The following is a 288,358-nucleotide window of genomic DNA, read 5'->3' as shown; positions in this document are numbered from 1 at the left end:
ATCCCTCTAGTTCTGTGAGATGCTGTGTGCTGACAATGTGGTTAGATTATCAGGGTATAGGTTTATCTACACTTTTATTTTGCTTCAAAACTGTCTACTAATATCTGACACATAGAAAAAGAGAGATGAGACAGATCAGAGATAAGAGATGACGAGATCCATGAGATGCATATAATACACATTGGGGCAGATTTATCAAGTGTCTGAAAGTCAGCATATTTCCAATTGCCCATGGCAACCAATCACAGCTCCCCTTTAAAATATCCATGAGCACTGGTGAAATGAAAGCTGAGCTGTGACTGGTTGCCATGGGCAACTGGAAATATTCTGACTTTCAGACTGCTTGATAAATCTGCCCCAATGACTCCTTTGGGAGACTCTGCTGTCCCGCCTCCTTACATGTCCTAGTTGCACTCCTGATGCAGTTTTTGCTTGTACACAAGGTGTATTTACACAGCTGGACTCTTCGTTGCACCTGCTGGCACTGGAGCAGAGTTACTGCAATAAAGACAGGTTAATTCCTGGTGGCAGGTTTCCTTTAAAGGGGTATTGCAGTTTTTATTTTTTTTAATATTTGTGCATAAAGCAGATTCATAGAATTGATGAACTATAAATTCAAATATTAATGAAGAATAAAATAATAACATATTGCTGTGTATTTGATAAAGGAGAGACAGTTATCTGAATACCAAAGGTTCTATGATATGTTTTGGGGTCACGAGATTGATACCATGTTTCCTTTTGAATATATCCATAAAGACTGGTCAGGTTAGGTTTGTTTCACACGCACCGTGACGCAGTTTTCACAAAAGAGTATGGATGACAAAGTCTTGGATGCAGCTCTTTTTCATCTCGTAATATAACAGATACATTAACCAAAGCCCAATAGGAACTCATTGTAGGCACTGTAGGCTCATTTTAGTCGTTAGTGTCCATTATTAAAACAATGCCTGAGCTGATGCATGTAAAATTTTAACTGCATGTACTGTGGGGAAAATAAGTATTGGATCCCAGACTGATATAGCAACTTGTTCCACCTACAAAGAATGGGGAGGTCTGTATTTTTATTGTATGTACACTTCCACTGTGAGAGATAAAATCTAAAAAAAAAGAAGCATTTCATTGCATGAAATAAGTATTTGATTCCCTATTTCAGATTTCAGTGCTATAAGTTTTTTTTAACAAGCTCTTTGCACTCATTAGCTGTATTAATTGCACCTGTTTGAATTTATTTCCTGTATAAAAGACACCTGTCCACACTTTCAATCAACTATACCCCAACCTCTGCACCATGGCCAAGACAAAAGAGTTGTGAAAGGACACCAGGGACAAAATTGCAGACCCAAACAAGGCTTGTATGAGTTACAGCATAATTGACAAGCTGCTTGGTTGTCACGGGTGCTCCCACAATCCGTCTCGGATCACGGGCGCTCCAATGTCCCTCTGTGTACCCCCGCTTCCTCTGACTGACTTGTCCTGGCTTCTGCTCACGAACGGACTGCCGTGCGCACCTCCCTTCCTGCCTTGCCGGATCTATGTGCCTCACAGCCTCAGAAAAAGCTCCAGTCTCCTGCATTCCTGTGTCTCCTGCATTCCAGTGTGTTCCCGTGTATCCTGCGTTCCTGCTCCTGTTTGTTCCTGCTCCTGAGTTCCCATGTCCTGTGTTCCTCTGTTCCTGTGTTTCCGTTCCCTTCTGCCTGGATCTCCCATTGCTGATCCCGGATTGGACTTTGACGTTGCAACTCTGCCGCCTGCCCTGACCCTGTGCCTGGACCTGACCACGAGTCTGTCTTCAGCTAAGGTACCTCAACCTCGGCTGCCACCGCGGGCTAGTCGCACCTGTGGAACGACCTGGTGGTACCCTGCCACAGCAAGTCCATCCTGCTTTGCGGCAGGCTCTGGTGAAGACCAGGTGCTACTTAGATTCCAGTCCCAGGTGTCGGCTAGTACCACCTCCCATGGTGATCCAGAGGATTCATGACATAGGTGGAAAGACAACAACTGTTGGTGCAATTAGAAAATGTAAGAACACTAGATGGCCATCAATCTTCTTCAATCTGTCGGGTTGGGATGATTTTGAGAAAGGTCAGAAATCAATGCAGAACTATACAGGAGGACTTGGTCAATGACCTGAAGCCACCTGGGAACACAGTCTCAAAGATTACTTTAGTAACGCATTAGTAACATACAGGGCTTACAACGTCCCAATGCTCATACCAGCACATGTTTTGGAGGAAGAAGAAGGAGTACCACCCTAAGACAACTTTCCAAACACAAATTATAGAGGTGGAAAAGAGCATAATTTGGGAGTGGTTTTCTGTAAAGGGGATTGGACTACTTCACCGTATTGAAGGGAGGATGAATGGGGCCATGTATTGGGGCATGATTGGGTCTTCCAGCATGACAGTAACCCAAAACACACAACCACAGCAATTATTGAGCAGCTCCATATGAAGAATACAAGGTCATTAAATGGTATAGCCAATCTCCAGACTTGAATTTATTCAGAGAAATCTTTGTATGGAACTGAAACTCAATGTTGTCCAGCAATAGCCTTGAAACCTAAAGGGTCTGGTGAAGATCTGTATAAAAGACTGGGCCAAAATCCCTGCTGCAGTGTATGCAAACTTAGACAAGAAATACTGGAAATGTCTGACATCTGTAATTTGATTATGTACCATTTATTATGTTCTGTTTTTCTGTGGGATCAAATACTTATTTAATATGATAATATGCTAATTAATTATTTAAAAATCATACAATGTGATTTTTTTCTTGTATTTTTATAGACGCTGTCTCTTACAGTTGAAGTTTACCTACAATAAAATTTATAGACCTCTCCATTCTTTGTATATGGGAAAACTTTCAAAATTGGCCTGGGATCAAATACTTATTTCCTCCACTGTATATTAGATATGTTTATAGATTTCAAGTAAATCACACCATGAAACCCCAAATACCTGTTTAAAGAAATGTTTATATAAGTCAATGAAATACACATTGATGTGGCTCTCTATACTTAATAAAAAATACTTGCGCTTACCATTGCGGTGCAATTTGGTGCATAACACAATCCTGGTTTTACTATTGAGAGGGAAAAGATGTACCAACATTTTTGCACATAGAAAAAGAAAGATGAGACTGATCAAAAATGAAACATGATGAGATGCATATAACACACAATGAAACAGTCAGCTCTGCTACATCTGAGCTATAGCACACACAGAGTGTCCCCCCTTCCTCGCTATAAAGACCTTATTGTATTTGTAGCTTGTAGAGTAAGTCTCTGCGCGCAGGAAGTGTCTGTGAATGTTTGTGTGTACGCCTCTTGTAATGCCGAACTGAAATTGATAGACTGATAGAGACAGTTCGGAATTATATCTGTGAAATGCTGTATTTTTGTTAATAACATTGAATTAGAGAATATGTTATTTTGTTATCCTGAGTATATTTAAGAAGCTTGTCTTCGTGGGAATACTACTTTAAGGTAAATCCAATGGTAGGTTCCTCCTTCCGCCCTGACCCTTTCTCTAATCCTAGTATATTGACAAACCTGAAACAAGCTTTATCTTACAAATATGTAAATTATTGGCAGGAGCTACTGGGGAAAGTACTATCCTGTTGCAGACTCTGCTGTCGCGCCTCCTTCCAGTAGCACCCCTGATACAGCGTTCGCACATACAGCGTTGATACAGCTTTGCACCTGTTGGCAATAAAGAAGTTACTGCAATAAAGATAGGTTAATTCTTTGTGTCAGTTTTCTTTTAAAGGGGTATTTCAGTTTTCATCTTTTAAAAAATATTTGTGTATGAATTACCATTTGGCGCAATTTGGTGCATAACACAATCCTGGCTTTACTATTGAGAGGGAAAAGATGTACCAAAATTTTTGCAGAACCTTTTTGCTTGTTAGTGCACTAACTGCCTAACTATTCAGTAAACTGTGAGCCAAGACTAGCCGAAATTGCATAAAGCTGCATGTATAGACATATCTCTGCAGAATATATGGCTTTTTTCTTGTGTGTGGGTGATTGTCGGTTCATGCTGCCTAGCAACCCCTTGAGTTTCGTTCTGGCAGGCTGCGTAGTATATGCAGAAAGGAATTTTTACCTGCAATACAATAGATGCTTCTCCTTTTTATAGCAATTTTTCCCAGGGCCCTTTGTTTTTGTATTTCCACAGGATATAAAACAAGAAAAGGGGTCTCCTCAGTACGCAAAATATCTGTGCATTGTCAGGGGCATTGTGTACCAAAAAAGGGTTTATTGTTCTATAAAAATTGTATAATAACATTATATTATCCTAACCCCAGCACATTACCCATGTACATAAGGCTTCTTTAAATTACAGCATACTATGCCCTTTCTGGAAAAATTGTCATCCCACCCAAGCTTCTACAAGTATATACTGTTTAGGGATTCAACTTCACTAGAACCACATAACTCTATCAGTGATTGAGATACAGAGCCCCCTGTGTTATAAATTTAGTTTTTATATTATGTAGCATCGGGCAGATTACAGAAAGCTATTTTTGGAGTACACAACCACCAAAAACTGATTTGCCAATGACAGAACAATAGCTGTAAAAGCTTGGGTCAATTAACTCTTACAGGGCCTCCTTCCACCGGCCCTATATGCAGCACATATTGTAATTCATGGTGGCATTATTGAGTACTGTGTGCTATGTACAAGACAAAAAAAGAGAAAAGGCCACAGCATCCAATATGATGAAAAAAGCATGCTTGACAAAGATTCATGGTGAATCGAAGCGTTGCAGTTTTTTCTATGTCTGTGTGAATAAAGGCTTAACCTTTTTTCATCATATTGGATGCTGTGGCCTTTTCTCTTTTTTTGTCTTGGACTATGGATCCTCCACACTAGGACCCTGGGCTGCGTGCATCAAACAAAACAGCTTTTGGTAAATACATGGGTTGCTGTCTTTTTTCTTTTTTTTCTCTTCTTTTTTGTGTGCTATGTACAGTGATGCTTGCAGTTGTGCCATTTTCTTACAGGGTTTGTTTTTTTACAGCTTTCACTAAAAGGTCCAGATTACACATCCCCTACACCAGTGATGCCAAACCTTTTAGACGCCGAGTGCCCAAACTAGATCCAAAACCCACATATTTTTCTTAAATTGCTGATGCGACAATTTAAACAGTAACTTGTTACTCCCTGCTCTGTCACAGGTTTAAATTGTTTAGGCACCTGAGGACACCAATACAGTACAAATAAGGAGAAATAGCTTTGGCTATCATTGTAGCTTCCTTCTAGGGTCATGGGTTGCCTGGGACTTCAAGAAGCCTTGAATCCTGTCTGGCAAAGTCTGTGGTGGGGTGATGGCGCGGGTGCCCATAGAGAGGGCTCTGAGTGCCACCTCTGGCACCTGTGCCATAGGTTCGCCACCACTGCCCTACACTATTTAGTTTGGTACAATTAAGCAGATGTTACAGATGTTTCATTTATATAGTTTCATTGTGTCTTCATATAAAAAAATGGTAAAAACTGTCAAAGGAATATAAATAAAGGAATTATTATTATTTATTATCATTAAAGGAAAAATATTTAGCATCTCCATTTCTGGACACCCTTAACTTTTTCAACATTTTCATTTATACCAGTTTGATAACTATATGACCTTTTGATCACGCATAGCAAAGTTGTTAAACTCATTTTCCAGGTGGGGGGGGGGGGCACATCAGCCTTAGGCTATATTCACACTACCGTTTCTCGCCGTACTGTAGCACGGTGGGCACACGGCAGTGCCGGGAAGAGGAGGAGAGCGACGCCCCTCTCCATGGCCTGACATAGACCCCAGCGCCGTAATCCGTTAAAAGATAGGACATGTCCTATCTTTCTACGGGTTACAGAGCAGTACGGTGCCGCACCGTATCACTCCCGTACGGCGCCATGAGGCCATTGCGATGTATGGGGGATGTATATATGCCGTATATACATTGGCCATATATATTTCCCCAATACGTTCATGTGAATGTAGCCTTAGAGTTGCCTTAAATGGAACAAACATAATTTTATTCAAGTATAAATGTATCTACTTACTCTGTTTAGTAGTTACCTTTATAAAGCATTACCATTACAATCAGCCATTTGAGGGCAACCACAAAGCTGAACATATTGTTAAAGGTATGGTCTGTATGTGCCCCCACAGCAACCAATGGTCACAGTGCCCCACCTCAGCAGCCACAGTGCCCTTATAGAAGCCACAGTGCTCCACCTGCTGCCAAAGTGCCCCCACAGTGCCCCCCGACAGCCATAGTGCCCTCCAGCAGCCAAAGTGCCCTGAGTGGCACCCAGCAGCCACAGTGTCCCCTCCACAACCACAGTGCCCCCCAACAGCCCTTGCCCTCCCAGTATCTCACTGTGGGAAACAAACAAACTTTTCCCCACCTTTCCTTGCATCCACAAAGCAGCGCTAGCAGTCTTCTTTGCTGTAGTGTGCGCACACTGTATGCACCTGTTTTAAAACTGGCAAAGGTGATGATGTCAACACATCACATGCGGCGGCTTCAGAATGACTTCAGAGCAGTGTATGGCAGTGTGGCAGTAGCCACTCACTGGAGTAAGAAGACGACTGCCAGTGCTACTTCGGGGGGCAAGGAAAGGTGAGTATTGGAAGTAATTTGCTCCTTACATTTGCCAGTGTCATTTAAAGAGTGCAAACCTACACTCTGCGGAACCGGTCTGCTCATCAGTACCTGAGATTAGTACAGTATAATTACTGTGTTCTAGCACTGCTCTTGTGTAGCTCCTTTAAAACAGCCTATGATGGTAGTAACATTAAGACATTAAGAGTAAGGATAAATAGGCTATTTGTGGTGAAAAAAATAAATAAATAAATAAACACCAGTATTAAGCATTTGTTCAGTGTTAGCTTCATCTGAAGTTCATAGGTCTTGCTGTAACTGGACTCCACATTTATCCCAACAGCATTTTGCTCAATTGATACTCTAATAGCACACCTCAAGAATGAAAGCAAGTATCTCTTATATGACATTGTCCTTGGAATGTACTTTTTTTCTTTCCACTTTTTAAAATGCCATTGTCATGGGTATTTGATAACGTGTAAGGGTATTTGATGAGTGTCCTGGTTTTCTGATATACTGACATCAACATTTTGCCAACATTTTCAGAGCCTGTAGTACAGGAAAGAAACTGATATCAGGCTGAATGAGCTGTGTTATCTGATCTCAGCATGTTCCTGCCAAGGGCACGGTATCCTTGAGCTTGCCAGTCCAGCCAGGAGACATGCTTCTTTCCGTCTCTCTTCGTTCTGCAGCATGTATGGCTATATTCACATTCCTCTTATCTTTACATGGAAATGTTTACAGGCACATTTAAAACTATGTAGATAGCCCACAAGTCATACAACTGTTTTCATAAAACACACATGATCAACACAGCAGTCTCTGTTGTTGTTACAAATTTATATAAGCTGGTATTGATCCATTAAGGCACAAAATCCAAGAATAAATGCAGTTTTCCATTGCAATTATCCACATGACGTGGATGTGTTTAAACCAGCAACTGGTATAGTGTATTTATAATAGGGAAGGGGCATGTTGCTATGTTTGCATATCTCTATGTTTGCATTCACATGATCCTATGTTCATATTTAGCATGTTACTAGAGGACAGGACCCAGGAGGAGTCTCTATAATGATCCACTTCTAGCATTAGATTTAAAAACGGCTTCAGCCTGCGTTCACACAATGCTTTTGTGTTTTGAAATGCCTGGGACAAAATGCTTCATCACATGTAAATATATTTTCTAAGTAGCAGCATGCATGTGGGACATTGCTAGTCATAACGATTAAAGACAAAACACATGTTGATACTTACAGGCCATAAAGGTGTTTGAGGCATTTTGCCCAATGCATTTAACTTGCAAACACATTATCAGAACACGATCTCTGGCTACATTGGGCTTGAATTACCATTAGGAAGGCAATTCAAGCACATTGGGAAGGAGTTTTTCCCAATCACATCTGTGTTTACACTGAAACGCTTACAATTGGGAACATGCAGCACATCAGAAGAAACTCCTCCCCACTGTGCTTGATTTGTGTTTCTAAATGTAATTCAAGCGCAGCGTGTAAACTTATCCACCAAGACCCTAATTGGGCCCACCAAATCTAAGCCAACTAAACTTAATCCCACTAACTCTAAGCTACTGACACACTAACATATACAGTGCCCCCCATTATTAAAGAAGTTGTCTGAGCTGAGGGGGCAGTGGCGTAAAAACATGAAAGCAAATAAATTTGATGAGCAGCAGTATTGTCACAACCAGCGTTGAAGGTTCTGGGTGTGGTCTGTGTAAGTGGTACATAGGCCGCAGGCAGAAGCTACTGTGCTTGCAGACATACAGAGACCAGGGGTGATGGGAAGCACATTGCTGAACTGGAGCACCAGAGGGGGATAAGTACAACTGCTTTCTTGTTTTTACAGCCTCCCCACTCCACTGGTAAAATAAAATATAAAAGCCTGGACAACCCTTTAAAAAAAATCTCCCTCCATCCCGATGTCCCCACTCCTCTGCTGGCCGCCCTTGGCACCATATCCATAGTGTCTAGGGGTTGATATGGCCCTGCATAGAAGGGATAGTGCTATGAAGGAGGTCACATAACATTCTTGCTTATGAAACCCAGTTTAATCTATGTGTTAACATCAAAAGATGTTAACAACACAAGAAAAACACCAACACATGTATATAATTACAAAATGCAGAATTTTTTTTACTTTAGTTAAAGAAATTTTATAGGGTTACTTCCATCAAAGAAAATGTTATAAGAAGAAGCTACTTTCTGTAAGTCAATGAAATAATATAATGCTGAAGTTAACTACAGGGGGGGCAAGGAGCAGCAACTTAGTAAAAACTGTGTAAACCTAATGTGTAGGTTTAATTCTCAGGACCAGTGAAGAATTCCAAGAGACAGTTATCTAAGCCTCCATATAATCAAACTGTAATGCCAGCAGACAATGACTGCTTAGTGGTGAAATACCAGAAAACCTCATAGACAATTGTCCAAACCCTAAGCCAAACCAATTTGGGGTCCACACTTTCTTCATTACACTAACCACATGAAAATTTGGAGACATTTAGTACAACCTTGTAGTGAAAGGAAATTAACTAGGGGCCAAAATACAAGAAGTGAAATGGATGGAAGTCTATTTACATGTTAAATTACTAGTATAAAATGTCAGTAAACAATAATCATTCATATTGATTTTTGTTATATATCCTGAAAATATAAACAATAGTTGTCATAATATTTATTACTTAATTAAGGATGCAAAGCAATTATAATAGCATATGAGACTATAGAGAATCTTGAGAAACTAAGCAAATACAAAGCAAAAAGCAATAATTCCAGGTGTCAAGTTCTCTTTGCAGTACTCCTCTAATTGTCCAGGGAGAAAGTGATACTCAGACAATTATTGGTTTCAGCTAGAGAGCACGGAACATTAAGGAAGACCAGAAGTGCAAGGAGAATTTCTTGCAAGCAATAGCTACATTTACTGAATGCAACATTGTGGCTATGGTTACACTGACTATTCAGCAGTCCTCATTTACTGTCATATATAGCTTCACTACAATCATAATTGGGGCTTTTACTGTAATAAGCAATAGCTAGGATTTGTATTTTGTGAACTGGGTAAAACAAGAATAGAAGTTTCTTTTATATGTAACAGTTTTTTTGACTTCTAAATGACTAACTTTCCATTTTATTGGAACAGGTAAGTAAGTGACAAGCACATAGAAAATGAAGGTGTTGCAAATAAAATAAAAATATGCTCATTTACAATAATTGTACATTTTTGGAACTTTTGTAATAGATAAATATTTGTTTTTTTTCCTTTACTAAATCACAACATCAATGATGTTACTATGATTACTATAAATAAAATCATGCTCTGCTCTCGTCGGGAAAAGTTAATTAAGGTCAACCTGGTCAGAGAAGCAATTGCAAAGTCTGTCTCCTCTGCTTTAACTTCAGCGAGACTACTGTCTCTCCTGACTGTCTGCCTTAACCTCCCCCATCACCTTACATGCAGTGTAACAGTCTGCACTATTTGTATAGCCAGTGAAATATAAAGTTAAGTATGGGCATTGTGAAATGTGTAGCACTAAAGGAAAATATATGGATGTGGTAGTTTCCAATTTCTAAAAATGTTTCATCATGTTCAGCAAATTTTGGTAACTGTTGATTTTTTTATTTTTTTCTTCCTATTCTATTATTTAAAAACCTCTAAGAAAATTAAATGATTACAATGTCTACTTAAGAGAAAAGGCAAAGAGCAATAATGAACTATCCATATGAAAACTGTTAACTTCTGGTTCTGTCTGTATCATGAGTATATGGGAATGAGATGGGGAGGCTATATGTCTCTCCATATAGGACTATACAGCAGACGCCAGCCTTTAACTGCAATTATTAGAGCTGATTGTGGAAATGAACCTGTTAGTTGACACACCCAAAAAGCAGCAATGTATGAGTGGCACTATATTGGAGGGACATTGATCAGTTTCTGTGACAGACAGTAGCCTTCCATCTAACTGAAACTATTAGTCTACTGCAAGCAAGCTGTAGTAGAAGAGCAGTATATTGGATAAATGATCAAACCTTCTAGACTTCGGTAAATTTGGTATTTCTGTGATGTTATTTGGAACTCACAGTACAAGTACAAGAACAACAAAAAAGTGTTTTTTTCCAGCTTTCCAGGACATTGCACACAATTTTAAATGGTGCCAATAGGAAACAAAATTTGGTAAAGGGGGCTGTAGACGACACCTGTGCTCTTTATTCTGTTGTGGTTATTCCATACTTTTTGTACCCGGATGTATACATGATTCAACTTTTGCACTTAGTTGATAAGTTTGACTATTTCTTTCAAATGTCCTTTTTTTCTTTTACTTTAGATTTTAATATTGTACACAATTAGGGAGACTAATATGATTTTTGTCTTTAATGTTTACTAATGTATTTGCTTTACTCTTTAAATTAAATAAGATTAAAAAAATAACAAGGTAAAAGATGAAATAAAGCATTAATTAAAAAAAGACAATTCCTTCATTTCAAAAGGTTGTATATTCAAGACAACGCATATCCATATGTTCTGAGGGCGTGTGGACATCATAGATGTTGACTCTGTATGCCAAAATGGAGTCCATACAGAGGATTTCACACATCCATAAATAACATGAACAGCAATTCATTTGAATGGCCAGCATCAGCCACGTAGGATTAGTAAGCTATCTTTTAAACTATAGAAAGAATTTAGAACTCTGCATGGAAAAGAAGATTCTGTGTCCCCACCACAGAAAAAACTTGATTCAATGAAGGTATTTTCTATGAAAGAAGAACTCCACGGTGACCTTTACGCGTATAAGTCTGCCATCAGTCTTAAGTTGCTTGGACTTCCCTTTCTTCCCTCCTTGACTATATTTACACATATTATGAACACAATTTAAGGTCTTATTTTTAGTTGTTGATGATGACAAAATTGACTTAATAACCCCCAGACTTCCTATGATTTACCAGTTACGTGATGCAATAGAAGAGTCTTGGGCCATAGTCACATTTTCATCTAACCATTGATGTTCTTACATGTGACTTTTCAATGTCATGTAATAACGACATAAAATGTTCTAGCTGTAACAGAATACCTTCTCTTTATAATGTAAGATTTCATTTTCTTAATTTTGTTTGATGTTTAACAGAATTTTTCATACATAGACAAACATTAGCTGAAAATGTATAACTTCATTAAGTTTAAAGAGAAACTTAAGGGGCTCTCTTACACTGACAAATACAGGCGGTCCCCTACTTAAGGACACCCGACTTACAGACAACCCATAGTTACAGACAGACCCCTCTGACCTCTGGTGAAGCTTTCTGAATGCTTTACTATAGTCCCAGACTGCAATAATCAGCTAAATACCAAAAAAGAAGATAAAGTGAGCATGCGTTACTAAAAAATATATAAAGTTTATTGGTATACATAAAAAATAGAACATCACATAAATCTGGGTAGTTGCATGGCAAAAGCCAACAAGGTGCTGGGCAGCAACATTATACAATGGACATTAGACATAGTGTTATATAACATCATAAAGTGCATAGTGCAAGGCCCAAAATACAATCCATCCTAAGTAGAGATGAGCGAGCACTAAAATGCTCGGGTACTCGTTATTCGAGACGAACTTTTCCCGATGCTCGAGTGCTCGTCTCGAATAACGAGCCCCATTGAAGTCAATGGGAGACTCGAGCATTTTTCAAGGGGACCAAGGCTCTGCACAGGGAAGCTTGGCCAAACACCTGGGAACCTCAGAAAAGGATGGAAACACCACGGAAATGGACAGGAAACAGCAGGGGCAGCATGCATGGATGCCTCTGAGGCTGCTTAATCGCACCATTATGCCAAAATTATGGGCAACAGCATGGCCATGACAGAGTGACAGAATGAAGCTAGATAGCATCTAAAACATCCAACCCGTGCTCTTAGATCCGCCAGTGATCTTAGATCAACCTCTACCCTAGTGCGGACCTCCCACTCGCGTCTCCAAGACTTCTCTAGAGCTGCACCAATTCTATGGAATGCTCTGCCCCGGACTATCAGACTAATACCTAACCTCCAAAGTTTCAAACGTGCTCTTAAAACCCATTTCTTTAGGCAAGCCTATAACACTCATTAACTGCATGAAGTTTTAACTCTTCTACTAACCCGTCCTGTGTCGTCCTCCCATCTGTTATCCAGCAACCAACAGGCACCAGACTTCTATGCAGTCCCATTCACCCTGGACCTGGTGACGGCTGAGTGGTTCAAGCGACAGCAATTCCATTTATTATATTTTGTTCTATTCCCTAAGAAGAATGGCTTGACCATTAAAAATTCTTTTACCTCGTGTTACCCCATCATCTTCATAAACCGTAAGCTCTGGCGAGCAGGGACCTCACTCCTGTTGTTCCATACAAATGTTGTGCTCTGTTACATTACATTTGTATTTGTTTCCTATGATTTGTAAAGCGCTACGGAATATGATGGCGCTATATAAATAAAGATTATTATTATTATTATTATTATGGAGGCAGTGAACTAGTAGTAGATTAAAGGTGCTGCACTTAAAACTATGTTAGTTGTATCTTGGGATGGAGCTGGCGCTCCGCTTCCAGGCGAGCTTTCGCCAATCCAAGCCCCTGTCTCTAGGCTACTCCCCAAACAGCACTTCTAAGAACCTTTTGTATAAGATCAAGTGTAGTAGCGTTCTTATAAGTTTGGGATATGGCGAGAGAGGGGAATGTAAACAGATGCGCAAGAAGCGCTGAAATAATATCGGTAAATGATAAAAGTTTGCCAGTATCTTTTGTGGATTACACAGCAGGGTGGCGAGAAAGTTAACAAGTTTGATGTGGAATGCCCTGTAATAGCTCTTGGGCGGTGTGCCTTTTATCGGCTAGGCTCAGCAGTTTGAGCACCGCCTGCTGTCGCTTAGCGACGGCACTGCTGCTGTGCCTAGAGCTACCGACTGATGGCGCCATGGCCACGGATGGTAATTCGGAGGAGGAGGAGGTGGAGGAGGGGTGGGAGGAGGAGGAGGTATAGTAGGCCTTTGAGACCTGGACCGAGGTAGGCCCCGCAATCCTCTGCGTCGGCAGTATATCACCAGCCCCAGGGTCAGACTCGGTCCCAGCGTGCACCAAGTTAAGTGTAGTAGCGTTCTTATATGTTTGGGATATGGCGGGTGAGGGGAATGTAAACAGATGCGCAAGAAGCGCTGAAATAATATTGGTAAATGATAAAAGTTTGCCAGTATATTTTGTGGATAACACAGCAGGGTGGCGACAAAGTTAACAAGTTTGTTGTGGAAGCCATGAAAACAACCCAAAATTCTGCCTGACAAAGCTCGTTTGATAAGGGGACCATGTATGGAGGCAGTGAACTAGTAGTAGATTAAAGGTGCTGCAGTTAAAACTATGTTAGTTGGATCTTGGCATGGAGCTGGCGCTCCGCTGCCAGGCGAGCTTTCGCCAATCCAAGCCCGTGTCTCTAGGCTACTCCCCAAACAGCACTTCTAAGAACCTTTTGTATAAGATCAAGTGTAGTAGCGTTCTTATAAGTTTAGGATATGGCGGGTGAGGGGAATGTAAACAGAAGCGCAAGAAGCGCTGAAATAATATTGGTAAATGATAAAAGTTTGCCAGTATATTTTGTAGATAACACAGCTGGGTGGCGACAAAGTTAACAACTTTGATGTGGAATCCATGAAAACAACCCAAATTTCTGCCTGACACACCTCGTTTGATAAAGGGACGATGTATGGAGGCAGCTATATGGACGACTTTTGGAGGTAGCAATGGAGACAACGTGTGGAGGCTGCTATGGAGACAATTTAATTTGGATAGTGCCTGTATGTGGCAGTCCAAAAAAGTTTTCAAACCAGAGGAGCAGGTAGGTGGCCCTCCAGAAAAATGGAATAGATTGAGTGCCTGTATGTGGCAGTCCAAAAAAGTTTTCAAACCAGAGGAGCAGGTAAGTGGCCCTCCAGAAAAATGGAATAGATTGAGTGCCTGTATGTGGCAGTCCAAAAAAGTTTTCAAACCAGAGGAGCAGGTAGGTGGCCCTCCAGAAAAATGGAATAGATTGAGTGCCTGTATGTGGCAGTCCAAAAAAGTTTTCAAACCAGAGGAGCAGGTAGGTGGCCCTCCAGAAAAATTGAATAGATTGAGTGCCTGTATGTGGCACTCCCAAAAATTGTTTAAAACAGAGGACCGGGTCGGTGGCCCTCCAGAAAAATTAAATGCATAAAATACTATAGCTAGAGCCAGTGGGCCCTGTCAAAAAATAGCCAGTTTCCTCTGCTTTACTGTACAAAGAGGAGGAGAAGGAGGAAAATGAGGAGGAGGAGGAGTGGATAAATTATTCAGGTTGAACTTCCTTCACCTGGTGGAGATTGGAAATTATGAGAAATCCAGGCTTTATTCATCTTAATAAGCGTCAGCCTGTCAGCGCTGTCAGTCGACAGGCGTGTACGGTTATCGGTGATGATGCCACCAGCTGCACTGAAAACCCGCTCGGACAAGACGCTAGCGGCAGGGCAGGCAAGAACCTCCAAGGCGTACAGCGCCAGTTCGTGCCACATGTCCAGCTTTGAAACCCAGTAGTTGTAGGGAGCTGTGTGATCATTTAGGACGATGGTATGGTCAGCTACGTACTCCCTCACCATCTTTCTGTAAAGATCAGCCCTACTCTGCCGAGACTGGGGACAGGTGACAGTGTCTTGCTGGGGTGACATAAAGCTGGCAAAAGCCTTGTAAAGCGTACCCTTGCCAGTGCTGGACAAGCTGCCTGCTCGCCTACTCTCCCTCACTACTTGTCCCGCAGAACTACGCACTCTGCCGCTAGCGCTGTTAGAAGGGAAATACTGTTTCAGCTTGTGCACCAGGGCCTGCTGGTATTCATGCATTCTCACACTCCTTTCCTCTCCAGGGATGAGAGTGGAAAGATTTTGCTTGTACCGTGGGTCCAGGAGAGTGAACACCCAGTAATCGGTGCTGGAATAAATTCTTTGAACGCGAGGGTCACGGGATAGGCAGCCTAGCATGAAATCTGCCATATGCGCCAGAGTACCAACGCGTAAGAATTCACTCCCCTCATTGGCCTGACTGTCCATTTCCTCCTCCTCCAAGTCCTCCAACTCCTCTTCTTCTGCCCATACACGCTGAACAGTGAAGGACTCAACAATGGTCCCCTCTTGTGTCTCGCCAACATTCTCCTCCTCTTCCTCCTCATCCTCCTCCACCTCCTCCGATATGCGCTGAGAAACAGACCTAAGGGTGCTTTGGCTATCAACAAGGGAATCTTCTTCCCCCGTCTCTTGTGACGAGCGCAAAGCTTCCGACTTCATGCTGATCAGAGATTTTTTCAACAGGCCAAGCAGCGGGATGGTGAGGCTGATGATGGCGGCATCGCCACTGACCATCTGTGTTGACTCCTCAAAGTTACTCAGCACCTGACAGATATCAGACATCCACGTCCACTCCTCATTGTAGACTTGAGGAAGCTGACTGACCTGACTACCAGTTCTGGTGGAAGTTGACATCTGGCAGTCTACAATCGCTCTGCGCTGCTGGTAAACTCTGGATAACATGGTCAGTGTTGAATTCCACCTCATGGGCACGTCGCACAACAGTCGGTGAGCGGGCAGTTGGAGGCGGCGCTGCGCTGCCCTGAGAGTGGCAGCATCTGTGCTGGACTTCCTGAAATGCGCACAGATGCGGCGCACCTTCGTGAGCAAATCAGACAGATTGGGGTATGTCTTGAGGAAACACTGAACTATCAGATTTAACACATGGGCCAGGCATGGCACATGTGTCAGTCTGCCGAGTTGCAGAGCCGCCACCAGGTTACGGCCGTTGTCACACACAACCATGCCTGGCTTCAGGTTCAGCGGTGCCAGCCACAGATCAGTCTGCGCCGTGATGCCCTGTAATAGTTCTTGGGCGGTGTGCCTTTTATCGCCTAGGCTCAGCAGTTTGAGCACCGCCTGCTGTCGCTTAGCGACGGCACTGCTGTTGTGCCTAGAGCTACCGACTGATGGCGCCATGCCCACGGATGGTAGTTCGGAGGAGGAGGTGGAGGAGGAGGAGGCATAGTAAGCCTGAAACACCTGGACCGAGGTAGGCCCCGCAATCCTCGGCGTCGGCAGTATATGACCAGCCGCAGGGTCAGACTCGGTCCCAGCCTCCACCAAGTTAACCCAATGTGCCGTCAGCGATATATAGTGGCCCTGCCCGGCAGCACTCGTCCACGTGTCCGTGGTCAGGTGGACCTTGTCAGAAACGGCGTTGGTCAGGGCACGGATGATGTTGTCTGACACGTGCTGGTACAGGGCTGGGACGGCACATCGGGAAAAGTAGTGGCGGCTGGGGACCGAATACCGAGGGGCGGCTGCCGCCATGAGGTAGCGAAAGGCCTCGGTCTCTACTAGCCTATAGGGCAGCATCTCCAGGCTGAGCAATCTGGAGATGTGTACATTAAGGGCTTGGGCGTGCGGGTGGGTTGCACTATATTTGCGTTTCCGCTCCAGCGTCTGGGGTATGGAGAGCTGAACGCTGGTGGATGCTGTGGAGGATCGTGGAGGCGACGATGGGGTTTTTGTGGCAGGGTCCTGGGCAGGGGGCTGACTATCAGCTGACACAGGGGAAGGAGCAGTGGTGTGCACGGCCGGAGGTGAACGGGCTTGTTGCCACTGAGTGGGGTGTTTAGCATTCATATGCCTGCGCATACTGGTGGTAGTTAAGCTATTAGTGGTGGAACCCCTGCTGATCCTGGTTTGGCAAATGTTGCACACCACAGTCCGTCGGTCATCCGGTGTTTCCTTAAAGAACCTCCAGACTTCTGAAAATCTAGCCCTCGCCGCAGGAGCCCTCGCCACGGGAGCTTCACTAGTTGACACATTTGGCGCTGATGCACCAGGTCTGGCCCTGCCTCTCCGTCTGGCCCCACCACTGCCTCTTCCAACCTGTTCTGGTCGAGGACTCTCCTCCGTCTCAGAAGCACTGTGTTCACCCGGCCTATCAACCCAGCTTGGGTCTGTCACCTCATCATCCTCCGATCCCTCAGTCTGCTCCCCCCTCGGACTTCCTGCCCTGACAACAACTTCCCCACTGTCTGACAACCGTGTCTCCTCATCGTCGGACACCTCTTTACACACTTCTTCCACTACGTCAACAAGGTCATCATCACCCACAGACTGCGACTGGTGGAAAACCTGGGCATCGGAAAATTGCTCAGCAGCAACCGGACAAGTGGTTTGTGACTGTGGGAAGGGTCCAGAAAACAGTTCCTCAGAGTATGCCGGTTCAAATGCCAAATTTTCCTGGGAGGGGGCAGACTGGGGGGGAGGAGGCTGAGGTGCAGGAGCTGGAGGAGTGCCGATTTCGGTGACATGGGTGGACGGCGTGGAAGACTGACTGGTGGACAAATTGCTCGAAGCATTGTCGGCAATCCACGACATCACCTGTTCGCACTGTTCTGGCCTCAACAGTGCTCTACCACGAGTCCCAGTAACTTCAGACATGAACCTAGGGAGTGTAGCTCTGCGGCGTTCCCCTGCTCCCTCATCAGCAGGTGGTGTCTCACCCCGCCCAGGACCACGGCCTCTGATTCCTGCAGTCGTTGGACGCCCACGTCCCCGCCCTCGTCCTCTACCCCTAGCCCTCGGGTTAAACATTTTGAAAATGAAAGTTATAACTTTAATTTTTTTTTAACTTTTTTTTGTGTTTTTTTGTGTTTTTTAGTTTTTTTTTGTGTTTTTTAGTTTTTAAAACCAAACAATGCTATCCTATTGCTATAGCTATTTTCTAGCCAAGTATGAAAGCACACTGCTATGCCAGATGAGATGACGCTGAGTTATTAAAAAAATAAACGTAAAATAAAAAAGGAAATGGCAGACTGTGCCTAATTGAAATCCAACCCCTAATAAATTTTCCCACTTCGGTCTTTGCGATGGATATGTGCGTCACTAAGCCCAAAACACAGCGGTCGCAAGTCTCACTACAAATTGCTCACAATTTGCTAGTAGATGCACTGCAGCAAGGACAGCCACCAGCAGATCAACCAGAAATCAAATATATATAACGCTACTGTAGGCGTAAGTAAGCCGTTTGGATTCTCCTATGGCTATTTTCTAGCCAAGTATGAAAGCACACTGATGAGATGACGCTGAGTTATGAAAAAATAAAGGTAAAATAAAAAGAAACTGCCAGACTGTGCCTAATTGAAATCCAACCCCTAATAAATTTTCCCACTTCGGTCTTTGCGATGGATATGTGCGTCACTAAGCGCAAAACACAGCGGTCGCAAGTCTCACTACAAATTGCACACAATTTGCTAGTAGATGCACTGCAGCAAGGACAACCACCAGCAGATCAACCAGAAATCAAATATATATAACGCTACTGTAGGCGTAAGTAAGCCGTTTGGATTCTCCTATGGCTATTTTCTAGCCAAGTATGAAAGCACACTGCTATGCCAGATGAGATGACACTGAGTTATTAAAAAAATAAACGTAAAATAAAAAGTAAATGGCAGACTGTGCCTAATTGAAATCAAACCCCTAATAAATTTTCCCACTTTGGTGTTTGAGGTGGATATGTGTGTCACTAAGAGCTAAACACAACGGTAGCAAGTCCCCCTGCAAATTCCTCACAATATGGTACTAGCTGCACTACTAGTGCCTGCAAGCCCAGCCACAAGCAAACAAAAAAAAAAAAGTATAACGTTATTGTAGCCCTAAGAAGGGCTGTTGGGTTCTTGTTGAATCACTCCTGCCTAACACTATTCTAATAGAACACCCTAACGCTTTCCCTGACCAGCAGCAGCTCTCTCCCTAGCGGCATCCAGACACAGAATGATCCGAGCAGCGCGGGCAGCGGCTAGTCTATCCCAGGGTCACCTGATCTGGCCAGCCAACCACTGCTATCGACGTGTAAGGGTACCACGTCATGCTGGGTGGAGTGCAGAGTCTCCTGGCTTGTGATTGGCTCTGTTTCTGGCCGCCAAAAAGCAAAACGGCGGGAGCTGCCATTTTCTCGAGCGGGTGAAGTATTCGTCCGAGCAACGAGCAGATTCGAGTACGCTAATGCTCGAACGAGCATCAAGCTCGGACGAGTATGTTCGCTCATCTCTAATCCTAAGTAAAGGGGGAAAATAGTTACAGCGCTGAAAGACAGATCACAAAATATACCTTAAGGTTAAGACGTAGTAAGGCGCATATAGGGAGAGCTGCCCAGCACCTCCCCGACACATGTTTCGTCCACACAGGACTTTGTCAAGGGGTGGTGCTGTAGAGAACGCATGGGGATTAAATCATAGGAGCCGACCAATAGAACAAGCAGTACACCCCTGCGCCAGCTGATGTCGACATGAGGTGGAGAAATCAGGCGGAGAGTATATAGTTCATATTTTGCTCCAATAGGATTTTCTTGCAATAATCAGCTGTAAAGTGTCTGTAATGAAGCTTTATTGATAATCCTTGGTCCCATTACAGCAAAAAATGGTCAAAATTTGGGGCTTACTTTCAGGGGAGCCTTTGTGGACTGCTGTGGGTTACCCCGGGGTTTGGGACTCCCATCCCTCACCCTTAAAAAAGGGGGGTGTTTGTGCTCTGTGCAGCACATTTTTAATTGTTTTTATTTGTCTGTTTCTCTTCATATTTTTGTCATGACATATTGGACTATGTTTAATAAAGATTGTCACTTTTTGCCATATATGTGCATCCCCCATTCTTCTTTGTCTATTGAAAAATGAGAAAGTATAATTTTAGAAAGTGTGATATATTGGTTTTTTTTGTGTCTACCAAGTCACAAACCCCACTCACCGGAGTCCAAACACGGGGTGCACTTACACAAGGGAACGACGCAATTTAGCCCTTAAGCTCCGCCCACTCCTTACGCTAATTCCTACTCCCCTAGCACACAGCACACCCAGTCAATTCAGTTCTCATGTCAGGGAAACCAAATGCATCCAAATCCCAGACACTACACCCCCCTACCACACCCTACGTGCCTATGAAACATTACTGCACAGAGCCACTGTGCACCCGATATAGTCTCCCGTTATTCCATACAACTTGTCACTGCCACCACTCGTGATTATGGCTCACAAGACGTCCACACCAGGACCGCACACATACTCCCAGATAGACATTTTTCTAGGTGCCCTACCTGGATCCACACTTCTTATAGCTACTCCTAGCACACAGACATTCACACGGTAACACGGCTTAGCGGTAATTCCCCTCTCCGGAGTTATGGGAACGTATAGAGCACAAGGAAAAAACTTATTAAAGGACTATGTAATATGTAAAATAGGCACAATGCTTCATAGTTACAAAAATGATGTAATAACAGACATACATAACAGCAAACAGTAAAATAAAAAGGGATAAAATAAAGGAAAGACAGACCTCTTACTCATTGGATTGGCATAGAGATCCGTTGTGGAGAAAACTGATGAAAATCCTGGAAAGTCCTGCCTAATGCATTCTCTGTAGACTAACAAAGAATCCAATGCTGGTAGGTTACTTTTAACTAACCACCTGATTTGCACCCTTGGTCATGTGGCTACACCAGATTCCAGATTCGTTGACCAGAAATTGAAATATTTGCTTTATTACTAAGTTTTCTTTGTAGTATAATTTTTTCATGTTCTTAAGTAGCCATTTTAAGACGCATGAAAAAACCAAGAAGGTTTTGGATACACAAAGTCTGTATCATGTATGTTATCTTATAGGGCAAAGGTAACTTCACCTTTCACCTATCACAAGAAGGGGCCTCATAACCCATAATTTATGACATACCAGATAAAGTATACATATGTGGTGTATAGAGATGAGGGAATCAAATTCCCTCAAAGTTTTCAAAAGATTTGGTTAAGGTCTGAATCACTTTGTCGCTACTAATGTCCTGAAAAATTTTTATGTAACCCCTTCAGACTTCTAAAACAGATTTACATAAAAAGCTCCTATCTCGTTTTGTTAATTTTTTTTACCAAACTTTTTAATTTTCCCTTGCACATCTCTGCTCCCAAAGTTCTGTAGTTAGTTACCATTTAAAAGATTTATCAAAGAAAAACTTACAGTTGCAAGTACAGCACATGTGAGAAAATCAGAAGGCTTGATCCAATGAACAAATGTAGAGCTGATTTATATTTTTTTAGTATTGATTTTTAAACTTTACTTGAAGACAATGTACTTATTTTATGTGACATTGACATGTAACATGAGATGGCTTGCTTGAATTCAAGTAGAGAATAAAGTAAATTAATCGAGCATACTTTTTAGCTTCAAGTATACATGGTGACCAATTCCTCAGTCAGACTGTCTACATGGAATTCAAGAAACTCATAGAACATTTGTGGTTAAGTGTTGACGCTATTTAATGTTTTATGTTGTTTACAATATCTGCAATCTATATCTTTGTATTTTGAAGCATAACTAAAAAATAATATATGTAGGACGAAGGGTAAGTCTAAAAATTAACATTTATTTCATAATTATTGATAAAAAAAACATGCATCTAAAAAATACAGATGGATCAGGGCTGTATTGGCTGTTGAGGACCCCTGCCAAATTAATAGGTGCATTGCCCATGGACATGTAACATCAAACGTGATTTATCTGGCATGACATTGGCAACATACAAGTGTACTTGCACATAAGGAAGTTTTTTTTTTATCACTGGTAATGCCCAATACTAAGCTTCCATTAAGGACTCATGCCTACAACAGTGAAAAATATGTGATGACCACTTTTTAAGTGGACTGCACACTGCTGCAGTAAATTCAATACTTTTTAATGGATAAATGCACACACTGTTTGAGTTGGCTATGTGTCCGTTTCGTTAAACAGTAAATCCTGGAGTGGACCTGTTTGTCCATGAAACAAATTGAATTTGATGACACCAGTATGACAAAAACAACTCATCTGTTAAAAATGGACACCTGAAATCAAATCAGATGCCAAACAGATGCTGATAAGCCAAATTAATATCCATTAATATCTCAACAAAGAATAAGCCTGTTTGTGGGCATCTAGGTTTAAAGTAAAGGACCCCCACTTGAACCCTAAAAAAGGTTCACAATAGCAATGTGAAAATTTTTATTTTGGAACAAAGAGCCTGTGAAATATATGGTCTGCAGATCTATAGTATTTTATACTGACCTCATTGACCCTTCTAAAATGATATACAAAATTGTATACAGTATTGCAAAAAAAAAAAAAAGCCAAACGATATAATTTTTTGAGTTTTAGTTATTATGTTATTATGTGTACAAAAATCTCTCTATACATGGTTGACAACAATTAATCTGTCTTAAAAAAGCTGGTAAAGTTATAGTAGCCATCGGTACCGCTCAGGTTTTTTGTTTCATGCATGTATGTTTAGATTGCCCTTTAAGAACATTATATAGATAGATGATCACCCTGGAGCATTAAACGTTACATGAGGATTGAGATCTGAGAACCTAATATTTTATGATGATTTCTAAGTCTGCCATAAAAGCACTACATTAGCAATCTTAAAAATGTACTATGTAACCTTATTGATCTAAGAAATATAAAACTATAATAGGAAAACTAATAAATGTAACTTAATATGTGTTTCCCAAAATATATTACCCTGAATAAAAAATATGAGTTAATGTCAGTGGATGGCCTGAGCTGTTTTACAGGAATAGTGTTCTATGCTTTGCACAATAAAGGGTTTTATGAGAAATGAATAGATGTACATGAACTACTTACAGTTTTACAAGTAGATTTGTTATATCTTTTGCAGGTATTGGATCTTTATAAAATCTCCTTAGCTGGCATTAGATTTGTCTAAGGTTGTGGGTTCAATTATTGCATTTCTATATTAATGTTAGTTGTGGTATAATGTAACAAGTAGATGAGCATTTCATTTGCAGCGCAGAAGATTAATGTAGAAATACAAAGTTGGGACAAGGTCTTATACTGATATTATGTTACTTATCTTTTCTTTGAAGATTTAGGTTACTTGTGTTCACCTGTTTCTTGTAGCATCATATAACCTGAGTTTCATATATTTAGATTTCCAACATTAATTGGAAGAGTTTCTATAGAACAATTTGTGAAAAAAGTTATAACATAATCATCTTACAGTGTTGTTTACAATCATGTGAATGTTACTTTGACATGTACCACCTATCTATTATAATAATAATAATCATCATCATCATTATAATAATTCTTTATTTATATAGCGCACACAGATTACGCAGCGCTGCACAAAGCATCCCAAATTGGTTCCTGTCCCCAAGGGGCTCACAATCTAAACAACTTATAAGTATGTTTTGAAGTGTGGGAGGAAACTGGAGTACCCAGAGGAAACCCATGCAAACACGCAGAGAACCTACAAACTCTTTGCAAATGTTGACCTCAATGGAAGTGTACATTGTATGCCCTCATGGGCAGGGACCTACCACTTATTCCAGATATCTGTGGGGCACATTTACTAAGGCCCTTGTGCCAGTTTTCTGTCAGACTTTGCACGTTCTTTCTTGTGCAAACTGCTTGCTGGAGTATCTAAGAAGTATCCCAGACACAAAATTCTGTCATTTGTGGATCAATTTATAATATATATTAAACTTTACCTGGCTCCCTGCCAGCTCTGTCTCCCATGTCCCCTGGGCGTGTTCATCCACCGCCCCTCCTGTGTAAAAGGCTCCTCTTCCTTCACTTTGAAAAAAACTTCATCCCTCCTCCAAGTTACTTTTTGCCCCGCTTCTGCTGTCTTTTCTGGCAATAGGCAGTGAATGGAAGGAGAGAGAACGTTTTTTTTCAAAGTGAAAGTAGAGGAGCACTTTACACAGGAGGGGCGGGGGACTCTGCTCTGTGATGAACACACCCAGGTGACACATGAGACAAAACTGGCAGGGAGCCAGGTAAAGTTTAATATAAGTTATCATTTGATCCACAAATCACAGAATTTTGATAAAAACTATTTAGGGATATGCTATTTATTGTCTGGCGGGGATGGGGGAAGCTAAAAAAGGGTCTGAGATGATAGGTTCCTTTTAATGTAATGTATGTGAATCCCTTACAGATTGTACAGCGCCCATAAAAAAGTAATAATGATAATTATAAAGTACATTACTTCATCACAAAGGTATTTTCTAATGCTAGTGGCTTAATTTAGCTTGATTATGCACCCTTCCAGACAGCAAAAATGGTTCAGGAATCGGTAGAAGAACATAACAAAGAGTATGGTACTGACTTGGCTTCCAAGTGCAAAAGTAATAATTGATGTAGTAATTAGAAAGATAGAAGTGAATTAATACATAGTTATAAAAGGATGAGCCGAGACCAGAATCCCAGGGCAGATAAGGGAGATTTTCCAATCATTGGGTTCCAAGAAGCCAGACCTTCTGTGATCAGACATTTATCCTCTTTGCTGTATACAGGGAATAAATATATTTTATGGAAGAACCCTATATATGTATTTGACCTATATCATATACAGGCAGTCCCCGGGTTATGTACAAGATAAGTAGTGTAGGTTTGTTCTTAAGTTGAATTTGTATGTAAGTCAGAACTGTATATTTTATAGTTTAACTCCAGACACATTTTTTTTTGTCTCTGTGACAACTGGATTTTAAAAATGTTGGATTGTCATAAGAACCAGGATTGACAATAAAGCGTCAGTGCAGACACCATTAATAACTGTTACAGCTGTTTATTGTAGCCCAAGGCTGAAGTACAGTAAATTACCAACTACCAGAGGTCCCTTTGTAACTAGGGGTCCTCTGTAAGTTGGGTGTTCTTCAGTAGGGGACCGTCTGTACTCTACACTCTTTTGTGTAATATTGTATGCATGCAAGCTATATATATAATACATGGGTATACAGGATGTTTACATGCGTTTTAGTACTGTGGCACTTCTAAAAATTCCATCTGTTTTTCAGAGACTCTTCCATTTCTTTTCTATTTTATTTATAGCCTAGTTTTATCGTTGCTGGTTTTCTCATGCATATAAAAATATGAAAGAAATAATGAACCAGTTGATCAATTAGCAGATCGATAGCTGTGTTTTGACATTTTACATTAAGCACAAACTAATTGCTCATACCTAAATGCTTTTTAAACCATATCTGTGAGATCAATAATGCAGTAACTGGATCTGAAACAGAAGAAGAAACTGCACAGCCCAGAATGAACAATAAAATATAATACCCAATAAAGCTAAGGACAAACACGGGACACGTGTCTGCTGTGGAATATATCACTGAACAATGATAGATAATTACTTGTTTAATGGGTTTAGTACATAAAATGCTGGAAAAGTCACAATTTTTATATCTTACAGAAAAGTTTTGGCTTACTGTGAATCTTGGGACATAATTCATATTAATGTTCTTGAGAAGTGGTATCATAATTCTAATACACACTTATAGATAAATGTAAAATTGCTGAAAAGGGGTTGTCCCAGCACCCTGCAGGGCCTAATAGGCTGTCTACAAACATTATGGGTTTACCCAGTTGAAATTTTAGCGTGCTTTACATTACACGCTAGTGATGTCACAGGAGCTGACAGCCATTTACCTGACCAAAGCTAAACCCCTTGCCATCTAAGCCACATTTACCCTTCCTAACATGGCCCATTTTTTAAAATCTGACATGTGTCACTATAAGTGGTTTTAAAAAAAAACAAATTTGTGGGATATGTTTTCAATTTATTTTAAAAAAAAGGAAATCACGAAAGTTTGGAAAAATCTCTCTTCCAGAGTGCTCTGGACCACAGACTAGGCCAAAGGTTCAGTTTCCAACAAGATAATGACACTAGGCACTCGCTAAAATTAGAAAGCAGTGGCTTCAGAACAACTCTGTGACCATCCCTGGCTGGCCCAGTCCTGACCTAAACCCTAATGAGCATTTCTGGAGAGACTTGAAAATGGCTTCCACCAATGTTCACCATCCAATCTAAGGGAATTGGAGAGGATCTGGAAGGATGAATGGCAGAGGATCCCCAAATCCAGGTGTAAAAAAACGTGATGTATCATTCCCAAGAAGACTCATGGCTGTACTAGGTCAAAAGGTGCTTCTACTCAATACTGAGCAAAGGGTCTGAATACCATGATATTTCAAATACCATCTGACAAATTTCTTGTTCAATAAATTAGAAAAAATATCTACATTTCTGTTTTTTTATCTATCAAGATGTGGTGCAGAGTGTACATTAATAAGCAAAAAAGAACTGTTTATATCTTACCAATTGGCTGTAGTAAACAAAGAGTGAAAAATTGAAAGTGTTCTGAATACTTTCTGTACCCACTGTATTTTTACTATGACTTAGGTCAGAGTATATCCCTGGATAAATGTACCATCAAGAGAAGTTTAGCGATAGTTGTGATAGAATAGTTGCTATCAAGAATATCATCAGGCTCTTTACAAGTTATCAGTCATCACAATATCCAATTGCATTGAGTTAAATTGTTTCACTGCTCTTACATTAATCCAGAACTATACCAATTGTATAACCATTTTTCTTTAACCCGTTCATACAAATGGGCGTAAATGTACTTCTGATTTGGGAGTTCCAACCTAGAGCGGACATTTACATTCCCATAAAAACACCTAGCAAAGTATAAAAAACACAAATAAACATAAAATAACATATATTTGGTATCACCGTGTCTGTAAAAATCTTTACAATAAAAAATAATTGGAAATGCACAGTGATATTTTTTCTAAAATAGTTTGTTCAGTAAAATGGGGCAAATATTTGAAAAAAAAGCTCCATAAATCCAGTCTCACTAAAGTTGCAGTTTTCCATAGAATTAAAATAACACATTTTTATGGTACAATGAACGCCCAAAAAACAAAAAGCTAAAATTCTTAAACAAAAATTGATGATTTTTATTTCCTCCACTAAGAAAGAGTTAAGAAAATCTCATCAATTTGCTATATATGACCCAAAATAAGGTACCTGAAAAGTGGTTCTTATCCTGCAAAATTAAGCCACAAAATATCCACCTCACTAAAAACAGTGTAGACTGTACAACATGACAATGCCAATCTGCTCTGAATGGCGCTCCTTTTATGTTTACCACCATATATGTATCGGCATACTCGGTAGAAATTGGGCATCAAATTATGAAGAGCATTTTGTTTTACTATTATTTACGCCTCTGAAAGTCACTTGAAAGCTGAGAAGCTCCCTATAAATTTAGGCTTGGACGATACTCATAAAAATGTGAAAAATTGCACCCAAAATTCTAAGCCTCATGACATCATATAAAAATGAGAGGAGGCATAAAAACTAATGCCAACATAAAGCAGACATTCTGGATATGTTAGCTATGAAGTTATTTGGGTTCTATTACTATCTGCCTGAAAACCAGAGATTTTAAAACTTGGTTGCTCTTCTCAGCATTTCTTTATCTATAAATTGTGATGATACTTTGTAGGACAACATTGAAACTATTTCCATTCTATAATCAAATAAACCATTCTTAATTTGTTCTATATAAAGCAAAATACATTTCCAGTCCATACTCTTTTTATCTATGAAAGTTCAACATAAGGAATCATTTTACTTAGGAAATGTGTTCATGTAATGCTTACCACATGAAACCTAATCCATTTCTGTAAATGGCTGATCATGATACCATTTATAACAGTCTCTGTTTTATACAAGTGCAACATTACCTTTAACCCCTACGGGACACAGCATCTTTTGGCCTAAAGGACGCGGACCCATTTTTCAAATCTGCCCTGTGTCACTATAAGTGGTTATAGCGTGGGAACGCTATGAGAAATCCAGGGGATTTTGAGATTGTTTTCTCGTGACACATTGTACTTCAAATTAGTTTAAAAATTTGGATGAAATCTTTTGCGTTTAGTTATGAAAAAAAACAAAATTTGGCAAAAAATTGGAAAAATTCTATATTTTCAACGTTCTAAATTCTCTACTTTTGATGCAGATAGTCATAGCACCCAAATAAATTCATAACTTACATTTCCCAAATGTCTGCTTTATGTTGGCATGGTTTTTTAAGATTCCACATATTTTACTAGAATGTTCTGAGGCTCAGAATTTAGGTATCATTTTTCACATTTTTTGTAAAATCACCAAAACCTGTATTTAGATGGACCTGCTCAACTTCTAATTGACACTGAGAGGCCTAAATAATAGCTAGACTCATAAATTACCCCATTGTGGAAACTACACCCCTCAACGTATGAAAAACCACTTTTGTGGTTTGTTAACCCTTTAGGTGTTTTATAGGGGTTAAAACAAAACGGAGGTGCAGTCTGAAAATTGTAATATTTTTTCACAATACACTCATTTTGGGTGGAAAATTAAACATTTACAATGGATTAAATTAAAAAAGGCTCCACAAAGTTTGATACCCAATTTCTCCCGAGTACACCGATACCCTATATGTGTTGGTAACCTGCTGTATGGGCGCACGGCTGGGCATAGGAGGGAAGGAGGCGCCATCCAGATCCGATTTGCTATGTCACATTGTACACGCTATAATTTTTTTCTTTTTTTATTGAGGACCTATAGGGGCTTATTTCTTTTGCCACATGAGATGCACTTTTCTGGTATGTAATTTTGGGGCATCTATAGCTAATTGGTGAGATTTAATTAAAGCTTTGTTGGTGGAGGAAATGAAAATCGTCAATTTTTAGGAACATTTTTATGTGTTTTTTTTTTGGCCGTTAACCATACCATAAAAATAGTATATTATTTTTATTCTATGGGTCGCCACGATTACAAAAATACTTCATTTATATATATTTTTTATTTTTTCCCATTTTTACTGAATAAAAAGTAATTTGGCAAAATTGTTGTTAATTTTAGCATCACCGTCTTTCATATGCATAACTTTTTTATTTTTCACCTCACAAATCTGTTTAAGGGCTTATTTTTTGCGAGAAGGATTGTTCTTTTTAATGGTCTTATTTTAGATTGCGTAACTTTGCGCATGCTCAGACAGTTTGCAGTCAGACCCGGAAGGGTTCTGGCTGCCATGGAAACCGGGCAGCTCCGGGGCACATGCCAGTCCTCGGAGCTGCCCAGGAGAGGATCGGATCCCCCGGTAAGCGGCACGGGGGATCCGATCCATAGGGGGAAGACCCTTACACGCCGCGGTCATGCTTGACCGCGGCGTGTAAGGGGTTAACACCCGCGATCGGAGTCGGCTCCGATCGCGGGTGTTAGCGCAGGCTGTCAGCTGTACTAGACAGCTGACAGCCGCTGCTTCTGGTACCGGCTCCGTTCGTGAGCCGGTGCCAGAAGCAGGACGTTATAGTGCGTCCTGGTGCGCTAAGTATCTAGCCACCGGGACGTACTATAACGTCCTGGTGCGCCTAGGGGTTAAATTAGGTATAGAATATTGTTTACACAATAATAACTGTTGTTTTAGATATAATTTGTGATGTTCAGTGGAGTTTTACCAAACTTGGGCTTTTACATAGCGGAATAAAATATTTTTCTAGAGATTTCCTCAAAGCTTTCTTTTTATTCCCTTTATTGAATTTTTCCAACATTTTATATTTGAAAGGTCCCTAAAATGTTGACCATTGTCCCAAGATATCTTCATTCTAAAAGCTGCACACTTATCATTGCTATGTTTTTTTTCTTCCTGAACTATTTGCTGGATGCTCTGAATGGCACTATTCCTTGAGGTTCAATGTATATGCTAGGGATGCTCCTAGCCCATTGAAGGTGAAAAAAATTTCCATTTAATATAAATTTTGGGGTTTATGGATCAGCTTACCTTCATTTCTTTTTTCTCTTCTGTACTGAAAAAATATTTTCAGCTCTGCTGATTAGTTAACAGCCTTAGGGTACATTCACACAGCTGCAGCCAGGCGGGTGGGCATACCGCTGTGCGCTGAAGAGGAGGAGGGGTGACACTGTGCTGCCGCTGGGCTGCCACTGCCGTCTATAGGGTCGTTTGCGGCTGCATATATAACCCAGATGGCTGTGTGAATGTACCCTTACTATGAAATAAATAATCCTTTAAAATTTAACTATATGCTTTATTCCAATTTTTTTATATATTAGTAGATAATAATTTTTTTCTTTTTTTTCTTTATTCAAGCAAGATTTAAAATACAGAATACATAGACATAATATTCGTAGTTGCCAAAGCATCAATAAATATGAGTACTGTATATACAGTCCAATACCACTTCACTACATTATTTGGCCTTCGTTAGTGGTTCGGCACCTGTCATGATGCAGAATAATATACCATATATTCCCTTATTCCCCACACCCAACCCACCCCACTAGTGGGTTGTGATTATGCATGCCATAAATATAGATTCGACTGTTATTGTCAAAGGTTCTCCTGACATTGTCTGGAATGCTCCTGGGGAGACAGCCGAGCTCAGTTCCTCTGCAATTGACACGGCAGGAGGCTGAAGTGGCCTTTTGAAGGTAGGAGCCAGGCGGGGCAAATGTCGGTTGGTGAGTTGTACTGGATCGAGATGATGCTCCTCAGCGCACTCCATAAACGGGCGTGGCCAGAGAGATGAGACCACTCAGAGTAGACGGCAGGTCAAGTGCAAACCTGTCCAGAAAGTCCCTTATTAAAGGTTGCGTCCAGGGCTGCTTCGTTTCAGGCTAGCTCAGAGGCATGTGCAACACCCTCGCCGATGCAATGGCGAGGTAGTGTTTGCGAATACGTCCCACCTGCATATACCCACATCACACTACATGGTCCTGATAGGACATAGGGGTATCACAGTGGTGAATCCTGCCTGGCAAGGCAGAGGTTAAGTGTTTTGTATGATGCAAGATGCTGTTGTCCAATGATATGTGTTACATCCTGTGCTCTGTAAGCTGAGATGTGATTGGAGGAGCAGCCACCACCTGACCAAAGGGAGGTAATAAAACCTCTGGCCAGGAATGTTCTAGAGAACACTGAGTGAGTTAGTCTAGAGAGAAGTCTCTCAGTTCTAGGACTATTCTAGTATGTCTTCCTAGGAGAGGAGAATCCTAGAGATTCAGTGAGTGAGTGAGTAATCTCAGTCTAGCCCATACCAGAGCAGGAAGAGCCTAGCCCCTGCCTCTGAAGAGTGGAGCATTAGACTAGAGTTAGTGTAGTGAGGAAAAGGGGTATCATCTTACCTTTAAAGGTGATACCTGAAGCCCTACAGGACAAGCTGAAGCTTCCTACCAGGACACAGCTGCCTCCCAGCCTGCCCTCTACATCCAGGCTGGTGAACTATCTCCTGAGGCTCCCTCCAACTCACATCTCAGCACTCCATCTACCTGTTAAAGGCACGTTGCTGCGGTTCCTGCCGGTTCAAATAAAGAACTGTAAGTTGTTTTCTTCAACTTCTGTCTCCGTCTGGTCCCTGCTAATACGGCTGCCTTCATCACCGGCACCCTGTCCATCACACAGAGACTCACACTCGGGACATTAAGGGGTTGCCCCAGGGAGATCCGCTATAACAGCCTCTCCCTCCTCATTTCTTGCCAACACCACCCTGCTGGAGACCTGCCAGGCTGTAGGACAGCCCTCCGGTTCCCCTGTACCAAGCACCGTGACAATAGCGTGCTTAGGCCGCAACCGCCAGCCACTCCGGTACCGCGGGCCCCGGCTGTCTCCAGGCCTCACCTCAAAGGCTAGGCCCCGGTGGGGGATGTTGCACATGGGTACATAACCAAACCGCAGATGAGTCCCCTTGATGCAAGTTCAGCAGTGCAGTCTCAGCAGAAGACGCCCGTGCAGGTTGCTCAAAGACAGACCGTAACTCAGCAAAGAAAGATGTAATATTAGCTGTGACTGGGTCTTTTCTGTCCCAAAAAGTAGCTCATGCCATGGCCTTCCCAGAGAGGAGGCTGATGATAAAAGCCACCTTAGACCGTTCCATAACAAACTGTGTTGGCATAAGTTCAATGTGCAAGGAGCACTGACTAATAAAACCGCACAACTTGGGGTCCAAATCATAATTTGATGGCAAGGAGAGTCTTAGCCTAGGTTCAGTGGAGGGTAGACCAACTGGTCTAGCTGGAGTAGCTTTAGTGATTTGATGCAGCTGCTGAGTAGCCATCAATTGCTGAAACATAGCGGTGACTTGTCCAAGTTGTTGTCCTTGCGTGGTAATCTGCTGGACCACAATGGTGGTAACATCATGCAGGACATTTAACGGAACGTTGGTGGGGTCCATGGCCGGATTTTACTGTCAGGATCAGTGTGTCAGGCACCAGGGGTAGGACTCACTGTACCACTGCAGATGATGACCTAAGCCGATGCCTGGGAGCGGAGTCTAAGTGGCACTTGGTTTTCAGATTTGTAAGGCAAGTTTGTGATCAGGGTCAGGCAAGAGGTCGAGACAGGCAGTACAGAATCAGAGTCGGGGACGTAGTGGTAGGTCAGGACAGGCAGCACAGGATCACAGTTGGGGACGTAGCATTAGGTCAAGACTGCCAGCATGGGATCGGAGGCAATAATGGAATCGGGGTCACAACAGGAAATCGCAGTATAAGCACAGGGCATCAGAAATAAGCTTTCACAATCGCTATAAGGCACAAAGATCCGGCGGGGTGTGCAAGGAGAGGCTGGGTTATAAAGGATTCTGGGAATGGCCAGCACCAATCAACAGTGCGCTGGCCCTTTAAATCTACGGGAGCCTGCGCATGCCCTAGGAGACGGGGATGCACGCAAACACGGCAAAGGAATGGGCCAGGTGAGTGATGCTGTGGGAGTGCTGGAGCACGGAGAGGGGAACAGGTGAGCCCAAGACCCAAGATGTGGGTCGCGGGAGCACCTGTGACAAGTAAATTTAGCACTTTGAACCTTATTTCAAATTTTATATAGAAAAAAAACTAGACTTTTCATTTGAGATAATTAAAAATACTAGATATGACAACTTCAATTTAACCAAAAATTTAATTAAAAATTTTGACACACAAAAAATAAAAATTAAGTTTTTGATTTCATTTTTCATTTGTTTATGAACAACCATGTTCACATACAGTATTCTAATAAAACACTTAAATTGTTAAAAATCCATACTTTTAAAGGGGTTTTCCCACAAACACAAGTTGCTGATCGGTGGGGGTCTCATTGATGAACGAAATTGAGGGGTCTCATGGCCACACATAACAATTTTGCTCCATTAATCTCTATGGAGCTGACGGAGATCGCCGAGCAATCTTGATAAAGATCTTCTATACGTTACAGCAACTTTGCCTCAATAACATAAAAAATCCCCAAAAGAATCTGTTCCTTCTCCATCCCATATCTAATGCACTAAACTAAAAGCCATGTCTTGTATGTATAACATGGAATAATAAATAAAGAAGTTTTACAGCTGGTGTAAGACTAGACTTTTTTACAGGTTTTCCGTGAACTAATCCAAGGACTGTACTGTTGGAAGTAAATCTTCCTCCTATAGATCTCATGACTAGTATTGCTTGGTTAGCACAGAACATGATGTACATCAGTCTACTTTGACATTATTTACTCACAACTCCTTAAGGCACATCCACAAACTGCACAGAAGACATAACCTAGAAGTCTTCTACATACTGAATGGACACAATTAAGAAATTGCATTCCTGTACTTGGGAAACCAAGACATGATGCATGTGTCCCCAGAAGAGAGCTGATTGTAGATCTCTCCTAATTAAGATAAAACTATCGTTATAAAGGGGAATCAATTGCAAGCACAGGAGCCCTTTGCTTTCGGGTTGGTCATTTCATGAAAGCATGGGTGTATTTGTTAGTGCATCTCCATTATTTATCTCTTGAGGACAATGGAATAATGTACACAATACGTTATAGAAAATCTTATGTTAGGGAAAAGTTGTTTTCAGTTTCAATGGATTTTTATTAGTTTTCCAAATGTCAATCAAAATATAAATTGCAAAATATGTTTACATTAAGAGGCAAAAATCAAAGAACAATAAAACAATAAGTTCAATATAACCAACAATATTGGGTTGGACTGATTTTTCAAAGTTACAGTCAACTATATTAATGATAGTAGAGATGTTCTAAAAATATATAGTTTTGGCAAGGCAAAAATTCTGTGACCCTCTGGAATTGAAAGAACACCCGAGTGTCTTTGGACATTTTCCATCAACAGACTAACCCTTTTCATTACATATCGAAACAACTATTTTAGTACAACTATATATAAAGACATAAACAATACTGTGGCATTGATTTATACTGCACGAACAGCAAACCTCCATGCAGTAATTACAATTGACTTTACATACATAAGCATCAAATGGAGATAACAATAAAGTCTATATGATAGTTTAGTTGGCAAAAGAAATATATAGACCTTTACTTAATCATCTATTGTTCAGAGGTAGGGCCCTACTGTAACTTTGGGGGAGATTTATTAATCTGTCCACAAAGAAATCCTTCGTAGTTTGCACTAATAAACTGTCTGCACCACATTTATGAAGAGTTTTAGACAGTTTTCAGGCTCTCCTATGACTTGCCCGACAAAGGGGGCGTGGCCTATGGAAAGGGACATGACCCCATTGCCAAAAAAAAAAAAAAAAAAAACAAGCCTGCATGTCAGAAATACTGCTGACCCAACAAAATTGTGTCCTAACTTTCAGGCCTAAAGTAAGCCAACTAATAGGAGGTGCAGAGTACGACTAGACATTGTTGTACTAGTACAGATTTATCACCGGGCACCAAATACATATAAATCTGGTGCAGAATAAGACTGTCTAGTTTAACTCTGCCCTGTCTAAATCTGCCCCAAGATGTCTTCCTGGTATAGTTGTGTGCTAAATATCTTTACTATTCTGCTGAGTTCTCTACACAAATTTTGGTAACCCTATGTTTTTATTGTTTTTGTAATTGTGTTTTAGAGATTTTAATAAACATTTTATATGGATTTTAAGTGGATAACTGTGTACCAGAATTACTAGTATTTTTTTTATTTTTTCAAATTCCATTTGACCCTAGCAGTTTTGGGACTTAAAGATTGGGAATTGCCACTGATTCTTTATTGTTTCTGTCCAGTCTTTCTTTGGTCTGTCCAACTGGTTATTGCACATATTCAGGGTAGGTACTGCCCAGTCCCAGGTTTAGCGCAGAGCTGGCAAGTTGGCAGGGACATAGGTTGTGGTAAGCTCACATGTACCTCAGAGATTAATTGGGCACTTACAATACAGGTAGCAAAGTTGATAAATAAACCTCCCACTACAATATTAGCGTAGCCAGAAATGGCGGAAATCATTCCACCCCATGACTACAAAGACACAGATATTTGTAATTTTTCATAACAGCCTGAAAAATGAATATGATAAAAAAAAAATTATGAAATCTGCAATACGCACATAGACAAATATTTCTGATTTGCAGGTGTTCTCTATTGCAGCAGACATTTCACAAAACAGCTGGCATCAAAATGCCAAGCAAAGTGGCTGAGTATATATGTATTTATAAATGTACATATACAGTGCTCATTGAAATATTGTCTGATGAGCCATTATGCTCTACAATGAATTTAGTGGTAAGAAATATGCTTACATTGTGATTATCTGACAGCTGTACGTCATTATAAATTTGCATAACATTGCTCCCCCATAACATAAATAACACTTTGCACGGAAGCGCGCTGTGAATGTGTAATGATAGGATGGGAAGCATTCAGAAATCAAGGGAAGTGGCCATTAAATGCTAACAGTAATCAGTATTGAAATCACAGCCATTTCAGCCGACTGCCTCTCCCTATGTGGTTTACAGTCTGCATTTCTAACATGTAATTCTGTGGTCAGCTTCATCATATTAATGGGACAGCTGAGGAAACAGAGAGTGCAAAAGTATTATAGGAAGAAGACCACAAAGCATCTCAGTGGGAGGCTGAAAGGGTACAGTTCTGTGCCTAACAGTGTGGCTTTTATTAATACATACTTAGCAGTCTTTAAAAATTATTTCCAAGCTTTGGCCACACGAATCTGTATTTCCCCACAGTGTATGGGTCCTGAAGAGCATCATTGTTTTTCAGGATTGTTTTCTGCATAACAAAAGTCGTACTTCCTAGTGGCGATATTTAATATTCCATACTGTGTCCGGAGAAGCAGAAAAAATTCCAAATGCAGTAAAATTGACGGTAAAACACATTCGCACCACTCTGCTGTGAGATTTCACTTTGCGCTCCAAATTACACCTTCCCTTAATTTTTTGTGTTGCTACGTTCACAAAGATATCAACTATATTAAGGTTCTATTGGGCTTTGAAAGATCTAAAAAAATGTAAAACCTTTGGTACAAAAGATTTTTTCTTTGTTTCGCCACCTTCTGACGCTAATAACTTTCTCATAATTCATTGTACGTAGCTGTTACTTTTTGCAGCACGTGATAGCGGTATCAATGTTACCATTTTGGGTGCAAACTACACTACACATGAATCTGGCACCCCCTGCACTTGCCTAACAGAGGACACCACTTTTTTTGGTACACCTATAACTTTTTGTGGTACACCAGAACGCCCCCTAATTTGTGTCACATGATGACTAGTGCAGCTGCGCCGCAAAAGGGTCGCATGTGATACAAATGTAGCGCGGACGCTTCTTATATCCATGTACAAGCAGTGTACACTAGAAAGAATGTGCAAAGTCAGACAAAAAAACTTGCGCAAAGCCCTTAGTCATTGTGCCCCATTGTAAACATTGTATGTGAACGTAGCTTTAAACTGAAAAATATTTGCCAATTATGTGATGTGTTTATGGGAAATGGACCAAGCCGTGCAATCTTTAGGACTCATGAAATAGGGACATGCACTTGCATTGTATCAGCAGGTAGCACACATCCCCATTCACTTCAATAGGCAAATGCACACCACTATGAATACCACAGCCCTGTGTATTGCCCGGGCTGCAAGATACAGAGAGGGTCCATACCCATGTTTGCGGTTCTGGCCGTTTATTATTGTGCGCTCACATGCCGATGACCAACAAGCCTGAGACAATGGTCCACGGGACCACTGTTTGGAGCCTCAGAACTACATGTGTAGTACATGGAAAGCCTAAATCTGTGTCTAAAGCCCACTGCCACAAAAGGGGAAAGGGGGGAAAAAAGGCAGAATTCCACTTTTACAATGCTAAGGTTGATCAGCTACAGTAGGGACGAACAGGTCATCACTGGACTAAGCGGGTGAGATCCAACCTTCTTTCTACTCCCAACACTGGCAAATTTGCACCATCGCATGTGGCCCTCTCTTATGCTGCTCTTGTAAATATTTTATGGTTATGGTACGGCATAATTGTCCGTTCATGTGGTTGTTTGTCTCACTAGGTGTTTTTCATATGAATTGTGGTTTAACCGGACCACGGACTTGAACGTGGTTGTTTTTACTTACCTTTATTAAAAGTTATGTTTTATTAATTATGGCTAAAACTGTATGACGATTGGATGCCGCGATCAACTGCCTGTTATACACGTGTCACTTTCAGTAACCGGTGATTTAGACAGGCTGTCTATACTATTTTCACTATGGTAACAGAGCAAGAAAGTCTGTTACATCATCACTGAGGGCAGAGCATAAGAGGCAGGAGGAGTTACTGAGCACTAAAGGATCATGGAACTTGTAGTTTCCAGTGGCAGCCATCTTAGTAATAACTCCACCTACTTTAGAGAGGCCATAAATTTTGTAAATCGTAAAATCAAACTAATTCAGCTTCATTTTGCGACTAATTACATTGAGTGTTGTTGTATTCATTTATTTATATCATTATGGTTTTTTGTGTCAGACACTCATATTCCCGGAATACCCCTTTAAGGGATATTCCTGGAATATGAACTTCTGATACAAAAACCCATAATGCTATGAGTAAATGAATATAGCAAAATTCAAAGTCATAAATCACAAAATGAAGCTTTATGGCCTCTCTAAAGTAGGAGTTATTGCCAAAATGGCCACTACTGGAAACTACAAGTCCTTTAGTTCTCATGTCAGCACCTGTCCAGCAAACCGCGCAACCACAACCAGTCTTGGCGCTAGGTGTCAGACTAGGTAAGTGGTGACGAACTCACCCTGCGATGTCAATGCAGGCTAAGGCCCTGCCTAAAGCAGGTAAACCGCCCTGATAAAGGCGAACCCACGATCAGGAACCTAACTGGCAGTCCCTGAGCGACCATACAAGATGACAGGAAAAACTTACTTCGTCTGGCAACTACTGGAAGGTGGAGCGGACAGGTAACTGGAATACAGGAATAGACCAGTGTTCACACTGGTGCACAGAATACGAACACAAGACTCAGACAGGGAAAACAGGAGAACACTAGGAGGTAAACAATACTGAGAGACAAACAACAAATATACAGATCTTCAGGAGGGATATACACAGGTCAGGTCAAGATCAAACTGGTTATATACAGGTCAGGTCAAGATCAAACGGGTTATATACAGGTCAGGTCCAGATACAGGCAGACAAACGGAGACAAACAAACTGGGTCAAAACCAAGATGGCTGCAAAGGTACAGAATCGGATACAAAACACAGAATACCAAACAAGTTAGCAAGAGCACTAGATACACAGGTAAGAGTGAAATAACCAGCCCGGTATGATGGGAATAGGCAGGTATATAAGGCCGTTCCAGGACACGCCTCCAGCAGAACACTGGGAAAACCGTCCATCAGGCTAGTAACCCTTGCTGGGCAGGGCTGAAATGCAAGGAGCAGGAGCAGGGTGTGGCTCAGTTAATCCAAACACAAACACTTAGCCACAGTTCACACACAAATAAATGCCATCTATTCTGCCAGCTGCGGATAGAGCGACATTTAGGTACGGGCGTTACATCTCAGTAAAACCTCTCCTACCTCTTATGCTCTGCTCCCAGTGATGATGTAACAGCCTGTCCTGCTCTGTTGCCATAATAATGATGTGTAACTGCCCTCACTGCACATTACCTCACTGAGATGACGTCTCAACACAACACTGGCCATACTGGATTCACTGCAACCAACCAACTACAGTCAAACATAGTGATGATCACATGAGCTGCTCAGGCAGGTGCAGGACATGTGATGTGGACATGTGACTAGCGGCCATCTTCTGTCCTGTGTCTGTTCTCTGCGAAGGAAATCAACGAACTGATTAAAGGACCAGTAACATTTTAATTCTTCATTACACTGTATGTCCACAGCATTTTACTCCTAAGGGGAATAAAATTTTAAAATTTAATTACATATTAGCTTATATTTTAAGGACCCATTTGTTTATGAATTATTCTGATTCATGGAATACCTCTTTAAGTTTGGACCCAGCTCCCATCCACCTGCTTATTTAATCTATGTGTTTACTTTAATTTTTATAGTCCTTATGCAGCCAAAAACATACAATGCCATGTGTACAAAAGCTGACATTTCCAAATCCTTACTTAAGATGTTGTGATTCACAAAGAATTCAATTTCATCTATGACCAGCATAGGCACCCAGTCTTTGAAACCAATAGCCAGAGGCCGATGTGTTCACATCTATGTTGTCACCTGGAAAACAGCAAAAGGAACATTAACACAACGTAAGAGTAAAGGCAATGCCAATTACCTGAATCTTTCATCATTTCACGGAAGACCGGAACAGAAAATATCATTTCAGCTGTTCTACAGCGTCATTGGGAGAGGAGAGAGGTAGGGAACAATTCAGTGATGTATCGTGTTGTATAGCCACCTGCAGGTAAAACTGTGTAGCGCTATGTAGAAAGCACTAACAGGGTAAGAACATGCTACCAAGAGTAGAAGTGATGCAGTTTATATAATTGACATATTTATGGCAACTTTACATGACATATATAAAAGCCATAATAGTTTTCATTTTTGTCACATTCTTTGAACCAGAACATTTTTACTTTTCCATGAACATAGCTGATTGATGTCTGGATTATTTTGCTGGATTGGATTTATTCTGCAATGTCATTGTGGGTTTCATGAAGTTATTAAGAGATGAGGGATGTTCCTTTTTAAGCCAAATCAAAAATTTTGGACCAAATTAAACGGATTTTAATTCAAAGGTTCTCCAATCACCCTGAAAAGACTTTTAAATAGATCAAAGTAACTAAATTGTGAATCAATATTGTCACATGCATGGAAGCCATTTGAGTACAATGTGGGATTTATTGAATCTTAATAAAATTAAAAATGATCCTTTTATGGAATTAGATGGATGCTATTATTTACACACACATACAATGGTATTGGAAACCCCCCAAATTATCCAATTTTGAAGATTTTCAACATGTCCGTCCACTATAGAGGCAGTAATATTGTCAGCCATGGCAGCAGCAGCAGCAGCAGTAGTAGAGGTTTTTAACAACAAAGGACAAGCAGAAAATGTGGGCCTTTTGTAGGCCAGTAGTAGCTGGAAGAGCCACATCAGTACAGTATAGTGTTAAGTACAATATTTTGGTAAAAGATTTTTTTGCTTTTATATTTAAAAATCAAGAGCCAGCCAGACAGTCTATGGCACTGGAAATACATAACACAATGAACCAATAAGAAGCTGAGTTGATACACAGGACAGTGAGCACGTACAGTATTACATCATTTTGGGCCTGTAACAGCTGTGCCACAGCCGTACTGTACATAATGGAGGAGATTTAACTGTCTATGCCAGATAACTGGAGTAATTTGCACCTGAAATTCTGAAAGTTCTAGACCAATTTTAGCCTATATTTCAACCCCTTCAAAAAAGGGGTGTGTCTGCACCAGAAAAAAAAATCAGTCTGTGTGACAGAAAATGTAATATTGTGGAGCAGCAAACTAGACCAGTCTTATACTGCACCAGATTAATCATCTGGCATCAGACACAGTGATAAATCCAGCGCTGCAGAGATCTGTCTAGTTCTTTTCCACACTGGTCTAAAGACTGACCTATTGATAAATCTGCCCCATTGTGAATATATTTTTATTAAATTTCAAATTCTAATTTATGATAGACAGTATTTCTTCTACAATAAATGAGAGACATATTATGGCACTAGTAAATCCTGAAGAAGCTAAGTTAGTAATAAGCACTTAATGCTAGCACACTTGTTAAACACAAGGACCATAAGCCCACCTCTTTATTTGTGGACCCTGAGGTCCCCTGCCATGCTCTGGGGTTTTTCTTTAGAAAAAGAGTGTTCAAAAGAGATTTTTATTGCCAAGAGGGTTAGTTGTGAGACTTTATAAATGTATACAATCTATTTCAATTTCCACTAGGGAAAATAGAGGTTTTTATTTTTAAATCAAATCTCAAAAACTTTGTCACTCTTCTCTCCTCAGTTCATCAGGTGTAAGATCATTTAACAGCAAAAGCAGCAAAGAGGGAGAGAAAGTAACATTCTAGCAGAGGTCGTTATCTGAGCTCCTGTCAGGAGACAGGACTAGGTTTCTCCCATGACAGAGTAGCAGCTCTGTGTGACAATACCACAAAGACTGCATCCAGATTGCTGCCCATGCCACAAAGCCCTTCTTGGCTGTTACTAATGATCAGTGCACACTAATACTTCAACATAAAAGTGTTTTTACCAGTCAATAGACTGCACTAATAAGTGTTGTCAGGGAATAGTGTACACTAATATGTCGATCTTAAAAGTGTTGTTGTCAGTGAATAGCATGCACTAATACATGGATCATAAAAGTATTGTCAGGGAATAGCGTGCACTAATACATAAATAAAAAGGGTTGTTGTCAGTGAAAACCTTGAGTGTACAGTTTGGTACTGCAGTTCTTTTAAAATGAGGAAAACAGGGTTTAAGGGCTGTGGTGGTGGCGGCTATGGATCTGGTGCAGCAGAGAGGGGACATGTATCATCTCTGCCTGCTCCAAGTTCCTCTGGTGCAAGTAAGTGCCAGTGTGTGAGGCATGTACTGGTAGGCCCCAATAGGCTACACGGCAATGGTAAATTACATGGCAGACAATGCATCAACTGGGATCATTTCTTACCACGCTCACCCTCCTTCAGAGTAGCAACGCTGTTTCAGACATGGAGCCATCAATCATGCTATGCTAGGACTCTACTAGCTGGAATTCCGTGTTCCATCCACCTGCTGTTACCCCAGTAGCAGAGACAGAGTTCCAAGATACCAAAGAACTTTAATTGGAGGACGAGGGTGTGGGTGGTGGACCGCCAGAAGAGACCTATCAGGACGATAAAACAAAGCCGCAAATGGCTTTCTGCAATGTGCAGACAGAGAAGGACAGTAGCGCTGAGGGATGATAAGGTCTTAGACCCGACATGGGTAGAAAGCAGTGGTACTTTGGATGAACAGGTGATGGTCAGAAAGACATGTGGAGACGACAAATCAAGTGAAAGGGGACCAAGGTGCAGTGGTAAGCCCATAGACTAAAGCCCCCCTGCTTTTTCAGTATACAGAGCCTTTTCCACGCCATAAGTGAAAACAGGATAGTGGTCACTGAGGTGAGTGTCTATTAGGCGCTACTGCGCATGTCCTGGGGGCTGCTATTGATTTACAGTCAATAGCGCCATACTAGTGAAGGGAGAATATTTGTCATATTGAGTCCTCTGGTGTTTGCACCTCCTTGGAAAAGTTAGTTAGTTGGTTACCATGCAGGCTGAATACAGGAGGAGGTTCCTTGCCTGTGCCAGCACTGCTCTTTCTCCTCCTGTATTCTGTATTCAGCATGCACTAGACCCACCAAATTAGAACTATGAGATGATGCATGCCTGCGAATGCCTTTTTCATAAATATGTCTTTTTGGTTTCAAAACTCACTGCAAATACATAGAGGAAGATGTATCATTAGATAGGATCTTACTTCAATATTTAGGGATGTCTTAGGAGCTCTTTTGCAGGTCATGTTTATCATAGTGGCTTATTATAGTGGCTTAGACATCATGATACAAGTGGAACGTGAGGCGTTAAAGGAAACCTACCACTTGAAGTGGCAGGTTTCAGAAGAAAACACCGAGCACCAGCTCAGGCTGAGCTGGTGCCGGTGCTTATTTTTGTTAGTGTTTTAAACCGCGGTATCGCGGTTTAAACACTTTTTAAACTGTATAGCCGGTGCAGGGAGGTACGCGCTCGGTGCTTACCGTGCGCGCGGCTACATAGGAAGTGAAGGAGAGCCGCGCGCATGGTAAGCGCCGAGCGCGTACCTCCCTGCGCCGGCTATACAGTTTAAAAAGTGTTTTAAACCGCGACATATAGCTGTATATATAGGTGTAATGCAATGTGGGTGTGTATATATAGATGTCATGTATGTGTATATACAGGTTTTACAAGTGATATATAGTATGTGTGTATATGCAGGTATACCATGTAAAGGGTGTAGATATAGGTGTAATGTGCGTGTATATACAGGTATAACCTCCATCAGATTTTGCACCCAGGGGCGCAAGCTCCGACTAAGCAATAACATGCCCCTTTAGGTGCACATTTTTTCTGTCTTGTCGGACACAGTGCAGTCACAACACAAAACTGGCGCAGACACTTAATAAGAAAGACACATAATGATCCAATTTCCAATTATAGTTGCTATTTCCCTGGCCACAAACTCTTTTGTCAGATTTAACCACAAAACCCAAGGTTGCATCCCTAATAATGAAATGATGCAGGATTTAGTAGCAGCCAAAACAAAACCCATTACAATGTGTACAGTAAGGTCACTTAACGGATAGACATTAACAGGCTAGCAAAACAAAGGGGAAGAAACAATTAAGTGGTGCATTTATTCAAGGCCTGCCTTGACCGTACAGTGAAGAGAAGTTAATTTTTCTGTGGTGTGTTGCTCTCTGTGAGTAAATAATTGATAACACTGATATCCTATCAATATTTTTTTCTTTTAATGGTTAAGCATGTGTTAATAATTCAGAAATCTTTGGGCGACCTTCATACACTCCTGTGATTTTTGAAAGCCCCAGTGCTCTTCAAAGGAAGTCCATCATTATCATGAGCAAGTTAAAAGCCTAGTATCCTCCACTCTTCCCTCTTGTTCATTTCATAAGTACTGTTTTCTAGGAATCATCTCTCTGCAGTGAATACTAAATGTACTGGCCTATCCAATTGTCTGGAATCAACAAGTCAATTTCAGCAAGCTCACTTTGATTTTATTGTGCAAGAGGAATCCAGAAAGAGCATGTAAGCATATTAAACCTTACAAAGTCTATGGTAACCTACAGCATTGTATGAACAGAGATACTGGTCATAAGACTACATCTTGTATGTAACCCAAATTTTTAATAGACTTAAACTACAAGAGCCACCGCTAATCTAATCTAGATCTAATTATTTGCACCCACAGGACAGTGCTGAAAACAGATATCTATTAATATAACTTAAAATCATATGTATTTTAACCACCATGAGGTGGTCTATATAACATTACCACATGTGCATATTTTCTATTAAAAAAGCACTTGTTCTTGTGTTGCCCTGTTCTGGGAGCCAAAATCTCTCTTATTTTCTCATATACAGGCAGTCCCCAGGTTACGTACAAGATACGTTCCATAGGTTTGTTCTTAAGTTGAATATGTATTTAAGCTGAAACTGTATATTTTATAATTGCAGTTACAGACAAAATGTTTTTTTGCCCCAGTGACAATTGGAGTTTTAAACTTTTTTGCTGTGATTGGCCGAAGGATTATCAATAAAGCTTCATTACAGATACCTTACAGCTGATTATTGCAATCTCTGACTAAAGTAAAACATCCAGACAGCTTCACCAAAGGTCATAGTGGGCAGAGGGGTCAACCTGTAAGTCTGGTGTCCTTAAGTAGGGGACCGCCTGTACAGAGTTTAATGACGAACATATGAAACAAAGTAAACATCATTGAGGGGCTTTGTGAATAATTCACTTTATTTGTTATAGATTCATATCATATACTCCATGGGGGAAATTTATCAGGGTCTCTGTGACAGAAAACTGGCGTAGGTGCGATTAGTGTCCCTTTACGCCACCTCCACCACAAGTTGGCTGGGAGGGGATTAAAGGGGCAGTATGAGGCAGTCCTGCAGCTAACGAACACTTACAAATGCAAGTTTACAAGTTGCACATATTTCTACACCAAGTACTATATACGCTGCACAGCCCGGTGGGCTGATGTATCCAGCAGTGGGGATGGCATAAAGGGGATAAAAATTGCCATTCCAGTCGTAAAGTGGGGTACGTTCATACATGTTGATAAGGAATATCAAATTAATCATCACTTGGCTTATAAGAATGACTATGTGATATACATATGCCCTTGGAATGTTTTTATGTAGGGGAGACAACTCTAGATTCAACCCCTTAAGGACGCAGAGTATTTTTGCTCATTTCTCGCTCTCCATCTTCAAAAATCCCCAACTTTTTCATTTTTCAGAGAATAGTCTATATGCTGTTTAGCATTTTCATTGCTGTGTGAAAACTCTTCTCTCAGTTTGTTGGCTCCCCAGTTAACACATAGCAGATTTTATACTTACGCTGCGCCTTGAGTCCCTCATGTGAAAGACTCATTAATCAAGTGACTGTACTGACATGTCTGTCCAGATAAAGAAAACTGATGATGTAGCTTAAATAGTATGTCTACTTGCCTTCACTACTTGTGGATGGTGTGATTTCAGCCCAAAAAAGCAAAAAAAAAAAAGAAATATATATATATATATATATATATATAAAAAATTGTATTTATTATACTTTATTATTATTTTATTTAAATTAGTTTAATGAAATCATTAACCCCTAGGCGCACCACGACGTTAAGGTACATCCCCGGGGCTACATGCCAAGCGCACCGAGACGTAGTATAACGTCACGAACGGAGCCGGCACCAGAAGCTGCGGCTGTCAGCTGTCTATCACAGCTGACAGCCTGCGCTAACACCCGCAATCGGAGCCGACTCTGATCGCAGGTGTTAACCACTTACACGCCGCGGTCAAGCATGACCGTGGCGTGTAAGGGTGTTTGCGCTATGGATCAGATCCCCCTCGCCGCTTACCGGGAGATCCGATCCACTTCTGGGCAGCTCCGAGGACTGGCATGTGCCCCGGAACTGCCCGGTCTCCCTGGCAGTCAGACCCCTTCCGGGGCTTGACTGTAAACTGCCTGAGCATGCGCGAGCATGCCAGACAGATTACACTGCTCTACAATAAAATAGTATTGTAGAGCAGTGTATTGAACTTGAACCAGCGATCAGAGCATCACTTGTTCAAGTATGTATAAGTAAAAAAAAAGTGAAAAATACTAAAGTTAATACATTAGAATAAAAAATAAATACATTAAAATATAAGCCCCTAAAATGTCACTTTCCCATAAAAACACTTAATAAAGTATAAAAAACACAAAAACACAAAAAGACCCTGCATATTTGGTATTGCCGCGTCCGTACCAATCTGTATAATAAAACAGAATCATTACTGTACCCGCACGGTAAACGCTGAAGAAAAAAACCTCAAAAACGTTCCGAAAAAAGATCATTTTTAATTAATACCCAATAAAAAAAATGCTCTAAAAAGTGATTTAAAAAATGTTATGCACTCTAAAATAAGCCCACTCAAAAGAACAACTCTTCTCGCAAAAAATAAGCCCTTAACCAGATTAGTCAGCCGAAAAATAAAAAAGTTATGCATATGAAAAGATGCTGATGCAAAAATGAACAAGATTTTCTCCAAATTAGTTTTTATTCAGTACAATTGAATAAAATACATAAAACCCCCACATATTTGGTATTGCTGCGTCCGTAACAATCTGCATAATAAAATAATCATTATTAGATCCGCAAAGTGAACCCCGTAAAAAAAAAAAGCTCCAAAAAAAAGATAATTTTCAATGAATACCCTATTAAAAAAATGCTCTAAAAAGTGATTTAAAAAATGTTATGCACTCTAAAATAAGACCACTAAAAAGAACAATCCTTCTCGCAAAAAATAAGCCCTTAAACAGATTTGTGAAAAATAAAAAAGTTATGCAATTGAAAGACGGTGATGCTAAAATTAACAACATTTTTGCCAAATTACTTTTTATTCAGTGAAAATGGGAAAAAATAAAAAATCTATATAAAGGAGGTCTTTTCATAATCGTGGCGACCCATAGAACAAAAATAATATACTATAACGACCAAAAAAATTTTTTCCTAAAAATTGATGATTTTCATTTCCTCCACCAACAAAGAGTTAATAAAATCTCACCAATTAGCTATAGATGCCCCAAAATTACATACCAGAAAAGTGCATCTCATGTGGCAAAAGAAATAAGCCCCTATAGGTCCACATTAAAAAAAGAAAAAAAATTATAGCCTGTACAATGTGACATAGCAAATCTGATCTGCATGGCGCCTCCTTCCCTTCTATGCCCGGCCGTGCACCCATACAGCAGTTTACCACCACATATGGGGTATCCGTGTACTCGGGAGAGATTGGGTATCAAACTTTGCGGAGCCTTTTTTCATTTAATCCATTGTAAATGTTTAATTTTCCACCCAAAATTAGTGTATTGTGAAAAAATATTACAATTTGCAGACTGCACCTCCATTTTGTTTTAACCCCTATAAAACACCTAAAGGTTAACAAACTTCTTAAAAGTGGTTTTTCATACATTGAGGGGTGTAAGTTTCCATAATGGGGTAATTTATGAGTCTCACTATTATTTAGGCCTCTCAGTGTCAATTAGAAGTTGAGCAGGTCCATCTAAATACGGGTTTTGGTGATTTTACAAAAAATGTGAAAAATGATACCAAAAATTCTGAGCCTCATAACATTCTAGTAAAATATGTGGAATCTTAAAAAACCATCCAACATAAAGCAAACATTTGGGAAATGTAAGTTATGAATTTATTTGGGTGCTATGACTATCTGCATCAAAAGTAGAGAATTTAGAACATTGAAAATAAAGAATTTTTCCAAATTTTTCCCATATTTTGTTTTTTTTCATAACTAAACGCAAAAGATTTCATCCAAATTTTTAAACTAATTTGAAGTACAATGTGTCACGAGAAAACAATCTCAAAATCCCCTGGATATCTCATAGCGTTCCAAAGCTATAAGCACTTATAGTGACACAGGCCAGATTTGAAAAATGGGGACGCGTCCTTAAGGCCAAAAGAGGCCGAGTCCCGTAGGGGTTAAATATATTTTACCTGTGCATGGCGTGCCTCCTTTGGCCACTATACATCACCTGCTCCTGGCGAGAATTCCTGATGTTTGTAGGGTTAGTGTTCTCACATCTAAACTATCACATCCTTATGGGTAGACCAAAGTCAAACTTGTTGGATTGCACAGTGGAGGCACAACTCGCCATTTGTTGTAGGATATCCTTTGTAGGTGAAGAAAGTGCATGCTCAAACAAGTCTCTTCACCTGCAAGAACCTCGAATATGTAAATGAGAAGTTATCTACTCATCTACTAGAAGTTATCTATTAGTAAGGGCAGGGCCGCTGCCAGCACTGGGCATACCCAGGCAAGTGCTGGGGCCCAGAGGTGTTTGGAGGGCCCACATAAGGCTGTACATAAGGAATCCATGGGGGAAAGGATTATATAAAATAACCATGAGGTGGCTGTTGATAAACTAGGATATTTTAGGGAACAGGAGACTGTTTTAGTTTCTTAATTTTTACCACCACACTTAGTAATGATAGACTGTCACCAAATGCATGCTCGTTACCTTGGGGGTGATTGGGTAGTCCATGTCTGCTACTCCGAAATGAAAAAACTTTATAACTTTATGCAAATGAGCTGGAAGCGCCCACCTCTCCACTAGTCGAGCGCCTCCAGGCTTTGTCGTAAGATAATTTATTGTGGAAGTAGTACACGTCACTCAATGTTGGTGGTATGGGTGCACAAGGGTGAAAAAAACTTGGCACTCCTGTGATACTTGATTTGCATATTTTATTATAGTGAATCGGCAATCCAAAATTAATGCAACGTTTCGGTCTTATAACATCAGACCTTCTTCAGGCACAGATTGCTGGGCTTGCGGTGGTGTGAATACGGTTCTATGACCGTTGTGGCGCTTGGGGAGCTGTGGAGCGCGGGAGACCCCGCTGTAGGTTGGCTGCGCTAATAATTTATTCACGCCCCTTCATTGATATTCCCCCCACGTCGCCGTCCGCAAGCGATGCAGACAGCTGGTGATGTCACCCGGGTGTCTGCCAATCTCCTCCTCTTGGCCGGACAAGGTCATGCCTGTGTCTCCTTGTGCAGTGCAAGGTAGTTAACTCATGCACATGTGCACGATTAGCAGACAGCTGGGTGACGTTACCAGCTGTCTGCAGTGCTTGCGACTGGCGATGTGGGGGAATATCAATGAGGCGCAACAGAGCCAGGAGATGCTGGCTAAGGGAGAGGTGAGTGCCTCTGGCTCATTTGAATAAAGTCATAAAGACGTTATTTCAGAGTAGTGGACACACCACAACGTGGCAGGAGGACTCCCCCATCACCTCTAAGGTAACGAGCATGCATTTGGTGACAGTCTACCACCCCCTAAATGTGGTGGTAGATGTCCTTTAACGCCATCAAGTGAGTTCACTGCAAAGGGAACATCTGAAGCTCTGTCAACCAGTGGCCCACTGAAACCTGGGGCCAACCCTGAGTAAAGTATTACTTAATTAAATCATCATTCTTTATATAATTTATCTCTTTCTGGCACACATATTTAATAGTATTTTTCATGTTTGATAGTTACATTCTATATTCATATTCAACTACATACTGATTTGTTGTAGGCTATATTAGTTACATCTATAAAGCAACAAAATGTGGTATAGATTTGACATATAAGCATATATGGATTGAAGAATATTTACTCCTACATGAAACTGTGTCAGTTTCTATCCATTATAGACTAAAATATCACCATTATAGAGTTTAACATTATCATGAGCCTTCTTGAAGGAAATATGTATAGTCCAAATGGCTTTCATGGATTACGTTAGCATTTGTTATTTATGGATACATTCATGAGACTTACAAGAAGAACAGTCTGACCATTTTGTATAAGCATTGTGCACTATAAACTTGTATGGCTCTGACTCTGATTAAAAATGTGCTGGTTGGATTCCACAGACTAAGTACAGAGCCAGTGACGGGAATGAAATATAATGCAAGGAGTCTTTGCAGCCAGGAAACAAGGACTCCTTGCATCAAATATAATTATGATGCATTGTCTCCTGTCCCCTGCACAGTCTGTAAAATTCAACTAGTACCCATGCCAGGTTTCATGGACCAAGCATGGTTGTGTCATCCTTCACCTTCAAAAGAATTATGTAACCTTTCCTAACTGCAACTCAGATGTCTCAAAGAGTTACCTTCAGCAAAGAAATGGTCTACAAATAAAGTCCAACAAAGTGGATTCTAGTTCAAACCGACCTCTGCAAATGTAATGCTTTATATGCAGCAAAACATATACACAGTTCTTTCAAAGGCAGTAGAAAGAAATTATTTTTTCCTCCATTTCATGGCCTGGTGAATTAACATAACCCAGGAAGAGCATGAGGATGTCAAACTCTGGCCAGGGAGCCTGCCAATGGGAGAACTCTCTGCGGAATCACCAGTGGTATGGCCTAAAGGTGTTCGCCACTTTACCTCATGCTTTTTTGTAATGTGTGTGTAAGTGTGTGGGGGGCAGGATAACAGGTAATTTACCAATATACATCTACAAAAAGTTCTATGAAGCTTTCCTGATATGTAAAGTGAAGCCTCCTGTCTTTTACCTCATCAGCCAGAAATTCATGTCAATAAACTGGCTGCAGATGAAGGGTCATGTGATGTAACTACCCATGAGCAATCGCCAGTTAGAGATCACATGACCCTCCATCTGCAGCCATTTTATGGAATGGAATGTCTGGCTGATAAAAGACAGGAGGCTTCACTTTACATATCAAGAAAGTGATACAGAACTTTTTGTAGATATATAGGTAAACTACCTAATATCCTGACACACACATTACAAAAAACATATGAGAAAGTGTCCAACCGCTTTAAGTGGTTTGTTAGCCTGGGGAGGGCTCCATCTGTAACGTCCTGGAGTTGGACCATTATGAAATCTGGTCCCAGATTCTTGCCCATTGTCTGTAACCAAAGAGTTAATTGTTATAGTTACCTTATGTCTGTAACATTTTTGTATCGTACCTGACATGTCACAAGTTTCCATTGGTCGGCAGCCCAGAGTATCTTGACAGAGCAAACCTATTAATAGGCTCTGTCTGGGACTTCGGGCTCTTTTGCTTCTTCTGAGTTAGTCTCCAGTCACTGCATTCAAACACACTACTTGCTGTGATTGTTGTGCTACTGATGCATCAGAGCTGACGCAACTAAACAAGGATTATTTCCAGTGTATCTGACCACTGGTCCAAGTGGAGGTACGATTTTGTTCCTGTTACAAGAGGACTTTTCTCCTGCCACAGCCAACCAACTAACCAACTAGCTATTGAAGAAGGAGTTTGCTGCCAGAGGTTACATATCTCCATGTGTGTCCATCCCTGTCCTGCCCCTGCTTTCATTACCATCTGCCAGGAACCGGTCACCTGCACAGGTAGTGCCCCATGGGGTACTTTTACAGTCATGCAGCCTCCCACTCTTCTTGTTTCACTATGCCGGCACTGACAGCATGGATGGGGCCTAGGAAAAGGCTACCGTGACACTGACTGCTCAACTGCCATCAAGCCAGCCAGCCAGCCACTCCACTCATATTTCCTTGCAGCCTCCATACACTGCCAACCACCAGTGTCATTACTTCCTTTCTGAAAAAAAAATCAAGGAAGCTCCCTTTATGGAGATAGCTAGACGTATTTGTGTGTGTGTTTTTGTCAGTTTTATTTGCATTAGTCATAGTGTGCAGGGATGTAACTACAGGGATTGCAGGGGAAGAAGTCGCAACAGGGCTCTTGAATCTTAGAAGCCCTAAAAACTGCTCTCCCACTTTAAAGGATAACCGCATAGTAAATGGCACATAAGTTAAGGTTCTATTACAGATGTCAAAATGGGGCCCCGTAGCTTCAAGTTACACACACAGAATGAGAGCAAATCTCTCTATCATACTTTAAATGTGTATTTTTCACAACGGGTTTGAGCTCACAATCCCTTGAGCAAAACAATTACCAAATCATTGTGAGAAAAGAACGAATCAATTTATTGTACACAGTTATGTTATACAATGTCTATACGTAGGTCTCATCCTAAAGACTAAAGAAATGCAAACATGTAAAACATATCTTTGCAATCAAGTCTAAAATTCTAATGCTGTAAGATGATGGCTGTGGCTGCTGCAAAAAATATATAACAATGGGCATGACGAACCATCACTAGCAAAAGATGTATTTATAAAGAAGGTGCAAAATATATATAGCATTTGGGTAATCCATCTACGACAATTATATACATGGTTATAAACAATGAGAATTTCCGTTGTGGTTATTTTGGGATGGAATAAGAAATCTTTCTTGATGATTTTCTGCCTGTGTGAATTCCTGTCCCTGGTCTGCAAGATGCTTCCCCTCCTTCTTCCCTCCCCTCCCTCTCCCTATCTACCCTTGTGTTCCATCCCTCCTCTTACGCAAATCTGCCCAGAAATTAAAGCCTTCTAACAATCAGCTCAGCCGTTGCTGGGGTGGCTTCTCACGTCGTCAGCTGTGAGCATGACAGCCGATGAAAGAAATGCAGCTATATCTGACTCACTTGTGCGTGTGTTTCTTTTTATAAACGCGGGGAGGCTTTAAAAATAAAACCAAACCAAAGTGCTCACTGATGGAGTACGCTGTTTGCGGGGGCAGGCTTGTTGACTATGGCAAAGTTTCTTAAACCTCAGTTCACTTTGCTTCCTGTCTGCATTAGTTTCCACAGCAGGGAGGATTAACTTGGGATGGGGGATAAATCCGTTATTACAAAAATAAATACTCTTTACAGTAGATGTACATATGACTTTATTCACTATGAATGTTTGCTACAGTGAAAGTAGAATTATTCATCATCGAATTATCCCCATAAATTGTCTATTTGAAAACAAATGTTAAAACTATACCCACATAGATGCAGATAGTACAAGCAGACTATATTTTCAGCAGTCCATGGATGTAAGCACATAAAGAAACACAAAATACCTCGGGCACAAAGCTTGTACGCCACTTTTTTGGCATCAATTGAGCTTGAATTCTGGTGCTTATAGTTAAATACATTGTATCCATTGCCCCACATTTATTAAAAACAGTGCAAACTACACTATGTGCAGTTTGCCTGTGGATTGTGCAGGGTGCGCCACATTCCTGAATTGTGGCGCACAGTCTTCATGAATTTGGTGCCCCTGCACTGCTCCGGCAGAGTGCACCACCTTTTTTTGGTGCACTTATAACATACAGCACGCAACACAAGTCTGTCAAGTTGCAGTAATAAATGTGGCACACGGACTGTGCATTGGAACGCTCTGGGCATACACCCATTATGCATACACCCACTTCTTCTGACTGACTTAATATTGCAGGCCCTGGCTACCAATGTGTAGGAGTTTGAAATAAAAGATATTTAAAGGGGAAAAAAATCTTATCAAAGCAGACTTAGTACAGGGAAGTAAGACACTATCTTGACTTAAAACTTTGTCACCACGAGATTCATGAATCAACTGAAAAGAAGGAGGAACTGCAGATAGAAAGAATTAAGCAAGGCTACACATATCCCCAATAATAAGGCCTTATAGGGATATTATGAAAAAATACGTGCGTGTTTGTTAAATAAAGGCTTCATATGTGTCTATGAAAGCACAGAAAGTACAGCACACACCATATACTACTGTACCTTCAGAGGAGACAGATCTGACAGCTGCAATGGGACCTGTAGGACAAGGGAAGTCCATAAAACTGCAGTCCATTAAAATGAGGGGGAGCTCAATTCAATGGATTTTATCTTCATATGAAGGCGCCAAAATAGATCACACTTCAGGATATTATTTCCCCATACAGATAAGAACCAGTCGAAAACTACATCAAAAACTAGGAAAAACTCTATGAAACAAAGATATAATGACATCACATTACTAGACATTGCGAGGTTACCATTTACCATCAGTGCTTGATTTTCATTATACTCTAACATAATGGAAAAGAATAACGAAAATAAGTAGCAAGAGGATGAAAAATGGGCCTGGTAGCATAAAGTGTAATACTAAATATTTTAGCTAATCTGGATGGGGAAAACTTTACTTATGTAACTTGTCAGAAAAATGAGATGTGATACCCTAAAAATCAGGCAAATCCAGAAGTGTCTGCAATCCACATAGCCATGCTTCTTGTGATCCTCTGCTCTTTGCTGACATCTAGAGGCTTCTGCAAAAATGACATGTAGGTTTTTACGAAGAAACAAAATTGACAAAAATACATAAATGAAAATTACACGTGATTAAACTAGAATATGATATTAATAGTTAAAAAAAAAACTGTGATTCTTATATTGGTGAAAATCTAAATCCTAGAGCCGTTTACTTTAAAAAAAATACTCGGAAAAAAAAGGAAGTTTAACAATTGATGTATGTTGTAACCATGGCAACGTATCAGAGAAGGTCAGAATGGAGCCCTTTGTATGAAATTGCAAGATTCTCACTGCAAAATCATTTGATTATATCGGAGAACTGCTTAAAAATCATTGTAATATCTACTATTATTAAATGTTGCTGGATGGAGGCGACTGCTGCTGTTTTGAGAGGCTTCACTGCCAGCCATGTATCTCTGCTCAGAATTTTAATGGTTGTTTACCAAGTGTAATATGCCACTGAGAGAGCAGAATGTTTTCAGGCTCACAAGGTGTGAACGTCATCTAGTGCTTTAAATAGAACTCTTCCCATGATGAAATGTTATTTCTCTTGTTTAGCCCATTCGTAGCTCCAGAATCCAACCAAACATTTTTTTATTTTTTAACTGATTATTTTTCAGACATCAACATGTATATGTATTCTGAACTGACAGTCAATATTTTCTAAAAAGGAAAGCACTATGGAAGTTGGGAGGGTCTTCCTGCTTCTGGTTAATAGTGTTGGATTTTAGCACAGATGCTCAGTGGTTAGTAGTGTTGGATTTTAGCACAGATGATCAGTGGTTAGTAGTGTTGGATTTTAGCACAGGGCCCCGTAGTGATGGTTTTTGTAGAGGCTCAGTGGTTAGTAGTGTTGGATTTTAGCACAGAGGCTGTGTGGTTAGTAATGTTGGATTTTAGCCTATGAGCTAAATCCCAATACTACTAACCACTGAACCTCTGTGCTAAAATCCAACACTACTAACCACTGAGCATCTGTGCTCAAATACAACACTACTAACCACTGAGCCTCTGTGCTCAAATCCAACACTACTAACCACTGAACCTCTGTGATAAAATTCAATACTACTAACCACTGAACCTCTGTGCTAAAATCCAATACTACTACATATATATAAAAAAAACTATTCAAGAGGCTGATGAATATCAGGTAAAGAGCTGAGAGGTTACTATTCTGCCTCAGATGCTGGTCCCTGAGGGATGGGGTAGCAGTGGCCTCCTACGAAAATTATCAATTGTATGTGAAGTCATATTTCAAAACACACATTTGATTTTGAAGGAAGTACATGAAGAGCTCTTCTTGTGCCCTCTCTATGATCCAGGCAGCACAATGACATTATGGTGCCACTTGCATCCTTTACCAAAATCCCAGGGAGATTGCCATAGTAAATGGAGGGATGCTGTTCTAAATATGTTTTCATTGGGGGTGGTATTTTATATTAATAAAAGGGTGTTTCAGTACATATTAAAAAGAAGTGGGACTGCTCAGCATTAATTAATGTGGATGTTGTGCTATATATTAATGAGGGGGTGCTGGCACTTCTTATTAGTAAAAGAGGTGGTGGTACTGCAAATTAACTTATAAGGGAATTCTGGCTAGCTGTGTGTATGAATTAATCAAAAGATCTGGGCACTGCTTATGAATTAATGGGAGGTGCTAGTGATGTATATGAATAAATGAGTGTAGATTCTGTACATAAATTAATTAGGGAATGTCAGTGCTGTATAGAAGTGAGTGGGTACCATATAGATTGAAAAGTGGTCTACTGTATAAAATAAGTGAATAAAATATCTAAATATTTATATTAAGGGCATATTCATTAATCTAGCACCTAGAAACACAAGTCTGGTGTTATTTTAAAAAGTATAAGGATTGATTAGATTTTTACAGAACCGGTGATATCCAGTCAGGAGTGAGAGCTGTAAATGATAAGGTTACAGTCAGGAATGGGATTTAACTAGAGATGAGCGAGCACTAAAATGCTCGAGTGCTCGTTACTCGAGTCAAACTTTTCCGATGCTCGAGTGCTCGTATCGCATAATGAACCCCATTGAAGGCAATGGGAGACTCTAGCATTTTTCAAGGGGACCAAGGCTCTGCAATAAAATGTGTCATTTTATTGAGAAATAAGGAAGTCAGTCCTCTTTCTTGTTTTTTTTTTTTATTCAATGGAATATTCGTGGAACTTCAAAAAGGAGAATGACCCTTGTTAAACATCTGCAACGTGTTCTTCACACATATTGTTCTTCACAACATACTGTTGTGAAGAACACCGTTCTGCACTCGTGTCTTCGGATAAATTAGCAGATGTACGGAAACATCTGCAATGTGTTCTTCACTTAAATGATCCTGTGTTCACTGTGTTTTCTGTGTTCACGGTTTTCACTGTGTTCTTCACTGCGTTTCCTTAAGTGAAAGCTCGTTATCGAGCAGGAAAAATACTCGTCTGAGCAACGAGCCGTTTCGAGTACGCCAATAGTCGAACGAGCATCAAGCTCGGATGAGTATACTCGCTCATCTCTAGATTTAACAGATAAATCTAGGTGGATCAGTTTGAAGTATCCTCCTCCTTTCTGCTAAAAAGTTGCAAAATATCAAAAAGTTGCATGAAAAGGGTTTGTTTTTTAGGTGGTGCACTTTTCTACTTTTTTGTTGCAAGAGATAAATTAGACACAAATGAAAATCACAGCCATGGAATGGTAAAGAAAATTATATAGGCATACAAGAGGCAAAACAGTGAAACAAGTTGCAAAACTATCAATAACATCCAATCGCCAAAAAAGTTGAAAAAAATGGTAAAACACTGCAGAAAAGTGGAAGAAGAGGAAAAAATATATGGAGCTCATTGTTGTTATCCAGGCAGAACTTTACATAATAAGTTATTACTTTACATTACAGTGTAGAGATGTTCTGCAAGGAGCTAAAGACATCTGGGTCGTAAAGTCAACAACAATAAGTTACATCTGGGAGAAGTTGTCATGATGTTCCACACCTGATGGTGAATAGCGTTATCTTTTTGGATTCACCCAGGGTGAATACGAGGCCAGCACATAGAAAGTTGATGCTGGTTTAAACATTAATTGATTTTTATCTGTGCCGGAGATGATACATAGATAGATAGATAGATACAAAAGGAAAGTCCAGGCAGCACATGGTAATGAGGTAGTAACGGGTCAGGGTTCCTCCAATTATAAAAAGCAAAAGGTAAACAGCACTCCAGACATCCGACTTAGAAAGAAAAAGTGGTCCTTTTTATTTCATGTGTTGCAGTGGCGACGTTTCGTCTCGTATTGAGCCTTGAGAAAGGCTCAATATGAGCCGAAACGTCGCCACTGCAACACATGGCAAAAAAAGGAGGACTTTTCTTTCTAAATCGGATGTCTGGAGTGCTGCTTACTTTTGCTTTAGATAGATAGAAATATTTAAAAACATTTATTGATATTTTATGTGATAGAGCAACACAAACTATCAAGTATGTATCTAGCTCAGTCTTGTTAGGCCACTTACACATGTCTGTAAGAGGCGGCCATGAGCTAGCCACAAAGATACACATATACATATACAAATACATATACATGGACACTGTGCTGTGAGCACATTGGGGCTCATTTACCAAGAACAGGGTCCTAAATGCAGTGTTTCTGTGTAGTGTGCGGGGTGCCCCAGATTCAGGATTTCTGCAGTCCAATCTCCTTGAAGCTAGCAACCCCTTCACTGCCCCGACAGAGTGCACCATTCACACAGGGCTTGCAACACAATTCTGTCGGACTTTGCATGTTAAATCTGGTGCATGGTCAGACTGAGCACCATAACTCCCCCTAACTTGGGTCTCATGAAGACTAGTAAAGCTGCGCCACAAAAGGGTTGTGTGAAACACAATTGTGGCGCAGGCACTTCTTAAATATCTTTGCAAGCAGTTTGCACCTAAAATAACGTGCAAAGTCTGACGGAAAACTGTTGCACGGGCCTTAGTAAATGTGCCCCATTGTGTCTTACCACACTGTGTCTGAGTCGTGCAGCTACTCTGCAAAAAATAGAGCAAGTCCTATTCCTGTCCGGATTCGTAGAGCAGCTGCTCAGCTCGCTACTAAAAGGGGAGAGGTGAGCAGGGCTTACCCTTTCCCTCTCCTACAGGCTTTAGCAGCTCATTGCACATGTCCGTTGTAGAAAAGCTCAAACCACAGATTTTTTTATGGGATTTAGGTCTGGATTCTGAAAGAACATTTTAAATCATAAATATGCTTTGATTTAAACATTTCCATTGTAGCTTTGGCTGTATGTTTAGGGTCATTGTACTGCTGGAAGGTGAAGCTACTCTTTGCTAGTAGCTTGTTTTAAAAGGAAATCAACCATTTGAAAAAACTAATAAAAAACCTAGAAATATTCACCTCTGCTCCTCTTGTTGTTGATCCCAGCACTGCCCTCTGCCAGTCTTAACACGCCGGGATCACTTATAATTAGCAGCTGGGAGTATGGGAGAGGGAGGTGATGTTACGCGAGAGTGGCGTGAATTCAAACCCATAGGAGAGCACAGGAGAGGGAGGTGCAGGCACATGTATAATTAGCAGCCCGGAGTGCCAGACATCTTGTCCCCAGACTCCGGGCTGCTTGTTGTAAGTTTCTTTTCTAGGTGATCCAGGCAGCAGAGGTTTTTTTTTTTTTTTCAAATCATTGATTTCCTTTATGTCTTTTGCAGCATCTAAGGTCCAATTCACAAATTAGTTTCCGAACAGTATGAAACATTTTTAACGATGTAAAGGTTTTTTATTTTTAGGAACTGTTATGCTAAGTTACTTTTTAACTCCTCCCTCTTTCTCCATAATCTGCTCATGATGTCCCGTGTGGGGATATAAATTATTATGTGTACCATGCTGTTTTAGACCTGATGAAGCATCCGGTATAGAGGACGCGAAACGCGTTGTCCATGTTACTATGTTTTTATGTTTTTTATTTTTACTTCATTGGTAATAAAACCTTTTAAAATTAACCATCTGGATCGGTGAGCGCCTTGGAAATAGTCCTACTTTTTCTTCTGAATCTACGAAGACGGAGGTGAGCCCCTGCCCTTTGGAGATCTTATATTCTTTGGCAACCGGTACTCCTGCCACCGGCGAGGACTAGGCAGCACCCGATGCACAATTCTACAGCGTTGTGCCTGATCGCACAACCATTGAAGGTTAGCGTATTACCTTACTAATAATGGACACCATTGGAATATCCTAGGATTTATTGCACCAGGAAGTGCTTTTTGTTTTTTTCTTCTCTCTTTAGTCCAATTCACATGACGGTTATTTCCATTAGTTAGTTATTGTAAGTCAAAACCAGGAGTGGTTGAACACACAGAACAGGTGCAAGTCTTTCCAGTGACTATACAGAGGTAAGGTAGAATGGAAAGACCTGCACCTGTTCTGTGTGTTCCACTACACCTGGTTTTGCTCTTAATCAAAAGCAATTCATGTGTTGCAATGGCCAATCACACACCAGACCTAAATTCTATCGAGAATTTTGGGAGTTCACAAATGTTCTCCAAACAATCTGCATGAGCTACAGCTAGTTTTCAAAGAACCATTGAAAAATTCCCACAGATGTGTAGCTGTCATTGCTGCTAAAGCTGATCCAACAGGGTTTTGACTCAGGAAACATAAAATATCAATAAAATAAATTTTAGTTTGGGCTGTAACATTTAAAAATGAGGGAAAGTGGAAGCGGTATGAATACTTTTGCAAGCCACTTCATATCCATGTGTCAGATAACGCAAAGACATTTTTAAGGTCTTTATTATATATATATATATAATATATATATATATATATATATATATATATATATATATACATTATATATATAGATATAGATATTGTAAAATAATATAAATTTGACAGGGACAGCTTCCCAGTACAGAATTCTATTGTTGCCAATTGGAATTACAATTTGTGCAGCTTTGTAAACAGTAAATTAAAAAGTTTGAAAGAAAAAAACAAACAAAAAAACGCAGTATTTAAGGGGTTAATATATATTGCTAGGTAAAATTCTAATTGTGATGCTTAAATGCAGATAAATTGTAATGTAATTGATAGATAGTAAAGCCTGTTTCCCTCTTTAGAATTCCCGTGGGATCATAAAACATTTGAATTGAGCAAACCCACAATGACAGGGTGACTATAAATATATTTAGACAGACTGTATAAACATTATGATTCTTTCAAAACATTCCCCGTTGTTAATAGAAAACATAAATGTAATCAGCACACAGATCAATAACTGGTAAAAAGAACTTGTACATAAATCAAAACATTGGTGAGACATATTTATAGCAGAGCAACTAGAGGCTAATTCTATTAACTTGTATACAATTACATACAACACTCAGTCTGGTAATGACATTTGCAAAGAAATTAACATCAGTTGGTGTTTTATATATATACATAATGGCCTGAGACGTAAACCATTGTCTAAAATGATATAATAAAGGAAACGTAATAATATCAGTATTGATTCCAACAAATTGTACATAAATTCCATAATACATTTTAAATGCACTTATCCAAAATGGCAAATTCTACATGCAAATGTGAAAGATTACAAGATACAGTAGAAGAAAGTACTAGAAAGGAAGAAATCATTCTTATTCTGAAGAAATGTCCTTGATTATTTTTCACAATCATGGAGAGTTTACCTTGTATCAGAAATTTCCATGGAATTGTAATAGATTGTTAAACCGATTATTTTAAAGGGAAAACTGAAGAGGGAATGTCTCCATAGTAAGTACATAATGCGCCAGTCTTGACATTCCCCTAGCCAGTGCACAATGAGCCAGATATACTATGAGGTTCTGGCCTGGACAAATTCTAACCCAGGTCTTGTATGCCCCATGGCACTTCTCCCGCAGAAGCCCCATGGCACTTCTCCCGCAGAAGCCCCATGGCACTTCTCCCGCAGAAGCCCCATGGCACTTCTCCCGCAGAAGCCCCATGGCACTTCTCCCGCAGAAGCCCCATGGCACTTCTCCCGCAGAAGCCCCATGGCACTTCTCCCGCAGAAGCCCCAGGCACTTCTCCCGCAGAAGCCCCAGGCACTTCTCCCGCAGAAGCCCCAGGCACTTCTCCCGCAGAAGCCCCAGGCACTTCTCCCGCAGAAGCCCCAGGCACTTCTTCTGCATAAACCCTATGGTGCTGGTTCGGGGGTTCTTGCAGGTCACTGGCAGATGAGGAATAGGAGAGGTAGAAGGAGACATCATCCCCACTCCTCACTAGCTGACTCTGTGTCAGAGGCCATTATGTTATATGCCTCCAACACGGTGTACATCTTCTGAGACATTGTACACAGAAAAACAATTTAATGTGCACTAGAAAAATTAGTTAACATAACCCATGAAAAATTTGATAATGTGCACCAACTGCATGGATACACCGCCTAGTCAACACACAATATAAAATTAGATAATGTGCACCCAACTACAGAGTCAAACTAAACAGAAGTTTGCACACCAAACTTCATGGACAAGCAGCACAGCCGGCACACAGAAAAATTAGATAATGCGCACCAAACTATGGGTACACCTACGGACCAGGCACCAAAAAAAAAAATAAAACCTATATGCACAACGCAAAAAGGCTAAAAATGCACATAGCTTGCCCCAAGATGCCCCACTAAAGATACTATGCAGCGCTATTCACACGGCACACTGAAAGTGCGTTTGGGTTCAGAAGGGACAGACAGGAGATGGAAAAAATGGATCAGGCAAGGTGATCACACAAAATACAAGATGCAGGAAGGAACAGATAGGGATCAGACAGTGTAATAATGATTTTGGTGTAACAGTAACGCTCAGCTACTCTCTCCAGCGATACCAAACCAAAATGGTGCCGCTGGCGGGAGGAGGAAGGAGCTCAAACCACATTTTCTGCCCCAAAACGCTGCAATTGTCCAGTCAGACTTGGTGGGCCAATCACAGCCATCGATGGACAGGACCGATCTGATTCCATCTTGTGTGACATGGTGACACGCGATGCATTAAAGATTTATGCAGATTTTTATATATATTTTGTCATGTTTTATATCATTGGGAAAACCTTCATACAGTTTATATGTAAAGTTTTTTATATTTTGTAAGTAGTAGTAGATTGGCCCAATGTTATCTACTACATTCCAAGTCTTGCTAGCTACGTTCCATCAAAAAGTTCCTTCTTAAGCACCAACAATCTTCTGAACTGACAATGATTGGAGTATATCTCCAATCATAGCTGGAGGAGACAGCTAACATAAAACAGTTACAATATGATCCTCAGAGAGGAGAAGTTATAAAATAATTTCTCAGAAGAAGAGATGCAAAGCTGCACAATGGGGCTCATTTACTTACATTCCCGCTGGAGTTCACAGAAAGTGCATTGTCCGACGATCATTCACTGTGCTGCGATTCACTAAGATCGTGCGCCCGATATCCTGCATGAGTTGCTTCTCTGCTCAGGTCTGTAGGAATTCACCATCATTTTCGTGGAGCATGTAAGTGCTTTGGCTTGCGACACATCTTGAATGTTAAATCAGTCGGACCATCCAACGCCACGCCCCCCAATTTGTGTTGCATGGAAGCCAGCGCAGCGGTGCCAAATATCGATCGCGTGCGGTAAAATCCCGGTGCAGACAATTGCTAAATACCTGTCCAAGCCATGCAATCCCTGAAAACGGCGCACAGTCCGTCAAAAGTGCGCTACGCGATCCTTAGTAAATGAGCTTCAATGTGTTAGGTAGCAGACATGGAGAACTGTGGAACTACAACGTTGTTGTTAGTAGCACCAGGACTGCAAAAAAGCATTTATATCTGGATTCAGGGGCAGACTGGGAATTTAAAATAACCTTGAAAAAATTTAAAAGTGGCCCCATTTTGTGGGCGTGGTCAAAACAAATAGGCATGACCATGTGATGTGGGTGGGGTTACTAAACTCCACACAAATTGTTAATAGATGGCCTTAATTAACATGTACAGTGCAGAGAAAGAGACTCATACTGCCTCCCTTGTACAGGAAAAAAAGCTTACTGCCTGCTGGACTGCATCAAGTACCGGAGCGTCAGAAAGGTGAGTACATGGTTTATTATTTTTAGACTGGCCCCACCAGTCCCATACCAGCCCTAGGCCAGTCGGCCCACTGGGATTTCTCCTGGTGGGTTACATGACTAGTCAGTCCCTGTATGGACTAATGCACTAGGAGATTGTCCTTAAACTGCTGTAGCACCATGCAGCACTTTCCTCCTTCTACTGTGTGCTTAAAGGGTATCTACCACCAGGGTGAATGAATGGATGCAAATGAGCCTGAGGGGCTCCAGCCTCCATAGCTTTTAATGGAGCCTGGAGCACCTCAGGCTCATTTGCATCCAGTCATTCATTCTAGTAGTAGATGCCCTTTAAACTTCCTCTGCTGCAGTCAGATTACAGCAGGTAGAAAGGTGGTATGAGAACATAAGGGGGGGGGGGGGATGATATGGTTTAACAGCTTGTGAAGATACTTTATGGAGGAGCTCTGGTAACGCATCCCCAGAGACCTTCAGGCTCTTTAGCATAGTATTAATAGTAATATAAGTGTCCCTGGTTTATCATTGGTAAATCTACATCATAATTAACTATGCCCTGTGCAGCCAGGGTGTAAATCTACAGTCCTTTAACAGAGGAATGCATTGCATAGGAATGTGATATACACTCACCGGCCACTTTATTAGGTACACCTGTCCAACTGCTCGTTAACACTTAATTTCTAATCAGCCAATCACATGGTGGCAACTCAGTGCATTTAGGCATGTAGACATGGTCAAGACAATCTCCTGCAGTTCAAACCAAGCATTAGTATGGGGAAGAAAGGTGATTTGAGTGCCTTTGAACGTGGCATGGTTGTTGGTGCCAGAAGGGCTGGTCTGAGTATTTCAGAAACTGCTGATCTACTGGGATAATCACCCACAACCATCTCTAGGGTTTACAGAGAATGGTCCGAAAAAGAAAAAACATCCAGTGAACGGCAGTTCTGTGGGCGGAAATGCCTTGTTGATGCCAGAGGTCAGAGGAGAATGGGCAGACTGGTTCGAGCTGATAGAAAGGCAACAGTGACTCAAATCACCACCCGTTACAACCAAGGTAGGCAGAAGAGCATCTCTGAACGCACAGTACGTCGAACTTTGAGGCAGATGTGCTACAGCAGCAGAAGACCACACCGGGTGCCACTCCTTTCAGCTAAGAACAGGAAACTGAGGCTACAATTTGCACAAGCTCATCGAAATTGGACAGTAGAAGATTGGAAAAACGTTGCCTGTTCTGATGAGTCTCGATTTCTGCTGCGACATTCGGATGGTAGGGTCAGAATTTGACTTCAACAACATAAAAGCATGGGTCCATCCTGCCTTGTATCAACGGTTCAGGCTGGTGGTGGTGTCATGGTGTGGGGAATATTTTCTTGGCACTCTTTGGGCCCCTTGGTACCAATTGAGCATCGTTGCAACGCCACAGCCTACCTGAGTATTGTTGCTGACCATGTCCATCCATGTACCCAACATCTGATGGCTACTTTCAGCAGGATAATGCGCCATGTCATAAAGCTGGAATCATCTCAGACTGGTTTCTTGAACATGACAATGAGGTCACTGTACTCAAATGGCCTCCACAGTCACCAGATCTCAATCCAATAGAGCATCTTTGGGATGTGGTGGAACGGGAGATTCACATCATGGATGTGCAGCCGATAAATCTGCGGCAACTGTGTGATGCCATCATGTCAATATGGACCAAAATCTCTGAGGAATGCTTCCAGCACCTTGTTGAATCTATGCCACGGAGAATTGAGGCAGTTCTGAAGGCAAAAGGGGGTCCAACCCGTTACTAGCATGGTGTACCTAATAAAGTGGCCGGTGAGTGTAGAAGAAGTTGAGTTGGCAAATTTTTACCCTTTGTTTCCTGAAAAGATTGGATCCTTGTCCAAAAATGTCTAAAATGCAGCCTTGTAAAGTGTAAATTTTTGAGGAAAAATATTAGCTTTGTTATAAATTTAAAAAAACATATCACATCGGCACTCCTGGATGTAGTGTATTATAGTGGACAGTATAAAACTGGGGTTAACCACATAGGATAGTTTTAAGGGCTTACTATCCATCAACCATTGTGGCCAACACATTTCTTCCTTTCTGCTAGACTGAGGCTTTAGGGACTAGGTCCACCAAAGGTTCCTCTGTTACTGTTAGGCCAGCCCAACCATGACCATACAGAGTGGCATAGTCTTTTTGCATCAATTTTATGGATGGAAGCCACACGTAGTCACAAGAATAGGTTCTTCTATATCAAGGGGCATGGATTCTAAGAGTAAAAGTAGAGCAGAACTTCTGATAAAGAGTAGGGTTTAGTTGGTTTTGTGGTGATGCCAAAACATTAATTCTAGTAACTGACGAAGTATCTAAGCAGTAATGCAAACACTGCAGTATAGTTGGTTGGTTGGTAGATAGATACAGAAGCTATTACAATTAATGGGATTACAGCATATTTCAGCAACACTTTTACACCCCTGGTTTCACTTGTGTAAACTTTTATTAGAGACTTGCCAGTGGCGGAAGAAACACTTTTACTTCCACAGAGGATGTTTATGGAGATTGTGTGTAAAAGCCATTAACTATAGTACTTACAGCATGAAGTTTCTTGTCCAGCAAAGTCTGAAGGCCAGATAACTCCCAAGTGTCGTAATATGGATTACATTAACTCCTGTCGTAAAATGGACTCCCACAAAAACAAAAAAAGGTTAATAAAACATCTGTACTAATCATAATGCACTGAACAATTGGAAGGATAATAACATTGCAGAACAGTTCCACTGCTTGGCTTCTGAAAAGTGGTAAATGTCATGGTTTTCATTATGAAATAACTTTGTCATCTTCTAAAAATACAGTCAGTACAGTGGAGGAAAATGTGATCTGAAAATTGCCCCCCTTCCCTTACATGGAGACAGAGGGAATTAGTTTACAGAAAATAGCATGGACCTATTTGGGCTTAATTACATTATGTGCATTACAATTTTCCTTTTGATCGCACAAATTATGTTTGAAGGGCCAGAGATTGGGATATAAATGTCATCCAGAACAATAAATACAATTGAATTTACAGACTCAACATTTGATTTGTTAACAAGACCTCTACGCTGCAGAAGGGCATCTGACACATGTCTGTGGTCTTCCCCACAAAACTCCAAAGTACACTTAAAACAATGGTGATCTCTAGTCTAGATCTCTTCCAACATCTATAAAATATAGATCTGTGGTCTAGATAAGCAAGTAAAACCCCTACAAATCCAGGCTCCAGTTCCCAGTTCTCACTAATCCAAAGTAACCAAGTGATAAACCCAAGGCATATAGCTGTGTTTTTTTTTACATCAAAGTTGTACTAGATGCTATGCTATATAATATGCCCTCTGTCAACCAGGGGACTGCCTGCTCCAGTAAGAAGGGGAATGGGAATGCAGGCCTGGTCAGACAGGTGCTGGTAGTGGGAGATTCCATTATTAGGGGAACAGACAGAGCAATCTGTCACAAAGACCAAGCATACCGAACAGTGTGTTGTTTGCCGGGTGCTCGGGTTTGGTATATTGCGGATTGGGTGACCAGTTACTGGGAGGGGCTGGTGAGGAACCAGCAGTCATGGTCCACATTGGCACTAATGACAAAGTAAGAGGTAGGTGGAAGGTACTTAAAAATGACTTCGGGGACTTGGGCCATAAGCTCAGGGCAAGGACCTCAAAGCCTCAAGGCTTTCTCTGAAATACTGCCCATACCACGTGCCACACCAGAAAGGCAGCAGGAGATTAGGGAGGCAAATAAATGGCTCAAAAGTTAGTGTAGGAAGAAGGGGTTAGGGTTCATGGAGAACTGGGCTGTTGCTATTATTTGAAGATTCCCTGAGGACTTGTTCTGTTCCACAAGACTGGCCCATAGCAAAAGTGGTACCAATATACAAAAAAAAAAAATCGATCCTGTGAGGAAAATATTTGAGGGGTTTGTTAGAGACGCTATCCTAGAGTATGCTATCCTCACTGTACATAACCTTATAAACCAGCGTCAGCATGGGTTTATGTGGGATTGGTCCTGTCAGACAAATCTTATTCTATTCTGGCTTCTATGAGGTAAGCTCCAGACTGGATCTGGGGGAAGCTGTGTATGTTGTATATCTGGACTTTTCCCAAGGCATTTGATACAGTGCAGCATAAAAGGTTGCAACAAAAAATGATAGTGCTGGGACTAGGGGAAAATCTGTGTATTTGGGTAGGAAATTGGCTTAGTGATAGAAAACAGAGGGTCGTCATTAATGGCACATTCTCAGATTGGGTTGACGTTACCCCCCCCTTCTTTTTTATAATTTTATGAATGACATAATAAGGTGTTTTTGTTTACACAGTCAATATTTGCAGATGATACTAAGCTGTGTAAAGTAATAAATACTGAGGCCGATAATATAACATTACAGAGGGTTTTGTGGAAGCTGAAGGAATGGTCGGAGAAATGGCTGATGAGGTTTCATGTAGATAAACGTAAAGTTATGCACTTAGGCCAGTGATGGCGAACCTATGACACGCGTGTCAGCACTGACACGCGTAGTCATTTTTGCTGACAAGCGACCGCCCAGCGCCCGCTGTCCCCCCCCTCCCTGTGTAATGTGCTGCCCCAGTGTAATGTGCTACCCCTATGTTAATGTCCCGCCCCCGTTCCTGTGTTTCTGCCCCCTGCTTACCTGTCCAGCGCCGCGTTGGTCCGCCCACCTTCTGCAACTTCTCCGGCTCCTCCAGGCTGCAATGCGCGCTGCTCGTCACGTGACTGAGGCGACCTGACGTCAGGTCACGTCAGTCACGTGACCCGAGGCGCACGGTGCAACCTGGAGGAGCCGAGCCACCTGCAGTAAAGCTACAGGGAAGAAGACATCACTGGGTAAGTATGTAAGTTTATTATTATATTATATTTAAAGGGAGGCCGCTAGGGGTATTTTAATAGTAAAGGGAGGCCGCTAGGGGTATTTTAGTAGTAAAGGAAGGCCGCTAGGGGTATTTTAGTAGTAAAGGGAGGCCGCTAGGGGTATTTTAGTAGTAAAGGGAGGCCGCTAGGGGTATTTTAGTAGTAAAGGGAGGCCGCTAGGGGTATTTTAGTAGTAAAGGGAGGCCGCTAGGGGTATTTTAGTAGTAAAGGGAGGGCTGCTAGGGGTATTTTAGTAGTAAAGGGAGGGCGCTAGGGGTATTTTAGTAGTAAAGGGAGGCCGCTAGGGGTATTTTAGTAGTAAAGGGAGGCCGCTGCTGGACATGTTATTAATAAGGGGAGACCGCTGCTGGACATATTATTAATAAGGGGAGGCCGCTGCTGGACATGTTATTACAAAATTAGGTTTTTCCTAAAGGAGACACAGCACCCGAGTTATGCTCGTTTTTTTGGCGAATTTTGACACACCTAGCTCAAAAGGTTGCCCATCACTGACTTGGAAAGGCCATGGAAAATAAAAGTATAATTATGTTCTAAACAGTCAATTACTTGGTAAAATTACAGCTTTAGTGACCTGAGCCAGGCATCTGCTGCTAAAGCAAATAGAATTATGGGATGTATCAAGAGAGGAATAGATGATTGTCAGGACCGGGAGTCTGTGGACCCGCGGGAGGTGGTACTAGCCGACCTGGGACCGGAGTCTAAGTGGAACCCCGGTGTTCACCAGAGCCCGCCGCAAAGCGGGATGGACTTGCTGCGGCGGGATTCCACCAGGTCATTCCACAGGTGCGACTAGCCCGCGGTGGCTGTTAAGGTAGTAATACAGGAGACACCACTCACGTCAGAAATCGCAGGAGCTGGCACACAGGAACGCAGGACCAGAGGGGTGGACTGGGACACAGGAACGCAGGACCACAGGAACGGACTGGCACACAGGAACACAGGACCACAGGAACGGACTGGCACACACGAACGCAGGATCACAGGAACGGACTGGCACCCAGGAATCACAGGACACAGGAACGGACTGGCATGCAGGAATCACAGGAGAGCTTTCTCTTCACGGGAAGACTTAAAGATCCAGCAAGGGCAATAGGGCAATTATTGGCGCACTGGCCTAGGAGACGGGGACGCAGGCGCTGAGCCGCGGAAGCTGCGGAGGACGCCGCTGGAGCCGGGGGAGGCGAGTGCAGCCAGGCACCGGAACATGGAGAGGCACGGGTGCACCTGCGATCCGAGACAGGGATCGCGGGAGCACCCGTGACAATGATAAGGACATAGTTGCACTTATACAAATCAATGGTCAGACCACACATGGAATATTGTGTACAGTTTTGATCGCCAGTGTAAAAAAAGCAATAGTAGAACTGGTATGGATGCACAGGAGAACAACAAAGATGGGAGACCTTATTACAATGTACAAATACTTGAATGGACAGTACAGGGATCTCTCCAAAGATCTTTTTATACCTAGGCCTGTGACCAGGACAAGGGGTCTAGAGTAGAGGAGGTGGCCTAGAGTATAGGAGGTTCTACCAGCGTCATAGACAGGGATTCTTTACTGTAAGATCAGTGAGACTATGGAACTCTCTGCCGCAGGAGGTTGTTATGGTGGACTCTCTGTACATGTTCAAGAGAGGCCTGGATGCCTTTCTGGAGAGCAAAAATATAATGGGTTAAGTGCCCAATTCTTAAAGATTAAACTTGATGGACTTGCTTCTTTTTCCAGCCTTATGTGCTAGGATACTATGATAAGCACCCTATATTTTGGATGTAAACAATGCAGAACACCAGCTGCTCAATTACAAGCGTTTCAATGACAATACATGTGATACTACTGAGCCTCTCCACCAGGCATTTGATTTGTTGCTAAATGCAAATCAATTCCTTTTTTCATAAATCACTGTCCTGCCCCTTGCCCCACCTCCAAACATATTATAATATCACCCTTAATGGCCGCTACATAGAATCATTCCCCCCTCCTTAGTATTAAACAAATAAAAACTTTGTCACTTACTTTTCATTGATGCTGTGTAGTCCTGCTTCCTCTTCTCCTTGGCTTTGAGATGACTCTGAGGAGGGGGTGGGGATATGTTGGGGCTTGGATCGGGAGGTGGGACAACCCGGGACATTTCTCCCTTATGCCCGGGACAGCAGAACAGCTCCAAAAAGCCAGGATTGTCCTGCCACATCCAGGACAGTTTGGAGCTATGCTATATAGATTATTAAAATTGATCCCATTATGAGCCATGATAAAACAGCAGAATGCAAGGCAGTCTGTATGCTGCTTATAGAGCAGCAATCAGGCTTAAAGCGAACCTGTCACCACACTAAAGCCAATAAACATACCAATAGTACTTCCTTCTCTAACATATATGTCCCAACAAGGTCTTTTTAGCATTTTTGTAGGTTACAGCATGAAAAATCATCTTTGATTCTTTTGTAGCATGCAGTCAGACAGTCAAGTGACCCCACCTCCTGAAGTCAGGCTGCTCCGCCCTCTCCATGCATCTGGCACCCCAGTGCGGCCTCCTAATTGTGATGTCATTCTCTGGCTATCCGCAATTAGGAGGCAATGTTGCGCCAGATGCATGGTGTGGGCAGAGCAGACTGACTGAACGAATTGGGGTTACCTAACTGCATCCTATAAAGGAATAAAAGATTAATTTGAAATACCTTAATAAAACAAGATGGTTGCCTGAAAGAAACACACTGCACACTATGCATTAAAAAAACACCATCAATGTACTTTCAATTCCAGTTTCTATTTCACATAAAATTTTATAATGAAGGAAAACCTAAGGGTTACTACAAGTCAATTCAAAGTGTACAGAATAAGGTGCACTTTAGGACAGCAGTGTCCAAGGCTTAACAACAAATATAATAAAAACACACAAATACATAGCATAGCATTTGCAAAATAACATAGAACTGGTCAATAAAGATGAAAGAAATAAAGAGAATCACATTGGGGGGGGCATATACTGAAGTTTTTTTTTCTTGAGTACAAAAGCTACATAAATTTGTGACAGCAATATTAACACATTCAAGCACTTGGCCAACAAAAGACATTCTCTGCCACTGCTGTACTTACCAGACCAAGTATCAAATAATTAAGATCATTGTGTCTCCAACATGAGATCATATAAATTTAGGGGCCGCCACTTTGGAAAATTGAAACATTGCTAAAGATTCTCAAGTTACATTAAATAAATATGGGAATATACACTTTACATAGGAGAACATGTGAAACAATAAAACACAATACAATTTCAGGACATTGTTGGTGTAGGACATATATTGCACACATAAAAAAATGCAGCTTACCGAATATTAAATTGGGCTAAAATAATAAAATAAATAACTTTCCTTAAACTTTGTACCTGAAGTTCTGTAGTATAATGACTTGTAAATCCCTGCATGTATGAATGCAATCTTTTGTATTTCCAAGAATCCATCCCTCGTCAGAAGAAAGAGAATATTTACATATACTCACCTGACTGTCCACACTTATTATGTTATATTCTTAAGAATTCCAAAGTTGTTTGGTAAGAGCCTCAGACTGTGCAAGCATTTTACACAGTCTGAGGCTAAACATAATACATTTATTTCCACAGTTTGGGCTATTCAGCAACTTTGACCACTTCACATTGCTTTGCTTTTACATTGCTTTGCTATATTGCAACAAATGACAGTGAATTTGGTTCAGTTGGAGCAAACCAAAACACAAGCTTCCCTATCATTAGTTAGTATTTAGCAGCCTAAAAGCAGCAACTTGTCTGGAACTACTCAGGGTCAACATCACCAAAACATCACCAAAAATAAAAATAGTGTAATCTGGGGATACAAATACTTATATTATCGTAAGTATCCGCATTTGTATCCCCAGATTTTACTAGTTTTTATTTTTGGTGAGGCTGACACTGAAGTCCTTTGGTGCCAACTAACCATAAGCCCAGTCTGTATCAATATTTTCTCATGAACAACTGCACAGCTATTTAATACTAATATTTTTATTTTCTGTACATTTTGGTACAATAATATAACGGATGTCATTGGGATTGAAAAATATTTAAAATATAGGCTCAGAAACCAGCCAAAATCAGTGTTATTGCAGTGTTATGACTTGATATTGCCACGACAGAGGGGCCAGAGCTCAACCTTTGCATTGCACAGTGATCAGCAACAATTGAAAGTCATAAATTCACCAATTCGGCAGCAGATTTCCTAGGCAATATGTATACAGTATTTCATTGATCCCATAAACGGCGCCACTGCTGTATTATGCTGCAGATTTATTGCACAGAAATTGTGCCAGTAATACTCTACTTGTGCATAATTCCTTGTCCATGAGAAGTATAACATGGAACAAGTGCTTTGGGAAATCTCAGAAAACTCAATTCACGTTGGCTATGTCAGGCTATACAAAGCGCATAGGCGGTCAATGTTTAGTTTAATCTCAGCAGCTTTTGGATTCTCTCTCCCCATACCTACAGAGTTGTCAGGCTCTTCCCGTTAAGTCTCAAAGGCTTCTTCTACAGACATGGAAGGAGAGATGCTGAAACAGCACTCCTTCCACCTTTTAATTAATGGTTTTCTCAAGACAAATTTTTTTTTGAGGGAAGAGGGTGCGTAGAGTAAACTCTCATTTCTATTTATTATAGATTTTATTTAGGGGGGGGGGGTGTATATTTCTAGTTTAGAAGTCACACAAGTTACTAGAAGGGATTTTCTTTAGGATAAATGGGCATGGTCTTTGTTTAGTCAGAAATTAAGCCGTACTTTTCTGCCATAAACAAAGCCAAAAAATAGGAACAGTCAATCATAAAGTGATAGAACTAAACAATATTGCTAACACTATCAGTTTGTGGTCTAGTTCTTGTTGTGAGAAATGCACATTTAGTATCTCATACCTATCATAGGCCATATCCGGCAGCTTTCTTTTGGCTGACCCTTTATCAGGTTTCCACTTATGTTAGCAGCTCCATTGGTTTCTGGAAGCCAACACACCGTACTATAGAGTGAATATACAGTATGTATAAGGGTAAAAGATGAGGAGATATCTACCAAGCAGCAGATGTCTTTTTCCAGCTTCACATAAAGCAGAACGTAACATGATTTGGACCCAGTGGACATACTAACTGTACCCAGGGGTTACTTCAGCAATAGAAACACATTGGCCCAGATTTATCAATAGTGCTGCAAACTCTATGTGCACTTCATAAATACATGTGCAAGCATTTTGGATGTTCATTCTAGTGCAAAGTCAGACAGAAAACTGGTGGAGACAGTTCAATAGATATGGCCCATAGAGGCCGACATGAAAGGGGTTGCCAACTTAGGGTTTTATTCATTTAAGCCATACTTACAACCATTTTCAAATTAAAACTTTAAGTTAGAATAGTGCCGCGAGCTTTTCTCTGTCCAACTCAATGAATCTGTGGAGCTGGTCACACATTCTTATGCCTTTTCCTCTCCTTGCTCCTTGGATTTTCTAATTTAGTTTCCAAAGAATGTCCCCTGCTTGTGAGTGAAGATGCTGCACAATTAAAATAATACAGTCTCATTTGCTCATCACTTGTTCAGCATCTCACCCTGATAAGCAGAGAAGATGCTGAAGCTGTAGAAAGCAGACAGATGCAAGGACATACTAAAAAATAGTGGATCCAGAACTAAATACTTGAAAGGTTCTAGACCTGGATAATAATTATCTAATTAACTGTCATGTACTTGGATACCCCATATTAAACAACACATACTGCTCTGACCCACTGTGTATCTGATCAGAGAGCTGCAACAAATGCTACGCCATGTTTCATATGAATAGCTTTTCATTTTGATAGGGGATATGTTAGTCTGTTTTCATACTGTGTTGTCGCCACACATTAAATATATGCACTATGAAAGCTATCAGAGCATATGTTAGTAGATCCATAGGCTTCTTTATCCTAATGGATGCTTTAAGAGTGCTAGTTTGGCCTCTATTTGGTAGAACACAAATAAGACATAGTGGAGCATGCAATTTTGTACATTGTTAGTGTGGGACACTTGTGTACCACAATTTAGGATGGAATTCAAAACATTCCCTCCATGAAAAAACTGCTGTGTAGATGCTTCTCAACTGAGAAAGAACTGAACACATCCGTGAGCACCTACCTATTAAAAAATAAAATAACATTTCCCCATAGTGCAATAATCAGCAAAAAAAAAAAATATTACACCTAAGAGAATAGGTCTGTAGCATGTACTATGAACACAGTGCAGGGAACTATACTGAATGTGGCTTTCTAAGTATGTCAGCCATCTGTACACATTAAATATTGGAGAATTCGTCTGAAGTGATTCCTGCAGGGGAAAAAAAAACATGCAACATAAGCAAATGACCCCACTTTATATACCCAAAGAAAGTCCTTCCAAGCCAGCTACAGCTATGTTGTTTTTATTGGCTCAAGGAACTTGTCTAACGCTCAATACTTTCCAGCTAAAACCAGGCACTGTTAACATTCCTTTTGCCTTTGTGCACTTTTCAAGCAAGTTCGAGAGATTTCAAAATCGGAAGATGCTTCATCTTCTACTGCTGAGGTTTCAAAGTCCGCAACAGTGTCTAGGAGATCAGGGTCAGCTTCGTCATTGCTCTCTGCACTGTAATCCACTTCTTCTAGAAAACGGGGTTCATCACCTTCCAACACATATGTAGTCGGACTGAAATGAAAAATAAAACATATCTATAAGAAAACCAGCCAGTAACATTTTGTTGCACAGACAATTACTTCTATAGGACTTCAAACACATATACAGGCAGTCCCCGGGTTACATACAAGATAGGGTCTGGAGGTTTGTTCTTAAGTTGAATTTGTATGTAAGTCGAAACTGTATATTTTATAATGGAAGTTCTAGACAATTTTTTTTCTTTTGCCCCAGTGACAATTTGAGTTTCAAAATTTTTGGTGTAATTGGACCAAGAATTATCAATAAAGCTTCATTACAGACATCTTACAGCTGATCATTGCAGTCTGGGACTATAGTAAAGCATCCAGAGAGCTTCACCAGAGGTCACATGGGGCAGAGGGGTCCGTCTGTAACTATGGGTTGTCTGTAAGTCGGGTGTCCTTAAGTAGGGGACCGCCTGTATGTTAAAAGGTAACACATGAGCAAAATTTTCATCATTTAATAACATCTACAGATAGGATATTTTATACCCTTTCTATTTGACCTCTTTTACGTGAAAATAAAATGTCAGTTTACCTTAAAAAATAAGCTGAAATGAGCCATAAGTTGTCCGTAAAGTTCATTCTTTAAACTCATCAACATATATACTTTATGAGGGAGATTAATCCGTGCTTCGACGCCAGTTCTGCAGTACACGAGAAATTTCAATTAATCCAGGCCACTGCGCCATTTGTGGGTGTGGAGGTGGCTTAAAGTGGGTGAAGCCACCAGTGGAGTGGGCCGGAGAAGGCCTGGCACGTCGGGCACTTCAGATAGCCTGTGAACATTCAGGCCTCATTTTATGTAAATAGCAGAACAACAGAACCAAATCAACCCCTACACTCCTTCACAGATCATATATGCCTCTCCAACTGTATACTCAAGAATACCAAAAAGAACCAGAGCGGCAAAAAACACTAATTTGTTTAAAATAATACTCTTTATTGAAAGTAAATACACAAATTCGACATATATATCCCTCAAGTGGGAAGGTATAAATGCAGTATATGGGGGACACAAGTAGCCCCAGATGAAAAATAGGGCAGCACAGGAAACCAATGGCTACCCCTATTAGCCCAGGGTCCTAATAGTATAATATTAGCAATGCAGTCAAATGTTAGACCAAAATAAGAAGGGGATAAAGTGGCAGTAGTGCAGTAAAGGTAAACCATACACAAAACTGGAGGTACCATCCAGTATTCAAAAATTCATATTGCTATTGCACACTTACCCGCAAACATGGTGAACTGACACTGGGCAGATCAAGGGAAAGCCAAAGGGTACACCCCCACATTTTATAGTTACCCGCGGCGTCTCTGCATGTAGACGCGCCCACCACGTGACGCGCGCGTGCCCTGAGGTTACACACCGGAAACGCCACCCCAGATCACATGATCATAGAGACGTCACCATGGAGACGCGTCCCGTGGCCGTGCACAGTTTTGTGTATGGTTTACCTTTACTGCACTACTGCCACTTTATCCCCTTCTTATTTTGGCTTGTTGACCTTTTATGCCCTTATATATAGCAAGCACAGGGTATCAGGATATTCTGATCATAGATATCTTACATATCTTGAATAGAATGGTATTTTTCCTTCCTATCCCTTCTATCTCAGCCAAGTAACCTAGAATGTTGATAACCAAGCACTAGCTGCATCCCATGAGTCAGATTAAAGGGACTCTACTGCACATAAGTGTCACTAGTTAAAATAAAAGTCCATGCTGTTCCTTGAAGCCTCTAGGCAGAAATAGTTTGCATGGAAAAGAAAGAAACAAGCTCTCTACACCCAGTTTCATTGCTCTCCTGTGGGGCTAGATAAACATATTTGTGGAGAAGCTTTAAGTGCTTCTAAATATTTCATTGGATAAGTATCTCAGACAAGCTTCTGCAGCCTGCTACATCTTCATTTTATTCCTAATCAAATAATACACATTATATTGATCTAAAACATTGTGCACAGATGAGTTTCAAGCATCCTAATATATTAAGAGAAAGCCAGAGAAATGGCCAGGTCGCAGACTACGAGCCTCAGTCACAGGGAAATCAAATGGGGATACAAGGGATTATCAGAAATGTATGTACTTATTTATGTATGTAGTCACCATGTCTTTATCTTTTCTCATACAAACATTCAAATATTTTTTTTAATAAAATCCACTAAATCATTCATAAATAGATTATGAATACTCAAGGCAGATCTTATTGGCCGTGACCTTAATCATTTATTCCTATGATGAAGTGAAAGGGGTTGGTCTCTGATAAGAAAGGGCCTGTGCAATATAGATGACCAAATAAGGTTATTGTAATTGCTAAAATTTTTTTACAACTGACACACCCCTTTAAGGGCTCATTCACATGAACGTAATGGGGACCAATATGCGTCCCTATCGACGTCTATGGTGCACGGTCGCTGTGCTTCGAGCATAAGTCTAACCGCACCGTGACCATGCACAGTGAAATATAGGACATCCTCTATTTCGCCGTATTACGGTGCCCCATGCTCGCTTATCCAGCATGTGGTCGTATGTTCACCTTAGCTGAACATACCTTGTGTGAATGTACCCCAATACTGAGGAAGCTGTAGCTAAGAAAAAGACCAAATGCAGCTGACAATTGTTTCAATGCATAGAGAAAGGCATAGATGCTCATAGAAATATTCCAGTAAATAAGGACCTAGCTGAACTGAACGAGTAAAGTGGAAAGCAACCCAAATAAAAAAAGAGAATGGATTGATTAGAGTATATGTAAATTGTTATTATATTATAATGGGATAAAATAAAAAATATTTTTTTTATAAGACCGGTTAGTACAAAAGAATTTCTTTTCCATTGGCATGGATTCTTTACTGTAGATGCAGTGGCGCTGTAGAAATCACAGATACAAGACATTTTTGGCATCAGAGGTTGATTAATAGATTTATTTAAATTTCCTTACTTGCTACTTTCCCTTCGATGATTATAGATATGAGATATTAGTAGTTATTCAAGCTTATCATCTACTGACATATGTGACAACTTTATGTAATGACCAATAGAAGTCTTCTAAAAAGCTGATTTTTGCTTTGTTTTGAGGTTGGTCAAAAATACTTGTGTATGCTAGCCACTGGGATGCCATACTGAGGATGGGGTTATGGGTAGACAGGGCTGTTCCCTTATTGCTCTCATAACTACCGGCTGCGTCCGGTGAGAACATGCTAATATGTAAGCCCTAGTTTCTCTAGTGCTCTCTGTCTATTGGAGCCTGCACTTTATGTAGGTGTTGTGTCTTTCTATCTAAAAAGAGAAAATCTAATGCTTTGTTTTTATGCGCCTTCTTAAAAATGTTCCGATTAAAAAAAAAAAAATAATACCCGTGTAAGAACAGCCATGTTGCTGGGGTGGATTATTTGTGAAGACAACTAATCAACTACTTGTCCTATAGAAATGAATGAAGTGCTGCTATATGCAAAACTAGCCACTCCATTCATTTTTGGGGTATTAGGGCTCCGGTGAAGCTAATTGTGCCATAGTATTTGAATAAAGATTAATTTAATGATGACCAGACAAACCCTTTAAGACTGTGTATGTTTTAAGATAAACCATTAACCAGTCGACATATTAGGAGTAGAACAGAGGCTGGTGTAAATTATTGTTCAGTCCAGTTAGTCTTGATAAATCTCTCCCAATGGGTCATTAATCAGCCACAATAGACTGAACCCATAGACATATTTAGTAGGCAGTAATGCAGCCATTTAATCCCCAGTAATGTACACATCATCTGAAAGCTCTTTTACATGATGTTTTAATGGATTTTGCACATGCTTGCTTTCATGGCAAACCAAAAGTCATTTGAACATTTACTGTAGCCCTCATAAAAAACTTGTATCCCCCCTCTGATAATGTGCCCCCCAACTCCCCTTCATATTAAAGTCCCCTCATAGTGTGCCTCCCCAGCTCCCTCTCTTATTGTGGGCCTCCAGCAGCTGGCCATCTTATTGTGCCCCTGCTTAATAGCTCCAACTCATATTATATCCCCGCAGCTGCTCCCCCTTATATAGTGGCCTTTCACCTGCCACAGAGGCACAGTGACAAAGCAGAGGGCAGATGGCTTTTTTCATTATCTCTGTATTCAACTCTTTCAGCGTCCAGAGAATACTGACAAAGTTGATGTCCCAGGGGAGTACCTCCCACCATGCGGGACAGAGGAACAGATCCCAAAATTCGCGACTGTCCCACTGGATCCAGGACAGTTGGGAGTTATCCATCTCTTTAGTACCCACTGCCCAGATTGGATGGTTCCGGATTGGATGGTTTTTAATGATTAGGTTCCAATGGGCAATGAACAATCTGCCGTACTAACCGGACACTGCTGCTCTTTCACAGATTTTCCATGGTGATGCTTCTGGCCACCAGTTGTGCAAGCACCTACAGCACAGTCCCATTACCTTCAAAAAGAGGGCAGGAGCTACTGTGCGAAGATGAAGCTAACGTGGTCTTTCTGTTCTCAGGATAAGTGGGGATCTCAACAATAATTTGTTATGGCATATGCGTATACATCATAAAACATTGTCAGTGTTGTAGTCGGAAACATCTTTACATCTGATCTCGGTTCCAATATCAATAAATGGAAAATGAAATGCAGAAAAGAAATGTCTCAACATCTAGAGAATAAAACTGAATTTGTGCCGTTGTTGGCAAGCATGAGACCCACACAATCGAAAACTAATGACCTATACTCTGCATAGGTAACAGGGGGGGAATATAACATAACAGTAAGATTTCTTGCATATTGGCAATGGCCAATTTGTGCCATTTTTGCGAATTTTGCCTACCCATTCTGATTTTTACATCACTTAACTTACAACAGAATTATCCACAAATTTACTCCAGTCCCTTCCTGGAGTAGGAAATACTTAGGAACGAGTTGCACCAAAATGTGAGACTTATTGGTAAAATTCACTGCCATTAAAATTTATGAAGCACTTAATGCCATTATGGTAAAGCCAAGATGCCTGCCCACTCCCCCCTACATTTTTTTTTCTATTTGGAAAACCCCTGGTTAGCCAAGTGATAATGCCAAGGCTAAAAAATTATTTTACCTTGATGGATGTGACAGTGCCCACCACTGTGGTTTTAATGGCAGTTAGTATCTTCACTACTGGACACCTGTGACCTACAGCGCATTGTTGCTTAGACACATGCATACCCGGCCAAGCAGTGAGAGAACATGTGCAGGAAAGGTTAAGAGTATCTTAAGTGTAAAGCTAGAATAATGGTCATTTTACATTAGACCTTTAGTTTTATCACTTCTTTATTACTTACTTCAATATTATGTAACAAAGGTAATCACAAAAAAAGAATGCATTTATCTTTGATGCTTTGGTAGGAAGAGGCCACCATAACATATCAAAGAAAATTCTCCTCCGATGTTGACTTACCAGTAAATAGCTTTCTGATTAAAGGTTACACCAAGAAGCTTCTCTGTTGATTTTAATGAATAAAGATATTCTATACATCTCTTCAGCTTGTTTGCTTTTTATATAAGATGAAAGACCCAAGACAGATAGTCATCTTTGTTGTAGGATAAAATCAGCAACAAACCGCTGATCTCATCGAAAACAGGTTCCCATATTCTAGGGAGAAGTTTCTTATGCATAATGTATTGCTATACACTAAGAGAACAGTTTAACCCGTTGTGACCAATGGTCATTGGTATCTGAAGGTCCAGGTCGATTTTTGCAGCAATGTTTTGCTCTTCTTTAAATGACAATATCTTTGGAATAGATTCACATATAATAACAATGTTTACTTTTTTCATGAAATCTGAGACTTTAACTTCATCGGATAGTTTTAATAATTACATGCTTTTTTCTTTTATAGAGTTAGCAGGTAAATGAGTAAAAATGTATAAAAATAAGCTTTTTGTGTATGTATGGAGTCAACCCTTTCCCAGATGCAGAGGGTACATGCACTTTTGGAACTCTCAGCTTGGTCTTTCCTGCAGCTCCTTCTCCATTCTGCCTTATAGCTGATAGGCTGGAGAGGGGCACGCATCATATGGATATTTCTTTTGAACCATAGTATGTAGAAAAATATTGGGGTTGCAACCATTCTGCTCTGAATCAATGCACTGATCCCATTTTCCCACAGCAATTTATAAAATGAAATCTGAGTTCTGATTGGTTGCTTTGAGCAAATAGAACAGTTTCACAAAACTATAATTCTAGATGTGGTATTAAAGGGGTTCTCCGGTCACTATATGTACTTTTTTTTTTTTTTTTTAACTAACCAGTTCTTTTGCATATATCATAGTTGCACACCCTTACCTCACCACCCTGGACTGTATACTTTCTTTTCCTTCACTTGTCACTTCACAGCTGCAGCTGCATAACTCCAAGATGGCTGCCCCCATTCTGCTAAAAGACTACATCTCCCACAATCCCCCTGGTCAGCACAGCTTCTTCATACAGAGGAACGTGCAGCCACACCCCCCCAGCAGGGAACAAGAAGCTGACTGCACATGTCAGACCAGAGAGCAGAGACAGTATACAGGTCGTTTCTATGGAAACTGTAAGTGTAGCAGGAGCTGGCAGTGCACAGGAATGACTTTGATTTCATGACATAACCAGTCACAGCAATAACTGCATTATTGGACATTTCTATCAGCTTCTCTCCGCTCTCATGGGTTAACTTCCATGAGATTGCACTTATGGTAGTATCTTTTTTCGGCCAAGTTCCATATGCAGCTTTTCGGTTGTCACATCAGCCTTTATCACACGCTTTTTCTCTACTACTGAACACAGTTATACCTCAACGGATAGGTATCTTGCCATTTCCTCTATCCTCCCCATACCTATTCCGGCTTACTAAAACAGGCTGGAAAAAGCTCAGGAGAAGCACAAAAGGGCGGTTGCTTATTTACAGTAAGAAATGCATGTTTCCTCTCCCCTGTAATGTGCACTTAAAGAATGAATAAGGAAATTGGATAAGAATGCAACAAAGAGGGTGAAAGCCTTTCTATTCTTTGAACTGTGTATTGGAATTCTGCTTCCATTTGAAATTCATCTCCACACCAGTTCCTGAAGAACCTACCTTGTCCTTCCAGTTTATACCAGTTGGAAGGAAGCAATATGACAGGAAAAGAAGGAGCAGTAGCCATCTGTATCTATTAGAATTGACTTGCTTCTATAACTTTGCATAATATAGCTTAAATGTTATATCTCAATAATTACCTCTATCACATATATTTTAGTGGACATCAACAAGTGAAATTTAACTTCTAGTAGTTTAGTTAACTCAGATATTGAGTAATGATGGAGAAGACAGATTGGCGTTTACTTTAGCTGATATCTTGTATGTTCAGAATAATATGGGTCACTCAAACTCCAGTGACCTGGAACTTCCTCAATTGTGGTTTTAGGAACCTGAGAACTTGATTACTATGTAACACTTTTTAGCTATTTTGGACACCAAAATGATATAACAGAACCGCCTCTCAACACTTGTGTTCTGAACTGTAACTATGATGATTGTAACTGAGTTATGGTCTTTTGTAGCTCTTACATTGCAATAAATATTTTCTTTATTTTGAGGCCCGTTCCACACTTGCGAGTGTGATGCGATGAACTCGCATAACACTCGCAACACATCCTGCCGGGAACGCACGGACCGAACGCTGCACCGCGGGAGTGAACTCAGCATGTCAGTTCACTCCCACGGTACAGCGTTCGGGCCGTGCGTCCCTGGCAGCATGCATTGTGAGTGTGATGCGGGGTTCATCGCATCACACTCGCAAGTGTGGAACGGGCCTAAGGTATCAGTTTTTTCAGTGATAACCAGTTTATGGTAAAGAAAGGAGTTCATTATTACCTCAACGTAAACCACCACACCACAGCTGCCCATGTGAACATTTTGTACTAAATGTATGCCCAGCATTGGACTTTATGGATAGCAGTCACTGCACCATCTACACACTGTTGGAATACTTTACTATACTTGTTAGGCCCAGTTCACACCTGTATTTGGACCTCCATTATTATCTTATGTCATTAAAATAATAAGAACAGAAGTCTAACAGACCCATTAAAAAGTTCATTGATTTCAATGGCTTCTCTTAGTCTCCGTTTGTGCCACTTCTCTTCGGTTTCTGTTATTTGAAACAAAAACAAAAAAAAAAAATGCGCTGCAGTTCCAGTTCAATTTTGTGGCTCAAGTAACGGAAGCACTAATGGAAACAGACACCAACAGGGAAAGGGTGGATTAGAATACAAAGGCACACATTTATCAAAAACAGTGCAAATTTCACTATGTGCAGTTTGTCTGTGGAGTGTGCAGTGTGCGCCAGATACAGGAATTGTGGCGCACGTTCTTCATGAATCAGCACTCCCTACACTGCTCTGGCAGAGTGCACCAAGTTTTTTGGTGTACGACTCTGCAGTGTTGGACTCTGCTTGATAAATGTGTTGCCCGGGATGGCTGCATCAGAACGCCCCTTTCAGAGCAGAAATGAGTCACAGGCATTTCTTAAATACATGTGCAAGCAGTTTGCACATAAAAGAGCAGACAACGTCCGACAAAAAACTGGCACAAGAGCTTTAGTAAATCAAATGACTTTTGGGGAGACCTCATTACAATGTACATGTATCTGAATGGGCAGTCCAGGGATCTCTCCAATTAACTTTTTATAACTAGGCCTGTGGTCAAGACAAAGGGGCATCCTCTACGACTACAGGAGAGGCAGTTATAGCATTGCCATAGACAGGGATTCTTTATTGGAAGAGCAGAGAGACTGTGGGTGGGGTGAGGAGCAAGATGATTTCTCTTCTCATAGCTAGCGTTACTCTCACTCCGACCTTCCTGAGGGCAGACCTGAGGCACACAAAGCCACTGTCTCTCTCTCACCAGCTCCCCCAACCTAAGGAATTCTCTTCAGCAGGGTTTACAGTGTCCGCCTCAGCGAGGAGGACGAGCTAGATTGACTGTATACTGCAGCTCCACGCCTCCATGACTAGAGCAAAGGACATCAATAAAAGTGTTTTTTAGAACAATGGTGGCTCTAATCCCATGGATTAGACATATAAAGACATCTAAAAAGGTACTGTGTGTGGTTTTTGGGGGTTTCATATAAGTCTTGTATATTTATTCATGCAGTAAGATCTACAAACAATATTTGACAAATTGCATACATGTGATTACCTAAACATTTGAAGTTGAAGCTGAATTACACATCAGATATGATGATCTAATATAGAAACCAGATTGTACTCTAGTTACAACAGATTCATTATAATGTAGCATTCTGCCTTGCTATAGTTATAACTAACCCATCATGTTAAACCTTAAAAACCATTTTTCTGGTTTTAATAAAAAGAAGTTCTTTATATGTCGATCTAAACATAAGCATGCTACTAGGCTTCAGGAAATAGTGCTTTTCATGTCTCGCAGCACCATTTTTTTTGTAAATGGTTCTTTGTTAATGTAGTAATCTGAGGACCATTATAATAAATTGAGTTGTAATCACTTCATCAGGCAATAGTCTGTGTGTTTAACCTACAATATGGTTATACCTTTTAAACAGAACTGCGTGGCGGAGTGACAAAAGTGCAATCTGTGCATTAATTATTCTCTCTATTTGCATGCTCTCCAACACTTAGCAGCAGAGAGCGTAATGGGGAATTGGCATAGTTACAAACAAGGCAGCTGTTTTATACTTCTGGAGTTTCAAAGGGACAGCATGCACATAAATTCATTTTCTCTTAAAAACTGCAGAGAGCTGCTGGGGTGATCAATTCCCGCAAGCGCCCCTCAGTGCTATCATTTCAATGTGATAGCTGGCTTCTCCTCATAACAGCAATATTATTCACATCTGTGTCGGAGACACAGAACAGACAAGGAGGAAACACTCACAGACCTTCCACTGGTTTCTTGGGGTATAATAAAACCCCACAATTTATCAATGCCACTGGACGGCTACATGGAAAGAGTTGACTGAAAACATGTAACACATCATTGTTCTCAGTCCTATACTCAAGGTCAGTTCAACAGTTTAGTTCCCACTGAAAAGCACTGAATCTAACAGGAACGAGCATGACCATATTGCAACAAATGGGTAGCTAGGCTCCATCAAGACCCCTCTTTCTGAGAAACACTAATCCACCACACATTAATAGAAAGGGACCCAGTTTTTGTGACGTGCTAAAATCTGAAGGACTATGCCCCAGTATGTAAAGCCTGTTACAAATATCATACAAAAGATTGGATGGCATTACAAAAAATAAAAACATGTAAGAAAAAAAAAAGTCCTATCTGTGGGTTATTATGTGATCTGTAAGTCATGAAAAGCTCTATGTGGCTTTGTTAGATAAATACTCAGAGTCAATGGGATGCACTGGGGTAGATGGTGTCAACCATGTGACCGATCAGGCAATGTGATTATTCTCAATTTGATGTCCCCATAAGAGGAAAGATGTGACCCTGACCTAAGTGTTATCAGGAGCATCACAACTCTTATTAGTCATACACTGAACTTTATGTTCTTACTTCACTTTAGAATACGTTATCAATAACCTGAAATCGACATAGGACAGGGCAAAACTTTACTGTGTCCTGAAAAGCCCCAGAAAATATAACTTAATACACAGAAAAAGCACTAGAGGAAGACTAATGTTCCCTGTTCCACTAATGTTCTCTGCTGGTCTAATGATTACGCCATTTTAGAAAGTATTACTTGGGATTAAAGTAACAAAATAAAATCAGCAACATATCAATAATTCAAGTGCTGTGTTTGGTGCTTACTCACTATCAATTATACTCCTCTCAATTGGGAATCAATGTAACCATCATGGATTACTTAGAATCATCAAATGGCCAGCATGTAAAGTGAAACCATAGAGCACTGTAATATAATGAAGCAAGGGGTAATTGAATATTATTCATTGTCTTCTATTATACTTGCCCATACAGTAGCTTGAATATTAGGCTATAAATATACCAGATTGTCCAGCATAGCTATGGTGGACTTATTTCTTCTCTAGAAAGAACACTTTAAGGCCTCTTGCACACTAGCGTTGCGTTTCACGTGCGGGTGCAATGCGTGAAAAACTGACGTTTTTGCTGCGTTTTTGTTTCATTTTTGTTCGCGTTTTTTTGCGTTTTCGGTGCGTTTTTCACGCGCGTTTTTTTAAGTCAATGGGACTTTTTCAAAGGGACCAAGGTTCGGGAATAAAATGTTTTATTTAATTGAAAAATAATGTCTTCTGATAAGTTGCAAACATCTGCGATCTATTCTTCACTGTTCCGCGCGCATATATTATCTCCCGACAAGTTAGCAGATGTGAAGAACAGTGAAGAATAGAATAAAACCAGTGAACACAGTGAAAACAGTGACCACAGGATCATTTAAGATAAAAACACAGTGCAGAACACAGTGCAGAATAGATTACAGATGTTCGGCACATCTGCTTACTTGTCGGGAGATACGCGCGGAGCGCTGCGAACAAAATAGCATGTGAAGAACAATATATATGTGTGTAAAGAACACATTGCAGATGTTTCCATACATCTGCAATGTCTTCTTCACACATATATATTGTTCTTCACATGCTATTTTGTTCGCAGCGCTCCGCGCGTATCTCCCGACAAGTAAGCAGATGTGCCGAACATCTGTAATCTATTCTGCACTGTGTTCTGCACTGTGTTTTTATCTTAAATGATCCTGTGGTCACTGTGTTCACTGTGTTCACTGGTTTTATTCTATTCTTCACTGTTCTTCATTGTGTTTTTTTAATTAAATGATCGTTCGCGAGCAGGGGAAATACTGTTATACTGGTCACCTAGCAACCCTTACGTTTAAAACGCATTGCACTCGCATTGCACTTGCAATGTTTGCGAGTGCAATGCGTTTTTGATACGTCCCCATAGACTTGAATGGTGCGTGAAAAATGCGCGTGAATCGCAAAAATAGAGCATGCTGCGATTTTGACGCGCGTGCAAACGAACGCAAGCACGCGCGTTGAAAACCACGCAAATGGAGAAAGACCCATTGAATACAATGGGACAGAGTGCAATGCGAGTTCTGAGCGTCAAATGCACGCGCAGAACTCGCGCGTGAAAAACGCCAGTGGAGAAGGGGCCTAAGTGTTTGTTATTTTGATGCTTTGTGCCAAGCATTTCTTTTTGCCTGACTTTTTTTTTCACTTCAGGTTATGCATTACAAGTTATTTGTTTATTGTTGGAAGCAAAGTAATTTACATAATTTAAACTATATTAAAAATCGTGTAATTTAATATTTTTTTTTAGAACATAAATAAAAGTAGTTTTTTTCTATTTTATTTATTTGAGGGAGATTTCGCCAACGCAGGGTGCTGAGGGACTGACAGGGAGCGTAGCCTCAGATTTGTAAAACTTCTTGAATGGAGATAAACTGTTGCAGCAGTAACATGATTGTACGCATTCCTCAAGATCCTAATAATGTATTTAAGATTTATAAGGTAGTGGAATTATTATGCACTGGCTGGCAACATGTATCTTTCATTAAAGGCAACCTACCACTTTCAAATTGTACTACTAAGCATCACATACCGTGCACCAGCTCAGGGTGAGCTGGTGCCGGAGCATATCTTCGTTATTTTCATTATCCGCTGTAATGCTTTTAAACACTTTCTTCGGTGCACGGTGGTACCATGCACGCCCATGGTGCGCCGAAGGTGCTTCGAATATAAAGATGAAAAAAGTGTTTAAAAGCAATACAGCGGTTTATGGAAATAACAAAGATATGCTCCGCCACCAGCTCACCCTGAGCTGGTGCACGGTATGTGATGCTTAGAAGTATAATTTGAAAGTGGTAGGTTTCCTTTAAAGGGATTGTTTACTTCCAGCAAATAATTGATATTGTTTGTGTAATGAAAATTTTTACAGTTTTCCAATATATCTTTTGCATCAATTCCTCTTCGTTTTCAAGTTCTCTGCTTGCTGTCCTGCAATAGAAAGCTTCTATGTTTATTTCCATTGGCTAGAAATCAGTTTAGGTCATGCGATGGACACACAGCAGTTATTATCACAGAGAGAAATCAGAGCCGTGTGATACTATTGGCTTGTGCACCTGTGTATCCATCACATGACCATGAACATAGAATATAGAATATAACGACAGCAAGCAGAGATCTAGAAAACAGAGAGGAACTGATACAGAAAGTACATTGGAAAATGTATAAGGTTTTATTACACAAGCAATATGATTTATTTGTTGGAAGTGGACAACCCCTTTAAATACAGGTTCAGAAGAATGGTACTAGATGAGGCCTTGGTCCATCTTCAAGTTATATGGAGTGCTGACATATCTCCTTTTTTTATTCAATGTTAAGAAAGCCTATAGCCTATAGGAAGGAACAACTTTACTGCGCTCAAGTTTACAAAACTTGTATAAGAGTATTCTAAGGGTTAACTATTTGTGAACCCATTCCAACGCTGTCAATCACTGACAGTGGCTATTAAATCTGTCAGTGGTCAAGTGATATCTCACAGGTGATCAGCTCGTTAGTAATCAGAGTTGTGTGTTATAACGAGCCGTACACCTGTGACATCACATGACCCTGGACAGATTTAGAAGCCACTGGAAGCCATGAAGCCTCCTATAGAAGGACAGCAAGCAGAGATCTTGAAAGTATAGTGGAAATTCATATTACTTTTCATTATACAAAAAGAAAAAAATAATTGAATTGCTAAAACTGGACAAGCCCTCTAAGCAAACATGATGATCAGGCCTAGGATAACATGTGAATTTGTCATATAAAAATATATCAGTCACTGCAGAAAGACAATAGATCTAAACGTTTTATGGTTAAATATTTTAACAACCAACCATAAAAATAAGTTATGACATTACCTTGCAAGCTTGCAGCTGGACTCGATCAGGTCATTCTCGATATCCAGGAGACTTGGAGGCAGGCTGAATTCCATGGGAGAGGTCAGCCTCTTTAGGCGAAGTAATCCTACACAGAATTTGGCACCCATCTCTTCAAGCTCCTTTGTCCCAATCTGCAAACCCTGGAGCAAAAAGAAATGTGTTTCACTTCAACTACATGGAAAAGAGATAATCTTTAACAGTTCATAAATCACTTCTTAAGCTATTGATCTAACAGCTCAGATACAGCTTACAAACAAATTAAAAATACTCTAAAGTGGAAAACAATGACAGGACGACTCCAGCCAACTATATGATGTCATGGTTTAAAAAATCCCCTATGCTACCCTCCCCTATTACAGAGAATGAGAATTAGCGCCTGTTTTCGGAATCCCAAACATTTATAGACGGTCTTCAGAGCTCTTGATGTCTTTACAAAATCTCCACTATGACTGGACATGTCATAAAGGAGAAAATTTCATCTTTCATAACATATGCCAGTAGGATTCAAACCTTTACAAAGCTTTGAAGGTTTATTATGGTTTATTATGGTGAGAAGAACATAACCTGGAAATAAAAATAGCTTATTATGTCCCTTTGTAATAAAATCCTTTAGGATGGCTCCAAGAGTATGTTATAAAAGGTTATCACTACTTATCAGGTGTAATATGTGGAACTTGTCCATACATGCAGCCATACACGACTTAGGCTGCCTGTAATATAAAGATGTATATTCACAATATACTCCAATATAGTTGCATTGCAGTAAATCACATGAGACCTATGAAAAAATAGTAAATAATAAAAAAAAGGAAAAAAAAAAACTTTCAAAAATATTTTCTTTTACATTATAAAATAGTAAAAATTCTAATGACTCACATTTTCCTAGAACACATGAAAAACAAACAAGTACAAATCAAACATCTCATGCATCTCTGTGTCCCAAAAGTATTCCCGGCAGTGAACCCCGAAATGGAAATTAGTGCCCAAATGTCCAAATTGCCACTTTTTAGCTATTTTACAACCCATAAAATTTAGAATAAAAAGTGATCAAAACGTCATACAGTTCCCAAAATGGTAGCAATGAAAACAACAGCTCATCCCGCCAATAAATGCGCCTTAACCCCTTAACGCTGAAGCCACTTTTCACCTTCCTGACACAGCCCATTTTTTCAAATCTGCCCTATGTCACTATAAATGGTTATAACTTCGGAACGCTTTAACATATACAAGTGATTTTAAAATTGTTTTCTCGTGACGTTTTGTACTTCATGTTAGTTGAAAAATTTTGGTGTTTTGTTTTGCATTTATTTATGAGAAAATCAGATATTTGGTGAAAATTTGGAAAAATTCTTGATTTTCAAACTTCAAAATGTTCTACTTTTTCCATACATAGTCATAACCGCAAAAAAACGTAATAACTAACATTCACTAAATGTCTAATTTATGTGGACATGGTTTTTTATGCATACTCTTATATTTGTAGGATGTTATGGGCCTTTGAACGTTAGGTGCGATTTTTCACATTTTCATAAAAAACGCAAAATCCTGCTATTGAGGGACCTGCTCAGGTTTTAAATCACTTTGAGAGACCTAAATAAAAGTAAAACCCCATAAATTACCCCATTATAGAAACTACACCCCTCAACATACGTAAAACAACTTTTATGAAGTTTATTAACCCTTTAATTATTTTACAGGGGTTAAAACAAAATCGGATACAATTTTGAAAGTAAACTTTTTTGGCTAAATGAATGTGTTTTTCAAAAAATTTACAAATTCTCAGTGGATAAAATACCAAAACGCTCCACAAAATTTGATACCCAATCCCTCCGGCGTATAACAATACCCCATATGTGGTGGTAACCTGCTGTATGGGCACACGCCAGGGCATCGAAGCGAAGCTGCGCCATTCAGAGCAGATTATGCATTGTCACTTTTTATTGGCTATACAATCTTTATTTTTTTGGCAATTTGGACATATAAGGGCTTATTTTTTGCGACATGAGATGCACTTTACAAATAATTAATTTTCGTGGGTCATTAGCTTATTGAAGAGATTTTATTAACTCTTGAATGTATGGGTGAAAAGAAAATTGTCAATTTTGGTTTACTTTTTTTTCGTATTTTTTGGGGGTCGTACACCATACACTAAAAATACTATATTATCTTTATTCTATAGGTCCCTACGATTACGGTGATACCTCATTTATACAGTTTTTCATTTATTTTTACAATTTTACTGGATAAAAACTAATATAGAGGAAATCTCATTTGTTTTTGCATCGCCATCTTTTCGGAGACGTAACTTTAATATTTTTTGGTTGACAGAGCTAGTTTTGGGCTTATTTTTTACGAGTTGAGTTGTTCTTTTCAGTGGTACCATTTTGGCGCACATAACTTTTTTTGATCACTTTTTAGAACATTTTTGTGTAGAGATTTTATGAAAAATGTACATTTTTGGCGTTTTTTACGGGTTTTTTTTTACGGCGTTCACCGAGCGGGTCCAATAATGTTTCTGAGTTATTGTACGGATTATTACGGACGCGGCGATACCAAATATGTGGGGTTTTTTGGTGATTTTGTGTTTTTTTTCACTTTATTGCATGTGTATAGGGAATATTTGTGTTTAGGGGACTTTAACTTTATTTAATTAATTCTTTTTATTAAAAAATGATTTTATGTAGTGTTTTTAACATTTTTTTATTAACTTTTACAGGTTAGCTTGAACAAGTGATCCACTGATCACTTGTTCAAGCTCTTCTTCACATTACACAGTGTAATACAGATGTATTACACTGTGTAATGTAACACACTGAGCATGCTGCGCATGCTCAGTGTGTTACAGCCGGGTCCTGCCAGAAGGCACGGACCCGGCTCACAGAAGAGGATCGCGCAGCCCCGGGCACCGGCAGTCCCGGGGCTGCGATCGGAGCAGCGGACCCCCCCCGGTAAGCGCCGCGGGGGGGTCCGATTCTTCTCAAATGCCCCTAGCACGCCGCGGTCAGCGCGACCGCGGCGTGTCAGGGGTTAACACTCGCGATCGGAGAAATCTCCGATCGCGGGTGTTAGAGGAGGGTGTCGGCTATAATATATAGCCGACACCCGCAGCTTCTGGCGCGGGCTCCGTTCTGGAGCCGGCGCCAGAAGCATGACGTACTATTACCGCATTTTGCGGGAACGCACCTCCCGCCATGCAGTAATAGTACGTCAAATGTCGGGAAGGGGTTAAACAGATCCATATAGCAAAGTATGAAAAAATTAGGGCAGAATAGGACAAAACGAAAAAAAAAATTAACACAAAAGGTTTTATCTTTTCAATCCTAATAAAGACCTACATGTATTTGGTATCCCCGTAATCGCACCCAACCAAAGAATAAAGTGGAGGTGTAGTTCGGAGCACACACTGAAAAACTTAAAAAGTGTCCACAAGAAAATGCCGTCAATAGGAAGAACAATACGCAGAAAACTCTGTACAAGGAAAAATAAAACTGTTATGGAATTTTATGATGGTGAGTGAAAATGGAAATGCAAAAAGTGAGAATTTGCTGGTTAAACATAGTATTTTGGATTCCTTTTCTAAAGCAGACAAGCACTTTAAAGTTCTTTATTGCGGTGGGTCATCTGCTGGATGAATCTGCAGAGGAAATGTACACCGTGGCCATTAAAGTCAATTTAGTTTTAGATACTGTGGAAGAAGCACATTTAAAAGCTCTTTGTGAGGTCATATATTGTAACAATACTGTCTCCAGAGTGATAACATTTTTTTTTATATTATAAGCACAATTTCTATACTATTGCACAAACACTTACCTTTTTGTTTTTCAAGTTTTATTTATTGGACACAACAAATTCCAGCTCCCATGCCTCCCATAACAATAATGTTATTTTTCTTAGCTAATAAGTCTCGCTACTCCTAGTTGTTTAGCTAGGTGTTTTAAACAAGTAGGATTTAATTTATGAGATGTCATTTCATAAGAGGAGGGTGCATCCATCAGATGACTGCATCAGGGATTATCAAGGAATCAATGTGCTGGCAGGACGATAATTTGTCTCTGTCAAATCTAAAACCACTTAGTGACTATGAGGATATAAAGATGCATTGTTATATATTGCCATGTGTAATATAAACCTAGGAATGCCTGGACGGTCTAGAAAAGATTGTGAGCTACGTCAACATTTCTATAGAAATCATAGGATTGTATGTCAGGCAGTAATGAAACTGGGAGGTGGATTACATCCTATAAATCCCCACACGTTTTTGTTGTGGGAAAGTAACAGTGCACAGTGTCCTGTTGTAAATCCCTTTGTTTCGACTTGAAATAAGTAGTAATTCAGGAAAAGGAAACAGGAGGAACTCTACTGGCCAATCTTGGATATAAGCGATGACACAGTGTGAAGATCTACTTCAAATTGCTTCCACAAGATCATAACAGAGCAAACATGTTTCCATGAACACCTCCTTTAAGTAAACTAGTTTAATCTATTCATACACAAGCCACAAAGTGTTTGAAAAATTTAAGGTTTGCTAGATGTATCAAGAAAACTGCTAGCTGGTGCTTAAGGGGGCATTCACACATTCAGTTTTTCAGATGCAGTTTTAGGAGCCAAAATCAGATGTGGATCATAATGGGGGAGAACAAATCATTTAGAGAAGCTGCTCCTCCTCTTTTTTCACTCCACTCCTGGTTTGGACATCAAAAACTGCATATGAAAAACTGAACGTTACCTAAAGGAAATCTACCATCAAAATTAAACATGTATAAGGGACACTCAATCATAAATCCAGGCACTGTGACTGTGGTAATCTTATTATATTTGTTATTTAAGGCCTCCTTCCTTCTAAAATAAACTTTTAAAATTATGCTAATGACCCAAGGGTGTTTTCAGAGCCCCTCAGTGCTGCAGGGTCACAGGCTGTTACAACAAGCAGATCATCACTGAGAGGCTCTGGATACACCAACAGGAGCCCCTCAGGCTCGTTAGAATAATTGTTAAAGTTTATTTTAGAAGGAAGGCATCAATGGATTACATCTATAAGAAGATTACCACAGTCACAGTAAGTGTCCGTGGTTTTTCATGCTTTATTTTGATGATTTTTAAGAGGACCCATTGTCACTGCTCCTGACATATGGTCTCTCATTTGGTTATTCATTTTGAATTATCTATTCAATAAGAATTTAATATTAGATATATTCTAATATTAGAATTTTCTAATATCTCAGACTCGATGACAATTGGGTGTTAGCAGCCCCTACACAGTCCTATACTGACAGCAGTGATTGGACAATATTTATGTAGGGACACACCATTTTCAGAAGGGGAATGGAAACACCCAACAGGCAATTAATTACATTCATATATTTCCCTGTGGAACAATAGACGAATTACAAAGATTTAAAAAAAAAAGATTCTCTACAATCAATATTTTCTGAGGAATACAACTTTTTACTAACCTAGGTTTTGCATTTACTTGTGTATGATGCAAACTGTAAAAGAGGAGCAGTGGAAGCAACAAGCTTCCCATCTAGGGATCAAAAGTTTTTGTTCAGCATGACCAGAGGCATAAACTAGACAGAAGCAGATGTTTCGGGTACATGGCAGGGAAATAAGCTATATCCTGTCTATTGGCTCCTGGGAGTTCTTAGAAAGTTACCTTGTTTTCCTTTTATACTACAGAGTAACATACACAGCAGAGTGGCTATGCTCATGCCAGTTAACCGCTTGGTTACCACCAATAAACCGACTTGTGGAACTAAACCTTTATCTGCCACAAGTAAAATTGAAGTCTCAGACACCATAATACCAAGCTACAGATTTATGACACAAAACGCCTTGTATTCTGATTACTACAGTCACATTGGGAAGTTGGTGGTATAACCCAAATATGAGTGATGGTGCTGAAACCTGACAAGATACACATGACCTACATAAATGTCATCTGTTATTGAGCAGCAGACAAAATACATATGGGGCCACTTACTGAGCAGTGTGGTTACAGCAACTCATTATATGTCATTGGAATATGCTATTAGAGTGCTCATGGAAAATAGCATAATAATAGGATAATGAGATAATAAGTAAATCAACTGAATCTTGAAATTAAAGAAAGGGGAAAGGTGGACATCATGCAATTTTCTCTTATAGAACAGAAAAAGAAATGAAGATAAGGCCCTCTAGTGGGCATTTACAGTATTACATGGATACATTAGTATAAAAGATGTAAACATGTACGGCATATGGATATGCTGAATGTGGATGGGGTGCACAAAAGCATAATAAAAGTATACACTTCTTCAGCATGTTGTGGTCCCTTTGGTGTTTTGTTTGTACAAAAATAAAAGTCGGCATGACACAAATGACACAAATTGTTCTAAATTTTCCTCAATCAGAACGATCTATTCAAACACAACATCACAAATTATTAAAGTATAACGCATTGCAAGTAAATCCAAGTCCATATTTCAAGAAAAAGCTAGCCATTGGCCCACCTGCATGTGAAGCGAGAGATGTTAAGGAGTCTTACAACCTTTTCTACCTATATGAATGGGTGTACCTACAGTGGTAGTAGCCATAGCATTTGCTATGGGGCCTGCAGTGTCAGGAGGCCAGTCACCCTGCTACACTAAAGAATGGAGGATGTGCACCATTACAGTATATACATAATATTTATATATAACAGTGTGCATCTTCCTGCAGCTCAGATAAGAAATGTTAGAGGAGGAACAGCAAGACAGCAGGACCAGGTTTCTTCCATCTGGAAGGTCAGCAGCTACTGGGCCCTGGGATAAGAAATCTGCCAGACAGTGTATAAATGTATCTACATGGTGTGTGTGTGTGTGTGTGTGTGTGTGTGTGTGTGTGTGTGTGTGTGTGTGTGTGTGTGTGTGTGTATGTATGTATATGTTATGTGTATATTCTCTATACGTGTATATGCTGTATGTGTGTTTGCATATTCTGTATGTCTATATATGGTATTGTATGTATATATGTCTTATATATTACATGTATGTGTGTTTCTACAGTAAAGATGTGTATATATGGCCAGTGTATATGCTGTATGTGTAATAATATGATGTGCATATAGTGTGAGTATAAGAAGTGTATTTACTGTATGTATAAGTGTTTAAATGTATATATGAGTGAATAAATGTGTGTGTATGATTGCATAAACATATGTGAGTGTACAAATGTGTATATTTTCTAAGGGGGCCCCATGCAAACGTCTATGGGGCCCAGCCTCTTCTTGTTACACCCCCGGCTATATATGTGTTAAGAGTAGTAACATAATGGGCATATGAAAAAAGGAAATTGTTCACACCCCAAGGGGAAATCAAATTTCCTCAAACGCTAATGGAAAATTGCATTTCAGCAGTGATTTTTAATAGAAAGAGTTTGTAAAAGAATAAATAAGAAGCCAGGTTAACCAAAATCACATGTGAATCTATGCATTCAGGAAGCAAACAGAAGCAGAATAATAATTGTTGTATTAATAACATGATTTTCTGTAAACAGATCTACAACAGCAAGTTCCTGATCCACAAATCCTCTAGATTTTAAATAGTGAATACTATAGACAATAGAGAGGTAACACTTCTGTTTGTAGAAGACTGAGGATTTGTGAACACAGCAGGTAATATTCGGAAGCTGTAAAGTATAATGGAGTCCAGCTGTGGCATCCGTCTAGACCGGCTACACCAGTAATCTAAGACATACTGTATGAAAAAATCATTCCTTGTTATTACTGCTGAAGTATTATCAGTAGTCACCATTGTAAGACAAGGGCATACCTTATACTTCCCCTGGTCACAGCCACACAGTGTGCTCTCCATTGTATAACTCCTCTGGACACCCAGTTCTCTCCACACCACAACACGAGCAGTAGACTCTTTGGATTTTTCCACTACAAAACTACAGCTGCTCATGGAAAATGCTGGTGCTATCTGTCCTAGCACTTTGGGAAGAGTCTGAATATAAACAGAAGACACAGACAATTTATTTATTACATATAGGCAAAATCCTGATCTAAACACCATTCAGATCGCAGGACAGGGGATAACAAGTAGAACTATGAGGGAACCACCCCAATCATGGGAATGGACCCTAGCCACCTGATGGGTGGAGCGGCTGATCAAGCAGGCACCTTTTCATTCTATTCATTAGTATGCAAATGGCAGAAAAGTCTGTACACTATGAAAAGCAATTTTCAACAATCCCATAGTGTTAAATGGAACAGTAAGGCACATAATAAGCTGCTCCACCCACTGACTAGAACGGGACCCCTATTCATTGGATTGATCGGGGTCCATTCTTGTGATAGGTGTGGGTCCCATCACCTTGTTATCCCCTTATCCTTATTCAAACTTGGTACCACTATAATGGTTATTTGTCAGCAGTAATTGACTTAACAAACCCCTAACAGTATGAGAAGAAGATTAACACCTTCCAGATTATTTTGTGTGATGCACCATGCTGGGCTATGCAGGACAAACATGTTCTGGAAGGTGCTGAACTTCATGATAATATACTAGTAATGTTTTATTATGTGCATTTCTGCTAACAGGCTCCCTTTAAAAGTTTTTGTGTCCATTTCTAAACAGTTTTTGTTGTTTTCCCAATTCATATACATAAAGATTTTCCATTTGAGCCCCCTGCAGATTAAATCATTCCGAGAGAAAAACTGTGCTTCCTAAAAAACTAGTATCCCAACATAATGACAGATTAAAAGAGCCCAATAAATTATGGAATCTGCTTGTAAGCCTTGAAAACAGGATGAGCTTCCCGATTCTTCTAGAATGACTAACTCCATTATAACAGATTTGTTATACCTACCCTGTATCCACTGTCTTCTACTATATCGCATGAGGCAGAGTTGACATTCGTGTGCCATACAGTCTCTTTAATGCTGCAGCCATACATGAAGACATTTTTCTTGCGGGAATGTCCATGGTAATCACAGTAAACCTGAAGAGAATACAAAAAGGAAAATGAAAGTAGGCCAAAGGGTCATTTCAGGAACATAAACATCTGATACAAAACCCCATAATGCTATAAATAAATTAATACAACAAAACTCAATTTCATTATCACGAAATGTAGCTTAAATAGTTTTCTTTTATGATTCACAAAATTGTATGGGCTTTCATATGTAGGTTGAGTTATCTTCAAGATGGCCGCCACAGCATACTACAACTTCCATGAGTCCTCAGTTCTAAATAAAAGCTCCTCCTTCTCATGCTGTGCTGTCAGTGATGATCGGTCTGTCCGGCTCTGTTATTATAGTATTGATGTATGTGTAACTGCGATCACTGCACATTGCCTTGATCTCCATGAGATGGTGTCTCACCACCACACTGGTCATGCTGGATGTATCACATACTTTTCTGGTGTTCCATGCGTACCATGTGTGTCATACATCCCCCCAATATCAGTATGATCTTCCATGTGCCAATTGCCTCCATGGATATCTTCATCCAGTCCCTCCACGTTAAAACCATCTCACCCCTCCAACATGCAGTCCCATGTAAAACACATTCTCCTCCTTTTAAAGGTTCTGTCTGGCATTTGGCATGGCTACTTTCTTCCACAAACAGCGCCACACCTGGCTACAGTTTGTGCTGTCAAAAACTTAAAGTAGCATTAAAAGCAACATATGTAACATATAAAGCAATCCCTGAAAACTTCCAACATAGTCCCATGTAAATGTATCTCCTAACATGCTGTTCCAAGCAAATGCATCCCTCCTGCAGTGGCATGTAACAACATCCCTTCAGCCCCTCACATACAGCCCTATGTAAATACAACCCTTCTTGTCCCTATAGACCTAATAAAAAACATCACACTTTTCTCCTTCCTGACCTGACCCTCAGCACAGATATGTGAGGCTTCTCTGCTCCTTGATGATGGCTCCGACCCCCATTTTAATTTTTCTTTATAGTGCATGTCCACAAGATTTTTCTGCTAATGGGAGCAAAATTTTAAATAAAAACTAACATATTCACTTATGTTTTAATGACCCACTAATTCTGGTTATTCCTGTAATATCCCTTTAAAGGTAAATAGGTTAAAATGGGGAAAGAGTTAAAAAATGTTGTGGAAATAAAAGAAAAAGTGGCCTACAGCAACGAGAGGGATTCTAGAAAATTATGGAGTGTTAAAAGAAACTCCTCTACTGTTCCCTTGCTCTAGTCTTAATAAATCCCAAACAGCATCAGAAGAGAGATCAAGATGGGCCAAAAGTGGCATTGAAACTAGCCCAGAAGGATAATATGGTCTACCAAGTTTACGGAGGCCCTGTAGTATTATATGCCTGTGTTGTGCAGTATGAATAAATTGTCAAGAAATAATCTAAAGGACATTTAATGCATTGTAGTATGTGGCATTTTCCATTTCTACAAGGGAATTAGAGAACACTAAATGGTATCAAAAAATAAACATAACATAAAATGCATAATTAAAAAAATACATATAAAATTATTTAAAAATAAAAAAAAATTAAAACAAAGTCATGAAGTAGATTTCAGTCAAGTAAGCTAATGACATTTAATGACAAGCTAATACATTTCTGTCATTCAAACTGCAATGACATGTCCTTTGGGTAAGCTGCTGTGACCCAACAACCAAGTTTCAGTCAAATAAACTGCTGTGACCTCAGAGGTAGGATTCGGTCAGGTAAGCTGCTGTTACCTTACACATAGGTTTCAGTCAGGTAAATCTGTGTGACCTCACAAGTAGGTGTCAGTCAGGTATGCCACTATCAGGTAAGCTGCTGTGACCTCACAAATAGGTTCCAGTCAGATAAGATACTGTGACCTCACACGTAGGTTTTAGGCAGGTAAGCTATTGTGACCTCACAAGTATGTTCCAGTCAGAAAGGTTGCTGTGACCTTAGACATAGGTTTCATTTAGGTATGCCGCTGTGACATTAAACGAAGAATTCAGTCAGGTAAGCTGCTGTGAACTCACTAATAGGTTCCAGCAAGTATCTTCTGCGACCTCACACAAAGGGTGTGACCTCACACGTAGGTTTCACTCAGGTGAGCTGCTGTGACATCACACGTAGGTTTTACTCAGGTGAGCTGCTGTTACATCACATGTACATTTCAGTGAGGTAAGCTGCTGTGACCTCACACATACGTTTCAGTCAGGTAAGCTGCTGTGAACTCACTAATAGGTTCCAGCAAGTATCTTCTGTGACCTCACACAAAGGGTTCAGTCAGGTAAGCTGCTGTGACCTCACACGTAGATTTCAGTCAGGTAAGCTGCTGTGACAACACACGTAGGTTTCACTCAGGTGAGCTGCTGTGACATCACACGTAGGTTTCACTCAGGTGAGCTGCTGTGACATCACATGTACATTTCAGTGAGGTAAGCTGCTGTGACCTCACACATATGTTTCAGTCAGGTAAGTTGAAGTGACCTCATACATACGTTTCAGTCAGGAAAGCTGCTGTGACCTCATACATAGGTTTCAGTCAGGTAATCAGCTAGGACCTCACAAATAGGTTTTAGTCAGGTAAGCCGCTAGGACCTCACAAGTAGATATCAGTCAGGTAAGCTGTTGTGACCTCACAAGTAAGATTCAGTCAAGTAAGTGTCTGTGACCTCACACATAGGGTTCAGTCAGGTAAGCTGCTGTGACCTCAAAAATAGGTTTCAGTCAGGTAAGCTGCTGTGACCTCACAAATAGATTTCATTCATGTAAACCGCTATGACCTCACAAGTAGGTATCAGTCCGGTAAGCCGCTATGACCTCACAAGTAAGATACAGTCAGGTAAGATGCTATGACCTCATACATAGGTTTCAGTCAGATAAGCTTCTGTGAACTCACAAGTAAGATTCAGTCAAGTGAGTGTCTGTGACCTCACACTGAGGCTTCAGTCAGTTAAGCCGCTATGACTTCACAAGTAGGTTTCAGTCAACTAATCCTGTGTGAATTCACAAATAGGTTTCAGTCAGGTAAGCCACTGCAAAGTAAGTCACTGTGACCACACAAATAGGTTTCAGTCAGGTAAGCTGCTGTGACCTCACAAATAGACTTCATTCATGTAAATCGCTGTGACCTCACAAGCAATATAAAGTCAGGCAAGCTGCTGTGACATTACACCTAGGATTCAGTCAGGTAAGCGCTTCTGTTACCTCACAATTGGATACAGTCAAGTAATCCTGTGTGACCTCATAAGTAGCTTTCAGTCATGTACTCCGCTGGGACCTCACACTTAGGCCGGCGCCACACAGGGCGCTTTGTCTGCGCTTGCAAACGCAAACGCAGACAAAGTCGCGCCCACCGGGGCGGGCCTCGGCTCGATCGCATCGGCGTTTCTATGGAAACGCCTGCAATCGGGAACGAGCCGCCGGTGTTTTGCGTTATTTAACGCGAAACACCGGCGGCTCGTTCCCGATCGCAGGCGTTTCCATAGAAACGCCGATGCGATCGAGCCGAGGCCCCCCCGGTGGGCGCGACTTTGTCTGCGTTTGCGTTTGCAAGCGCAGACAAAGCGCCCTGTGTGGCGCCGGCCTTACGTTTCAGTAAGGTAAGCTGCTGTGACCTCACATGTACGTTTCAGTCAGGAAAGCTGCTGTGACCTCATACATAGGTTTCAGTCAGGTAATCTGCTAGGACCTCACAAATAGGTTTTAGTCAGTTAAGCCGCTGTGACCTCACAAGTAGGATTCAGTCAGGTAAGCTGCTGTGACCTCGCACGTAGGTTTCAGTCAATTAATTCTGTGTGACCTCACAAATAGGTTTCAGTCAGGTAAATCATTGTGACTTCACAAGTAAGAAAGTCAGTTAAGCTGCTATGACCTTAACCATTCGTTTCAGTCAGGTAAGAGTGATACCACACGGGGCGTTTTTGGTCCGTTTTTAAGCAAGCGTTTCAGTCTGTTTGAAAATGCATGCGGTTAAAATGCATCCATTTTTAAAAACGAATCCGTTTTTTACTGTCTTTTGACCATTTACCATGCGTTTGGCTGCTTACAACCCGTTTATCTATGAAGATAATTGGGAAAAATGGACAAAAATGGTCAAAAATAGATACGTTTTAAAAAGGACTGAAAATGCATGCTTAAAAAAGGAACAAAAACGCCATGTGTGGCATTACCCTGTGTGACCTCACAAGTAGGTTTCAATAAGGTACGCCACTATCAGGTAAACTGCTGTGACCTCACAAATAAGTTTCAGTCAGGTAGGCCGCTGTGACCTCACAAATAGGTTTCAGTCAGATAAGCTGCTGTCACCTCACACATAGGTTTCAATCAAAAAATCCTGTGTGAGCTCACAAGTAGGTTTCAGTAAGGATAGCCAATGTGACCTATTTCAGTAAGGATAGCCGATGTGACCTCACAAATAGGTTTCAGTTAGGTAAGCCGCTGTGACATTACACATAGGATTCGGTCAGTTGAGCTTCTGTGACCTCACACGTTGGTTTCAGTCAATTAATGCTGTGTGACCTCACAAATAGGTTTCAGTCAGGTAAATCATTGTGACTTCACAAGTAAGAAAGTCAGTTAAGCTGCTATGACCTTAACCATTCGTTTCAGTCAGGTAAGAGTGATACCACACGGGGCGTTTTTGGTCCGTTTTTAAGCAAGCGTTTCAGTCTGTTTGAAAATGCATGCGGTTAAAATGCATCCATTTTTAAAAACGAATCCGTTTTTTACTGTCTTTTGACCATTTACCATGCGTTTGGCTGCTTACAACCCGTTTATCTATGAAGATAATTGGGAAAAATGGACAAAAATGGTCAAAAATAGATACGTTTTAAAAAGGACTGAAAATGCATGCTTAAAAAAGGAACAAAAACGCCATGTGTGGCATTACCCTGTGTGACCTCACAAGTAGGTTTCAATAAGGTACGCCACTATCAGGTAAACTGCTGTGACCTCACAAATAAGTTTCAGTCAGGTAGGCCGCTGTGACCTCACAAATAGGTTTCAGTCAGATAAGCTGCTGTCACCTCACACATAGGTTTCAATCAAAAAATCCTGTGTGAGCTCACAAGTAGGTTTCAGTAAGGATAGCCAATGTGACCTATTTCAGTAAGGATAGCCGATGTGACCTCACAAATAGGTTTCAGTTAGGTAAGCCGCTGTGACATTACACATAGGATTCGGTCAGTTGAGCTTCTGTGACCTCACACGTTGGTTTCAGTCAATTAATGCTGTGTGACCTCACAAATAGGTTTCAGTCAGGTAAGCCACTGTGACCTCACAAGAAGGTTTCAGGCAGGTAAGCCACCGAGACCTCACACGTAAGATTCAGTAAGGTAAGCCACTGTGACCTCGCAAGTAGGTTTCAGTCAGGTAAGCCACTGTGACCTCACAAGTAGGTTTGCAGGCAGGTAAGCCACTGTGACATTACTCGTAGGATTCAGTATTCCCATTTCCGAAAACAAATGTTATTGTTTGTGTGATGAAAAGTTTTACAATATTCCAAAATACTTTCTGTATCAATTACTAACAGCTTTCTAGATATCTGCGTGTTGTCCTTCTATAGAAAGCTTCATTGTTTACAGGCGGTCCCCTACTTAAGGACACCCGACTTACAGACAACCCATAGTTACAGACGGACCCCTCTGCCCACTGTGACCTCTGGTGAAGCTCTCTGGATGCTTTACTATAGTCCCAGACTGCAATAATCAGCTGTAAGGTGTCTGTAATGAAGCTTTATTGATAATTCTTGGTCCAATTACACCAAAAATTTTGAAACTCCAATTGTCACTGGGGCAGAAGAAAAAAAATTGTCTAGAACTTCCATTATAAAATATACAGTTTCGACTTACATACAAATTCAACTTAAGAACAAACCTCCAGACCCTATCTTGTATGTAACCCGGGGACTGCCTGTATTTCCAGTGGACAGAAATCTGACCATGGTCACACAGGTGCACGGCTCATTATATCACGCGGCTCCGAATATTCTCAACGAGAATCCCAACGAGCCGTGCACTTGTGTGACCATGGTCTGATTTCTGTCAACTGGTAATAAACAATGAAGCTTCCTATCGATTGACAACAAGCAGAGATCTAGAAAACAGTGAGGAATTGATATAGAAAGTATATAGGAAAATTGTCGGTTTCAGTCAATCAATCCTGTGTGACCTCACATTTAGGATTCAGTCCGGTAAGCTGCTGTGGCCTCACAAACAGGTTTAATAATAATTTGTTTATTTATATAGTGTACACAGATTATGCAGAACTGCACAGAGCTTGCCAAATTGGTCTGTTCAAACAGGCAAGCTGCTGTGACCTCACACATAGGTGTCAGTCAATTAATCCTGTGTGACATAACAAGTAGTTTTCAGTCGGGCGAGCTGTTTTGGCATCACACGTAGATTTTAGTCAGGTAATCCTGTGCTACCTCACAAGTATGTTTCAGTCAGGTAGGCCGAAGTGACCTCACAAATAGGTTTCAGTCAGGTAAGCTGCTTTGACATCACACGTAGATTTCAGTCAGGTAATCCTGTGTGACCTCACAAGTTTGTTTCAAAAAGGTAGGCCGATGTGAACTCACAAATAGGTTTCAGTCAGGTAAGCCGCTGTGAGCTCACATGTAGGGTTTAGTCAGGTGAGCCAGTGTGACCTCAAAGGTAGGATTCAGTAAGGTAAGACGATATGACCTCACAAGTAGTATTTAGTCAGGTAAGCTGCTGTCACCTCACAAGTAGGTTTCAGTCAGGTAATCCTGTGTGACCTCAACAGTAGGATTCAGTAAGGTAAGCCGAAGAGAACTCACAAGTACGATTCAGTCAAGTAAGATGCTGTGACCTCACACATAGGTATCAGTCAGATAATACCGTGTGACCTCACAAGTAGGGTTCAGTCAGGTAAGCTGCTGTGACCTAACAAGTAGTATTTAGTCAGGTAAGCCGATGTGACATCCACTGTAAGAAACATACCAGAGGTACACGTTTGATAGATGCCAAATACTGCAGGAGGCCTTTGGTGTGGTAAATTGTAGGATGCAAATCTGCATTAGGGTTTTGCCACTGCCGGTTTAGATCCTCTCCACTTAAAGAACAACGATGGCTGGAAAGAGAAGGATAGAAAAAAAACAAAATATTAAGAAGCCTTATAACTACTATACATATATTTAAAGGGAACCTGTCACTACATTTTTCACAAATACAGCTGGTGGCAGGTTCCCACAGAGTCCTATAACTAACTGACACCCTTCTTTTAGCTAAAAATTGTTTCAATCAGATCCCCATATATTAATCTTTATAATTTTACCGAGTATGAACAGTTGTCGCGATTCGAGGTCTGCGTGGCCTCCTCGGGCTCAATCCAGCAGCTTAACCCTTATGCTTTCTCAGCATGCAGCAGTAATGTTATTTGACCACGGTGACATCACAGGTCCTTTAGCCTTCTAACATTGCCAAACTGTTCACCATGCACATATCTGAGCATATGAAATCACATCAGCCTGCATGGAGAGGTTTAGAAGTCCATGTAGGCATGCAGTGATTTTATGTGGTCAAACATGTGCATGGTGTATATTTTACTATAGTTGAGGTCACCCATGTCACATGACATTAGTCCATGCCTCCGACTGGCTCTAGATACCCCTAGATATCAGGTTAGTTTATACCTCTAATTTTATGACAATTTTTAGCTGAAGGAAGGGTGTCAATTAACCTGTCACTAGCTGTATTTATGAAAAATGTGGGGACAGGTTCCCTTTAAGTTATTGATGAGTGATACTTACTTTCCATTGATGACACCATCAGGGTTAAGCATAGGAACTATTTTAAAAATGTAGGATTCCCGGAGGGTCTGTGCAGTTGGACTGTTCCCCATAAGAAATTCCAGAGTGCCTTTCATTACCCAGCTAGCATTCGTCTCTCCCGGGTGAACTCTTGAGGTTAGGAAGACATAGGGACGGTTTCCTGTATGCAAATATGGATAGATAAAATCCTTACTTTTTCTATACATTATGATATGATAAGAGTGACCATTATAAATGTTTTGCAATTTGCACATTGTAATAGATGATGTGGAAAATCCCCATGTACTGCCATACTGTAGGATCAATCAGAAAAACTATGGTTAAAGTACCCTATGCTGTCTGAAAAATAGTTTAAAAAAAATATAATAAAAATTCTAATTACCCCCCCCCCTTTCCCTGGAAGTAATATAAATCTGAACAGTAAGAATCATAAACATGTCAAATATTGAAGCGTCCCAAAGTTTCCTATCAAAATACAATAATGGTTATTCCCTATAACCCCATAACGGAAAATAGCACCCAAAGTCAAAAATGCCACTTTTTTGCCATTTTGAAAAATATTAAAAAATTCAATAAAAAGTAGTCAAAAAGCCGTACAGTCCTCAAATTGGTAGCATTGAAAACATATCAAAAGTTGCAAAAACTGACACCACCCAAAGCTCAGTTCACTGAAGTATGAAAAAGTTATTAGCACCAGAAGATGGCGAAATAAAGAATCAAGAAAATGGCAAAAGCATTTTTTCACCAATTTTACTGCATTTGGATTTTTTTTTCCACTTCCCAGTACACGGCATGGAATATTAAATACCGTCACTATGAATTGCGACTTGTTACACAGAAAACAACCCCTCACACAGCTCTTAACATGGAAAAATAAAAAAGTTATGATTTTTGAAGAAGGGGAGTGAAAAATGAAAACCCAAAAACGAAAAAGGGCCTCGTTGTTAAGGGGTTGGAGTAACTACCGTAAAATGTGTTTGATCTTTCTAATGAAAATTAATGAAAGCCTTGCATGATTGAACACTGCAGTACATACATAATTATAATAATTATATATAATGACAATCGTACTGGCTTGCACTGGACCATTTTGAGTTGTAAGGTTTTCTTTAGAAGGCATCTCATAAGTTTGTCAATATGAGCTAAATTTATTTAAATATGCTTATAGACTGAACACCACTGAACAAGTACATGATGGCCAGGCTAGATGTCTTTAATCACTACATGGATGTTTACTATGTTTGACAGGTGGGTCACGTAAATTCTTCTGACAAGATACTTCTGCAAGTCAACTATTATGACATATCAACTCAGATTTAGTCAGAAGTGTTGAGATATCACAAGACTGTTCCCATGATGTAAGCTGTTGCCACATTAAGAGTTTGTAATGTTACATCAAAGTACGTGAAATGACATCACAACTGTTTTCAGTGAAGTAGGATCAGAAGTAAACATGCTATATTTACTGCCATGTTTTTGAAATAACTAGATGTATGCATTCCTAGTACTATTAGTTTAATAGAAAAGTTTCCTAAAATATAAGTTGGCTAGAAGTATGACTATATGACATCCTGGTTCACTGTAACGAAACTCCAGAAACCAGACAGCGTCAGGTCTGATGAAGACCTGAGGCTATCATGGCAACTGATTGCTGCTCACTGTTGACATTCCAGGTAGCGACAATTGAAACAAAGATGGCGGCGCCCAAACACGCCACCACCTTTTGAATGACGCCAGCGACATTAGCAGGGTTAATACCGGCGATCGGTGCAAGCACCGACCGCAGGTATTGGTGGTGAGTGTTTGCTGAAAAATGCATCAAACCCCATCTCTGTATGAAGAGGGCTCAGCCTGTGAACCCTCTTCACCAGTACATGTATGGCGCAGAGCATGAAAGGGTTAATCTCAATCTACCTCATTCTTGTGTAAGAATCTAATAAACATTGGACATCCCTGTGTTGAGATGTGGGGTCTTCTGGCCGTTAAAAAAAAATAAATCTTTACTCAGGCTTCAGGTCCAAAGAAAAGGCTTGCATTTATTTGCACAAAAATAAAATGTACAGAACAAAAATGCTGATAATTCAGGGGATAGATTGCAGCTACCTTGGAACAAGCAGCTCCCCTGTGGTCAGATCAGACACTCTGACCTAGAGACAATCCATGTACACACAGGTGTCATTAAATACCCAACTATTTCCCTTGAGTTTTAAAGGGATACACCCCTGGGTTGCACCTTTAACAACAAACATCACACAAAGATATATTTCTTACTTAATATACATAATGCCACAATACAATATAATACACAATATAAAAATAAAAGGGGAGTTTACAATATACACAAAGTAACCAAAGTTAGAAATGCAAACATAAACCACATGGCTTCAGCTCAGCATCACCTGGCAGTAATCAGATGCAGCTATATAACCCCAGCTCACCCTCTGCTCAGGTTTTGCACACACACAGGTAAGATCAGGTAATGCTGAGTGGTGGCTGCTGAACTGGTTTGTCTGGTGAAACAATAGTGGACAGAGACAAAGGTTTGCTGGCCAGCAGGAGGAGAAAAAGAAGAAAAGTTACAAACACACAGAGAAGACAAACAGTTCACCATTCACCCCTCAACATTCCTCCCTGCTTAAGTGGAAGCTTGCCCTTCCACAAAGTAGTTCTCTTGGACTTGGGTACCAAATCGGGATAAGTGATCGGCATTCTTATGCCGACTCCCTGGTTTGTACTGTACCAAGAACCGGTAAGGCTGTAAGCCCAAGTACCAACGTGTTAGACGAGCATTGTTACCCTTCATTGTATTCAACCAAAATAAAGGATGATGGTCAGAAATTAACACAAATTCTTTACCCAATAGATAATAACGTAGACTTTCTATGGCCCATTTTATGGCTAAACATTCCTTTTCTATTGTAGAATAGTTTAGTTCTCTGGGGAACAGTTTTCTGCTAATATACAGAATTGGATGTTCTTCTCCATCCTGCATTTGGCAGAGAACAGCCCCGATACCCCTTTCTGAGGCATCAACCTGGACTTGAAATGGCAGAGTAAAATTCGGGTTATTTAATACAGGTGCACTACACAATTTCTCTTTTAAAGTATTAAATGCTTTTTCACACTCAGGTGTCCATTCCACAAGGTTCTTTTTTGTTTTCTTTGTAAGATCACTTAAAGGGGCGGCTAAATCAGAAAAATTTGGAATAAATCGGCGGTAATAGCCAGCCAGCCCTAAAAATGACCTCACTTCCTTCTTTGTTTTTGGAGTTGGGGCATCCTTTACAGCTGTGATTTTTGAAATTTCTGGTTTAATTTTCCCACCACCTACAATGTATCCAAGATAAGAGGTTTCTTTCTGAGCTATGGTACATTTTGTTGGATTGATTGTAAGTCCAGCTTTAGCCAAGGCTGAGATGACATTTTCCAGATGCAAAAGATGAGACTTCCAATCAGAACTAAAGACAATGACATCATCAAGGTAAGCGGCACAGTATGAGGAGTGTGGTCTGATTACTGTATCCATTAGCCTTTGGAATGTAGCAGGGGCATTATGGAGGCCAAATGGCATACAGGTAAACTGAAACAAGCCCTGTGGGGTGGCAAAAGCTGTTTTTTCACGGGAATTACCTTCAAGTGGTATCTGCCAATAGCCCTTAGTCAGATCAAATGTAGATATATACTGGGCTTTTCCCAAGCTACTTATTAGGTCATCAATATGGGGCATAGGGTAGCTGTCAAATTTTGAGATCTGATTGAGTTTTCTAAAATCAATACAGAATCTAATGTCCCCATTTTTCTTGGGTACAACAACAATGGGGGAGCACCAAGGACTGCAGGATGGTTCAATGACCCCTAATTTTAGCATGTTTTGAACTTCCATGTCCATCACAGGCTTCAGTTTTTCAGGCACCCTGTAGGGTTTCTGACGTATTGGTTTGGCATCACCAGTGTCAATCACATGTTGGACTAACTTGGTGTGACCTGGTGTAGAGACAAAGGTGTGTTCATGCTTCTGCAACAAATGGTCTAAGTCTTTATTCTGGTCATCAGAAAGTTCACTTCCCCTCTGAATATCAGAGACATGAGAACTAACGGGGGACAGAATAGAATAAGCCTGATCAAGAAGATTTGGATGACATTCTGAAAGAATTGTACAGGCCACATTTGGTCTATCAACCCATTTTTTAAGTAGATTGGCATGGAAGATTTTCTTTTCCTGAACCCTGCCAGGCATAAAAATCTCATAATCTACTGGACCAGTTTGACGCAAGACATCAAAGGGTCCCTGCCACTTTGCTAGCAATTTGTTATCAGATGTTGGCAGTAACAGTAGAACCTTATCCCCGGGTATAAAACATTTATCTTTAGCATTTTTATCATACCATTGTTTCATGTGGGATTGTGCATCTGTAACATTGACCTTCACAAACTCTGCTAACTCGGCAAGTTTGTCCCTCATTGAGATGACATACTCCACTAAGGTTTTTTGGTCTGGGCTAGGGTTTTCCCAGTGTTCTTTGATCACATCCAGTGGTCCCCTTGGTCTTCTACCATAGAGTAACTCAAAGGGAGAAAAACCAGTGGATGCCTGTGGAACCTCTCTATAGGCAAACAAAACATATGGGAGCAACTGATCCCATTGTTTTGGATATTGTTCCACAAACTTGCAAAGCATTCTTTTAAGCGTCTGGTTGAAGCGCTCCACCAAGCCATCTGTTTGTGGATGATAGGGAGCAGTTCTTACTGCCTGGATTCCTAAAAGCTGATGGATTTGCTTCATTAAGTTGGACTGAAAATTTGAACCTTGGTCTGTTAGAATTGTGTGAGGAATACCCATCTGACTGAAAAACTTCATCAGTTCCTCTGCAATTCTTTTTGTGGTGATAGTTCTTAAGGGAATAGCCTCTGGATAGCGGGTCATGTAATCACTTATAACTAAAATATATTGGTTACCTTTTTTACTTTTTTCAAGAGGACCAACTATATCCAGAGCTATTCTTTCAAAGGGAGTATCAACCACAGGTACAGGGATCAGCTTACATTTTTTGTTACCTGGGGAAACAAACTGACATTCAGGACAAGAGTCACAAAAACTGGCAACATCTGCATGTACTTTAGGCCAAAAGAATCGAGTTAGTATCCTTGACAGTGTTTTATTCCTACCCAGGTGTCCAGATAGCGGTATACTATGAGATACTTTCAGAATTGACTCCCTGTATTCAGAGGGAACCACAAGTTGCCATACTTTTTCTTTTGTCTTTGGATGCTCACAAACCCTATACAAGAGGTCATTTTTTAAAGTGTACATAGGAAACTGTTTGGGTTCCCCTTCATTTTTAACCTGAGAAAATGCTGAAGCAAGGGTGCCATCTTGTTTTTGTTTAACGGACATATTTTCCCACTTTAGGGATCCTTTTTCTAAGAGAGAATGCGCAGACCGCCATTTCGCACGAGAAAGGCGCATTTCTCTCCTAGAAAGGTGACCTTTGCCACTACCATGGAAAACATCATCGTGCAATGGAAATATGTCACCCAGAGATTCTGCATCAGACACCTTTTTAACTTGAGACCTTGTGGTCACAGCAGAAGTTACACTGTCACTTTTAATCATGCTACAAAAACCAGGTAGGTCTTGGCCCAAAACCACAGGATATGGCAATTTTGGGACAATTCCCATTTCTAAAGACACTTCTACATCAGCTATTTGTATAGGTATCACAGTTTTAGGGTACATCTTTTTATCACCATGCACACAGGTTAGGAACAAATGACCTGTAGTATTAGCAGAGTCCACCAAGTCTGATCTTATCAGAGACTGCTGGCTCCCAGTATCAATCAGTGCAGTCACAGTCTGGGAGTTAACAGTAACAGGTTGTAAATAGTCTCTCACATGTCCAACACAATTTGCTGCAGACCCTTTAACTTTTTTGCTAGCTATATTGGTACAGTCTTTAGCATAATGTCCAGCTTTACCACAGGCAAAGCAAGTAAGGTCTTTATGCTGACCTTTAGATTTTACAGTCTCATGTTTTGGCTTATCAGTGATAGTATTGAAAGAAGGTCTTACCACACTTGGCTTCTGGACCAGTCCTTTCCTTGCAAGCAGATAATTTTCAGCGAGTGTCACAGCTTGCTCACCACTATCAGGCTGATGTTCCTTTACCCATATTCGCATTGGTGTAGGAAGAACCTCCAGAAACTGTTCAAGGATGATGGTCTCCAACACCTGCTGGACAGTCTTGCCCTCTGGGGGAATCCACTTGGAACATAGTTCACTCAGCTGGGTGTAGGCCTCTCTAGGTCCATCTTTATCTTGGTAACTGTAGGTCCGGAATTTTTGGCGAAAGGTTTCTGTATGTATGTTGTATCGTCTTAAAATTGCAGTTTTGACTTTTTTATAATTTTCAGCGTCATCAGTCCTCATCTGGCTATATGCCTGCTGTGCTTTGCTGGTGAGGAATGGCACTAAATGAAGGACCCATTGATCTTCAGGCCACTTGTTTGCTTGAGCCACTCTTTCAAATACTTTTAGATATGACTCTATATCATCAGTCTCTGTTAGCTTGGTCAGCTTTAATTTTGTGGCAGGAGAAAGATTTTGCTGCATGGCTTGTAGTGCCTGGATAAACTGTTCATCTCTCCTTGCTCTTTCCACCTCTTGTTGCTTGATGTCAATTCTGCGTTGCTCCTCCTCCTTGTCTCGCCTCCATTGCTCTTTTTCACGGTAGAATTTTTCCTCCTCTTTTCTACGTTGATCACTTAACTCTTGGCGCTGGACCAACCATACAAGGAGTTCCTCCATGCTTTTTGGAGCAGTTGCACTCACTGGTGGATCAGTACCAGCTGCAGCGCCCTCCTCTGGAATCACAGGTTTGCATACCTCTGGCTGGGTGCTCTCCATCTCCAATACAGGAACTGCTTTTGCCTTTTGGCGAGATCCTTCTACCAGTTTGGGACGTGCAGATGCTTTAGCGCGCTGCGGTGGTCTAGCAGACTGCGTCGTTATAAACCTCCTGGTACGTCCTGCCATCAGCTGAGTAGTAAACTGTACTTAGTCCAGTACAAACAGCCATCCCACCGCTGCCACCATATGTTGAGATGTGGGGTCTTCTGGCCGTTAAAAAAAAATAAATCTTTACTCAGGCTTCAGGTCCAAAGAAAAGGCTTGCATTTATTTGCACAAAAATAAAATGTACAGAACAAAAATGCTGATAATTCAGGGGATAGATTGCAGCTACCTTGGAACAAGCAGCTCCCCTGTGGTCAGATCAGACACTCTGACCTAGAGACAATCCATGTACACACAGGTGTCATTAAATACCCAACTATTTCCCTTGAGTTTTAAAGGGATACACCCCTGGGTTGCACCTTTAACAACAAACATCACACAAAGATATATTTCTTACTTAATATACATAATGCCACAATACAATATAATACACAATATAAAAATAAAAGGGGAGTTTACAATATACACAAAGTAACCAAAGTTAGAAATGCAAACATAAACCACATGGCTTCAGCTCAGCATCACCTGGCAGTAATCAGATGCAGCTATATAACCCCAGCTCACCCTCTGCTCAGGTTTTGCACACACACAGGTAAGATCAGGTAATGCTGAGTGGTGGCTGCTGAACTGGTTTGTCTGGTGAAACAATAGTGGACAGAGACAAAGGTTTGCTGGCCAGCAGGAGGAGAAAAAGAAGAAAAGTTACAAACACACAGAGAAGACAAACAGTTCACCATTCACCCCTCAACACCCTGTAAGAAAGAACTCACTAGAGTGACATAATATATTATAATTCAATTAAAAGACCCGTTATGAGTAAAGTGAAATGGTACTCATCACCAGCTAAGAGGGTCTGAGGCACATAGAATATTATTCATAGCTGAAAGCTGATCCTTTAAATGATTGATGAATACATTATTTTAGGAGACAATTTCAACTCACGAAACTGATAGACATGCTCGTAATAATTGGACTCGGGCATAGCAGTTATGGTGACTACTGGGCAACCATTTCCAGATAGTGTTTCACATAATACATCATGGCGAAAATAGATCTGCTGGGGATTATGTAGAGACTCCAGTTTTTGAAGGTGCATCTGAAAAGAATAAACATCACATTTAGTTTACAAGGAAACATACACTGATATTCAATGCAAAAAAACATAACCTTAGAAAGGGGGAATTTTAAGACGAGTGGATGAGTGTTTTGGTCTGTTCCTGCCATGCTTTGCAAAGTGGCTGTGCTTTTTATTGCAGCTCAGTCCCATTGATTTGAATGAGACTTATCTGCACAGGCAATGTGACAAATGAACCTGACGTTACAGGCCTGGACGAGGCCGATTAGCAGGGTGCTGGGTGTCAGACACCCTCTGATCTGATATTAATATCCATTCTAAAGGATAGGTTATCAACATAGAAATGTCCATTAAACTAGGACAGTGATGGCGAACCTTTTGGGGACTGAGTGCCGAAACTACAAGCAAAATCCACATATTTTTCACAAAGTGCCAAAAGCCAATTTAAAGTAACTCACAGGTTTCAAACAAATTTACGCCCGGAGGACACCAATACAGTAGAAAGAAGGAGAAATTCAGATTATTATTGTAGTTTCCCTCTAAGGTCCCTCAACAGGATGAATCACACAACCGGAGAAGGGTCTACAATGATAATCCAGCTCTGTCAGCACCCCCCTGCTCCTCCTGCACTTCTAGTCATTTTAAAATAGCGCTGAACGTGGCACGTACTGGGCTGCCTCTGACTGCAGGAGAAGGTATTGATGGTGATGGTCTGGGTGCCCACATAGAGGGCTCCGAGTGCCACCTCTGGCACCCGTGCCGTAGATTCGCCACCACTGACCTAGGATGTCCTTACAGAGATACATTGTGTATATCTACCCTTGGGAAACTGCACCTTTGTGTGTCCTTTTCAAATATATGAAAATGCAGATCACCGGCTTAGCGACGTCCCCTGCTCCTCTACAGCCACTCCTAGGGGACCAGTGCCCAGTCACAGAGCACATGGCATTGAAAGGTACTATATAACATATCTTTTTTCTGTAAAACCTAACTTTTCCAAGAATGATAAAAACCATTACTGAAAATATAGTATGTGAAAATGAATAGTACTACCTTTAATGTGGAATATGTGAAGGGATAGTGATATGCAAAATAGCAGACATCATCTTTGTGTAGAAAGCTGACAGTGAATGTCAGGGTATAGTAGGACTTTCCTTTGTGTCCTCCAGTAGCTATCGAACTCCTAGAGAAATGGTTCCTATGAGGGGAAAGACATATTTTAGAACAAGGCAAAGCTTACATCATACATGTTAAACTGTACAGTACTTCTTTCATTTATTCCTTTTTTATATTAGTTCCGATTGTTATTTAATGTATTATTATTGCGTCATATTGTTACTTGAGTTTTTCATACCTTTTTACTTAGTATACAACAACTAACCATTGTGTAATACTTTTCAGTCTTTTGTCTTTATGCAGAAACAAATATTTTGTACACCAATACAGGAGTAGAAAAGGATGATTATAATAACAAAATAGAAAAGACTTACTTATAATAACATATATCTGTTCCAACGCGGATCCACCAAGGCCGGGATGCCAATGCCTCCTGCACGGAATACATGAGGGGCTGCATACCTTTTGTAGAAAATACAAAAACTCTATATTATTTTTCTAAATGTTTACTTCTTTACAAAAAAAAACACAAGAAGCTCACATATTAGGTGCATGCACAAAACTGACTGAAATGTTTTTTGTAACACTTTCAACAAAATACTGTCCATGAGCTTTGTCAAGTGTGCTGTGCATCAGTTAGTTCTAGCCAAAACTGGTGGAACACAACAGGTGCAGATCTTTTCTTTACACTCTGTCTCTGTGGTTTTGCCTTGCAATCACTGTTCCAAAACTGATGAAAAGGGCGAGAATGTATATTCTAGCATTCTATATTTTTTTCAGCCTTACCATAATTAAACTGACTGTTGGACTTTTCACAATTGATGATGTTGAAGCGGTAAGCAGTCCCGGGCTTCATCCCACTTACTTCAAAGTAAAACCACTGATGGTAATGATTGCTGTTTATGTCAGAGTTTAGGATGAGATCATATTCATGCCTAAAATATAAATCACATCTGTAGTTTGTGTCCTTTAAAAACCTAATTCCAAGGAGGAAGAAACAAGAGGATGTCTTACTTTCTTATCTGAATAACCTTCCGCAGGTTTCCAGACTCAAATTTTGAGTTGAACTTGAGGACCTCGCTCTCATCCGGTAAGGAGCAGCTGCATTACATTAATAAGAAGGAAAGAAGATGTTAATTCTCAGTAGCTCCTAATATTCTTTCCTGCATGCTACATGTTATTCCCCAGGACAAGTCAAGATTAATGTGAAGGGTGTGACCCAAGCCTGTAACATTAACTTTAAACAGAAAAATGTGGGATAAGGTGACACTATAGTCTGTCACCAAGACCAATGTATGGTAAATTTTTACCCAAAAGACTAAATATTACTTCCTCTCGTCCTACAGGCAGCACTGATGGGTAAGAGTCTGGAGTCCTAATTATGACAGAAGAACACAATAACAATGTTAATTAACAATAAATCAATTAACCAACTGCCCTATAAGTATCCTAGGAGTCAAGGAAGAGGCGTGTTTTTTTCTTCTGTCCTAATTAGGTTTACTGCCAGTATCCTCTTGCTCCCCTGAGGCCTGGGCTGTGGTGCACGTCCAGCAGGGTAGAAGCAAATGTCTTACCAGTGGCAATCTTGGTGAAACTACATTCTGAGGCTGTCCTTCCCCCCGTGGTGGCGGAAGTCCAGTATTTTCGGAGTTTCTGGATAAACTCCCCTCCTACTGCGTCTCCCATTGGAAGCGGGAACCGCTGTATTCTCAGGTACGGCTTTTGAATAAGCAGAGAAGTGGAGGTCAGATTTGTGTTGCACTCAATACTTTGGGATATAGCTGCTGTTTGCCGCATCTCCCCCTTCCTGAAGCCACCATCTACAATGTACCGTAAGGTGGTTTCTATATTGTTGTGAACAAAGCTCTTGCTAACCTTAGGGCTCAGCGCGTCCCCTGCATCCTTTTCTTAGGTTAGAAGGATTTGGTTGTTAGCCCGGGTGTCGCCTCTGACCAGGTGCATTTCCTGTTGGGAATGTTTTAAGGCTGTACTGTTCAGGTATGCTCTCTGCACCTGCCAGGCAGCAGAGTCAGTCTGAGCTTAAGGTTTGTTCCTTTCATGAGTGCCCTTGTTCCTTCATTTGGCATGTCCTAACACTTGTTGTTTGTGTTACAGATGTCCAGCCTTGGTAAAAGGAAGAGAAAGTCTCATCATAGAGACTGTATTAGCTGTGAGCAGCCTATACCGGATGATTGCCCTGATGATGTTTGTGCCCCTTGTGCAGCTCCTGCTCAGACTTCAGGAGGAGACTTATTTTTTCAGTGGATGAAGGAAAAAATGTCTGCTGTATTTGATGAGATGAGTTCAAAGAAAAGAAGTCTAAAAGACATCATAAACGTAGAAAACATCATAGGCAATCATCTTCTATATCTTTACCTTCTAGTAGCTGCTCAGAAGCCCAGATAATTTCTGGGGATAGCCCTGAATCGGAAGGTTCTGGGCCAGATGTATCTGAGGATTTTTTTCTGTTTCACAAAGATAAAACCTCTAAATTGATCAAGGCGGTTAAAAGTGTAATGGAGACAGATGAGTCTCATAATGACTCTGTTAACCAAGATGCACTTTTTTATTTTCCCAGAAAAAAAGCCAAAGTATTGCCTAGTCATCCTGATCTTAAAGTCCTCTTTGAACAGGGTTGGTCTAAGCCTGAAAAAAGATTTGATTTGGGGTCTCGTTTTCGAGCAGTATACAAAATCGACCCTAAAGAATCTGAAGAATGGGAATTGCCTCCCAAGATTGATATCCCAGTGGCTAAACTATCTAAAAAAATCTATTTTTCCTGCAGATGAATCTTCTTTACTTAGAGACCCTCTTGACAGGAAAGCTGACGCTATGCTCCGCAGAAGCTATCAACTCTCAGCAGCCATGGCTAAGGCATCTCTTGCTACTGTGCCTGTTGCACGAGCCTTAAGATTATGGCTAAGCCAGATTGGTCGGGACATTTTGGATGGAGTCCCTAGAGAAGAAATTTATGAGAATTTGTCTTCTGTTAAACTTGCAGGCGATTTTCTGTGTGATTTTTCTCTTGACTCTTTAAAACTTGCATCTAAGAACATGCTAACGGCTAACTCTGCACGTCGTGCCCTGTGGATAAAACCCTGGACAGGGGATGTAGCCTCCAAACATCACTTCTGTTCACTTCCCTTCCACCCATCTTCCTTGTTTGGGAAAGACCTGAAGGAGGTGTTGAAGAATCTTAGTGAAGATAAGGGGAACTCTTTTCCACAAGTAGCCAGTACCTCCAAAAAACCGAGCTTTCCACCTAGAAAAGCAAGACCGGAAAGACCTTTTCGTGCATTTCGTAACCGACGTAGAGGAGTTCAGAAGTCTAAAGACAGAACTGTCTTCCACAGTAAAAAAAACGAGAAGCCTGACTTCTGACGCCATGCCAGGTCTGTCTCCAGTAGGTGCAAGGGTGGCAGACTTCGCTCACTTATGGACAGACATCACATCCGATGCTTGGGTACTGTCCACAGTAAAAGACGGATACGCTTTGGAATTCGACAAGATTCCGCCAGAAAGATTTTTGAGTACAAAAATCGAAAAATCTCAGATCCTTCCCTTGTTGCACGAATTTATCCAAAAAAGAGCTCTAGAAGAAGTCCCTTTGTCAGAAAGAGGAAAAGGAGTGTACTCCGCCATATTTGCTGTACCAAAGCCAAACAACAGGTGGAGATTAATTATAGACCTCCGCTATCTAAACAAATTCTTGACCAAAATTACATTCAAGATGGACTCCATAAAATCGGCCACCGCCATTCTACAGCAAAGCAACTACATGGCCAAAATAGACCTGGACGATGCTTATCTCCACATTCCCATCAGGAGAGGTCACAGAAAATATCTGAGAATAGCAATTGTGACCAATTCAAGAACTCTTCACTACCAGTTCACCTGTCTGCCATTCGGCATTACATCAGCCCCTCGCGTCTTCACCAAGACCACCATAGTTCTGGCGGCTGCACTGAGACTTCGGGGGATACAGATCGTGCCCTATTTGGACGACTGGCTGATCATAGCAGAGAATCAATCTCTCTTGAAACTTCATCTTCAGATGACAATCGATCTTCTACAACAACTGGGTTTCCTAATCAATTGGGAAAAATCCCTTCTTATTCCAACAACCAGAATTCAGTTCCTGGGGTATATTCTCGACTCGTGCAGTATGACTATTCATCTTCCTCAGGAGAGAATCTTGAAAATCAAGCAGTCCGTGCACTACCTTATCAAGACAAGATGCACAACGGTCAGAACAGCCATGAGGGTCCTGGGTCTGATGACTTCAATAATAGAAGCAGTTCCTTGGGCAAAGGCACATTTCAGACAGCTACAACTCAACATTCTGGCTGTTTGGAACAAATCTCCAGCAGGATTCGACAAACCGATTGTACTAACTCCTCAGACCAGAGTCAGCCTCGGTTGGTGGTTGAGGAAGAATTTGGCGTCCGGCAGATCTTTACGTTTTGTTCAACCCCAGATCCTGACAACCGATGCCTCATCCTCAGGTTGGGGGGCCCACCTCGGCAATCTCTGGGTTCAGGACAAATGGAATTCCACAGACAGGACTCTGTCCTCAAATCAAAGAGAGTTGAAAGCCATTTATTTAGCCCTGAAATTCTTTCAGACCCAGCTGAAAAAACAGCATGTGAAAGTACAGACCGACAATCTGTCATGTGTTTATTACATAAACAAGCAAGGGGGTACCAGGAGCACACCCCTCATCAAACTGTGTCAAAAGATTATCTCCTGGGCCGAGGAAAACCTTCAGAGTCTGTCAGCAGACCACATTCGAGGGTCTCTGAACACTCGGGCAGACATTTTAAGCCGCTCTCAACTAAGACCAGGGGAATGGTCCCTGAACAGTGTTATCTTCCAACAGATTGTCAGTCGGTTCGGTTGTCCACAAATGGACATGATGGCGACCAAACAGAACTCGAAGTTGCCAATGTTTTGCTCTCTTTACAGGTCAGACCAACCCTATGCAGTGGATGCCGTCTCTTCCCTGGACCAACCTGTTCATTTACATATTTCCTCCGATACCGCTCATTCAGAGGATACTTTACAAAATCAAAGAAGAGAAACCGAATGCAATTCTGATCCTACCATTTTGGCCACGCAGAGTATGGTTTCCTCTTGTAATGAGGTTGTCCAAGGGCGAATATTGGAAACTTCCTGCAGTTCCACATCTCTTGGAACAGATGGGGTTTTTCCATCCATCACCACAGAAGCTACAGCTTACGGCCTGGAGATTGAGAAGAAGACCCTAACAGGTCTAGGTCTTTCATCCAGAGTTATAAAGACATTGTTGTCAGCTAGAAGACCAGCGACCATTAAGTCCTATGGTAGAGTTTGGAAAGTCTTCACATCCTGGTGTTCAGATAATTCTGAATCTGAACCTTCAGTCTCAGATATTCTTACTTTTCTACAGGATGGCCTTGATAAAGGTTTAAAACCTGCTACCTTGAAGCTTCAGTTTGCTGCAATCAATGCTTTAAATAACAATAGATTCTCATCTAATCATTTAGTACGGAGATTCTTCAAGGCTTTAAGGAACATCAAACCTCCTATTAGGCCACCATGTCCACAGTGGGATCTTGCCTTGGTCCTACATCATCTCACAGAACCTCCCTTTGAGCCTATACAGGAAGCTTCTCTCAAATGTTTATCGTGGAAGACCTTCTTTTTAGTTGCCGTTTCCACTGCTAGAAGAATTTCAGAGCTGCAAGCCTTATCCTGCAAAGAGCCATACTTACAGATAAGACCAGACTGCATCATACTAAGAACAGTTCCATCGTTTCTTCCTAAAGTGGCCTCAGTTTCTAATTTAAATCAGGAATATTATCTTCCAGCTTTGTGTCCAACTCCTGCTAATGCTCATCAGCAAGTTCTGCATCTTCTGGATGTTAGAAGATCCATCTTGACTTATCTAGAGAAGACAAAATCTTTTAGAAAATCTGAATCTCTGTTTCTCCAATTTCAAGGTCCAAGAAAAGGGATGAAGGCCTCTGCAGCCTCTCTCTCTCGATGGATAAAGCAGAGTACTTCTATGGCTTACAGAGCCTTGGGACAACCTTCACCTTTACAGATTAGGGCTCATTCTACAAGATCTACTGCTACTTCCTGGGCAGAGTATGCAATGCTCTCTATAGATCAGATCTGTCAAGCAGCTTCTTGGACTTCTTCTAATACTTTTGCTAAACATTACAGGCTGGATGTCTCCTCAGCTGGCTCAGCCTTTGGCGTATCGGTGCTATCTACAGTGGCTTCGAAAATTTGTCCCCCCCTTTGATTTGCTACCTAAATCCCATCAGTGCTGCCTGTAGGACGAGAGGAAGATCTAAATTTTGCTTACCTGAAAATTTCTTTTCCTCGAAGTCCAAAGGCAGCACTATTATATTCCCTCCCAATAAAATAATTTTTTTTTTTTTTTTTTTTTTTTTTGCTGCATAAAACACGCCTCTTCCTTGACTCCTAGGATACTTATAGGGCAGTTGGTTAATTGATTTATTGTTAATTAACATTGTTATTGTGTTCTTCTGTCATAATTAGGACTCCAGACTCTTACCCATCAGTGCTGCCTTTGGACTTCGAGGAAAAGAAATTTTCAGGTAAGCAAAATTTAGATCTTATCCAGCTGCATAAGATTTCTTCGTAAATATTGGACTATGCAAGTGAATTAACCCTTTATGTATAGCAGAGGACACATTGGGGAATATTGCATGGGCTTAGAAACAGAGAGACAAATATCCACTGTATTGTATGGCCGACAACCTCAGCAGTCTCAGCGACTAAAGGCAATTACAGAAATTTACTTCTTATCAATAGCAACCAAGGCATCTGAGACTAGTATCCAACTATATGCTTTTTGTTCGGGAGCAAAGACTTTAGGGTCTACCTTATTAAGATCCCTACTGAGCCATTTCTATGACTATTCCTTTATCTAAACAATAAAACACCACAAATCTATCAACATGGCAAGAAAACAAGTGCAGATAGCACATGAGCCGTTACACTAAACAGTGGGTGGGAAGTTGTCTCTACTTCACTACTTGCCGATGTGAGGATGACAGCATATATAGAAATATAACATTTGTCACAACTGTGAATTTCACATTAGTAGCAATTAAGCATCATTTACAGTGTATTTATATCTACATAACACAACAACTTACCTAGGATTATCATGGTCAAATATAACCCGGTCTATTATGTCATTGGGATGAATCATTCTTTCAATATCTTGAGCTATTTTTGTCCTGTGATAAATATTAGAAAATGAAATGATGAGACCTGAAGAATGAAGAGCATTAACTAAACAAGTGGAAGATTTCCCCCCCCCCCAGACAAAATTAAAAATTAGCTCAAAAAGTGGATGTGGTCTTGCAGTCCCAGTGACATATGAACCAAATAATATATAGCAAATTAGAGCTATAAATATATTAGATCAACAACAAAGATCAAACAGGCCCATATTCACCATACAGGCACTGCTTCACCATTACTGCAGGCACACCCATTTAGTTTTTCAGTGAAATGGAACCTGCCATGTAAATTAACCAAAAATTAAGTAAAATAAACACTTAATTGAAAAAAACTATGATTAAAATGCATTGTCTGTATTCCTAAATGGTTTCTTTCCATGGCTGCAATGTTAAAGAAAAACAGTTTGTAAACCTATATGCAACTCAACTGAGGTGTGTCCAACCACAGTCATATATATGGTTCCATGCCCTGCCTCCCTGTTCCTGATTGACAGGTCTTATTGCTTTCTCCATGTTGCTGGTATGGAACTAGTGCTTACAGACGGTCTGTCAATATTAACCTACAGACATATACACTTTCTCATGGACTGTTATCAGAGTTAGGCAATACTACACAATGCCTTGCTGAGAGAGGCTGAAGAGAATTCCTGAGGATGGGGTAAGGAGCAGGTGAGAAAGAGACTTGGCTATGCTACATGATTAAACACTCCCTCAGGAAGGAGGGGTAAAAGTAACCATGCTCCCAATCCCTCCCTTAGGAATTCTCTTCAACCTGGTTAACAGTGTGAATTTCAGTAAGGAGGGTGTAGCTTGACTGTATACTATCGCTCTCCACCTCCATGACAGAGGACATCAGTAAAAGTCCTTTTTGAAGAATGGTGGCTCTAATCATATTGATCAGTGGAACATGTATAAAGACATGTAAAAGGTGCTGTGTACCTTATGAACTCACCTTTGCACACCATATGGTCTCTCTAATATAGGCTCTTTAAAAAAGGGTGGTACATGACCAAAGTAATCTGGATATGCCACTTCTGTGTATTCAGGGACTGATTTTGTATTTTTTACAATTTCAATGTAAAGATCTGGATCATGAAGAGGCAATAAGTTTTCAGTGTCTTGCACACTCTGCAAACCTTGTTCACCCAAAGGACTTGTATCTTCATCACCATCATCATTAGGAAAAATTCCAGAGCAACACAAAGGTCCTAAATTCACAGAATGTTTTTCAAACAAGTTGTTACCACATGACATATTCTGAGCAGTCTTACTACAAGAGTTAGATAAGACATTGGACTTGTCTTTAGCTGATACACATCCATTTTTGCAGTGGTCGTGGGATGAGGACTTCTGTGATGAAATTTTGTCAAGATCATTACTCAAGAACAAGCATGTGGACCTGTTGATTTGACCCTGAGCCTGCAGAAAGGAGTTGTTGTGGTCTTTTTTATAGTCTTTCTTTGACACATCTAAAAATGTTGGTCTTTTATTACATTCATCTTCTAAGGAAATGCTACTAGTTTTCCTAGATAGTTCCTTCATGATATGTCTTGGGTCATATGGCATTTCCTCTCCCGCTGTTGGAACAACAATTGGGCCACCGTGGTTTGCTCCAGGCATAGGTTCATTTGAAAGTAGGTCAAAGTCCTTGAAGAAAGATGGAAAACAATGTCAAAAATCTATATTTTTGTTCAACACCTTTCTACCTAAAATAAACAGTCAACCGAAAGTCATATCTAACCCCCAAAAAAAATCACCAAAAAAAAAAAAAAAAATAGCTAAAAAAAAGGCAATTTAACAAAATGATTTGTAGACGTTATTGGGCCCTTAGGCAGGGATGAGACCACTTCCTCTGCACCTGACATTCTCCAAATACAACTTAATGGGGCTTATTTACTAAGGGTTGCGGATCGCACTTTCGTCAGACCATTCGCGGTTTTCGTGGATTGCACGGCTTTGACAGCTATTTAACAGGTGTCTGCACTGGCATTGTGTTGCACGCAATTGTTTTTTGGCGCAGCTGCGTTGGCTTCTATGTGACAATAATTGGGGGGCATGCCGTCAGACGATCTGACTGATTCGGACTGAGCGCGGGAAGCAACACATACAGGATAATGGGCACAGGATCTTAGTGAATCGCGGTACAGTGCATTATCGTCGGACAATGCACTTTCTGTGAACTCTGCAGACCAAGTAAGTAAATGTGCCCCATTATTTTATAAATAGCCCTATACATATATGACACAAAGCATAGTTAATGCTCTCCCTATCCATAACCCTGAACTATAAGCAGTGGTAGTCAGCTGGGAAGTACTTGGCTGTAGCACCCACAATTTAGGAAAGTAAACCAGTACACTGAAGATTTATAATTTTAATTCTTTAAAAAATTTAATTTACGCCTTTCTGACTTTACCCCTCTTTTCATGAAGGTCCATCATAGTTCCAACATGAGCAGGCTGAGCATCATGTCCACAGACAAATACACTCCAGTATGTTAGCACTGCAGAGTTTCCATCAGGAATAAAAGGATCCTATAAACTCTATTTTAATGCCAGGAGAGTAGTGAACCGACGCTCAATATAACTTTATCTTACCTGAAAATCATCAGATAGCTCTGGAAATAAACGTTCATACATCCTCAGGTCTTCTATTGACCTTCCAATTTCTTGTACAGGCTTGAGCTTACGGATATCTGTCTCTATGTCATCATTCTAGGGAAATATATAAATTGGATATATTATAAAAGCATTAAGAAATCTGTGAACTGAATATTCTGTAATCATTACAATTTTCTGAGAAAAAGAGATACAACTAAGGCTACATGCATACAAATTTATTTTTCAATCAAGTGTGGAAAATAAATGAAATTCAAGCATCTCTTTTGTAAATATGAGTGCTTCGCCCATTAACTTGTGTGCTCCATTCCTTTCATGTATCCATTCAAGGTGAATTTCTGGCAGAATTCAGCCACATTGGTGCGCAGTATCTGAAAACACTCAACCGACTTTTTGATAACTTTTTGAAGAACTCCTCATTTCATTGAGATTCCAGGTAAATGGTTTCTAACATGGATCCCTCATATTCAGTAGGCTTATTCTATAATTTTCAATGATCATGTCAATATCGTCATGTTAAAACATATTTCAAGACCACTGAGCACAAACATGTAACAAACCTTAAATAGTTGATCTTTATCATCTTCATTTTCAGCTTCTGCTTCAACATCTGCCTCAGTGTCATCGTTGTCGTCACTTTCATCCACTACGTCATCCACTAAAAGGACAACATTTTTGCTAAAAATTGTAATGTATAAAATGCATGACTCTGATAACCTCATTACTATGTCATTGGATAAGATAAATAGGGTAGCAAGTGAACAGTATGATGTGTAGGAATAGCAAAGATGGTCAAAGTTGCTTAGATTCCTACATTTGCCTGAGATCAGGATGTGATAGTGATAGATAGGTCCAGTCACTGTCACAAGGGCATCATGATCACTTTGGGTAGGAGAAACTCTAGCAGAGGCATTTATTTTGATATTTACCACCTACCTAAAATTTTCAAAGGCCAAGCACAGTCCTACACTGCAGCAATATTCCCACACCTGACATAAAAGGTGCTGAGAGGTCTCCAAACATGGTGGCTACTGGCTAAATTATGTCACATTTATTTATTTTAAAGGCCACCTGTCAGCTAATTAAAACCAACGAGCTGCACATACTAATGAAAGCATATCCCTAGCCCCCTACAGTTATGTCACTTTAACGGAACATATTCTAAAGCTCTGTGCCACGTATCTGTACGATCAATTGACCCATCTTCCAGCGGTCCGGCTTATTTATGAGGGGGCGGTCCAGGACCTCCCTTCTCTTCTGCTTTTCCTACCGACCACCACAGATGCCGTGGGTGACTGTCAGGCAATTATCGACCTCTCCATGAATACACCGCGCCTATGAAAGATAGGCCCGTTGATCGGACCGCTATGTGCCAAAGTGTGGCAGAGCTTTAGGGTATGTTCCGCTAAACATAGGCTTTTCACAATAACAGAATTGGAAGAGGGCTAGGGATATGATTTAATTAGTATGAGACACTCGTTTAATTAGCTGACAGGTGTCCTTTAAAGAGGATTGGAAAAATGTGTATAGGAAGATGTACAATATTGCTTGTACAATACACTATAAAATAGTATGCGGTATATTGTAGTATTTAGCCTATACCTAAATAAGACTGGGGCTAGTTATGAAACATGGCTGCCTGTGACGGGAGCAAAGGGAGAGAGAGGAGATCACAGAAACATATTATTACATGGTGTAATCACATGTCTCAGTATGATGCAGAAGGATAACAAGCTCTTTCATAACATTTTACTATGAGGACTAATGTATCTATAACTTATGAGATACTTTCCAGTATATAGTCAGTCTAAAGATGTTTCTATTTACCTTCAGGAGGCATGCTGTAGATCTGAGCCACAGGCCCACTGGTAGGTATGACCGGCAATTGAAACTGAAAAGCACTTTTGATGGTTGGCAAAGGAAGACGGTTCTTAGGAAAGCATTTTCTCATTATTAGGCTTGATGTATTCACAAGAGGATCTAAGGTTCTCACAGCCTGGCAATCCTATAAAAGGTAAGCAGTGCTAGATAATCTTCATACGTCCTTATTGAAAGTGCACATTATAGTTCTAGAACCCAGAATACTTATACTCATAAAAAAATTTTTAAATGATTTAAATAAAAAAATAAAATTAAAAAAAAAGATTCAGTGGGGCATATTTATCAAAATTGTCTGAGAGCAAGGTCTTATGCACATAAACATGTGACTGCCCCCTGCTGCAAGAAGGGCAGGAATAGGACCTGCCCTAACTGTTGCCGCACATTGACAGCACAGTGATGCACAGTGCACGTACCACACCCTGAAGGTGCAGGACCAATAATTAGTTTTAGTTTGTGCAGTTAGCTTAGGTGAAAGCCCCCACTTGTACACATGAGGCCTAAGTACACAGTTAGACTGCCAACCAAGGTGCCAAAAGGGGCATGGTTTTCCATGTCCAATCCTGGGAAACTTATTTGCATATTTCCCAGAATCCACTAGAGGAGTACCAATGGCTATAAGTCTCCACATGCCTGCAAGGCCGCCTTTATTGGCAAAGTATTTGTAAGAAGACCTGTTACTCCCTGACACAGTTAGACAAGATAATTATACTGCAGCAGATTTATCAATATCTGATGCTAAATCATAAATCCCTATTATAAGTCTAACACTGCATTTCCTATTAGTAGGCTTAAGAAAATCTGTGCACAAAATTACAAAATTTCGAATGCAACAGATTGATAATATGTGCCTATATTTATGTCCTATTGAAATACATCCATCTCCAATAGTAACAGGAGACAGACATTTCTGTAAAATGTTTTTTATTTAGACCAACCTCATCATACAAGCATCATCTTATTTAACTTTCGGGATAAAAGCATAAAATACTTTACTTGTAAAACCTATTTAATTATACAACAGTTTTTCCACAGATCACACTTTTTTTTAATACCCAATATCTACCATACGATTTCCCCAGTACTGTAATACCAGCAAATATGGGTATTTATGAAAAAATAGAAAAATTATACACAAAACATGTTTGTAAGTATTATGAAATACTTACTTGTGAGGTGTTGTATAAAATCTTCATACCATTAGCATCTATGAAAGCTTTTCTCCCCAACTTGATGTTAGTAATGCTTTTAAGACACAGCAGAATGCCTTTCCGGATCAGCATGTGCCTGTGCCGAGTGTCATGGCGATGCCAGTCTAGATAATTTGTTAACAGCCCTTGTATGTATCCACGGTCCACTGCCTTCCTGGCATTTGTCTCTAAAGTGAAGGATTAAAAGAGGGAAATGCTCACTCAGGTGGAAAAGAATGGTAGAAGGAAGAGGGTTGGTATCTTAACAACACAAAATAATTGTTCCAAAGCCACCAAAAAGACAAAATAATCAAAGAGTCAACTTATCTTCACTCTACTTCCCAATTGCAAGTTAGGCACAAACAGACATTGGTGCCACACTGGGTGGGACAGTTGCCACTCCCAGGAAGTCTGAAATACAGATGCTACTAGGACTTGTATGGATGATATTGATGACTGTTGCTGTACCACCCAGCATACTATCTGAATACCTCCACAGCCAATGGAAGGTTTGGTGGAAAAGCAAAGTTGAAAAGAAACTTGTATACATAGTGAGATTATGACTTTACAATATACTATTTCACGATAGAAGTCAGAAGAAAAGAAGCACAATTATACCTTACCAAGAATAGCAGCAAAATCAGGAATTCAATAGGAAGATGGAATAAAGGAATGCTGGTGGTACTCAGTCTAATAAACAAGTAGTCCATGATACAAATATGTTGTGAATATAGAAGAGCCTAGGGACAGACACCCTACACATTCCCTTAAAGTTTGGTTTACCACATGGAATGAGAGTGCCAAGTTTTCTATATTATATCACATTCAGATGTTGTTTCCTGATCACACAGGACAAAGTTGTAAGCCATTTCTGAAATATGATGAGATATATAGTAGGAGTACAAAATGATTGGCGGAGTCCAATGTCATATCCATATGATGTGCAGGCGTGGCTGAGCTGCAATACTGGACATGGTCAGAAGCATAAGTGGCAGCGTCCGGTTCATCTCTGATCCTTACAGCAGTTTACTTATTTTTTTCTTATATGTGTGGTCCCAGCCAACAAATCCCACTAAGATATACCTCCAATAAAGAACCCTATTTATAAGCCATGAATCTGTGTGAATTGGACAGGTCATGCAGGGTTTTTAGTGGTCCCAAGTCAAGAGAATAATACAGCACAAAAGTAACAAAATAATATTACGTTCTCTTCACACTCTTACAGTCTTCACACATTCCACATTAAAGGGGTTTTCCCATGAAGACAAGTTAGGCCCTATCCACAGGATAGGGCCTAACTTGCTGATCAATGGGGGTCAGTGCTGAGACCCCCGCAGATCGAGAAAACGAGGGGGGCGATAGACCCTTCGCCGCTCCTCAGACTAATAGAGCATCACCGCTCTGCTCCATTAATCTGTAAAGAGCTGACCGAAATTGCCGAGCGCCGCTCTCACTGATCTCCGTCAGCTCCATAGAGATTAATGGAGCAGAACGGTGATGCGCGTATGTTTGCTCCATTAGTTTGAGGAGCGCCAAAGGGTCCGTCGGACCCCTCATTTTCGCAATCTGCGTGGGTCTCACCACTTAGACCCCCACTGATCAGCAAGTTAGGCACTATCCTGTGGATAGGGTCTAACTTGTCTTTGTGGGAAAACCCCTTTAAAAATAGAGCCACACTCAGCACCATTTCTCTGATGGACACGACAACAGAACCAAACTCTGCAAGTCGCAGGGCTTCTCAGGGTTCACAAACGAGTCAAACATGGGAGCAAATGATGAAGACCTGATGTATGTACTTACTTGATTTTAGTAAAGCAGCAAGTGTATCTAAAGAGACTCTGCAGAAGAAGGAAAGGATATTAGCAACATTCAAATACAATAGATAAGTAATATCTATCTCCATCATACAATGTTACTAAAAAAAATTTCATGAACTCATCTGCACTGCAAATACTGACTGATCTGTGTCACGCCTGATCTGTGTCACGCCTGATCTGTGTCACGCCTGATCTGTGTCACGCCTGATCTGTGTCACGCCTGATCTGTGTCACGCCTGATCTGTGTCACGCCTGATCTGTGTCACGACATATGCAAGTCAAGACAGATCCTCCCGCTCTCCAACACCACCATTCTGCATTTGGTGGTGTTGGAGAGATACGTGTGATTTGTCCTGTAGGTACTGTTGCACAATCACTATTACACCCCCCCCCCCTCCATTGTCCGTTTTGCCTTGAGTTATTCCCAGTAGCATGCAGTGTGACATGGATGATATTTAACTTTTTATGTTTCTAAATCTTCAGAGCCAAGTTCTCATTTGGTAGAAGCTGAAACATCCTCCAGATAGAAGAAGGAGAAATCCTCCAACCAAAGTCGTCATGAGTGAGTTGCTGGAGTTACAGTAAGTGCTGGTATTACACATTATCTCTAAATTATCCACTCAGTACACAACACCGAGCTTGGTTTTAGTTCTGTTTTTATAAATACATGGCCTTCATGATTAAAGGGGTTGTCAAAGCTTGTATTTTTTTTCACTAGGGGAGTGTGGAGGCTGAAAAAACTAGAAAGCAGCTCTGTGCTCCCATCACCCCTGTTCTGTATATATAAAAGAGATACAGCAGTGAAGCCACCACAAATTGCTCCCTGTGCAGTCTCTGCCTGACACGTGCGTAAGGCTGCATTCACAGGAACAAGTGCCCACCAGGCTACAGCTGGGCGAGCACACGTAGGGCGCGCTGGAGAGGAGAAGAGGCGAGTGCTGATCACCCCTCCCCTCAATGTATTTACATATGATGAGGTATTTTGCCCAATGCATTTCAAAACCCAAGGCAAAGGCATGGTGTGAACGCAGCCTGAAGCAGTTTTTGAATCTAATGCTAGCAGTGGATCATTGGATAGACTCCTCCTGGGTCCAGCTCTAATCTCTTCTAGTAACGTGCTGAGGGATATGGGCAGCGGCGTTAGCTTGACGGCTCCAATAGGGGTGTAAGCACTGAGCGTGCCTAGGGCAGCATCAACACTGAATACAGCCCTGATTTTTTTATGCCATTTTCTCTTGAATAAGAACATGTTGTTTAAAATATTCTATTGCCACCAGGTGGCGCATGTATGTAAAGTATGATCATACCACCTCGTTTCTCTGAAAATAAGTGCTTATATAATTTTTTGTTGCAAAAAAAATGGTAATAGGTTATTTTCAGAGGAAGTCTTATTTTTCCATGAAAAAAATAAAATTCTACATTTATTCTTGAACTAAAAAAAATTCCTGTGACTGTATTGCATTTAGAACCCAATTTCTCATACCTAGCAATAGCACTTTCCTCTGCTCCTAGCAAATAGCATCCTTCAGCTTGCTCCTGCTCATTCTCCATTGTGCCTTCAGCTGAAACCATGACACTTAGAAACATAGGGGGAGATTTATCAGTGGTGTCACAGCAGAACTGTTCTAGGTGCTCATGGCAGCCAATCTCATCTCATATCTCTTATCTGTATCATATATCTATCTATTAATCTATCTATCTATCTATCTATCTATCTATCTATACATTTATGTTTGTGTATAAACTGTAACTTTAGATGCAATACTAAAAAGAGGCAGGAAGTTTTGTCTGCCCTACAAAAGAGGAAGGGCTGCGTGACCCTGACAAGCCAGTTTCACATATACATGTTTGGGATTACAGAATCTAAAGATAAGGGTGCCAGGCAGTCTTTCTAAATGTCATTGCAGACAAAAAAAAATTGATAAAGGAGAACAAAATACTCTCTATTGGAATTTTATATGTAGAGATTTCGGGATTGTAAAGCAAAAAATATTTGTATACGTCTCCAACCTGAATTTCAAGTTTCGACTCCATCAGATAATAAAAGGGTGCATTCTATTCAAGGTTATTCTGTAGGCATATGGTTTTTGTACAAGCAAAAAGGCAGCGTCTAATCACAAAGATCTGCAAATTACTGCCGGTAAGGGCTCATTCACACGGCCGTTCATGGGGACGTACATATACGTCCCCATAGATGGCAATGGCGGCCCATCTTGTGTGCCACCGATCAGCACCGCACATCGCAAAAAGATAGAGCATGCTCCATCTTTCTGTGAGTGTGCGGCCATGCGCCGCTGTTTTCTATGGAGGGAGGAGGTGTCACCTTCGCCTCACCTCCAGCACGAGGCAGTATGCCCGCACGGCGGGTATATAGCGTGTGAATGAAGCCTAAGGCTTCTTTAGGATTATCTGGTTTTTCTAAAGTTAAAGCAAAGAATCAATATAGTAGAAATAAATATGAAATACAATTACTCATATATATATATGTAATTTTTTATATATAGATTAGTACACCTACTTCATAAGGCTGGTGTTCTTTTTACTGAATGGTCCTATGATCTTAAAAAGAAGTTCTACTGCCCCGTTTTTGCCCAGGGACACGGCATTCACAGCTGAAAGGCAATAAATAAAAAATGGACATTTACAGTAATTACATATTTATCACAGTACAAGCTATAAAATGCAGGTCAGTATTGTAGCAACTGTAATAGGTCTGCATGTCACACTCATTCAGGTGAATTTATACCCTGCATAATGCTCTATATATGTATGAGGCTAAAAGATGCATAGACATTGGTTTAGCTATATGGATTTTGAATGAAACTACCTGGTTAAAAATGACATTACAGACATCCTACTGTCAGCCGCTTTGTGAATTAGTTTTGGATCCATGTTGTATGAACAATTATACAGTTATCATCCATCTTGTTATAATACATCTCATGTATCGATGAGGTGAGTAGCGCTGGTCCGACCTGGCGTAGTTTTGAGTAAAAACCTGCAAACTTTCTGTGGTGAATGTTCACAGATTTTTAGACAGTCGCAGGCACAGGGCAGAAACTCTGCAGGCTGCCATGCCATTTCACAACCTCCTCAACGTCCACATGGTGTGTTGGTGGCATAGTCGCAATAATTGCAATTTCTTGAATTGCGCAAGAATTAGCCGTTATTTTGGTGCTTTTAGACCAGAAAACTGACGTAGAAAGACTGCTAAATGTCCTCCAAGACTCTGACTACTCTCTGTTATACTATGGAGCCGTGCACCTGTGTGACATCACATGACCATGCACTTGTTTTATCCACAGGAACCAAACAGTAATGCTTACTGCAGAATGATATCAAGCAGAGATCTAGAAAACTGCAAGGAATGTATACAGAAAATATATTGGAAAACTCTATAACTTTTCAACACACAAACAATATCAATTATTTGATGTGCGCATCCCCTTTCTAAGAATAACCTTAAAAGGAAACCTACCATGAGCAATCTACTATCATAAATAGATCTGATGGTAGCTTCCTCCTGCCTACCTCTGCCCTATATAATTTATAATTTAATAATCCTGGAACCTAACCAAACTTGATAAAAACTTTATTTTAGTAATATGTCATTTAACTTCAAAGGCTACTGGCAGTGGCGTAACTTGAAGCTGATGGGCCCAAGTGCAAAGTCTGTGCCAGGCCCCCGACTATAATGTGTGGTTCATAGTACTAGTCTTCTCATATGGGAAAGTGACACCATAAGGGCCCCCTAAACCTCTTGGGCCTGGGTGCGACCGCACCCTCTACACCCGTTCAAGTTACGCCCCTGGCTACTGGAGCGTGTACTAGCCTGGCCGAGCACTGGGAGCTACTCCACGCCCCAGTAGACTCTGCAAGTAATTTACATATTATGAAAATAAAGTTTTTTACATGCAAGGTTAGGTTCCAGGATTGTTAAATTACAGATTTGGGCAGAGGTAGCCAGAAGGAATCTACAATCAGTTCTACTTCTGATAAAAGAAACCTACCATGAGGAATCTACTAAGGTGGCATTATTTGTTTAAAAAAAATAATAAAGACTGAATACTTTCTGTACTATAACTCTCTATTCTACACATACGCACTGAGCTAAATGCAGGCCTCAACGGTGATTAACGTTACATTTTTTTAACAAATCCAGCCACTTAAAGGTTTTTTTGTAGAATAGGAAAATTCTTCTATTAAAAGCTACACAAAAATCCTACTGTTACACTAGTGAAAATTTTTAAAAAAAATGCTAATAATGCCAATATTTTGTGTTTATATATTAAACTGGAGACGGGCACTACTCACAGTTCATACAGTACACACGTAAGACCTGAAGACACGGAAGTAACAGCTTTGGACATTGCAGGTTTTGTTTCACCAGGTTGAGAGAGATGTTCAGTGCTCCACTGACTCGTGCTTTTATTCCAAACTTTTTGTCTGTCAGGAGAAAGAGACTCATATGAGCAATGTGTTACTATACAAATTATTAGATGAAAACGGAAATATTCTTCCTAGAATTATATCTCATTACACTACAGCCCTTAGGATCCAGGTTATTTTAGGCCTAAATGTTCAAGCAATTTTTTCAGTTTTTTCATCTTTTTTTCCTTTTGAGAGACAGTATTTATGTGGTAAATATGATTAGCTTTATGGGTGAGATTAGGGAAAAAAGATTAGCAAATCCAACATTGTAGAAAAATTTATTTTTACCCAATTGTACTTTAGCCATAAATGAATACCATCAGAGGTCCAACACCGAGGCCCTGCACCAGTCAGCTACTCTTGGTACAGAGTAGGTGATAGTACTGTACACTATGCAATGGCTGTGCTGTACTACTGCATCTCATCTTATTAAAATGGGAGAAATGCTGTGCTAAAAACAGCTGGTCTGTATGTGTGGCCAGGGTGTCATCATTCCAATTCATGAACTTCCATAGGGAGAATAATTTGGGGTCCTGTACAACCTGTGAAATTAAAACTATAAAAAAGAAATGCTCTCTGTATATTGTTACTCAAAAATCTGTGCCTGGTTGTAAAACAATTGGTTGCAGGAGGAGCCTCGCCCACTACTCTATTTGTAACAGAAAACAGAGTAAAGCTGCATTCACATGAACGTATGCCCACTAGGCCGTAGCCAGGCATATGTTCACCGCGATAGAGGGGAGGAGGGGTGACCCCCCTCCCCTCTCCATAGCGATGCATGGCGCACTGCGTGACTGTGAAAGATTGTACATGTCCTATCTTTTCTCTGTGTATGTAGCGGTACGGTGCCGCACCGTGCCCATTGCCGTCTACAGTATGGGGGACATATGTACGTCCGGAAGCTTGTGGTAATGCTTGCAGCCGCACATACTTGTCCCGACAGTCATGTGAATCCAGCCTAAGGCTGCATTCACACAACCAAATACAAGACATATATGTGGGCGCAAGCTTACCACTTTATATATACATACATTTGTGTCCCGATAGATGCCAATAGCCACACTGAGTGATACGGTGCTGCACACGAGTGACACCGTACTACTCCTTACACAGGTAAAAGATGGAACGTATTCCCTCTTTTGCCGTATGCACGGCCATGTGGTGTACATCCTTATGAAGAGGGGAGGAGTTACCCCTTTCAAGCGCGCCAGATGTATGCCTGTCCGGACACATGTCTATGTGAACGTAGCCTAAGCCCCACATGACGTCAAGTCATGTCACCTCAGCTGTTTAACAGAGCAATGAAATTATCCACTATACTTTTGTATTATTTATTTCCAGTTTTATCAATACTATCCCAACAATGAGATGATATAACCAGTGATTATTTCAATGTACTGTAGGCAAACCTTTTGGTCCTATCTTTGCCAGCAAGCTGTGTAGCAGTACCATTAGCTCTTCATTTGGAGCGGAGTCCTTACTGGCACTAAGCAGCAGTTGTAGCAAGATCTGTGTACCCCCTTTAGAAATCAATACATTTATTCTTTTTCCACCACCTAGAAAAAGAAAGATAAGATAATCCTTTATTAGTCCCACAGTGGGGAAATTCACAGCGTTACAGCAGCAGAGAGGGTACAGAGAGTGAAGTACAAACTATGACAACAATAATATTAGGGATAAATGAACAAAAAGAAAAGAGGGATAAAAAGACAAAAAAGACAAGAAATGATCGGCAGTTTGATGTTTAGTCTGTGGATGGGACCTGCAGGGACTAGTTAGGTGGGGGGCGCAGGTTACTTCTGTTTGGGCCTTGTTTGTTGAACAGCCTGATGGCAGCGGGGAGGAATGACTTACGATAACGCTCCCTTTCACATTTGGGGTGAAGCAGTCGGTCACTGAAGGTGCTCCCCAATGCCACCACAGTCTCATGCAAGGGATGGGAGCTATTCTCCAGAATAGACTTCAACTTACACAGTGTCCTCCTCTCAGCTTCCACCTGCACTGTGTCAAGAGGACCCCCCAGGACAGAACTGGCTTTCCTAATCAGTTTGTCCAGTCTGCTCCTCTCCCTAGCTGAGATGCTACTACCCCAATTTAGAGTCTGTATCATGTCTGCTGTACACACGCACCAATGCGATGCATCTTTACCCCTACACTCTATATATACACCGGCCTAGGAATCTAAACAAAACAATACCCAGTATTATCACAATAATGGATGAATTACTTCTAATAATCCACTGGTTCTGGGCACATGCACATTGTAAGGATGAAGCTAGGTACCAGGGGTGGATTAAGACAGTGTGGGCTCTGGGGTGTATGAATATTATAGCCCCTACAAATCCTACACTACACTTCCTACATACGGTACTAGAGTTATGCTTATTAGAACGGGGGTCAGATGTACCCCCGTCACACGACCAGATGGCCAGAGCAGCCAGTTGCTCATGGTCAGTCTGCCTGGTTTATCTCTATAGCTGAGAGCATTCTCCATCAGCTCCATAGAGATGAACGGGCAGCCCGCACATGCACGACCGGCTGCTCCGGCCATCTCGGTGGTGCTACATGGGGTGCGACAGGGTACATCGGACCCCCGTTCTTGTGATCCAAGGGGGTCCTATCACGATCAGCAAGTTAGGCCCTATCCCGTGGATAGGGAAAATCCCTTTAATAGGTAGATTTCTGATGGTAGGTTTCCTTTAAGACAGGCAAAAGCTGTTGTATAAGATTCTCATAGTTATGTAGCACTAGGAATGTCAACTTTCTAAATAAATTTGCAATTCATGCAGATACATAGTCTGGGTGCACTGTATTCCAACGTCATAAAAACAAATTTGCCTGATGCTAAAGAGACATGTAAGAGACAGTGCAGGCAGCCAATGGATTCTGAAATAGCTGTGGCCATAAACACTACATCAAAGTCCTTTCCAGCAGTCTACATAATAAGCAGAAAACAAGTCTGGATTGCAAACTCCTGGGTCTATACCACAGTAAAGGTTTTATTGGAAATACAAATAGAGCCTTCTGAAACTGCATCTCTCCTATTTACAGCCCCGAATATAATGTATACTTTACATCTGCATAAGGGCACTCACCAGCTGACATCAGTTCATTGAGGATATTGACAATATTTAATATTGTTTGATGGTCCCTGGTATTCTAAAGAATAAAAGAGAAATTCTGATTACACCCAAAATTAAAAAAACAGAATAGAAAGTAAAAATTGCTAATATGTCCGCTTTTAGCGTTTAATTAAGTTTTTTTACTAAATCATTTTTAAACAGCCCTAGAGGGGAGAACCAAAATACCTTTTTAAAGGAAACCTACTACATGATATGGTAGGTGTAAGATGAAAATACTGAGCACCAGTTCAGGATGAGCTGGTGCCGGAGCTTATTTTTGTTAGTGTCCTAAACCTCTGTATCGTGGCTTAAAACACTTTTTAAACTTTATAGCCGAAGCTGCTATAAAGTTTAAAAAGTGTTTTAAACCGCGATGCAGTGGTTAAGGACACTAACAAAAATAAGCTCCGGCACCAGCTCACCCGGAGCTGGTGCTCGGTATTTCTATCTTACACCTACCATGTCATGTGGTAGGTTTCCTTTAATTAATTATTTCTGTACAAATCCCCATACAGAACCTGTGTTAGTCATAATCTAATATATAAAGCTGAGTGTATATGTATGTATGTCCACTAAAAGACTCTGCACCATCGCAGTTCCAATCAACAAATTTTGCACAGCCGCTCCCTAAGATTCATTGGGGCACCTTTAGGTACAGGAGCCACTGTCTGCTGGCTGCTATGGTATTTCTCAAGCAATCACAGCTGAGTTTCTGGCAACTAAGCACAGCTCATCTTCTATTTTGCCACATCTACCTTTAGGTCATCCCAGATGCCTATAGCTGTGGCTATGACTGGAGTATCAATGTGCCATTAACATTCTTAGTATAAGGCAGCATATGTGTGAGGTAATATGTTCTCAATTGCACACCTTACATCATATGTGATACTCCAGTCACATCCAGAGCTGCAGTCTTATCCATGCCATCATAAGGAATTGCAGATAAAAGTACTTCACATTACTTGGGCAATTAATTAGTTAATATGTGTTGCATATGTGTGGTGCTGAATATAAAATTTGAAATGCTTCTATTATTTTTTGATTTATCATAATAAAATATCTGTCTTTGATTTGTGATCTTTATGTGCCAAAATTTTTTGCCAACCCATTATTTTTTGTTACAGCTAAGAGTAGTTATTTAAAGGACATCTACCACCAGAATGAAGAATTGTAAACCAAGCACAGTGACAGTTTCATATTCCCTATTTTTTTTTTTAAAGGAAATTTGCAAATGAGCCTGAGGGGCTCGGGGCTCCATCGTTTTTTAATGGAGCCTGTAGCCCCTAAGGCTCATTTGCATAATTTTAGAGACATTTTATTCTTAAAAACAAGGGCATAAGAAGCTAAAAGAAAAGCAGATCCTACCAGAGTTGGAACAAAGTAGTATGTCTGTGTGCTTGGTGTACAATCCTTGATACTGTTGGTAGGTGTCCTTTAACTACCCCGGGCAATGCCACGGCTTACAGCTTGTAGATAATAAAGTGACAATCTAGATTTTTGTTCACAGCACTACTGCAAATGAAGCAACAGTGGCATTTACACCAAATTTTACTGCTGCTTAGTGCTTGAGAATGATCCATCCAAAGACAGGGCTGTGCTATATAGTTGCCACTTGTTGCAGGATGAGAAGGGGGGGGGGGCACTGATAAGCACCAGTTCTCTTCTGCACAGGGGCCCTAGCAGTTGGATCCCCAAACATCAGTCACCTCTTTTCTATCCTGTGAAAGGGGGATAAGCATATGGTATAAAAGTATTTGCACAGTATAATTCAGTGGCTTTAACATTTACTGGCAACACAATTGAGCAGAACTTCATGAAGATGACTGAACATAAACAATAGAAGTGACCTCACCTCCAGTGTGCAGAGGATAACTTCCACACCAGTGGACCCTTTGGCAGTCATTTCTTTTCTTGTTTTTTCTAGGGGAAAAAAAGCCAAAAATTTGAGTTAACCATCTGTATATTTTATCTACAACCTCATATAAAAAAAAAAAAAAAAATCTATCAGCATTATCATATCTGTAAGCCTGACCTTCTTTAACAAGGACATGTTAGATTTCAACACATCCAATTTGTTCTTTCTGAAATAAGCCAGAAGACCCTGACATCCTCTTCCATTCAGCAATAAACGTATGTAGTTGGCTAAATCCTACATGGCTATAGATTACTGTAATAATATACATCTGAGTACCGCAAAAGCTTTTCACCCTTGGAGCAATCATTCACAGGGCTAAACTGCATCAACTATGTTACAAATATTTCTATTACAGAAGAACAAAAAAATAGTCTAATATTTCCAGGACTTGATCACCTACACCATATTTTATTAAATAAATCATTGGTCTCCGTATACATAAAAGTCAATGCATATACACAGATAGTATTCAGTCTGTAACAGGACCACATCCATGACTTATAACAAGTTATATTGAACACAAAATTGCACCGCAAACACTGACACATTGAAATTGGACTGAGTAGTAGTAATGGTAGCAAAATGTGGGAGATGTATAATCTGTTTTAACAATAACAACATAAAAATAAAATGGTCAAGATACAGTTTAACCCTAACTATATACAATTTTAAAGCATGCTATTCCACACAGGGCAATAACTTGTTTACTACACTTACCATCCACCACAAGTGGTTATGGATATCGCTCTGAAAAGGACCCATGACTTGGGTGCAGTGCACGGCACAGTTGCCTTACAGCACATCTGACATGCTGATGAATGCTGACAAATGCAAAGCCAGTCCTTCTGAACTGTTCATCCATCCGAAGTTAAATTATTTTTAGCGATCATGATTTTTCCACTACATGTGATGTTTACAGCAAGTTATGACAGCTATTACAAGTTGTTATGTACTTTGGCTTGAAGGCAAATGATGGATTTCCACACTCCTCCTAACCCAGCAGTGCACAGAGCCAGGGCTAATACTGTAATATCCAATTAATAACAGTTTGATTGCAGATGAGGGGAATAAAAGTAGCCTTTTCAATAGCATCATATGGCAGACATCAACCAAACCAAAGTAGCATTTTATGTGATGCGTTGGAATTTATGACCATAAATGCTGCGGAAGGAATAATTTGAAGAACTTTGTAATATGCCTTAATAAATAGATCTGTTCTTGAGAGCTTCCTTTCCCTCTACCTATTTTTCCTTATTCAGGCTGTTTGTGAAAATCATCTTTCTGTCCTGTATTCCATTGACAGATGATAGATAAGGAACCCGATAATGGCCCAGATTTATAAAAAATTGAATGTGCCGGGTGCGCCAGATTATTGAATACTGGCGCACAGTCTTCATTTATTTGCCACTCCCTTCACTGCTCGGGTAGTGTGCACCATTTTTTGGTGCACCTTTAATATACAGCGAGCAGTCGCTGTATTAAATGTTTTTTTAATTGTGTTTGTTAGTAAGTTATGCTGCATATCTTAGGGCTCCTCCTCTTAGTGCTAGAAACTGAAAAAAGCTCATTAATTTAGGAGCCATCACTGTATTATTATCACCTTTGAAACAGACGGCAATAGACAAGGGCCATACCTTGGGTTTGTGCCAGGTGGAAGATTTTTGCAGTGACAAATCTCGCATTATCTATATCCACGGCTGACGATTCTGCATTGATCTTTTCCAGCTGTGATAGAAGACTCAGAATCCGAGAATTGTTGGAAAGGCTGTGCGGTAACAATAGATATTCAGTTAATCAACAACACGTGAATGATACTAATTTTGCAGTGTACACTATGTAAACAATTGCTTACAAGTCATGGGTGTCCTCAATAAAACAAACTGACACACTGCGGATTAAATAAATACATTCTACTAATACTATGTCTTATGGCAGAAGGCCAGGAAAATGTGTGCTATTTAATAAAACTTTCTTTCTACAAAGTAATTACAGTCTATTACATAAAGCAGGGCCCATGACTTTGCCGATGTGATATTCCCTCATATCAGAAGATTATTCAAGTAGATTACATCTTTAGAGTGAGATGTACAAAGTGCTGAATGGCCTCATTCCATTGCCGCTGTGTGGCTGATCTATTTGGAATTTGTTTTTGTAAAAACCATCCACCATTCAAAAGAAATTGTTCCAAATGTGAATTAGCTCAATTTATCCTAGGGGCGGTAAAAACATCCCAAAGAAAATAAAAGATTACCTACATTCATGAAAACTTCTGGAGGCCAGATCTTTCAAAAGGGAGTGCGTATTAACAAAATGAATACATGTCATATTGATCTTGGGCAGATTGGCAATGAAATATGGGATATTTTTAACCAATTTGTATATGTTGGCAGTTCTCTTTAAAGAGAATTCACATGCACACGGCTGTTTGAGGGCCATAAGCCAACCACAAACCCCTATTGCCTCAGGCGGCAAATTGTGGACCCTTTAAGAGGTGGCACTTTGCCACCCGTAGTATGGACTTGCCAAAAGCTGGCAAGTCCGCAGTACCTGAAAAATCAATAACATTGGCATCTTTAAATGCGTCATGACGTCATCAAGTACGCCGGCCTGTGTTACTACAGACAGGGTGGCTGCCGGCACTGAGAGAAGAGGACGAGGAGCTGCAGGGGAGTGCAGGTTTTTAGAGGCAAATACCAGGTTTATTATTTTTGGGGTAATTTTATTGGGGGGGGGTGAGGCTGTGCATAATACTATTGGGGGGAGGGAGGCTGTGCATAATACTATTGGGGGGGAGGCTGTGCATAATACTATTGGGGGGGGAGGGAGGCTGTGCATAATACTATTGGGGGGAGGGGAGGCTGTGCATAATACTATTGGGGGGGAGGGAAGGCTGTGCATAATACTTTTTTGGGGGGGAGGGGAGGCTGTGCATAATACTTTTTTGGGGGGGAGGGGGGCTGTGCATAATACTTTTTTTGGGGGGGAGGGGAGGCTGTGCATAATACTGTTGGGGGGAGGGGAGGCTGTGCATAATACTATTGGGGGGGAGGGGAGGCTGTGCATAATACTTTTTTAGGGGGGAGGGGAGGCTGTGCATAATACTTTTTTGGGGGGGAGGGGAGGCTGTGCATAATACTTTTTTGGGGGGGAGGGGAGGCTGTGCATAATACTGTTGGGGGGAGGGAGGCTGTGCATAATACTGTTGTGGGGGAGGGAGGCTGTGCATAATACTGTTGGGGGGGAGGGAGGCTGTGCATAATACTATTGGGGGGAGGGAAGGCTTTGCATAATACTATTGGGGGGGAGGGGAGGCTGTGCATAATACTTTTTTGGGGGGGAGGGGAGGCTGTGCATAATACTTTTTTGGGGGGAGGGGAGGCTGTGCATAATACTTTTTTTGGGGGGAGGGGAGGCTGTGCATAATACCATTTGGGGGGGGAGGGAGGTTGTGCATAATACTATTGGGGGGAGGGGGGCTGTGCATAATACTATTGGGGGGAGGGGGGCTGTGCATAATACTATTGGGGGGGAGGCTGTGCATAATACTATTGGGGGGGGAGGCTGTGCATAATACTATTGTGGGGGAGGGAGGCTGTGCATAATACTATTGGGGGAAGGGAGGCTGTGCATAATACCATTGGGGGGAGGGAGGCTGTGCATAATACCATTGGGGGAGGGAGGCTGTGCATAATACTATGGGGGGGGAGGCTGTGCATAATACTATTGGGGGGAGGGAGGCTGTGCATAATACCATTGGGGGAGGGAGGCTGTGCATAATACTATGGGGGGGGAGGCTGTGCATAATACTATTGGGGGGAGGGAGGCTGTGCATAATACTATTGGGCCATGTATACTGTGTGCGCCGTGGTTCTATAAATTGTCTATGGGAGATCTGTATATGGGGCTTGATTTTAATTAAACTGAGTGGCCTTCTATGGAGTACAGTATACAAATTTAATATATAATTATATGGGGACTGTCATAAATTAGTGGAACTGTATATAAATAAATCATATATATATATATATATATATATATATATATATATACACTCACCGGCCACTTTATTAGGTACACCTGTCCAACTGCTCGTTAACACTTAATTTCTAATCAGCCAATCACATGGCGGCAACTCAGTGCATTTAGGCATGTAGACATGGTCAAGACAATCTCCTGCAGTTCAAACCAAGCATCAGTATGGGGAAGAAAGGTGATTTGAGTGCCTTTGAACGTGTCATGGTTGTTGGTGCAAGAAGGGCTGATCTGAGTATTTCAGAAACTGCTGATCTACTGGGATTTTCACGCACAACCATCTCTAGGGTTTACAGAGAATGGTCCAAAAAAGAAAAAACATCCAGTGAGCGGCAGCTCTGTGGGCGGAAATGCCTTGTTTATGCTAGAGGTCAGAGGAGAATGGGCAGATTGGTTCGAGCTGATAGAAAGGCAACAGTGACTCAAATCGCCACCCGTTACAACAAAGGTAGGCAGAAGAGCATCTCTGAACGCACAGTATGTCGAACTTTGAGGCAGATGGGCTACAGCAGCAGAAGACCACACCGGGTGCCACTCCTTTCAGCTAAAAACAGGAAACTGAGGCTACAATTTGCACAAGCTCATCGAAATTGGACAGTAGAAGATTGGAAAAACGTTGCCTGGTCTGATGAGTCTCGATTTCTGCTGCGACATTCGGATGGTAGGGTCAGAATTTGGCGTCAACAACATGAAAGCACTGATCCATCCTGCCTTGTATCACCGGTTCAGGCTGGTGGTGGTGGTGTCATGGTGTGGGGAATATTTTCTTGGCACTCTTTGGGCCCCTTGGTACCAATTGAGCATCGTTGCAATGCCACAGCCTACCTGTGTATTGTTGCTTACCATGTCCATCCCTTTATGACCACAATGTACCCAACATCTGATGGCTACTTTCAGCAGGATAATGTGCCATGTCATAAAGCTGGAATCATCTCAGACTGGTTTCTTGAATGTGACAATGAGTTCACTGTACTCAAATGGCCTCCACAGTCACCAGATCTCACTCCAATAGAGCATCTTTGGGATGTGGTGGAATTGGAGATTCGCATCATGGATGTGCAGCCGACAAATCTGCGGCAACTGTGTGATGTCATCATGTCAATATGGAGCAAAATCTCTGAGGAATGCTTCCAGCACCCTGTTGAATCTATTCCACAAAGAATTGAGGCAGTTCTGAAGGCAAGAGGGGGTCCAACCCGTTACTAGCATGGTGTACCTAATAAAGTGGCCGGTGAGTGTATATATATATATATATATATATATATATATATATATATATATATGCTGGGTGCTGTAGTTCAGGGGGTCTGGTATATACAATAAACCATGGCAAGGAGAAATTGTAAAGAAGTCCTCTTCATGATGAAGCAAATCTTGTCCTGTAAGGTACTTGATACTTCCTATGGTCACTCAACCACCCACATTCAATTGGAAACAAAGGGGCCACAAAAGGCTTCCACTTTCCATTGTTTGTGGCCCATAATGCACAGTCACGTGCTTTAGACCTATATTAATGTCAAATGTTTTAGTAGTAGTACAGCAGAATAGAAAAGTGCTCTATGTACTTGCTTTTCATCTTTCAGCAGTATTTTACTACATTTGCAGCATATGAGAACTGCTAAAAGACAAATCCCATCTAATCTCAGAACCTGGAGCCACGGTAGTATACTGCAGCTTTACTGTCCATGTGTTGGCACTGCCACGGCTCTGCTCCATCTTCCCATTTGTTGCAGTGTTCTAGCCCTGATCGGTCATCCTCTGTGTATGACCCGGGCTAGCTGCTGACTATTCCTCAATATTTGATAACAAACTCATTATGAAAATTCAGCATATCCTGTGTAGGTATCTTAACGTTATATTTGCTTGTAGAGATTTGATGTTGAAATTCATGAAACTTTTCCAATTACTTATATGAAAAAAAATCTCGAAGTTTGTCTAACAGGATACATTTCATGCTCAGGTAAAATATATCCAATGGTTTTGGCTACGATCTGAAAATACATACACACTGTGGAACTAGATCAACCACATTCTTGGTCCAAGAGTCTCAATTAAGCGCTGCCAAAGTAGAGTTCCTAGAGATTTGCAGCAGAGCACATTAGTAGACTGTGTTATCCCCAGCAATCATCACCTGTTCCAGGTTCCTGTGTCAGAAGCTATATGTCCGCTAGAGTCCAATCTGTCACCAAGCTCAGTTGTCCATGCGCTAATACCAAAGAAACATGTGCTTGCCAGAATTAAAGATCAGATAACTTACTAATATGTTATGTAAATGTATCAAATATCGCAAATCCTGCCATATGACAAATCTAAACCCCTCCAACAAGCAGTCTTAATAGAAACAGAGTGCACACAATCCCTTCTATTCTGGTAATGGACCACATGGGGAGGGGGCATAGAGTTATCGGTAAGGAATTTGTCTTATTTCCATTCATTTGTAACACTAATGCCAGGGTTGATATTTCTTAAATATATTCAAATTGTATTTTAAAGATGAAGCAAAAGTCAGAAAATAATGAATGGACATGTAGAATAAAAATAATTGTGAAATTAGGAGAGAAAGCCAATGGTAGTTACAAAGGGTAGAAGAAAACAAGATAATTAAAGGGGTATTCCAGTAATAAGCATAATCCATATACAAATGGGTCCTTAAAATATAAGCTTATATGTAATTAGATGTTGCTGCCCTTAGCAGAAAAATTCTGACATACACTATAATGAAGAATTAATATGCTACTGGCCCTTAGTCTGTTGATTTTCTCTGCACAGAGCAGACACAGGACAGAAGATGGCTGCTGGTCACATGTCTACATCACATGTCCTGCACCTGCCTGGGCAGGTCATGTGATCAGCACTACGTTTGGCTGTAGTTGGGTTGGATGCAGTGCATGCAGTATGGCCAGTGATGTGGTTATACGTCTTCTCAATGAAGTAATGTGTAGTGATGGCAGTAACATATCATTACTATCAGGTCCAGATTAAGGTTGGTGAAGCCCCTGCGGCAAAATCTGCTGGAGGCCCCCACTGAATGTATCATACATACACACCCCCCTGCTCACTATCCACTATTTCCACATAAATACAACAATATATGCTGACAACCCCCCAGTAACACATCTACATAAACAGCCACTAACCCCCCGTAATACAGCTACATACAGCCGCCAACCCCCCGTAATACATCTACATACAGCCGCCAACCCCCAAGTAATACATCTACATACAGCCGCCAACCCCCCAGTAATACATCTACATACAGCGCCAACCACCCAAGTAATACATCTCCATACAGTCGCAAACCTCCCTCCCCCGTTAATACATCTACATACAGCCGCTAATGCCCCAGTAATACACCGACATACAGCCGCCAACCAGCCCTGTTATACATCTACATGCAGCCGTTAACCCCCAGTACATACATAGAGCCCCCAATTATATATCTACAAAAAAACTGAACAATTACAACCCACATAAATCGTCTAGATAGTGGCCATGAAAAAAAAAAAGGGACACGTGAAAAGATCCAAAAAATTGCCACAGGCTATGATCTTGTTTCATTGGTAGTCAGGGGTTCTCACTATTAGTCCAGGTGCAGGTGGTGTCAATTACTCTGCATGCAACATGCTCACAGATGAGTCAACTGCCTGAGACGGGAGTGGGGAGCCATACGTGCTGCTGTATCCAACATTGCGAGCTGACTGTCCTTTAATGGGAGCAATGCGTTGCGAAACGCCACTGCGCATTGTTCCCAGAGAGTGACAGTCGGCCCACAGCTAAGCTGACATGGAGCATCAGCTCCCGCGTGCGGCACCAACGCAAATCAAACTATGGGGACCAAGCTATTAGTTAATCAATGACATTGTCAGCTGGTGGGGCCCTTTTTGGACCAAGATGCGCGCCCCAGGAGCCTCACCTTTACTCAGGCCCTGATTACTATGTAACAGAGTAGGACAGTCTGTTCGATCATCACAGGGAGCAGAGCATAAGAGGGAGGAAGAGCAACTGAGAACGAAAGGATCATGTGACCTGTAATTTCCAGTGGTGGCCATCTTGGTGATAACTCTGCCTTCTTTAAAAAAAACACCCATAACATTTTGTGAATGATAAAATCAAACTATTTAAACTCCATATTGTGACTAATGACATTGAGTTTTGTTATATTCATTTAATTTTAGCATCATGAGTTTTTGTATCAGACGATTTTGTTCCCGCAATACCCCTTTAAGTTGTGCTGGAGGCAACACGTCAAATGATTTGTAGAAATTTCTGCTAGCTTTTCCGTTTTTTGATTGGGCCAAAAAGCCACTCCAGGACCTTCTGGCGTATCACTTTTTTACTAATTTTTTTTTTTAAGTTACAAAAAGCTCAACATGGCAGAAAATTAATGTATTGAACAGCCAAGGGCCCTTTCATAAACCTGACAGGCAGCAAATGGCAAGCACCAAATACAGTTTAAAAACTGTTGTAAGGAGCCTGCTTAATGTTAAAATTAACCCACACCTCTAGTATATTGATCTGCAACCCAATTTTCTGCTTTGTAGGCAAAACATACCACGTCCTCTAGTTACATGATTATTATGAATTATTCCACCCCTTACAAGACCCTTACCAAGGTTTGTATTTGTTAAAATGTAGTTGTAGCACTCAGCATGTCTGGAGATAATATCCAGGGACCTCAAATCGGTCATAAATAACCTTGATGTACATGGAATTCTTTTTAGATGACCTACTCGTTGCATAGAGAAACACCAGTACACAGTGGTCCTAAAATCTAGAAAGCAGCCCCGCACAGCATGATAACACCTCCAGCTGTCATACAATTGGCTTCAATGAACCTCTAAAAGACACGTGTGTCATGGGGTTTGCTCCAGGGAGACATGTACTGTGCAGACTTGGCAGTATACTCATAGAGGCGTAGTATGCTACTGCTAACTAGGCTCTAGGAAATGTATGCCAAGAAGGAACTGGTGCCAAGGAGTTATTAAAACAGAAATGTTCTTGCTGTGACACTGCTGCTGTTAAATCTCACACAAGGCAAGGATATCTCATAGATTGCTGTTACTGAATTGTTGTTACATTGTTGGTTGTGGTCATTTTATACCTACTTGTCCAAGGAAATTTTTATTGACTTAAAGGCTATGAACACATTTGCCACTCCATGTATTTATTAAGAAATTCTAATCATTTTACCAATAGAGATGTATCTTTTCTTCTCTCATCCGGAGGTAAGTGGAACTCACACGCCAATGACACATGGGTTGCAAACAATAGACCTATTTGTACAGGTTCTTGTGCATGAAGCCTAAGGCCAAGTTGACACTACCACTAGTGGTGACATAGGTGCCTAGCGGGTGGCAGTATATTCACCCGTGACAGCTGCAGCCCAGGCCCTCCTGTAATTCGCTGGCGATAGCTGTAGGGCAGGGGTCAGGAACCTTTTTGGCTGAGAGAGCCATGAACGCCACATATTTTAAAATGTTATTCTGTAAGAGCCGTACCATATGCACATGCCCCCCAGTAGATAGGTAGTCCCAGTGTCACGGATGCACACCCGTGCCCCTCTCTCACTCAACACACCACTTTCCGGCTCCTGTCCTGGCCAGCGTGCATGCCTGCACTCACGGATTTAAAGGGCCAGTGCGCCGCTGATTGCTGCTGCCCACTTCCCGGGTTCCTATAAAGACCGGCGGCTACCAGCTAGGTAGCCATAGCACATATCCCCCAGTATATAAGTAGCCACAGCACATGCCCCCAAGTAGATAGGTAGCCACAGCACATGCCCCCCAGTAGATAGGTAGCCACATCACATGCCTCCCAGTACATAGGTAGCCACAGCACATACCCCCAGTAGATAGGTAGCCACAGCACATGCCCCCCAGTAGATAGGTAGCCACAGCACATGCCCCCCAGTAGATAGGTAGCCACAGCACATGCCCCCCAGTAGATAGGTAGCCACAGCACATGCCCCCCAGTAGATAGGTTGTCACAGCACATGCCCCCCAGTAGATAGGTAGCCACAGCACATGCCCCCCAGTAGATAGGTTGTCACAGCGGAAAAAAAAATATTCAGTTACCAGCGCTCCCTGCAGCCAGCTCCTCATTGCTCCCATGCTCTTCTCTTTGACCCAGGCTTAGCCTATGGCGGCGATGGCACGTGGGTCCTAAAAAGGACATGAGCAGCGGTAACATCACTGCCTGTGTCCTGTAATCAGTCTAAGAGACACACAGCAGCCATCACTATTTATTAGAGATCTGTCTGGAAGCCAGATGCAGCCACATCTGGCTCCCGAGCCATAGGTTCCCTACCACTGCCCTAGTAGATAGGTAGCCCTAGCACATAATTCCAGTATATAGGTAGCCAAAGCACATGCCCCCAAGTAGATAGGTAGCCCCAGCATATATTCCCAGTAGATAGGTAGCCACAGAACATGCTCCCAGCAGAAAGGTAGTCACAGCATAAAAAAAAAAGAATATTCACTTACGTGCGCTCCCTGCAGCCAGCTCCTCATTGCTCCCACGCTCTTCTCTTTGACCCAGGCTTAGACGATGGCACGTGGGTCGTACAAAGGACGTAGGCAGCGGTAACATCACTGCCTGCGTCCAGTGATCAGTCCAAGAGACACAGCAGCCATCACTATTTATTAAAGATCTGTCTGAGAGCCAGATGCTGCCAACAAAAGAGCCGTATCTGGCTCCCGAGCCATATGTTCCCTACCCCTGCTGTAGGGGATGGGGGCGCGGCTGTCACATTTTAAAATCTGTGCAGCCACCGGATATCCTATTGCAGCTTTCAGCTCTATCAGAGCTGTCCTCCGACAGGTTCAGGGTTACATATAAATTAATGGGATACTGCTTTGCTAAATATTAATGAATGGGAGTAAACTTAAATTAATAAAAGGATGTCGTTGCCGTACAACAGTCAGTAGGCGTCATCTTTAAATTAGAAGATAGGTTTTTATGTATGTAACATTATACTGTAAGTGACAGTGGTGGTTTTAGGGGCGCAGTTTTGGGATGTGCTGCACAGAGCTGAAGACGACTTGTCGTGAATTCTGTAGCAATAAGTCATGGGTGGAGAAGTTATCAAAGTTCTGTAACTGATGAAGAACATGAACCGTCATATGTGAGGAGCCACCAAGATGAGGACCAGGACAGATTAGAGGAAGAAGGTTGGAGCTACGATGGAGTTATGCAGTAAGTGATGGTGCGCAGTAATTTTTTGGGTCCTGTGTAGTAATGTGTAGCATATTCCCAGCAGGTATATATTTATGTATGTGGTGTATTCATTACTGTGCTGCTATTCGTATTCTTCAGGTATTAGGGTTTTGGTGTGGGGATATATATTTATGTGCAACTGTATTTTAGTGTTTCTTAAATATGGTATTGGTGTATTTTTACGTGTAGCGTATACATAGTGGGTGTATTTGTATGTGCAGAGTATATATGATGCTGTGTTTATACATGTGTGTTAAGCATATATAGTGTATGTGTGCATATGTCTGTATAGTGTATAGTGAAATATGTGTATTCTAAAATATTATGTGCAGGATGGAGCCTACAGCAAGGGTTTATGTATATGGGGGCCCCAATTCTAAGTTTGCATCGGGGCCCACAAGGGTCTAGTTACGCCACTGCCTTCCAAGCATCTATATATGTCTACTATAATCTATTCATTATGTATATTTAGTTATTTGACCATTGGTGGACTTTTTATATGCATGTTGTCTTTTTACATTAATTTGTTTTATAATAATAAATAACAATTATTAATAATATAAATAATCGAAATAAAGGCGTATCTGGATGGGATTAACTTGCCCACAATAACAAGGAAACAAAGGGAGGCATTGGATCAGCCAATACTAATGGATGAATTGGAGGAGGCGCTAGACTCCTTCCAAAATAATAAAGCACCAGGGTTAGATGGCCTGCCGGCAGAAACTTTTAAGGAATTAAGAGAGATGCTTCTTCCAAAGTTATTAGAAGTGTACTATGCAGCCTTTGAGAATGGGAGTTTGCCAGAATCCATGAGGGAGGCGGTAATAGTGGTTATACCCAAACAGGGGAAAGATACACAACTAACAGAATCTTACAGACCCATTTCATTACTGACAGTAGATATTAAAATCCTGACAAAAATTTTGGCCCGAAGACTGATAAGTGTTATAGATGGATTGGTACATAGATACCAGTCGGGATTTATGCCTAACCGTTCTACGGCGATTAATTTACGTAGGCTATTTCTTAATATTCAGTCGCAGGCAGATAATGTGGGGAACCGGGCGGTGCTCTCACTCAACGCTGCGAAGGCATTTGACAGCGTTGAGTGGGAGTACCTGTGGGCGGTACTGGAAAAAACAGAACTTTAGGAAATGGGTAAGGCTACTATATGTGGGCCCCAGAGCAAGGGTCAGGGCCAATGGGATACTGTCTCAACCCTTTAATTTGTCAAGGGGAACAAGGCAGGGGTGCCCGCTGTCACCCCTGCTGTTTGCCCTGGCAATAGAGCCTTTGGAAGAACTGTTAAGGGAGAGTCCATTGATCACAGGCCTTAAATATAATCAGCATATGGATAAAATAGCTCTATATGTGGATGATTTGCTACTTTTTCTGGGAGACACAGGATTATCATTAAAAAATGCCATCACAGTGATAGGACAATTTGGGGATTTCTCTGGGTTACGAATAAATTGAAATAAGTCAGTACTTATGCCTATTGACCCACTAGTAGAAGGCTCTGTGATAGCTGATACACCCATCCAACTAGTTAGCACCTTCAAATATCTTGGAGTACAGGTGTTGGCTAGAGTTAAAGATTACCTACACCTTAATCTGACCCCTCTCATTGCATGATTCACCGCCAAAATTGCAACATGGTGCAATCTCCCGCTCTCCGTAATTGGTAGAGTGAATTTAACAAAATTGATACTTATGCCTCAACTGCTATATATCACACACAACACGCCAGTTGGATTCCCCTCCGATTTTTTCATAATTTCCGATCTCTGTTTAGAGAGTTGATTTGGAAAGAGGGGGTGGCACGGATTAGATATGAGACATTACAAAGGTCTAAAGATGCTGGAGGTCCAGCGGCCCCAAACCCTTGGATTTATTTTCTAGCCTCTCAATTACAACATCTGAGAGGATGGGGAGAGGAAGAGGTGAATGGAGCGGTCACTAACTTAATTGGGAAAATAACAACCCATAAGCCCTTAATGGCAGCCCTGGAAGCTGGGTTCCCGGGGCGAGGACTCCCACCTTTTCTCTTATGGTGAAGGTCGGGGGGAAAATCAAACAATTATTGGAGGTACATGGCTGCACCACTCTTACCCCTATCTGGAAGAACCCAAAACTGCCGGAATTCTTCAGACTGGAGGGCTTTACCCCCTGGGAACAGGCGGGTATTAAATTTGTTCTTCAGCTACACTCGGAGGGAACGTTTAAACCTTTTTCAGACCTTCAGGAGCAGTTTCAGTTGCCACATAGCCAGTTTTACAAATTTTTGCAGTCACGTCATGCGTGGGATACCCAACTAACCACAACAACGCTTACCACTAGCACTGCTCCTGTAATAACAATTACAGATGCTAGGGGCGAGACCACTGGCCTGATATATTTATTGTATAACCATCTACTGGAAGCATGTCTAAAGAATTTCCCGCTTAATCTAAAGCAAAAATGGGAGGGGGAATGTGGGCCCCATTTCCGATGACCAATGGGAGGGAATTCTCTCTTCTGTCCCTAAGGTGTCTACGTGTGAGTTTTTGTACTGATGTATGTAAAAAGCAAAAAAAAAAAACTTAAAAAAAATAATATAAATAATAATAATCCATTTTAATTGATCTAATAAAGTGTTATTTTATGCTTTCTACATTTTGATTTTTGTTTTCCTTTTTGTGGTGCAAGTATTCTATTGGCTAAACTGTCACCCCTGTTCCTGTATGCTTGGAAATATGATGGTGGTCTCGGTTGTGTGAAGGGGGGAGGGGAGGAGCCGTTACCTGCTTTTAGTGTCTTCTCTGTCTTCACAAGTGCTTGGAACAGAATCAGTATATTGGGGCAATCACTTTAGGTCACTAGTGGCCCACTAAATACCCTCACTCGCCCAATGAGGTTTCTACCACTGTTGTCATAATGGCTGGTCTGCCCATGTGGCATTTCAGGGCTATTCTACCTTTTTATGCAGTAAGGGGTCAACTGCAGAGAATGATATGTTAGCATGATTTGTGTTAGCATGACATGTATTTATAGTAGAAAATTAAATGATAATCTTCTCCTATAAACAAATTCACAGCCAGCTGGGCTGCTATCTTCACAAGTCACAGGTATACTCCATCCAATGAGCAGGCTCAAGTTGCCCTGGTGAAATAGAACAAGGAGCACTGGGGTCCGTCCAGGGCGTAGAGTCACGGTCCTCTTTTTTCCTTCAGGAGAAGTCTTTTGAAATAATAAAGTATATTCTATGTAATAATATTTTGTTAAAAAGACGCTAAGCAAACTCTTTCCTACTGAGTTTATTAAAACAACAAAAATAGTGACCTTAATCAACAAAGTCAACCATATAGTAATAATAACTAGTGTTCCCCTAGGACGTGTTATAATTATTAAGAAAACAGAAATGCTGGGATAAAATACTGCCTCAAGAACTAAAATTAGCCAACACCATATTTAGAGAGTGAAGGGAACAAAGTCAATATTACTGAATATGGTCTTTTAGTCAGAATCCATGATTACTACAAGGTAGATAGAGCTGAAAGCCAAGGACATGTGTGGTGTTCACAATATGACACCAGGATTGTCAAACATAGGCTACAATAGACGCATTGGCTTCTGACACTGCTGCTAATCTCTGTTATAAGACCAAGGACTGACACCTGAAATGTAAACCCCGTCACTGCTGCCCACAATCCAGAGGTGACACTCATCACAAACAAATGGCTGCCACCTCGCTGTTTCTAATAGACATCCACCAGTAAGAAACCACGCCGTACTGAGGCTGCGTTCACACCTTGCATTTTTTTTATGCATTTTGGCTGCACTGAAAAATGAAATGCAATTTGAATGTGTTCTGGAGTGAGCAGAAGGTGTTCTGCATTATTTACACAGAAAACACATGGGGGGGGAATTTATCATACACCGATGCTCGTGCACAGGCGTATGATAATGGTCATGCACCCCTCACCATGTCCCAGCATCTTAAGGTGCAGCTGCCAGGCAAAACTACTACTTCGTTTTACTTAAAGGGGTTGGCCACTTTCAGTAAATAATTGATATTATTTGTGTAATGAAAAGTTTTATAATTTTTCAAATATACTTTCTGATACTGATACTTTCCTAATGGTTTTCTAGATCTCTGCTTTCTGTACTTCTATAGAGAGCTTCTTTATTTACTGTGTCTGAGGGACCAAAGCTGGAAAAGTTTGTTACTAACCGAAACCAGGGCTGTGCAACCAGTCGGAGTTGTGGAGTCAGAGACAATTTTGGTGGAGTTGGAGTTGTGATAAAATAGACCGAGGCGGACGCCACAAACATATGCATTTAAAAATAACACATAAAAATTTCCAAATTTCCTTTATATGTCTGTTCTATTCCTGATCTAAGGATTTAGGCAAGGGGTAGCAACATTTTTTGATCCAAAGGCCAAATGTAGCAGCCTGTGTCTCCTACACGCATTTCTTTCTCCTACACCATCCCCCTTCCCTGACTGACCAATGCACATTGAAGGAAAATGGGATGGACGAAGGGAAAAGAGTGTGGAGTAGAGGAAGAATGAATGAGACTGAAACACAGGCTGCTGCAGCTGACACCCCCTAGTCAGGAGATGTGAAATAAAGTTTTATGAGGCACTGAAATGATTCACAATGCTTACAAAGGCCATTTTTGAAATCAGCATAGCATAGGCTGGAACCTGTCAAATGCCAACAGTGCCATTCCTGGTGACAGGTGCCTTTTAATGAATAGGAAAAAAAAGCCCATATCATCACGACTCAATCACCATGTTTAAAAAGGTATTCCCAAGGCATATATTTATGTCATATTCACAGGAAAAGTCATGAATACATTATCCTGATCTAAACAAAGGGGGTCTTCACACAACCTTCCTACAGCATGAATGAAGAGTTTGCTGCATTATATGCTTGGCTTTGTTCATCACTCCCACAGAGATGTGAATGGGTCAATAGGAGCACCAGGAATATCCTAGTTTGTAAAGATGGAGCACCGGTGAACATGACTTGGCTAAAAAGCTGACTGAGAAGCACCTGAACAAAGCACTGAACTCTGACCTCCCAGTGCAGTACTGCCAACATAAAATATAACATAATATTTGCCATAATGAAAATGGCCATTTGATGGGCAGCAACAACTTCTTCTCTAAGATTATTGTGACTGTCTTTTCTCCATAGCATTGTATTAACATACACCCAATTTCTCCAGACCAGCAAAATAGCAATACCTCTGTTGTTGTAGATGATAAATTTATCAAGGGTGTTTGACTTTCAGCACATGATCCCATGGAAACACCATTTCTTTTACATGCAGCTTCCTTATTTTGGTCAAAATTCTGGATAATAAAGAAGGACATGGTGTAATTCCTTATGTATTGTTGATGATCCTAAAGACCTCAAAAAGAATAAATATTTTCTTTATGCCCAGATACCTAAAATCTTATCATCAAAGGGCATGTCAGTGGATGATCTCACTTTTTTTGAAGCCCTGGGACATCAGCATTGTTCTAAAAAAGACTTTATAAAGATATTCAAATGAGCCGGAGGCGTTTAGTGCTACGTCACATGAGCACCTCTTGGCTCCACCCCCTGCTAATATTTGCAAGCCCCCTTCGCCCCCGGTTAAGACATCAGCAGATCGGTGGTCGAGGACAGGTGCCACGAGGTACATGGGTACAGGGCAGCCATCAGGAAATTCGGGGCCCCATACAGCAAAAGTGTCTGGGCCCCAACACACCCCAAAACCGAACAAGCCTCCTGCCCCCCGCAGTGACCTTTCACAAACAGGGTTTGAGGCCTGTTGCTACGACAAGGCACACTCTTCTGGTAGATTGCCAATAGGAGTCATACTATTGAACGTCACGTGCAATTTTTCACATTTTCATAAAAAAAGCTAAATCCTGCTATTGAGGGACCTGCTCAGGTTTCAAGTCACTTTGAGAGGCCTAAATAAAGTAAAACCCCATAAATTACTCCATTATAGAAACTACACCCCTCAACGTACGTAAAAAAACTTTTATGAAGTTTGTTAACCCTTTAATTGGTTTACAGGGGTTAAAACAAAATCGGATGCAATTTCGAAATTACATTTTATTTGGCTAAATTAATGTGTTTTTCATAAAATGTACAAATTCTCAGTGGATAAAATTCCAAAACGCTCCTCAAAATTTGATCCCCCATCTCTCCCGCGTATAACAATACCCCATATGTGGTGGTAACCTGCTGTATGGGCACACGCCAGGGCATTGAGGGGGAGCTGCGCCATTCAGAGCAGATTATGCATTGTCACTTTTTATTGGCTATACAATCTTTATTTTTTTGGCAATTTGGACATTTAAGGGCTTATTTTTTGCGACATGAGATGCACTTTACAAATACTTCATTTAAGTGGGTCTATAGCTTTTCGATGAGATTTTATTAACTCTTTAATGTATGGAGGAAAAGAAAATTGTCAATTTGGGGTTTCTTTTTTTTGTATATTTTGGGGGTCGTACACCATACACTAAAAATACTATAATATTTTCATTCTGTAGATCACTACGATTACGGTGATACCTCATTTATATAGTTTTTCATTTATTTTTACAATTTTACTGGAGAAAAACTAATACAGAGGAAATCTTATTTGTTTCTGCATCGCCATCTTTTCGGGAACTTAACCTTAATATTTTTTGGTTGACAGAGCTAGTTTAGGGCTTATTTTTTACGTGTTGAGTTGTTCTTTCAATTGGTACCATTTTGGGGCACATAACTTTTTTTGATCACTTTTTAGAACATTTTTGTAAAGGGATTTTATGAAAATTTATATTTTTGGCGAGTTTTTCGGGTTTTGTTTTTACGGCGTTCACCGTACGGGTCCAATAATGTTTCTGACTTATTGTACAGATTGTTACGGACGCGGTGATACCAAATATGTGGGGGGTTTTGGTGATTTTCAGGTATTTTTACTTTATTAGATGTGTATAGGGAATGTTTGTGTTTAGGGGACTTTAACTCTATTTAATTAATTATTTTTATTAAAAATTGTGTTTATTCAGTGTTTTTAACTTTTTTTTCTTTACTTTTACAGGTTAGCTTGAACAAGTGATCCACTGATCACTTGTTCAAGCTATTCTTCACCTAATACAGTGTAATACAGATGTATTACACTGTATTATGTGAAACACTGAGCATGCTGCGCATGCTCAGTGTGTCACAGCCGGGTCCTGCCAGGAGGCACGGACCCGGCACCCGGAAGAAGATCGCGCAGCCCCGGGCACCGGCAGTCCCGGGGCTGCGATCAGAGCAGCGGGACCCCCCCGGTAAGCGCCGCGGGGGGGTCCGAATCCTGTTAAATGCCCCTAGCACGCCGCGGTCAGCGCGACCGCGGCGTGTTAGGGGTTAACACCCGCGATCGGAGAAATCTCCGATCGCGGGTGTTAGAGGAGGGTGTCGGCTATAATATATAGCCGACACCCGCAGCTTCTGGCCCCGGCTCCATTCAGGAGCCGGGGCCAGAAGTTTGACGTAATATTACCCCACCGGCCGGGCCCCATAGGGCCCCTTAGAGTCCGGGCCCCATAGGGCAGTACCAGTTGTACTGCCCTATCGGCGGCCCTGCATGGGTAACATTGCCCTGAGCTCCTCCGGGTCTTTTCAATATCTTTTTTGGAACAATGCTGATGTCCCAGGACTATATAAAAGAGATATCATCCCCTGTCAGATGGGACGAGCAAGTAAGTTTGGGACATCTACCATCAGTAAATCAATTGGTAGATGGCCTTTAAAGAGCTTTTTCATCTATTGGTCACATGAAACTATTCTTCAATAACCCACCAACCTTAAATATCCCTTTTAATAATGAATGGCAATTGGATCACATTGTTACAGTGTCCACTTAAGAGGGTTTATCTTACCGTCTCTCCTTAAGATTCTTTGTAAGAGACTCTAAAGCCTTTAAGGGCCTGTCCCAGTTAATTTTAACAGCAATGTATAACAAACCAGCACATGTCCAGTATCCAGAGCGGCATGATGGGTGAATTTATGCTCCATTAAACAGGCTCTTGGTCTCATGTATTGCTAATGTATAAACAATGGCTGGGATCCCATCGCTGCAGACACTAACTCCGGCTTCTGTATGACGCAAAAAGCAAACATCTGCTGGGCTGGTAGCAACCATTATAAATGATCACATCGATTTTTCCTAAACCTAGATGTAGAATCGCTGCCAAAAAGTGCCATGCATGACAGAATTATCTTATTAGTTGTATAACAAGTCACCAGAGGATTAATGTCAAAACCGCTGTCACACAAAAGGTGGGAATTTTCTTTATGCACATTTCCATTGTCATGTCAAGCTGTACAATAAAATGTGCCAAAGTGTCGTAGTGGCAAACTTTCCTCCATCTGGACAGGATACCAGTAAATGGATACCAGTAGATTATCTTTCCACTGCCCTCTATAGGTGGATGACTGCATACTTCCTCTTGAGTACATGCTAACTGTGGTGTAAATCAACAGTAACATCTGTGAGACCAGGTGTAACTAGTTGTTCATTCTACATCGTTTTCAATACAAATGAAAAAAAAAAGTTAGTTAATCAACTTCTCAGTGATAAATAAAATATATTTTTGTCATCTCACTATCCAAATATACATAATAAAAATTAAAGAAAAAAAAGATGCATCTCAATGGAAAAAATAAAAATGGATTGGTCTAAGAATTTAATTTTAAAAGTTTCAACTCCCTCCCTCACAAAAGATTATCAGGTCTATCTGATAACGGTTACTGAGCGATGGGGACCAGAAAACCCTTTTAGAGAAAATCTACCACATCATTTAACCTCTAAAAAGCACGACAAGTGCCAAATGCTAGCATACCTTTGTTATAATCACCGGCTGCTTCTTATAATAATAATAAAAACAAGAAACAGACTTGTTTTATTTATTATTTGCAACAAGGAAGATTTGAAAGATATTTTAAAAACATAAAAAGTATTAAAAACTTTTTCAAACTATTCTTTTTACTTCGTTTCTAGTCTCCAATCATTTGATACAATATGATGCAATGCATTTGTATAACATTGTATGGTAGATGCACATGACGCCTGAAATACCACTCTAGAGATCCTCCATGGAAGCAGCATTCCCAAAGATTCTTGAGTGTTTATTCATCCGAATGACATAGTTTTAGCTACTCAATGGAGCCATTTTAAGCTGCCTCCGATACTTCCATGCTTGAAGCGGATTCCTATCCACTGTGCTGCTCTCTTACTTGTTTATGCAACTTGCACTAGCTATAGGTCCTGGAGAACAGTAAGGTGGCATGGCCAGTATACAAGCCCTTAAAGAGAACCCGTCATGCAAAATAACCCCCCTAAACTAAATATATTTTCATAAACTGCCATTAGAGAGCATTGCCTCTATCCCTTCATTGTCCCTCTACATGCCTGTAAACCTAAGTAATGAGGTCCTAAAGCTGTATGCAAATGACCTGTGAAATGTCCAATGAAGCATTAGCATATTCAAGCTGTCCACTCTATTCATGAGTGGGAGGCACAGCCACACCCCCAGTGCATGACTGTGAGACTGTATAATGATGTGCTTGCTGGTGTGTGTGTGTGTTGGTGTGTGTGCTGGTGTGCTGTTGTGTTGGTGTGTGTGTTGGTGTGTGTGCTGGTGTGTTGGTGTGTTTGTTGGTGTGTGTGCTGGTGTGCTGTTGTGTTGGTGTGTGTGTTGGTGTGTGTGCTGGTGTGTTGGTGTGTTTGTTGGTGTGTGTGCTGGTGTGCTGGTGTGTTGGTGTGTGTGTTGGTGTGTGTGCTGGTGTGTTGGTGTGTTTGTTGGTGTGTGTGCTGGTGTGCTGGTGTGTTGGTGTGTCTGTTGGTGTGTGTGCTGGTGTGCTGGTGTGTTGGTGTGTCTGTTGGTGTGTGTGCTGGTGTGTGTGCTGGTGTGCTGGTGTGTGTGCTGGTGTGTGTGTGTGTTGGTGTGTGTGTGTGTGTGTGTGTGTGTGTTGGTGTGTTGGTGTGTGTGTGTGTGTTGGTGTGTTGGTGTGTGTGGGTGTTGGTGTGTGTGGGTGTTGGTGTGTTTGTTTAGGAGAGATACAGCAGCTCCAGGCAGCCATGTTACAGCAGAACATGTCAGATTCATGTGTAGCTGATGTCTGTGTCTCTGTGTATTAGGAGGATGCAGCATGTCAGCAGATGACATACACACACTAGCCATGCTTTACTATACATTACACACAGACATGAGCAGGGGGAGGAGAGGGGAGGGGGAACAGGGGTGACATCACTCCCTCTGATCATGTGACCAGGCTCATTTACATGATAAAGAATAGATGATTTTACAATGAATAATGTATGAAATAACTAGATAAAGGCTGGGATGGATCCTTGTGAGCTGCTCCAACAGGTAGAGGTGACAGGACAAGTGACACAGACCTGATGACAGGTGTCCTTTAAGTACTGTTTTCAAGATCAACTGCAGCATTGGAGGGGTTAAAAACTAGAAAAAAACCTTCATTTCTGGGTGATTTCATCAACAAATGAAAATGAGAAAATTTGATCCATGGTATGAATTTCACTAGGCTAGATGAGCAGGATTGCTTTTAAGTTTAAGGGTTTCCCGATGCCCTCATAGCCATGGCAAGTATGTAGACAACGCACCCAAACCCTGGACCCGACCATAAAATTTGGGTCCTCTTATCTCTACGTCTTACATGTTACTCTTGTTGAAGTAGCATAGATATGATCAGAAAGTATGCAGAAATGTATAAAATTCCAAACAAACTATAAAGAAATACACATTTTTTATATGCTACACTTCCCTGCTGCAGCTCACAGCACAGCAGCTGTCTGAATTTTCTTTCCAATCTAATCTAGTGTTTGTGGAATAGAAGGAATTCTGTGATAATGGCAAAGCACGAGCACAAACTTTGTGAAACATGGGAACTTTGTTTTTTCACATGAAGGTTGCATAGGTCATTCAAAATATTATGCACCATGGCAGTCCCATTATAGCAACACATGGTTAAATATATCCACATTTTTGTGCACTTTGCTTTATTTTAATATTTGCTGAATATTCTCAGAAATCATGGGAACAATAAAGTAGCTACAGTTAAACAAATGAAGTCACAGATTTCTCTTTTGGTAAGCAAGTTTCAAATATGAGAGCAAATATGATTTTTTTTGCCCAACTGATAAAATGAAAAGACTACTCCTAAAATGAGAGGAGATATACACAGCAAAGTGGGATTCATTGTACTTGTGATTCTAATATAAGCCAGAAAAGAGTCAATGATCGATGTGTACAAATTTTTATTTAAGAGGGTTGTTTTTTTCACTAGAATATATGGTCACAAACCCTGGAGATGTACTGTATATACTAGAGTATAAGCCAAGGACCCCAATTTTACCACAAATAACTGGGAAAACTTATTGACTCAAGTATAAGGGTAGGGTGGGAGATCCCCGAGCCAGGCAGCCTCCCGCAGCAATGAAATACCCCATGCACCTTTCCCCTAATAATGAAATGCTCCATGCTGCAGCCCAGCCCCCTGTAATGAAATGCCCTGCAGCAGCCCCCTAGTGATTAAATGCCCTGCAGCAGCATTGCCACCCACTCCCCTTCCCATACTCGCCTTTCGATGTTCCATGCAGCTCCTCTTCACTAGTAATAGAGCGAGCATTGAGGCATCCATCCTCTCTGACCGTGCACACACTATGACGCCACTGATGTCATTGTGTGTGCCGCGGACAGAGCGCATGGACAAATCTCTGCCAATTATTTTAAAAGAAGAGAAGAAGGGGAGCCGCCCAGAGCATTGGAAGGTGAGTATGTAAGTTTAGTTTTTTTTATACACTTGTGTACAAGCCGAGTTGTATTTTTTCAGCACATTTTTTGGGCTCAAAAACTCTGCTTACACACAGGTATATATGGGTATTTGCTAAAGCATGCTTTCTAAATAGTGCCAAGAGTCTAAAGCTGCATAATGGCATAGTGATACATAGTGTTGTGAGTTAGGCTCTTCTTTCTTCCAGAGAGACCCAAGCTATATTTCAATTGTACTGCAAAAGGAAAGGAACTGTACACTATCCTACACAGACATAGAGGAATATAAGATTTCTTTTTTATGTCCTGTAGTAGTGGAAATTCCTGGTTAGCTTTTAGTTTGGAATAAGTTAACCCCCCCCCCTTCTATATATATTCACTGCTGATTCACTATATGTAGAACTAGTATGTATGCTGTAAAAACAGCAGCATGGTGGAAGTAGACTGCACACAGCATCAAGAGACTTGAGGCAGGACCAATAAAAAGGAGGTACGTATAAAAGCATTATGGGGTTTTTAGGAAACTGCCCCCAAGTGTGAGTCATCTTATGTTATGTTGTATACAGGGGAGGAATAGTAGAATATGTGTGGGAACTTCCATCTGCTCTAAGCATTTCCCTGGGAGCTGGGATTACAATATAACATTCATCTATGGTGCTGAGAATCACTGCCTCCCAACAAAAAAATCTGTGCAGAGAGAGGATCAATATTAACTCTAATATCATCTTTATTTCCATAAATAGGTCGTTGTCCCCCTATTATACCTCCTCTCAGGTTGTAGATTTCTTTATTTATTTACAACTTTAGTTCTGAGGGTGATGCCACACATGGCGTGACCTGTTTTTTGTCCGTTTTTAAACAGTCCATTAAAAAAGGCATCCGTGTTTGACAGGTTTTACCAATTATCTTAATTAAAACTGGTCAAAAACCGATGCCATGTGTGGCATCACCCTTAGTCTCGCATTCACAATTCAGATTCATTATATAGTGGAAAGCAATTGCTGACCTCAATTATCCAAACTGACAACTAAGATTTCACTCACCATTTTTCTGTAGGCACTTTCACTTTATTCATTTTGAAGTCCTATTTTTATTCCACCATTTCAATCCCTGAAGACAAGAAGAAAAGAAGAGAAGAAAAAGGGACACTTAATAACAATTTCTCTTATTACAAGTATTCTCTTGAAATACCAGTATTATGTGACAGTCCTAGAAATCCACAGAGAAACCATCTTGTTGTGCTCCTCAGTGATTCAGAGGACCAGACCAAAGAGGTTAATTTGACGTATTCTGATCTGGGACATTTATGGTATATCTACAGGTACCAGTATCAATTGCAGGAATAGGGGATCTGCCAACAACAGAATCATGGTGGCATTTCTATGGAACTCCCAAGAATAGTTATAAGGGTTGGCCACTTTACTAAATCTTGCCCCACACACACACACACATTACAAAAAACATATTAGATAATTTACATATACATCTATTACAAGTTCTGCTCTGCTTTCTTGATATGTAAAATGGAGCCTCATGTCTTTTACCTCATCAGCCAGACCTTCCTGTCCATAAAATGACTGCAGATGGATCTCCATCACCAGCTGTGGCCATTTTATAGTCAGGAAGGTCTGGCTGATGAGGTAAGAGACAGGAGGCTTCACTTTTCAAATCATAAAATTGGTGCAGACCTTTTAAAAGATGTATATTGGAAAATTACCAAATACCCTGCCCTACCCCCCACACTTACACACACATTACAAAAAACATGAGGTGAAGTGGCCAACCCCTTTAAGCCTCCTTGTTCATGCGGTCTATATTGTGTCACCTCTCTAACCTCTGCAGCCACTAGATAGATCACGGTTTCTTTAGTTGGGAGAGTGTCCCATAGGTGGGAAATGCATCTATTAACCATCCATTAGGTATTCCAGATGATGATAGCTTTTTAAAGAGGTAATCCGTAGGTATAAAAAGACCATTGTTGGCCAGGATGGGACAGGTTAAAAAAAACAAACATGTACTTACCTCCTGCCCTACAACGTTGCAATCCTTACACTAGGTGCCCAACGCAAACAAACAGGGGCAGTGAAGCCGCGCTGAGCTCAGGTTGATGTGGCTGACTACACTACATGGTTAGACATCTCGACTGTCCGGAAGCTGAAGCAGCACTGGGGGCCAGGAGGGCGTTGGGAGGTAAGTACAGGTTTATTTTTTCTAAAATCCTGGCCACCAATGGGAAAATAGGGGGTGCAAGCTTCCAGAGGCCTGACCAAGCCATATAAATATTTTTTAAAAAAACATTGCGATGAAGCAGCAACGGCAAATTATGTCTTTTTCTGCCACCAAACAGCAACGTTTCACCTTCAATCAAGTCTGGAAATACCGTCACTAAGAATTTTCAACTTTGTGGTTTGAATAAAAAGACAGATTCCCTCAAACTCCAAATATCCCATGAAGCAGTACAGAAAAGAGATCTTTTTCCATATTTAGATTTCAAGTTGGTGCTTTATAACCAAAAGATTGTAGATTGTAAGCCCCTATTGGCAAACTTTCTAGACTGCTTAGTTACCATCACAAATAAATGCTACATTGACATCATTTTTACAGTGTTTCAAGTTTAGATGAAGGTCTTCAGCCCAGAAATGTGAACAGAACAGATGTGGTGGATAATCCTACGTGGTTATGTAGACAAGTGTATCCTTGTCCGCCCTGTTTACATCTTAAGCCGCTTTCACACTGGCCGTGTGGGGGAAGTATATCTGGGCCGCAAGTTTGAGAACTAAGATATAAATTAATAAATCCACAGGTTAAAAAAATGTTACCAGAAATACTAGCAAAGTGATTCATTTTAGATAAAGTAAGCTTTATTTACAAAGCACTGGAAAAACCCCATAGCTGTGTACACAAATATCCGGAGCTACATAACCAGGAATCCATGTAGTTATGTATGTAGTAACCCTTAAAAGGAACCACATTTTCACCAATACATCTACTGACAAGTTCCCATAGAGCCCTTTTAAGTTATTGATAAAAATTGTTTCCATTGCATCCCCATAAATCAACTTTAACTTATATTACCTGCCATTAGAGGGGGTGTGTTCTGCTCAGCCCGCCCCAGTCAACGGGGGGATTACAGGGGAGTAGAAATTCATGGAGGCATGCTGTGATTTCATGTGATCAGATATATACATGGGGTAGACATTGCAAATGGAAAAGGACCTTAGATCACATTACCCTAGCCATATGATATGAAGTGCCCAATGATGTAATAGAGTTCTTTCTCAATATTCCACACAGCCTAGCAGCGAGACCTGTCAATCAGGAACATGGAGGCAGGGCAATGCAGTTAAAATTTACCATGCAGGACTGACTTGGTGATGGGTTCACATCAGGTGAGTTGCATACAACTTAACAAACTGATATTTTAATATTACAGCCATGGAAAGGAACCATTTAGGGATAAGGCCGGCGCCACACGTAGCGCTTTGTCTGCGCTTGCAAACACAAACAAAGTCGCGCCCATAGAAACGCCAATGCGATCGGGCCTCGGCCCACCCCGGTGGGCGCGACTTTGTCTGCTTTTGCAAGCGCAGACAAAGCGCTACGTGTGGCGCCGGCCTAAGGGCAATGTTTTTTGATAATGAAGTATTTATTTTAGGTGGGTTAATTTAAATATTAGGTTCGCTTTAAATTGAGTTTAAGTCATTGCAGTAACAAAGTAAGGCTCCACCTGCATTCTGCAGGATCATTCTTATCCCCCTTCCCTTAAGAAATTGCAGAAAAAAATAGTACAGCAGCCCACAGCTTTTTTCCAATATTTATAGCAGAATTGTAACAGAAGGCAACTTTCTATAGAACCTTCTTTATGATCTAAGCACAACTGCTAAGGAAGCAGGGGGAGACAGTGTAACAGGCTGTAAAGCCAGATCACAGAGGGGCAAGGGCTCAATAGCATACTTGTAAAAGTTGATTTTAGAAATAAAGAAGCCATGGATAACAAATAAAGCATTACAACAGTCACTGTGCCTGGATCTATGAGTAAGTGTCCCTGGCTTATCATGCTTGAGACTTTGATGGTATAAAAATCTCATCAAAATTTGTTTAACCCCTTAACGCTCTGCGCCGTAGCTCTACGGCGCAGAGGTATAAGGGATGTATGAAGAGGGCTCACGGGCTGAGTCCTCTTCATACAGAGGTGGGGGTTTTTGCAAAATGCATAAAACCCCCACCGCTAATAACCGCGGTCGGTGCTAGCACCGATCGCGGCTATTAACCCCCCCGTTGCCGCCGGCAAAGTCGCCGGCGGCATTTAAAAGACGGCGGCGCGCGGGCGCCGCCATCTTTTTTTCGATCGCCACGCCCACGAACGTCATCGGGGGCGGCGATCGGTTGCCATGGTAGCCTCGTGTCTTCTTTTGACACGAGGCTATCTGGCAGCTGCAGATTCGTTACAATGAGCCAGTGGCTCATTGTAATGAATGTGCTGCAAAAATGCCATATATTGCAATACAGAAGTATTGCAGTATATGGTAGGAGCGATCTGACCATCTAGGGTTAATGTACCCTAGATGGTCTAAAAGATAGTGAAAAAAAAAAGAAAAAAAAAGTTTAAAAAAAATTAATAAAATATTAAAAGTTCAAATCACCCCCCTTTCCCTAGAACGGATATAAAACATAATAAACAGTAAAAATCACAAACATATTAGGTATCGCCGCGTCCCAAAATGCCCGATCTATCAAAATATAAAAACGGTTACGGCCGGCGGTGACCTCCGAGGCGGGAAATGGCGCCCAAATGTCCGAAATGCGACTTTTACACCTTTTTACATAACATAAAAAATGAAATAAAAAATGATCAAAATATCGCACAGACCTCAGAATGGTAGCAATGAAAACGTCGGCTCATTTCGCAAAAAAGGACACCTCACACATCTCCGTGCGCCAAAGTATGAAAAAGTTATTAGCGTCAGAAGATGGCAAAAAATTTTTTTTCTTTTTTGTACACATTCGTTTAATTTTTGAAAATGTATTAAAACACAATAAAACCTATATAAATTTGGTATCACCGCGATCGCACCGAACCAAAGAATAAAGTAGGCATGTTATTTGGAGCGAAGAGTGAAAGTCGTAAAAACTGAGCCCACAAGAACGTGACGCACGTGACGTTTTTTTTCAATTTTTCCACATTTGGAATTTTTTTTCAGCTACGCAGTACACGGCATGTTAAAATAAATAACATCACGGGAAAGAAAAATTTGTTACGCACAAAATAAGCCCTCACACAGCTCTGTACACGGAAAAATGAAAAAGTTATGGATTTTTGAAGTTGGAGAGCGAGAAATCGTCCGAAAAACCCTGCGTCCTTAAGGGGTTAAAGCATTGAGGAAAAGAAATTGCTGTACCGTTTAATCTGGATCATGGGATGCGGAAGCACTTTCTTGTTCTCTACCAACATAAAGCAAGCTGGGATAGTGGTCGAGTCAGGTCTAAGAAATGAAAAGTAAAATGACATACCAAAATTCCCCAGGAAGTAATTGTTGAGGGGGCCTATCTCTTAGGTCATCTGCAGAACATGCCCACCATACTGGATCAAATTTCAACAACAATCAGGAATGCGTCCTGTGATGCACAGCTATTTGACATGTTGTCCATGGTGCTGAACACAGCTGGAAGCAAGGGATCCAATCATTATGAACCCACAGAAAACCTTGTTGTGACAATTTCTGAGGCAACTTTGGTCTTCTTTGATATGTTACATGACCACCTTCCCATTGGAAAACTTGGATCATATATTATATATAAATTAGCTGTCTATAGCCTAAAATGCCCACTCACCAATTACTAGCTTGGGTTTTAAATTATGTAATTTTACTTCTTTGTCTCTGAAATAGAAGGGTCTTTAGGGACTTCTGAGGACTCACCTTGTATAATACAGGGTGGAATCATTCTTGCTACGTCACCCCTGCAGCCAAAGCAATAAAAGGACAGGTCTTTATCCCTTTAAAACCTATTGTTTTCATACTTTGGCTCTGGGAGGGCTCTTCTGTTGCTATAGATTCTGTCAACAGAGAAGTTTCCATTGTCTTCTATGTATTCATTTATAATGAGAGGGCATCTGGTAATAACTTAACAACTTCCTTGAGAAGAGAATTGTGTAAAAGATATAAAATGCCTATTGTTGCTATACTTGCAGTAGCAACTCACCATGGCAATCAATGATATGCCATGTCCCATGCACTTGTGTCCAGATGCCAGATGGGTCTATGCATTTATCTCTTCAGAACATCCCACCCAAATAGAACGTGCTAACTCTTGGGACATGTCCGTTTCTGAACATAATAAGAAAAGATGATTCATATCTATTAGATTGTGGGAAATGTCATTTATGTAGACGTGTACTATACCTATGCTGCTACTCCTAGAAATCATTGAAAATAAAGACAACTTTGTGCTAACATAGTCCGAACCATGTTGCTAATGTCATACAACGGTGATAACTTCCAATTGCCAATTTATTCCTAAATTTTGAGGAGGAATATTAGACGAACAGTACAATCTTACAATACAAAGATAACAAAGGACTAATCTTTCATGGGTAATACATGTCTTTATTACTACTGGTGTCAACGGGTTCTTTATATAGGGCATCGGTCCATGGACTTTTAAAACAATAAACCAACCACAGGCCCTTATGGAATGACGGCTTAGCATCTCCAAAAAAAGTTTATACTGTACTTTCAACTTTTTCATTGCTGCTCTTCCCAGCTTTCTTAAAGAGAACCCGTCATGCAAAATAACCCCCCTAAACTAAACATATTTTTATAAACTGCCATTAGAGAGCATTGCCTCTATCCCTTCATTGTCCCTCTACATGCCTGTAAACCTAAGCAATGAGGTTCTAAAGCTGTATGCAAATGACCTGTGAAATGTCCAATGAAGCATTAGCATATTCAAGCTGTCCACTCTATTCATGAGTGGGAGGCACAGCCACACCCCCAGTGCTTAACTGACAGCCTGTATAATGATGTGAGGCTGTATAATGATGTGCTTCCTGGTGCTGGTGGCCACGCCCCCTGCAGCCTGTGTGTACATGTGTGTGTGTTTAGGAGAGATACAGCAGCTCCAGGCAGCCATGTTACAGCAGAACATGTCAGATTCATGTGTAGCTGATGTCTGTGTCTCTCACCTGTATATTAGAAGGATGCAGCATGTCAGCAGATGCAGCACACACACTTGCAATGCTTTACTATACATTACACACAGACATGAGCAGGGGGAGGAGAGGGGAGGGGTAAGAGGGGTGACATCACTGCCTCTGACCATGTGACCAGCCTCATTTATATGATAAAGAAATGATGATTTTATAATGATTAATGTATGAAATAACTAGATAAAGGCTGGGATGGATCCTTGTAAGCTGCTCCAACAGGTAGTGGTGACAGGACTAGTGACACAGACCTGATGACAGGTGTCCTTTAAAGGGCTGTCTGGATTAAACCAACCCTATGCTCAGAATAGGTAATCAATAGCTGATCAGTGGGTGCAACATCTGTGAGCCCCACCTCCAGATCAGCTGTTTAGGGCAGTGTGAACACATGGCAGTAAGCTGGAAGCAGCTGGCTCCATTTCCCTGAAGTGGCTAGAAGCCTTCAATTCAGCCTTGGCTCCCATTGACACTGAAAGGGCTGTAGTTATCATAAGTAATTCCTGGTCACTCAATCAAATGGTTCTGAAGGACGTGTGGGTGGTTACAAGTCCCTTTAATGTTTCTAGGCCATGTATCTTGTTGGAATGTCTTCTAGTCTCCTGGACAACTATATATACTTTTCTCCTTCATTAGGAATGTGCTGTAAACCAAGAAAAATTACTTACCTAAAACAAGTCTCTACAAAGACACTACAGAATCTCAAGTAGTAAGTCATAAATGTCAAGTAAAATGCTAGAAAATGCTTGTAAATCTCAATTCCTGCACAATACATGAGGACCAAATAACTCTTCTTTATGAAGGAATACGCCAAATGCTTTTTATTAACTCAATGCATTTAGCAGCGACCACCCTGAAATGCTGCAAGTCTTTGGGACCCATAATTTCATCATTTTAATACTCCATGCAACTAAAAATCAATGTGAGAAAAAATTCCCATGTCAACCCCTTTAAAGGACCACAAACTGAACTGCGGTAAGTAGGAGGAGACTTGTATGAACATGAGGGGAGAAAAGCTGCAGCATCACTATGAGGCCGCGTTCATACGTTGCATTTTGGTTGCGTTTACAACAGCTGAGGAGAGGTGATTACAGAGCCTAATTACATTACTGTTGACATTTGTGTTTACAAAACGCAGTGTAAATGTGATGTTAACGCACAGGCAACTCATCTCTCCTCAACTGCTGTAATGCATTTCAAAACGCAATGAAAACACAACTAAAACGCAACGTGTGAGCACGCCCATAGGCATGGAGCTTATGTCATCTGTACTGCCCAACAATGAAGATAGCTATCTGCCACAGTACACGAGGTTTCCTACTTAAGGACAACCAACTTACAGACGACCCCTAGTTACAGATAGACCCCTCTGCCCACTGTGTCCTCTGGTGAAGCTCTCTGAATGCTTTACTATAGTCCCAGACTGCAATAATCAGCCCCTACCCCAAACACACACACACACACTCTGCAGCACATCAAGCAACAGGTCCTAAATGTTGGGTCCCTTCACATTTCTGGAAGCTGAACAATTGTTTCTATAACCTGTGCTAGGAATGGCGCAGTCCGACAGGCCCTACTCGATGCCCCTCCATGTGCCCACTTGTATGGAGTTGGTGCAAGGGGTGAAATTATCTCGGTCCTGGCCGTGTTCCAGGAATTGCGCCTGTATCAAGGCTTATACACTAGTCCAAGTTTTAATAAATCTCACCCGTAGTGTTGGTTGAGATGACTTGTGTATGGTGTCATGCCTAGTGCTAATCTGGATTCTGTGTAATAGGCTGATATGATAAAAAGCTGAAAATTCTGGAAATTTGGAGGATTACTGGTTAAAGGGTTATGATCGCTATAAATGTATCAGATCTCTAAATTGTATTGAAGCTATTGGAAATGGTTTAATCTGACACTGAAATACTTACACCACAAAGGTTGTGCAGGGGCTGCTCTGGGCCAACGTGTGCCAAGATATCCCATTAGATTTGCTGGCACACAACTTGCGAAAGACCCTGTTGGACCAATTTTACATAAAGCGGTCAGGACCATGGGCATGGCTGTATACCAATCAGAAAGAAGAGCAGGTAGGGGTGTAACTACAGGGGAAGCAGCTGCTATGGGGCCCACAGTGTCAGGGGGCCCCACCATCTGGGGTATTGGATCTGATAATGCTGTATGTGTGTATATGCTCTAAATGTGCATGCATATGTGATGTGTATATGCTGTATGTCTGTGTATATGATGTGCATATTTTTTTTAGAGGTAAGTGGGGCCCCATTCAGAGGTTTGCTATAGGGCCCTGCCTCTCCAGCAAGCTTGTATAGCCCGGCAGCTGAGGTTTCCTCAGGAAATAAAGTTTCATCCATACTTCCTACAGATGGCCATCGGGCCTGAAGGAGATGCACACAGCTATGAATGAGGAGTAATAAACCATGTATACAGATCAGAGCTCAGGACCGGGGGTCCATGCACATTGTAAGGGCCTCAGATCCCCCAATAGCCACCACTGTGCCTTCCATAGGACTCCCCCAGTGACACAGCATGACACCTATAGACAGCTCGCCCGCAGCCATGACAGAGGCCGCCCCGCTCCATCACTGGGGTACATGACACAGGACGCATCATGTCTCCATGACAACAAACCGCGGCTCTGCCCGTCACCCCCCAACTCCCGTATACACACAGCGCGGCAGGTGCGGCCACCGCATCCTCCCCCCACTGCCGCAGCACCCATCACCCAGGCCTCATCACCTGACACACAGGACTTTCGGCCGCTGTCACTTCCCCGGGCGGCTACTAGCTCCTCGGTAGCAGCACGAACAAGAGGTGGAGCAACCAGTCACGGCTGGTGGGATCCGATGGTAGGAAACTGGGCGTGGCTGGGACGCGCACACCTACCGCACACAGGGTGGAGCCGCCGCTTACACGAGCTACTATGCCTGGACAAGCGTTCCGGTGCCAAGCTGGGCGTGTGGGCGTGTTCCGCGCATGTAGTGGGCCAGACCGCATAGTCTATTGGCTGCAGCACGGGAATAGGGGCAGTGTTAGATGTGCTGCCTGCAGGAGCTGCATACATTACCTATAATACACGTCATTATGTCACATCACACAGCACATCTCTCTCCAGCTGATCCATTGCTTTATGAAACCCTCACCTAGATGGCGGTACTCACGGTTTGTGGGAATCAACACTGTGTCAATAACTTCCAAATGTGAATGGAGACCAATTATTTAACCCTTACAGGGCTCAGCCCTTTTTGGTTTTTGCGTTTCTGCTTTTTACTCCCCTCATTCCAAAATCGATAACTTTTTTTTTTTCAATTGTGCGTTTACAGAGTTGTGTGACGGCTTGTAATCTGCGGGACAAATTTTACTTTTTAGTGGTGCCATTTCATATTCCATGCAATGTACTAGCAAGCTCGAAAAAAATGCAGCGAAATTGACAAAAAAAACCCCACATTTGTGGTGTTTTCTTGTGGGCTCTGTTTTTACGTATTTAATTCTGAGCTCCAAATAACACTTTCTTTTTATTCTTTGGGTCAATAAAATCACAGAGATAACAAATTTATATAGATTTTATTAGATTTTATACCACTAACTTTTTCACAGGTGTTATTATTTGCAGTACATGCTGGCTTATTAACTTATATCATTTTAGGACCTACATGACTCTGATCATTTCTTATTCAAATATTCATGAATGGAAAATGGGAAAAAAGTGGTGATTCAGGCACAATTTCCCTTACAGTGTTCACGGCCGGGATAAATCTTTTTTATATTTTGATACAACGGCCATTTTGGGGCGTGCTGATACCTATCATGTTTATGATTTTTACTGTTTATTTTTATATTTTTTTTATATGTGTTCTGCCATATGCTGGCTACTAAAGATCATTACACATGGCAATCCTGCAAATCTCTATGAAGCTGTAGGCTGCCTGGGCAACCTATCACCACACTCCAATGTCGTCATGGTGGCGCCCATAAGAAGCAATGTTAGGTGCCATGGTCCAGTTCAACCGTGGCACTTAACAGGTTAACTTCAGCAATTGGTGCCAGCACCAATCCTGGCGGTAACAAGCTGTGTATGGAGAGAGATCAGCCTGTCCATTCTCTCCATGAACCATCCGCAGCACCAGGATGTAATAGTAAGTCCTGGCGCACAAAGGGACCCCTTCCATTGAGGTCATGTCAATTACTATAAAGCATTGTATCAGATTAGGAAAGGGAGGATTGACAGGTACAATAGAATCTACCATTTTATATACTGTATGTACTGGCAGTCCCCGGGTTACGTATAAGATAGGTTCAGTAAGCCTGTTCTTAAGTTGAATTTGTACGTAAGTCAGAACTTTATACTTTATAATTGTAACCCAAACCAAAAAATTTTTTTGGTCTCTGTGACAATTGGATTTTAAAAATGTTGAATTGTCATAAGAATGAGGATTAACAATAAATATTAATTACAGACACCTGTCATAAATGTTATAGCTTTTTATTTTAGCCTAAGGCTAAAGTACAGTAAGTTACCAACATCCAGAGGTCCCTTTGTAACTAGGAGTTGTCTGTAAGTCGGGGACCTCCTGTATCCATGTTTATCAAAATTGATGCTCAGTAATTGCATTATTATATATAAAGCTATATGGAATACAAATAGTAAATTCAAATAGCCAGAATACTATACCTTGGCCATGTATATCGTGTGTATACTGAATAGAACATATCTGTTAAATTTTTTATATTGTCTCTCAATAAAAGATGTAGGTTAGGGATATACAAACATAATTATACTAAAAGGGGTTTGGAATGAAAGTTCTCAAATTGTAATCTACTAATGATGTTTACACAATAAAGATCATTTTTAACCCTAATTTTACTTAGACACACTCAGTGATGATCAGTGTAAAATTTCAGCGTGTGGATGGGGACTCTCTAAGGAGACCACATTGGGGCACATTTACTTACTCGATCCAGTGAGTACCCCGAAAATGCATTCTCCAACGATAATGCAATGTGCCGCAATTCACTAAGATCGTGCACCTGATATCCTGACTGTTGCTTCCCCACTCAGGGGATCACCTTCTTCTTCTTGATGCATGTAAGTGCTTGATCTTGCGACACAATTTGAAAGTTAAATTTTGCGCTCAGTCCGAATCTTTTAGATCGTCCAACGGCCCGCCCCCCCCCCCCCGATTTCTCTCTGTCAGCTCCATAGAGATTAATGGGGCAGAACGGTCATGTGCGGCCCTCCTCTCCATTAGTCTGACGGAGTGATGAGGAACCCTCATTTTCGCGGGGGGTCTTATCACCCACACTGATTGGCAAGTTAGTTTGTGGGAAAACCCCTTTAAAAGACATCTACCATCAGATAACCTGAAGGTAGTGGTTTATACTCACATCCCAATCCCAGACCAAACAGCATTAAGGTTCTTTTTCCATATTTTAAAAGGGTTTTGTAGAAATACAGCTTTATAACATATGCAAATGAGCCTGAGGCACCCTATTCATTTGCACATGTTATAAAGTTATATTTCTATGAGACCCTGGCATTCTAAAATATCATAAAAAGAGGCGACTAGGACAGACACCTTACCACTGTTTGAAGGGATCTGGAACCTGTGGATCGCTTCACAAGGCTCCCCCACCCTCTAGAGAGCTCTATCCCTGTCCCCTTAATGCTCAATTATGCATCAACATGGCTCCAGCACTTCTCCACATGTAGGGGCTTATTTACGTAGGGTCCGCGGACCCACTTTCGTCGGACTTTCCAACGTTTTGGGTTTTTGCGCGGCTGTGACAGATATATAACACGAGATTGTGTCTGATTGTGTCGAACAGATTTGGGGGCAGCTGCACTGGCTTTCATGCGACAAAATGGGGGCGGGCTGTCGGACGATCCGATTGATTTGAACTGAGCGTGCGATTTAACTTTCAAATTGTGTTGCAAGATCAAGCACTTACATGCACCAGGAAGAAGAAGGTGATCTGTGGTGGACCGGAGCGGGGAAGTGAAACATGCACAATCTTAGTGAATTGCAGCAGAGTGCGTGATCGTCGGACAATACACTTTCTGTGAACTTCAGGCGGGTAAGTAAATGTGCCCCAAAGTCTTGGTCTACCCATATTCTACACTATACAGATCTTATGATCCTGTTACCTGTATGCTTTTCTCCTTCCCCCTGTTTTCCATTTTCCTCCCTGGTTTCCTTATGTTTTATTGTTTTGAATGATACAGAAGCTGGCGATGTATCAAAAAAATTCTGTTTCCATTACTAATCCTTCTGCTTGGGGTACACCTTGCGCCTTGACCTATTGTAAAGCATTTTACTATGTTTTTCAAACAATAAAACCTTGTTGAAACTAAAATATCACAAAAGAAGCTTATTGCGGTTCAGGATGGAACGGGAAGGTGAGTATAAACGTTTACCATCTGGTTATCTTTGAACTAATCGCCTCCTCTTTTGGATTTGATGGACTTGTTCAAATTGGGTGACTACTATCTGTTAAAGGAGTGAGTACTATATGTTTCACAGAAATGGCATGAGATTCCTGAAATGTTTTTTGTGTGGCTGTAGTATACCATCCTACCAGCTCACCCTACCAGTTCCTTGTCCATTTTGCCTCCCTTACTTTCTATCCTGTGACATTCCATCCATCATCATGGGAGACTTTAACATCCCTATTAACACTCCCATTTCCCCTCCTGCCTCTCAGCTCTTATCACTAACTACTTCTCTAGGTCTTTCACAACTCTCCGATTTCCCCACTCTGCAGACTTTCTACACTTAAAATATATGCTCAAAACCTATAACTCTGCCCTTCACCTTGCTAAATAGGTCGATTTTACTAATCTAATATCCTCTCTCTCTCTAACAAACCTAAAAGGGATTACCGATCACATGTGTTTCCATAAAAACGCATACACCATTGGACCAGGGCCCATCCCCAAACCCTAGCGCTGCATTTGTAAACAGTATGTCTGACCTAACCCTTATACTTGTCACGGTTACACCTGCGATCCTCGGTACAGATTGTGGGTGTACCCGTGCCTGCTGCCGCAGTCCCCGCTCCCCCAGCCACTTTCCTGGCTCCGTCCTGCACTCTGGCTCCCAGCATGTAGGCCGCATGCTTCTTCCCTGCAGTCGTGAGCTCCCGCCACTAGGGGGGAGCACGCGGACTTCTCCCAGCCTTAAAGGACCAGCGTCCTCCTTATTGGCTCTGGCATTCCTAGCTCGGCTATATAGCCTGGCGACTCCCAGCATCCTCTGCCGAATCTTCAGGTCATTCTACTGGAGAGAAAGCCTTCCAGAGCGTTTCCAGACGCCTCTGTGTTTCCATGTTCCTCTGGTGATTCCCGTGTTCCGTGTTGTTCCCGTGTTCTGTGGTGTTCCCGTGTTCCTGGTGTCCCGTGGCGGTCCTGGTGTCCTGTGGCGGTCCTGCCTGCCATCTGAGGTCCTGCCTGCCTTCCCGAGGTCCTGCCTGCCTCCCAAGGTCCTGCCTGCCTTCCCGAGGTCCTGCCTGCCTGCCTTCCCGAGGTCCTGCCTGCCTGCCTTCCCGTGGTCCTGCCTGCCTTCCCGTGGTCCTGCCTGTCTGCCTTCCAGTGGTCCTGCCTGCCTGCCTTCCCGTGATCCCCACGTCCCTACCTTGGCTGCTGCCGTGGGCCTAGTCACACCCGTGGAGCGACCTGGTGACTCCCCGCCGCAACAAGACCACCCCGCTTTGCGGCGGGCTCTGGCGAAGGCCAGGAGTTCACTTAGACTCCGCTCCCGGGTTGCGGCTAAGGTTGTTATCTCCCGCGGTGGTCCAGGGAGTCCATAGACTTTAGTCCTAAGGGACTATTCCCCGACATTGTGACAATACTGCACATATGGACACAGTTTTCTAGTATTCTACTACTTTTTACCTGCACATTTAGATGCCTCCATGCACAATTTGAGACTATGGGGCACATTTACTAATGGCCGTGCAAAACACCCTTGCACAGGTGTCTGCGCCACATTTGGCATCATGCAGCACAAATTAGGGGGCGTTCCAGTGCAGTTGGGGCACTCTATTGGAGCAGTGCATGGGGTGCCAGATTCATGAAGAACATTTAGTACAGTTTGAATGTGCCCCTATATCTATTTTCTCACTTTGGCATGGGGACGTGTTTACTGGAGGACTGAGGAGGAAGGGGGTGTTGCAGCCTTAGGATGCCTCAGGAACACCCGGCTGACTCAGTTCGCTGGATTACAATGCAGAGTGGGGGGATAATTAACAGGATCTGATGACTCATTTAACTCCTTCCCGATAGCCGGTAAGTCTCTGCTCCATATTGCAACAAACACTTATCGGTAGCACTGATCACAGGATTTGTCCTATCCATCGCATGGGTGCCGCCATCTTGGTGAAGATCGTCGCTGCCAGTGACGTCATCGGGGGCGGCAATTGGTTTACATCACAGCCTCAGGTCTTCCGAAGACCCAAGGCTTTTTCGTTTTAACCCATTCGTTACAATGTGCTATTTGTGCATTGTAATGAATGAGGGGGAAAATCCCCATATACTGCCATATTGTAGTATGGCAGTATATGGTAGGATCAATCAGACAACCTAGGATTAAAGTACCCTAGGGGGTCTGAAAAATAGTAAAAATCAAAAGAAAAAAAAGTTAATAAAATGATTAAAAAAAAACACAAAAAATTCAAGTCACCCCTCTTTCCCTAGAAGTCATATAAATATAAATAAACAGTAAAAAACATTAACACTTTAGGTATTGACACGTCCAAAAATGCCCGATCTATTAAAATATAATAACGTTTCTTTTAAATTTGTTTAACCCTGTAACGGAAAATGGCTCCCACATTTAAAAATTGCACTTTTTTGCCATTTTGAAAAATATTACAAAAGTCAATAAAAATCATCAAAGGGTCGTATAGTCCTAAAATGGTAGTATTGAAACCGTCTTCAAAAGTCGCAAAGAATGTCACCACCCACAGCTCTGTACACCAAATTTGTTACCCCTGCTTTTTTCCCGCTTCCTGGTACTAGGCATGGAATATTAGATACCATCACTATGAATTGCAATTTGTTACACAGAAAACAAGTCATCACACAGCTCTTTATGTGTAAAAATAAAAAAGGGCCAGGTCCTTAAGGGGTTAAATGTCATTCATCACACAGAGAAACTCACTACAGTAAATAAGATAGGGGGATATATGTGCCTGACAGGTTCCCTTTAAAGCAAGGATCGGGAACCTTTTTGGCTGAGAGCCATGAATGCCACATATTTTTAAGTGTAATTCCATGGGAGCCATACAATTTGAATATGCCTCCCAGTAGAAAGGTAGCCACAGCACATGCCCCCAGTAGATAGGTAGTCACAGAAAAAAAAATGTAATACTAACCTACCTATGCTCCCTGCAGCTGGCTCCCTTGCTGTTCTCTATGACTCAGTCGTCGCCATCATTGCTTAGGCAAATGTGTCTGGTTCATAGAGAGGAATGTGCAACATACCCCACCGGGGCCTGGCCTTTTCTTGGGGCTTTGAGGCAGCAGGGGCCCACAATACCGGAGTGGTTGGCGGTTGCGGCCTAGGCACGCTAGTGTCACGGTGCTTGGTATGGGGACCGGAGGGCTGTCCTACAGCCTGGCAGGTCTCCAGGGGGTGGTGTGTGCAAGAAATTAGATGAGGGACAGGCTGTGGTACTGGTTCTCCCTGGGGCAACCCTTAGAGTCTGTAGTATGTGTCCCTGGATGGTGGATGAGGGAGCCCTTGATGGTGATACAGGCGTAGCAGGGACCAGACGGAGGCAATGTTATGTGTAAAAGTAACTTACAGTTCTTTAATCGAACCAACAGCAGCAACAGGCCAAACGGTTCTGTACAAATGCAGGTTACTGGAGTGATCTTGGGGAGTGAACCTCAGGAGTTGGGTCACCAGTCTGGATGCAGGTGCAGGCTGGGATATAGCTGTGTCGAATGCTGGAAGCTGCAGCTGTGTCCTGGTAGTTCTATGTGAGCTTACTTGATGTGTGAGGCACACGATGTCTCTGTCACTCAGTGTGTCACTCAGTGTGATCTCACTCTCCAATCACACTCCAGTTACAATAGTGGAACATCATTGGATGATAAACATTAAACAATATTAACCCTTGCCTATCCAGGCAGCATCTACCGCTGTTCAATTACCTCTATATGTACTGGATGGTACAAGGGGCTTATTAGCAACTACTCCTTTACCCATGCATTGGCAGGGATGTTGCAAATGAATGCTGGCATGGGTGTCCACTCCTCTCTTTGACCCAGGCGCCGTCACCTAAGCAATGATGCTGGCAGCAACGGCACCTGGATCACACGTATAGTGATCACAGCTGTTTGTGTCTTATATGCACATGGCGCCAATCAATATTTATTAGATTTGTCTGTGAGACAGAGGCAGCCATCAAAAGAGCCACATCTGGCTCCCAAGCCATAGGTTCCCTACCTCTGCATTTATCCTCTATTCACAGAGTAGTGGATACATGTGTGATTGCTAAGAATCGGACTGCTGGAACCTCCTGTGAATCACAGAACGAGAGGTTCCCAATAGCTGTCATGCAATATTGGACATTTTTCAGAGAAATGTACTGGAAGTCCCATAGACTGCAATTCAGCTAAGGATGGCTATGGGTCATCCCTTCTATCGTGAGGGGTTTTATGTGGACAGAACAGCAATAACCAGGAAAGCTTCTCCTAAGTATTTCACATTTAAGTGTACAAAGCTGTGTAAATAACGAAAAAGCCACATTCCTACCATGAGTGTCAGGGGGCCTACAAACAGCAGAATGTTATGCATTGCTGGAGTCAGATATTTATAACCACCTATCCAGTGAATAGACAATCCATTTTGTAAGTAAAGAAAACTCATTTAAGTGCGTTTTCCAGCTTTATATATTGGAAACTTATTAATATCAAGTACAGAATGTAAATTGAGAAGGAGATTTTGTAGTAGTTCATAAGGCCACTACACTCCTGACAGAGCACTAATTTATCCTTTTGTTACCAGATGTCAGATTACAATCTTTGGTCATTGATATAAAGTTAGAAAACTAATCTAAAAAATAAGTAAATTACAAGTTTATTTGCCAATATGATAGGCTTCATCCTTTTATTTTGTTTTGTAAATATGATGCAAAAGAGGCACGCATCCTCTGCCAGCTCCATTGCAGGTAGCTGGGGCATAGACAATGAAGGTGCAGTAATTCCTCAAAGAAATATTACATTTCTCTCATTTGGTTGTTTTTGCTGTTATGGTGCCCCCTGGTGTTCTTTTTGATTCCATCTCAGAATATTCACCTTTGCGTCCAGTGTGTGTGAGAAGCTTCTTCTAGAGGACAGTAGCTAGAATCCAAATATGAAGATGGCATCCACATGCAAATTTGTGGCCACATATACGTCCCCATAGACGGCAATGGCGACCCAGTGGCGGTACATGCGTGGCACTGATCCGCGCCGCACACAGGGAAAAGAGCATGCCGTGTATACACTGCTTTCTATGGAGGGGGGTGGGGTCACCTCCACCTCCTCTCTAGCGCTGCGGCAGAGTAGGCATACGGCTGTATGAATGTACCCTAAACCTAATAGATAAATATGTGTAGATACCTCATAGTCATATGTTTACATGAATAAAACTAAAAACAAAACAGAATTAAAAAATCTGCTTTTCAGCTATAAATTTTAAGATTAATCACTATATTTTGCAGGCTGTGATAAACAGATAAAAAAAGTAAATGCCCCCCTAAAACCTATATATAAGTAGACAACCTGGCAATTAAATTTGTATTGATTTGCATTTAACAGCCCCTACAACCCTCATTCAAATAAGTCAAAGTGAGATGATTACAACAATATTCAACAGAAACAAGAATTTACACTCCCAAAAATGGTAAAAAAAAACTATGCAATAAACATATAATTCAGATACCTGCGCCACAAAAATGTATACAAGGAACACCGGTAGGTCGCATAAAGCTGCAATGCTATTATGACAGTAAATTGCATGAGGCTACAATATTACAGTGCCAATATCACTCACCATACTTCAACTAGATAGCGAAGATACATAAAAAACTTGATGGGTGTCAAAGCAGGATAATGTATGCATTGGTGTCAGTGAGATATGGTACCTGTATCTTGTGGCTGCGGCTGTTCGGCCAGTTTGCAGTAGACTGTACACAATCTTAAAGGTGATAGTCGGGTAATTCCTGGATATATCTTCGTTTATTACTGGATTTGGAGAGATGGTTCACTGGTGTCTGAACTTGTAGATGGTCGATACACGTGGAGGAAAGCCCCGGCTGGTGGCTATACCTCTAAACACAGTCCCAGATGTTTCCGTGTGGTGACATCACCAAACTACGGTAAGTCCAGAAGGACACAATTCCAACGCGTTTCGGAGGATTCTGCCTCCTTCGTCAGGGAATCCTGTTACTGTGGGCTGATCGTGATTTTATAGCCAGGAACCAGGTGCGTGAACCATATATGGATGTGTTATGTATTAATTTAATGCAATGCATTACTCATTATTGTTATGAGTGGATTGCGGTGGTGGTGGACAGTATTTAATTCAACTTTTAAAACATAATTTCTCTTTATTGTATAAATCTTCGTATCACAGTATGAAGAATATAGTATAAAATCACTTGTGATTAAAAGTATGTGTATATAGAGTAGCAAAAACAAATTTTACTGAAAAACTATGCAATATTTGTTTTTGCCTTGAATATAAAAAAAAATTCTATTCATATATATATATACATATATATATATACATATATATATATATATATATATATACATATATATATATACATATATATATATATATATACATATATATATATATATATATATATACACTCACCGGCCACTTTATTAGGTACACCTGTCCAACTGCTCGTTAACACTTAATTTCTAATCAGCCAATCACATGGCGGCAACTCAGTGCATTTAGGCATGTAGACATGGTCAAGACAATCTTCTGCAGTTCAAACCAAGTATAAGTATGGGGAAGAAAGGTGATTTGAGTGCCTTTGAACGTGGCATGGTTGTTGGTGCCAGAAGGGCTGGTCTGAGTATTTCAGAAACTGCTGATCTACTGGAATTTTCACGCACAACCATCTCTAGGGTTTACACAGAATGGTCCGAAAAAGAAAAAACATCCAGTGAGCGGCAGTTCTGTGGGCGGAAATGCCTTGTTGATGCCAGAGGTCAGTGGAGAATGGGCAGACTGGTTCGAGCTGATAGAAAGGCAACAGTGACTCAAATCGCCACCCGTTACAACCAAGGTAGGCAGAAGAGCATCTCTGCACGCACAGTACGTTGAACTTTGAGGCAGATGTGCTACAGCAGCAGAAGACCACACCGGGTGCCACTCCTTTCAGCTAAGAACAGGAAACTGAGGCTACAATTTGCACAAGCTCATCGAAATTGGACAGTAGAAGATTGGAAAAACGTTGCCTGGTCTGATGAGTCTTGATTTCTGCTGCGACATTCGGATGGTAGGGTCAGAATTTGGCGTCAACAACATGAAAGCATGGATCCATCCTGCCTTGTATCAACGGTTCAGGCTGGTGGTGGTGGTGGTGTCATGGTGTGGTGAATATTTTCTTGGCACTCTTTGGGCCTCTTGGTACCAATTGAGCATCGTTGCAACACCACAGCCTACCTGAGTATTGTTGCTGACCATGTCCATCCCTTTATGACCACAATGTACCCAACATCTGATGGCTACTTTCAGCAGGATAGTGCGCCATGTCATAAAGCTGGAATCATCTCAGACTGGTTTCTTGAACATGACAATGAGTTCACTGTACTCAAATGGCCTCCACAGTCACCAGATCTCAATCCAATAGAGCATCTTTGGGATGTGGTGGAACGGGATATTCGCATCATGGATGTGCAGCTGACAAATCTGCGGCAACTGTGTGATGCCATCATGTCAATATGGACCAAAATCTCTGAGGAATTCTTCCAGCACCTTGTTGAATCTATGCCATGAAGAATTGAGGCAGTTATGAAGGCAAAAGGGGGTCCAACCCGTTACTAGCATGGTGTACCTAATAAAGTGGCCGGTGAGTGTGTATATATATATAGAGAGAGAGAGAGAGACAGACAGACAGGAGAAAATATTCAGCACTCCAAGACAACCATTAAAGGGTGTAAACGGTGGGTTCTTTTATTCCATGTTTAGCAGGTACAATAAGGTGCAGCAACGTTTTGGCTCGCTTGGAGCCTTTTTCAAGCCAAGTTACAATGGTGGACATTACATATATATAGCAAACATAAGTGATCACATGATACAATTGGTCCCTCCCCCTCATTATCATATTTTTAGTGAAAGTGACTTAGTAAATTGTGTTACAAATACAAAACAACAATGTATCATATTATAAAGCACAAATGCATGTACAGTACAATAGGTAAGGCATGATTTTACCATCAAAAGTGCTTGTGTCAATAAAGTGCTTTGATGGGACTACTAATGAACAGTGTAACAAAATTACAATGTATAAATCAAAAATACTTCTATCACGGATAATATCTGTTTGGCGTCCTTCGATGTTGTTTTGACAACCAGTGACTACACACCCCTTGCACAGGCATTCATCATAGAATTATTAGAACTTATCCTGTACAATAACTATTTTTTATTTGTTGATGACTTTTTCCTGCAATTAATGGGGTTCGCAATGGGTGCCAATATGGCACCTACATATGCTAATATTGTCATGTCGGTCCTTGAGGAGGACGTCATCTATGCCTCCACTCACTTCAGGCATTGCCTGCGGTGGTGGAGGTACATAGATGATGTCTTCCTTCTATGGACCGGCACTGAACAAGAGCTTTTGCAATTCCACACATTTTTGAACACCATTGACAATTATATCAAGTTTACTCTCGTACATTCCAGCAGTAAGATACAGTTTCTGGATGTTCTTGTGTCCCTCAGTGACGCCACCGTAGAAACTGATATATATGTGAAGCCTACTGACAGGAACACTCTGTTAAGGTTTGAAAGTCAGCATCCACGAGCCATGATAAAATCCCTACCTTACAGTCAACTACTCAGAGTGAAACGCATCACTAGTGATCCTGGCAAAGTTGACAAGAACCTAAACAGTATGATTAATAAATTCTTGCAACGGGGTTATCCCCGTAGAGTTATCAAAAAGAATTTAGACAAGGTCCAACACATAGATAGAGCCACAGCCCTGTCCCCCACTAATAAACACACAGACTTTGCCAGAATACCATTTGTGTCCACATACAGTGAATACAGCAATTCCATTTCTACCATTATACGTAGACATTGGTCTAAATTATCTGGCAGCCCTGTTGCTGCTCCTGAATTCAAAAATCCTCCACTCTTTTCATACCGGAGGTCTCAATCTATAAGGGATCGAGTGGTAAAAGCTGACGTAGGACCCTCGCGTCCCAGTACACAAAAAGGTATTTTTGGTCAACTCAATAAAGGCTCTTTCCCATGCCGTAATTGTATTAATTGTAAGCAAATGAACAGGGGCGGTTCTTTCATTCATAACAACGTTGAATACAAAATCAAATACTACCTCAATTGCGACAGTAGTTTTGTCATCTACATGCTCAACTGTCCTTGTGGACTCGTGTATATTGGTGAAACCACCTTAGAATTCAAAATAAGATTTAATCAACACCGATACATAATTCGAAGCAACAGATGTGATTTACCAGTATCCAAACACTTTGTAGAAGCTGGACACACTGAAAGGGATCTTAGATTCCAATTAATAGATCATGTACCTCCCTTACATAGAGGTGGCAATAGGGAAAAGATCCTCAAAAGAAAGGAGTTACAGTGGATCCATACTCTTAATACTTTACGACCTATTGGACTCAATGTAGACTTCAAACTCACCAATATTTAAATATAGTGCATGCCATATCTTGCAGTTCTCTCATACAAGACCCTCTTTTAACATTTATCTATTTCTAACATTGTATTTTCTGTTGTTACAGATCTGAAGCATACATGAAAGCCACATTGGGAATTCTCTCACCAGCTCTTTCCACAATGCATTTTTTATATTTGGTTGTCCTTCGCTGCTCCTTTTTTCTTTTTCTCGTTCTCCAGGACCTTAATCCATTTTTACTGTATGTTGGTATCCCCATGCTGCCCTTTGCTCCTATATGTACCCTATACTGTTGACCCTATGCTGATCTTTACAACAGTAAAGGGTTAATAGCTACAAATTTGTGCCAACGGGTGTTATATTTATCTTGGGTGCTGTGGAGGTCCCAGCGGTTCTGCCACCACTCATCCCTACTGGGTCTCATTCAGACCTTTGGGAATAAATATTTTTCTCTTACTCTCCCTATTCAATAGGGGTTAATGGCGCACCTTCTCCTCTACCATTACACCTGTTTTTGCATTAACACGTACCATTATCTACCCCGTGATGTGCCAGTAGCTATATAACACACCCTGATCTCCATTTTTCTTACTTGTGTACTATGCCATTTATGCAGCCCATAACATAGTTGTGCAGGGATCGCGGCAGACGGTATCCTAGTAACCAGCACGCTGTGACATGCGCACTCTACCGCCCTCCAGCTTGCGTTCCACTGATGCGTGTCAGCTCCATTACAGACCATTCGCCAATCCAGTTATAAACTGGTGAGCGACTGGCGTGGTAATGTTGTTACACGCTGGCGAGCGATCGGACACTCGGACACTTGTGGATGAGGTGGTGAGAATCCCGTTTTATTTTTGATTTATACATTGTAATTTTGTTACACTGTTCATTAAGTAGTCCCATCAAAGCACTTTATTGACACAAGCACTTTTGATGGTAAAATCAAGCCTTACCTATTGTACTGTACATGCATTTGCACTTTATAATATGATACATTGTTGTTTTGTATTTATAACACAATTTACTAAGTCACTTTAGACGAAAAATATGTTAATGAGGGTGAGGGACCAATTGTATCAAGTGATCACTTATGTTTGCTATATATATGTAATGTCCACCATTGTTACTTGGCTTGAAAAAGGCTCCAAGCGAGCCGAAACGTTGCTGCACCTTATTGTACCTGCTAAACATGGAATAAAAGAACCCACCGTTTACACCCTTTAACGGTTGTCTTGGAGTGCTGCATATTTTCTCCTGTCTCTACTTTTGAGGGACCTGAGGCCTGGTCCCATTGTGCCTGCACCCACCTCTACCTATTTTGAGTGTGCTGTTTACATTTTCCTAAACTATATATATATATACATACATACATACATACATACATACATACACACAGAGGAAGTCCAAGCAGCACAAACTTAAATCCAGGATGTTGGGTGCAAGTTTAAAAGAACCGGGCCATAGGTTCTCCAAAAATATCCAAGAGAAAAACAGCACTCCCACAGACAGTAGTAGAAAAAGTGAATCAAATGTGATGTTTTGGCCCTGTTAGAGCCTTTTTCAAGGAGTGTACAAGTGACACATGGGGGCATTATATACCAATATACAAGGGTCACATGACCTTACAAAACACACCCCTCATTAGATATGCAGAAATATATCATAAAAACATTTGTGGGAAATGTGTACATATCATGTGGATAAACATATTGACATCACCAACATGTGATAGAAATGCAAATTCATAAGTAATAAATACATCACTGTATATATACAAGACATGCAGTCATTAATACTGTAATAGATCCAGGTTTTATAAAGTTCTAAGTGCACAAGGTAAAATTCTTCCTATATACACGCGCACGATCATCTCCCCATATCCTTCTATAGTTTGTTTGTGTAGATGCGTATCTGGCATGCGTGACACACACCCCTGGAACGCAAATACTGGAAGTGACATATCCAGCATGACGTTGGCGGGTTACTATGACAACAATATACAAAAAGCTATCGGGAAGAACCACACAGCAAAGCAGACGATTGCAACCATCTACTGACCAGTTATGTATCAAGGGGACAAGGTAACCTCTATATACGTCAGTCGGTTGCATATGTATAGAAATTGTGGAACCGGACAGTTTCATATAGAAGCATAGAACGCTATAAGCATTCACACTGCATATATGTAAGGCGTCCTATATCTTGAGAAACTATGAAAAAACCTTATTTAAAGGAATTAACAACATGTGTACTGGGGACATGCATGATACTCCCCATCGCATTATATCGCGACAAGGGATCCCATACAAGATTACCCCTATTTGACACCAGGCATGATAATGCCACGTGCCCTGGAGGACATAAGGCAATACAGGTCCACAAAAATACTTTATTCATATTTATTGTCAATCAAAGATTTTTTAAGATTTTTTTTTCTCGATCCCCAACTCTCCTCAGAGGTGGAAGATGGTCAATTATATGAAACTGTAATTGCTTTTCAGTATGTTTGAAATCAAGAAAGTGTTCGGAGACCGGGAGGTCCTTTTGCCCACTTCGGATAGTAAATCGATGCTGGTTAAAGCGGGTCTTGAACTCAAGGGTGGTTTCCCCTTTGTATAATAACTCACACGGGCAACACTGGTAATTCTTCCTCCGTGTGGAGATCTTGTTCGGGGGATGCCTGCATATCTGTGTTTTGTAAGGTCATGTGACCCTTGTATATTGGTATATAATGCACCCATGTGTCACTTGTACACTGCTTGAAAAGGGCTCTAACAGGGCCAAAATTTAGCATTTGATGGAATAAAAAGGATTCACTTTTCCTACTACTGCCTGTGGGAGTGCTGTTTTTCTCTTGGATATTTTTGGAATACCTATGGACATTACACTTGAGACTTGCTTTAGATAACATCTATTCTCCCCCTATACTGTAGATGAATAGTGTAGATGAATGTTGTTATTTCTCTTGGAGATATATGTATATACACACATATATATATATTTGTGTGTGTGTGTGTGTGTGTGTGTGTAAAAAGCTCCTATCCTGTCAAAATCATTTTTCCACAAAGCACAGCCTACCATGTATGCAAAATAACTTTTTTAATTAAGACAAAACCACTTTCTTGCAACTTTGCAGCAAACTGTGATAAAAAGCAAAAATTACATGAAAATTCTACATTTCCACTTAAAAATGTACAAATAATTTAAAACTGTAAGATGTGTGGAGCTAGTATATATCCCAAATGTGTATATTCACCAATATGCAGCAATGGTAATGTTAAATCTGAGGGGTGCAACAAATCATTTTTGGAGAAAATGTAACTAAAAATCTGGTGTACACAGTTCATGCACTTCAAGATCCAGCTGTGTCATCATGTGTCATCTGCTGCACATTAGTGCAGTTTGCCTCACTAATAGTGAATCTGGCCCAATGAATATCACTTAATTACTCAACAAAAGCATGAATCCACCTTTTTTGAGTCTATAAAAATTACATCAAATTTTCCACCCAGGCTTGCCACTGGGTGGCAGTAAATCCTACTTCAAGACCCAATCCAGTACCGCACTGAACCCCTATGCCTACATGTGGGGGTCTTGCACCAGGAAAGACTTTCCTTTTACGTGCTAACCAGGTGCACGTCTTCATTTCTTCTGGGCCTTTCGTGGTTGCAGCGCCAGGCACCGGTGCTCGACTGGCAGACGGGTGAGGTTCTCAGCTGGGGACCCAAATGCCGGTCACGTTGTCTGGAACTGCCTTGTCCCGCCTTCTCCGTTTGACTTCTGAAATCCTCCAAGCCTCTGGTGGATCTCCCTGCTCCATATGCGGATGTTGCCGATGTTTTTTCACAGAAGAAAGCAGAGACTCTTCCACCACACCAACCCTATGACTGTCCAATAAACTTGATGCCTACACGGGGTCGGGTGTAACCCCCATTTGTTCCTGAGACCACGGCCATGTCGGCTATGTAGAGGAGAACCTGCAGAAGGGCTTTATACGCAAGTCTTTGTCCCCTGCCGGTGCGGGATTTTCCTTTGTGGCCAAGAAGGATGTTTCTCTTAGTCTGTTCACGTGGCAAAACCGCTACCAACTATCCCTGATAAAGGAACTGTTTGATCATTTATGTGTTGCCAAGGTTTTCACCAAGTTGGACCTGCGGAGGGCATATAACCTCATCTGCATATGTGAGGTTGATGAACGGAAAACCGCCATCAATACTCAAGATGGGCACTTTGAATACCTTATTATTGAGTCCCATCAGGCCCATGTACGGCAAGTTCACAGGCGCCTAAGGGCCAATCGCCTATATGCCAAGCTTGAGAAGTGCCAATTCCATCAGAAGAGTCTCCCATTCCTTGGATATATTATCTCAGACGAGGGACTCCAGATGAATCCTGCAAAGTTGTGTGCAGTACTTCAGTGGCCGCGTCCAGTGGGACGAGCTATCCAGAGATTCCTGGGCTTCGCCAATTACTACCGGCAGTTTATCCAACATTTCTCCTCTCTGGTATCTCCCATTGTGGCGCTGACCAAGAAGAACGCGAACCCTAAGCTCTGGCTTTCAGCACCTGTAGAAGCTTTCACAAAGCTGAAGTCTGCCTTTTCATCTGCTCTTGTTCTCACCCGGCCTGATATTGAGAAACCATTCCTGCTAGAGGTTGACACCTTATCCGTTGGTGCTGGAGCCATTCTCACCCAGAAGGAGCCCAAAGACCGAACTCTCACCTGTGGGTTCTTCTCTAAGAACTTTTCAGCCGCAGAAAGGAACTACTCTATTGGTGATCGACAGCTTTTGACTATTAAACTTGCTTTGGAAGAATGGCGTTATCTTCAGGAGAGTACTCGTCATCCAGTCAGTATCTATACTGATCACAAAAACCTCCTGTGCCTCTAGACTGCCCAGCGTCTCAATCCAAGACAGGCTCGTTGGTCTCTCTTCTCCCGTTTTAACTTTCTGATACATTTCCATCCTGCAGTGAAGAATGTTAAAGCCGATGCTCTCTCTCGTGCCTCGGATGTTGTTGGGGAAGATCCTCCTTCCAGACATATCGTTCCTCCTGAATGTCTGCTTCTTGCTGCTCCTGTGGATCTTCGGCAACTTCCTCCAGGCAAGACGTATGTCCGACCTGCCCTTCGGAAAAGGATACCGATTTGGGGACATTGCTCTTGCGTGGCTGGGCACCCTGGGGGGCAGCACTTTGTCACCCTCATTTCCCGAATCTACTGGTGGCCAGATCTGGTCAAGGATGTACGGGACTTTGTGGGCTCCTGTACTTCCTGTGCCCGAAACAAGCCATCTCGTCTTAAACATGCTGGTCTTCTTCTGCCGTTACCGATATCCACATGGATTTTTATCACTGATCTTCCATCTTCCTTGGGTAATACAGTCATCTGGATGGTAACCGACCAGTTATACAAGATGTCCTCTGCCAGGCCTGCCGTCGGCTTCATGCCTTGCACGCCTGTTCTTCCTGAATATCTTCTGGCTTCATGGACTTCCCTTGCACATTGTCTCAGACCGTGTGGTCCAGTTTGTTTCCAGTTTCCCTGTGCGGTCAACTACAAGTGAAGCTGGACTTCTCATCTGCATACCATCCTCAGTCCAATGGACAAGTTGAGAGGGTTAATCAGACCCTAGGCTGCTATCTCCGCTATTTTGTCTCCGCCCAACAGGACGACTGGTCCATCCTGCTACCATGGGCCAAATTCTCCTACAACTGGCCAGACTCTGAATCTGCCAGCTCCGCTCCATTTTTTATTTTGTATGGACATACACATCCTCGTCCACATCTCCCTCTTGCTGAGAGCTCTGATGTTCCTGCCGTAGACACTTTGGTCCAAGATCTCAGATCCATCTGGGAAAAAACATGTCAGTCTTTACTCCGGGGATCTGCCCGCACCAAAATCCTGGCAGACAAGAAGCACAGGTCGCCTCCAGTCTTCTCCCCAGGTGACAAAGTCGTCTGTTTGAACATTTCCAGCTATAAACTTGGTCCTCGATTCCTGGATTCATTTGAAGTACTGAAATGTATAAGCTTCACCTTCCCCCTACCATGCGCATCCTGAACTTCTTCCATGTCTCCCTTCTGAAGCCAGTCATCTTGAGCCGTTTCTCCCGACAGGTATCTCCTCCCGCTCCTGAGGCTGATGCAACTGATGTCTATAAGGAAAAGGAGGTCCTGGTTGGTCAGAGGAAAGCGGTTCTTTATGGTCGACTGGAAGGGTTTTGGTCTGGAAAAGAGGACCTGGGAGCCAGACGGCCATATCCTGGACCAGGATCTCCTGCAGAGATTTCTCCAGCCTAAGCGGAGGGGGAGCAGAGTGGGGGCGGGGGATACTGTCACAGGTACTCACCTGTGCCCCTTCCTGTTTGCAGGCGCTGTGCTTGCGCTGCTTACTTCTCCCAGCTCCTGATCCCAGGCTTCGGGCCATGCGCGCGCGTCCCTGTCTCCTAGGGTGCTCGCGCGCCAGCTTCAGAAAATTTAAAGAGCCAGCCCACCATTAATTTTATATAAATCTACCTCTCCCAGCACACACTGACGGATCTTCATGCCTTGTGCCTTGATATTGTGATTTTCCCATTGTGACCCCTATTCCATGCCTGACTACACTCCTACGCTGCCTGCGTTGACCTATTACTATGCTCCTGACTCTGATCCCATGCTGCCTGTCCTGACCTTCTGCCTGTCCCTGACTATGACTGCTTAACGTCTTTGAACTTAGCAGACAAAGTCGCACCTGTGGAACAACATGGTGGTACCATGCCGCAGCAAATCCATCCTGCTTTGCGGTGGGCCCTGGTGAAAACCGGGTGCAAATTAGATTCCGGTCCCAGGTGTCGGCTTACGTCATCATCCACGGTGGTCGAGTGGGTCCACTAACCCAGAAGCCTGACACTATCTATCATCTCCTATAAAATTGTAAATATGGATTGTAATTTACAAACAGTAGTATGGTAAGGCAAATTGTTATTATTGTACAGGGCTAAAGGGGGCCTTTTACGGACTTTAGGCCAAGAAACAAAAGAGGGGAAACACAAAGGCCGGCGCCTCGGGTGATAACGTTTGGTAATGGATGATGATTCGATGTAGAATAGAGGGTGCTCACCTGATAGATTCTTGATTCATAAGCATATAGAGTAGGCTGAGATCCCAAGTTCCAGGAGGAGGTATTAGCAGTTGTGATATCCAGTTATTAATATATATATATATATATATATATATATATATATATATATATATATATTAGGTCAAAATGGTATAATTCTAGGGCTAGTATATGCAGCTCTCACAACTCAGAGGCGCCGGGGTCCCCTATAGGGGTCCGGAGGTACAAAGGCAAGAAGATAACATGTTTTTCGCAAAATGAGTGCACATGGAGCGCTAATAGTAATATTTGCCCAAAATTTTAAGTATACCAGTAAATACGCCAATTATTTCAATCATAAAAATAATTTATTAAAACTAAAATATATATAAAAATTATAATATACCGATAAGGTGGTTAAAAAAAAAACGCGTTTCGGTCGCAGACCCTTTATCAAATTCAGGGCACAAGCAGTTACATACAAAACAGTTCAGAGGTATTTATATTGAATGTGGATTGTTTGCTTACAATCAGGATACTGTGAATCGATGAAAAGGGCACCAAATGCAAATACTGGCGCGCCATCGGCGAATGCCGAGTGGCGCATGCGCAGTACAGTGGTTGGGGCCGAAGATCCCGGAAGTGCCGGAAATAGCTCTCGGCGGGGAACGCGACTAGCGGCCGTCATGGAAACGGCGCATGCGCATTGGGTACTGCAGGTAGAACATGACCGGAGCGACATCTATAATGAGTATCTGGAGTCTTAACAGCGCATGTCTAATACCGAAAAGATGCGCTGAATTTACGGCATAATAATACTATAAGGATAAGGAGGCATAGCTGGCTATTAAATAGAATTAGAGAATTACTGTTAATATTACATGATAATTGGATAAATAGGTAAGTATTGAAGTACTGACATAATACATAGTAAGTAGTGGGGGTTAATGAGAGTAAAGTAAAAGTGCAACAGTGCAAATACCGCTTTTTGTCAATTACAGCTTAAGATGATGCAATTTGGGCATATAAGAATACAATTGCAGATAATAAATATTTTACAGTAGAAATGTATGTGTTACAGTAGGAATATCATCATATGTAAACATGTATATTAATAGCACAATATAAAAATAAGGAAAAAACAGATATAAAAGAACAAATGTTACTAGGTAAAAAGAGGAGTATAACTTAAAATATATACACACTTAATTAAGATGTATATATAAAATTAATGAGTGAATAAATAATTAAAATATATGAGTAAATGGTTAAATTAAATTAAAATAAAAAGGAGGGGAACGGGGAAAAGTCATTTTGCGAAAAACATTTTATCTTCTTGCCTTTTTACGGACTTTGACTGTTTTATTTTTACAGTTTTGCCCAGGGCCCCACTTTGTTGAAAATCGTCCCTGTATGTGCGGAATTTACCAGACTGAACCTAGAAGTGAAATAACATGCCTGATTCAGTTCGGCAGATCTAGGTTCAACCCAGTAAACCTTACAAAGTGGAGCTTCACTTATCAAAACTTATCTTAGAGCAAAAATGTTCTAGTTGCTCATGGTCATCAATGAGGGCTTAACCTTTTTTTTTACAAACTGCTGTCAGAAAATGAAAATGGTTACCATGAGTAATTAGAACAGTTTTCTACCAGACACTTTAGAAAATGTTTCCACCGTATGGAATTGGACGCAATCCACTGAAGAATTTATACCTCCTAACATTCGTAAAAGGTCAAAAAGTACGCCGAGCAGTGCCAACAAACACGCACAAAGTTGAATTCATACACACGGATTCTTAACATACATTTTGATAAGATTGCACCGATATTGCAGCTACTTGTTATAGATTCAACTCCTTACAGTTTCTATTTGAAATGTACAAGTGTTTCGTTTTGCTAAACGCTGGGGAATGTTTTGCTCAAGGGGTTAACGTGCACTGTAGCTCTTACTGTTTGAAGCCCCACCCACGTCAGAGCAACTGTTGTTAATACAAACTGTCTGGTGCTTCACAGGGAGGGAGTGTTGTATCCCACCCAGCTGTCGGAGGAGGCACAACATGGCTACACAAAGTTCTCCTGTCGTCCAGCAAATAGGCAGGAGTACAGATGTCAGATGTGTCAATCTGTGCAATGCCATGTATCACCCAGACCTGGAATTAGCTGCCCCATGCCTGGTGAGAGATCAGCATGGCAGAAGTTATGAATTTGGGGACTTATACAGAGACAAAAAAGCCATCATAATCTTTGTGCGGGTAAGAACAACCTGATTTTACTATAAAGTCTTAGGTATCTTTTAAAAGCATTGATATGGGTTTAGTGGGAAGGGATAACCTATCTTATGGGTCACATAGGGTACCTGCACCTCCTCTAGGGGTCAGTTTGTTCTCCCTTTAATTAACTTTTCAGAATAAGCAATACAGTAGCTTGACCTATGTCCTATATCACCCTCACTAACTATATTACTAGCAATAATGGTAATGGCTTAGGTATTTTACAAACTCTGTGAGCAACTATCCCTCTAAAAGAAGAGGTTTGGGGGTTAGAGTGCAATGTATTATACCAGTTATGAAGACATTGGATTTTTAAGTTTCCAAGGTGGGGGATTGAAAAAATAAATAAATAGCATTTAAAAAGTTTTAAAAAATATGAAAACACATACAAAAATTCTAAACTAATTTTCCCATTTAACATATAAAAAAAGAGCATCAACACAAATATTACACTTAGAACATAATAAAAACGGCTGTACTTGCTTTGTGTATAGGTATTAAAGCCCTAAACAGAGCAAAAAGTAGTTTTTTGTGTATATGAAAAAAACAAATGACTTTCGGACATGATGCGAATACAATACGGACCGAACACGGATATCACACATCAGCATTTTCTGCAGACACGCCAGTCTGAATGAGCCCTAGCTATTCACTTCTATTTACACATTAAATCAGGTACTGGGTTAAGGGGTGGGATAAAAATACTGGAGTGCTTCTTTAGAAGACATGAATGCCATATCATTTGAGAACAATTGAGTATTAGTGCATTACCAAGCCAGTCTAACCAGTGTCTAGTAACTGATTTAAGAATGTATCAGTTGCTCGGATACTTAAAGGGGTATTCCGGGAATATGAACGTCTGACACAAAAACCCATGATGATATAAATAAATGAATGCAACAATACTCAATGTCATTAGTCACAAAACGGAACTAAAATAATATGATTTTATGATTTACAAAATTTATGGCCTCTCTAAAGTAGGTGGAGTTATCACTAAGATGGCTGCCACTGGAAACTACAAGTTCCATGATCCTTTAGTTCTCAGTAACTCCTCCTACCACTTATGCTCTGCTCCCAGTGATGATGTAACAGACTTTCTTGCTCTGTTACCATAGTAATGATGTGTAACTGCCATCACCAAAACACTGGCAATACTGGATGCACTGCAACCAACCAACTACAGCCAAACTTAGTGGTGATCACATGACCTGCCCAGGCAGGTGCAGGACATGTGATGTGGACATGTGACCAGCGGCCATCTTCTGTCCTGCAACGGACCGCGCGGAGTAAATTAACGGACTGATTAAAGGGCCAGTAGCATTTTAATTCTTCATCACAGTCTATGTCATCAGCATTTTCTGCTAAGGGGAGCAAAATTTTAAATAACAACTAACTACACATTAGCTTATATTTTGAGTGCCCACTTGTATATGAATTATGCTGATTCCTGGAATACCCCTTTAAGACTTCCTGACCTTTTTTCTCTTTGGTAGAATTTCCTCTGCTACACATGTAAAGAATATGTGGAAGATTTGGCTAAAATTCCTAAAAGCTATCTACAGGTATGACTTGGAATAGGGGTGAAATAATGTATATTCATGATGAATACTATCAATAGTAAAATTAATAGCAGTATTACATTTCGGGGGAGACTTATCAGTACCTCTACACCAGAAAACTGGCACTGCAATAAATTGTTATTATTTTTGCGCCTATTCCACCTCCACACCAAGTGGAGGTAAAGGGGGCATGGCCATTTGCAGATTTTTATGCAAAAATGTTAAAGGATAATTACCGTATATACTCGAGTATAAGCCGACCCAAGTATAAGCTAAGATCCCTAATTTTAACACAAAAAAATTGAAAAACCTATTGACTCAAGTATAAGCTGAGGGTGGGAAATGCACTGGTCACAGCCTCCCAGTATAGAGCCAGCCCCCGGTAGCATACAGCCTGCCCAGCCCCCTGTAGCATACAGCCTGCCCAGCTCCCTGTAGTATACAGCCTGCCCAGCCCCCTGTAGTATACAGCCTGCCCAGTGATATAAACAAGAGAACCTGCTGGGGTGACCTCAGAAGGCGAGTAAACTGTTTGTTTTTTTTCTCATGACTCAAGTATAAACCGAGGTGAAGTTTTTCAGCACATTTTTTTGTAACATTTTAGTAACTCGAGTATATATGGTATGTGATTTTTTTTTATCATCTTTCCTTTGGATTGTTGAGCACAAATTGTTGTGGGGGGGGGGGGGGTAACAATCATCATCCCTTCTGACTGGTATTGAAGCTCAACCACAACTATCTGACTGTATTTCAAAAAGTTCATTTAATGAATTAATGTACAGTCACAGACCTGGAAGTGATGTGCACAGTAACAGCTGCTTCAATGAGCAAGGGGTGGTGGACCCTACTGATCAGATATTGGGTAGTTGCTTAAAGGGGTTATCCGGGTTTAAAATTTTTTTTATGTCCGGGCTGGGGAGGGCTAGTTAAACATAATAAACATGTACTTACCTCCTCCGGTGCTGCCGATGTCCCGCGCCGCGGCCCGTCTTCTCTGTGCGCCGGTTTCATTACACCGGCGCACAGGGAGCTTCCGGCCGGAAGCTCCCATGTGCACCATCTCTCAGCGTTACAACGCTGAGAGATAGGGACGCATGGGAGGAGCCGTCCACATCGTGGACCGGAAGCTCCCTGTGCGCGGCTTCCGTGCCCCTGTAAACAAACAGGGGCACGGATAGAAGGGACCGCGGCGCGGGACAACGGCGGCGCCGGAGGGGGTAAGTACATGTTTATTATGTTTAACTAGCCTTCCCCAGCCCGGACATAAAAAAAATTTTAAACCCGGATAACCCCTTTAATAACACTGCATTTTTCTGGAATCTACTAATTCATTTTTCCTATGCATTTTTTTAAGGCTGCAGATGTCAAACTAATTGTTATTGGCCAGTCATCCTATCAACACATAAAGGTAAAATGTACTTTCTAAAACGAAAAAAAAGATTAAAATTGTAATATTAGCATAACCATCATTTCACTTATTTCTCTTACCTGTAAAGGGGATGTGCTTTAAAACATTTTTCTCATATAATTTATTAGGAGATTTTGTGAGCTTTTATTAAAAATCTAGCTGAAAGCTTCCCCTGTCGTGCTTGGTAAAAGCCTGTTGCTATCAGTGGGTGTCAGAGGGAAACTTTGTATGTCATTTTGTAGTAATTTTTTTGCATCATTTCAAAGCACACATTTATGCTTCAATTTTATACATGACTCATGATGTTTTAGTGCATAGAGAGACATGTGACAGATTTACCCAAAATTAGAAAATTAGACTAAAGCTCTATTAAAAATTGCTAATTAGCTTCATTTGTGTAAGAAAGTTCAAATGTAACAAAAGGCACCAATTATGCTGCAAATTACAGTATGATAGATTTCTAGTAGATTTTGCAAAGTAAATCAGCCCAATCTGATATTTTCTTTGTATTTTCAGCATTTTTGCACCTTGACAGGATATGGTCATGAAATATATGTCGATGCAGACAGGGAGATCTATAATAAACTGGGCCTGAAAAAAGGGGAGTCCTCCAGTTCTTCAGGTAATTAAAGAGAACCCGTCATGCAAAATAACCCCCCTAAACAAAATATATTTTCATAAACTGCCATTAGAGAGCATTGCCTCTATCCCTTCATTGTCCCTCTACATGCCTGTAAACCTAAGCAATGAGGTCCTAAAGCTGTATGCAAATGACCTGTGAAATGTCCAATGAAGCATTAGCATATTCAAGCTGTCCACTCTATTCATGAGTGGGAGGCACAGCCACACCCCCAGTGCTTGACTGACAGCCTGTATAATGATGTGAGGCTGTATAATGATGTGCTTCCTGGTGCTGGTGGCCACACCCCCTGCAGCCTGTGTGTGCATGTGTGTGTGTTTAGGAGAGATATAGCAGCTCCAGGCAGCCATGTTACAGCAGAACATGTCAGGTACTTGTGTAGCTGATGTCTGTGTCTCTCACCTGTATATTAGGAGGATGCAGCATGTCAGCAGATGCCGTACACACACTAGCCATGCTTTACTATACATTACACACAGACATGAGCAGGGGGGGGAGAGGGGAGGGGTAAGAGGGGTGACATCACTGCCTCTGACCATGTCACCAGCCTCATTTACATGATATAAAATAGGTGATTTTACAATGAATAATGTATGAAATAACTAGATAAAGGCTGGGATGGGATCCTTGTGAGCTGCTCCAACAGGTAGAGGTGACAGAACTAGTGACACAGACCTGATGACAGGTGTCCTTTAATGTATCATGATAAAGATCATAAACCTTGGCAGTTTTTTCTTTAGCCCAGATAAATTGATAACGTATCCATGAAATAGGTCCTCAATATAAGTTAGGGGAGGGCGAGGTAACATTTGAAATTGATACACACATGAAGCATCATAGTATTCCATGTGTCAGTCTCTTACCTGTTCTTCATCTTACTGTATATATCTCTATATTTGGTGGCTTTGCAACTTTTTTTCGTGTGCAGTTACCAGACTGATATCACCTGAGGCAGGTCCTAAATTAGAAGGGGGAGCCTTATGCTGCTGTGGAGGAAATAGGGGTGGGGGGGTGGCGCAAAGTGTCTTACCCTGACCAATACCGTAATTCTGTAATTACACATATAACCATTATAATTTAGGCACTTCACATAGTTATGCTAAGGAGAATATTTATCAAGAGTATAAGCACAGAGATGGTTTTATCTCTAAAATATCATGTGATACTGTGTGGAAACATCAAGACATAAATAAAGTGGGATAAATCTTAAAATGAAGAAGCTTTTTTTTACCAGAATATGTGTCGAAAAAGAAATGCAGACTGTATTGTAACAGTCAGGAGTCGGGTACAAGGATGAAAAGTTGTTGAAGGACTTGCCTAAGAGACAGCTATATTTGAGCATAATCCTACTGGGAAGATTTGGACTAGAACTTCTCTAGCAATATCAATCTGCTAAACTCCCTTCTGATAACTTGACAACTTGTCCAACATAATTTCAAATGAAAAATTTATAATGTTGAATGTATGTTTTTACAAGGTTAATTAAGAAGTATGATTTTATTTTTAGCAGGAAGTCCCCATATAAAATCAAACATGATCACCGGGAGCATCAAAAGCATTTGGAGAGCAATGACAAGTCCTGCTTTTGACTTTCAAGGAGATCCAGCACAACAAGGAGGAGCATTAATAGTGGGACCAGGTATGAAAGATTAAATGATATTGACAATTATTTATTTTTAGAAACAAAATACTTAAAGGGACCCTGTGACCAGGTTTTACCCCACTAATCATACTGTACCCCCTCAGGTGCGGTATGTAATATCTTTTCTAGAGTTCCCTCTTTTATGTGAAATGTCACCGGTTTACCGATAAAAAAATTCTCTCAAGGTCAGGGAAATATAAATCTTTTCATGTTATATGAATCAAGTTCTCACCTCATGAGTCTAGTGGTTGCAGGGGTAGTGTCACTTCAGAAGCCCCTATATTTGGTACCATACTACCTAGAAAAATGCTATTTGTCTTGTTAAAGATAGGGTCTGATCTTACAGATCATAGCAGGATTGTGGTTCTGTAAGCTACAGAACTGAACACACAGGCAACTATGTTTTTAATTGCCTGTATCTCCGATTCTGTAGGTCTAAAAGCTATATGAAGTGATGTGAAGGATGAAGCATGCTTTATGCTCATGATCTCATGTGAAAATGGGTTCAGAAGAATCACTTTTTCCTGACTTTTCAGATAAAAAGAAAATTCTAGAAAGGGCATTTCAATGAAGGTCGCTAGTAGATAAGTGGGGTAAAACCTTGGTGACAGGTTCTCTTTAAAGGACATCTGCCATCAGTGGAACTGTTTTTAGTCCATAAAGAAATTACACACTTACGACGAAAAGACGTCACCCGAGTGCCTTAATTTATGTATGCCTAGCAATGTAATTGTACCGCCTAGGGTCCTATCTTTTCCCTGTGAACGGAGCCGCACGTGTACCCATTGGTTGCCTATGGGCGACGTATGTACGGCCACAAGTGCCCCCTTACGGTGTGAATGTAGCAAAAGAGTTCTCCTTATGGAGACTGCCAATGCACTAAAAACAGTTCCGCTTAGTGCATAAAGAAAGATGCGCGTAATAATGAACTTCTACCGACAGTGAAACTAATGGCAGTTGCACTTTAAGCTTCATGCGTAGTTACCCAGTTGCAGAAAGTCCAGAGGGCTTTGGATGTGTTGCCGTTATCTCCATTATGCACAAGATGGTTTTCTTATTAGAAGATTTGGGGGGGAATTTTTCCAAGAGATGGTGCATCACCCTGCCGCACACATCAAACTGGATACACTATCAACTGGCCGTATATCAAGCTGTTAGTATATGTAGAGTAAAATTGTGTGCCCCAATTAACTCTATGCCAGGCCCTGCTCCTATGGTGTAGAGTTGGCAAAATAGAAGAAAAATATTTTCAAGGTTTGTACACCAGAAAAATGTCATACAAGCCATAATAAATGCCCCCTTTGTCTTTCATTTGTACAAAAGCTTTACAAAAGGAAGACCTGTGGTCTTGCTGTTCTGTATTAGGACACATATACTAAAAATACAGTTCCTATAATGACTAAATCATCACCAACAAAGCAGATTATATAACACACATTAAACAGATTTAGGGTTACATGCACAGATGAAGCTGGCTGGCTTTCCCAGTCTATCAGTAAATGTGGGTTATTGCAAGCCCAAAAGTTGCACAAAATAAAACTAGATGGTATAAATGGTATGCATGGTATTTTTTACACTGTCTACCGTTTTTGTTTTTCATTGCAGGGAACAGAGTCCATTTTCTGCACCGTGATATGAACAGATACGACCAAGTACCTATTAGTAACCTGCTACGTTATCCAGGGGTGCAAGCAGTCCATTTTGGAGAAAAGCCACACATGCTGGAAGTATGACATTATACAAAGGGACAAACAGATGTTGGACTCTGATGTGACCCACAAGAGCAAACTATATTTTTATTATACATTTTTCCTAAGCTATTTATGTCAGTGGTCACCATTGAGAAACTTTGATAAAAGATAAATAAAATGTACTTTTCTACTTACTGTTCTGATTAAGTAACATGGAGGAAGAGAAAGAGGGACAAAAAGCACCTTCCCTTTTTTTCTAAAGCATGCCCATTGTCCCAACCGCAAGCATACTATAATATGAACCTGAATGGCCCCCACAAAGTATAACTCCCCATTACTGTGGCCAACCCCCGTATGGACCCATATAATACCCTCCTAATGCAACATATAAAACTCTTCATTTTATCCTCCTTTTACATTTGGTTTTACACTTTTATTTATCTCCCCAAACTTATACATAATACTATCTGTACTCCTACCCCCACCCCTCCTCAAATGGTGTGGCCTATGTTCTCTATCTCCCTGTCCTCCTGCCTACTCCTGTCCTACAGCCTCTTCCTGTCTGCCAGCTTCATCCTGTCTTCCTGCCTCTTTCTGATTGCCAGCTTCCTCCTCCTGTAACCCCCTGTGCCTATTAAACTAAAAATAAACACAGTGACTTACCTTCCCTTGTTCCCCCGCAGCAGTCACTACCTCCTCACATGTCCCCTTCAGGCATTATGTGAGGAGGTAGGAGGGGCAGACCCCGCCTCCTTCTGGTGCCGATGCTTGGTCCGCTCTGCAGCTCTAATGTACGGGACCAGGGGAGGCAGGGCAATGTGTGGAAAAGAGAAGCACCCTGGGACATTTTCCCAGCACCTGTGACAGCGAGACAACAACCAAAAACCGGGACAGTCCTGCTGAATCCAGGGCGGTTGGGAGGTATTTATTAGGTATAATGGTGATAACTTCAAAATCTATTTCTTAAAGGTACATACTAAAAAAATAACAACTAAAACTCGGAAGGAAATGTCACTGCTGCATTTTTGAAAATTTTACTACATTTGTCATTTGTTTCAGTACACAGAATATTAAATGACGGCAGTAGAAGTAAATTTATTCAGTGGATAACAAGCGCTCATATATCTACGTACATGGAAAAATAAAATGTTACATTTGTAAGGAGGGGAGTAAAGAAAAAAACTGAAATAATTAAAATAAAGCAGGGCTGGAGGTTACACGTAGATGGCAGCTGGGGAGGTATTGTATCCCTCATACAGCATGGCTGACCTCAAAGGTCACTGCTTGTCCTCAAAGACTTTACAGTCATGGCCACAAGTTTTGAGAATGATACAAATGTTTATCTTTACAAAGTCTACTGCATCAGGTTTTATAATGGCAATTTGCATTTACTCCAGAATGTTATAAAGAGTGATCAGCTTAACAGCAATTAATTCCTAAGTCAATATTTGCCTAGAAAATGAACTTTTCCCCCCAAAACACATTTCAACTTCATTGCAGGCCTGCCTTAAAAGGAGCAGCTAACATCGTTTCAGTGATTGCTCCAGTAACACAGGTGTGGGTGTTGATGAGGACAGGGCTGGAGATCAATTTGTCACGATTAAGTAAGAATCCCACCACTGGACACTTTAAAAGGAGGCTGGTGCTTGGCATCATTGTTTCTCTTCTGTTAACCATGGTTATCTCTAAAGAAACATGTGCAGTCATCATTGCACTGCATAAAACTGGCCTAACAGTTAAGAGTATCGCAGCTAGAAAGATTGCACCTCAGTTTACAATCTATCGCATCATCAAGGAATTCAAGGAGAGAGGTTCCATTGTTGCCAAAAAGATTCCAGGGCGCCCAAGAAGGACCAGCAAGCGCCAGGACCGTCTCTTAAAAGTGTTTCAGCTTGGAGATCGGGCTACCAGCAGTGCAGAGCTTGCTCAGGAATGGCAGCAGGCAGGTGTGAGTACATCTGCATGCACTGTGAGGTGGAGACTCTTGGAGCAAGGCCTGGTGTCAAGGAGGGCAGCAAAGAAGCCACTTCTCTCCAGAAAAAACATCAGGGACAGACTGATATTCTGCAAAAGGTACAGGGAGTGGACTGCTGAGGACTGGGGTAAAGTCATTTTATGTGACGAATCCCCTTTCCGATTGTTTGGTAAATCTGGAAAACAGCTTGTTCAGAGAAGACAAGGTGAGTGATACCACCAGTCTTGTCTCATGCCAGCTGTAAAGCATCCTGCAACCATTCATGTGTGGGGATTCTTCTCAGCCAAGGGAATCGGCTCTCTCACAGTTTTGCCTAAAAACACATCATGAATAAAGAATGGGACCAGAATGGCCTCCAAGAGCAACTTCTCCCAACCGTCCAAGAGCAGTTTGGTGATCAACAATGGCTTTTCCAACATGATGGAGCACCTTCCCATGTTGTTGAAGTTGTTGAGAGCTGCCAGGGAGAATTGCAGAGGTCCTGAAGAAGGGTCAACACTGCAAATATTTACTTGCTGCATTAACTCATTCTAACTGTCAATAAAAGCTTTTGTTACTCATAATATGATTGCACTTGTATTTCTGTATGTGATAAAAAAAAAACCTCTGGCAAACACACATAAAAGCCAGAGGGCAACAGATCATGGGGAAATATAATATTTGTGTCATTGTTCCAGCTGAGCATGGTATTGCTCTATAGTGTGTCATTATATATGTGCCCATGGTGTGGATGGCGCGGTATACAGATTGATATTATCATACACTAGCCGCCTCTCTTCCCGCAGCTGTCTCACAGACCTCACTAGCAGCCAGGCCGGCAAACCGCCAGACACATGAGGGAATCGCGAGAGCTTGGGATCTCGCGGTATCTTGCGCGGTTGTGTGTTGCGTTATCTTTTACTGTATTGTTGAACAGAACACAAGGCGCATCCACTCGTTAATTTACTGCATGTAGATTTACATTGGGTTATCTGGATTTCTAGCAGCCCCACAGCATGGCCTAGGAGGAAAATCCCGCCCACATTGACGTCATCACGCCGATCCTTCTGTTCTGCGTAACGTGGAGGCAGTGGTTTCGTGAAGCGGAGGAAGAGCGGATCTGAGGTACGGCGTGAGGGGGTGGGGAATGAGCCGGTGACCGGGGCCGTGACGTTACATTAGAGGGGGTGACCGCGGGAGGCTGGGAGTACCGCTGTCCTCTCGCCGGGTTGTCTCCAGATTATCATTCATCCTGCTCATACCTATCCCATAGTGTATGTGACCTTTATTAAAGGGATATTGTACAATTCCAGTTCCAGAGCCATCCACTGCCCATGATGTCCTATGCCTTCTGCTGCCCACAACCTTGCCATCAGGTGTATGAAGGAGTTGTGCACTGGTCACCTGTATGCCTTGTGTTATAGCAAATGAGAGCAAAAAACCTTACTGCCACAGCACCAGTGATCCAATCCTTTACAATCATTAAATCTCACCTCCACAATGATGTCATGTACGACACACGACTGCTGCTGCGAAGATGTCTTGTACGACGCACACGACTGCTGCTGCGATGATGTCATGTACGACGCACACGACTGCTGCTGCGATGATGTCATGTACGACGCACACGACTGCTGCTGCGATGATGTCATGTACGACGCACACGACTGCTGCTGCGATGATGTCATGTACGACGCACACGACTGCTGCTGCGATGATGTCATGTACGACGCACACGACTGCTGCTGCGATGATGTCATGTACGACGCACACGACTGCTGCTGCGATGATGTCATGTACGACGCACACGACTGCTGCTGCGATGATGTCATGTACGACGCACACGACTGCTGCTGCGATGATGTCATGTACGACGCACACGACTGCTGCTGCGATGATGTCATGTACGACACATGACTTCTTCAAGGATTGGATGTCCCTGCAGTGATGATGTTATATACGGCACATGACTGCTGCAAGAAATGGATGTTCCTGCTGTGATGATATCATACATGACTGCTGGAGGGGATTGGATATACCCAGTGCAGATGCACCATATATGTCTCTGGCCTAATGCGAATAGTGATCTATCTATGTCTGTATATGTATGGGAGGGACATTATTTGATGGTGTCCTGGCACACTTTTTCTCTGATGGAATGATGTCCCATTGTACGTAGAGGCTCCTGAAGTAAAACACTGCTTGCTTAGATCCTACAAAATACCAATGCGGGATGACTGCAGATTTTTCCCAGGGTTTCCAAATACACATCAGTCCTGAAACAAGGGTTCTCCAGAACACAGCAGCAATATGACCTGTCACTTTTATCGCCCTATCTTAAATTGGTTGTGAAGTGGAGCCACTTAGATAGACCATGTAGCTTCTGAGGCAGTCTTATGGTGTACTGTGAGCATTGGGCCACTGTGCAGTAAGAATAGGAATATTACATTATACACAGATGCTTTTATATGGTTGCTGAACACTTTTGCACCAAGTGTAAAGTTCTAGACCTAGAGAAGGGTTGGGTCAGGGAAGGGTTATAGGGGTTTATTGTAGAGAAAAACATAATATCCTTTGGCTAAAGTTTCCCTTACTTGATGTAATCCCATTCTTGATATTGGAAATATAGCTAACACCTACGACCTGAATGTGGACTTATTTTATGTTCTATTCCTTTTTATTTTCTTAGTGACCACTGTCATGGTGATGAAAGCTTCTATGGAAGATGATGACTCTGGATGGGAAATTTCCATGCAGGACAAGATGGGAAAGGCCAATGCCAACTGGATAGATATAACGCATGAATTCAGAGATGCATGTAGCGGTAATTGTGTATATCAGTTGTATAATCCCTAATGGAATGCATCTAAGGATACAGAACGATCTTCATTGTATAGTCAGGTTCTGCACTCGTACATTGTATCTTATATTGAGGGGACAGATGAAAAGATGTATGTATGCAGCAGCAGACCACACAAGATCTGATTGTTGTCAAGTGCAGGGGCCTTTCAGAAGTATCATATGCACCAACATGACCTAGTAGAAAAAAATGTGTTGAGTGTAATTGTATGTACTTGTTCTTTGTTTAGTTTTTATGAATGTAATAACTTCATCTAGTTTACATATGCAGATAATCTTGTTTCTGTACTGCTCTTGTTGTAGTAGTATTGAAAGAGACCTGAAAAGTAAGATGTGTTGTCTTTATTACAGAGTTGAAGTTGGGTGAACTGCTACATGACAAGCTGTGAGTATAAGTGGAGATGCACAAAAATTATAGTTCTATTAAGATCTTTCAATGCATTTTTTTATACATGCTCCTCCATTGCTCTTGAGGCAGTCAAAATATTTCTTTTGCACCCATTGTTCCTGATGAGTCAGTGCTAATAGTTTCACTTTTACCCACCTAACAGTATGGGTGCTGAACTTAATGTTGGAATGGGACACTGGATGTATAACCTTTTAAAGGGTGCAAAGAGGTTGTCATAGAATGCCTATCTACTAGGGTTTGTACCTCTGGAGGCCTCATTGATTAGGAGAATTTATGTCCTGTGTCCTTTAAGTTGAATGAACTTCTTGTGAGTTGCCATTTCATTCAAATTGTGTGGATCGGACTAAGATAAAAGGGATGTACTTGGCTATCTTTTTCAGCCTTATAAAGAATGAATAAAGTGGCAGCATATACTGTATGCAGTGGCTAAACTAAGAGTGGCATGGCCCTTTAGCAGGCTACTGCATGGGGCCCCCCTTCCTACTTTAAAAATATACATACAGGCGGTCCCCTACTTAAGGACACCCGACTTACAGACAACCCATAGTTACAGACGGACCCCTCTGCCCACTGTGACCTCTGGTGAAGCTCTCTGGATGCTTTACTATAGTCCCAAACTGCAATGATCAGCTGTAAGGTGTCTGTAATGAAGCTTTATTGATAATTCTTGGTCCAATTACACCAAAAATTTTGAAACCCCAATTGTCACCGGGGCAAAAGAAAAAAAATTGTCTAGAACTTCCATTATAAAATATACAGTTTCGACTTACATACAAATTCAACTTAAGAACAAACCTCCAGACCCTATCTTGTATGTAACCCGGGGACTGCCTGTATTAGTATACTCACACATGCGATTTACAATCATTAAATACACTCATGTGCATATACACATACATACAGTGCCATATGCAACATACTCACATCACAGAAACTGCATAAATACATCACAGTATATGTTATATACATATTATGCTGGACAATGTGCAGTACAAAATAGATATAATGGTGCACATCCTCCATTATTTATTGTGTCAGGTTGGATGACGGGGCCCCATAACGGAAGCTATGGCTGCTACCACTGTAGTTACGCCTTTGACTATATGCTCTTTCTTGGCTCCATTCAGATGGTATACAGGACCCCTTGCTTTTATGATTGGTGATGATAGGTTATTCTAGTACAACCTATTTCTAGCATACCTGAACATATACTTAGACATGCATGGCTTAAACTTTGAGACATGCATATGCTACTGGTGGATATATATATACAGGCGGTCCCCTACTTAAGGACACCCGACTTACAGACAACCCATAGTTACAGACAGACCCCTCTGACCTCTGGTGAAGCTTTCTGAATGCTTTACTATAGTCCCGGACTGCATTGATCAGCTGCACGGAGTCTGCAATAAAGCTTTATTGATAATCCTTGGTTCCATTACAGCAAAAAATGTTTAAACTCCAATTGTCACTGGGGCCCAATTTTTTTTTTCGTCTGGAGCTACAATTATAAAATATACAGTTTCGACTTACATACAAATTCAACTTCAGAACAAACCTCCGGACCCTATCTTGTACGTAACCCGGGGACTGCCTGTATTATATTTGTGTTGTGAAAAAACAGTAATTTATTAACCTTCTGCTTAGAAGCAGTCATTTAGTTTTGGGAACAATCCTATCATACTTGCTGTACATACAGTTATGCCCGAACTGCAGTGCCAGCACTGCATTAACCCCTTAACGCTGAAGCCACTTTTCACATTCCTGACACGGCCCATTTTTTTCAAATCTGCCCTGTGTCACTATAAGTGGTTATTACTTCAGAATGCTTTAACATATCCAAGTTATTTTAAAATAGTTTTCTCGTGACACATTGTACTTCATGTTAGTTGAAAAATTTTGGTGGTATGTTTTGCATTTATTTATGACAAAATCAGATATTTGGTGAAAATTTGGAAAAATTCTTGATTTTCAAACTTCAAAATGTTCTACTTTTTCCATACATAGTCATAACCGCAAAAATACTTAATAACTAACATTCACCGAATGTCTTCTTTATGTGGACATGGTTTTTTATGCATAGTCTTATTTTTGTAGGATGTTATGGGGCTTGGAACGTTAGGTACGCTTTTTTTTTCATTTTTTTAAAAAAACCGCAAAATCCTGCTATTGAGGGACCTGCTCTGGTTTCAAATCACTTTGAGAGACCTAAATAAAAGAAAACCCCATAAATTACCCCAGTATAGAAACTATACCCCTCAACGTACGTAAAACAACTTTTATGAAGTTTGTTAACCCTTTAATTGGTTTACAGGGGTTAAAACAAAATCGGATGCAATTTTGAAAGGGAAATTTTTTTGGCTAAATTAATGTGTTTTTCAAAAAATGTACAAATTCTCAGTGGATAAAATACCAAAACGCTCCACAAAATTTGATACCCTATCCCTCCCGCGTATAACAACTCCACCATATTTCGCGGAACCTGCTGTATAGGCACACGCCAGGGCATCAAAGAGAAGCTGCGCCATTCAGAGCAGATTATGCATTGTCACTTTTTATTGGCTATACAATCTTAATTTTTTGGGCAATTTGGACATATAAGGGCTTATTTTTTGCGACATGAGATGCACTTTACAAATACTTCATTTTAGTGGGTCTTTAGCTAATTGATGAGGTTTTATTAACTCTTGAATGTATGAGTGAAAAGAAAATTGTCAATTTTGGTTTCCTTTCTTTTTGTATATTTTGGAGGTCGTACACCGTACACTAAAAATACTATATTATCTTTATTCTACAGATCACTACAATTACGGTGATACCTCATTTATATAGTTTTTCATTTATTTTTACAATTTTACTGGTTAAAAACTAATATAGAGGAAATCTCATTTGTTTTTGCATCGCCATCTTTTCGGAGACGTAACTTTAATATCTTTTGGTTGACAGAGTTAGTTTAGGGCTTATTTTTTGCGTGTTGAGTTGTTCTTTTCAGTGGTACCATTTTGGCGCACATAACTTTTTTTGATCACTTTTTAGAACATTTTTGTGCAGAGATTTTATGAAAAATGTACATTTTTGGCGTGTTTTTCGGGTTTTGTTTTTACAGCGTTCACCGAGCGGGTCCAATCATGTTTCTGAGTTATTGTACGGATTGTTACGGACGCGATGATACCAAATATGTGGGGTTTTTTGGCGATTTTGGGTTTGCATGTGTATAGGGAATATTTGTGTTTAGGGGACTTTAACTTTATTTAATTATTTTTATTCACAAATGTTTTTATTTAATGTTTTTAACTTTTTTTATTTACTTTTACAGGTAAGCTTGAAGAAGCGATCCACGGATCGCTTGTTCAAGCTATTCTTCACATTACACAGATGCAGCGCGACCGCGGCGTGTTAGGGGTTAACACCCGCGATCGGAGAAATCTCCGATCGCGGGTGTTAGAGGCAGGTGTCGGCTATAATATATAGCTGACGCACCTCCCGCGATGCAGTACTATTCCGTCAAATGTCGGGAAGGGGTTAAAGAGGGCATGTCACCTAAAATAACGCTATCTGACACTGCGGCAGGGAACAGTGTAATCATCGGAGCGCTCGCAAAGCGGTCCGATGTATTCATGAGGGGGCGGGGTTGGGGTGTGGTTAGGGGCATGACGCGCGGCAGTCACCGCCGGCCTGTGGAGCGAGCGAGGCGGTCAGGGGTAGAGGCAGCGCCTCAGACCGCCGCCCTCATGAATACATCGGACTGCTTTGCGAGCGGTCCGATGATTACACTGTATCCTGCCACAGTGTTGGAATTACTGGAGATTTCAGGTAACGCTATCCTTTAACACTGCGGCGTTTGTTTAGGCACTAGGAGCTGCTTACTAAAGCAAGCAGCTGAAATTTTGGGTGACAGGTCCTCTTTAACTGTTACAGTGTGCAGTCCATGGGATTTGACCAATATACGGGTCCGTTTCCATAGGCTGCACACATTCATGCGCAGCCGACCTTACACAGCATCTCTTTCTATATATTAATAATCAGCTCCTCTTGTTTCACATATTAGCTTTTTCATGGTGAAAGGCTTTGGAAATCCTACATTAAGTCCAAATGTAATAAAGTAATTTTTTTTTTATTATTTTCAGCTTTGGCCTTTTTGAAGCTATGTCAGCCATTGAAATGATGGATCCCAAGATGGATGCTGGAATGATTGGAAATCAGGTTAATCGAAAGGTTCTGAATTTTGAGCAGGCAATAAAGGTTAGTTTGTACTGAGATGGCTAATATGGACAATCTTGATAGGGAACATAGATCGGTAGCTCCATTGGGGACTAATATGAATAATGACATTCTTAAATTTACGGCAGTTTTATACTCTCCTAGGTCGGTTGGTGAACCATGGCACATGAAGGGTCCTGGTCTACAGACTGAACCCAATCCTAGAACGCCAGAGTCCTGTTTCCTAGGAGTGGTTTAAGTCTGTGAAGCAGGACCCTTCACAGACTGAACTCAGAGAGGGTGAAACTACCCTTACAGTTTAAGAAAACTACATGTACAGGCAGTCCCCGGGTTACATACAAGATAGGGACTGTAGGTTTGTTCTTAAGTTGAATTTGTATGTAAGTCGAAACTGTATATTTTATCATTGTAGTTCCCGACAATTTTATTTTTTGCCCCAGTGACAATTGGAGTTTCAATTTTTTTTGCTGTAATAGGACCAAGAATTATCAATAAAGCTTCATTGCAGACAATTTTAAGCTGATTATTGCAATCTGGGACTATTTTAAAGCATCCAGAGAGCTTCACCAGAGGTCACAGTGGGCAGAGGGGTCCGTCTGTAACTATGGGTTGTCTGTAAGTCGGGTGTCCTTAAGTAGGGGACCGCCTGTAATTTGGGATAACTACAAAATGGTGACAAAAAAGAAACTGAAGTTGTTTTGCAGAAATCCAATGATTTAACCTCAACTTGTGCAAAACTAAATACCACAATGTCCTTAAAAATCAGCAGTCATACTATATCAAAATTTAGCTACTAAATGTTGCTGTAAATCTGTGGTTCCAATAATGGAAAATGTCATAACATCTGAAGGGTTATACAGTTCCAATGTTGTGAGTGGGATTTTAGCAAATGCATGCATATGCTGCATAAAAAATCCATAGAGAAAAATTATTTCCACTGCAAATTTAAAATTTGCAGCATTTCAATTTATTGCTTCATATTATCATATGCATTGCAAAGGATGAACTTTCATGCCCATTGCTACAAAAGGCATCTTAAAATTGTGTTGGAAACCATCTAACTTAATCTGGATTATGCAGCATTCTGCTTGGTGTGAAGTTAGCCTTAGGTATCCAGTATTGGGATATGTGCCCCTACAGACAAAAGCTACAACCCTTATCGTCACATAAATGACATTTTTTTAATGTTGCTTTTTATTATTACATTTAAACTGTATTGTCAGTTGATGTCACTTTAATTCCCTTTCAAAGGATGGAAGCATTAAAGTTAAGGATTTATCGTGGCCCGATTTAATAGGTATTATGGACACATGTTTTTGTTGTTTGGTAAGTATGTTAATTATTTTCCTCTGATATGTAATAACAAGAGCATGGATCTGTACAATAGTTATTACCTTTTTTTTTTATTTAAAAAAAATGGCCATGTTCATATTCAGCCACAGGTGGTGTAAAATAATAATAGAGAACTTATACTTACCTCTGGTCCAGCCCGGCAACTCCTGTTACTGCTGGCCTCATCGGTTTAAGAGCCCATACCCTCAAATCCTCATACAGGGTGCAGTCTGTAGCAGTTGCATGCTGTCGGCGCATCATGCCGAGGCTCTGCAAAAGGTGGCACTGCGCTGGACCACAGTTGAGGACCAGCTGAACCCAGACAACCCATTTGAAGGGCCTTAGGCAAGCCCCAGTCATGGAAGACAATGCCCCAAATCTTCATGAAATAGTAACTAGACAACCATAAAGAGGAGATAAAAGAATAGTTGATGCTCCGTTGTCTGTAGAATATTGCCCTGTGTAAGCACGCATGTCCTGCCAATTGGTGAGACTATGGCATAAGTGATCACATAAAAGCATGTGGTTTTATCAATTGCCAATCGTCTGACCCTGCATCTGTAGTTGTAAATAGTTTATCGCTGAGGTGCTTCATGTAACCCTGAATAAACTGTAATGCCCCAACATGTGCTTGGAAACATTTCTATGTATCCTAAACGGCTATTCTTACTTTTTACTACAGATCACATGGCTGGAGGGCCACTCTTTAGCACAGACTGTATTCACATGCCTCTATGTACATAATCCTGATTTCATAGAAGACCCAGCTATGAAAGCGTTTGCACTAGGAATCCTGAAAATATGTGATATTGCTAGAGAAAAAGTGAACAAAGCTGTTGTATTTGAAGAGGTTGGTCATATTATCATTAATTAAACACATATTTGTGTAAAAAGAATAAGACGCCACTTTTATTATTCTCTTTAGGAGGACTTCCAGTCCATGACCTATGGCTTTAAAATGGCTAATAATGTAACAGATCTCAGAGTAACAGGTAATCTATTTGTATGTTTTATATTTCTTCTGTGTTGTTTAACCCCTTACCGACGTGTGGTGTATCTGTACATCACATGTTGGCTGCGCGTGTATGGAGAAGCCTCACGGGCTGAGCCCCTTCCATAGCACATCCCGCAAATCACCACCAGCAAAGCTGCCGACGGCTTCAAAAAGATGGGCGCCCCATCTTGCCGAGGATCGTCTCTCCCCGTGATGTCTTCCGAAAATCCGAGGCTGTCCCGTTTTAACCCTTTCATTACAATGTGCTATCAGCACATGTAGTATGGCAGTATATGGTAGGATCAATCGGACAACCTAGGGTTGAAGTAGCCTAGGGCAGTGATTTTCAACCTTTTTTGAGCCGCAGCACACTTTTTATACTTAGAAAATCCTGGGGCACACCATTAACCAAAATAGCACAAATGACACTAAAACAGTCATATTATACATATAGTTAATAATATAGATTCTAAATTTATTTTACTCACTCAGTGTGAAACCTGGGCCTGTTTCGATAAACACAAAAGGGATATCCTGGCAGGAATGGTGGAAAGACACACACAAAGCTCTTCCTCAACAGTTCTCAGTTTCTCCCTGTTTTTAGTTTATGGTGCTGATTATTATGTGGCTCATATACTGCAAAATAAAGGGGTACAATGAGAAGTACTATGGCCACGAGGCCAGAGTACAAGTGCCAGCTCATATACTCAGCATATGAGCTGGTACTTGTAGTACTCCAGCCTCATGACTATAGTATTTCTCATTTTACATTTCTCATTGTTATATGCAGTATACTGCTGGAGTACTAAAAGTACCAGCTCATATGCTGAGTATTCTGCCTAGAGTTCATATACTCAGGCAAAAGCTTATATAGTCAGCATTATTGGCGGACATTACTTTGGCGGTGGGCAAAAGCGAGAGTCTCTCCGCTCTCAGGATGATGCGCCGGCCTCGGTGATGTCATTTTGTCACGCGAGGTTCAAAGCTTGTGCCTGTGTTATTGTACACGTCTCCTACATTGTAAGAAGCTGTGACTGCGCATCGCTCCGCATTGCCAGGAAACAAAACACAGGGGGCACCATAGTTTGGGGAACTTTCCCCGCGGCACACCCGAGCATGTGTCGCGGCACACAAGTGTGCCACGGCACACTGGTTGAAAATCACTGCCCTAGGGAGTCTAAAAAAATAGTAACAGTAAAAATGTAAAGTTTTTAAAAAATTTATAATAAAAAAACTTAAAAATTCAAATCACCCCCCTTTCCCTAGAACTGATATAAACAAACGGTGAAAGTCACAAACACATTAGGTATTGCGCATCCGAAAATGCAGCTCTATCAAAATATAATAACGGTTTTCCACTGCATTTAACCCCCTAACCGAAAATAGCACCCAAAGTCGAAAAATGGTACTTGTTTGCCATTTTGAAAAATCTAAAAAAATCTATAAAAAGTGATCAAAAGGTTGCAAAAATCGCAAAAAATGATACCACCCACAGCTCTGTACACCAAAGTATAAAAAAGTTATTGGCGCCAGAAGATGGCAAAAAAAATAAAATAAAAAAATTCTAGACAAGTCTTTCATTTTTGTATGAAAACATATTTTTATGTATGAAAACATTATAAAATCTGTACAAATTTGATATCCCCATGATCGCACCGACCCAAATAATAAAGTAGACATGTCATTTGTGGCACACGGTGAAAGCCGTAAATTCCAAGCCCACAAGAAAATGCTGCAAATGCGGTTTTTCACCAATTTCACTGCATTTTGTATTTTTTTTTTCCTGCTTCCCAATACACGGCATGGAAGAATAAATACCATCACTATGAAGTGCAATTTTATATGCAGAAAACAAGCCGTCACAGAACTCTTTGTGTAAAAAGAAAAAAAAGTTAGAGATTTTTGATTGTGTGGAGTGAAAAAAAAATAAATAAAAAAAGGGGCGAGGTCCTTAAAGGGTTAAGGGCATATTGCAGCAAAGACACACTGGTAACACCCCTGATCAGTTCTAGCAGGGATCACGGGTGTTACCCGGACGTCGGTAAAAGCCAGTATGGGCACCTCCATCTTTGCTTTGATCTCTGCTCTCCGTGACGTCATCATGGAGCGGCAATCTGTTGCTATGACAATAAGGCCCGGGGCTCTATGCCTTCCGATTATTCCCAACGTTTAATCCCATAAGTCGGAGTCGAAAATGCCTCTTTTTTTTTTTTGCCACTTGGCAACATATTTAAAATGTATAATAAAAAAAATAAAAAATTCAAATCACCCCCCTTTCCCTAGAACTGATATAAATAAACAGTGAAAGTCACAAACACATTAGGTATTGCGCATCCGAAAATGCAGCTCTATCAAAATATAATATAACAGTCATAAATATCAGAACAATGAAAACTTCATCTCATCTTCCAAGAAATGACACCACAGACAGGTCAGTACACTGAAGTATGAAAAAGTTATTAGTGCCATTAGATGGCAAAACGATTTTTTTTTTTTTTTTTGTACAGGTGGTTTTCATTTTTGTAAATTTATGAAAACATTATAAAACCTAAATCAATTTGGTATCCCCTTGATTGTAAAAACCAAAAGCATAAAGGAGACATGTCATTTGGGGCGCAGAGTGAAAGACATATAAACCAAGCACACAAGAAAATGGCGCAAATGCTTTTCTTCACCAATTTCACTGCATTTGCAATTTTTTCCCCTGCCTCCCAGTAAAGGGCAAGGGATATTAGCTACCATCACTATAAAGTGCAATTTTTTATGCAGAAAACAAGCCCTCACACAGCTCCTTAACTAGAAAAATTTAAAATGTATAGATTTATGAAGGTGAGGAGTAAAAAATGGAAATGCAAAAACAAAGGTCATTAATTGGTTAATCATAATGCTTATTCTTATCTCTAGGAATGTTAAAGGACGTTGAAGATGACTTGCAGAGGAGAGTAAAGGTAGCTTTTATTTCACCAAAAGTAAAATATAATTTAACCGTTTTAACTAATTACAGAATCTGCCCTTGTTTTAGAGTTTATTTGAAGTAATTTTGAGTGCTTTTGTTCTCTGCTAATACAAAGGTGTGCCTTGGCGTTTGTTGTTTATCCTTCCATGCTGCACCTGAGACGTGAGGGTGCATTCACACGTGCGTATGAGCGCATGCATTTTGAAATGCGATACAACAGCTGAGAGAAGGCTACTTGCCTAATTACATTGCTATTAAAATTTGCCTTAAGAAAATTCAACCACTAACATAATGTTAACACATGTTAACATTGTGTTAACAAATTACATTCATTGACATTCCATTTTGTAACATGCGTTAACGTGTAAATTCACCTTAAGAGTTCAGAATTGTCACAATTTCATTCTCGCTGAATATACAGTTATAATATGTTATACACCTCTTTTACAATTAAAAAATCTGAGCTGCCTATTATGAGTGACCAGTGTATTCAGGATGAGGGTGATGCCACACGTGGCTTTTTTGGTCCTTTTTTAAGCATGTGTTTTCAGTCTGTTTAAAAATGCCTTTACCATGCCTTTGGCTGCTTAGAACCTATTTATCTTAATAGATTAACAGGTTCGAAGCAGCCAAACACATGGTAAACAGTAAAAAAAAGATGCATTTTTAAACAGACTGAAAACACATGCTTAAAAATGGACCAAAAACGCCACGTGTGGCATCACCCTAAGTATCAAATCGTGGAGATGCCCTTTTCCATCAGCTTTTTCAAGCAACTTGTTAGCAACTCCATTCCATTCAGTTGACAGGGGCTATGCTGCAATATCAGCACACTTGCTGTATGTACTAATGGAATTTTTCTTGGTCAGACACAGCGTGGTAACATGTAGTAGGGGGTTATAAAATGCTGATTTGGGAATTTACAACTTATAGAGATATGGGCTGGACTTTTATCTGTTTTCAATCTTAGTGCAGTAATTATTTTTTTTATTATAGATGTAATATTTATTAAAAATGATTTTATTTCATTTTAAATGAACAGAGGCTGTTCAAACCCTGAACATTAACCTGTTTTTTGTAACCTATTTTAGAGCACCAGGAGTCGACAAGGCGAAGCAAGAGATCCAGAAGTAGAGCTTGAGGTAATCTTACTGACTGAAGAGGTATTGACGGTCCTTTATCAAGGATCAGCAGAAAAAATGTGGAGGGATATTCTGAGTTATTTTTGCTTATTGATTGTTATGTAATTACACTTGATAATTAATTGTATACATACTTTTGTTTTCAGCACCAGCAGTGCTTAGCGGTATTCAGTAGAGTGAAGTTTACTCGGGTTTTACTTACTGTATTAATAGCATTTACAAAAAAAGAGGTAAGGATCTTAAGATGGATCTTATTTAGGGGGATTCTAGTTATATCAATGTATTTGATTAATGATAATAATCCATTTGTAATTTCTAGTTAAGTGCAGTGGTAGAGGCATCAAAGCTGATAAGCCAAGCAACTGACCTTTTGGCTGCTATTCAGAACTCTCTTTCACTGGGGATTCAGTCCCAGAACGACACCACCAAAGGAGGTGAGAATATGTTTCTGTGTAATTCATTAAAGTGAACCTGTCACAACATTTTTCACAAATACAGCTAGTGACAGGCTCCCATACAGCCCTAGTCACTAACTGGCACCCTTCTTTTAGCTAAAAATTGTTTCCCCCAGATCACCATATAAACAACTTTATAATGTTGCATTGCATATAGGCTGAATCCAGAAGCTACTGCCCAGCATTCAATACCATGTGACCAGGGTGACATAATCTAAGGTCCTTTGGCCTCCTAACATTAGCAAACTGTACTTCCCCATGTATGTATGTATATATATATATATATATATATATATATATATATATATATATGTGATCATATGAAATTGCAGCATGCTTCAATTCCTCCCCATCATCCATGGTGGCTGCTGTGATTTGATGTGATCAGATATATGCATGGGATACTATTTGCTAATGTTAGGATGATAAAGGACCTCAGTTGACCTCACCCTGGTCACATGACATTACGTGCTCAATGATGGGAAGGCATGGGAAAATGCTGGATTCAGTCCGAGGATTCCACTCCCCCCTGATTTGCTATATGCAAGGCAAGATGATAAAATTGATTTTATGGGGATCTGAGGGAAACAATTTTTAGCAAAAATGTCAGTTAATAGGGCTCTATGGGAACCTGCCACAAGCTGTCTTTGTGAAAAACGTGGTGACAGGTTCCCTTTAATGGGTAGAATAATTATATGTTAAAAAATATTTCTATAGATCGCATAAAAAGCAGGCATCCCCTAAAATAACTATGGAGATATACTATATTTCACAAAGTGCAGTCTAAATATAAACTTTGGAAACTAGGAACCGCACACTCGTTCATATGAGGTGGAGCACGTGGGGGATTCTAAGTCCGGCTTAATAGTACGAAGGCACAGCACACACCAGTGTGGATTTAGCTTCTCTTCTCATTTTATTTGTACTACTCATCTATACAGTCCCATCTGATTACATGATCCTCTCTTTATGCTTAGATCACCCAATTATGATGGGTTTCGAGCCTTTGGTCAACCAGAGATTGCTTCCACCAACCTTTCCACGTTATGCGAAGATAATTAAAAAGGAAGAAATGGTGAATTATTTTTTTAAATTAATTGACCGGATCAAAACTGTGTGCGACGTTGTCACCTTAACTAATCTTCACAGTATACTGGTAAGTGTATCCATGTTATGCTTATTGTGCATTCTTTACTGAGTATACAGAGTAATTCAAGTCTCCCCACATAGGCAAACAGTTTATTTCATTCAAAGGAGACTTTTTCTGGTACGCTGTGGTCTTGGGACCATTGTATAAATTTGAGGAACAAGGAATCCACGCACACGGGGGGGGGGGAGCTGTATTCAGCGTGACAAGGCATTACAGGCGGTTCCCTACTTAAGAACACTCGACTTACAGACGACCCCTAGTTACAAACGGACCTTTGGTCATTTACTGTACTTTAGCCCTAGGCTGCAATAAACATCTATAATAGTTATCAAAGGAGTCTGCAATTAAGCTTTATTGTTAATCCTGGTTCTTATGAAAACCAAACATTTTTAAAATACAATTATCACAGAGACCTAAAAAAATTTGGCTGGTGATACAATAAAATATACAGTTCCGACTTGCATACAAATTCAACTTAAGAACAAACCTACAGAACCTATCCTGTACGTAACCCGGGACTGCCTGTATTACCACTATTTTACTCTTCATTCTATTCAAATAATATTTGTTGTGTTGCTGGGTTTTTTTATCATTTATTTTACATCACTTTTGCCCCTTTGTTTCCCTTATTGCTCTCTAAACAAAGAACAAACATGTTAATAAAAAAAAATTGCAATTAAAAATCTTGGCTAAAAGGTCCATTTTTTTGCGCATGTAAATGGACTATAAATTTTATTTTCTAGGATTTTTTCTGTGAATTTAGTGAGCAGTCTCCCTGTGTACTTTCAAGATCTCTCTTGCAGGTAAACAATTTCCCATTGTTTAGTAACTTTATACTATGGTGTTTATTAACCAAATTCTAATTTTGAATTCCATGTTTGACAACACTCGGATCTATTGAATGGAAAGGGAACCTATCGCCTCAAAACCCCACATTAAACCAAGAGTACCTTGTAGACTGTAATTTAGCTTGCATGGTTCCAGTGTGGCGTCTGCTGCGTTTGTGCTTCGGCCCCAAAAAAGAGTCTTATTCCGTGTTTTTTTTTCTTTCTGCTCCAATTAAGGCACCCCACCTGCTCGGGCTGTTAAAATCTGCCACCCAGAACTGCCCCTAGCCCCACGTCACTAGTAACTACTCCTGCACAGGAGCACCGTCGGTGTCGGCTGTGAGTGAGAGCTAGTACTGTGTATTGTGCCGGCTGTGAGAGCCAGTGCAACTAGCATCGCACATGCATGGTGTACCTCTTGATCCGTGAAGGGACAAGCCACCGATTGAGGCTGGGAGCAGTACAGAGGGACAGACAGTAGCCGCCTAAGCAGTCATGACAAAGCGGGGAAGCTTGGAAAAAAAACTAAGAATAAAATTCTTTTTGTGCCGGAGCACAAATGTAGAGAAGCCACACTGGATCTATGCAAACTAATTTACAAAGGTACTGTTGGTTAGTATTGGGTTTTTGAGCTGTCAGGTTCCCTTTTATTAATAGAATTCTGTGGAAAATAAAACAGTCACTTTCTCTATTTAGGTCTGTTTTGCTGTCCACTTGTGCTCATTGAGCTCTTCATGGATTGCAAATGCCAACAAAATTGCACATTTTGTAACAAAATAATAGATATTTCAGGGAGAAATGGATCCATGTCCATGTTGAATATGGGTCGCACGTGTAAGCATAGCATAAGAAAGTTGTGGATTCATTATGTTAAGCAGAAATTCTAATTTATTATTATTTTATTATATCAACATCATGATTTAAAAACCTACAATCCATTCTGGCTATAGATGGGGGTCTGTTAAAAATTCCTTAACACTTTTTTTTTCTTTTATTATAGACTACGTTTTTAGTGGATAACAAAAAAGTTTTTGGAACTCATCTAATGCAAGACATGATAAAAGATGCATTGAGGTCTTTTGTGAGCCCCCCTGTCCTATCTCCAAAGTATGTATGTTAGCCAAGTATTTCTTGCCCTATACATAGTTTTTCTGTTTAGCACATAGTACCTTTTTCTTGTAGATGCTGCCTCTATAATAACCATCAGGCTAAAGACTACATAGATTCGTTTGTCACGCACTGCGTACGGGTAAGTGTGTGTTGAAAAAAACTTTTGCATAAAAATGTCTTACAAAGCTTACGGGAACTTGTCACCAGTTTTTAGGCCCCTAAACCAGTTACATTTGTTACCTGTGGCAGATCTAATGACAGGTCCCCTTAAAGAGAAGCATAAAGTACACCATTGATTCTAGTTCTTATGTTTTAGCCTTTTTGCAGCTTAATTCAGATTCATGGTCACAACAGAGCTCGCCAAAGGGACAAGCTTGGTCATATCCTGGAAGATTTTGCAACTTTACAAGATGAGGTATACATTTTTCTGCGCAATATATCTAGCTTGCATATTTGTATCTTTGTTAGTGTCCACCTTACTCCATAAGATATCCCTAAGAAGTAAATCAGCTAAACTTAATGTCCAGATCAACATCACTATTTGTTGCCATGTGTGTCCTGCCTATAACTGAATTTAGGTCAGCAGAATGCTTAATTTACAGTTTGGCTTTCATTTAAGGTAATAGGCACTGTAGTTCCCAGGCAAACCTGTTTGCATTGTTTGTAGCCTCCTGCTTCTTGCTCCACTTACTGTATAGGTTCTGGTGCCTGATGGAAGCTAGGACTGCAGTTTGGAACTGGATAAAACTGAGTGGTGGACCAGAACTGCCCTTTAATATTGTTGCCCTGTGATAGTGGTCCATTCCTTTTGTGTTGTTTGTTTGTACTAATAATTTTTTGTTTGATGATTTGTTCTAGGCGGAGAAGGTGGATGCTGCTCTCCATAGCATGCTGCTGAAACAGGAACCACAGAGACAACACTTGGCATGTTTAGGAACCTGGGTGCTTTATCACAATCTGCGTATTATGATCCAGTATTTATTGAGTGGTTTTGAACTGGAACTTTATAGTATGCATGAATACTACTACATTTATTGGTGAGTCTTTCCTCTATTTATATTTAGAATATTTGTTTTCAGAGGGTTGATAAAACTACAAAATAAATCCGAATACAGCCTGATGCAATTCGGACATGTAAGGCCCAGTTAAATCTATGTTAGGGTAGATTTACAAAGCCGTATACCCGCCCGGCATACCGCTGTGCGCTGGAGAGGAGGAGGTGGTGACCCCTCCCCTGTCCGTAGAGAAAAGCGGCGCACGTACAGGGAAAGATGGAGCATGCTTCTTCCCTGGAACGCCACTCCCATACCAGATGTCACGGTGACAGCTCATGAATACGTCACAAGATTGGCTTTTTGGTATGTTTCGGTAAAGCTAAGAGTTTCACAGTAACATAACTGTTAGAGGGCTAGGGAGATACTTTTATCCGTATGTGCAGTTAGTTCAATTTATTGAGCTGACATGTGCCCTTTAAGCTCATCTACTTATGAATTTGGAGTAATACATACATACATTTTTTTAAAATATATGTTAAATTCACTTTGATGCTATCCAAAGACAATGGCAAATTGAAATGGATTTTTGCTCTTTATGATATTTATGAACTATCCAAAAGATTGGTTATCAATATCAGATTAATAAGCGTCTGAAACTAGTGTAGTGATATTTTTCATACAGTAAATTTACTTGAAGATGTCTATCATTCCTGAAATGTATTTTTTTTCTTACTTGTCGCAATAACCTTTTTGGTATGTAGGTATCTTTCTGAATTCCTTTATGCCTGGTTGATGTCCACACTGAGTCGAGCAGATAGCTCCCAAATGGCAGAAGAGCGCATAATGGAAGAACAGCAAAAAGGGCGCAGCAGTAAAAAGACTAAGAAGAAAAAGAAAGGTATCATATATACTCGAGTATAAGCAGAGGCATTAATTTTAACCCCCAAAACAGGGAAAATGTATTGACTCGTATATATGCCTAGGGCCTAGGGTGGGAAATGTAGCTACTACTAATCAAATGTTCATTAGCAGCCTTCCCCTTTTTATGAAATTTTCAGCAGCTGTCCCCCCATTAATGAAATGTCCAACAGCATCACCCCCCCATTAATAAAATGCCCAGCAGCAGCCCCCCCCCCCCCCCCCCCCCAAAAAAAAATCCCAGCAGACGCAAGGAGAACAGGAATTCGGGCATGAGTGCCGGAGGGTGAGTACTAAGTTTATTATTTTCATATTCTCAAGAATAGGCATCGTGGGGCTTTTTAAGCACAAAAATTGTGCTGAAAAACTACGGTACTTTAGCTTCAGCCTGCAACGTGCGCCTTCTTTGACAAGGCAACCTTGTTTTTATGGAAACTTGTATTAAAGAAAACCCACTATCAGGAAGCCACCTCTTAAGATTCCTACTAAAACCCTAAGCCCTATTTCCAGAATCCTATAACACTTCCTGACCTTGCCTAAACTTTACCTAGTATGCACATTTCTGGCAGAGGCTACTGGGGGGGGGGGGAGTATTCCACATCAGCGTGCTCTTGAGATATAGCTTGTGCAGATGCCGCCGACTTCTTCTAGCTCTACACATGCGCAGTAGCTCCTGCTCAGTGTCAGTGGCATTGCCCGTATCGTGACAGCTGCCAGCGTGAGCACATGCTGTGTATCAAGAGTGTCCCGACACGGAAGGAGATGGGATAGCATAGGCTATGGGGTCTTTGCACCCACAGCCAGAAGAGGTTACTCCACGCCCCAATAGCCTCTGCTGAAAGTTTGCATATTAATTAGATAAAGTTTTGGTACGGTTAGGAAATGTTATAGGATTAGAGAAAGATAGCTTAGGGTTTTAGTAGGAACCTACCATTGGTTCTTCCTAGCAGTAGGTTTCCTTCAAACAGATGTACCTCAGCTTCTGAATACACTCTGGAAAATATAAGTATAAATTGAATTATACTTTGAAAATACTGTTGTAGTAAATATCAATTTATTCAAATATTTCAGTTCGTCCACTGAGCAGAGAAATAACTTTAAGCCAAGCATACCAGAACATGTGTGCAGGGATGTACAAGGTAAGTTTACGTGTAATACCTGTTGTATTTATTTCAATGATCGCCTTGAAGCTCTATTTTACTGTCTAATAAAGCAGTAGGGCAATTATTGTAGGGTTTATTATTTAATCTGCTGATTATCATTCCCCTAATAGATTTTTCATTTACTTTGTTACTTTGGCTGCTGTAGAAGCTTTTTCTCACATTCTCATCAAGTTTCTTTGTTCTCTTTGAAGAGAAATCTATCAGTGAAGCTGCATGATATTTTACCTGTGTGTGGTTAATAACACTCATTTAAGCTGAACTCTTACCATTAAAACAAACTTGTCACCAGGAATATGATTTTTAGCTGGTCACGTTCCATGTTTAGCTGGACACGTTCCAATATCCTATGCTATGTTGATTTTAAAAAAATGCCTTTGACAGCATTCTCAATCAATAGGTTATAACAGATTTAATTACATTACCTGGCTCCCTGCCAGCAGAGTGTGGTGAGTCCCAGGTGAGGGGCAGCTGTAGCCTGTGTGTGCCTGTGTCTCCTCATGCATTTTTCCTATCCTTCACACCATTCACCTCCTTCCCCTGGTGCTCAATGCAGGAAGAGGGAGGGTGAGGGAGCTGCATGAGTGTGGAGGAGACTGACACAGGCACACGGGCTGCAGCTGATCCCCCCCCCCTCCCCCCCCAGGACTCGCCACGTGCTGCTGGCAGGGAGCCAGGTAATGACTTGTATAAACTATTGAAATGATTCAGAATGCTGACAAAAGCATTGCATAGGCTATTGGAATCTGTCACTAGCTAAAAATCACATTCCTTGTGACAGATTTGCTTTAAGGAAAACATAATACACACTGCGACTTCGAGGGGCATTCCAGGAATATGAATGTCTGCTACAAAAATCCATAATGCTATGAATAAATGAATACAACAAAACTTAATTTCATTTTCAAAATCACAGAACAGAGCTTAAATAGTTTGCTTTTATGATTCACAAAATTTTATAGACTTTCTAAAGCAGGCAGGGTTATCTCCAAGATGGCCACCACATTATACTACATATCCCACTATCCTTCAGTTCTCAGTAATACCTCCTTCCCTCTCATGATCTGCTCTGTCTACAGCATCTGCTAGGGGACCAACATTAATAACAACTAATTACATATAAGGTTATATTTTAATGACCCATTTGACCCATTATTCCTGGCAATTACCCTTTCTGGGGAGAAAAACCTGCCTGCAGTGAGACTGAGATAGCCTTCATTAGAATAAAATTTGTCTCGGGTGTACATGGCCTTTAAGATCAGGAGTGCACCGCTGCTTCTGTTGTTCAAGTAAACATAGCAGTTGGGTTTAACTAGCAACAGAAAAGTCCTGATAATGACATCCATGCCATCTGGGCTGCTTTCCCCTATAGTTGGGGATTTAAAATAGAATATGCTGAGAAACAGAAGGTCCAAAAAGCCATTTCTTTATTTTGAAGCCCAAAAAAGTAAAAATGAAACAACAAATAATAAAATTATTTATATTTAAGACTTTTAGTAACTGTTATTGATAACCTGTTTTTGTCATCAATGACAGATTGGGGGTCTGACACTACACTCCCAACGATGAGATGTTACAGTGTGTGACTACCCTCAGGAGTCAGCAGTATTTGGACGAGCTCTGTGGTCTCTTCAGTACTTGCCAACAACAGCGCTGTTCATTGTAGAACTCCCTATTTAGATTTATGAAACGGAGTTGCGATCAGACCATTTGATCAAAGGACATGAAGTCTCGGGCCTGGGAAGCAGTGCTCCTGGGGACACTTCTGTTGCTTCAGGAAGCTGAACATTGATGGTGCTTGTTGTTAGACCCCACAATTCTAATATTGATGACCCACCATAAGGATAGGTCATTAATATTGTAATTTAGGAAAACCAAAATGCTGTCCATGGCTACACAAGTACAAGGCTCGTTATATCACATGGCTCCTCTGATTACTCTCTGTGATACTAACAGCTCTTGTACCTGTGACATCACAAGACCATGGACAGATTTCTATCCACTGGTAGTAAACAATGAAGCTTTCTATAGCAGGACAGCAAGCAGAGATCTAAAAAACTGTGGGAAATTGATACAGAAAGTATATTGGAAATATATTTAATTTTTCAATACACAAACAATAACATTTATTTGCCGACAGATGACAACCCCTTTAGGCTGTTTATTTGAAGATGTTCACTAAAAATACCCAGGTCATTGAATGTCCAAAAAATTTTGCATTAAGGGATTTAATGGTTTTAAACTTTAATCTACATTGAGCCTATTTATCTGCCCGTTTTGCTAGACAATGATTGCATTTGACATGGACGGAAAAGTGAGGAAACCTAAATTTGAGTTGGACAGTGAGCAGGTTCGGTACGAGCACAGGTTTGCACCATTCAACAGTGTTATCACACCTCCACCAGTGCACTATTTACAGTTTAAGGTAGGTAAAACTTGTGTCACTGCTCTTATAATTTACTAAAGATTGTTCATCAATTGTTTACCCCTTAAACTAAATCCATTTGTAAGTGAAGCCTAACTACTGTATAAACAAATATCCATCCTTACCATTCCTCAAGGCGAGAGATGACCAGATATCATGGGATGGTAAAAATATTGTGTCACTTACAATAGCCAATAGAGCAAACAGTGGCTCCATGTTCAGTTTTTGTGGTGAAAAAACACATTTGCAACGTTTTCTTGTGGGCTTGGATTTTACAGATTTCACTGTGCACGACAAATGACATGTCTAAATCATTCTTTGGGTTGTGCGATCGAAGGGATACCAAATTTGTATAGGTTTTTTAATGTTTTCGTACATTTACAAAAATTAAAACCTCCTGTGCAAAAATTTAAAAAAAAAATTTGGCTATCTTCTTGCGCCAATAACTTTTTCATACTTTGGTGTCCGGAGCTGTGGGTGGTGTCATTTTTTGCGACTTTTGATGGCGTTTCCATTGCTATAATTTTTAGGACTGTGCGACCTTTTGATCACTTTTTATAGATTTTTTAAAATATTTTTCAAAATGGCAAAAAAGTTCCTTTTTTGACTTTGGGCACTATTTTCCATTACGTGGTAAAACGCAGTGAAAAACCCGTTATTATATTTATATTTATTTAATATATTTTGATAGATCAGGCATATTCGGATGCTGCGATACCTAATGTGTTTATGATTTTTACTGTTAATAAATATTTATATCAGTTCTAAGGGGGCTGATTTGAATTTTTAGTTTTTTTTTTGCTATCATTTTTTTTTTTAAACTTTTTTAAATTTTTACTTTTACTATTTTTCAGACTCCCTAGGATACTTTAACCCTAGGGTGTCTGTACGATCCTATCATATACTGCCATATTACAGTCTGGCAGTATATGGGGATTTTACTGCTCATTCATTACAATGAGATGAATGTAATGAATGGGTTAAAATGAGACAGCCTTGGGTCTTTGGAAGACCCAAGGCTGTCGTGTGCGAAATGGCTGTCATGCGCCATCTTTATGAAGCCACCGGAAAACACCAGTGATCGGTGCTAGCGGTAAGCCTTCGCTGCAATATGCAGCAAAGACTTACCGGCTATGGGGAGGGCTCGGCCCGCTAGCCCTCTCCATGCATCGGCGCAAATCGGGAAGGGGTTAAAGGGACACATGATTGTATTACCTAGCAACTGATCCACAAATACGGACCATGTTCGGATGGCACCTACATTTCATCAGTGTGGTGTCTGTATTTTGCACACTATAATAAACTTCTATGGGAATCCTTGAGCCACAAAGACAGACCGGAAAAGGCCCTGCTCTGAGTTTTCTGCAACCTCCACGTGGATCCATGCAAAACCCATTGAAATGAATGTAACAGTGTGCTATGGTCACGCCACAGATATTTCATCAGTTTTTACATCCGTTATGGGGCGAAACCAAACATGGAAGACGTGCACCTGTTCATGTTCAACCTTTCCTTGTTTTTGCTTAAAGGGGTATTCCAGGAATCAGCATAATTCATATACAAGTGGGCACTCAAAATATAAGCTAATGTGTAATTTGTTGTTATTTAAAATTTTGCTCCCCTTAGCAGAAAATGCTGGTGACATAGACTCTTATGGAGAATTAAAATGCTACTGGCCCTTTAATCAGTCCGTTAATTTCCTCCGCGCGGTCCGTTGCAGAAAAGAAGATGGCCGCTGGTCACATGTCCACATCACATGTCCTGTACCTGCCTGGGCAGGTCATGTGATCAGCACTACGTTTGGCTGTAGTCGGTTGGTTGCAGTGCATCCAGTATGGTCAGTGTTGTGGTGATGGCAGTTATACATAATTACTATGGTAACAGAGCAAGAAAACCTGTTACATCATCATTGTTAGCAGAGCATAAGTGGTAGGAGGAGTTACTGAGAACTAAAGGATCATGGAACTTGTAGTTTCCAGTGGCGGCCATCTTTGTGATAACTCCACCTACTTTAGAGAGGCCATAAATTTTGTAAATCATAAAATCATATTATTTTAGCTCCGTTTTGTGACTAATGACATTGAGTATTGTTGTATTTATTTATTGATATCATAAAGGGTTTTTGTGTCAGACGTTCATATTCCCGGAATACCCCTTTAACAGTAACTGAAGCAATAAACTACAGCTTTTTTTTATCCGAAAAGTTGGTCAGCAGTAGGTCAAGAACGTTTCTCTACAATTAGTTGCCATATTTTACTTATTCCAATGAATTGAGATTTTCGCTTATCTATTGTGGTTACTTGGTAACAAAACTATCTCTATCTTTCCTGGTTTAAGCTTTTAGCTGTATTTCTGGATATCTATACTAGCTTAATTTTTTTGTCTCCTTAGATGTTTGAACTGAAATCTTACCTTATGTAATATTTTTTTTTCCATTGTGAATGACAGGAAATGTCTGATTTAAATAAGTACAGTCCTCCTCCCCAATCTTCAGACCTTTACATGGCTGCAAGCAAACACTTCCAACAAGCAAGACTGATTTTGGAAAATATCCCAAATCAAGATCAAGAGGTTAGAGTTTACAATTTTTTAAATGTATTTTGTTAGACTTAAAGGACATCTATCACCAGAATGAAGGGCTGTAAACCGAGCACACATACATACTGGTGTGTGGCCCTCTGACAGGATCTGCACTTCTTTAAACTTCCTATTTCTTTGTTTTTAAGAAAAAAGGCAATAAAAATTATGCGAATAAATGCCTATGGAGCCTCGAGTCCCTCGGGCTCATTTGCATAATTATTACATTTCTTTTCTTCAAAACAAGGGAATAGAAAGCAAATTGAAAAGCAGATACTGCCAGAGGGGGCACACACCAGTATGTCAGTGTACTTGGTTTAAAGTGCCTCAGCCTGGTGGTGGATGGCCTTTAAATTCAAGAGGATTCATTTATTCTAAGTTTATATTTGTATGCATTCCAACCCCTACCATGCATGCATCTTTTGCCCAGGTAAGCACACGCGCAGTAAGGTATAGGTGACTGCCAGATTATCTGCTGTGAGAGAACAAAGGAAGAGCTATTTAGCACTTCTAATACTTTCATCACCTTACATTTTCCATTTTGTACCTCCATACAAGTTAGATGGTGATGGGCACCTTAAGCCTCTTCTGCTATTCATAGGACTACTGGGGCAGAAAGTGATCTAATGCATCAGCTATTTCACATATTCAGGATATTACTGCATTTATCATGTCTTGATGGTCTGCAAATAACTCTGTAAGGGCTAGTGATTACTAACATAAAAGCAAATATTACCTTTTTTTTTTTTTTTCTTAGGTGAATGAGATTTTGAAGGTGTCCAAAAACAATATAGTGGTAATGAAGTTGCTTGCTGGAGGCCATAAAAAGGACTCTAAGGTAAGCTATGGATAGGGAACAAGCTGCCTCGTCTTCTGTCTTGAAGTCGATTTCACTGGTAATAAATGTACCATCCAAGTTGAATAATGTGCTTTATAAACCAGAAGATACATTGCAGCCTCAGGCACGTGCATAATGCATGGCCAGTAGTAATTCTATGTCAAAAGGATCACAGCACCAAATGAGAACTGTTAGTCATTAGATACATTACTCTTAGGGCTGTGCACACAAAGGGATACTCTCTTGTTAAATATGGATTCATTCTTCCCAAATACCTCACTAGGGTGACACTAGAAGTTCCATTACCTCCACGTATCCATCCTTCTTGTTCCTTACGTGTATGTCCTGGTATCAGCCCCCATGTCTCCGTCAGTCCGTCACACATATATACTTACACCAGGAGTGTGTTTTCTAGTCTTGGAAGTCTGTGTGTCTCCATGTATAGTTTTCTTTAAATTTAGGCTTTTCGTACCCAGCTTGTGTACGTCAGCAGAAATGTGTACATTACCCTTACTTCACTCTTATTGGGCTCATACTAATGGATATTTAACATCTCTCATGAACATTACATAAGGTGTGGATGATGTTATGTCCTGCATTTCCATATTACTTCTGAATGTAGTCACCTGGTACATTGTGAAAATGTCCCAATCCCTACTGGAGTCTTCAAACTATTTTTCATCATCAAAAATTACCTGTGACCCAAATAGGAGAGACATACAACAATAATAATGACTAAGATTTTATGTCTCTCCGCTTTATTTGGGTCAGACTTGGTCACAGGTAATTTTTGATGATGGAAAATACTGTATATATGAGTTTTTCAGCACAAAAAATTGCTTATACTCGAGTCAAGAAAAAAATTGTGTACTCACCTTCCGACCCCTCTGGCCGATCCTCTTCCATCCATCGTGGCATCAGCTCAGGGTGGGGACACGGAGCCAATGCCGGAGCATCGATAGATAGAAGGGGACCTGCTGGGGGGCGTCAGATGGTAAACTTTGTTTTTTGGTTTTTTTTTTTATATCATTATATTGGGGGCAGTGGCTGCAGGCTATCTACTGGGGGGCAGGAGCTGGCTGGCTATATACTGGGAGGCTGTGACCAATGCATTTCCCAACCTCGGCTTATGCTCGAGTCAATAGGTTTTTTTGTGTTAAAGTATAAGCTGAGACCCCTAATTTTAGTGTATACGGTAGTTTGAAGACTGTGAAAATGTCCCCATTGCCTACTAATGTGCCAGATGACTTTCAGAAATACGGGACTTATCATCCTCCACACTTTCCTACCATAAAGTAGAATCAGTCACATGAGTAATGTAAGGGGCTACTTGTGGGAACTGCAGGTTTCACTAAACAATGGTAGTCCAGATTCTATCTGCTCGTCATTGTTCCTTATCTGTAATTTCTGATTGATATTCTGGTATGTGTACAGTTGAGCATTGTTCTGTCACTATAATTTGCTTTGTACTTTGGGTAAGAGATTTTTTTAAAAAATAAAAAGCTATGCTTATCACGCAAAGCAAACATTTTCTGTCTTGTAACCCCTCGGTGCTGCTAGGGTAACAGTTGTCAGACAGGTTTAGGTAGTTTTTCCAGTAAAACCTCTAGTTCTGTTTTCCTTCTTTGTATCTGACAAAACAGCAAGTATATTTCTCTGTCATACATAATACATCTTGTTTCTTTTCTGTAGGTGCCACCCGAGTTTGACTTCTCTGCACACAAGTATTTCCCTGCTGTGAAGCTGGTATAAGGATCACCTGAGAGACTTTTACACAGAGCGTGTTCCAGTCGGTTTCATGTGTGCCGAGTGCAGGAAACCAGACCATTTTCTTTCCATTTAATTTTTAAGTGCACTGGTTACTTTTATGTAAAGCCACAAGGTGGACAATCTTTGTAAATTGGCTGTGTGGGATCTTGTGCTATTATACCAATGTTTTCCATTAAATATGTAAAATGTCCGGACTGTCTTTATTCTACCAACAAAAAAAAAACAACTTCCCCTGAAGAATACTTAATTTTAAAATGTTCCATCACTTGTACAGGGCTATCTAATAATTATTATTTGAGGCAGCACATTACCCTGGCGGCTCCTCCGCTCATTGGAGTGTCTTAAAGGGGTATTCCGGGAATATGATACATTCATTTATTTATAGCATTATGGGTTTTTGTAACAAAACTTATTGCCAGTCACAAAAAGGAGCTTAAATAGTTTTATTTTATGATTCACAAAATTTTATGGCCTCTAAAGTTAGCTGCCACTGGAAAACAATTGAATTACTCTTACCGGTAATGTTGTTTCCTCAAGTCATGACGGCACCACCAGAGAGATAGGGATCTGCCCTCCAAGGACAGGAAACCTGAGCATAAAAAGAGGCTCCTCCTACTCCTCCTCAGTTTGGTTACAGAGATTCTCTTGGAAGAGCCGTTTAGTTAGTAGACAAAAACATATACACCTATTCATTCGCATATATATATATCTTCTTAATGTTTTTTTTTGTTTTTTTTTCGCGACATCTGTGAACCAGCACCACATAAAAAAGTAACACCCGGGTGGGAATAGCAGGTGCCGTCGTGACTTGAAACAACATTACGGGTAAGAGTAATTCATTGTTTTCCCCTTCATCACGGCGACGCCAACAGAGTGAATTGCAGAGAAAAACCAAACAATTAGGGGGGGATAACAGAGGATAAGACTTTTCTTCCAAATGAAAGAGAAGAAGAACCCATCACATCCACCCTAAAGTGTTAAAGGAAAGTGTGAGGGGTAGACCAGGTGGCCGCCTGGCAAATTTGTTCCAGCGTAGCATCCCTGCACTCAGCCCATGATGTAGCTAATGATCTAGTTGAATGAGCATGGATGCCGTCCGGGACAGGAACTTCCGAAATCTCATAGGCCATCTGAATGGTCACTTTAATCCATCTAGCGATGGATGTGGAAGATGCTTTATTCCCCTTATTCTTTCCTGAAAAGAAAATGAACAAGCTATCCGATTTCCTCCACCTAGAAGTAGCATCCAAATACTGTACAATACTCCTAACATCAAGACAATGAAAAGCCCTCTCCTTCTCTGTCTTGGGGTTACTACAAAATGATGGAAGGATGATGTCCTGAGATCTATGGAAACCCTGTCATGGCTGTAAGTGTGAGAAGCTTTATAGAAATACTTTCCAATGGCTCAAAGGGAGGGCCTGACAAAATCTGAGGACCATTGATAAATCCCAGAGAGGCAACTTACTCCTAATTGTGGGCCGAATTCTAAATGCTGCTCTAATAAATCTGGAAATCCATGGATGTCTGGCTAACTCCTGATCAAATAAGGCTCCTAGAGCTGATACCTGAAACTTAAGAGTAGCTGGCTTGAGACCTTTCTCTAGGCCTTTCTGCAGGAACTCAAGGATCTGACTAACATTAGGCTGAGCCAACCGCTCTGGGTCCTGACCAGAAAAGGAAAAGTAAGCCTTCCAAATTCTATGATAGATCTTATATGTTACTGGTTTCCTACTCTTCTGTAGAGTGGAAATAACCTCACGAGACAAACCTTGCTTTTGGAGAATCCTTCTCTCAATAGCCATGCCGTCAGATGCAGGGCTTTTATCTCTGAATGGAGGATCGGACCCTGTGACAACAAATTCCTGGCTTCCGGAAGTACTCGGGGATCGGCTATTGACAGCTCCCTTAGACTTGAGAACCATGCCCGACGAGGCCAAAAGGGAGCGATCAGTATCACCTTTGCCCTGTCCTGTCTTATCTTCCTGATAGTCCTGGGCAGGAGAATCATGGGAGGAAAGGCATAAAGAAGAGGACTGTCCCACTTGAGAAAAAGCGTCCACAGCTAAAGGAAGGTCTGCCCTTTTGAGGGAAAAAAAAAAATCTTTCTACCTTGCGATTTCTCTTTGTGGCAAAAAGATCTATCAGTGGCATCCCCCAAAGCCTGACTATCTTCCGAAATACTGACTAACTCAGTTCCCATTTCCCTTGATATAGGGTCTCTCGACTTAAAAAATATGCCGAAACATTTTCTACACCTCTTATACGAATCCCTTTAAGAGATGTAAAAAAGGTCTCTGCCAAGGTTAGGATCTGAGTGGCTATGAACATAAGGCCTGAATTTCTTGTGCCGCTCTGTCTGTTGATATAAGCAATGGCTGTAGTGTTGTCCAACATCACGGCCACTCCATGTCCCTGTAACAGAGGAAGTGCTTGCATCAGGGCTTTTAAGACTGCTAATAGCTCTTTTTTGTTTGACGACAGGTCGCTTTATGCCATATCCCAAGTGCCCTGAAAAAACTGATTTTCCATGTGGTCCCCCCACCCCCACGGACTGGCATCCGTAGTGATTAGCCTGTCCTGACTGGGGTTCCAAGGAAGACCAACCTCTAGATTCCTTACGTTTAACCACCAATCTAGGGAGTATAAATTTTTTATGGGGAGAACTTTTACTTCTAAGGAGGTCTGATCCCTGTCCCACTTTTCTAGAAGAAAATTCTGTATACTTCTTGAGTGGAACTGAGCCCAAGGGACAGCAGGGATGGTGGCCGAAAAAAGACCCAGAACAGACATACCCTTTCTTAAGGAAATCAGGGGATTTTGTTTTACTTCTAGCACCAGTGATCTTATTTTTTCTACTGGAAGAAAGGTCCTCTGTCTTTGGGAGTCTAACCATGTCCTTAAAAAGAGATTTCTTGTTGTGGGAACCATAGATGATTTTTTCTTTGTTTATCAGTCATCCTAATTTCCTCAATATCTGAAGAACCCTGGACAGTTGACTTTGTACCTCCTGACTCGATGACCCTACCAGTAGGAAATCGTCCAGATATGGTATGAACAATCCCTGTGTTTCTCTTATGTGGGCTGCCATTTCTGACACTATCTTTGTAAAGATTCTTGGGGCAATAGCGATCCCGAATGGTAGTGCTCTGTATTGAAAACGATGAACTTCCGAGTCTACCTGAATGGCCACCCTTAAGTATCTCTGAAAGTCCTGATGTATGGGGATGTGGTAATACGCATCGGCTAGGTCTATAGAAGCCACGAAGCAATTGGGGAACAATAGGTTTACTGCTGATTTCTTGGTTTCCATCTTGAACTTTGGAACAACCAGGAATTTGTGTAGGGATTTTAGATTCAAAATTACCCTTAATAAACAGAGGACACCCTACCTGCTCTGTCTCGAAGGCCAAGGAACCTGAATCGCTAATTGAACCTCCCTCCTCCGATCCGGACCCCTCCGCAAAATATACTGCCACGGAGGTGCCTGGCTGTTCCTGAGTGAGGGGGGGGGGAGGGGGGTGGACATAACTCTCTGGCATTTTGGACTTCTTCTCTAACCACGCTCCTTAATGATGATTCCATCCAAACAGCAGATTCCTCAGTTAAGATCTTGCCATGCCAAGGTGTTACAGGTGGCTTTTTCATAACTGGAAGGGAGTTTGAGCGCAAATTTTACACTGTATGGTGCGTCTTAAGGGTAGCCTTTTTAGGCCCCTCTTCTCCCTAAGATAGGCAAACAAACAAAAAAAAAAAAGGGAAAAACACTCACCGCCCTGCAGTATAGTTACCGGGGCTGGAGTCCTGGGTGTCTCTGTAAGATCTCGCTTGTCTGCCATGCTGCACAGCTGACTTGTAACCAGCACTCAGCAGTCCCCCTCTTCCATTTTTAAAGCTCCCGCCAAGTGCGCGTGGCCCCTGACCTTACTTCCGGTCAGGCAGCCAGCGGCGAGAACAACACAAAAAAAGGAACCAAACATAGAAAAAAAAAACACTTTTCCATAGCTAATAAATAATAAAGGGTGAGCCCCACCGCTTAGAAGATCTGCGGCCCAAACAATTCTCGTTCCGAGCGCCACTTCGGGCGCTCGTAGCCGAAACCGGAAGTGACTACACGTCACTTCCAGTGCACACTTTCCACTCACCCCGCTGTCGGCAGCTGCCAGTTCCTGGGAGACTGATTCCAATCGCAGTCCTCTGTGCCCAGAGGGAGGAAGCGCCGAGATCCTCATCCCCACACCGGAGGATAGAACTGACGGCGTCCAACACTCCTTTCATGGAGAAGGGCAAGTGAGACACCGCAGGGACACCTTCATCACGGCATGCTCAGGTCTCCTTCCAAGGACAGGAAACCAAAACTGAGGAGGAGTAGGAGGAGCCTCTTTTTATGCTCAGGTTTCCTGTCCTTGGAGGGCAGATCCCGATCTCTCTGGTGGTGCCGTCGTGATGAAGGGGAAACTACAAGTCCCAAGATCCTTTATAGTTTCATAGTTTATACGGTTGAAAAAAGACACTTGTCCATCAAGTTCAACCAAGGAAGGGAAGGGATTGGATGAGGAAGGGATTTAGGGGAAACAATCCTATATAACATAACCATCAATGTTATTTAGGTTTAAAAGGCATCTAGACCCTTCTTGAAGCTCTCTGCTGTCCCTGCTGTGACCAGCGCCTGAGGCAGGCTATTCCACAGATTGACCGTTCTCATAGTAAAAAAAGCCCTGCCGTCCCCGGTGATTAAACCTTGATTTCTCCAAACGGAGACAGTGCCCCTCGTCTTTTGATTTGATTTAATCTTTAGTTCTCAGTAACTCCTCCTACCTCTTATGCTCTGCTCCCAGTGATAATGTAACAGGTTTTCTTCCTGTTACCATAGTAATGTGTAACTGCCATCACCAAAACACCGGCCATACTGGATGCACTGCAACCAAACAGTGCTGATCACATGACCTGCTCAGGCAGGTGCAGGACATGTGATGTCGACATATGACCAGCGGCCATCTTCTGTCCTGTGCAAGCTCTGCAAAAGACCGCGCGGAGGAAATTAACGGACTGATTAAAGGGCCAGTAACATTTTAATTCTTCATTACAGTCTTTGTCATCAGCATTTCTGCTGACAGGAGCAAAATTTTAAATAACTATTACACATTAGCTTATATTTTAAAGGACCCATTTGTATACGAATTATGCTGATTCCTGGAATACCCCTTTAAAGATGCATTTAAAATGGGTTATCTGATATCAGCTAATACATTCCTATAAGTAAACAATATGAAAGGACAAATTATTTTTAACAGGTGAACTTGTGAAAATTATTTAGGCTCTCTCATAAAAAGTCAGAAAACCACAGTTGGGGGGAGGTCAATGTATCCAATGTGGAATGGAGGTGTACCAAATAAAGTCATGGCAAGTCTTTACATATCCTACATTTCTATTGACAGAACCCCCCCCCCCCATTTCCCCTGCCCGTCAATAGAGATGTAAGATATGTCTATCGCCAATTTTTCTTTTGTAAAGTTTTGTTGGCCGATATTGGCAAGAATGGTAAGGATGTAAAACAGTGGACAATCACTTCAAGGTTTTGTGAGCCTTCTATTGTGTGCACTCGTCAAGGTGCCTGGATCTATGAGTAAAATGTCCCAGGTTTATCATGATTTCCTGGTAAATATAAGACTTGTAATTAGCTTGGGAAGAAGCAGCCATTTCACCTGCTAACGGTCCTCTTCATTACAATTCAGTAAGGTAACGACTACAGTGGCCAAAGCAACTGATCACAAACAAAAGCAAAATTTTGTTATATAATCTACTTTAATACCAAAATAAAAGGTCATAAATTAAACATTTGCTGTACAATTTAATTTTAGCAGATTAATACACTGTACCAAAACCAGCAAAAGTTAAAAAATTACATCTGTGCAATGTAAGAAAATGTATTAATCTTTATTTTCCTTCAATCTTTCTATTTAATGAAATCCTTCTTCATGGCTTAATTAAAACTACATTGTGTTTCTGGAAACAGTCAGATTTAGGGATTACTGTAGAGCTGGTAGCTGGGTAAATGTGGGCGTCACAAATGTATTGGCTTCATATAAAACAGAAGGCAATGGCTGCTACAGGAAGGATACGTCGGCACTGGAATTATTTGCATAATTTGCACACAGGCGGCCTCATGTCACCTTATATGACCCACTCAGGGTTCCACATAGGCGCACAGTGGTTTTTGCAATGTTCCATTAAAGTAATTGCCGCTATAATGCACAGCATCATGGGGAAGCTATTTGGTATATAGAAGCCCCCCAAAAAAACAGGCCGACTGTATAAGCAGTGTCACCAGATTTAACCATCGTAGTGGCCAATTCTTATCACTAATACAGCAAAGTCTCTCACCAACTAACCCAAACTTGTCCATGAAACAAACACTAGTTCCCACTTCTATACATAAGAATGAACTGCTTAAGCAGCAGTCTATAAAACATTACATGGATTGAGGTACATGCTGAGGCACTGTCTCTGCATATCATTTCAGTTCTACGTTCAGGCCTGAAAATTCCCTAATGTAGAAGGCCGAGTCATGTGATGGAGGTCACCAATTATGACTTTGTATTTCCTTGGTTGTTGCCACAGAGGTTTCAGTGTAATGTGCAGTCAGCATGTTATAGAGGAGGAAGAACTGAGAAGGTTAGTTACTTAAGTTTCTGATTTAGACCACCCATTGGACCTCTAATGTCAGTGATTGATTGACTGACTGCCGCCCCCTCAGTACATTCATACAGGGAAGATGGGAACTGAACAACATCTAATATCTAAAAACAGTTTAGAATGAGACACTTAAAGGAAACCTGTCACCACACTAACATCCTTCAGTCCACAGACAGTACCTTTTTCTGTAACATCAGAGTTTTTTAATATTTTTCTAGATTGCAGCATGAATGAAAAATTATCTTTTGTTCCATTATACGATGCAGTCAGGTAACTCCTGCAGTCATGCTGTTCTGCCCACTCCAAGCATCTGGCCCTCCTATTTGTGACATCATTCTCTGGCTATCCACAATTAGGAGGACACCAGATGCATGAAGTGGCCGTACACAAGGAATTAAAAGATGGTTGCAGCATGAATGAATGGAAAAAAAAAAAAAATAATCAAGAAATATGCTAATAAAGATCTCCATTGGCTGTACATTACAGGAGAAGGTACTGTTTGTTGGCTTGTCAGGGGGTAGAGTATGGAGACAGGCTCCCTTTAAATCTATTCTTAAAAACTGTATCAATGTTCTTGGCTCTGGAACATGGAGCTTGTAAATGACACTGCATTTTTCCAGTCACTAATGGAATGGTAAAATTCACCATTCTTTATCCTGTGTGAATCTCCAGTACTTCATCTACTTAAAGGCATTACTCAAACACGTACATGGAAATAAACTCCATGTCAATAATATATCACTAAATAATGGTGCTTTTGCTTACACTAGCAAAAACTTTCACCGGGGGGAGAAAAAAAAAAAAAGGAAACCCAAAGAGGCAATAGTCTTCACACTGGTAATCTAAACCCCATGTGCATTCTTATTGCTTAAATACCTGGAAGACACAATACGTATAAAAGTTTAGGACGTGGCTTGGTCAGGGGTTCTGACCATCTTGTGGTATTAAGAAGTATTAATCTTATGTGCATACAGTCCTTGAAACCCGTGAAAGAAGCAGTTACTAGAAAGTTCATCATAAAAGCCAAATAAATTTCTCAGTCCAATGTTCCACTATGTCCAGCAGCTTTCTCTACAAATCCAACACGCTTTATTCAGTCTATGGTAAGGCTTTACGACGTAGAACAAGTTCGGATTAAAAATAGAGGCTCTGATTTAAAAAAAACAAAACAAAAAACACACAACTAAAGTAAAGAAGTGTTAAAACAGTCTTCAAGTTTGTTTCCTTGTGCTAAATCAATCTTCAGTTCTCTAATCCACCTGCATTGGTCCATCTTAAGGCATCTCACGTTGAGGACCAATCCAAGGTAAATGGTGAAAAGGAACCAATGCATTTATTTTAGTCTTGGGTCGTCTTCCTCTGCCTGCTGCATGACTGCAAGTTTGTTCACGTCATTTTCAACTTCTATAAAAATTGAAGAAAAAAAAGGTTTTAGGTTGAAGACAAAAGCTCTTTATGAAAAAAAAAATTCTACTTTTTCAAATGAGTAACTTGTAACTCGTTCAATTAAAAAGTGGTATAAGATTTATTGATCCACAGGACAGCACTATGAAAATACAGCCATAAAAAACTAAGGTGTCAGCTGATGCATTTCAGACTTCTTTATTCATAGTTTTTCATGGCTGTATTCTCATAGTGCTGTCCTCTCATAGTGCTGTCCTGTTGACCAATAAAGCTTATACCGCTTTTTATTAGACAAGTGAGTGCAGACTTTCCCATGTAGTATAGGTCAATTGGGAGGGATTAAGTCTTATCCTATCTCCAAAACGGACAAATAAAATATTATCTGACTAAAAATACCCCATTAAAAAGGATCTAAAAACACAAAGCAAAACAGCACGGACAGTGTGAACATTTATGGAGAGGCAACACATAAAACAAGAAATTACATCATAGGGTCTGGTAAACAGATTTTCCAAAGTACTAAGGTTCTACACAACAGATAAACGATGCAGGTACCGCATATCAAAATCACTCAATGAATAATATCAAAAGTCCAATCATGTACCTGTGCATCATCGCAATATTGCTAACCTAAAACATTACGGGACCAAATTAAATACCCACCAGTCGCCATGTTGCCTGACCTAGTCACACCGTCCGACAACCCGACGCGCGTTTCGCACCTAGCTTCGTCAGGAGACGAGGTGCAAAACGCACATCGGGGTGTCGGACGGTGTGACTAGGTCAGACAACACGGCGACTGACCAAGGACGTGGTAGCGTCTGAAACGCGTTTGACCATTTTCGATGTATGTCCATGTTTTAACTTTGTTAAAACTTTTTCATTTTATTTGAATAAACAAGCCAAGTCTTCTTTGGATTGAAGCCGGACCGCACCTGTTTGTATACCTGTCAAGCAGCTTAACCCGGCCAAGAGTTCCCCAATTAATACCTCAGAACACCCTTCTCTGTAATAGGGGATATAGTGACCCCATAGCAGGACGTCTTGTGTATGATCTCTTAAACGGCAAAGGTGCCGTTCTAAGGTGGGGATAGGCTGACTTTAGTGCCAAACCAATTTACATCTCATCTAAAAGCTGATTTTCTGGATGATGCCACCAAACTGGACCATAAAAGAAACCTGTTGTGAAGCATCTTAAAAACTTTCCAGATCCTATTAGGTCAATTTCTGTAAATTAAATATCAAATCTAGTGTACAAGATAATGGAAAAAAGCCTTCTATTTATTATCAATTTTATACAATTTATATTCTCTGGGTGCTTTACTTCAATACTCAGGACCAGCATTACTGGAAAATCTAATGCTGCAGGCGTCTGACAAGAAGCCGCTGCGTTCATATGTCATATTCCTCTTAGTCGGGCTTTGTGATCCCTTGCGGAGCACTAAAATCCAATCACTTTATCTCGGGCTGAAAACACAAGTGCAGTGCACAATGCCCTGAGCCCTCCAGCAGGAGCCAGAGAATGGATCCCTACCTCTTACACTCTGATCCTTAGCTTCCAGTTCCTTTTGCTTGTCTGTCTCAGATTCAGCTTCATTAGCTTCAGCTTCATTGTAATCCGTTAGCCTTTTTTCTTCTGGTTGATTTTTTGCATCTGAAGGTAAAGAAAATGGCACAAAATAACGTCTGAATAGAAATGCAGTTCATTAAGCTCTTAAGCATGGGGCACTTTTTTTTTTGGCCCTAAACTTTTCTATATTTTCTGAGCCATATTAACTAGAGTGCTAGTGTCACATTTCAATGCACTTGGAAGATGGAAAACGGTTAATAATGATGTGGAATAGGAAAATTTTCAGTTGTGCCACCTTCACATTTCATAACCCCAATACCTCTCTCTCAGGCCAAGTGCACAAGTCTGAGATTGGTATGGGCCAGTAGTTTACAGCCCTCTGAAGATCAGGGGTGAGGTCCTCAACCCTCCCAACTCCATAGGGTGCCAGGAGGCCATGTCGCAATATGGGTAGGAATAGGACCCGCCCTCTGTTTGTGGTGCGCCACACCAGGAATAAACGTCGATGACCGTGAGCTGCCCACAGTTTGCACGGCGCAGTCAAAACGAATGGCGTCTGCATGAGGCTAGAATAAGAGCTAAGGGATTGTTTTTGGAGAGGTTCAAGATTATGAACACTGATGCAAAAAGATATCCGGCCATAACGACACCCGTTTTTCCCTTTGGTTTCTGAGTGTGCACCATATTTAAAGTGGGTCCACACAGTTATTATGACCTCTGGCATCCATGAACAGTAGCCATTAGGTCCCATCTATAGCACAAAGAAAGGTCAAAATAGTTTGTCCCACCACAGGATAGTGGATACGTGTCCATCATTGGGTTTCATAGAAGGCGAAGATTGAGGATGGGAGACCTAAAGCCACAAATAATAACCTACAGCATCACTGAGTATTACGGGTACTTCATTCCCCAATTAGAGGCCATCAAAGATTGCTCTCTTGTCATACCCAAGTAATCTGACACTTTTCTCATACTAAAACCCCTGAAAACCTTTTTGCATAGGAATAACCTGCATATTACAAGCAAGTCAGGTTCAATTTGATCACATAGAATAGATGTACCGACCTTTTTCATCTTCTTGCTGACCATCCATGTTTATTAGATTTTCCCTCTCAACCTCTTCATTGTCATTTTCTTTACCAGTATCTTCAACATCTTCTGCTTTGGGCTCATCATCCTCCTCATCTGCATTTGGAAGGTTAGGATTAACTTCATTAAGGATTGGCTCCTCCTCCTCCTCTCCTTTCTTATTCTCTTGAATTTTGGGTTGTTCAAGTGAAGGACTGGGTTTAGTTTCATCTACAACATTTGCCTTCTTAGTTTGTTCTAGAAATAAAAGTATGTTATAACATTAACTACATTAGTACTCTGCAAGATAGTAACTCTGTCCTGAGAAGTAATGAACCCGCAGTTACCCAGACATCCGATGCCTACTATAGTACTTTATTGATCCTCTGGTGGGAAATCGTTTTGTACATTGTGTGTAACAACTGCCAGAACACAGAGAGACTTAACGTTACAGTTAAATACATACACTGTGAGAGGCACGTTCTTACAAGTTGCAACAGTACAGGTTAACAAGCCCACATTTCAACTCTACTGGTTTGGCTTAATACTTTAAGGGTACGTTCACACAAACAATTCTGGCAGAGTTCCCTCTCTCACTGAAGTCAACGGGATATTTGCATATTTTTTTCCCCAGAAAAAAGCAAATATTTCCTATATTCTGAGCTGAATGTAGATGCTGCTCAATGCAGTTTGAAAATCAGCATCTGAAAGCATAACAGCAGCTTGTGGCAGAAAATTGTCACAGATTTCTTGGTGGAAAATTGATGCCATAACGATCCAAGCATATTCCAGCTAACAATGGAAGGTATTAGAAGGGCATAGACTTGTGTCCCCTGTAGAATTTCTATACAAAAAAAAAATCCTAGCTAACCCCCTTTTTCAATCCATCAGTGCCCTATTTCTTTAAACCTACTTTCTCCTCTATAAATGTAAGCCTGAATTTACTTGCACAATTGCTAATCATGATCCACATTAAAAGGGAACTAAGATAATGTCTACATAAAGGGATATTTAATCTACTGCACTATTGATTTTCTACAGTGTTGGCTGCCAGGTAGCTACTTCAAATCTGTCACTTCTCATTGACCTCGGGTGATCTGGGAAATAAATGTGCCAGAATGTCTTAAAACTAAAAAAAAAAAAAAAAAAACCCTGCCATAAGCAATGTAAACATACCCCAGAAAACTTTGTCAGGTGGACAGTAGTGGATTAGAATAGTGGTTTGGGCAGTAGCCCGGGATCCAAGCCTTCTGGGAGGGCCAATGGCCACTCACACCACCCACCAAATTTTATACTGAGAAAGACCTTTACCTATTAAATCATTGTAAACCTTTTTCCTGCTCTCAGCACACATGTTCACAATGGTCATTTCACTACCTTTGAAGGTCGCAGCTTGAAAGCAGGCAGAATAGACATCCTCCTTTCCCCAAGAAGCTTGGTTCTAATACCATATGTAGGAAGTGATTCCAGACTTGTAGGGGCTAGAATATTCATACAGCCCAGGGCCCATCTCAGTCATTGTCCACCCATGAAGGTGGACTAATAATACACAGATCTTTGCCAATGAGAGAATACCTTTAGTTTCTGGCAGAGGATCACCCTCCTTCTTGTCAGTCGCTGATGGCTTCTCAGGAGTTAATGCAGCACCCTTGGCTTCCTGTTCTTTCGCATCACTGTCTTTTTGGTTAATCTCAAGTTTTGTAGTCACAAACTGGATGGAAACAAACAAACATTATGATCAAGAATAAACCTTATGCATGGTAGTTCTCCCGGCAACGAGCCCGTTTTCCTAATATCTGTGCTGTGTACAAGACTTTAGATACGCTGCTCACTACAGGATAAAGAAGGAGCCGAAAAAATGTTTTACTGAATAAAGTACATTACCAAGTCACCTGTATTGTTTATATAGGTAGTAATAATACAAAGTGTGCTCTTAATGTACATTAAAGCATATCTAAATCATTGTAGCATTTTTTAACTCCAATTATAAAGCAGATTTAACCCTAGAGCCCGATTTTTCCATTAGAATGAAAACAAATGTTTTAATGTGTGTTTTGTGCCTAGTCATTTTATGGTTTATAACAACCTTCTAGAAATGTGCTGGGTAAACAACTATAATAAAATCCCATCCCATTTTACCTGTTCAATCTTGGGTAGAATTGCATTTTTCTCTTCATCCTCCTTCACAGCGTTTGGAGCATTTCCCATCAACCTGCGGATCTTCTCTTCACACTGCTCCTTGACTTCTGCTATCTTATTGCTGCACTGTGTCCTTTAAAAAAAAAAAAGGAGAAAAAAAAAAAATGTAAAAACCAAATACTGTAAATGGATTGTAAAGATAAATGGTGTCATACAAGATATATCCGGTCATCAGGATATCACATTTTCACCTAAATTTCCCATAGCCTTTTAATACCAATTCCCATGAACACTGCCGGCCTATGGAGTGGCAGGAGCAGTACCAGGAAGAAGCAGCACTTTGAGCACCGTCCGGCATTCCTATTGTACGGTGCGTCAGTGTTTGCTAGCTTTATTGGAGGGTTCCCATAAAGCTAGCAGTTTATCACTGCTAAAATGGGGAAGCAGTTCCTAGTGCCTTTTTTGTATGGGTGACAGGTCCTCTATAAGTACAAACCCAAGGAACCCATCTTGTACGTCACCCGGGGACTGCCTGTATAGTGTTAATAGACAGACAATTCTACAAGAAAATAATTAAAGCCAGTGTTTTCTGTGCATTATAGGGGTACTGATCCAATTTTGTTCCCCTCGCTGCATTACAGGGATTGTGGTTCCTGCGTGGGTTTAGGCATTACAGTACATTTTTTATAGTGCCAAAAGTCGAAAATGACACTCACTATTTTGCAACATATAAAAATATGTAAAAAGTGATCAAAGTGATAAGTGATCTCGTACAAAACGCCACCACGCCACCACACAGCTCGGTACATTGAAGTTATTAGGGCCACAAGATGGCAAAAAGAAAAAATTGTTACGTAGAAAACAAGTCCTCAAACCTCCGTGCATGGAAAATCTAAAAAAGATTTTTGAAGGTAGAGAATGAAAAGTGGAAACAAAAAGGAAAAAGGGACAGGTCTTTAAGAGTTTAACAAACAGCTTCAAACTTATTTACAAGGGTCAAATAGAAAAGTAGGGTTGATGGCACCTTCAATTCTTTTCACCACAAACCCCCAGAACCATTCGTAGTGAGCGCACAGCATGAGAGGTGTGTGATCATGGGAAGTCTATGGTTGGCTGCTCCATATTCGTATTACTAGGAATGAATGGAAACTTACTGTGACAGGTACACAGCTGCCCTCCAATTCTGCTGATAACCTCTCCAGCAGGTACAGAGTTACTGCCTCCTCACACTCTTCACTTCTCTCCTCAGGACCACCATGCCCAGGGTAATGCATCGGCAGTAACTCTCCCACTGCAGCTAATACACATACCCTCGGCAGCGCCATGACATCTCACCATAGTGTGGCCTCATACTTTCACCAGCACTGTACACTCCTGCACACACATGGCCACTAGCATTCATGTGACCAGAGCCTCGGCAGCCTGCCATGAGTAGATGTAGTCCGGCCAAAAGACTGTCGTCAGCACCACTGCAGCCCGCATGAAGAGGCTTCACCTTGTGGCCAAGATACAGTGAGTGGAGAATAGTCCCGTGTAGATTTATCAGCATGGGACTTTTTTTTTTTTAGAGGAGCAAATCTGCCTCTGCAAACGTCAGACTCTTGCAGAGGCGTTAATGAGACCTTTGCTGAACTCTGCTGCATCTACTTCAGGTTTCACAATAGGTACAATGTTATTTTCTTTGTAGGCTTCATTTTTGCTTATGTGAACATAGTGCCGATGAGACCAAAAAACTCCAAAGTTTGTATCATCAGGCCAAAGTACATTCTACTATAAACTTTGTGGCTTGTCAACATGCATTTTGGCAAAATTACAGTCTACTGTTTAAAGCACAGCATAAAAAAGCAAGTTTCCTCCTCAGTCACTTACTATCTAGTCCATTTGGGTAAAGACAGCAACAGATGGTCTGATCTAACTTTGACCATAGAGTTCACCTCTAATTTCTTTGGGGCGTTGTCTTGTGTTCGTATTATTAGTCTGTTAAAGTGAACCTGTAAGGTTCTTTAGAGACGCCAACACATACAGGCCCTCAAGGAACTGTGATTTAGTGTCCCAAATCACCCTATAGTATTCCAGTCTGACATGTTTGGTCCCCTTTAAATACCATCAATTTTTCTTTTTTGGCCAATTCCAGTTAGCCTGGCTACAGTCTAACACGCCTTAAACTTCTGAAATATAAGTGCAACTGTAGTAACAGGAACAAGCTGTTTGTCTTCTATTTCTTAAAAAGGGAATCTACCAACTCGATAAACCTACCTGAAAAATGCTATGCCCGTACATGCCTTTGCTTTTATTTTTCAGCTCTTCGTTTGTCGTCAAAAGTAAACTTTTGACATATGCAAATGAAGCCTAAAAAGGGGTAATCTGGGGTGGTCCATCAGTATGGTATACACCATTGACACCTCAGGAGCTACTTTTTCTATTTTCTGTTGCACCACAATTCAAATGAATCTGATTAAGGCTATATTCACACTGCCGTTGCCCGCCCGTACCGTACCGGGCAACGGCAGTGTACGGGGAGAGGAGGAGGAGGTGAGCGCAGCTCACCCCCGCCCCTCTCCATAGGAAGTTATGGCGCACGGCGCCGTACTACGGACAAAGATAGGACATGTCCTATCTTTTTCCGGGGTACGGAGGGGTACGGTGCCACACTTGTGCTGCACCGCACCGCTCCTGTAGGGCGCCGTGCGCCCATTGCCATCTATGGGGGACGTAGGGAAACCAGGAGGGGGCAAATAAAATGAGCACCCCTACTCAGGTTACCAAAAAAGGTCACCATGGTATAGAATGAGAAAAATGTACAGTACATGGAGGTTACACTACAAAACGTATGTAAAAGGACACTGGCCAAGAGTATAACAAATGTGCTGGGTCAATGATGTAGTACCCTCAGGGATAAAAAATGAAGGGGATAGTTTTTCTCCAGATTTTTCATGCTGACATGATTACTAACTGTAAAAAAAACAATAATAACCAACAGATCAATCATAAATGGCCAATTCCTTTATATGTACAAATGTCAAAATAGTAAAAAAGTATTGCAAAAAGTGCCATGACGTGGGCACTCATTTGCTGCCCACCTGGAAGGGAATAAAATTTTACTTACAACTCATAAGAGGACTTCTTGGCCTGGCTTTCTTGTAGCTCCTTAAATTCCAACTTGGACTCTTCTAACCGTTTCTGATAATCAGCAATTTCGACTAGGATAGAAAAAAAATTTGAGGTTTCTGCCAAGTATCTCACAAACGTCATTATACCATAAATAGGACGTCGTACAGGGTAGGCAGGCTAATAACATTTTCCTTGTTTACTGTATGAAAAGATCATTTAACCATCATAAACCTCTACGAGAGCTTCTCAATAAATCTGAATATCAGCAAAACGTTTTTTTTTTTACCCAGTTATTAAAATACTGTGAAACATACAGAAACTCATATAAAAGAACTTTAGTAAGTGTTTTTTTCTGTTAAATGTTGAGGATTATGGCTTAAAGCCAAGGAAAACCCAAAAAGTCCAGAAGCCAGTTATTGGCACACTCCACGAGAAGAGCAAGTCACATTAGTCATTGCTAAAGAACATGGCTGTTCACAAAGTGCTGTATCAAAGCATTTTAATGGAAACTTGAGTGGAAGGGAAAAAAGTGTGGTAGAAAAAAAACGTGCACAAGCAACCGAGACAACCGCAGCCTTGCTAGAATTGTTAAGAAAAGGTCATTCAAAAATTTAAGGGGAATTCACAAAGAGTGGACTGCTGCTGGAGTCAGTGCTTCAAGAGCCACCACTCAAACATATTGTGAAGTCTCCACAATCAGAGGTGGTTTGGGGAGCCATGTCAACTGCTAGTGTAGGTCCACTGCGTTTTATGAAGACCAAAGCCAGTGCAGCCGTCTACCGGGAAAGTTTAGAGCACTGCATGCTTCCCTCTCAACAAGCTTTTTGAAGATGGATTGCCTCCAAGCCACACCACTTGGATGCAGTGATTCATGCAAAAGGAGCCCAACCAAGTATTGAGTGCATCTACTCAGGGCCAGCTCCAGCACCTTGCAGCTTCAGTTTTATCACTAAGCAGAGAGGAGGGGTGTACATTTTTTAGGATTGCCCTGTTGGTTAAATGACCTCAAAACTGGTATGATAAACTAGAGAATATTTTAGGGAACTGCTTTAGTTTGAATTGTTAATGCTTCCATGGGAGTTCACTGCAAAGGGGCCCCACTTAGGCTCTGCGCTCTAGGGGCCTATTAAAGCCTGGAGCCGGACCTGCATCTACTGAACTTTTCATTTGGCCAACATTTCTGTGTTTATTCAGAGATGATGACTATTGGGTTTTTCTTGGCTGTCAGCTATAATCATCAACATTCACAGAAATAAAACACTTGAAAAAGTTCATTTTTTTATTATAATGACTATGCAATATAGGAGTTTCACTTTTTGAATTGAAGCACTGGGAAATACAAAAACAAAAAACATACATAAAAAAACCTGAATATCGGCAAAAAGTAAAATTTATTGAAAAGCACTTGTATTTGCCATATGCTGCAAGTAACCGTACAGAAATAGATATGGCTTAAATAATACTAATGTTACTGCCCCTGTTTCTGACGAACTTGTGTTTTTGGTTTCGTTGTGGTCATGTTTACACCCTCAAAATAAAAACCTTGTGGCCGTTCATTTTTTGGTTTGCTAAACACAGATCATCAACAAAAGATTTCTATATTTTAGGCTACAAGCACACAAAACGTGGCCAAATTTGGCCATGAAAAAAAATGAACAAAAAGGTCTATTTTTCACAGCCAAAATCTGGCCACAATTTGCTTCAGGCTTGTATCCATTTTTCACAGATCCTCAAACTATAATCTATGTTCTGTGGAAAACTGTTTTGACGAGGCACTACTACTACGCACGACTTCTTAATGACTGGACACATGGGGGGGGGGTATTTATCACAGCTTCTAGGACAGTTTTCTGGCATACAATAATCACCAATTCTTTCGCACTGCCATGTCGGTGAGGAGGGGACGCAGGCGGGCACGGCGGTTGGTAGAGGGGGCGGGTGTTCCCGCCCAGTGCCTGCGTTCTTTTGCAAAACTTCACCAGGTCCGACCGGGTGTTTTGTTCAAGGTCGGCGTCTTGATGTATCCTGTGCGACAAGGGGTGCATGGCCGCTATTATAGGGTGAATCTCCCCCACGTTCCGCTAATTAACGGCTATGAGCACAGAGCCATAAAAAAAAAAAAAAAAAAAAAAAAACTTGTGCATCTGCCCTTGGGTTTGAAAAAACTATGTAGAGTTGCCAAGCAAATACTTAGAATACAAGAATCAAGATGGCAGGGTGGCTGGGTTAGAAACAAAAATAAAAGCTCTGGACATTCTCCATGCCAGATAACATTCCATATTCCTTGCTATTCCCTCTTCACAAATACACTCACCGGCCACTTTATTAGGTACACCTGTCCAACTGCTCGTTAACACTTAATTTCTAATCAGCCAATCACATGGTGGCAACTCAGTGCATTTAGGCATGTAGACATGGTCAAGACAATCTCCTGCAGTACAAACCGAGCATCAGTATGGGGAAGAAAGGTGATTTGAGTGCCTTTGAACGTGGCATGGTTGTTGGTGCCAGAAGGGCTGGTCTGAGTATTTCAGAAACTGCTGATCTACTGGGATTTTCACGCACAACCATCTCTAGGGTTTACAGAGAATGGTCCGAAAAAGAAAAAACATCCAGTGAGCGGCAGTTCTGTGGGCGGAAATGCCTTGTTGATGCCAGAGGAGAATGGGCAGACTGGTTCGAGCTGATAGAAAGGCAACAGTGACTCAAATCGCCACCAGTTACAACCAAGGTAGGCAGAAGAGCATCTCTGAATGCACAGTACGTCGAACTTTGAGGCAGATGGGCTACAGCAGCAAAAGACCACACCAGGTGCCACTCCTTTCAGCTAAGAACAGGAAACTGAGGCTACAATTTGCACAAGCTCATCGAAATTGGACAGTAGAAGATTGGAAAACCGTTGCCTGGTCTGATGAGTCTCGATTTCTGCTGCGACATTTGGATGGTAGGGTCAGAATTTGGCGTCAACAACATGAAAGCATGGATCCATCCTGCCTTGTATCAACTGTTTAGGCTGGTGGTGGAGGCGTCATGGCGTGGGGAATATTTTCTTGGTACTCTTTGGGTCCCTTGGTCAGCAACAATACTCAGGTAGGCTGTGGCGTTGCAACGATGCTCAATTGGTACCATGTCCATCCCTTTATGACCACAATGTACCCAACATCTGATGGCTACTTTCAGCAGGATAATGCGCCATGTCATAAAGCTGGAATCATCTCATACTGGTTTCTTGAACATGACAATGAGGTCACTGTACTCAAATGGCCTCCACAGTCACCAGATCTCAATTCAATAGAGCATCTTTGGGATGTGGTAGAACGGGAGATTCGCATCATGGATGTGCAGCTGACAAATCTGCGGCAACTGTTGATGCCATCATGTCAATATGGACCAAAATCTCTCTGAGGAATGCTTCCAGCACCTTGTTGAATCTATGCCACGAAGAATTGAGGCAGTTCTGAAGGCAAAAGGGGGTCCAACCCGTTACTAGCATGGTGTACCTAATAAAGTGGCCGGTGAGTGTATATCCTGAGTGAAAGACCTGGAAAAGGCTGTGCAACATAAGTCATGCAATGACATATAGAGAGCCCCCTTTCAAAAGATGGAGAATGAGGCAGCATTTTTTCCTCAAATTCTTAAAACATCAATAAAAAAAAAATTAACATTGGCTTGTATCTGCTTGTAAGTCATACAGTGAGATTTACCTTTAAGATTATGTATGAGATGGTCCTGAATACTATTATTGCTCAGTAATTTCTCCTGTAAAAGAAAATATATTGCAAGTAAGTTATATAAATCTATTTTTTAGCAATACTACGATACAATACAATAATACAACCAGGTCCTTTTTCATTTTTGCATTACCATTTTTCACTTCCCACCTTAAAAATCTAACTTTAATCCTAGGTTGTGTGATTTATCCTACCGTACTAATACCTCACACGTAGGTAAGGGGTTAATACTAAAATAGATGTTAGAGCACATATGAAGTGAATATCACACCAGGTAAAACTGCCCCAACTACTTGCAACTACTGAGGCCTAACTGTCTGTATTTATCAGGAGCGATTCAAGTAGACTGGATGCTGGTCCACGAAGGCCGTTCTATATATGGAGTGGCTGCATATTGGCCAAATCTGATTACCAGTGCAATCTCATGTGCACTGTAGGGGCTAGGGAGAGTGTGGAGCCATGAAATGTGACGGTTAGGTCTGGTGGGAGGGATGTGTTTGGTGGAGTAAAGATTACAGAGTTCTTTTTTGTCCATGTTAAGACTGATGGCCACTTTGGAAGTCTGGCTAGGAGAGGGGAGATATCTGGACCATAAATATAAATCTGTGTGCCATCTGACTGCATAGGAGTGATATTGGAAGCCATGGGACTTAATTAGATGTCTCAGGCCAGAATTGTAGAGGGTGAAGAGTAGGAGTCCCAGGACAAAACCTTGAGGGACGCCTACAAAGAGGTTCAAGGGAACCTACCACCACGATTCTACCTATAAAAGGTAGATCGGGTGGTAGGTGGATGTAAGGGACGTGAGGACAGAGCGGCTACTCCACGCCCCAGTATCCACATTACTCCTCCTACCCAGTTGTGTGCGGCGCACAGCTCCTCGTAGCTGCGCGCCCTCGTCCGACATGCTGGTCCGCGGCTGAGCAGCCACAGCTCCGAGGCCGGAGCTACTGTGCATGCGCAGAACTCCAGCTTGTCAAACCCTGCGTGCCGCACACAACAGGGTAGGAGGAGTATTGTGGCTACTGGGGCGTGGAGTAGCCGCACCGTGTAGCCTTGTGCCCGGCTACTCCACGCCCCAGTAGCCGCATAAGTAAATTTACATATTAAGGGAATAAAGTTTATTAAAATTTAGCACCCGATCCACCTACCACCCGATCTACCTTTATAGGTAGATTCGTGGTGGTAGGTGCCCTTTGAAAAAACACATTTGGGCCATTTCATGTGGGCTTGGATTTTCTGTGCGTCCAAAGTGACAGGTCTACTTTATTCTTTGGGCCGGTACGATCACGGGGATAACAAAATTGTATAGGTTTTAATACATTTACAAAAATTAAGACCTCTTGTACAAAAAAAAAATTTCTTCATTTTGTCGTCTTCTGGCGCTAATAACTTTTTAATACTTTGGTGTACAGAGCTGTGGGTTAGCTGTGGCTTCTATTTTTAGGACTGTTTTTACCATTTTTCAGACTCCCTAGGGTACTTTAACCCTAGGTTGTCTGATTGCTGCTACCATATACTGCCATACTACAGTATGGCAGTATATGGGGATTTTGCACACCATTATAATGTGCAAGTCGCCTCGGATCTTTGTGTGACCCGAGCCTGTCATGGCAACGTATAGTCGCTCCCCGATGACGTCACGGGGAGCAACGATCAGAGCCAAGATGGAGGTGCCCACGCGCCGCCGGCCTGTTGATGCCGCCAGGAGCTTTGCCGTTCCCGGGTGTCAGCAATGGGGGTTTGGTTCATTGTGAACCCTCTTCATACTCCCCCATGGGAAACAAGACAAGGGGGCTTGACTTCAGTGTTAAACTCTCCGTCTCCTTGACTTTATGCAACCAAATTACATGTCACTTCAAAGATGGTTTTCTGGACGATAGTACCAGGTTGGGCCATGAAATAGACATGATATAGAAGGTTTTAAATCAACTTGATGACATAGTGGTAGAAGTATATTAGGTCAATTTCTGCTGACAGTTTCCCTTTAATCTCAATTTTTGCTATGCATGCTACCAGCCTTTCCCCCTCATCTCCAAATTGCTCCTTAAAGATGGTAAGAGGGGTATTATTTTACCCTGAGCAATTAGGAATGCTGATAACCTCAACCACAGTCATTGGCAATGTCTCTGAAGCATATATATCGTCTGACAGGTGAACTTTAAAAATACTCAATAGTTACCCTTTTGTCATTCTGTAAATTATTATATAGTTATACAGATGCAATTAAAGAGTGTCCTGAAGACATGCATTTATAAAGCAGGACAAAGTATCTTTATGACAGTGATAAGGACACTCCACAGGATTTATGAGGAGCAGCTTATAATAAGAAAGGATGATACATAGCTGAGAACACATCACATTCACTTTATTCCTACTGTATTAAGCTGCAGATTTTCCAACAACAAAACACACATGTTAAATCTGCAATGTGAAATCAGACAAATAATAGGCAAGATAAGGTCCCTTATCTAAAAATATTGACAAATATTCTATATCAGTTCATTTACAAACTTCTTAAAGAATAGGTTTGAGAATTCTAACCATAGGTCTCTAATGTTACCAGTTTCCCCTAAAATAAGACATCCCCTGAAAAGAGGGATGCATCACTCCAGCGATTGGCAAGTCCGACCACTGCACTTTGCTTGGAGAAACTCCGATCTAGAAATAGATGTAACTTGCATCTGTATATTCATATATTTATTAATTTAGCCACACATTGGGCATCGATTTAATTATTTATGTGCTTTTTCATCTAACTATTATTAATTTAATCGAGGGGAGAATCGGTATCCCTTATCAGATTTCTTTTGTAAATTCCTATTTTTTTGTATATTTATACTTTGAGATTTTGAACCTACCTGTTAACTCCATATGTTATATTATAATATATATATATTTCTTATGATGGAACTATACTGCCACTGGATTTTACTAATTGTTTTACCAAATATTTACCAACTATCACCAACATATCGTTTGTACCAACTACTGTATTCCTAAAAAAATATATACATTTTAATAATTGTTTTAACATATGCAAATTATACATTTATCACAACTTCTCTCATGGAAACGTGATACTTATGTTAAATATATACACAACATATATAACAAATCTATATATTTTTTATATACAATATGTCTCTTCCCAATTTAATCTTGTATACCCCCCCCTTTTTTTACTCATACCTATCCCTCCACCACTATTTATGTACTTTTCCCCTATATACCAATTCTTATTATTTTTTGTGTATATGTATATATACTTTTTTGTACCTCGCCAACTTACAGATCATCCATCCACTTGAAAAAGGGGACCACAGTTCCCCGAAACGCGTTGTGTTTCCTCGGTGTACCTTTGACGATTTAAATAAAAAGGAAAACCTATTCGAAACCATTACCCAGTCTTGTCGTGCGCCCTCTGCTCTTGGCTCCTTTGTACCTACTCTCTGACTCCAGCTGATCTAGCATCTCGTGTGTTGGATACCCCAAAAAGACGCTGGCTGCACCTCTACCTCAATAAGACCCTATATGCCAACACGAGAGTTGTGCCTTATGTTAAGGCACAACTCATCCAGGTAAGCGACTGTCTAATCACGTCCTATACCCTGAACCAAACGTCATTACCCTATGAGCGCTGTTGTGTCCCTTCTCTGCTATCCTCCCCTGAAAAGAAGACCTAGTGCAATTTTATACAAACAGAAATATAAGGCCTCCCCTGAAGTCGGCAGTCATTGCTACAGCTTCCGTATATTGGTACTAGTAGAGCATTTCGATGCAGAAAGAGGTTGTGACGTGGGTGAAAAATTCATGAGATAAAATCACTTATTGTTGCGCCTCAAATGCGATACAAGCAGCTTCCTGAACATGAAGGGATAATTTAAGGAAAGTGCTATACATGAGAGATTGGGACAAATGCTTCCAATAGAAATGGAGTCACAAGAAATTCAGAGTTTGGAGAGTTAGAAAGATGTTAGAGAAGCAGATTTTTTTTTGTTTAACAATGAATGTGAATTCTAGTTCATGGACAAATAAGACATCCCCTGAAAATAAGACGTAGTGCCTCTTTAGGAGCAAAAATTAATATAAGAACACAGTATATACACAGATACATAGGACATGTCATTAAAGGGGTTTGTCCATAAAGAAAGTCCTCACGTTTTAAATCCCTAGTGATGCTTACGCAATAAAGATAATTTTTAGCCTTTTATTTATAATTTCCTAAGTTTTATTACTGTTTTAGCTTCTATAAGTCAGTGATGATCAGTGTAAAATTCTGAGTGTGGGTGGAGACTAAGCAGACATTGTATGATCCCTCTGTGCTAGAAGATGCTGTGTGCTAACTAGTGATGGGAAGTCCAGCTCTTCTTAGTGAGCTGGATCATTAAGCACCACTAACCAAGAAGAGCTGGCTCTTCTGGCTCCTGAACAGCTCCCTATTAAATGCATAATAGGGAGCCTCAATCCAGCCTGTCCCCCACTCCACACCACTTTTAACCCTATTTTAATCGGGTTGAAGGGGGTATGGCGAGCCGTTTAAAGGCAGGGTTTAGTGAGTGGAGCCGAATCCCATCGATAAGCCCACTCTTTGCGCCTGCTCGTTTGTGAATGACCCATCACTAGTGCCAACAATGTGCCAAGATCATTAGGGTGCAATGTTAATCTTCACTTTCATTTAGCCTCTAAAGATTCTACTAGTATCTGACACGCAGAAAAAGAAAGTATCAGAGATGAGAGATCCATGAGATGGACATAACACACAATGACACATTTCAGCTCTGCTACATCTCAGCTATAACACACAGAATGCCTCCCTCACCTGGATAAAGGCCTTATCTGTAACTTGTGTCTCTGCACTCTGCTGCTTGCTGGCAGGAAGTGTCTGAGCGCATCTTGTAATGGGAAGGGGGTGGCAGGATGCAGTGCGCAGACAAGAGAAGCTATTCATTCATTAGAATCTGTCCTGCCCGACCATAGATTCACTGTCGGATCCCGGGGCAACTAAAATTGTATGCACCAGGACTGATAGACACAGGTTGGAATTACATTTGTGAAATGCTGTATTTTTGTATTTAACATTACATTAGAGAATGAGTTATTTTGTTATACTGAGTATATTTAAGAATCTTGGCATCAGCCCATGCAGCTGAAGAGTATACTTAAATCTGCAAACCTTCCTTCCTACCTTCTCAATTTTCCATAATTGCTCCACATGTTGCATCTGGGAGTTGTGCAAGGACTGGATATTGTCAATCTGGCTCTTCTGCTTGGACAGCATGTCTTCAAATTCATTTTTTTTCATTTCAACTGCCCCTCTCTCTGCTGCTGCCCGGCGAATCCTACCCTCCAACTCCATTACTCGATTCTAAAATTATAAAAACAGACCACCGGTGGTAAAGCCCCAGCATAATAGAACACAAATAACAATTCAATAAAGCAAAAAACTGTATGTGGTTGTTGGTAATATTCCTATTGAGAAGAGATATAAAGAAGGAATAATTTAACCATTGACTAGCACTGCTGCAGACAAGTTTCCATGTAAGTCGGCTTGGGCTCTGGTCAATCAATAATTTGAGTACGTAACTAAAAAATCCAAGTGTATATGCCATGCATATCCACAGGGCTTCATGCACTGTAAAGGAAGCTTGTCACCAGCTTTTACACTAGCTGGTAGTTTTATTGATGTATGAAAAGCCCCTTTTTATGTTTCAATAATGGCTTGCACAGCAAAACTCCACGTCATGGACCATTTATCCAATTAAAAAAAAAAAAAAAAGTGGGGGTGGGGTGGAGTCATGTATGCCTCATTAATCTGTCTTAGAAGATGCCACACTGTTCCCAATATTTTGTTTAGTAGAAATTTTCAGTACATTCTTTACAAAATAAATGTCAAGTGACCAAATCCATAGTACTTGAGTGAGTAATATCAGCGTTCTGTAACACAGCTCTATCTATTCTCCTTTTAAAATTCCACACTACAAAAACTATAAAAAACCCAATAAACTTCATGTAAATTCATCTGTTGGTCGGTACACAGCATTCCTGGTTTGTGAGTTGAATGACCTAGGCGTAGATAAGTTACTTCTGGCAGCCGCTGGTTTCAGAGAAAGGGCACACTTTCCATAGAAGTATGAAAAGGAGAAGTAGTTCTGGAAAAGCACTCTGGTAAAAATTTCTTGATTACGGTCATCCATCACACACTTTGTATAATAGTAAAATCCCTTGCCATCTGTAGCTTTTGAGCTTGTTGCGGAGCCACTTACACACTGGGATTTCTTCCTGGCCAGGACAGAGGTCTCTTGTGAGGATTGAATGTTCCAGAGGTAGTCTGGCATTTCCCTACAATTCCAATGAAGCTGGATTCAGCAGGAGCAATGGAAACGCACTACCAGGCTGACGGATGTCGATCTTATAGAAAAAGAGCCTGCTAGGATAGCCTCCATTCTATGCCCTGTAATAGAGAGCAGTCGTCTCCAAGGGCCACACTGCCTCCAGGTATCCTTATTTGCCCCTACCCCTAGCCTTTGCCTTGCTAAACCATCATCTTCCCTGCCTCTGCTGCCATTGACAGGCGCCGCTCCTTAGGGCTGCCACAGACACATTATTTACCAACTACTTCACCCACACACTACACCTCTGTACTCTTCTTTCAGATCCCCCTCTCCGTAGGTGCTCTTCTTGCTTCCGGTGCTCTGGGTCCCCGTGTGATGCCGGCACACACAATTAAGTCAGCAAGCAGCATGACGGTAGCGTGCAGAGTCCTGAAGACAGAGCCAGAGCAATGGAAGAAGTGACCTGTGGAGCATGGGCTGGCTAGTTATATACTAGACGGCATGGGCCGATCTATATAATAGGTTTCCAAGTTTTTTGTGTTAAAATAGGTATTTACGGTTAATCTGCTGTAAGAGACGGCTTATTAACCTTTGATGTCTTACTTGCAAGAGCCTTCCAACCTAGCTGCACCTCCATGGAGAACTGTGATAAGCAGCAATCTCCCAGTATTCCCCTCTTAACAGTACTGTCCTGTTTAAAGCCCTAGACCCTGTCAAGGAGCAAAACATCAAAAATGACATTAACTAGGTATGGAATAAAGAGCTGAGCTGTTGTAAAACACACAGTTTCATAAACAGCAGCAGCTACTGCCTCATTGTCCATTTGCAAATGCCACATTGATAAATTAACAGGTTTGAGGGTAGGTACATATGTAACAGTTTAAAAATTAAATGGGCATCCAACTCCATTCTGCATTGCTGGTAACTATGACCAAGAAACTATTCAATCAGATCCAAAGAGTTTAGCATAGAGCTGGCCCACATTTGCCTGGTACCAGAGAAGATATGTTCAGAATGACAAGAAAATCTGTGGAAACTGTTTGAGAAGACTCAAGAATTTCCATATTCCTACTTCCAGTGTCACTGTGCCCTGCCCAAGCCTAGCATAAATCAGCTTTGGTATTCGGTGAGGGGTCTTCCACCCAAGACTTCGCTGCAAACCCCAGTTTGTGATCCATCTGCTGCTTGGTGGGCCATCAGCTACTACTGGTAGACTGTGCCAAATTTTTCATCTCTACTGGTGTGCCTGCTCCTCACTAATTACTGCCAAATTTTGGACTAGTAGAGCTATGGGTAATAGGAGAAAAACAAAGATTGTCAACGGGAGCCTCTGCGCCTCCTTCAGATGATGAATCTGGACAGCCATATGCCACCTACCTCTCAGACTGTACTTGCAAAATACAATCCAATGCAGCTCATAAACTTGTTTACATTCCTGCTCACCAACCTAGTCTTCTGGCTTCTCTCCTTCCACGTTTTGAGGGTTACCAAAGTCCCCTTGTACTTGCTTCCATTTACTTCACCCAACTTCATCATGCATTTCGTACTCAGCTTGGTTCGGTATTAACAAGTACTCCAGATCACCCTAAGGGTGAAGACACACATGGCGTTTTTGGGCCATTTTTACTTTTTCAGATCGTTAAAAAACGCATCCGTTTTTTGAAAACGCATCCGTTTTTTGAAAACGCATCCGTTTTTGACAGTTTTTCCGAAATTGCGCAATGGAAAACGGACAAAAACGCATGCGTTTTCAAAAAACAGATGCGTTTTTAAAAAAGGGATGCGTTTTTTAACACATGCGTTTTTAACGATCTGAAAACGCACTTAGTAAAAACGGCCCAAAAACGGCCCATTTCCTGAGTCAAAGTTCCTCCATTGTATTAATTATACCCCAGTGAAATTGAATTGCATAGATGTAATGTTTAAAGTACAACTGTAAAGTATCAAAACTTTTGCCCAACTCTGCACTAAGTAAAAATAAGCAATTCTCTAATTTACTATAATTGGCTATCTGCAGGTGTTCAGCTGCTAGCAAAGGTTTTACTTAGCCTGGGGGTAATCTCCATTTGCCATGCTTTCTGGTTGCCAGGGAAACTGTATAGTACAGCTACAGAGGACAGGAGACTTGTTGTAATGGTGGGTCGTTCGTGAACCAGCTGGCACAAAGAGCTGGCTCATTTGCATGAATGACGTGAGCCGGCTCACCTCAGTGAGGCGATGACTCACTAAACCCCGCCTTAAATGGCTCACCACACCCCCTTTAACTCAAAATCAGGTTAAAAGTGGTGTGGGGCAACTGACTGGCCTGCGGCTCCCAATTATATATGTCATAGGGAGTCATTCAGGAGCCAGCTCTTCTTAGTGAGTGGAGCTCAATGAGCTAGCTCACCAAGAAGCGCTGTAATTCCCATCACTAGCTTGTTGAGATGGTCTGTGGGGCCTGTAGTGATATCAAAAGCATGTGATGCAACACATGCTTCAGGTCACCCAATTACAAACAAGCTGTCCTGCATCATTTGAAAGTAATTAGTTTGATGCAAAAGACCTGTAGTGATGTCACAAGCATGTGACTCATCACATGCTTCAGATCAGCCAATTGCAAACATGGTCTCCTCTTCTGGCTTCAGTGGGGTAAACGGATGTCAGGAAGTGCCGACTCACATCAGAATTGGCTCAATCTGATTCTAATTTTATATATACCAGATATATATGCAGGTATCATTGCAATTGTTATCAAAGGCTCTCTCCAGTTGTGCTTTTTTTTTCAGTAACTTTACAGTTACGCTTTAACTCTACCAGTTTTCACTGTCAGGCTTGAACTATCCTTTCTGCACAGTGTATGGTCCTGGCCGAAAGTTTGAGGTACTTTTCTAAATAGTCACTTTGACTTCCCTTTACTATTGTCCATGAAGGCATGTTCCCTGGGCATTATTTATGAGATGCATAGCCATTATTATAAAATCTTTTTCTGCTATCTTCTTTATTGTACCTTCAAAAAGGTTATATTATTATGGAAGGATCCTCTGAAGAGATGGCGGATGAATAAATTAATTCCTCTTTATATACCAATAGGCGTATACATGGTGTGAGAATCCTCATACTGCTGTGGGGTGGGGGAGTGTTTGTGTGGATGTGTGAATGGTATAAGTGGTTGATGAGTGTTATATTTTTCAGCGGTACTCACTTCCGCTTTGTGATATAAATAACTACTATATGTAACTTATTTTGGATACTGCAAATTGCATATTCTGTCCACTTCAAAAGCAATTGATTCTCACATCAAGATATACCACAATGTTTGTTTTCTTTATTCATTTAAGTTACCATTAGCTTGATATTTCTTCAACCATATAAAGACAATCGTGTACTGCTGTGTGGAGCTTAGGGCTAAGATTTACATTCCTGCCCATCTATTATGTCCTTTGTAGGATACTGGACTAGCCCGGCTGCCACATCATCAGCTGGCGGCATCAGTAAACATACAAAACAGGAAACACTTGTTTTTATGTGTAGGCAATATGCATTTGTCATGAACTACTGGAGAGAAAAAAGAAAGAAAACACCCAAACCAGTGGAGAGTACACTTTACACAGTAAAATAAAACATCCATCCAGTATCCTACCTGTAATTCCACACATCGTGTGCTTGTAATCCAATAATTTATTCCCAGGACAAACACACAGGCTAGCAGCACGGCTAAGAGAAGCGGTGGAGACTTCATTGCTCTGCGACCACTCCCCAATCCCATAATATGAAGTACAGCTGCTTAAACCTGCACAGATAATGAAAGCAGTAGATCAAAACACATGCAAGTTCATATAAAGGACAAAATACAAGGATAAGTTGTTGGTTATAATGTAACTAAAGAGGCAGAAAGATTATTCAAGCAGTGATGAAAACAGCTTTCAGCAACATCACATTTTGTTTCCAGGATCCTACTCTGATGAATACGAGCCCTTATTCTTCCCTTTTAAATTCATGGCTTGCCTTCTATATGGGAAAGCATCTAATAAACCACTGTAAGCCATGAACAAAAGTACAAACGTGTCAAGAGTCGCTGAGCCTCACTGGTAGCCAGGCGAAGCCCTCAATAGCAGGAATGCAAATGTAAGGGCACATTGAGAACCTGCATGCGAAATCTACTCCAGCACTTTATATCCAAAGACAATAGCAACCAATGTTTACCAGCCCTAGAGGATGCCAAAAGGGCACACTTATTTTTAAACATTTGGGCCTACAGATGACAAAGTGAAAAATATTTGCTCTATGAAGAAACTTATTTGTAGGGGGTCAGGAATTGTGCCCCTACTGTTGCGAGATGCCATGGATAAGTCATCAATATTAAAACCCCAAGCTATCATCAGATTCAAAACATGGATAAAGCAGGACACTGACTGAGGTAATCTTCTTATATTTGTTATCCATGGCGTTAACAGAGCTCCTGTGTGCTGTAGCCTCACAGGCCGTCACACTGTGTGCTAAAACTTTCTCTGTACAGTGTCATAGCCTGTGAAGCCAGAGGACAGAGGGGCTCTGGTAACACCCTCAGAGCCCTTCATGCACATTAGCATAAATTTTAAAAGGCAATTTTATAAGGAAGGAGGCCATGGATAACAAAAAGATGATTACAACAGTTAGTGGTTTATCATGCTTGATTTTTATGGCAGATTTCCTTTAAAGCTGTACACTGTATTAAATTGAACTTTGCCATCTTTCAACACAAATATGCACACATCTTATTGGCTCCCATACACGTGTTGAATCACAGCATACACAACCTTGTTTATAAAGTTTTTAAACATGTTGAAATCAAAATAATTACGGTCCCCTACTTAAAGACACCCAACCCCTAGTTACAGACGGACCTCTCTGCCCAATGAACTCTGGTGACCTCTCTGGATGCTTTTCTTTAGTCCCAGACTGCAATCATCAGCTGTAAGGGGTCTAAAGAAGTTTTATTGATTATCCTTTTTTAATTACAGCTAAAAATACTGCCTGTACACACACACACCCTACCAATAAAAAATGGCGCCGCTCATTGATCCTAAAGATCCTTTTCAGCCGAGGAGGAGGCTTATGCCTTGCTTGCCTCCAATACCGATTCAAAAGGAGAGGATGCCCCATTCCTTTATTTCCCCCAGAACGATGATGTTCCCTAGCTCCAAAGTGATCCTGCTTGAACCCCACCCACTGATAATTATAAGAATCAAATTACTGAATTTGTGGAAAGCTCCAGAATTCATTACGAGACAGATTGCCTCACAGAAATAGACTTTCTCGGATGGTTTTGTAAATTTAATGGTGGCCCAAAACCCAACATCAATTTCTGTAGATGCAGTAGAAATGATGAAGTTTTGGGTTCTAGTTCTACATATCAGCAGTTCGTGTGAAGCTTATGTGCGATCTGGTGCACCTACTGCTGGATAAGGGTTACCACCTTATACCTTTATACCAGCATCCCACTCTTCAAGTGTACTGTAGCATGCGACACTGTACATAAAAACCAGGGAGGCTCCCTAAAACCTTGATAAGTCAACCCTCTGACCAAGAAACGAGTTGTCCTATTTTGAAAACCCAATTAAAGGAATTAATTCAATCTACTCTCATGAATCCTCCTTATTGGTAGCAGTGCAGCAATCTACCCAAATTATTTTATACTTCATTAGCAACAACTTATCTGACCTCAATCAAGACCAGATCCCAGGAGGACCCTGCAGGAACCACCTTAGTCCTTGCCATTTGCACCCAACTAGTGACTACTATACAGGCGGTCCCCTACTTAAGGACACCCGACTTACAGACAACCCATAGTTACAGACGGACCCCTCTGCCCACTGTGACCTCTGGTGAAGCTCTCTGGATGCCTTATTATAGTTTCAGGCTGCAATGATCAGCTGTAAGGTGTCTGTAATGAAGCTTCATTGATAATTCTTGGTCCAATTATAGCAAAAATTTTGAAACTCCAATTGTCACTGGGACAAAAGAAAAAAAATTGTCTAGAACTTCAATTATAAAATATACAGTTTCGACTTACATACAAATTCAACTTAAGAACAAACCTCCAGACCCTATCTTGTATGTAACCCGGGGACTGCCTGTATTCATTTGTTGATTTAATTCTACCTAACAAGTTGTGCTGTAAGCACGTTTATATGTTAAGTGACATTAGGTTCTCTGCCATGAGAATATGCTGTTGGTCAAGTATAAAGGACAAGAGGGATGCCCTTATTTTGACCACAATTCATAAAGATACCAGCACCCCCACCCCAGTACCACCATAGCCAGACTGTATCCTGGCCTACAATAAGTACATAGGTGGGGTAGAGCTTTCAGATTAGGTGCGGAAGCCCTACACTGCCACAAAAAAAAAAACAAAAGTGTGGTACAAAAAGCTATCTGTGCACATTGTACAGACAGCACTGTGTAATTTGAATGTGCTATACCAATGTGCAGGTTATGTTGTATCATTTCTTCATTTTCAAGTGGTGGTGATCAAGGCCCTCTTTAGTCATCAAGACGGACAGGGCCCCAGTACCTCTGATGTCCCCCGGTGAGGAAGGGAAAGGACCAAAAAAAAAAAAAAAAGCAGGAGTCCGAATTATGAATGTGACACATGCATGAAAGTGTGCTTCAGACTATAACATGAAATTTCTTAACCCTGGTTACCACCTCCTTATACCCATCTGAGTGGTACATACCACCACTACTTCGCTTCCAAGTCCTTTTTGTGGTGCAATTTCTCTTTTTGCCCCTTAAAGACGACACCAAAGTGTGATTTTTTTGTAATTTTTTTTTCCAGGTTTCAGCACAATTTTTTGAACACCTATGGCAGTGGTGGCAAACCCATGGCACGGGTGTCAGAGGTTGCACTCAGAGCCCTTTCTGTGGACACTTAAGCCTTCACCCACCCCAGGACAGAATTTGCCAGACAGGACTCAAGGCTTCCTCCTGCAGTCCAAACCCCTCTTTGGCTACCAGGACTACACACGGAGCAAGAAGGGCAGAGATGGATTATCATTGAAGCTCCTGCTATGGTTCCCATGATTCTTCCTCTTCATTGGACCCCCGAGGGAATCTACAATCCAAATTTCTTCATCTTCCTTCTATTGTTTTGGTGTCCCCAGGATGACAATACAATTGAAACTTGTGATAGAGCAGGGATCAATAAGTTACTGCTAAAATTGTGATGTTGGCACTTTATGACATAAAAGTGGGTTTTAGTTGTAGTTTGGGCACTCGGTCTCTCAAAGGTTCACCATCACTGCCCTATGGGGTCCAAATACTCATTGTACACCTTTATAAAATCTGTGAAAGGTGTAGTTTCCAAAATGGGGGGGGGGGGGGGGGTGTGTGCTCCACTGTTCAGCTATCTCAGGGGCTTGGTTATCACAATAGGAAAGGTATTCCAGCTAAATGTGCTCTGCAAAAACCTGGTGTCGCTTCTTCCCTTCAATGCCATGTGTGCCAGTACAATAGTTTACCACCACATGTGGGGTATTGGCACACTTAGAAGAAATTGGGTTTCAACTTTGTGGAGCATTTGGGTATTTTATCGAGTGAGAATGTGTACATTTTTGGAAAAATACATTCATTTAGCCAAAACAAAAAAAAAAAAATTTTTAAATTACACCTGCTTTTGTTTTAACTCCTGTGAAACTCCAGTTTTAATTTCATAAAAGTTGTTTTACAGTCTTTCAGGGGTACATCATCCAAAATGGTGTTATCAAATAGGTGTTTCTTGCATATAGGCCTCTCAAAGTCACATCAAACTTATCTGGCCCCGCAAAACACACATATTGGTGATTTTCCATAATCTTCGCATAGAAGATGCTTAAAACTAAATGCAAAAGATACACTATTTTTTTTCACCTAGCAAAGTACAATGTTTCACGAAAAAAAATTAAATGTTAAAAACAGCAAAGTTTGTAAAAGCGTTCCAAAGTTGTATTATGTCAGATTTTTAAATTAGGGCCATCTGAGGGAGGTCAAAAGTGGCTTCAGTGGCAAGGGGTTAATGGTTCCAAGTCAATGAAGCAATGTTTAAAAAGAAAAATTATCTAACACTTTCCTTCAAATCAGTTTGGACATACACACCTTCTATGAAAACTTTGTAAATATAATGAAAGACTTTTGAATAACACAAGGGAGTTTGAGAATGAAATGCCTCCTGGTATCATACGTACATTGGTGAGCAAATGCCTTTGAATAGGCCAGAAAATAATAGCTAGGTGTGGTCAGGGAGACTTGGGTGACTGTATCAACAAGCCTTGTTGGCAGGTGCAGCAAGATCTGCTTTATAAAGATGTCTAGGCTTGTGGAGAAACTGAGAAATACAAATGGATTAAAAGAAGAAGGAATTTAAAGATGGAAAACCATTTTTTCACCAGCTTTGACACCTCTAAACTACTAGCCCCTAAGGTACAGTATAAAATGTCCTTTCTAAAATTACCTCTTATGTGAAATCTCGCACTTTTACCTACAAAAAAACAAAAACCTACTCTTAAAGGGGTATTCCCATCAGGGCATTTACATTTAATTAAATTCATTTGCCATATGTAAACATTTCTTCAATTGGATGTTAATAGAAAAAAAAAAATTCCTGCGTGAAGATAATTTCCTATAAATGTAGCCATGTTGTCCCTTAGAAACCAGATGGTGTCCTCGGATACGACCACGCAACACTCTGGCAGCGGTGGCCAGACATGCACTATTGAGCCCTGCCGGACCACCAGGATTCAGCGATCATTACCACAGGATGGCTGCGGGACATGCAGTAACTCCCGGACATTTCATATACAAAAACTTTTTGTTTCTTTGTGCAATCCCTCCAGCAGAGGTGGCCGTATCCAAGTATCTCGTTTCTAAGGGACAACATGACTAGATTTATGAGAAATTATCTTCACATAGATATTATTAAAAAAAAATGTTCCTAATTGAAGAAATGTTTATATATGGCAAATTAATGAAACTGAATGTGAATGCCCAGACGAGAACACCCCTTTAAGTTATATAAAACAAGCAGCCAGAGAGGAGTCACTTTTAGAGGCCAGAGGGGGAAGATCACTTTAAATTTTTGGTGTCAAAGATAAGAATCTTTCTCATTGCCAGGCCTATGGTTCTGTGAGCTGCAGAACTGGAAAACAGGAATTAGACTTGTTATTAGACCAGTAATTTGGTTTCCACTAGTCCAGCGTGACAGTCCACTAAGAAATTGCTCCTATTTTCTGCAGGGACAAGAAGTTGCAAGACTTTAAATGGTTCCCCCTATCCACCCCTGACCAGTGTCTAACAGAGTACCACATGGAGATTGTAAACATAACCAACACCACTAGAAAACAATGGCAGAACCGTGGAGACTGGCATCTGTATGTATGGTCGAGGCTGGATATGGATTCAATCGGATTTTGGAATATTCACTAGCCACCCTGCCTGTTTTAAGGTTTCTAATGTTGTCTTTTTGGACCTTTCAATCCGCTGGCAGCAGTAAAAAGTCAGTGGATGGACACAGCCATATCGGCTTTGATCGTTGCTCCCCAGGACGTCATCGAGGAGCGACAATCACTTCTAGTGACAGCCTGGTTTCGTTATAAGACTCCGGGAACTGTCATTGTTGCAAATTTGTAGAAGCATATTTTTACAAGTCTATAGCAATTTATCTGTAAACTAATACAGTAATATTGAAGTCTAGTGCAGGATCAATCAGACAACCTAAGGTTAATGTACCCAAGGGGCTCCAAAAACAAAACAAACAAAAAAGTTCAAATAACTCACCATTCCCTAGAACGGATACAAAAATGAACAAAATCATAAAACATGTTAGGTATTGCCATGTCCCAAAAGTCCCTTTTTGTCACTACATGTGTATTGGTGAAATGCAATCTAATGGAGGCACTAAATGGATCTGCACACTGCCCCATAGAGATCTTGCTGAACAAAACAGGTTCTTTGCACATTAGCAACAATATTGGGGAAAGTGCCAAAACTTAATACAAGTCTAATAAATGTGCCTCGGGAATCTTGCTCTATGCCTCGTTCTGTATACTATTGCAGTTGGATTAAGAACCCTACAAAGGGCACCACCATGTACCGAAAGGGACTGGGGTACCTTTGCCTTCGGTAAAGTAAAATCATAACTTCACAATGCGAATGGATTCCCAATCAAGAAGAAAGGGAATCATGAAATGGTTAAATTGGGGAGGAAGTAGCAGCTTTAGGTCTTCCTTGAGCCAGTGGACTAGCCTACCTAAGCCATTTACGTCAACTAAATCAGTGAATTTCAGTGGTTGACCTGGCTGTAAACAAGCAGAAGCCATTGTAGCCACATGAGAGGTGTGCATTAATAAACTAGAAATAAAGGTCAGCAAGGAAAAAAAAATATATATATATATATTGACACAGAACAAGTAGGGACTATCTACATTGCACCTGCCAGGAATGTAGTATAACAACGTACCAATCATATTACAGGTCTGAACAGACAGGTCAGACAGCTTCTCAGATACCGTAGGCCTTGTCAGTCGACTGTCCTCCCTCTTGTATATGCCTCCATGTTCCACACAGTACGTGGCTCTACAGAACAGTGCAGCAGCTGCTATTTTGGCACAATATGTAACGCCGCACAATGCCGTCATCAGTACACACATTAGATGGAAGAGACCCAGATCCATAAGTTTCAGTGGAAGTGATGATCAATTTGGATAACTCATGTATATTGCAATTTCTGGATTCTACAATAGGATGCAGGAAACATTTTCCAAAGCGTCTGCACGGTCTAATATACGCAGACTATAAATATTTTCTGGTACACTACTGCCCACAATCCCCTATATGCTCGATATACACCATTTCTACAGGCACACAAAACTAGTTCCTAAGCCACGTTCACCTACCCAGCGTTCTGCTGGATTTCCACAGGTCTTATGGGAAAGCTCGGGCAGAAATCCAAATTCAGCCTGCATTAAGTTATATATCCTATGGATAAGATTGATAGAGAATGGTTGCCCTTCCATAGACAGTCATGAAGGTCCGTAATTGGTCGTCCTATTTTTTTCCTCAGATTGCGTAGACTCTCGTCTGAAAACAATCACTAGCAGATTGGCTGATCCTCATGACACATTTACCAAGTGTGTAAGACCACCTTGCCCATGATCCACTATCACCACATTGTATCTTCAATACTAAGAGCCTGCGCTCATTCACGTTGATAAGTATGGAAGGATGCAGCTTCCTCCACCTCTATGTGCCTTACAATTTGCACTACAACCACCGATATAGGTAGAAAGTAGTAAAAGTAGTTTAATAGATCTTAGTATTATAGGTTAAAGAGTATCTCAACTATGAACAAGGAAATAAGTGTCCATATCCTGGTTAAACATTAACCGGCGGTAAATTGTGTCCACAGATGACCAACTAGTATAAACCATTACGTCACTTGTAGTTATGGTTGCGGACAATGCTTCTCCAACACCTACTAACCCAGAATGAATGACCACAGGCGCCATAGGATCAAAGCCACTCCTTCCACTCACACAACATAGGGACCCATTCACTAATATGTAGGGAAATGTTACAGCAGAGATACGAGGAGATTAGTCTGGTCAGATTGATAACAGGGAGCAATAGAACAACACACAGCCATGCTATCCCACAGCTCTATAGGATGTATACAGGACATGCAGCCATGCTATCCCACAGCTCTATAGGATGTATACAGGACAAGCAGCCATGCTATCCCACAGCTCTATAGGATGTATACAGGACAAGCAGCCATGCTATCCCACAGCTCTATAGGATGTATACAGGACAAGCAGCCATGCTATCCCACAGCTCTATAGGATGTATACAGGACAAGCAGCCATGCTATCCCACAGCTCTATAGGATGTATACAGGACAAGCAGCCATGCTATCCCACAGCTCTATAGGATGTATACAGGACATGCAGCCATGCTATCCCACAGCTCTATAGGATGTATACAGGACATGCAGCCATGCCATCCCACAGCTCTATAGGATGTATACAGGACATGCAGCCATGCTATCCCACAGCTCTATAGGATGTATACAGGACAAGCAGCCATGCTATCCCACAGCTCTATAGGATGTATACAGGACAAGCAGCCATGCTATCCCACAGCTCTATAGGATGTATACAGGACAAGCAGCCATGCCATCCCACAGCTCTATAGGATGTATACAGGACATGCAGCCATGCCATCCCACAGCTCTATAGGATGTATACAGGACATGCAGCCATGCCATCCCACAGCTCTATAGGATGTATACAGGACATGCAGCCATGCCATCCCACAGCTCTATAGGATGTATACAGGACAAGCAGCCATGCCATCCCACAGCTCTATAGGATGTATACAGGACAAGCAGCCATGCCATCCCACAGCTCTATAGGATGTATACAGGACATGCAGCCATGCTATCCCACAGCTCTATAGGATGTATACAGGACATGCAGCCATGCTATCCCACAGCTCTATAGGATGTATACAGGACAAGCAGCCATGCTATCCCACAGCTCTATAGGATGTATACAGGACATGCAGCCATGCTATCCCACAGCTCTATAGGATGTATACAGGACAAGCAGCCATGCTATCCCACAGCTCTATAGGATGTATACAGGACAAGCAGCCATGCTATCCCACAGCTCTATAGGATGTATACAGGACATGCAGCCATGCTATCCCACAGCTCTATAGGATGTAAACAAGACACACAGCAGTTGCAGCCATGCTATACACAGCTCTATAGGAGGATGTATACAGGACACACAGCACATGTAGCCCTGCTACACACAGCTCTATAGGATTTACAGGCAGTCCCCGGGTTACATACAAGATAGGTTCTGTAGGTTTGTTCTTAAGTTGAGTTTGTATGTAAGTCGGAACCGTATACTTTATTATTGTAACCCCAGTCAAAATTTTTTTGTTCTGTGTGACAATTGGATTTTAAAAATATTGGATTGTCATAAGAAGCAGGATTAACAATAAATATTAATTACAGGCACCATTGATAACGGTTAAATCTGTTTATTGTAGTCTAGGACTAAAGTACAGTAAATTACCAAAATCCAGAGGTCCGTTTGTAACTAGGGGTCGTATGCAAGTCAGGTGTTCTTAAGTAGGGGACCGCCTGTATACAAGACACGCAGCACATGCTATACACCGCTCTATAGGATGTATACAGGACACACAACACATGCTATACACAGATCTATAGGATGTATACAGGACACCCAGCACATGCAGCCATGCTATACACAGCTCTATAGGATGTATACAGGACACGCAGCACATGCAGCCATGCTATACACAGCTCTATAGGATGTATACAGGACACGCAGCACATGCAGCCATGCTATACACAGCTCTATAGGATGTATACAAGTCACGCAGCACATGCAGCCATGCTATACACAGCTCTATAGGATGTATACAGGACACGCAGCACATGCAGCCATGCTATACACAGCTCTATAGGATGTATACAGGACACGCAGCACATGCAGCCATGCTATACACAGCTCTATAGGATGTATACAGGACACGCAGCACATGCAGCCATGCTATACACAGCTCTATAGGATGTATACAAGTCACGCAGCACATGCAGCCATGCTATACACAGCTCTATAGGATGTATACAGGACACCCAGCACATGCAGCCATGCTATACACAGCTCTATAGGATGTATACAGGACACGCAGCACATGCAGCCATGCTATACACAGCTCTATAGGATGTATACAGGACACGCAGCACATGCAGCCATGCTATACACAGCTCTATAGGATGTATACAAGTCACGCAGCACATGCAGCCATGCTATACACAGCTCTATAGGATGTATACAGGACACGCAGCACATGCAGCCATGCTATACACAGCTCTATAGGATGTATACAGGACACGCAGCACATGCAGCCATGCTATACACAGCTCTATAGGATGTATACAGGACACGCAGCACATGCAGCCATGCTATACACAGCTCTATAGGATGTATACAAGTCACGCAGCAGTCGCAGCCATGCTATACACAGCTCTATAGGATGTATACAGGACACGCAGCAGTTGCAGCCATGCTATACACAGCTCTATAGGATGTATACAAGTCACGCAGCAGTTGCAGCCATGCTATACACAGCTCCATAGGATGTATACAAGACACTCAGCAGTTGCAGCCATGCTATACACAGCTTTCTATATAGCCCCGTGCACTGCTGTGGAAAGTCCGCGTTAAGTAAGGTGTGAAGGTGGAGGAGGTCTCCCATTCCCCGGCAGCACTCCGCACTCACCCCCGGCCGGCGGCCCCGCTCCTTGTCACTGCTGTAAACGTGTACTCTGTGCGCCAGCCAGGGCTCCTCAAGTCTACGCGTTGCCTGGCAACACGCAGTCAAGCAGCCGTAGAAAGTGCGGGGCGGGGAGGAAGAGGAAATAAGGGGGCGGAGCAGGGCGGGGCCGCCATGTAGGTGCGTGTCCAGGTGCGGAGGGCCGTGCAGTACACGTCATATTCGCCTCCGAGGAAGCCGGAAGTGAGGGAGGCTGAGGCCATTCGGTAGCACTGAGTTGATGTGACCTCTAGGTGTGGGTAGTAAAATAACCTGCGCAATGAGATACAACGTCAAATGCATTTAGTCACACTAGCTCGCCCCCTTCTGACTGACGATAGGAATTGCAGATGAAAGTTGGTCTCTGCTCTAGTTGCATCCTTCAGTGTGTAAGGAAGTTGTAATTATCACTCCAGGTTCACCACTAGGGCGGCAGTAGTGAGAACCTGTGCCACAGGTGACACTTGGAGATCTCTCTGTGGGCACCCAGGCTGATGCCCCGGCACAGAGCTTGTCAGACAGGACTCAAGGCTTTCTGCTGTAGTCCTGAACACGACCATCTGCATTCTGTGGTCCCACAGGTCCCCGTATCACCCGTATGGGAGCTGTATCCAATCCGTATCCGCAAAAAAATACAGTGGGCTGACACCCACGTGCCTCCTGGGGAACCCACATGCAGTGGTAAACACCGTTTATATCGACCGTTCTTATACATGGATCGTTCTTATATATGGATCGTTCTTATAGACTTCCATGGAGAGACGGTGCCACAAATCATCACAAACTACTACATTTTTTTTCCTCTGCGTTCTTGCGGACAGTTCATATAAAGTAGTTAGCTGTTTTTCCCATTAAAGTCAATTAGACCGTGTTTTAGATGCATTAAAATGTTGCTACGAGTGTTTGCATAAAAAAAAAAATAGTCTTGTGCATAAGTCCTCATATAGCCCAGAATGTGCCGCAGTTGTCGTTATTTTAAAGCGAAACATTCTTGGCTGCAGGAGGAGCAAGGAGGTTTGGACTGAGCTGGATTACCACTAGAACTCCTGCCGTTGTTTCTACCTGTTCATCGGCACACACTATGATGTCAGCGAGCGGCTGACTTCACAATGCCTTTAACGGACCGCGTGGGGACACGGAGCCAATGCCGGAGCCGAATGGATAGGAGAGGACGAGCCGGGGGGCGTCGGAAGGTGAGTACACTTTTTTTTTTCCTACAGGCATTATATTGGGGGCAGGGGCTGCAGGCTATACACTACAGGGCCTCGCTGGCTATATACCACAGGGGCTGGCTGGCTATATACCACAGGGGCTGGCTGGCTATATACTACAGGGGCTGGCTGGCTATATACTACAGGGGCTGGCAGGCTATATACTACAGGGGTTGGATGGCTATGACCTGTCGGGAGCTGGCAGGCTATATACTGGGGGGGGGGGGGGGCTGGCAGGCTATATACTTGGGGGGGGGGCTGTGAGCAATGCATTTCCCACCCTCGGCTTATACTCGAGTCAATAGGTTTTTTCATTTTTTTTTTGTGTTAAAATTAGTGGTCAGCTTATACTCGGGTATATACGGTACTATAATACTGCCTATTATGCACAAGAATATAACTACTATAATAGTGCCTCCTATCTGCAGGAATATAACTACTATAGTACTGCCCTCTATGTACAAGCAGGGCCGCTTTTAGACAAAGTGGGGTCCTAGGCAAAACCAAATGCGAGGCCCCATAATAAAACTATTTTATGACCAGTCACAGTAAGTGAGAGGCTCCCTTTAATATGGTAAAACAATCTGTAATATGGGAGATACATGATAGGGTGATTGATAGGAGATTGATGAGCAGCACGGTGGCTCAGTGGTTAGCACTACTGCCTTGCAGCACTGGGGACCTGGGTTCAAGTCCCAAATCAACATCTGCAAAGAATTTGTATGTTCTTTCTGTGTTTGCATGGGTTTCCTCCGGGTCTTCCCGTTTTCTCCCACACTCCAAAACATACTAGTAGGTTGATTAGATTGTCAGCCCCATTGTGGGCAGGGACAGATTTGGAAAGCTCTATGCAGCGCTGCATAAACTGTGTGCAGAGCCGGATCATAGAGGGGCTCCCGGGGAGCAAGCCCCGGGGCCCCCACCACTTCGCCTTTAAGAGGGGCCCCCACCAAATTGGGGCGATTCGGGCGGTCACATGACCACCCGAATCGCCAGCAATATATTCGGCACCAGGCTCCCCGGGCCGCGGGCCAAATGCCGCCGATGTTTCTGCCTTTAGTCTATGGCAGAGCGAGGGAACAATAAGTTCCCTGCTCTGCCATTGACAATCCAATATAAATAAAGATGGCGGCGCCCTGCCGCTGGGTCACGTTGCAGAGTGTGACGTCACAGCGTGTGACGTCATAGTGGGGAAGCTGTATACAGTGATTGCTGGGGGAGCTGTATACAGTGATTGCTGGGGGAGCTGCATATAGTGATTGCTGGGGGAGCTGTATACAGTGGTTGCTGGGGGAGCTGTATACAGTGGTTGCAGGGGGAGCTGTATATAGTGATTACTGGGGGAGGCTGTATATGGTTATTGCTGGGGGAGCTGTATACAGTGATTGCTGGGGGAGCTGCATATAGTGATTACTGGGAGCTGTATACAGTGATTGCTGGGGGAGCTGTATACAGTGATTGCTGGGGGAGCTGTATACAGTGATTACTGGGGGAGCTGTATACAGTGATTGCTGAGGGAGCTGTATACAGTGATTGCTGGGGGAGCTGTATACAGTGATTTCTGGGAGAGCTGTATATAGTGATTGCTGGAGGAGCTGTATACAGTGATTGCTGGAGGAGCTGTATACAGTGATTGCTGGGGGAGCTGTATACAGTGATTGCTGGGAGAGCTGTATATAGTGATTGCTGGAGGAGCTGTATACAGTGGTTGCTGGGGGAGCTGTATACAGTGGTTGCTGGGGGAGCTGTATATAGTGATTGCTGGGGGAGCTGTATACAGTGATTGCTGGGGGAGCTGTATATAGTGATTGCTGGGGGAGCTGTATACAGTGGTTGCTGGGGGAGCTGTATATAGTGATTGCTGGGGGAGCTGTATACAGTGATTGCTGGGGGAGCTGTATATAGTGATCACTGGGAGCTGTATACAGTGATTGCTGGGGGAGCTGTATACAGTGATTGCTGGGGGAGCTGTATACAGTGATTGCTGGGAGAGCTGTATATAGTGATTGCTGGAGGAGCTGTATACAGTGGTTGCTGGGGGAGCTGTATACAGTGGTTGCTGGGGGAGCTGTATACAGTGGTTGCTGGGGGAGCTGTATATAGTGATAACTGGGGAGGCTGTATATGGTTATTGCTGGGGGAGCTGTATACAGTGATTGCTGGGGGAGCTGTCTACAGTGATTACTGGGGGAGCTGTATATAGTGATTGCTGGGGGAGCTGTATACAGTGATTGCTGGGGGAGCTGTATACAGTGATTTCTGGGAGAGCTGTATATAGTGATTGCTGGAGGAGCTGTATACAGTGATTGCTGGGGGAGCTGTATACAGTGATTGCTGGGAGAGCTGTATATAGTGATTGCTGGAGGAGCTGTATACAGTGATTGCTGGGGGAGCTGTATACAGTGGTTGCTGGGGGAGCTGTATATAGTGATTGCTGGGGGAGCTGTATACAGTGATTGCTGGGGGAGCTGTATATAGTGATTGCTGGGGGAACTGTATACAGTGGTTGCTGGGGGAGCTGTATATAGTGATTGCTGGGGGAGCTGTATACAGTGATTGCTGGGGGAGCTGTATATAGTGATCACTGGGAGCTGTATACAGTGATTGCTGGGGGAGCTGTATACAGTGATTGCTGGGGGAGCTGTATACAGTGATTGCTGGGAGAGCTGTATATAGTGATTGCTGGAGGAGCTGTATACAGTGGTTGCTGGGGGAGCTGTATACAGTGGTTGCTGGGGGAGCTGTATACAGTGGTTGCTGGGGGAGCTGTATATAGTGATAACTGGGGAGGCTGTATATGGTTATTGCTGGGGGAGCTGTATACAGTGATTGCTGGGGGAGCTGCATATAGTGATTACTGGGAGCTGTATACAGTGATTGCTGGGGGAGCTGTATACAGTGATTGCTGGGGGAGCTGTATACAGTGATTACTGGGGGAGCTGTATACAGTGATTGCTGGGGGAGCTGTATACAGTGATTACTGGGGGAGCTGTATACAGTGATTTCTGGGAGAGCTGTATATAGTGATTGCTGGAGGAGCTGTATACAGTGATTGCTGGGGGAGCTGTATACAGTGATTGCTGGGAGAGCTGTATATAGTGATTGCTGGAGGAGCTGTATACAGTGATTGCTGGGGGAGCTGTATACAGTGGTTGCTGGGGGAGCTGTATATAGTGATTGCTGGGGGAGCTGTATACAGTGATTGCTGGGGGAGCTGTATACAGTGATTGCTGGGGGAGCTGTATATAGTGATCACTGGGAGCTGTATACAGTGATTTCTGGGAGAGCTGTATATAGTGATTGCTGGGGGAGCTGTATACAGTGATTGCTGGGGGAGCTGTATACAGTGATTGCTGGGAGAGCTGTATATAGTGATTGCTGGAGGAGCTGTATACAGTGATTGCTGGAGGAGCTGTATACAGTGATTGCTGGGGGAGCTGTATACAGTGGTTGCTGGGGGAGCTGTATATAGTGATTGCTGGGGGAGCTGTATATGGTTATTGCTGGGGGGGGTATATAGCGATTGCTGTTCCTTGTCTGGACTACATTGAATGGGGGCCTCCACCATGTTTTGCGCCCAGGGGCCCCCACCAACCTTAATCTGGCCTTGACTGTGTGTGCTATATAAATAAAGAAATTATTATGATAAAAGATAAATATGAAAGATGATAGAGATTTCTAAATATACAGATTAGATTATATATACAGTAGAAACATATGAGCGATAAATACAGTAGAAGAGAGATAGGAGATTGATTAATAAATAGAGAAAAAGCGAGATATATAAATGGTCACATTATACGAGATAGATAACTAGACAGATAGATAACAAGCATCTTCACCTGGAGTTCAACCAACTTTAAACCTTTCACTGCCAGGCATTTCTGGATAATTTGACACGTTATTGGCCAGAGATATTTTTTATTCCATTTTGACGTTTATAAATGAAACTGAAATTACAGCAACAAGACACAGTAAACCCCAACAAACCACATATTTTCTGAAAGCAGACACTTTTCAAAATTGCATTAAAGAGTTTATAGACATAGGCACCTTCATGCAATCTTGATTAAAACTGAAACATTTATATATACAGATTTAATATAAACCACAATACACAACATCAAGAATTTACACTCCCAAAAATGCTAAAACAAAAAACAATGACATATTTGGTTGCTATCCACAAATGTGTTTAAAAATGTATAACTTACAAAATAAAAAGCTCCTATTCTGTCAAAATATTTTTTTCCATAAATCACCATAAATATCTTTTCAATTCATATACACTACCACCTTCATGCAACTTTGCAGCAAACCGCAATAAAATGCAAATATTGAGGAATCTTTGTGATATATGTAACAAACGGCCTGCAAGCCGTTTCTATGTTTTGTGAATGTTTGTATAAAACATAAAATAAAATTTATTTTAACCGGTTCGCGACCGCTCGCTGTGTATTCACGGCGGCGGTCGCGTCGCGCTGCATGGAGAGGGCTCACGGGCATATTGCATATTGCAGCAAAGGCTTACCGGTAACATCTAGCTAGCACCGATCGCGGGTGTTTTTGCAGCGTGGGCTGCCGGCAAAGCTGCCGGCAGCCTCAAACAGATAGCGGCGCATGGGCGCCGCCATCTTACCTGGGATCGCCGCTCCCCGTGACGTCATCGGGGGGCGGCGATCCATCTCCATGGTAGCCTCGGGTCTTCCGAAGACCCGAGGCCATTTCGTTTTAACCCCTTCATTACAATGTGCTGATAGCACATTGTAATGAATGAGGAAGAAAATCCCCATATACTGCCATACTGTAGTATGGCAGTATATGATAGGATCGATCAGACAACCTAGGGTTAAAGTACCCTAGGGAGTCTGAAAAATAGTATAAATAAAAATTAAAAAAGTTAAAAAAAAAAAATTATAATAAAAAAACCTAAAATTTCAAATCACCCCCCTTTCCCTAGAACTGACATAAATATAAATAAACAGTAAAAATCATAAACACATCAGGTATCAACGCGTCCGAAAATGCCCGATCTATCAAAATATGATAACGGTTTTTCAATGCGTTTAACCCCGTAACGGAAAATAGCGCCCAAAGTCGAAAATTGCACTTTTTTGCCATTTTGAAAAATCTAAAAAAATCTATAAAAAGTGATCAAAAGGTCGTACAGTCCTAAAAATGATATCATTGAAAATATTATCAAATTTCCCAAAAAATGACACCGCCCACTGCTCCGTACACCAAAGTATAAAAAAGTTATTAGCGCCAGAAGTTGGCAAAATTAAAAAAATTATTTTTGTACAGGAGGTTTTAATTTTTGTAAATGTATGAAAACATTATAAAACCTATACAAATTTGGTATCCCCTTAATCGTACCGACCCAAAGAATAAAGTAGACATGTCATTTGGGGCGCTCAGTGAAAGACGTAATATCCAAGCCCACAAGAAAATGGCGCAAATGCGTTTTTTCACCATTTTCATTGCATTTGGAATTTTTTTCCCGCTTCCGAGTACATGGCATGGAATATTTAATACCATCATTAAGAAGTGCAATTTGTTACGCAGAAAACAAGCCGTCACACAGCTCTTTACGTGTAAAAATAAAAAAGTTATAGATTTTTGAAGGTGGGGAGTGAAAAATGGACATGAAAAAACAGGAAAGGGCCCGGTCCTTAACCGGTTAAAAAATGCAAATTTTGCATGAAAATTCAAAATTAAACTAAAATATGTACAAATCCAGAATACTTAGGCCTCATTCAGACGGCTGTCTGCTTGTATGCTCCCTTACACAATGGTAACATAAAGAAATAACTATATATCCATAAACCAAGCTAAAGATATAATAAAAGTCATTTTTAGATGTTGGCCATTGAGTGAGAAATATTGGAGGATGGTGTGAAATAAAGACTATATCCTGGAACATGTGTGTGTTTTTGGTGTTACATATAGCTTTATGGACATGTTCTGGATCGCGGTGCCACAATGTGCACGCATTGTTAACACACAAGATAACATCACGGTTAGCGCATGTGCTTGTTAACTCAATGTTAACACATGTGTTAACGCACGTGTTATCATTTGCGTTTTATAAACGTAAGTGTTAACAGCTGATTAATTAGGCTAATCACTCTTCAGCTATTCCAATGCATTTTTAAACACATGCGGTAAACGCGACATGTGACCGCACCCTGAGAGCCGGTGCCAACACCTGTCCTACTTCAGCCCAAATGAGCAGCAGTGAGAAGTATGAGTGCTGTGGGCCCCCTGGCATTGCAGGGCCCCGGCAGTTGCCCAGGTTTTCGGGTGCTGGTGCCGGCCCTGTTTCCTCTTTTATATGAATCTAAATTTGTGTTTCTAAGTGTCATAAAAACTGAGATATTAACTGTTAAATTGCCATCTAGAGTGATTTTTAGATATTAAAATCGCACCTGAAATTCTCACTTTAAACCTGAATATCTCCGGTTCCTTGACACCTAGAAACACAATTCTAGATAAATTTGAAAGAAGAGATTCTCTTGGGAAATGCCCACTTTGCCTACCCATAATGCCAGCCCTGTGTACAAGTATATAACTACTATAATACTTCCCCTTTGTACAAAAAAATAACTACTATATACTATACTGCTTTCTATGTACATGAATATAACTACTATTACTACTACTACTGTGCCATATAGTACCACCTGCCAGTCTCCTGAAAAAAAAAGCCAGACAGTGCCCCCCCAGTATACAGCCAGTCCCCACAGTATACAGCCAGCCATTCCCTCCCAAGTATACAGCAAACCCTCCGTGTATGTAGCCAGCCAGTTCCCCTCCAGTATACAGCCAGCCAGTTCCCTGCCCAGCACACAATAATAATAAACAATGTATTCATCTTTCCAGCGTTGGAAGGTGAGTACATGGTTTTTTATTTTTCCAGGAGCCCCACCAGTCCCAGACCGGCCCCAGACTATTGGGCCACCAGGATTTCGCCCCCCCCCCCCCGTGGGTCATATGGCTAGTACGCCCCTGATTGTGACAAAGCAGGGTGTAATAAGTTACTGCTTAAAGTGCAGTGTTGAAAATAAAGTTTGCAGTTTGCAAATAACAGGATTTTGGTTGTAATTTGGTCTCTCAATCTCTAAAAAGTTTTCCTGAACTAGAGAATACTGCTGTAATACAAAAACCAATATGCTACCAACTAATAAGATGCACCCAATCGGACTGACAGCTACTTTTTAAATCATTAAGGACCAAGCCCTTTTTCGTTTTTTGCATTTTCATTTTTCACTCCCCACCTTCAAAATTTCATAACTTTTTATTTTCCATGTAGAGAGCTGTGTGAGGGCTTGTTTTCCGCATAACAAATTGCACTTTGTAGTGACGGTTTTTAATATTCCATGTACCGAGAAGCGGTACTTTATATTTTAGGATCAGTACGATCACCGGGATACCAAATTTATACAGGTTCTATAATGTTTTCATACTTTTACAAAAAATATTCTTAATTTTTGCCATTTTCTGATGCTAATAACTTTTTCATACTTGGGTGTACAAAGCTGTTTGTGGAGTAATTTTTTTGTGATTTTTCACGTCAATGCTACCATATTAACCCCTTAACGCTGAAGCCACTTTTCACCTTCCTGACACGGCCCATTTTTTAAAATCTGACATGTGTCTATTTAAGTGGTTATAACTTTGGAACGCTTTAATATATCCAGTTGATTTTGAGATTGTTTTTTCGTGACACATTGTACTTCATGCTGGTTGAGAAATTTAATCAATATATTTAGTATTTATTTATGAAATAAATAGAAATTTGGCAAAAATTTTGAAAAAAACAATGTTTTCCAAATTCTAAATTTTCTTCTTTTTGGAAAGTTGGTCATATCACTAAAATAACTTGATAACTAACATTTTCAATATGTCTGCTTTAACTTGGCATCATTTTTCAAACATCTTTTCCTTTATTTAGGATGTTAGGAGGCTTATAACTTTAGGTGCAATTTTTCAGATTTTCACGAAAATCATCAAAACCATCAAAACCAATTTAGTTAGAAGTGAGTTTATAAGGCCCACATGACAGAAAACCCCCACAAATTACACCATTTTAGAAACTACACCCCTCAAAATATTCAAAACAACCTTTGGGAATTTTGTTAACCCTATGAGCGTTTCATGAGGGTGAAAGATAAATGAAAGTGAAATTAGAGAAATGTAATTTTATCTTACTATAGATTCATTGAACACTAAAATTTGCACCTTCACAATGGGTTAAAAAGGAAAATGCATTTTACAATGTTGAGGGCAATTCCTCTTGAGTATGCCAATACCCATTTTGTCACTGTACCCTGCTGTACGGGCACAGGGGGGCACTTGGAATGGAAAGAGCGTTGTTTCGTTTTTGCAGGGCAAATATGGCTGAAAAAGTTTTCATGTGTCAGGATGCATTTGGAGAGCCATAATGGTACCAAAACAGAGGAAAGCCCCAACATGAGACACCATTTTGGAAAGTACACCCCTTGGACAGTTTAGCAACGTGTAATTTGTGTATTTTCCCCAACAGGTGTTTGATTCAATTAGGCCCCAAAAGTGAAAAAAGGTGAAAATTTTCTCAAAAAAGTCACTTTTACCCCAAATTTTTGTAAGCCACAAGGGATAAAAGATGAAACAACCCCATAAATGTGTAAAACTATTTCTCCTAAGCACAGAACTGCACCACTTTTGCATATAAAGTGTTGTATGGGTACACAGTAGGGCTCAGAAGGGAAAGAGGGGCTTTGGCCTTTTTAGAAGCCAGATTTGACAATCATCCTTTACATGTGTCAGGATGCATTTGGAGAGCCCTAGTGGTACCAAAACAGAGGGGAACCCCAACAAGAGTCACCATTTTGGAAAGTGCACCCTTTGGAGAATTCAGCAAGGTGTATTATGTGTATTTTCCCCTACAGGTGTTTGCTTCAATTAGGCCCCTAAAAGGAAAAAGGTGAACATTTTCCCAAAAAAGTCACTTTTACGGCTAATTTTTGTATCCCATAAGGCATTAAAGATGAAACAACCCCAAAAAATGTGTACTAGCATTTCTCCCGAGTATAAAATTGCCCCACACATGCAAATAAAATGTTGTATGGGTACGCAGTGAAGCTCAGAAGGGAAAGAGGGGCGTTGGCCTTTTAGAAGCCAAATTTGACAGACATCCTTTACATATGTCAGGATGCATTTAGAGAGCTGTAGTGGTACCAAAACAGAGCGGAACCCCAACAAGTATGACCATTTTGGAAAGCACACCCCTTAGAGAATTTAGCAATGTGTAATATGTGTATTTGTCCGTAAAGGTGTTTGATTTAATTAGGACTTAAATAGATAAAAGGTGAACATTTTCTTATAAAGGTCATTTTACTCCTAATTTTATATAGCCACAAGGGATAAAAAAATGTAAACCTATTTCTCTCGAGTGTAGAAGTACCCCACATGTGTATATAAAATGTTGTATGGGCGCACAGTAAAAGGAAAGGAGAATGTTTGCCTTTTAGAAGCCAAATTTGACAGAAATGTTTGACATGCATTTGGAGAACCCTAGTGGTATAAAACAGAGAAGAATCCGAAAAGTGACCCTAATCTTTGAATGCACACCCCTTAGAGAATTTTGCAATGTGTAATATATGTATTTGCCCCTACAGGTGAATGATCCAATTAGGCCCTAATCATTAAAAAGGTGAAAATTTTTCTATAAATGTCACTTTACCCCTAATTTATGTAAGCCACAAGGGATAATATATTAAATAACCCCAAAAAAGGTGTAAAACTATTTCTCCCGAGTGTAGAAGTACCCCACATGTGCATATAAAATGCTTTATGGGCGCACAGTAGAGGAAAAGAGGGATGTTTGTCTTTTAGAGGCCAAATTTGTAAGAAATCCTTCACATGTGTCAGGATGCATTTGTAGAGCCGTAGTGGTACCAAAGCAGAGGAAAACCCGAAAAGTGACCCTAATTGTTGAATGTACACCCCTTGGGGAATATAGCAAGGTGTAATATGTGGTGTAGGGTAATACACGTGGTGAAATGAGCATTTTGAACATACAGGTGGTTTCCAAATATGATGTGCAATGGAGTCCAAGATGGAAATTTCAATTATTTCTGGAAAGTTCAGTGCCCGCTATGTGGCGCCCCTTATGAAATAATGGAGGGGTATAGGGAGCAACGGGACCCAACAGTTGTTACAATTATTAATTTTACCGAAATTAATTCACAATAGGTTGGGCGTGAATTGTGAATGTCTAGTGTATAAGGAGGTAGAATATATCAAGGGACCAACTAAACTTTTGTCACTCTGGAGGTGTCGCAGGTCTCTTAGTAGTATATAGTGTCCATCCCAACTCCTCTTTTGGAACAGACTCTTTATTGAGTCCTACCATTAGAAGCAGCAGAATTCACCGGGAAAATGCTGTCCTGGCAAAACACAGGAACATCTAAACCAGAGTTACTGGGGCCCCGCCCTTCTTGTCCCAATATTAGTCTCCTAATATCTTCCTCTTGAAAACGGAGAAATGATACGGCAGGACCTGCACATTGGAACAGCTCGTAAGAGTTGTGCAGCGTAATCTGTACAATGTGCACGGCCAGCACTTTTGTAACATATCTTCATTTTAGTAGGGAAATTATCGCCAAGTGTTGCTCTTATTCACCCTAGCGATGCTCATTGTGACGAATATTGCTGCTTTTGGCTGGACCAAATCGACCAGCCAATAGCGGCAAACATGGACAGAGGGGGGCAACAAAAACCCTCTGGACCGCAAGGCAAAATTGGTGGCTGTCAGGAACAGACATGGTGACCGGTATTACCGGTATGACCGGTATTACTGACGTCATAAGTAAATTCGCTGCTATTGGCTCGTCTGAATTGATGAGCCAATAGCAGTGATAATAAACTGGGGATGTGTGGGGGGGACGTAACCCTTCTGGTCCATGGGGCAGGATGGATGGTTGTCAGGAACAGCCGCCGTCTTACCCCGATCACTGTGTCTGACCGGTGTTGGAAAGTCACTACCCGCCGCACCGTTCTATAACAACGCTCGTTGGGAACAGGCTATACAATCTTTATTTATTTTTTAAGCAATTTAGACAAATTAGGGATTATTTTTTGCGAGACGAGATGCACTGTAAAAAAAAAACTTAATTTTAGTGGGTTTTTAGCTTATTGAAGCAATTTTATTAACTTTTTACGTGTGGAGGAAAATAAAATCATCAATTCTTGTTTTGGATTTTTAGCATTTTTTTGGGGGGGTGTTCACTGTAGCATAACAATGATATATTATCTTTATTCTACGGATCACTACGATTACGGTGATACCTCATTTATATAGTTTTATTTTAATTTGTCCAATTTTATTGAAGGAAAACTAGAATAGAAAAAATTGCATTTGTTTTAGTATTGCCATTTTTATAGCGGCATAATTATAGTATTTTTTGGTTTACGGAGCTGGTTGTAAGCTTATTTTTTGCGTTACAAGTTGCTCTTTTTATTGGTATCATTTTGGTGCTTGTAACTTTTTCGGATCACTTTTTAGAACATTTTTTGTAAAGCAATTTGATAAAAAGTTTTAATTTTTGGCAAGTTTTTGGTTTTTTTTTTTACCACGTTCACCGAGCGGGTCCAATTATGATTAGGATTTATTGTACAGATTGTTACGGACGCAGAGATACCAAATAAGTGGGGTTTTTTCGTGATTTAGTGTTTTTTATACTTTATTACTTGTGTAAAGGGAAATGTGGTGTTTGGGGGGGACTTTCACTTTCTTTTATTATTTATTTTTATTGTAAAAAACCTTTATTTATTTATTTTTACTTTTTTTACAGTTACTGACATCTAAGCTTGAACAAGTGATCTTCTGATCACTTGTTCAAGCTATTTTACAGGTTACACAGTGCAATACAGATGTATTGCACTGTGTAATGTAAGACACTGAGCATGCTGGACCCGGCTTCCGGAGGAAGATCTCGCAGCCCCGGGCACCGGCAGTCCCGGGGCTGCGATCGGGGGGGGGGGGCGTAGTTCGATTTACCTTTAATTAACTTTAAATGCCTCTAACACGCCGCGGTCAGCGCGACCGCGGCGTGTTAGGGGTTAACACCCGCGATCGGAGAAATCTCCGATTGCGGGTGTTAGAGGCGGGTGTCAGCTATAATATATAGCCGACGCCCGCAGCTTCTGCTGCCGGCTCCATTCAGGAGCCGGCACCAGAAGCTTGACGTAATAGTACTGCATTTTGCGGGAACGCACCTCCCGCGATGCAGTACTATTACGTCAAATGTCGGGAAGGGGTTAAGGACTGTATTTTTCAAAATGGCAAAAAAGTGCCACTTTTCGATTTTTAGTTTTTTAATTAACTTTTTACTGACGTTATGGCAATATATGGGGATTTAACACATCATCTATTACAATGTGCAAATCGCACATTGTAATTGATGCGTTAAAATCAGACGACCTCGGGTCTTTGTATGACCCAAGGCTGTCATGGTAACCGATCACCGCCAACCGTTGACTTCATAGGAGGCGGCAATCAAATCCAAGATAGTGACGCCCACACGCCGCTGGGATTTAAATGCCTCAAGGCAGCTTTGCCAGAGGCATTCACAGGGTTAACGCCGCAGGGTTAAAAGCCCCGACCGCAGGTGTTACTGGTGGGTGTTTGCTGTAATATGTCCATACATGTGATGTGCAGATACGTCACACGTCGGTAACGGGATTCAGCGGTCTTCCCCTGTACCTCCTGTTAGCCACAATAACTTAAATCTGAAAAAAAACCTTCTAAATTACATAGACAAGAACCACTTCTAACCTATCACACAGATGCTCCTACGCAGCAATGGATGTTGCCACTCACTCACAAATGACAAGTAAACTACCAGCATCCAGCCAGCAGATGCTCAAGAGACGAAATTGCAACTTAGTAATTTATCACAGCCTTATATGCCACAGGCACCACAAACTGATCCAGTCACAGGAAATGGGAGATCGGACATGTCAGACTTTGCCACATATATGATATGCAGGTAGCTACATTAGTCTCACAAAGCTTGTCGACCATGCTGAAAATTATGGAGCCTGGAAATTAACCTTTGAATCGGATTTTGCCTTCCAGGTTCCAGAATTTTTGTTGGAACACTTTATTGAAATTACTCAGTAATGTAGAAAATGTATTAAAGTCCAATTGATTTCAGACGGGGAGCAAGCTGTACCAGCTATGATTCCCAACTGGGATCCATAGATTGCAGTGATGGCAAACCTATGGCACAGATGCCAGGGGTGGCACTCAGAGTTCGCCAGACAGGAGTCAAGGCCTCTTGCAGTCCTAAAAGGAAGCTACAGATATAATCCAAACTTCTTCTTCTTTCTACTGTACCAATACAATTTAAACCTGTGACAGAGCAGGAAGTAATAAGTTACTGCTTAAATTGTCGCATTGCCACTTTGCGAAAAATATGTGGGTTTTAGTTGTAGTTTGGGCACTCAGTGTGTAAAAGGTTTACCATCACTGATACAGGCGGTCCCCTACTTAAGAACACTCGACTTACATACAACCCATAGTTACAAACGGACCTCTGGATATTGGTAATTTATTGTACTTTAGCCCTAGGCTACAATAAACAGCTGTAACAGTTATTACAGGTGTCTGTAATGAAGCTTTAGTGTTAATATTGATTCTTATGACAACCCAACATTTTTAAAATCCAATTGTCAAAGAGACCAAAAAAGTTCTGACTGGGGTTACAATGATAAAATATACAGTTCCGACTTACATACAAACTCAACTTAAGAACAAACCTACAGACCCTATCTTGTATGTAACCCGGGGACTGCCTGTATATTGTATAAGGTTTCAGTGAAAGTGTACTTTACTGCCACCTTGTGGCCACTTTTGGGTTTTGTTATAGGATGTTTAGGAAGTTATTTTCCCCATGTATCGTTCTACTTGTTACTCTTGCCCATCTTACAATTATGTTACTTCTCCCATCTTGTAATGACCTGTTTTTCTGCAGGGACTCTTTTAAACACACATCAGTGGCAGAATAATAATATTCAAAAAGTAGATATACTTGTAACCAAAGTTGTAAAGAAAACAGATCTACAGTATTTTTCGGACTATAAGGCGCACCGGAGTATAAGGCGCACCATCAATTAATGCCTGCTAAAACGTCTAGGTTCATATATAAGGCGCACCTGATTATAAGGATGAATGACCACCAGATGGCCAGGGGCGGACTGGGAATTTAAAGTGGCCCTGGAAAAAACTGTTAAAGTGGCCCCATTCTGTGGGCGGGGTCAAAATAAGTAGGCGTGGCCATGTGATGTGGGTGGAGTTACAAACTGTTTATAGATGGTCTAAATAAACATGTACAGCACAGAGAAAGAAATTCATACTACCTTCCTTATACAGGAATAAAGCTTCTTTTTTTAAGAGAACACAACTTAATACTACACTACCTTTTCCGATAAACAACTACTTTCCGATGTAACTACTATAATACTGCCCCCTATGTACAAGAATATAACTACTTTAATACTGCCCCCTATGTACAAGAATATAACTACTATAATACTACCCCCTATGTACAAGAATATAACTACTATAATACTGCCCCCTATGCACAAGAATATAACTACTATAACACTGCTCCCTATGTACAAGAATATAACTACTATAATACTGCCCACTATGTACAAGA

General features: G+C 41.1%; 4 protein-coding genes across 9 annotated transcripts; 2 read left to right on the top strand and 2 right to left on the bottom strand.

Annotated features, from left to right (window-relative positions):
* Positions 1 to 74,050: 74,050 nt before the first annotated feature.
* Positions 74,051 to 172,693, bottom strand: AGTPBP1 (ATP/GTP binding carboxypeptidase 1). 4 transcript variants are annotated; one of them, XM_072150860.1, is made up of 28 exons: positions 172,491 to 172,631; positions 167,947 to 168,030; positions 163,591 to 163,657; positions 141,114 to 141,244; positions 139,417 to 139,484; positions 137,538 to 137,601; positions 135,852 to 135,998; positions 134,326 to 134,457; positions 132,530 to 132,623; positions 131,495 to 131,587; positions 129,995 to 130,032; positions 128,174 to 128,382; positions 126,954 to 127,131; positions 125,687 to 125,784; positions 125,106 to 125,222; positions 123,464 to 124,158; positions 122,422 to 122,505; positions 116,264 to 116,350; positions 116,036 to 116,184; positions 115,624 to 115,711; positions 115,187 to 115,331; positions 114,001 to 114,154; positions 106,026 to 106,206; positions 105,217 to 105,346; positions 98,149 to 98,280; positions 97,107 to 97,283; positions 89,299 to 89,459; positions 74,051 to 75,429 (listed from the first exon to the last, which is right to left on the bottom strand). In XM_072150860.1, exons 3-28 carry the CDS (start codon positions 163,620 to 163,622, stop codon positions 75,225 to 75,227), a joined length of 3,789 nt encoding a protein of 1,262 aa, XP_072006961.1. In that variant the 5' UTR covers positions 163,623 to 163,657; positions 167,947 to 168,030; positions 172,491 to 172,631; the 3' UTR covers positions 74,051 to 75,224. The 4 variants fall into 4 exon arrangements, with proteins under 4 accessions (XP_072006961.1, XP_072006963.1, XP_072006960.1 ...); XM_072150862.1 differs by lacking the exons at positions 167,947 to 168,030; positions 172,491 to 172,631 and adding an exon at positions 172,638 to 172,693; XM_072150859.1 differs by lacking the exon at positions 167,947 to 168,030.
* Positions 172,391 to 202,137, top strand: PRXL2C (peroxiredoxin like 2C). Of its 3 annotated transcripts, none has more exons than XM_072150866.1 (7): positions 172,391 to 172,600; positions 194,748 to 194,986; positions 196,501 to 196,569; positions 197,921 to 197,974; positions 198,491 to 198,596; positions 200,122 to 200,253; positions 201,862 to 202,137. In XM_072150866.1, the coding sequence occupies exons 2-7, from the start codon at positions 194,792 to 194,794 to the stop codon at positions 201,987 to 201,989; spliced, it is 684 nt and encodes a 227-aa protein (XP_072006967.1). In that variant the 5' UTR covers positions 172,391 to 172,600; positions 194,748 to 194,791; the 3' UTR covers positions 201,990 to 202,137. The 3 variants fall into 3 exon arrangements, with proteins under 3 accessions (XP_072006967.1, XP_072006966.1, XP_072006965.1); XM_072150865.1 differs by lacking the exon at positions 172,391 to 172,600 and adding an exon at positions 173,804 to 173,887 and having other exon boundaries at positions 200,125 to 200,253; XM_072150864.1 differs by lacking the exon at positions 172,391 to 172,600 and adding an exon at positions 173,810 to 173,887.
* Positions 202,138 to 204,827: 2,690 nt separating this feature from the next.
* On the top strand, positions 204,828 to 232,229 carry NAA35 (N-alpha-acetyltransferase 35, NatC auxiliary subunit). The gene is made up of 23 exons (XM_072150858.1): positions 204,828 to 205,026; positions 206,591 to 206,725; positions 207,112 to 207,145; positions 211,297 to 211,411; positions 212,642 to 212,716; positions 213,405 to 213,572; positions 213,648 to 213,714; positions 216,621 to 216,664; positions 217,764 to 217,814; positions 217,961 to 218,044; positions 218,134 to 218,248; positions 219,247 to 219,425; positions 220,163 to 220,222; positions 221,247 to 221,353; positions 221,429 to 221,495; positions 221,673 to 221,771; positions 222,215 to 222,393; positions 223,113 to 223,249; positions 224,341 to 224,408; positions 226,714 to 226,854; positions 229,303 to 229,425; positions 230,189 to 230,269; positions 231,962 to 232,229. The coding sequence occupies exons 2-23, from the start codon at positions 206,602 to 206,604 to the stop codon at positions 232,019 to 232,021; spliced, it is 2,178 nt and encodes a 725-aa protein (XP_072006959.1). The 5' UTR covers positions 204,828 to 205,026; positions 206,591 to 206,601; the 3' UTR covers positions 232,022 to 232,229.
* A 7,553-nt stretch (positions 232,230 to 239,782) lies between these two features.
* Positions 239,783 to 272,623, bottom strand: GOLM1 (golgi membrane protein 1). The gene is made up of 10 exons (XM_072150857.1): positions 272,407 to 272,623; positions 261,716 to 261,865; positions 256,947 to 257,126; positions 251,732 to 251,786; positions 248,023 to 248,116; positions 244,917 to 245,049; positions 244,353 to 244,488; positions 242,775 to 243,035; positions 241,674 to 241,793; positions 239,783 to 240,139 (listed from the first exon to the last, which is right to left on the bottom strand). The coding sequence occupies exons 2-10, from the start codon at positions 261,839 to 261,841 to the stop codon at positions 240,069 to 240,071; spliced, it is 1,176 nt and encodes a 391-aa protein (XP_072006958.1). The 5' UTR covers positions 261,842 to 261,865; positions 272,407 to 272,623; the 3' UTR covers positions 239,783 to 240,068.
* Positions 272,624 to 288,358: the final 15,735 nt, after the last annotated feature.

This window comes from Engystomops pustulosus, chromosome 1, assembly GCF_040894005.1.
Source record: "Engystomops pustulosus chromosome 1, aEngPut4.maternal, whole genome shotgun sequence".
NCBI classification, from domain to species: Eukaryota; Metazoa; Chordata; class Amphibia; order Anura; family Leptodactylidae; genus Engystomops; species Engystomops pustulosus.
Note: the sequence above shows the minus strand (reverse complement) of the source record. Positions and strands in the feature narration are given on the sequence as shown.

What these genes read in the sequence shown, in the direction of transcription:
- AGTPBP1 (XM_072150862.1), bottom strand. Translation starts at nt 163,622, where the DNA reads ATGAATAAAGTGAAAGTGCCTACAGAAAAATG. An exon ending in CCACCTGGCACAAACCCAAG is followed by an intron (nt 139,485 to 141,113) that starts GTATGGCCCTTG and finishes TTTTTCCCCTAG; the next exon opens with AAAAAACAAGAAAAGAAATG. An exon ending in GATGGTGTCATCAATGGAAA is followed by an intron (nt 105,347 to 106,025) that starts GTAAGTATCACT and finishes TTCTCTTTCCAG; the next exon opens with CCATCGTTGTTCTTTAAGTG.
- PRXL2C (XM_072150864.1), top strand. Translation starts at nt 173,827, where the DNA reads ATGGAGAGAGATCAGCCTGTCCATTCTCTCCATGAACCATCCGCAGCA. An exon ending in CGCAGCACCAGGATGTAATA is followed by an intron (nt 173,888 to 194,747) that starts GTAAGTCCTGGC and finishes GGTGCTTCACAG; the next exon opens with GGAGGGAGTGTTGTATCCCA. An exon ending in CCATCATAATCTTTGTGCGG is followed by an intron (nt 194,987 to 196,500) that starts GTAAGAACAACC and finishes TCTCTTTGGTAG; the next exon opens with AATTTCCTCTGCTACACATG.
- NAA35 (XM_072150858.1), top strand. Translation starts at nt 206,602, where the DNA reads ATGGTGATGAAAGCTTCTATGGAAGATGATGACTCTGGATGGGAAATT. An exon ending in ATTCAGAGATGCATGTAGCG is followed by an intron (nt 206,726 to 207,111) that starts GTAATTGTGTAT and finishes TCTTTATTACAG; the next exon opens with AGTTGAAGTTGGGTGAACTG. An exon ending in AAGCTGTTGTATTTGAAGAG is followed by an intron (nt 213,573 to 213,647) that starts GTTGGTCATATT and finishes TATTCTCTTTAG; the next exon opens with GAGGACTTCCAGTCCATGAC.
- GOLM1 (XM_072150857.1), bottom strand. Translation starts at nt 261,841, where the DNA reads ATGGGATTGGGGAGTGGTCGCAGAGCAATGAAGTCTCCACCGCTTCTC. An exon ending in AATTATGGAAAATTGAGAAG is followed by an intron (nt 251,787 to 256,946) that starts GTAGGAAGGAAG and finishes TTTCTTTTACAG; the next exon opens with GAGAAATTACTGAGCAATAA. An exon ending in TCCTCTGCCAGAAACTAAAG is followed by an intron (nt 243,036 to 244,352) that starts GTATTCTCTCAT and finishes TTTTATTTCTAG; the next exon opens with AACAAACTAAGAAGGCAAAT.